The sequence below is a fragment of the Indicator indicator genome, chromosome 1, assembly GCF_027791375.1.
Source record: "Indicator indicator isolate 239-I01 chromosome 1, UM_Iind_1.1, whole genome shotgun sequence".
Classification (NCBI taxonomy): domain Eukaryota; kingdom Metazoa; phylum Chordata; class Aves; order Piciformes; family Indicatoridae; genus Indicator; species Indicator indicator.
In genome coordinates, this window is record NC_072010.1 from 45,650,888 (window position 1) to 45,939,245 (window position 288,358).

The 288,358-nt window shown below is 39.9% G+C and overlaps 3 protein-coding genes across 4 annotated transcripts; 1 reads left to right on the forward strand and 2 right to left on the reverse strand.

The window, feature by feature from the left end:
• Window positions 1-75,627: 75,627 nt before the first annotated feature.
• TBC1D4 (TBC1 domain family member 4) lies at window positions 75,628-181,120 on the reverse strand. The gene is made up of 21 exons (XM_054400202.1): window positions 180,635-181,120; window positions 120,077-120,679; window positions 118,624-118,713; window positions 113,681-113,785; window positions 111,016-111,148; window positions 108,544-108,635; window positions 107,637-107,747; window positions 106,869-106,988; window positions 103,194-103,268; window positions 101,963-102,189; window positions 100,115-100,261; window positions 92,809-92,969; window positions 91,700-91,909; window positions 91,481-91,483; window positions 87,941-88,099; window positions 86,972-87,130; window positions 86,270-86,514; window positions 82,137-82,296; window positions 80,031-80,200; window positions 77,388-77,564; window positions 75,628-75,945 (listed from the first exon to the last, which is right to left on the reverse strand). Exons 1-21 carry the CDS (start codon window positions 181,118-181,120, stop codon window positions 75,718-75,720), a joined length of 3,861 nt encoding a protein of 1,286 aa, XP_054256177.1. The 3' UTR covers window positions 75,628-75,717.
• An 11,528-nt stretch (window positions 181,121-192,648) lies between these two features.
• Window positions 192,649-198,015, reverse strand: COMMD6 (COMM domain containing 6). 2 transcript variants are annotated; one of them, XM_054385288.1, is made up of 7 exons: window positions 197,967-198,015; window positions 197,291-197,349; window positions 196,702-196,767; window positions 196,446-196,522; window positions 195,028-195,196; window positions 193,792-193,944; window positions 192,649-192,837 (listed from the first exon to the last, which is right to left on the reverse strand). In XM_054385288.1, exons 1-7 carry the CDS (start codon window positions 198,013-198,015, stop codon window positions 192,787-192,789), a joined length of 624 nt encoding a protein of 207 aa, XP_054241263.1. In that variant the 3' UTR covers window positions 192,649-192,786. The 2 variants fall into 2 exon arrangements, with proteins under 2 accessions (XP_054241263.1, XP_054241256.1); XM_054385281.1 differs by lacking the exon at window positions 197,967-198,015 and having other exon boundaries at window positions 197,291-197,446.
• Window positions 198,016-201,340: 3,325 nt separating this feature from the next.
• Window positions 201,341-240,362, forward strand: UCHL3 (ubiquitin C-terminal hydrolase L3). The gene is made up of 9 exons (XM_054386174.1): window positions 201,341-201,382; window positions 201,608-201,619; window positions 209,897-210,025; window positions 212,764-212,920; window positions 213,281-213,366; window positions 214,450-214,497; window positions 236,558-236,633; window positions 238,980-239,038; window positions 240,279-240,362. Exons 1-9 carry the CDS (start codon window positions 201,341-201,343, stop codon window positions 240,360-240,362), a joined length of 693 nt encoding a protein of 230 aa, XP_054242149.1.
• The last annotated feature ends 47,996 nt before the right edge of the window (window positions 240,363-288,358 follow it).

Here is a 288,358-nt window from a genome sequence, read left to right on the forward strand (position 1 = left end):
TTCTCTGTTCATTAGGAGATAATTACCTTCACCACCAAACAGACTACAAATGCACTGTTTGCACCAACAGCAGAAGATTTTACAGTTACATTTTTATAAAAAATATTATTGATATTGAGGTAATCTTATTGCATGACATTCCAATAGTAGATATGCAAGCATATCTGTGTACATTTCATAATGGCTCAAAATTGTTTTATTCCTAATGGACAAATTGAACAAGGATGGTTTTACTGATTAGCTTTTTCATTCCAAACTATTACTATAAACAACACACTGAAATTAATGCCGGCAAGATCTCCCTTACTTCACTCTCCTCAGCCTCTCCCACTTTTTCGATACGAGCAGCTTCTGAGTGATGGATCTTGTTTCCCATACAAGATTAAGAAGTGACACTACAGCAACACAACACTAAGCTATCTTGCAACTGTGGAGTACATACACTTATTAAACTTCTCACCACCTATCAAGGTAAGCAGTTAATTACCATTGTCTGTATTTCAATACATGAAAAAAAATACGAAACACGGGAAAATGTGAGCATGCAACAAGAGAAAGCTCAAGATCTCCTCTTGCTTGTCTCAGTCAGTTTTGGCTATGCATCACAGTTGTCAGCTGCAATGTATCTAAAGACACTCTGCACAGCTGCATGGAAAAACTCTACTGGGCTCACAGAATTACAGAACATTAGGGGTTGGAAGGGACCTCAAAAGATCATTTAGGCCAACCTCCCCACCAGAGCAGATCACACAGGAACATGTGCAGGCAGGCTTTGAATATCTCCAAAGGAGACCCCTCGACCTCTCTGGGCAGCCCATTCCAGTGTTTTGTCACCCTCACGGAGAAAAAGGTTTTCCTTATGTTCACATGGAATCTCCTATGCTCCAGCTTGTACCTTTTGCCCTTTGTCCTATCATTGAACATCACTGAGAAGAGCCTGGCCCTGTCCTTCCAAATTTCAACCTTCATGTATTTATAAAGACTAATGAGGTCACCTTTCAGTATCCTCCAAGCTAAAGAGACCCAGTTCCCTCAGCCTTTCCTCATAAGGGAGATGGCTACTCATGGCTCTGTGCTGGACTCTTTCAAGCAGTTCCCTGTCCTTCTTGAACTGAGTGGCTCAGAACTGGACACAATATTTTGATGTAGCCTCACCAGGGCAGAGTAGAGGGGGAGGAAAACCTCTCTCAACCTACTAATCATACGTCTTCTAATACACCCCAGGATACCATTGGCCTTCTTGCCCACAAGGGTACCTTGCTGGCTCATAGTCATCCTTCTATCCACCAGGACCCCCAAGTCCCTCTCCTCTGAGCTGATCTCCAAAGGGTCAGCCCGCAACCTATACTGGTGTACATGGAGTTGTTCTTTCCCAGGTGCAAGACTCTACACTTTTCCTTGTTGTATTTCATTGAATTTCTCCCTACCCAACTTTCCAGGCTGTACAGGTCTTGCTGAATGGCAGCATAGCTTTGAGATTTATCAGCCACCCTGGCCAGTTTGGTGTCATCAGCAAACTTGTTGACAGTGCACTCTGTTCCCTCATCCAGGTTGTTGATGAATATATTGAATAATACTGGTCCCAGTACCGACCTCTGAGGGACCACACTAGATACAGGCTTCCAACTAGACTCTGTCCCACTGACCACAACACTCTGACTTCTTCCCTTCAACCTGTTCACAACCCACATCATTACCTGATCATTCAGACCATGCAGTTTAGCTGCGAGGATGTTGTAGGAGACAGTGTCAAATGCTTTACTGAAATCAAGATAAACCACATCCACTGCTCTACCATCATCTATCCACCTGGTTATGCCCTCTTAAAAGGCTATCAGGTTGGTCAGACATGACTTCCCCCTGGTAAAATCACGGTGATTGTTTCTAATGACCCTCTTATCCTTGGTATGCCTTGAGATGGCACCAAGGATAAGTTGTTCCATCACCTTACCAGGGATGGATGTGAGGCTGACAGGTCTATAGTTACCTAGGCCTTCCTTCTTGGCCTTTTTGAAGACTGGACTGACATTTGCTTTCCTCCAGTCCTCAGGCACCTCTCCTGTTCCTCGTGGCTTACCAAAGATGATGGAAAGTGGCCTAGCAATGACTTCCACCAGCTCACTCAGCCCTCAGCACCCACAGGTGCCATGGATGTTCCTGCATCTTAGTTCACTGGTGAGAACCACCATAGCAATAAGACCCCAGATGAGCAGTAGGGCGTGCATAGCCTTCTTCACTGGAGGTGTTCTCCCCATCAAGCATGTAGATAACAGATAATAGGCAATGCAGTCTACACTTCGTCAACTAAGTGCCTGAGCTACTCTTTTCCCTCCTTTGAAAGTCAAAGAGTTTTGTGCATCCAGAAGGTTTGATATGCCTGAGATCTGAGTTGCCACATGTTAACAAAAAAAATTCTATGCTCCTGCAAATAACCTGGCTCCTAGTTAAACAATTTACTGACCCTAATTTTTCCTCTCTATTGTATCTTTCCTATTACTTGCTGAATTTCACACTGGCTTCTGAATTTGCAGATAGTAATAGTCACTAAGTGATAGTTATGTGTAATAATCCCTTTACGATAGACTTTCTAAATCCTTCATTCCCACAAGTTCATGGAAGGCCAATGTTATAAAGTTAAGAGATGTTTCTTACTTGGAAGGATAAAAGGATTTGAAATATTAAAAAGTTACGCACAGCATACTGTGCAAAACAGCCTAGAAATGACTGCAAAAATATTTTACTCTCTGTCTTGTACAACAAAGCATGACAGAAAGAAAGAAAAGTTCCCAGAGTAGTGGAATAGTGAGAGAGTAATAAAATCTGTGGGATTTCTGCCTTTCATGAGTTATTTTTAATGGCCAGACCATGAGGTCATTATTTCTGATGCAGTGTTATGAAACAAGGACCTAAATAAAAGAAAGTTTCAGTCACTCACTCCTTTGGAGAGGGAAAAAAATATATATCTATATATCTATATCTATATCTATATATCTCCTTTATAGATTTCCACTTGATTGGAAGCCCCATAAGAAGCTGAGTATGTGCCACAAGAATGATTTATTTGATTTGGCATACAAACTGAAAAGTGAAGGAAGCAAAATGAAAGGGAAAATAAAAAGAATTCACAAATGAAACAGCGTTTAGATAAAGCACACACAAAAAGAGAAAAAAACAGTTCACTTGGAAATGATTGGTTTAATTCACAGATATTTCAGCATTAAAAAAGAAAAAAAAAAAAGAGGGGGGGGAAAGGGAAAATATATTGTGCACAGAAAGCCAGTCTGTGAAGACATAAGGGGTGAAAAAAAGAGAGCAATAAAGAGGATGTGGCATCATTTGTGGGCCCTTTCACCTGAGTAAACTGATTAAAGCTCTTGTCTGGGCCCAACTCTCCCTTGTCACACAACATGGAAAAATGAGTTCAGCTCAGTTGCATCCCAGTCTATGAATTCTGTCTCTCCTTCCCAGGGAATAAGTTTTCAGTACAATTTGATTTCAGAGTGGGACATGTCCGACAGAGAGAAAGAATAATTAAAGATGCAATACTTGATTATTCAGTGAGAAAAGTCTCATTAGAAGAACAAAGTAGATACCCAAACCCTTCCAGAATCACACAGGGATGGGCTTTGGGATCTTCAGCATGTTGGGCTAGTGCCCCAGTCACCAGGATTATGAGAGCTAGAATTTCTTCTGCAGATGTTCTTTTTGAATCCAGCTCAAAAAAAAAAAAATTTAAATGTTCTCTTTGGAGAATGCTGAAATGAACTTTTTTGACATTGCCAACACTTTTTTTTTTTCTTAAATTTTTACTTTCTTTTCTTGCTTTTCTTAAGTCAGAGCTGTTCTTTCAAAGTGACCTAAAATTGCCACTGGTTTCAAGTTGAATTTTGAGGGTTTTCAAGTCATAACTCATTTGCTAGAAACAGAACATGGCTAGCTGCAGTTGTCACTGGTCTCAGAGTACTGCTGCCTCTCAGCCTCTTCTCTGTTACCTTCCTCTCCATACCAACCTTTTATTCCACCACAGATCTATGCCAGCTTTCAGTGGCTGCCACTATCAGAAACTTGATTTTATCTCACAGCAGGAGGTTAAGGAAAATTAATCTAGGCTAAAGCTGCTAACCTTTTGGGAATTTTCCCACGATGTTCTGTAAAAGTTTGCACACATTCTTGAGCCCCTTGTGTATAAAATTCTTTAACTCTCAACCTGAAGCCATGTAGTGAAGTGAGCAAAGGTTGCTTTGCTGCCACAGCCCTGTAGGCTCTGTAATAACAGAAGAAAGCTCCATGAGGCTGACACAATATTCAGTGCTTTAGAAAAAGGGGGAGCACTATGTCCAGCCCATCAGAGAGGTCCTGTAGGAAAGATCCAATCTCTCGAACATAGCAAGAGTGATTTCTGCCCAAGTCCTTCTGGTACTTCTTGGGGTTTTTTTTCAGTGTGGCCTTCCCTGTGTGCTTCCTCGTTTATTCCTGTTTTTTGACACATGATGTGAATATCTATATGCATTAAGGTGTGAACATGGAAATGGCCTCCCTTGCAGTGTTTACAGCTGATGGCAGGGTTGTATTTGCGCTAGCGGTTAACAGACTTACCAGTTCTGTGACACTATCTAGGCAAAATATTTAACCACCTGTAACAGTTTAATGCACTCTTCAAAGGCTTTGACTTCGTGTGGCTTCCTGTGGTTCTGATACAGCTCAACTCTAACAAAGGAATAACAACATATGAATTCTAGCAAGGAATTTATTTATTGCTGTGGGTAGGGCTGGACCTTCTGGAAACTGCTGGGTGTAACAACCACCTTTCAATGGGGATAACTGAAGAAACTGTTATGGTATTTTATGAAACTCAGACACCAGTGACCTCCTCCCAAACACTCTGATCATTTGTTCAGATATTTGTCCAGGGAATGAAATTTAGACACGTTTTAGTGGAAGTATCTGTGTTTGAGAGAGAAAAAGGCATCATTTACATGAAGACGTTTACCCACAAATGAGAGCATGAGCATGATAACAAACCAGAAAAAGAGAGTGCTGAAGATCAGGTTGGCTTAATTGGAGATTAAATAGGCAGAAAGGAGGCAAGGTGACAACAATTGTGACAGAAACTAGCCCTGGGTAAAGCAATGAGAGATGATTGAGCTATCTGAGATACAGAAACCGCAGAAGAATATTAACTGAAATGTAGACTATTCAGCATCAAGACACAAGACAGGAAAATGTACAGGCAGAGAGGAAGTGAAAGGACAATACAGGCATATTGGTAACAGAATAAAAGGAGCCTGAACAGTGTGATAGGCACTTGCTAAGAAGTTACATCAGGTTTGTCATCTGGAGGACATAGGGCTGTGCAGCCCGCCGAGAGGACAGGTACACAACGTGGGCCTCAAACAAGAAAGGACCAGGGAAGGAACCACAAGATCTACTGGAACAAGAAATACTGGCAAAATGAAAAGCAAATAAAATTGTTGCTATAACCCAATCCCCAAAACAGAGAAGCATGCTGCAGGAATGAGGAGGTACAGAGCCTGGCTGCATTTAAGAAAGGATCTGAAGACGTGTTTTTTGTCATTACTGCTTGTGATGCAGTAGCAGATTCAGTGGTGCCAGCAGTCACTACTTCCAGATTCACAGAGATGATGTTGTGAAGGTAGGAGTAACACTGGTGACCCTGTGGTCTTTAAAAAGCAATAGCAATGATTTTTCAAGTAGAGCACACTGCATTAGACATTTGTCTTTGCTGTGGACATGCAAATATCCTCTTAGACTTAACCATGATCTCTCAGTAGTCCATAAGGAAAAGATGTACCTACCAAAAAAATATTTATCTGCTTTATGTGCCCATTTTAGCATGGAATGAACTGCCTTTTCAGAGGCACTTCTCTATCAGCTATAATGAATCATAGAACAATAGAAGTTGGAAGAGTCCTGAGGGGATCATCTAGCCCAAATCCTGCGCTACCACAGGTACATCTAGATGAGGTTGCACAGGAATACATCCAGGCAAGTTTTGAAACTCTCCAGAGAAGGAGACTCCACAACCTCTTTGGGCAGCCTGTTCCAGTGCTCCATCAACCTCAAAGTAAAGAAGCTTTTCCTTATGTTTAGGTGGAAATTCTTATGTTCCTGTTGCCCCTTGTCCTATCACTGGCCCCCAAAAAGGGCACCAAATGGTTTAGATTTAGTCAAGAAATGGCTAACCAAAACCGGCATGGATCCCACACAGAATGTTATCTTTCAGTAAAACCACTTTCAAGTGGTGACAGGAGAATAACTTAAAAAAAAAAAAAAAGTTAATTTCCAGCATATGTGAGAGCTTATAGTTACAAAAATATTAATTTTTTTTCTATTTGAGATTTTGAATGTGCCAAAGAAGCCGCTTTCTAATAATAGACTTCATAGTCCTAGAAGAAAGCTTCATCATCTATATGCAGTGTGACTTGGCCTGTATAGAGGTTACACAAATATTTTTGTTTTCAATTATTAAATTTGGAGGGGAAAGTGGAAAAAAAAAATACACCAACAACTTTGAAATGTTAGAAGCAAATGTTTCTATTGTACAAAATCTTATCTTTCAAATGCTAAAAATGTGACATTTGGGGATACTTCTACTACAAATAATACATTTATGTGTCACATTTCAAGCTCTCAAAGAACATTACAAGGACTGTTAAGTATTGCCACTATTTTCAGGTGTATTCCTGAAAGAAAGACAATTTTGGTTGGATTCATCTTGCTGTAATTCAGATGCCTACCATTTGGGTGTTTTCATTCAATGCACTTACACTATGTTCACTTTATGACTGTTAATAGATCCCATTTTCCAAAAGCAATTCATTTTATGCTAAGACCAACATTTATAATAGGTCAGAAAGATGACTTTCCACCTATTTTCTTCCATTTAGTATCAGTCAAGCCTAAAGTAATTGTCTCAGACTTTGGTGCATAACTTTTCAATATCCAAAATTAAGGAAGACAATCCTGTAAATACTACAGACTCAGCTCTCCCTGCTACCTACTCCTACGCTCCTCTTAAACATAAAAGATTCTTTCTGTCATTTTTTTGTCCGAGGGATGTCCCACTCAACACAAGAAAGGGAGGTTGGACCAGAGCTGCAAACCAAATCCAGCACAACATTTACTGCACTGTACTGCCTCCTGTTCCCATGCCTCTGTTTACAATGAAAAGCAAGATCAAGTCCAATTTATGTAGCTGTTTGTATGCAAATTAGGTGATATTTTCAGATGCATTCAGTTTCATGTAGGAGGCAGGCAGCATTTTAAAATGTGTTGTTTCCCAGGATAATGGTGAGGGTTTCAGTTTCTATTTTGTTCATCCTGCGTTTGTTGGCAGACTTGCTCCTGACACTAACTTAGAAATATTTTAAAGCCTGCTGTGTCACACGTTATTTCATCCCAGCAACTGTCTAAGCTTCCTCCCGTTCTTCCCTCCAGTAAAGCCTACCTGCTGCCTTCCCCTTTTGCTATTTCAGAGCACTCTCTTGCACCTTCTGCAGTGGCAGATGATTCACCTTCCTCTCCCCCGCATCTCAGCCAGCTCATTCATATGGCAGAGCTTCCATCAATGCATCAATGCTCCCTTATCTTCACCCGGAGGCTTTTTCTCTTAGTCTTTTCTCCCACATCAAGGTCTCCTTCCCTGTCCTTTGTGCTTCTTCAAGGACTTCAACTTTTCCAGTCCCTCACCTAAGCCCCTCATATAAGCCTCTCCATTGTCCTTGTTGATGGATCCAGATTTCTTCTGATTCCCCATACCCAAGCCTTGAGTGCCTACTTCAAACTGGGCACACATTTCGTTCCTTCACTTCAGCTTCTCTCTACCACTACCTTACAGGCTTGACAGCTCTCCTATCTGCCATCTGCAATAACATCTATTCTGTCTTGATTTTGGCTTTATTTCTGCTCAAACTTGACTCTTTCCATATGTGATTCTACACCCAGTATCACTATGTCCTGTTCTGTGCATTTCTGCTCTCTTCTGTCTCCACACACCTCCCTCAAGATACTTATTGTCCTGCTGCTTCTGATGTTTTCTCTCTCATTGTGGTGGCTTTACACCACAGAAAATATTGAATTTACCCTGAATTGAGTAAATAACCACTCTTATTCCGAATTTGGAAATTAAACGAAAAATAATATTTACAAAAGTAAAATAAATATAAAAGGTAATACATATATACATACACACACACACACGTATAACCAACAATAATCCAGACTTCCCCAGGACACAATAGCCCAGAGGGATGTTGCTAGCTAACAAGTTATCTCCCTCGCTGCCCCTAATGTGTTCTTATGATAACCTAAACAAGAATGAGCAGGACAAGCAAGAGCAAGGTCAGAAGTATAGACAGGTGGAAAGGAGCAAGAAGAAGAAAAGCAAAGCAAGCTGTGCTTTCAGATTATATAGAAAATTTTCAGGCCAATGAAATGGGATAAACATATCTCTTATATTCTGTTCAGCCCTTCAGAGAGTCCATCCCCTGGACTCTCTTGAATTCTCTGGAAAAACATATTTACAGTTAAGATATCAGTAACACTCATCTTTTTCTTTGTTGATTTGTATATCACTACTAAAAATCTTTCTCTGAAACAAGCCAATTTTTGCTGATGTCCACGTTAAGGATCATTTCCCTGTGTAAGGATAGTTCATCATTTAACCAGCATATTAGAAAGCTGGACTTTACTCATTTAATATATTTTAGACGACTGACTTATAATCAAGATTAAGTGGGCAGATTTCTTCCAAAACTATGAGAAAATTTTTTATCTTGATCACACTTGGATGAATCTAGAGCAACCTCACTAAAGTCAGTGGATCCACACTAGTGTGAAATGAAAATATTCTGTTAGTTGTACAGATTGCAGGTGACTTGCCTCAGCCCTCCAAAGTTTGTGTCAGGAAATGTTTCAGGGCAATAGAATTCAATCATTTTCCAGTACTGTTGGAGCAGACCCTGGCATGGTTTCAATGCAAAATACAACTCTCCCAAAATAGTTCTCTCCCGAGCACAAATTATGGACCATGCTCAGTTTGAGTGCTGACAGCTGGTTTGGAAGCAAAAAAGTTTAATGGTCAAAGTCCAGCTGGCCTCTGTATTGGAAAACTGTCACAAACTTATTTGATTCCCTTGCATATGTTCTTAAAGATGCATCCCTACTGTCAAGACTCATTAAGGCCCTAACTCTATTGCACTTACATTAGTTCACTAAAACTCCACTCTGGATCAAATAAATAGTTGTCATGGTAAGCAACGCAGCATAAGCCACCCTGAGGTATAGGTCCAGTCCTGAGTGGGGGCTATCCCACACTTCTTCAGACTTTAATGTCAGTGACAAATACTGGATGGGTACAAGTGAAGGAATGTTCTCGAGCTGAAGTAAGAAAGATTGGAGGGAGTGGTGTTGCGGTTGAGGGGAGGCTTATTTATTAATTACCCTCACAACAATAATTAATAAAATGATATGACAAATGGGTATTAATAAAAATAGCAACCCTTTATTAATGAAATATGCCAAAACTCATTAAAAGGATCGTTTGTGCTGTCGGAAGATGTATTTACAGAGGGAATTATGCAGTCTCAGGGCAAATACAAACTATCTATGCAAATTAGGAGGCAGCAACTTGGAAAGAGAAGGTCCCCGAGAGCAGTTAGCGCTCAGTTAACTAGAGGAGGTGTGCTGGTTTGGAGCCAGACAGATCCTCTCTTGCCCCGAAAGGGACAAAAGAATGAGACTCACACAAACAGATTGGAGAGTGATGGAAAGTTTAAATGGAAAAGCAATTGGTGAAGCTACAGAAAACTACAAACTAAACAGCATAGTGGCAGAGAACATCCCAAAGCATACAGAGCCCGTTACATAATTCCCAAAGCTTCCCAATCCTTCCCTTCTTCCCACCTGAGGGTAAACCCAAACCCCCCAGGGCTCTTTCTTCCCCCTCCTGCTGCTGGGCAAGGCTCAGGCTGGCCAGGTCTGAGACTGCCCCCCCCCCCCCCATTCTCCTCCTGGCATTAGGCCTGGACAGGCCTAAGAGGCCTTGAGGATACTCCCCCGGCATTACCCGATAAGAGAGGACATCTCCCAGGGGAGCAGAGAGGGAAGAAAGAGGAAGAGAATGACTCTGCAGATGGCTTTATAGGGCGCAGGACTTATGGGTAGAAATACGCCGTTTCCTGTGTCCACCCCTATTGGGCAGGCACCTGGGACACCAGAGGTGTATCTCATGCAGCAGTGGCAGGGGGCACCCAGCCTAAACTGCCACAGGAGGAGACTTGATAAGAACCGTTAAACCCAAAGGGCAGTGAACGCATTACTCACAGCTATTTTCACCCATATAAGGGATGCTGCTGCTGCATTGGCTTTGGGGCACTCTCCTAGCCGCAGCACAGCAGATTGCCAGCAAGAAAAGTTTACCGCGCGGTCCCAGGCTGGTCTGGCTTCAGTGGACGGCAGGCAGTTAACGACGCTCTTGGCGACAGGTGCTTGCCTGGTTCCTGGGTAAACTGAGGCATGGCACGATTCTGGTGGCAAGGGGAAGCAGGCCAGGCGACTCAGACTCTTAACTTCTCTGGCTTGCACGGGTATGGCTCATGGCTTTATCCCAGGCTCTGGACCAGACACTCGAGGCAGGGCAGGGCAGGGCAACTCAAGGCAACAAGGCTTGAAGCAAGGCTTGGAGCAAGGCTTCAGCAGATTTGAGCAAGGCAAGGCTAGGCTACCTATCCACTTGTATATATACAAAATGCCAATTGGTCCAATGGGGCACTGAAGCTAACGTGTAGCTGCCCAATGTAAAGCGTTCTGCTAGGCTATGACTATAAAAGGCAGAAGCAAGGACCTTGTATCTGGGGGAGCAGTGGTCAGTTAAGTGCTCTGACCCCAGATAAGCATCTTGTTTACCAGACAGGCAGGAGTTCTGTCCCCTTTGTTCCTTTTCCTGCGTTGCCCTGTTTTCCTACAGGAAGGAGGAGAGAGAAAGGGATCCTGTCTAGACATTTTGAGGCCTGTCTGGATTTGTACTGGGCTGTGTGATGGCCCTACCACAAGTGGTTCCTTCTGACTTTCCAGAAGAAAGTTAGGGACTCCACGACAGTAGCTACTGGGTCTCAGAGTCCTGTGCTCTGCTGCCACAATCATACTATCTCCCTTTACAAAGCTTTCAAGTTATTCTCACTCTTGAAGTGAAGTGCTCACCCTTTACCCTGCTGCAACATCTCTCGGGCAATACAGTCATAGAGTCATAGAATCACTAAGGCTGGAAAATACATTTAACAGCATCGAGTCCAACCATAACCCAGCCACCATGACCACTAAACCGTGGCCTGAAGAGCCACATCTACACACCTCTTGAACACCTCCAGGGATGGTGACTCCACCATCTCCCTGGGCAGCCTTTCCCAATGCCTCACTACTCTCTCAAAAAAGTTTTTTCCTAATGTCCAATCTAAACCTCCCCTGGGACAACTTAAGCCCATTTCTTCTCATCCTATCACTAGTTACTTGGGAGAAGAGACCAGCCTCACTATGATCTCCTTTCAGGTAATTATAGAGAGCAATAAGATTTCCCCTTAGCCTTCTCTTCTCCAGACTAAACAGCCTCAGTTCCCTCAGCCACTCCTTGTACTACATGCCCTCCAAACCCCTCACCAGCCTTGTTGCCCTCTCTGGACATTCTCTAGGACCTCAGCATCTTTCCTATATTGTGGTGCCCAGAACCGAACTCAACACTCAAGCTGCAGCCTCACCAGGGCCCAGTACAGGGGTGCAATCACTGCCCCACTCCTGCTGGACACATTTGTTTAATACAGGCCAGGATGCCATTAGCCTTCTTGGCCACCTGGGCACACTGCTGGCTCACGTTTAGCCAACCTTCCACCAGCACCCACTGATCCTTTTCCACTGGACTGCTTTCCAGCCACTCTTTCCCTAGATTGTAGTGCTGCTTGGGGTTGTGGTCAGAAGGAGTGCCATGACAGGTCTTCCTTAGCCAAAGGAATTGTCTGCCAGGATTTTACCAGTCATGCTAGCTTACTACCTGATGCAGGTAAGTGAAAATAATTCAGCTCCCAAAGGCCAGAATTTTTAACATGTTTCTATAACCTATTACTTACTCTTCATATTTACTTCACACATTTTCACATTGTCTTTGATACCATAATGACTGAAAAATGACCAAATTATATGCATTTTTCTTTTTGCACTACAGATTTACTGTTCTGGTAGACTGAAATACTGATCTTACACCTGTCAGTAACTTACAGACTATTATTTGAGCATTTCCCCCAAGAAACACTTCATTATTGTACTTAACAAGCACTCAGTAAATAGCCCTAAGATGAAACTAAAGACAAGTTAATGGTGTAATAAATCAGTCATTACATAAAATGATCGGTTTCCACTATACAGTATTACTGCTTTATTGACCCCTACTTAAAGATGCATCACAGTGGTATTTTATTGTGGCTATAGCACAAATGGTTGTAATCCAACAGGATGCGGTTTAGTTTATGCCTCTACTTTTTTTTCCATTTCATTTAGTGCTTACTGTGGACAGAGAGCTGAAAATTTTGAAAGTGCCACAGATGAAGCTGGAGAAGCCTTTAGGGTTCTTTTACACTTTTGCAGAACCTGCAGAGGTATATGAGCCCACAAACAGTGTGACAGCAAAAGCTTGCGCCCTCCAAAGGTGGTCCCTGCTACCATAGGGACACTCAGTGTCATCCATCAGCTCACGGATCTGCAGAAGTGCAGAGCAAGGCTGAGGCAAGTTGGCCATCACACTTTATGTGGGGATTCCAGAATTTACCGAGTTGAGCTAAGCAAACCCATCCAAGGGATCTGTCTTTCAGAGCTGTTAGCAATTTGGCAGGCAGGTCCTTGACATCCATTCGCTTTACACAGTTCTACTGCAGCTGCCTCTGGTCAATTTTAGATGTTATCACCTGAGAAGCTCCTCTGAGAAGAGAAGGTAAAATGAGCTAGCTTGGATAAGAGCAGAACTGGTTCAAGTTGATCATGGCTTCACCTGTCTAACAATGCTATTGAATGAAAAGCTTGCCAGGCTCTTCACAATGAAAGAGAAAACCATCCTGGGAAGAGGGAAGTGATGGGGAGCCATGGAGGAAGAAAAGAAGGTTGGAAAGAGACCTCATAGGAGTGGACAACTAAGGAAATCCAAGCAGACAAGAACAACAAGGAGCCCAGGTGTGTGGCACACTCTTCAGTCCTTCAGAGCCTATAATGGTGTTCTGAGTATAAGTGATATTTCTGAGGTGCCCTTGGGAGATGTATGTCAGGAGACACATAACTCTCCATCCTTGACAGTTTCCATTTGGTACTCGTTAGTGGATGTAGCAGGATGTTGCAGCAGGACCCCAGGGAGGTGCTGATCTCTTCTCCCTAGTATCCAGTCCCAGGATGTGTGGGAATGGTTCAGCGCTGCATAGGGGACATTCAGACCAGATATTAGGAAGCATTTCTTTTCTGAGAGGGAGCTCAAACACTGCAACAGGCTTCACAGAGAGATGGCCATTATTTTGGCTTGATATGTCTGTTTCAGAAAGTGTAACATAAAAAATGAAGTGAAGCACACTTAGAAATACCCAGAAGGAGCTGTAGATCCATTCTGAATGATGATAAATGGAGATTTGGGTCCTTCTTCTCATTCTGTCCTGGCTACCATTTATCTTAATGGGAGCAAGGTTGGCTTGGCAGAGGAAGTCCTTCCCTAGGAGCCCAAAGCTAGCAGTTTGGCCTTTGTTAGAGCACTCTTGCACTCCCTCTGCCTCTCTGTAGCTGCCATTGAAGAATAAAGAAGGATTCTGAATGCAGAAAAAATTTTGTGGCCAATTTTTGGTGCTGGAATGTCTGTTGACATTATGGGGATATTTGGCATCTTATCGAAACTCCATTTTCAGTAAGAAATTGTTTCCGTGACTGGAACAGACTTGTTGATTTCTATTGCTGTTCTTTCCTTTGCTTTTACTCTTGTTCAGTTTTACCTTCCATTCTTACTGCCCCTAGATCCAGGCCTGGATATAGATTTGTACAACAGTTGAGTCAAAAGCCTCTGCGAATCAAAAACCTCCCTAAACAGGTAGTCTGACTATGTCAACCCCTAATCCCTGGCTAGAAGGAATTCTGTAGAGTAGCACTGGGACTGGGTACCAGATTTCATATTGAAGAATAAGTTGCTTGTCCTCCCCTCAGCCTTGTCCCTAATTCCTGTTGAGTTTTGATCCCCATCTTTCTCAAGGCAGTTTGAAGAGATTCCTGGGAAAATGTCTCCTATTGGAGTGGATTTCTGTATAACTTCATAGCTTATCAGACTATTCTGAGGACAAAAACATTCAGTCTAGTTAAAAGCAACCAGTTATTTTAATTTATAGTTGCTGTAGTTATAATTACAGTAAGTTAAAATTATAGTTGTTAGAGTTATTGTTAGAGTTATCCTACTTTTTCTTAATGTTAGAGTTGTTAGAATTGGTTTTATAGTTATGGTTGTAATAGAATCATAAAATGGTTTGAGTTGCAAAGACCTTAAAGACCCCCATGCCTTGGCAGGGAAGCCTCCCACTAAACCAGGTTGCTCAAAGCCTCATCCAGCCTGGTCTTAAACACTTTCAGGGATGAGGTGTTCCCATCTTCTCTTGGAAACCTGTTCCAGGATCTCACCATCCTCATAATAAAGAATGTCTTCCTAATGTCCAACCTGAACCTACCCTGCTACAGTTTAAAACCATTGCCCTTTGTCCTGTCACCACATCACCTTACAAATAGTCCCTCTCCAGCTCTCCAGCTTTCCTGCAGACCACCTTCAGGTACTGCAAGGCTGCTGTAAGATCTTCTCCAGGCTGAATAGACCCAACTCTCTCAGCCTGTCCTTTTAGAAGAGTTGCTCCAGCCCTCTGATCATCTTTGTGGCCCTCCTCTGGACCCTCTCGACAGATCCATGTCCTTCTTGTTTTGGGGACTCCAGAGACATAGTACTCCAGGTGGGGTACTGCCCACAAGACCAGTGTATAGGGCAGAATCAGCTCTCTTGACCTGCTAAGCCATGCACCTTTTGATGCAGCCCAGGATATGGCTGGCTTTTTGGGCTGCCACTGCACATCGTTGGTTCATGTCAAGCGCCTCATCAACCAACACCTCCAGATTCTTCCTGGCAGGGCTCCTTTCAATCCACTCATCACTCAGCCCGTACTTGTGCTCGGGATTGCTCTGACCCAGGCGACGGACCTTGCATTTTGCCCCATTAAATTTCATGAGGCACACCTCTCCAGTCATTAATCACAACTCTTTGAGAGTGACAATCTAGACAATGTCTTATCCACCAAGTGGTCTTTCCAATTAAGAGACCAGGACGTTGTGTAGGACAGTTGAATGCACCAAATATGTTAAGCAGGGTTTGCCCTTGGTGAAGCCATGCTAGTTGCCACCAGCCACCTCCTTGTTTTACATGTGCCTCAGCAGAGTCTTCAGGAGGATCTGCTCCATTATCTTGCTGGGCACGGAGGTGAGACTAACTGGCCTGTAGTGGCATCAGTGGGGCTTTGGAGGAGCAACATCCTTGAATTGACTTTTATCTGTTCTGTGGTGTGACAGGATTGCTGTAGTGTTTTCTTCCAAAGGTTTTCAGAATTTTTATCATCTGAGGTATTTTGATTGTAGCAGCTGGCTGTTGTGCTGTCAGGTAGAGGGTGAACAGAAGTTGCAACCTGGAGAATCAAGGTGTTTCACTATTCTTTTGACGTGCTACCTAAATGCAGTCTGTAGGAAGCTGAGATGATTTCCCTAAAAAGCTTAGTATCAATTCAATGTGAAAAAGTTACTGTTCTGACAAGTGTTGGTAGCAATGACCTAAGAGCTCTTATGTACATCCTTCTAAAAGCAGTCACTACAATTTCTGGCTCTCTCTGAATGCTTCTTTCTCATTTAGAGCCACATATCACTTTTGAGCTGCTTACCAAGTGGCCTGTGATCAAGCAAGTGGGCAGAAGCAGTGCTGCTGTACTCAGGCTCACCATCGCTGGCAAGAGCTATGCCAACTGCGTCAGGTGGCACTCTGCAAACACACCTTGCATTCCATTGGCAGTTTTGGTGTATGAATCTTCATGTACTGCAGAGAGACCTGCTTTGTTACAGAATGGGATGTAACTTAATTGGCTTCTTAAATGGCACCTGGGAACTTATGCAAGTCCTTTCAAGGTCTTGGTGTGTTCAGAAGGGAAGATGACAATAACCTTGCACACAGATTGTTATGGAACAGACATCTTGCATGGGGCCCCAGTCACACTCTGATTTGGTCTACTGCCCCATTGACCTTATGCTCAGTTGGAGAGTGAAAAGAAGGTCCAGATTTGTGCCTGGGTCCACACTGTAGTGTTGCCTTTCTCTTGTGGAATAAAGTGGTGATACTTTGCACTGAAGCACAATACATGACAACTGTCTACATTTAGCCTTTATCTTTGGATACACTATAGTAGTTACTCTATCATTAACTATTTCCATTAAGTTGATGCCATGTTCCAAAAGAATTACTCTGTCAGTTCTTCTGAAGGCAAATTGGCTTGTTTTTGACAAAGGTAGAAAAAGGTCACATCTACCTGCACTGGAAAACATTAGGCAGACTATAGACTAAATGAAGGACAGCAAAGAAGAGAATAAGGCTGTAAAACTAGCCTCTGTGGGAATTGAGCTTTTCCCACGTCACCTGCAGAAGAAGAGAAATTCTTTTAGTATATGTTGTGGGATAGCAAGGACCTAAGGTGTGTGGTGTTGGGAGGAGATCCCATGCCATTTGGGAAGAAAAAGGAAAGGATGGGAAAGAGAAAAAAGTCAGAATGGAGAGAAAATCTACAGAATTGATTTGTTCTTAGTGAGGCATGTGAGACAGATTTAGCATGTGTCACACTCACTTGGCTGGTTCATCAAGAACTAAGTCTAGATCAGCCATAGCTACAGCATACCACCAAGAACTCACTGTTCTATGCTTTGCATATGAGTGAGACACACAAACCCTTCTTTTTCATGGCCCTAGCAACAAGCTTGGAAACACTAAAAGCCTTTCTGCACTCAAACCAGGACTCATCGAAGTTAGTATTTTCTTGCCACTTTACAACTAATGAGTTTTTGAGAGGACAGTTGATAAAAGTGACTCAACTTAGATGTGTCTGTAGTGAATGAAACATCTCCAGGCAGTATTGTATGTGGCATATGAGGAGAAACTACAAGATATGGGACTTTTTCCATCAAGGAAAGAGGTTATTGCTATCTGCAGCTACCTCATGGAGGAGCACAGAGATCTTTGAAACTGGTCTTTGAATGTGTCCATGCTTTCAGTAGAATGCTGAAGTAGAGGCAGATGTCCCTTTCAAAATGAGCTATTCTTTTTTTCTGTAAATCTGCTATACAAAGCCAAAGACAGAGGGAGAACTCACGTGAGTAGAGCTATCCCTTCCTACATGGGAGAAGGAGAAGCAGTCTTCACCTCAGCTCATTCTCTCTCCTTTAAAATGCTGGACCTGTGGGCAAGAAAGAGATTTGATAAACTCAAATTGATAAGCACAAGTTCTGACAAGAGCATTAAGCAGGCAGCAAAATGGAAGTTTCCCCTTCATTTTCCTGCAAAGATAATCTAGAAAAGGAAGGAGGCAGTCCTGAAACAGCCAACTCCATTTGAATCACTGTAAACAGCAAAAGAAGTATAGCCTCAAAGCTTTAAAAATGCACAAGCTTGCCTGGATTCTCAGTAAGCATTTTTGGTTAAATATCATTCTGGAGAAAAGGAAAGGAGAAAAGAAAAAAAGAGGAGGAACAAAATCATAGAATCATAGAATTGTTAGGGCTGGAAGGGGCCTCAAGGATCATCTAGTTCCAACCCCCCTGCCATGGGCAGGGACACCTCACACTAGAGCAGGTTGCTCAGAGCCACATCCAGCTTGGCCTTAAACACCTCCAAGGATGGGGCCTCAACCACCTCCCTGGGCAACCTGTTCCAGTGTCTCACCACCCTCATGGTGAAAATCTTCTTCCTAACATCCAGTCTGAATCCGTCCATTTCTATTTTTATCCCATTCCCCCTAGTCCTATCACTACCTGATATCCTAAAAAGTCCCTTCCCAGCTTTCTTGTAGGCCCCCTTCAGATACTGGAAGGCCACAAGAAGGTTTCCTTGGGGTCTTCTCTTCTCCAGACCAAACAGCCCCAACTCCTTCAGTCTCTCTTCACAGGAGAGGTGCTCCAGCTATCTGATCATCCTTGTGGCCCTTCTCTGGACATGTTCCAGCACATCCATGTCTTTCTTGTAATGAGGGCTCCAGAACTGGATGCAGTACTCCAGGTGGGGTCTCACCAGAGCTGAGTAGAGGGGGAGAATCACCTCCCTTGACCTGATAGCCACACTTCTGTTGATGCAGCCCAGGATGTGTTTGGGTTTTTGGGCTGCAAGTGCACACTGGTGGTTCATGCTGAACTTCTCATCCACCAGCACCTCCTAGTCCTCTTCTTCAGGGCTGCTCTCAAGTCAGTCACTGCCCAGCCTATATCGGTGCTTGGAATTGCCCTGACCGAAATGCAGGACCTTGTACTTGGTCTTGTTGAACCTCATGAGGTTGGCTTGTGCCCACCTCTCCAGCCTGTCAAGGTCCCTCTGGATGCCATCCCTTCCCTCCAGCATGTCTGCTGCACCACACAGCTTGGTGTCATCAGCAAACTTGCTGAGGGTGCACTCAATGCCACTGTCCATGTCACCAACAAAGATGTTGAACAAGACTGGTCCCAGGACTGATCCCTGAGGGGATCACTGGCCTCCACTGGGACATGGACCCATTCACAGCCACCCTTTGGGTACAGCCATCAAGCCACTATTTTCCAGCTGGTAAAATTGTGTGGGACAGATTTGTCAAGACAGCTCACTCAGCTCCTTCATGTGTATTTTGCTACACTCATTAAAACAAAGTTTTTTCCGAGGTCAGTTGAAAAAGACCATTTAGAAAAAGATAGCAACCTGGGGCACCCTATGCAGCCACACATCCAAAGGGCTGGCATCTAGTTCTAATATGCTGTACACAAAAGTAAATTATGAGCAACTTCTCTAAGTAGCATAAAGGAATGAAGAATCAGATCTTTAACGTACTACTAGGAGACAGGCAGTAGAAATTATATTCAACATAGTAATATAGCATTTCTGTAAGAGGATATGTAAAGACAGCTTTTCCATTTACAGAGCTGGTAAGGATCTAAGGTGCTAGTCAAGATCCATATTTGCAGTGCTCAAAGCCATAGCTGAGACACATACAGACTTGCTCAACCTTGTTTTAAACTACCTGTCTGATAGCAAAATCCACCCAACAACTGGAACTTTCAAGTTGTTCAGCCAGTGCTAAATCCTAAGCGTTTTCTGCTTTGCTAGTAGTCCTACCTAAATCAAATATTTAAAGTTAGCTCGAGGTATCCACATGATCAGCAATCACAGTAAGAGATGCAGTGAAATATAGCTCCACTCATCTCCATGAAGATGACATTGGTTGCAAAGAGATGTTATCTCCACATGCACTCCACCTCTGGATGTTTCTAATCTAAAGAGTTCAGAGCTTCAGATCACAGCCAGGAACAAAATATAGAGAGATTTCAAATCAAGTTAGCACAGCAAGGCTTTTGGCATTATTAGCATTTCTTGGCATCAAGAAAAGAGATTTTGATACTGTTTAAGTCCAGAAAATGGAAAGACAAACCCCATTTTCTCACTTCATCAGTACTCAGTCCTCTAGTGGTGTCTTTACAACTTTTATCTGGCATATTTGAGTCCTGGCTAAAGGGAGGAGAAAAGAAGAGAAACAAAGTGGCCAAAATGTTAGGATATGCTACGCAAAACATTGAAGTCTTTCAAAGACCAATGGTGCATTGAGTGATGAGCTCTACAGCAACACTGCCGCAGAAATTGCAATGATCTATATCTTCAAACAAGGTGAACAGAAATATCCCCAGGAATGTAAAATAAATATAAGCTGCAGAATTTTCTATCAATCCCTGTGTTAGAACAGCCGAAATTGACAAAGAATTGCTACCCATGGAACCATAGTGATCTACCCTGTAATTCCTCAGATTTCTTATCAGAATGTGATGTGTATGACTGGACTAAAAAGCCAGGCTGCCTTCACCTGGGGGCCTGGCTCATTGTTTGGCACATATTGCTCCTAGCTAACCTGTTTTATGATTCCTATTGCTAAGAATTAAATTATTTAAGTTAGCCACAAATCTGGGATGTGCTCACATCTCTGAGCCTGAACAACATAATTAGCAGTATATCACCACTGTATAAATCACACTTCATAGTCTTATGCACAGTATTATAATCACCAATGAAGTTTCCCTATATTCAGTTTGCAGTCAACCAGCTTCAGGATGTGTAGTAGTAGGGATGACTATATGACAGGAGCACGACTAAATCATTTAATGATTTTTCCTGTCCCCCAGAAACCCATCTCCCTTATGGGTTTTCAGATCTATGAATTTGAAGACAGAACCTATCTTTTCATAGATGCTCTCTCACCATTTTGCCTGTCTTTCATCTTTCATCCATCTGATTCTGGTTTTATAATGGAACAGGAAAGCTCTAGATTTGGGCCACTTTTATAGCAAAGATTTTTATATTAGGTCTTCTCACAGCAGCAGGTATATTTTTGCACTCTTTATAAAACCTCATCTACTGCAAGAGGAAAGTTCACTTAGCATCAAACAAAATAGTCCTGATACAAAGAAGCAACAGAGAATAGGCAGAGTGTTCTCAAAGAGCTCACCAGTGCCATTGAAATGCATGTAATAGTGTTGGTCAGGAAACTGGACTGTCTGATGGATTGTGTTTATTTTTACTTGAAAAACTTTTTAAAAATACCTCTCTCTTCCCCAGAACCTTCAGGAATTCCATGTGCAGGGAGGTCTTTAAAACAAAATATCAGTGTTCCACAAGAGGTATACATTTTTCATTGAAGTTTTACCCAGTAACTATTGCCTGCAGAAAGTGTCTCTAATTTTCACAGAAAACAAAACAAACAACCAAAACAACAAACAAGCAAAACACCCTGCAAGTGGACTTGTTTTACTTGCTGTTGCTCTGCATTCAATTTTCAAATCCCATATATTTTTTAAGTGTCTAGGTTGGGGACTGGTGTCTTATCCCTGGGTTCCAAAAGTACACACCCCATGGACACACCTCGTGCCTATTTACTCTTTCCAAGCAGCATGACCCCACAATCCAGCCACTCCAAGCAGCTCAATTACATACAGTCTGCAAGACATCATTCCTGGGACCAGTGCAATGTATCCCTTCAGTCCTTGGTTGCACGGAAAAGGAAAGAAAAAAATATATTTTGTGAATGTGATCTTTGTCAGTGTGCAGACACACACCTTATTATTTATAAGCACAAAGATTATAGATCCATGACTTATGGTCCACATGCCAGCCCACAGGCAGCAATGCTCTGTGATGTTGCTCCTGGCAACAAACAGTTTAAAAGTAAAACATTGATCTGCTGTGCTACTGCCAAGACCAACAGGTAGAGCAAGCTATAATGTCACCAGCACGGTGGTTAGTTGCTCAGCATTGCTGCCCATGGGCCCAGCCAGGGTCAATGGCCACTATGGTAATGTTTTGCATATTTGTTATAAATATTACAATATAAATTGCCCATGACACTTGGAGGTGTGCTGTGATAGAAAGATGTGCTCAGCTGGACAAAACATATGACATTAATTCCACCTATAAAACAGAGTTACAAAAAGTGAAAAAAAAAAAAAAAAAAAGAGGTCTGGAAACTATACCCTGTATGCATAGTTTTATATGGACTATGTAACTGCCCATGTGAGAAACCACAGAGTCTTGTAACAAATGCAATTTGTTATTCACATGTGAATGCTTTTCTTCAATTCTGGTCACTAATCCATCTTCCCTGGGATTACTTCTTAATGTTTCCAACTCTACCCACCTTTCAACAAATGGTTTAAGAACAAATTTTCTAGCTCCCCCAACAAATGTGGGCTTTTTTCCATATAATTACATTTTCCTGAGGTCTGGGATGAGTAATATTTAGTTCTGGAACAGCTACAGGTATACAATCCAACAGAGTACATCTCATTCGGTCTGCAAATGCTAAGTCTATCCCTCCAGAAAACCAAGAATTACAATCAGAAAGAATGAAAAAGTCTAAACTTCTTTTTTTTCTTCTTCTCTTCCTTTCCCAGAGCTATATTTTAGCTATAAGCTAAAACATATGAGGTTCTGTTCTGTATGGAAAAGTTAGCATCATTTTTATAGTTACTGGAAAGCTAAAGTCACTGAAACCTCTTTGGCTGAATACTTGGTACTCAGCAAGTGCAATCACACTTACACTGCTCTTGTCAACCCATTTCCAGACCAGCCTAACAGAACTATGAAAGGTAAAAACAAAATCAGTAGGAATCATCAGAAGGATGAAATAGCTTCCATATTAGGAGTCATCTCCATAGACTATGACTCTTTATCCTAGAGAGAAGCATAACCACGAGGATATCACAGAAAGATCTGCAAATTCTACATCAAATGAGGTCATGATATATATTATTTCTCATATTATATGAAGAGTTCCCAGTGATTGTTTTTTTTCCAGAGCAATTTTATAAGAAAACAGAAGGAAGTCCTTTTGATATGGCATAGAGTAGTATCACAGTAATCACTGACAGCTTGTGGTGAAAGTCACCCACAGGAAAAAGCATTTAGAAAGTGATTGACTGAGTGAACATCAGATAGGTGGCACCTCTGTGTGATCATCTGCATGCAGCTCTCATCTTCAAAACCTCAAAGCAGATGATTTCTGTGAGCTGAGGTGTAGAGCAAATTTAAGTTCCCTCTGTTGGCAACCTTTTCCTGTCACCCTTTTCCTCAGCATCCTCCACAGGTCAAGATTAAAGACAGCAGGAGAGATCTCTGGACTGACCGAAACAGCAGCATTTTAAGACTCAGAGTGTACATTCTCTTGAACACTGGTAACATTTTGTTGTAAAGTGACTGAACGTGGAGGGGAGAATAACCCAGCAACCATTCTGGAGGGCAGAGGCCTCTTTTAAGCTCTTGGTCCTTTCTGCCAACTCCTAGAGAGACAGCTTTGCCGTATAAGGCATTTAAGAGGGGCACCAGAGGCTTATATTTGTGCACCTGGATCACTCTCAGAAAATATGGCATACATATGCATCACTCCTTTGGGACTGACTCGGCCAGCCTAAAAAAGATTGTCATATATTTTATCTCACCATCCTACAGAAACATAGAAAGCAGGGCAAGTGCAGGAGAGGAGAGGAGAGGAGAGAGAGGAAGGGACTGTGTTTCATTCCCAATTAATAATGCAGACAGCCACCTTTGTGAGAACACTGTAGCAACAGTACTGCACAACAGCTTGCCAGAAAACACAGAGAGCTGCAATTTGGGAATGGCTCATTTTGCTAGCTGGGTTCCCACCCCCTCTGCTCAGAGGACAAAGTTGTTCCACACTTTGCCCTGCTCCTCCCTCCTGGACTAATTTCACAGGGCCCATGTGTGCAGTAAAGTTGATAAAGCAGGTGGGCTGGCAAGGTCAGATAACCAGACAGAGGTATACAGAAACAGAACTGGTTGATGGCTCCTGTTGCTCCTCATCTTTCCAGAAGTCAGTGGAGGCCAGTTAAAATAAAGCTGACATGATGGTGAAATAGTGATTACCCTGTCTTCTGCCAGCATTCCTGGAAACGCAGCTCATAAAACACACTGAATCATATAAAAGTGTTCAAGGATTCAGCAAGGGACAGGAAAATTAATCTTTTCTTCCCTGTCATCTATTTTTGCAGTAATGATGAAACCATACTCCTTCATGTCTTCTGAAAGTTAAAGACATCTATTCAAAGAGGACCTGACTCTGCAATCCAGTCATGTTGAGTAACATTTCAAGGGAATCTCACCACAACAATTTGCACAAAAATATATTGTTTCCTATGAATTAGGCCAGTAGAACAGGTCTGTCAGCTTTTGTCACTGCTGTTGTAATATTCAAGCTGGCAATCAGGAGCAATATGAAGTGCCAAGTAAAATATTTTGTATCCCTCTTCAACAGTATTCTGGAAAGTACATGCTATGCCAGCTTAGGGGACCTGTTTCTTAGAGTAAGAAAAGGCTAACAATAATACACCTTATTCCACTAAAAAACAAACCCAAATGTAGGGCACTCCACTGTTAGACTGTTGTGGAATCAGAAAGCTGAGAGGCTGCACAGCACAATTCTGCCAAAATTATTCTTTTCAAAATTGGTATTCAACTACTACCACCTCAACACTTCTGCCCCTCCAACTTCCAGGGAAAAAACAGGTGTAATTCACTCCTCTTTTTAGGACAAGCCTGATATTTGCTGATAGGTCGAAAGATGCATGGCCAGTAGGTTGAGGAGGTGATTTTGTCCCTCTGCTTTCACTGGTAAGACCTCTCCAGCTGTACTCTGTCTAGCTCTGGAGTCCTCAGCACAAGGACATGAACCTGTTGGAGTGGGTCCAGAGAAGGGTCACATATTATCAGAGCCATAGAACACCTCTCCTCTGAAGAAAGGCTGAGAATTGGAGTTGTTCAGCCTGGAGAAGAGAAGGCTGTGGGGAGATCTCATACCAGCCTCCCAGTGCTTAAGGACAGCCTGTAAGAAATATGGGGATAGCCCTTTGAGCAAGGCCTGTTCTTACAGGACAAGGGGTAGTGTTTTTAAACTACAGGAGTGGAGATTTAGGCTAGATAGAAGGAATATGTTTATTTACAATGAGGGTAGTAAAACACTATAACAGGTTGCCCAGAGAGATGATAGATGTCCCATCCCTTCAAGGTATGGTTGGAAGGGATTCTGAATTACTCGGTTTCACAAAGGATCACAGGATGTTAGGGGTTGGAAGGGACCTCCAGAGGTCATCGAGTCCAACCCCCTTGCCAGGACAGAACCATAGAATCTAGCACAGGTCACACAGGAATGATTAGGTTAAAGGTGTCTCTGCTCACTGCAGGGGAGTTGGACTGGATGCCTTTTAAAGGTTCTTTCCAACCCAAACCATTCTATGATTCTATTATTCTATAGTCTGTTCAAGAAACGTCATTGTAAGTAAAAAAACTTTTTCCCTAGCTCCTTTTAAAGACTAAATAACATTACACCCTGCAAATGGTAACCAGCTTTACACTATATTCTGAATGTGTTTTCTTTCTTCTTAAAGCATTCCACAAACAACACCACCTTTTACTGAGTGTTCCACAGAGGTATCTCAGGGGCCACCTCTTGCAGAAGGGGGTTGGAAAGATTTTTATTGTTTTTAACAAGGGCAGTGACAGCAGCCATAGGGGCACCACGTTTGAGTTGCAAGTGGACAGATTGCAGGGTTCAGAGATAGAAAACATCATGACTGTGCTGAAGGTGTAAGTGCTGCTACTTTGTTTGGCTCTCCTGAGAAGCCAAAATTATGTTTACTCACCTCAGCCCCACAGGGGGGAAATAAAAAGTTCAAAGCACAGCTGAGCAATAAGAGCATTTTTTCAGACAGCACTATTTCCTTACACGTTCTGCGGCATCTAACTCTGTCTTCTTTAATGTCATTGGTGTTTGTGGCTATAAAATTCCTCATCCCTGAGCCTTTTAATGCAAGATAGACTTTTCTACAAAATCAGTAATAGTCACTGTTCACCTCATAAATACACGAAACAACTGATATTTTATGGTGCTACCCATGCCTCATCAAGCATTAATGTATTCCTTGTAAACACATAATCTTTATTTGGTTAGGACAATAACAGTGCCACGTGCCAGACTTACCATTAAATCCCAGTTCTCCTATTTGTAATGGGCTGTAACAGATGTTTTATTCTCAAAAAAATATTCTTCATTCCATTTTCTGTGCTAAACACCCCAAAAATCCTACATTATTGATCTGTACCAGTTTTCCCTCATTGCCTTTCAAATTACCACACAGAAAGCACTTTGCTGCAGACACATGAATAGCTGTTGGGAGGTGAGTGATTTATATGCTGGCACCAGAATGACTGAGAATCACATCAATGATTTAAAATGTAGCCAGTGGGGAATAAAAAAAAAAAAATTAAAAAAAGAAGAAAAGGAAAAAATACTTTATAAATTACAAACATATCATCATAAAGCTCCCCCAGACTATAAACATCTTGCACTTTAGCAGCCTGCACCAGGACCATTTTAAGAGCTGGATGTGCCACATCTGTTCATGGCAGCCACTACATTGGCAGAGCCCCATACACTTAATGCCAAGGCTGGGCTGTTTCCAAGGCTAGGCTCGAAGAAATACAGGTTCAAGGATGGTTTTACTGGCCACACTGGTTCTCCATGTAAATGCCACCTAAGCCATGGGTGTGCTTCATTAAGGTTTCAGAGGGGCTTCAGGAAACACTTTCCATTCATCAGTCGCATTTGAATGCTTGACTGGTTACCAGAGTTGAGGATGAGTCATGAACTCTCTACAACTACCTCTTCTTTCTCACCTTGTTTTCACATGTTATAAAATAAGACTAGAAGAAACCAAATTAACTGCAGCTACTTTCATTTTATTCAATTCTTTCAAAAGTAACCACATCATATCTTCCAGAAACTACTGTGGTTAGCTCACCAGGAGTCCAATAAACATATGTTCCCTTCTAATAGCCTACTAACAAGATGGATAAATCAGCTAGCAACTTTAGCCCTGGCACAAGCTCCTAAACTCTTCTCATGAAACCTAGTTGGGTAACTTGGCTTAAAGCACAGTTTGCTCCCAATCTGCTTTCTAGACGGGTGGTTAGAAATTGAAAGCACAAGATTATTAAACCTTTTCTCTAATACACATAAGCCACTAAATAAACCAACATACACCACTCTGTCTGTACATACGTGTGCAGAGCATCACCATGTGTGTGAGACAAAGCTTCAACATGCTGTCAGGAAGGGAAGAGGTCTCTTTCTGTGCTTTTATTAGATTTCATTGAATAAAGCAATTGAGAAGCAAAGCTGGAACTCAACTAAAAATGACTACTATCACAAATCAAGCAAATAGATGTTTCCTCTAATGCTAATAGCGAGATTCAGCTCAGCAGAATAAGCCTGCAATAAATATAATCAAGATACACAGAGAACGCCTGTTGATAAACCGCACTGTAATTTTATTTGATGTTTTCTTACAAAATTGTGGGTTTCTACCTGCTGCAGTTTGATTAAGGGGTATGTGTATTTACTAACACTGACATTACTTTACTAGACAGCTTTTTGGCCATCAAGTGGGGCATTTCCTTTTTGCATGTTTTTACAATTCATAAAAAAAAAAAAATCTGTGTTTGCTCTGTCAGTACATTCAGTCAAGATGCTAAGTGATTTTCAGCAGTGACTCAGTTCATTTTCTCATCCCTTCTTTGACTATATGGACCAAAACAACAATATTTGTTCTACGCTGGGTGATGTACAGATAAAAATTTTAATATTGTAGGTTAGGGATTAACTGTCCTACAATAGAGATAAAGTCTTCCAGAAGACTAGACAGTCCAGGTGAAGGCACGGGATATTGTAATCGCACAGGATATTGTAATCTATTATTCTATTCCCTTGTCCTGTATCTCCCTATATAAGGAGCAGACCTCCCAGTCATTGCTTGCTCTGTTCCTCTCACCTCTCTGCTCCAGGAGTGTGACTGCTGTTATTGCTTTTTGGCTGTGTGGGAGTGAGGCCTTAGAATCATAGAATCAGTCAGGGTGGGAAGGGACCACAAGGATCATCTAGTTCCAACCCCCCTGCCATGGGCAGGGACACCTCACACTACAGCAGGCTGGCCAGAGCCTCATCCAGCCTGGCCTTAAACACCTCCAGGGATGGGGCCCCAACCACCTCCCTGGACAACCCATTCCAGGCTCTCACCACTTGCATGGGGAAGAACTTCTTCCTCACGTCCAGCCTGAATCTCCCCACTTCCAGCTTCATTCCATTCCCCCTAGTCCTATCACTACCTGATATCCTGAAAAGTCCCTCCCCAGCTTTCTTGTAGGCCCCCTTCAGATACTGGAAGGCCACAAGAAGGTCACCTCGGAGCCTTCTCTTCTCCAGACTGAACAGCCTTTCAGTCTGTCCTCATAGGAGAGGTGCTCCAGCCCTCTGATCATCTTCCTGGCCCTCCTCTGGACATGTTCCAGCATGTCCATATCCCTCTTGTAATAGGGGCTCCAGAACTGGATGCAGTACTCCAGGTGGGGTATCACCAGAGCTGAGTAGAGGGGGAGAATCACCTCCCTTGACCTGCTGGCCACACTTCTCTTGATGCAGCCCAGGATCTGGTTGGCTTTCTGGGCTGCAAGTGCACATTGACAGCTCATGTTGAGCTTCTCATCCACCAGCACCCCCAAGTCCCTCTCCTCAGGGCTGCTTTCCAGCCACTCACTGCCCAGCCTGTATTTGTGCTTGGGATTGCCTCGACCCAGATGCAGGACCTTGTACTTGGTCTTGTTGAACCTCATGAGGTTGGCTTGTGCCCACCTCTCCAGCCTGTCCAGGCTGGTTCCTGGAAAGCTCTTTCTTGCTGTGCAGCTGAGGCCTGCTCTGGGCCTACCTTGGGTGGGCAGCAATGCCGGGTGTGAGGGGCTTGGCTGGCTTGGGGGGGATATTTTTGATGCATCATTGAGGCCTAGCAGAGGCCTGACATAGGCTTAGCGGAGGCCTAGTGTGGGGCTTAGATGGAGGGGGGCTAAGCCAGGGCTGATTCTGAGTATGCATATATATCCTTCTGCCATGGTACCTTTTGTATTTTGTTGACTTTTGTAAATAGTGTTTCTATTTAACCTCCAATTCTGTGCAAGTGTGTTTATTTACTCCTTTGGGGTAAATTCATTCTGTCCTCAGTCTGGAGCTGCTTCAGCTCAAACCTCTGAGTATAAGTCATGCTGATTTTACTGCTGATTTACATTAGATGAGTTTACATTCCACAGAGAAACTATAGGCTTTTAACCATGTTCTCTTAATACTTAGATGAATTTACACTACACAGGATAACTGCATCCTACATAATATTCAGTATTACATATAGATGAGGGGCAAGAAACTGATTTACCTAGACCCGAGCAAAGCCTTTGACACTGTCCCACACCACATCCTGGTCTCCAAATCAGTGACACATGGGTTTGATGGGTGGATCATGAGATAGATAAAGAACTGGCTTGATGGCCACACCCAAAGAGTGGCTGTCAATGGCTCCATGTCCCAGTGGAGGCCAGTGACAAGCAGAGTCCCTCAGGGATCAGTCCTGGGACCAGTCTTGTTCAACATCTTTGTTGGTGACATGGACAGTGGCATTGAGTGCACCCTCAGCAAGTTTGCTGATGACACCAAGCTGTGTGGTGCAGCAGACATGCTGGAGGGAAGGGATGGCATCCAGAGGGACCTTGACAGGCTGGAGAGGTGGGCACAAGCCAACCTTATGAGGTTCAACAAGACCAAGTACAAGGTCCTGCATTTCGGTCAGGGCAATTCCAAGCACCGATATAGGCTGGGCAGTGACTGACTTGAGAGCAGCCCTGAAGAAGAGGACTAGGAGGTGCTGGTGGATGAGAAGCTCAACATGAGCTGTCAATGTGCACTTGCAGCCTAGAAAGCCAACCAGATCCTGGGCTGCATCAAGAGAAGTGTGGCCAGCAGGTCAAGGGAGGTGATTCTCCCCCTCTACTCAGCTCTGGTGATACCCCACCTGGAGTACTGCATCCAGTTCTGGAGCCCCTATTACAAGAGGGATATGGACATGCTGGAACATGTCCAGAGGAGGGCCAGGAAGATGATCAGAGGGCTGGAGCACCTCTCCTATGAGGACAGACTGAAAGGCTGTTCAGTCTGGAGAAGAGAAGGCTCCGAGGTGACCTTCTTGTGGCCTTCCAGTATCTGAAGGGGGCCTACAAGAAAGCTGGGGAGGGACTTTTCAGGATATCAGGTAGTGATAGGACTAGGGGGAATGGAATGAAGCTGGAAGTGGGGAGATTCAGGCTGGACGTGAGGAAGAAGTTCTTCCCCATGCAAGTGGTGAGAGCCTGGAATGGGTTGTCCAGGGAGGTGGTTGGGGCCCCATCCCTGGAGGTGTTTAAGGCCAGGCTGGATGAGGCTCTGGCCAGCCTGATGTAGTGTGAGGTGTCCCTGCCCATGGCAGGGGGGTTGGAACTAGATGATCCTTGTGGTCCCTTCCAACCCTGACTGATTCTATGATTCTATGATTACATATTGCAATATGTAATCACATGTTGTGATATGCAGTTGTGCAACAATGTGTTAAACACATCCCATTGTGAGACTGCTAAGAAAGCCAGTGTCATTGGCTAAAGCGTTCTTAGTTCTTGGGTAAAGGGTATGGTCTGGAGGAGTCACAGCTATAATTTGGAAATCCATCTAGGTGAACTTCGTTCTATTCACCTAGTACATGCTTCTGACACTGCTCTCAGGCCACCTCTGCCTCATGATGCTTGTCTCCCTGTGCCATTCTTCCTACTCACTACATGCAGAACAGTTCCATCTATTCTAAAGAAGTCTTACTTTTCTCCATCTTCCCTCTAACCATAAATCACCTTCCTGTCTTCACACAAACAAGGGCCACCTGATACTGAGCTTGTCATGATTCAATTCCAGTTCATGTTCAATAAAACTTCCAAATAAAGGCTGAGGTTCAAGTCCCACTTTTGGGAAGTGGGATATGGGGTTTTTTACAATTGTGAAATTTCAGCTGCTAATGTGTCAAAAATCCTATGGGACATTAGTACTGGTGATTTTGTGCTATTGTGAGTTTAGACAGATTATTATCCACAGATTACATTGAGTTGTAAGGGACCCTCAAAGGTTGTCTTGTCCAAACCCCCTGCATTGATCAGGGACACCTCCAACTAGATCAGGCTGCCCAGAGCTACTTCAAGTCTATACTTGAATGTCTCCAGGGACAGAACCTCGACCACATCCCTGGGCAAACTCTTCCAGCATTTCACCACTCTCATTTAAAGAACTTCCTCCTTATGTCCAACTTAAATCTACCCTGTTCCATTTTAAAACAATAGCTCCTTGAACTACCACTACAAGCTCTTGTCTATACAGTCCTTCACTGTAGGTCTCCTTCAGATATTGAAATGTAACTATAAGGTCTCTCCAGAGCCTTCTCTTCTCCAGGCTTAACAACCCCAATTCTTTCATCCCGTCTTCATAAGAGCCTTCTTTGTGGCTCTCCTCTGGACCCACTCCATCAGGTCTGTGTCCCTCTTGTGTTGGGGGCCCCATAAGTGGACCCAGTACTCCAACTGAGGTCTCACCAGAGCAGGGTGGAGTGGCAGGATCACCTCTCTCAACCTGGTGGCCATGCCTCTTTTGATGCAGCCCAAAATGCAAGTGGCCTTCTGGGCTGCAAGGGCACATTGTTGGCTCATGTCCAGCTTCTCATACACTAATACCCCCACTCCTTTTCTGCAGGACTGCTCTCAATTTCATCATCCCCCAGCCTGTATTGATACTGAGGATTACCCCAACCAAGGTACAGGACCTTGCACTTATGAAATTCTCTTCATGAGGCCCACATCCCCAGCCTGTCCAGGTCCCTCTGGATGGCATTCTGCCCTTATCAACCACACCACATAGCTTGGTGTTATCTGCATACTTGCTGTGTGCACACTCAAACCCACTCTCTATATCATTGATGAAGATATTGAACAGCACCAGTCCTAACAGATCCTTGAGGGATCCTTATGCACTGAGCAGTCTACACATCAAATCTATACCTTTCCAGTTTAGAAAAAAAGATATTGTGGGGTACTGTGTCAAAAATTTTACAAAAGTCCAGATAGATGACATCCATTGTCCTTCCCCTGTCCACTGATGTAGTTATGCCATCACAGAAAGCTGTGACTGGTCAGGCAGGACTTGCCTTTGGTGAACCCATGCTGGCTGTTTCTAATCACCTCCCTGTCCCCCAAGTGCTTTAGTATAGTTTCTGGGAGGATCCATTCCATGATCTTCCCAGGCACAGAAGTGAGGCTGACAGGTCGGTAATTTCCAGGATCCTCTTTTTTACCCTTTTTATAGATGGCTGCAATGTTTCTTTTCTTCCAGTCTCCAGGGACTTCACCTGACTGCCAGGACTTCTCAAATATTACGGTGAGTGGCTTTGCAACCACATCAGCCAATTCCTTCAGAACTCTGAGGTGCATCTCATCAGGCCTCATAGATTCATGTGTGTTCAGGTTCTTCAGGAGGTCCTGAACTTGATCTTTCCTTACAGTGGGAGGGACTTTACCCTGCTGGTCCACACCTAGTGGTCCATTGCCAGTGAAGGCTGAGGGAGGAAAGCTATTGAGTACCTCAGCTCCTCATCTGTGGACACCAGCTCAGAGGGAGAATGCTTTCTTCAACATTTCTGTGCTGTGATGTAGCTGTAGAAGCCTTTCTTGTTATTCTTTACATCCATTGCCAGGTCCAGCTCTAGCCATCCCTTGGTATTCCTGACTTCATCCCTACACAATTGGGTGGTGCCTCTATACTCCTCCCAGGTTACCTGTCCCTGCTTCCACTGTCTATGCAGTTCCTTCTTGCTCTTTATTTTGACCAGCAGGTCTCTATTCAGCCATACTGGTCTCTTCACTTCCTTGCCTGATTTCTTACACATGGAAATCCTTTACTCAGGCAAACCCTTAAATTAGTTTGTTAAAGTACAACAATGAAGTTTGTTTTTACAGAGGAAAGAAAAGAGAGAAGTCACTGCAGGTACTTTCTGAACAAACAGCATTCAGAAACCCTTAGAATAAACCATATACTTAGTGATCATAATTCAGGAAATCAGTTGTACCAAAGGCTGCTTTATGGTGTTAGGCTCTGAAATTATGGCCCTATTAAGGTCAATGATTGTTTTGCCATTAACTTCAAGTGTGCTGGGATTTTATCTCCTTGGTCTTCCTTCCAGAGACAGAGGCTTGCTGGAGGAATAAGGACAGAGAAATGCCACCACAAAACCAATACAGGCAAGGAACTATCTGTAAGAAGAGCTGCATCAGGTGATAACTCAGGTAGATGGTCTGTATAGGTTCAGCAGCCAACAAACACACCAATGGCAGGGAAAATAACAGCACAGTTTTGCTCAGAATATTTTGTTACATCTCAATAGCACCTCAGTACTAAAACCAAATAGTAATGATTTCTTAATACAGGATCAGAGCCTCACACTTTCTGCTAAAGTAGCAGAGAATGAGAAGTTCCAATTTTTTGCCCTACTGAGACATACAGGAAAGATTGTATTTTCCAATGTGGACCAGCTGTTAGAGCAAAAACATTTGTGTACATGTGGCACTGGGTCACTTTTACCAACATAGCCAAAAGGCATTTAGTATTTCTACATTTTTAAATGATCTGAGAACTAGTCCAAAAAATGACCTGTTTACCTTTCTCTTATACCCATCTGAGTGCTGCAAGGTATTACCAACATTAGCATGGATTATAAAATTTAGCAAGTCCTGGTGGGGCAAAATATGCTTAGAAATCATCATAGGCAGAGATGGAGAAAGCTTAGGAACTCATACTTCCAGTTTAGTACTCAATTCTCATACCAAATCTCCACTAATAAAAACAAATGGTCTCTGAGTATTGGTGTTTACAGCTTAGATTTGTTCAGATTCTTTGCAAATCTGAAAAAGAAAATAACTGCGGTAGAAAGTTCAATATGCATGTTTTGCTTCAAGGAAGCATTTGTCATTTACACATTTTTTCCAGTTTCAAGACAAAAAAGAAAAAAAGAAAAAAAAAAAAAGGAGAGGAAAAGGCATTATAAACTGGGAATTAAAATGAGAGGGCAATATGCAGGGCAAACCACCTGTGTCTGAGAGAGGAAAGCTCAGGACCAAAGGAAGAACCAACCTTGCAGGAGTGATGTCTCAGAGAAGTTGTGTTGGGGCAAGTGGGAGAGCAAAGCTCAGGCTAGAAAAGAATCTCTGAAGAGCTCAGTGTAGTAACAAAAATAAACACTTTTGCTGTATAAAAAATGTCTGGTATGAGATCATCTCCACTGTCTGTCTAAAGAGCACAGAACATGAAAAAAATAAGAACAAAAAAAGAGTGCTGTTGTGTTAGGTGTAGTTTTCCTTTAATTGTGAATGCATCTCAAAACCAGCATTTCTCACAGTTGCTTCTTAGCACTGCATGCCAGGAATGCAAATGAGCAGCTGCCCTTCCCAGCCCCTATTTTGAATTTTACATAGTTGAGAGAATCTTTAGACCTTAGAGCATATTTATTCTTAGATTTCTTTTGCTAAAACAGTCTGCAGCCTGGGTAAACACTGAAGAGGGCATTGAGCCAAGTGGTTTGTCTACATAGGCAGCTTTGTATTTCTCCAGCCTTCATTCAGATTTACAGCTGAGCAGTTACTAGCAGTGGATGCACCCTGGAGAAACACTTTCAACTCATGCAAACAAAGCTGAAATATGTGATGTTTCTTTCTCGCATCCAGATTCAGCCAGTTCAATTGTCTGCATATATCTCAGAGATATTGAATAGTCTGTCAAAAGGACTTCCTACCATCCCAATCCTACAAGGTCCAGGTCTGATCTCAGACCAGTTTATGCTAAGATAGGTTTTCTTCACACTAGCAAAGATTCTTCCAATTTATATCAATAAATAACAAATTGAATCAGAACGACCTACGACCAAGATGTTAGTACTCGGTCAAAGGTTCATATGCCACTCCCATATGGTTTAAAAGACTTTCACCAAGCACAGAAGTACTTAAAATTTGCCTTTATGTTAAGTACATTGGTATTTCTATTTGTAGGACCAATGAAATATGGACTAGTAGTTAATCTAATGGCTAATCTAGTCCTGTGAGTGAGACTGATGAATTGCTGGTTCAGGGACCATCTCAGGTAAATAATTTATTATACCATGTCTCACCTGTCATATTGGGTTGAGCTCACATAGAACCCCAAATCATACTCATACTGTTTGTTTGACAGTGCTCTGCCCCCAAGCCTGCAGTGAGCTGAGAGAACCTGTAAGTAGTGTATACCTAAATAGGTAACCCATGTTGTATGAAAAGCCTGTACTTGTTCTGCAGGTGACTTCATAACTGAGAGTAATCAAATATAAACAAGATAATTGGCATTTTCTGATTTCAGGTTCTTGATTTTAGTAATTAATTTTAGTGAAATTTTACTGTTTGTATTTATGTGCAATAGTTCTATATTCATAGAGCTTTCTTTTATGCAACACTTCCTCAGCCCTCTGAAGTCTGCAGGAGGGCTAAGTAATTACCATCTCCAGTGGGATAAAGCTCTTAATTCAGATTTATTGAGATTGCAAATAGAAATCAAGTGCTGATCAAGAGCTGAATTTTTACCAGTCTGCACCCTGAGCCAATATATGTCTATATTTAGATTTTGGTTTTAGTTGTAATGAGAGATTACAGTCTGAAGCTACTTAGAAGGTTAGAGGAAGAGCCAGTGGTGAGGAGTTCATGGATGGTGTATAGCTGAGACTACTAAACGTGTAAGGATCTTCCTCCTCTACTTGAATGACACGTAGCACTAGTTAGTCTATAAATACTGAAGACTGTATTGACACCATCTAAAGTGAGGAGAAGCAGAGAAGAGGAGCACAATATAGATATCTTTAGGTTCTCAAGTTGTATAGTAAGTATGTGTTCCTAAACACATACCTCTTGTTTCAATTTTGGGAGAGTAGGCTTAATCTTATTACACAACAGTTTGCAGAGAACAGAGAATACAGAGAAGAAGTGAATCTACATCTCGTTTAATAAATTCATATATATCATAGCTATATGCACTTTACATAAGTAAAAATACAGTCTTACAACTTCTTTTGACCCAAACTCTCTTAAAATAATGAAGAAGTCTGCATTTTAAACATTTTGTAGAGAAAACTTTGTTTCACATGATTCTATTGGTTCTCTCCATGTGGGAATGCCTGGTTATCTTTTTATCTTACATGGTACAGTTGATAAAGTTTTGAGGATGATGCAATAAGATAACTGAAGAACTAAGTCTGAAAAAACTGTAGAAGTGGAGTAGGGAAAGAAGGCCAATTTAATTTAACTCAAATAATATTTGTATAATGGCTTTTCAGCTAAAGTAAACTCATCCTTAGTGTCAGCATTATAATGACTCTACTTTCCTAAAGCTTTGTTTCCTGGAGTCTCAAAACAAAAGACTAGAGTGTAATTTTTTTCCTCCTGCTGCCTTGAGTAATGTGAAAGACACAAACAGTCTATCTCAAGAGCCTATAGAGTGAAATGATTGTGGCAAATATGTCAAACCTGGAATATGTCTCGATGAGGCATATACCAGAGGGATAGTACTCCCTCATGTCTGGTTTAAGCTCCAATACATATTAAAGCAGAGAAGTACATTTTTTCATTCGTCAACTTCTTCCTAGTAGGTTATGCCTTTTGATAGAGAAATAATCTCATTTTATCCCCTTCTACAATACAACTGATGGGCAAATAAGGAGATATCCAAAACTTAGCATAGTCTATGAATTTGCACTCTATAGCACAACTTTCTAGTAACTATTTTTGCCAATTTGCCAATGTGCCCTTGTGTCCAAGAGGGCCAGTGGGGTGCATTAAGAAAAGTGTGGCCAGCAGGTCAAGGGAAGTTATCCTACACCTCTGCAGTGTCCTAGTGAGACCACATCTGGAGTATTGTGTCCACTTCTGGGTTGCCCTGTTAAAGAGGGACAGGAATATACTAACGAGAGTCCAATGGGGGACTAGGAGAATGATTAAGGGACTGGAACATCTGTCTTATGATGAAAAGCTGAGAGACCCAGGGCCGTTTAGCCTGGAGAAAACTAAGAGGGGATGTGATAGATGTTTACAAATATCTGAAGGGTGGGTGTCAAGAAGTCTGTTTTCAGTGGTGCCCTGTGATAGGACAAAGGGCAATGGACACAAACTAGAACACATGAAGTTTCACCTCAACATGAGGAAAAACTTCTTTACTGTGAGGGAGACTGAGCACTGGAAGAGGATGCCCAAAGAGGTTGTGGAATATCCTTCGCTAGATAGTTTCAAGCCTCATCTGGATGCATCGCTCTGTGCCCTGCCCTAAGTAATCCTGCTTTGGCAGGAGGGTTGGACTTGATGATCTCTGGAGGTCCCTTCCAATCTCTACCGTTCTATGATTTTTCTCTGGGAAGTTGCGTTTTGGTAACAGTTACTGAGTCTTTCTGCCTCGCTAGGTAACTGTAGACTATTTAAAGCAAAGGTCCAAGACTACAGTCAGGTTCAGACTTCCCTTAAAATCCTGTGCTCACATAAGAAAGCTCAAATTTGGTCTAGACCTTTGCACTAGCTGAAACACAGAGCTGCTTGCACTAGCTAAAATACAGAGCTGCTTGCACTATCAGCAAGCTGAGCACAGCATCTCTCATCAGACAGCCACATGCAGAGCAATAAGATCACATCCTTCCAGAAGGGTACCTGTGTTGCCTGACACAGACATACCAAGAGCTGGTGAGTGACAGCACATGGGAGTGCAAGAGTCATGGAATATGCCATGCTTTAGCTCAGTATCTGGCCCTGGTTTTTTGAGAAGCAGCATAGTTACAGCCATCTCAGTATCTCCTTTGCCCCACTGCACTAATAAATTTGATAGTATAGCTGTACTATAGCTGTGTTGGAATGCAGCATCAACATATAGAAAGTACTGGCTGCAATCCTGAAGCACTACAGATGGCTTAGGACTGCATATGGGAGCATACCACTTAGTGTTTTTCATGGTGGGACATACAGCTCCTGGACTCAACCTGGGGCTGTGCTTCAGTTTGGACAGAACGAGCTGGTATCTGTCTGCTGTGGTCCATACAGACATAACCCAAGACTACTATTTTGTCTCTCTTCAGTGGGGCTGCAGGAAGCAGCTGCTTCCTCTCAGCCACTGATGGGGAAGCAGAGAAGCCTTTGGAATGATGAGTAGTTAGTGTCAGAACTGCTAACAACAGCTATTAAAATTTTTGTCAAAGATGGGTTTTTTTATGCTTGGGGATGCACATTTAACAGAAGGCAGGGGAACATAGAGGACACCAAAAAAAATGAAAGAAGATGGGTAATTTTTTCCTTCCAAGAAACAGTGAAAGTGATTATTTCTCAGGGTATTCTACAGTTCAGGATTGTGTTACTTAAACTAAACTGTTTCTAAATCAATATAAACTAGGGTCAGCTCTTACATGAACACTAGCAAGAGCTGCTAAATGCATCTTCTGGTCTTTTTTTTTTTTAATTTCATTTTTGCCTTGATGAAGTTTGGCTCCATCTTGCAAAGGTGTCAAAGCAAAGAAGGCACAATATTAGTAAATCTGTTGACTTCTTAGAAACAGCTTTTATTTTCCTTCTGGTGATAAAGGCTTTTTTTCCCCTTCTGTAGTGAATCTAGTAGAAGGGAAAAGAGCCCAAATTGATCAGTTTTGGATATTAAAAAAAAATATCATTTTCTTAAAAAACCCAAACATTTGGTAAAATTGTCCATTTGAATCAGTACAAAGATAGGGCACAAGAGACACTTCTACTCATACACAGTGTGTCTGTGAAACAAGTCATATCATCTCTTCATTCCTTAGTTTCCCCAGTACCCTAATTTGTAAAGTGTTTGAAAATGCATCGATGAAATACCTTATTTTTTGCCTTTACTGTGAGAATCCACTGAAGACAACAAGGCTGGGCAAATGTCACTGGTACAAAAATTTGCCTGTCAAACAAACAAACAAAAAATTATTTGTTGATACTCGAATACTCTGTGTTTCAAACCTCTGGCTGAGATTGTGAATTTGGCAGCTAGGAAACCCCCCAAAACCCCACATTTGCCTTGAAAATTAATGAGACGAAATCACAAAAGTGCTATTCATACTCCTGCTTCTCACAGTAAAAACACACCTTGGGCCATAGGACATGATGAATGACACCTACTTCATGTTATGGCCATAGGACATGACAAATGACACCTTAATTCATGTTATGATAGGTAGAAAAGACAACTCACCCCCCTGCCCTGCCAAATATTGTATGAAAACACAAAGTGATACAAGATGCAATTACTGATCTTATTTCAGGAAGATACAAAAGTACTGTTGCTCTCTACTGTGTCCTTTGTTTACCTGTATATAGAATCAGCTCTGGTTTCTCACTTCTATGAAGGTCTGTGAAAACACATTTCTATCTGGACCTTAGGCAATGAATATTTTAAGAAAACTTCTGCATTTTCATCCTACAGACTCCATCTAGCTGACACAGGTGCTCAACTTCAGAATGCTCCTTCCTCTCCATCCTCTCACAAACAACCCTTCAAAGGCCTGTTCCTGACTCTTTGTGGAGCATTTAAGGTGCAAACTTGCAATTGGCAAGGGCAGAGCCAATGGGTCATAGGATCATAGGATCACAGGATGTTAGGGGTTGGAAGGGGCCTTCAAAGATCAAGTCCAACCCACCTGCCAGAGCAGGACCATAGAATCTAGCACAGGGCGCACAGGAACACATCCAGATGGGTCTGGAAAGTCTCCAGAGAAGGAGACTCCACAAACTCCCTGGGCAGCCTGTTCCAGTGCTCCGTGACCCTCACAGTGAAGAAGTTCCTCCTCATGTTGAGGTGGAACCTCCTGTGCTGTAGTTTATATCCATTACCCCTTATCCTATCACAGGGTGCAACTGAGCAGAGCCTGACCCTTCCTTCTTGACCCTCAGCCCTCAGACATTTATCAACATTTATTAAATCTCCTCTCAGTCTTCTCTTCTCCAGACTAAACAGCCCCAGGGCTTTCAGCCTCTCCTCATAGGGCACATGTTCCAGTCCCTTAATCATCCTGGTAGCTCTCTCTTGGACTCTCTCCAGCAGATCTCTGACCCTCTTGAACTGGGGAGCCCAAAACTGGATGCAGTATTCCAGGTGAGGTCTCACTAGGGCAGAGTAGGGGGGCAGGAGAACCTCCCTCGATCTGCTGGACACACTCCTCTGAATGCACCCCAGGATCCCACTGGCCTTCTCGGCCACAAGGGCACATTGCTGACCCACGGATAACTTGTTCTCCACCAGGACTCCCAGGTCAGTGCTGATGTAGGCCCAGGGCCCAGCCTCCTCACATAGTCAGAGTGGGCTTCTGATGGAGGGTGCAGGTCTCCCAGAAGGGATGCACACTCCATTGCCTGGGCACCACACCAACATCACTGAAGACCTCACCCTGTCCCTGTCCCTTTCCATGCTCTTCTCCATGTCCCAAGTCTCTAATTCCCACAGCCATGCTGGCTCCTCTGAGCCCAGCACAAATATCTCTGTGGTCAAACAACGAATCCCATGGGGGAATTGATCCAGATCAAACTCAAAGTGTGATTTTGTGATGCAGCTGACCTGACCTACCTGGCTGCTGTATGGCTAAGCCTGACACTTCCTGTCCAAGCCCTCGTCCACTGGCTGACATGTCTCTAGGCAAAGGGACCTAAACTAGCAGGGAAATATTCCTCTTGTTATTTTACGGTTTATTTTGCTGACAGATGAGTCACTGAACTGGCAAGCCACAAGATCAGCAAAGCTTTCTGTCCTGGTGCAAGGGAGCAGTGGGATGAGAAGCTGGGGAAAAGCAAGATCTATATGTGCAGCAGCACCAGTAATTACTTGTGTTCAGCCACCAAACATGCTCCTTAACCTTGCTTTGGAGCATCCCCTTCCTCATCTGCACTACACAGCCCCAGCAGAAAGGGCAGGTGCAGAGCAAGAGTGAGCAGTTGGAGATGGAAGAGAGATTGCTTCTCCAGGGGCTCTCTAAGTTCCACCAGCAGACATAACATGAAGTGGGGCCACAAGGATGATCAGAGGGCTGGAGCACCTCTCCTATGAGGACAGACTGAAAGAGTTGGGGCTGTTCAGTCTGGAGAACAGAATGCTCTGAGGTGACCTTCTTGTGGCCTTCCAGCATCTGAAGGGGACCTACAAGAAAGCTGGGGAGGGACTTTTAGGATATCAGGTAGTGATAGGACTAGGGGGAATGGAATAAAGCTGGAAGTGGAGAGATTCAGACTGAACATGAGGAAGAAGTTCTTCCTCACGAGAGTGGTGAGAGCCTGGAATGGGTTGTCCAGGGAGGTGGTTGAGGCCCCATCCCTGGAGGTGTTTAAGGCCAGGCTGGATGAGGCTCTGGCCAGCCTGCTGTAGTGTGAGGTGTCCCTGCCCATGGCAGGGGGTTGGAACTAGATGATCCTTGTGGTCCCTTCCCACCCTGACTGATTCTATGATTCTATGAGTTGTGAAATTATGGGCTCCAAAATCTCTGTAAAACACTACTATTTCTAATTAGTAATTTTTCTCTGATTTTTTTTCCTCTGAAGTGTTAGATTGTTGAGTACTGAACTGTTCTCCGTGATTTGAAATGATGGGGTTTTAACTATTAAAATGTGCCAGTTTTCACTTGTGTTTTATAGGAGATATAGCTGGATTCTAGAGATCAAAATAACTGTTCTTTAAAGTAGTTCCTTTACAGTAACAAAACCTACAAATCTGAAACAAAGATTTCCAAATGGCCCGGTCCAGTCTTTTGTTTGCTTTGGTTTGTTTTATGTTTTGGGTTGGGTTGGTTGGTTTGTTTCAGGTTGATCTCTCTCCCTATCTGGTTCTTATCTTTTCATCTTGATGAAGACTAGGAAAAACCTCAGAGATTCTCTTTAAGACACAAAAATAATTTCCTACACATTTCTGGTTCTGAAACATCATTAGCAATAGCTAGTCTCCTTGTACTGTCCCCCCACTATGTGAGGGTGGTCTACACTGGAAGTATCCTCCAGTGAAGGCAGCAGAAAGAGCATGAGCTACAGTTTGGATGCACCAGAACCCCTGCAATGCTGCCTACAACCTTCACCACATCTCAAAAAATATAAATATTCTGTGACCTGAATCCACAAGACAATTTTTTCAGCAGGAACCACCACCCACTGGGGGAATTATGAAAAGGAAAATCCATACGAGAGAACCTAAAGAAATGAATTTATCCCTTGTTTAAAAGAGATGAAGTGCTTCAGGGAAGGGTTGGTCTCTAGTGGGCACTTCCTAGCTGTGGCAAGTCTTCTTTGTAGTTAGGTGGTTCACAATAGATCAACTACTGCTGTAATAACGTGACTCTGAAGTACAATCCCTGACGCTGGCTTGAAGTTCATAAAAGAAAATCCTTTCTCAGTTATTATTGCACTGTCTTAAGCACAGCTGAGAACTACCTTGGAAGGTGTGGGTTTCCTGGCATGACAGCGATATTTGGTATTCCTTGCACTCCTGACGATGATGAGGCCATTTATTTAAAGGCTGATAACCATCAAAACTGGGTAGAGAATTATTTTGTTGGGGCTAGTTTGAGAAATCAGAGGGATATTTTAAATCATATTTGAAGTTCCTACTGCTTAAAATTAGACTGGAAAATAATTGAAAAAATACTTAGCTAATGACAGACCAGATGAGATAAGAGACATTTATTATCTCTAACATAAATTATTTTGCAATTCCTTACACAGCCATCCCCTTCAAGGTGATGGAATTAAGGAAAGTGTTCTTCTTTGTAGCAGCTGAAGACTGGGGAATTGAGGCAAATCAAAGATTTGCCCACATGCCTGTCAGAAGAACAGATACACACAATGGAAGACATCTTAATGTGCTGTTACATAAAGGAGCAAAAGGCTATAAATACTGGATAATCAGGTTTTTCACTTTTATGGCTCTACACATCTATCTATCCCTTGGACACAGGACTGAATTATTTAAAGACAAGCGCTGGACAAAATCATAAAGCTCCAAGTGCTTCTCAATTGCCTCACACTCCCTGACTGATATTAAAACCAAAACAAAACCAAACCCGAAAGAGTGACAGGAAAAAAAGCTTGCTAAACATAAAAATGTTGATGCTAATCCCAGGAGGATGTTTGTTAACATCTTCCTTGCAAACTAAAGCATACCTTGGCTTGCCTCTTCCCCCAAACTTATCTATAAGCAAAAATAAGGATTTGAGAGCGAATAAAATTTCCTCATTTTGTTCATTTCTGTACCTTAACACTGTCAGTCACAAACAAGAAGTGCAGTAGTTGGAAAACCCGAACAAAACAGTATTTTGAACTCAGTAAAATTAATTTATTTCATTGTTCTTAGAAATGCAAAGTGTTGAAAAGGATGGTGGAGCAGCAAGCCTTGCAAGGCACAAGATAAAAATTCACTATGCAACAGAAAGAAAAATTCTTTAAATAAGAAGTCATACACCTTTCTTCATCCACTCCGCTACCTCCTGGTGCTTTAGCTCTTCATGATCTGGACCTTCTCACTCATTTCACTGCTGAGTGTAACAAGTTAGTGAAAGAAAATCTCTCCCCTTTGATTGTAGCTGGATCCTTGGATCCTGTGTCCTTACCAAGCTGCCATTGTCCTCTTTTCCTTCTCCCACTGCCTGTGGTGCAAGCAGTGCATGAAACATCCACAGCCAAATGTCCACTAAAATCTCTTCACTTAGGATAACCTGTCAACTGCTTAAAAGTGGGACATACAGATGGCAGCGGCTGCAAGACTCACAACCATAGAAAATCAGGTCATAAGCATTCAGGATAGAATTCATTGGCCATCTCACTTTGCCCAGGTTCCATAAGGTCATTTCATAGATAGCAGAGATCAAAGGCATTACATAGCTGAACTATCTAGATAGCTGCATTGGAGTGAGATGAATCATTCTCTGAGGATTTCTACTCCTTTTTGCTAAAGAAACTTGAGGGCACTAGCTTAAGATTTTTCTTTTTTTGCCCAGCTTTGGGCAGATGAATCTTTAGAGTTCATAGAAAGTCTTCTCCAAGTTCCTCCTCAGATCACAGAATATCTTTAATTTCTGAAGCCAGTCTTAAGTCTACAAGAAAAGATTGAATAAAACCTATAATGAGCTATGGACAAAAGTGGGAGAGCTCAAGATCAGAAATGGTCTAGATCCCTACAAAAAAATGGCATGTGTTCACAAGAAAACTCACAGAAGTTCTTAAAATGTTGTCTAAGCTCCCGTGCTCTGGCCAGTCTCACCTGAAGGAAAACTCTTTGAGTGTCCACACGAAGAACAGCTTCACCTGTTGTAAGACTGCAGGCATTCATCAGGCAATAATCTGAAATCCTTGAGTATCATCACACATGGCCTGATGTAGATCCTCTCAGTCTGAAGAGTCTGGACTGGCTTATGGCCAATCCTCTAGCTCCAACAAGGGAAATGAGTAAAGTCAAAGTGGAGAAGCTGACCAGATGAGAATGGCTACAAGAACTTTGTGATCTTGGCTCTACTCTGCCAGATTCCTGGAAACACGAAAGATACTTCACGTTTCAATGTCTTTCAACAAGTCATACGGTCTTCCCATTTACATTTTATAACATTTAAACATATTTTGCTCTGATTTAGGAGGAAACATTGTACAATCCACCAGCAAGAGCCATATAGAAATCTAAGAGTAAACAGTATTCAACAAGGTGACTTTGGCCTTACTTCAAGCAATTGAAATAAGGACATACTGGCCATTCTCTGCACCAATCCTTCCTTTGCTGATTTTTTTTTTTCTGGGGAAAGGACTGGGATGTGCAAGACAGAACATCACATGCACTCTGCTCACTTTCCTAAGACCCTGCCTTCTCCAACAGGCTCATTCATCCTGTGTAGCTGCACTTCGCAGCATATGCCTGCCTGCCATGAGGATTAAACCTACATACAAGAGGAGTATAGATTCCCTGTCTCAGTAATGTTCCCTCAATTCTGTGAACTGCTGTTATAAAGAAGCACTCTCTGTCTTTCTGAAAAGACGTTGTTTGGCCTTTGAAATGCACCATCTGTGCCTCTATGCACACAAGACATTTCCCAACTTACTTCCTGTAGCTTTTAATCCTTCATGTTTCAGGAGATGCGGGAGTCCAACCTACTGGCATGTCTTTCTCTCTCTGTCTCTGTCTTTTCTGCCATTTCAATGCCACTGGGATATACTCCCCATGCACTTAGCATGTAATTCTTCACCAGTTTAAAGTCTGTCATGGGCCATTCTTACTATGGGCCAGCTATTGAACAGTAGTGATTGTTAAGTCCTAAAAAGCTACCCCATAATGAATTGGAAATTCATTGGCAAGTAGAGCGCTGTTTTATTGCTTAAGACAAAGGATTCCCTAAAGCTGGATATAGAGTAGGTTCCCAGTTCCTTTTTTTGCTTAAATTTCTTAGACAGTCTGTGTAGCTTGTGGTATTAAAGTAGTTATGATGGAAGGAAAGATTTTTGGTCTGTTTTGTTTTAATGAGGAATATCATTAAAACAAATATCAGCCAATGTGGCTTTTGAAAATGTACTGCCCCAGCAAGGCACTTGGATGTACAGGGATTTCTCCCTTTCCTTCTCTCCCATCCACTTTCTTATTGTTTGTAATTTCTCTGGCAGAAGAGCTGAAAATCAAAATCTTACTGCTGGAGGGAATATACTGTACATCTGTTTCCAAGTTCAGAAATTATTAAGATCATTTTGTTTGCAGATCTACAAAGACATTCCCTTGTTCTAACAAAGACTAATGCCAGTTCTGCCTCGTTCCTGCTGTACACAGTTATACCATCGCTGTCTATATTTCCTCTTATTACTTTTGAAAATTATTGCACTTCATCTCGATTGTCAAATTGGTAGGACACACAACACCATGTAGCTGCTTAATTATGCATGTGAGTGTTCCATTGATCAAAAATATACCTTTCATGTCCAAGTCTCTAGTAAGGCAATCACTCCCATGTAGCTGTCTTGTAAGACACATCCCTGCACGACTTTGCAGCTACATGCACCATAGTGTCACAGCATTCACATCATGGCATGCAACAGCATGCTATTATGACTTGCAATGAGAAAACAGGAAAACAGTGCTATAATGTTGTGCTGATAATGTACTACTGCAAAACTGGTAGCAGCCACATTTCTCCAACAAAGAGCTGGACTTATCCTCTCAAACCCAGCCTCATTGTGAAGATCAGCACCGAGGAAAAAATCCTTCGGTGCAATTTCAACTGTTACACATCTACTTTTGTTTGTCTGCAGTTTTATTGCCTTCAGTGTCACACCTATGCAATAGTGCTGGGATAGACAGGGAAAACCTTCCTCTTCACCAGGCTCTAGAGGAATAAACTCTCCAAGGCAGTGACCCAGCAATCTGAGTACAGACACAAAGGGACTGGCCTCCATATCAAAAATCACCCCAGATTACACTCATAGTGGTTTCAGCACACAGCTAAGGATTGAATACCCTCTTTGTTCCAAAAGTTGGTTTTATGAGTATGGCAAGACAGTGCATAGAGCTAACACCGACAGTCTGTTCTGTAGGTACTGTGAGTCATTCTATCCAATTGCTCTCCACATATTTCAGCGTTATCTGGTCGAAATACAAAGGAACGCCTACGTGATTTCAGTGTTTTGATTGTCTACTACTTGTCAGCTAGCACTGTCTCCTGTGATTTCTGTTTAAGTCTGTTCTCTTGGACAAATATGTTATGCTTCTTAAACTATGCTTCTGCAAAGAAGACCTGAATGATCTGCTGCTTTGGCTCATTAGCTTGTCCTTGCTGTTGAGAAAGGACGTTACTGCTTATGTCTCAAATGTCCACTTCAGCTGATGAAGAATGCCAAAGAGATTAGCATGGCTTCACCTCCATTTTGTCCGCACTTCATATTAAATATCCTTGCAGATTAAGAATTATATAAAATGCTTAAATCACTGCAGACCTCTTTTGTATGCACTGGTTTGTGGGTAGTAAGGTATAATACTGCAAATGGCAGATGGGCAGAACAAAGAGTTAGAATGTGGCAAAGATAGGCAGGGTAACGACGTAGTGATGAGCTAAGCAGATGGACAAGAGGCTGTGGACAGGTTTCGGAAGTAGGTTACAGTAAGGTAAAAAGTCGTGATGAATATGTCATTGTCCTACAGACAAATATCTAAGGATCAGATTAAGGAAAACTCCCAAAACACTAATAAGGTTATTTTAGTGAATTATGGTGTAAAACAGTAATTCTTCCTGTAATTGTCCCTTACTTTTCCATGTGCAAGAGCAGCTAGCACATTAACACATGAAACTCCACATATGAGGTGAGCTCCAATGTTCAGCAGATCCTATCTGTGATCTCCCCTTCTCAAAGCCAGGTCCCTTCCCATCCTGACAAGTTATATTTGGGAGGTGCCTGCCAAAGACTCACATGTTACCTTTAAAACTCTTTAGTTTTTTATGATACCCAGAATTTCTTGCCTTCTAATAGCTGTAACATTTCTTTTTTTTAAAGTAATTAGACTAGCTGTGTATTCATTCCCCTTTTGACAAAATTCTCTTTTCAGTACAGACGTTATATTTAATAACTTAAATCCTGTTCAGTCATGTAAACACAAACACATCATTCTTCCAAAATACATAGTTTCCCTTCCTTAACATTCAGTGGAATCTGCATTTACTTCTGAGTTTGAATTGTTTCAATGGCAGCTTTGGTGTCCTCAGTTTTAGGAAACCAGTTTATTAGGTAGATTGTCTCCATTTTGCTTGACCTTTGTATAGCATCCTTTCCTATTAAATATAGAAAATCAGGATTCAGTACTAACGTTGTTACTGCGACCATGAAACCAGATTGGAAACATGACTGCTGCTTCCTTTTATTCCCATAAACAAGAAAACCTGTCCAATTGCTAGAATAGTGATTCATAATGGACTAATTATTCACACAACCCTACCAATTAACAATATTATGCCAGAGATTAATCTGTCTTGTGACATTTAGGACACATGCTGTGCTTACCAAGGGTGCATGTGAGTAACTATTAATGGGAGCTGATGATTAGATCTGGGATCAGCTCAAAATCTTTCACTGAAAATCCACCAGTACTCATAATCATAATTATATTAAAAAAAATATACTCTGGGTGGTTGCTGTCTTCAATATTTTACAGATTATCTGCATTAGTATTTTATATAATAAAATATCCTTCGGCATAAAATATTGCTGTTTACAAATACTTCATCAAAGCAGAATGCACTGAGCATTTCTGTAAGACTGCACCCTTTAAAGGCCTGCTCCTGCAAATGCTTGACTTTGATGACACTTGAATGTAGCTATAACTCATGTTTCTAAGGTTAAGTATATTCATGTCCACTGGATCACTCCTTAGCTGCTAAGCATCTTGAAGCAGGGACATTGCCTAGAGATGAGCATACCTCTGGGAATAAATTTTCATTGATGTGCTTCCATGCATAGTGTATAAAAAATCAATGATGTATGCATTTCTTTTCTTTTAATGAAAATAAATCCATCCTGTGTCCTCAGTGAGACTAGTTTATCACCAGTACATCACAGCTAAATGAGTCACAAGTCAGCTAAGGCCAGTCCTGCCTCCTCAGACTTCACCTCCATGTCCATGCTGGTTTCTCCCCACAGAAAATACAGCCTTTAACAGCTCCTCGTCAGAACTTACTTAGTGGAGGACATGATTACAAGTTTAAATGCACATTACATATATTATTTTATACATATTATTTATACATATATTATTTTTATACATATATTTTAGGTAAATTCTGTTCTATTTTACAGGGTCACACTGAGTTGGATCTCAGAGAGATTTGAATTAAACTGCTGGAGCAGCAGATACACTAACAGTACAGGACTGGAAAGGATCGAGGCTGTAAAAAACATTAGTCACATGCTATTATTAAATATCATTGCAGAATAGCATACATAGAGTGCATTCCTGCTAATTCAGCAAAACAGAAGAATAATTGCATTTACCATTTCTGAGCAACGGTTAACCAGGAGAGGTTTGGGACTGCAGTACGTGAGCAGCAGGGCAAGAAATACACAGGTTTTCACTTGTAAAAGAAATACTTATACCTATCCAAATACACTGCTGAAATTAGCAGACGGGCTCTCAAAAACAAAGTTGTAGAACCAGGTTCTTTATTTAAGAGAGAAAAAAGCCAACAACAGCAACCACCACACACCCCCTATAACCACCAGCATGGCACTGGACACACACACATGCAGACACACACTCCTGCAATGTCAATTTTATTGCTAGTGCTAGCTCTGAATCTGCCTCACAGCTAGAGAGTAAAACCAGAGGCTTCAAAGAACAACACAGTCAAATTTTGTGTGTACACACGCAGGGAAAAATGTCAAAGGTACAGCTCAGAAACAAGCCTCTAAGCTCTTGGAGCACAGCCAATTCGTTCCAAGGCTTGGTGCCATGGGAATCACCCTGTCAGTGCCACTGAGGAAGGGATGCCCCACTCTCAGGAAGGCTTCATCCAGCGCCCAAAACCCTTTAGGCTGCTCTGCTGCTGGAAACATCCCTGCTGCTGCCCACCCCACCCACAGGCATCCTCCTCTTCATCCTTCACACCAGACAGTCCCTCCCCCGGCCCCTGCACTGCCAATGCCCTCCCATCAGCAAATATCCATGGCAACCAGTCTTCAGCCCCAGGAGGAGGCAGCGGAGCAGGATTGAAACTCTCCCTTCTGCTCCTGCCTCCATCAAGACCAGCAAATGGGCAGGCGAGTGGTTTCCCTGGTTCCCTCGGATTAGGATGTGCATTTCTGCCTCTCTTTGTTCCCTTCTTTTAAGCCGTCCTTGGCTTGCTTGCCACAGACATCCTTGCACTTCTAAGGTTGCTCACTTAACAAAGATACTGTCTGCTGGCAGTCCTCTAACACCCTCCTGAAATTAGCACTTGGTAGGCAAGCCTCACAAATTACTGACAAGCACAGAGGCTCTGGCCACGCCAAGGCTTTTGTTGTGCAGCCTTCAGAAACCAGAGAGCCACATAACAAATAGATTCTTGTAACACAATTAAATTGGGGGATCAAATAAGTCTAATCATTATAAAGTGGTTGTTGTTGATGGCAAGGATATTTAGACACGATAACAGATTGCACATTGCTGCTTCTCTCCTTGCCAGCAGAGACCCCGTAGCTGATTTGCCCACCGTGGCCCCATAGCATGGTAGCTGAGCCCTTAGAGGATTTGCAGCAAACTGGTCAGCTGTGGATGGCTTGGTCCACAGAGGGCAAGCACATGCAGATACAAGCCCCTGCACCAGTTTCTGTTAGCTTGCAGTATCAGCAGCCCTGAACCAAGCCGCACTGCCAAAGAATTTTGAACTCTGTTCGGGGAGCGTTTCCAGCCTCATTTGTGAGCTAATACTTTTGGACATGCAGCTAAATCTGAGTTGTGGTTTGGCATTGTGTTCCTTGAATGAAACACTTTTTCTTTCACTGGCATTCCCAGACAGATCTTTGGAAGGAAGGCAGAGGAGTTTGACGGGAGCATAGCACTAGGACATAGCTGGGCCTCCCTGGGGCTGCAGCAGTTCAAAGCCTGATGCTAAACCTCTGTGCCACAAGCAGACTGCCTCTAACTGCTGTACTACCATACAGTAAGGCTGAGAGACAGGTGTCTTAGCTTATTTTTTGCTTAGAGATTCTAGTGTCACACGCCTCTGGATCTACATTTCTAGTGACTGCCTTTCCTTTGGGTGGTCCAAACAAAACCCTGTACAGCTCTGCCATCTTACAGAGGTCTTTCAGGACAGGACACTGAATACATAGACCATTAAAATGCCTTAGAATACACCTATGAAACCACCATGGTAAATTTAGATTTTAAGAGAAAAACTTAATTCATAACTATTTTAAATACTAAAGGTATTTTTTTCCCCCTCAAATTACGCAGAAAATTAAGAACATTTACAATCTGAAGAACCTCTGTACACTCCCTTTTTAAAATCTGGATTCTGGTGAATGTAGCAGGTGAGTTCCTGTTAGTTGGGATGGCTGAATGGTATGGGTCACAGATGTACTTCAGGTGACTGATTGACATAACTGGCTAAGGTGGTACCAACAGCTTCTTCAGCTGCCCCATGAAAATAATGACCTATAGCAACATCAGAAACCTGTTTTCCCCAGACAGATGCAGTGGATGGGCCACATATGTAGCCTATTAATACGAAGGGAAATATATACAGGCTTTCTGCCTCATTCTTCTAAAAAGGTTATTAACTGTCTTACTTACATCTAAAGGGAGAGATTGGCCAGAGCTGTCATATGTTCCTGTCAGATTTTTCATGCTAGCGCTGCAAATTAGGGCTTTGGGGAGTTAGCAAAAAATAAAGATTGGTGGTACAGAGCCAGGAGGAGGGAAATGTTGAACACTGTATTTGCATAGGGTTTAACAAAAACAGGATCAGGGTGAAATTTATCCCTGTTGCGGAGGGCTAGCTTGAGTCCCATGAAACACCCCATTAAATCCCAATGGTTCCAAGGTTGAGGAGAAAAAAATACCTCCATTAAAAAAGAGCAGTCTGGCTTGAATATCCACAGATTTCCAATTCCAAAAATGCATCAGCATACACTAACACCATCCTCAAGTACATAAGGCATGGCTATCTCTAGAACCTGGAAGGGGAGATAGAACTATCATAGTAATTTTCTCCTACACAAGAACAGCTGTTATTGGCCTGGAATACGTGGGCTACAGGACTGTAGAAGTCCAGTTACAAGAATCCTCTGCTTTCAAGTGATTTGTTCACTTCATGTTCATATGTTCACAAAACCAGCACTATTTGGCCTCGTTCTTTCCTGTTGGTTATGTCTTTACGACATTGCAGGTGGCACACCTTGTCACAAGCCTGGGCATCTCAGAGGCTGACCCAGTATATAACTCCTGCATGAAAACAGAGAGGGAAAAAGATCTTTGCCAGTCTCCAACCACATCTGCTTCAGGCTGTTCCTGCACTAGAATTAGGCATGTGGTGCTCCAGTCAACAGAAAGTTTCTACTGAACAGAAATGCTTTACAGTATTTCAGCACTGCACCACCACCCCCTCCCCTGCTTCAGCCCTCTCCCCATTGAGCTGGTGCCTTCTATTCAGCTGTTTTGGCTTCCCACTGCCTGCACTGTTTTACTGCTCACTCCCACCTGTCCTTGTGGTCCTAGCTCCAGTGCTCTGGAGTACCAGGCTCAACCCATCTGAGTGCACCCAGTTACCCTGATGAAGCTATAACATGTGCTTATAGATGACTTCCCAAAAGATGAAATGCAGAAAATACGAAATAATTAGTTCTGGTAAGAGTAGGAGTCACATCATAAGCTGCCTGAAATTTGACAAGCCTTGAGAAAGAGCACAGGTGCTTTGAGGAAAAACTTGGGTTTGTGGCTAAAAAACAAGAGCAAATAGTGAAAGTCATTAACTGACCACATTTAGAAGTTCAAAGTACAAAACTACCACAGGAAAGTTTATTTCCATCCTAATCCAAGCTTCAATTTCTCCTTTGTTTAGATGGTTCAGGGCAGCTGGAGGAAAAGACTTATACTTTTATTCATTTGTAAAGTACCATGTACACCTCTTGCCCCCTATATACAGTAGAATACTAATAGTTACAATAGCAGAAACAGAAACCTCTTGTGAAAGTTTGATTGTTGGAGACTTAAAGATCAATCCCTACCCTGTTAGGAAAAAAAAATTAGTCCAATTAGAGTAAACTACAAATAAGCACTAAAAGTGTTTCTGGGATTTCAATATTTTTCAAAGCTTTACTGTGAATCAAGGTAAAGTTTTACTCACCAGGAGAAAGATAATAGTTTGTTTATGTAACTAGAAATTTGACTTTAACAATTTTCTTCCTATTGTTTTTGAAGATATTAATGTTTTGTTAAAAAAAGAGCTTGCCCTACCCAGAACCTAGTTGCTTTTACTTGGAGTCATCATAATCCTGTTTTATTATGCCACAGTTGGTTGCCATAAAAATAATTCCCATGTCATACATTCAGCATTAGAACTTTACTGTGAGACAAAAAAAACAGAAAACAGGTGGTAGGGTTAAAAATTGCTGGTGAAGCAAACAAATGCCTTTGAAAGTAGCCACAGAGAATTGAGGGGGGAAAAAAGAATCTCAGTCACCTGAAAGGTAAACAGATGTAAGCGGTGAACACAAGTCAAAAGTTGCCCCCAATGTGAAAACTCTCCTACATGAGACAAATCAGAGCATTTAGGTCACAGAACAGCCATGCCTGCATGAAGGGTGGAACATATGGAATTTTTTGCTGTTAATTAGGGTGTGCCTATGGCAAGGCCACCACAGTTGGATTAGTCTCAATTCAGAAATGCTCAGCTCAGCATAACGGTTTGGTTGGAATTCAGAAAAAACACTCAAGTGTTTTGGGATTTTTTTTCTTTGTTTTTGGTGAGGGTTTTGGGTTTCTTTGTATTTTTTTTCCTGATGTTTGCTTGCTTTTCAGAAATGGCAGAACAGACTATGTAGAGATCAGGAAGAATAACAGTATGAGGAACAGAAAAGTGCCTAGAGAGTCCGAGCTGGGGTGGTGATGCCCCAGGTTAGAGATCTAGGTTTGGGATGTCATCTAGGACATAGGTCCCATGCCTTTCCATTTTGCTTAGGATCAATTTTTGCCCTTCACATAATGAGGACAGCAATGTTTAATGGCCTATGTAAAGTTCACTGGGTTTGGATGAAGGGGATCTGGACTCTGTTCTTGTCACTTCCATCACTGGCTGTGTGATGTTATACCCCAGTTTCTTCAGCTTAAACAGCGCTAACAATACTGACCTCCCCTATGAACAGTTTCCCAGCCCATAAAAGTCTGGATGTTATTATAATGATTAGCAATCACATCATGAGGGTGGGATTAATTTGTTCAAATTCAGATGTTTAAAATACTTTTAACTCTTTCATACCAACCTTAAGATCATTCTTCTAGCCAGTTTAGAAGTTAGTGTTCTCTTTTGTGTTTGTGTACAATATTTACAGGGTTCAGTTCAATCAAGGAACTGTTGAATGCTCAGGAATTGAAGCCTTAACCTATGAGGTGAAATGCTCTGGTCTCTCAGAGTAATACATAATGGAGTCAGCTTGTCCAGGTTTGTTTTCTGTAGGCCAATGACATACTGATAAATAGAAGTGTTACTTGTGATTCCTAAACAAAGTCAAGTCATCCATATTGCTGTTCAGGTGATGCTTGTTTCTCCAGCAAAGTCACTTTCTCTTCTCCTCCCATTCAAATTTCAGCAAAAATGCCACTTCAAGATTAATGAACACAGAGTTCTGTGAACTTTGCATAAGCTGAACTACAGAGTCATGTCCAGACTGGGCCTTATACAAGTAGGAACATGTTTCAGACAATTGTCCATGTCACAGCAGGCAGGATGTATCTTACCAACATGGCAGGATGGGACAATATGAAGTCTGGGGGGAAAACCTTAAGTTTAATGAAGTCCCTCAATGGCCATAATGAATTGAGGAGCTGAAAGACACTTTTAAAAAGCATTTTAAATTGCACTCTCTCACCTGAGCATGAATGGATCCAAATTAACATTCTGAACAAGATCATTTGCTCTAGGTCCAAGTAGATAATGAATCACACTTCATCTAGGTCTTTCCAGGGGAAGAGAAGGTGAATGAAAATGCAGCATTGAAAAGAATAGAGACACATACACCAGCCAAACTGCCTGTCAGTTACAAAATAAAGAGAAGGCTTTAGAGAGTTTCCACTTCAAGGAGATGACCCTTTTCTGAGTAAGCTTTATTTAAAAAAAAAAAAAAAAAAAAAAAAAAAAGCAGCTTACCACTTTCATTTTTGCAGTAAAACCTGAGAAATGGACCAAGCAAGACTAGCCAGCTATGTTCAAGGCACCATTCTTATGGTCTGGTTCCCTTTGACATTTGCTGTTACACATTTTTTGTTACAACAGCACATACTTGCTTGTTGGTTTGACAGCTTGTGCTGCCCTATCCATAGACCTGCTTATTATATCAGGTTCACAGAGGTTCAAGAGCAACTCAAATGTGAAAGACAGTCCTTGTTTAGCTTCACACCAGTGTTGCAAATGCTGCACAAAGGTACCTGCAATTTCCTGAAGGACACATTGACCCACAGACCACTGTGGGACACCATTATTTTTCATCAGTGCTTCAGAGATTAAGAACCTGAAAGGTTTTTGATAGTTTTCATTGCGTTTTTTTCTTTTTCCCTTTTTTTTTCTGCAATGATTTAACAATGGAAATTTACATCACATGAGATCTTCCAAATATAGCCTATGCTGATGAGAAGAGATATATTTATCTCCCTTTGTACTTCTCTAAGACCACCAAAGATACAAAGAGTAGAGGTTATTAAAAGTGATGTCCCAGCTGTATTAGTCTTTCCATACTGCAGCTGAATACATGGAGTTGAATTTATTGACTAGAGTTGAATTTATTGACTAGATTTACATACTGAACACAGGAACCCAGAAAAAGATTCCTTCACTGAACCTGGGAAAGAGATTGAATTAAGGCAAAATATATTTGGGCTTTTATTTAATTAAGAACTTGACAAAAGAATCTTTTAACACATAAAGCAGCAACAAGAAGTTTTCTGCTGTGTATGTCTTTGCAGTCGAATGTATTAGGAGCTTGGGAAATTATTCATGGTCTTTTCCTCTGAAATAAGTCAGTGGAGAAATGGAATATCTCAACTACCTTCTCCTAGGCTTGAGATAGCCTCTGATATTGACTGGCTTACTCACGTGGCTAGAAAAATCAAATATTATCAAAGAAGAGAAGACAAAAATTGGATGCTTCATTCAGATAGTAATTTATATTTTTTTCTGACTTATTTGAAACACATAGGATAATATCTGAAAAATTCCTGAAATATACACAAACCCTGAATAATTTCAAAACTCCTTCCTGTTGTCATGTAGGGGGTAGACTCAGTAAAGTAAGACATCTTTATTCCTTATTTATACTCAGTGCTACTGTTACAGAATAGTTGTGTTTTTTTTTCTCAAGAGGAATGTAATGAAGGTAAATTAACAAAGGCAAATTCATCCTTGACTGTTCTCACCTCTGTTTTACCACAGCGTAGGTGAAGAACAGCAGTCTCTCCAGAAGCAGTAGTTAGGATTCTATTTCACTGATAGCCATGTCCAAGCAATGAAAAGAACAGGGCTGATTTGCAAACAATGCCTTTACTCAGTCAGTTAAGGAGTCCACAACTCTGTGTTCATAGATTCAGCTGAGCTGCACATTGCTTAGGTGTAAAATCTTTGTCTTTCAGTGTGGCTAATACTTTTCATTGGCCAAATTCTGGAGGGATTTCATTACAAGTCTATACAAGACCACTTAATTGACTTATGTCAGAAGGAAGATGATTTAATAAATAAGACATTATTAGATTTAATCATGTTTCAGAACTGACTTCTCCATTGATGATGTAAAAAATACAGGAGGCAATGTAAACACTCACACTCTGAGGCGAATGGGAGCAGTAGCTCTGCTACTGCTTAAATTCTGTTTCTTGATCAGTTTGCAAAAGTAGCAAAAAACTAGGTAGAAAAACTACAGTGGTCTTTTACTTTGAGGCTTAAAACCAGTCCTGGAGGTTGGTTGTCAAGAATCTCCAACTCAAGTCAGTTCAGCAGATAGGTGAAGAAATATAGTTATCTGAAAATGCAGAAGTGGTCCCTATCTATTGCTGTCACTATCTGCAGTTAATGTGAGTGAGAGATTTCACAAAAAGTGCCAATACATTACTCAAACAGTACATTCTACTCAGAAGTAGGCAGCTATGGACAGACACTTACCGTTGGATGAGATTGAAATCCAAAGGTCCTCCCACAGCCCCACAGGCATCCTTCTACAGAAGGATATACTGCAGCTGAAAACAGAGGCCCTAGGTAGTAGGTGTGATCCACAAGTAACAGCTTTGATTGTGCCTTTTCCTTTCCCACATCAGACTGAAGAAACATTTGGAGACAGCCTTGCAGAAAGCCATGGCAGACTTCTCTATCTCACCTTGCCATGTGGAGCACATTTCCATCCTCTATCCACAGGCTGCCCACAAGTCTGGTCTCTGTCCCAGGCCCCCAGATATATCACCCTGGGCTGCAACAGCAGCTGCAAATTGCTTGGATATACAGAGCAAGTGGCAAATCCCCAGTCTGTGTTAGGGCTGAGAGGATTTTATTGCTAAGGTGTTTTAAACCTTACCTGCATTCATCCTGCAGAGACAGAAGTGGCTACACAACTTACAGGCCTTAATCAGACTTGCTGTGCTGAATTCAGGCAAGTAAAACTCATACTTGGAGCCATGGCAGAGATCTCAATATAGACACCAGAACAGGAAAGTGTGAAAGTGTGTCTCTGGTGGAGGATGAAAATCGGTGCAGGCAGCTGCCCATCACATAGCACAGGATTGTGCAGTGTATTGGTCAATGCTCCCCAAGGTACAGGAAGTTGCTTTGTCCTTCCTCTGTCTTCTAGACAGTCCAAGCCAGGTGGCTACTTCTCAGGTACAAGTTCTCCCCACTACAACGGGAAGAGCCAATATTAATGTCTTAGCATATAAAGTAAAACGTACTTTTCTGGAAAAAAATCTCATTAAAGACATCATTCCCATAACAAATAACAGCAACATTAAAAATGTCACGCAGGCACCCAGGTATCACAGTATCACAGTATATCAGAGGTTGGAAGGGACTTCAAGAGATCATCAGGTCCAACCCCCATGCCAGAGCAGGATCACTTAGGGTAGTCCACAGAGGAATGCATCCAGGTGGGTTTTGAAAGTCTCTAGAGGAGACTCCACAACACCCCTGGGGAGCCTGTTCCAGGGCTCTGTCACCCTCACTGTAAAGAAGTTTTTCCTCATGCTGAGGTGAAATCTTCTATGTTCAAGTTTGAACCCATTGTTCCTTGTCCTATCACTGTGAACCACCGAAAGGAGCCTGGCCCCCTCCTTCTGACACCCACCCCTCAGATATTTATACACATTGATCAGATCCCCTCTCAGTCTTCTCTTCTCAAGACTAAACAGCCCCAGGGATCTCAGTCTCTCTTCATAGGGGAGATGCTCAAGTCCCCTAATCATCCTTGTGGCTCTCTGTTGGATTCCCTCCAGCAGAAGAGGTACAGGTACAGAGTGTATATATGAAAGGCAGACTTGAGAAGCTCCGCCAGGTTCCCTTGCCCACAGCAAAAAAGGTCACCCCAAAGCAGGTGTCAGCGCTGGTAATCTCCAACGCGATGGGTCAAAACAGAGAGACATGCTTGCACACTGGCTGGGTTGGCTTTGCCAGTGCAATTTATGTTATTCAGCTAATTCCTGAGCAACAACACTATTCACTGCTTACTGAAAGAATAACTCTATTAGGGTAGTAATTTTCCCCATGAAATACTCAAGTAATTGAAGGAGCAGAGAACTTTGCAAACAGACAGGAGTAGTTTGGTTTCATATATACATACATTCTAACTTTGCTATCATGATGGAGCTTCAAGGGGGATTGAAAATGTCAGGTGTGATTCAGTTTATACATCCATGTGTGCTGAAGATCCAGTGTAATACCTGTTTAAAATTAGCTGTTTTCTGCCACGAAAGACTGTGCTACCAGTGCGAGGGGATGGAGTCAGTATTGTACTCACCTCTCTTTCCCCTTCCACTTCTATCAGCTTGTATCTTCTAAGCATACACAAGCACATTGTCTTCTTAGACAGCAGGCCTCAAAAGCAAGGGGGAAAGATGTGTTTTCCTGGGTCTGGATGGCTCAAAGGATTATGCAGCTACAAAAACCTACCCACAAGGGGATTGACATGAGAAGACAAACAGATTAGGATGTGGGAAATAAATGATAATAATAATAATAAAATAGATATTTTTTTTTTAAATTGAGGCAGCTCACAAGACTAAGAAAAAAGGTGTTAAAAGATGTAAAAAACTTTAAACCTGATGCTTTCAGGATCCTAACCAGTAACTGCTGAAGCTGTGAGAAGACAAAGATCATTGAGCTGGAATATTGGTAGTAGTTCTTCCACAAGGGAATAAAAAGGTCACAATGACGTCTTCCCTCCAAGATGTAGTTTCCTAATTTTCTCCCCTGCACTGGGAATGAATTCACTGAGAAAGCTGTGCCCTTGTGGAAGGCGTGAAATCTTCTGCTTAATATTTACATCTTTACCGAGAAGTAATATGGAAAACAGGTTTGGGGAATATAGAAGCAGGCAGCTTGGGGAGCAGGCTGAGCCTCTGCAGAGGAAGACAGCCACCTACTGCCAAAAACGTGAAATAGGAACCAGGCAGACGGGTTTCCTGAGAGCTGCATTACAGAAAACCATGCCTCACACGAAACAGCTTTGCTTGACACACCAGGCAATCCATACTAGCCAGTATCAGGACTAACCTGTCTCAGGAAGCATAATATTTTTTTCTCCCACTGACACGTTCATGCTGCATCTAGGGGGGGAAAAAATCAGAAGCAGATGATGGAGGGGAAGCCTTTTCTATATAGATACACTGCAGGTTTTCAGTTTCCATTTGTGGAAAATCCCTTCTCCCCTCTTCCTCCACCCCACTCTAACACACGCAGTTGAATTCACAATGAATCCCCACAGACTGAAACGCTGTGGGCTCCAACAATGAAGGGCGGTGAAAGGAGGCCAGCAGTGCAAATTGGAGCAGTGGGAGCACACTGCAGGTAGCAGAGTATCAAGATTATCCAGGCACCACAGCCAACAGCTTCCACCTGGAAGGAAGAGAAACAAAAGCCTTCCTTTGTGTCCCAGGTTTTAGTAGGAATTAAGCACAGCTCCCCTTTGTGGCAGGCCTAGACTCTCACTGGGATCAGGGGGCAGCCAGTAAATTCCCCAGGCTGTCCTCAGAAAATGGCCTATTTTAAGCCTGCTTGCAAACATCTCCCTGCGTATGTGCTGTATTTTCACGGAAGAATAATTTAATCTTCATTGCCATCATTAATTTTTGACAGAGAGCACCATACGACATCCTGTTTACAGCCTACTAAATCTCCATTATGAAGCCATGCTTACAGAAAGAAGAACAATCTGAAGAGCTGTGTTAACTTTTATGATAACATTCCAGCCCTGAAAGACAGAAAGATGATTAAAGTTACAAGGAAAAAAAAAAAAAGGCAACCAAAAAACCCCAGCAAAACACCACCACCACATTAACATTTTGCTATGCTGTTTTCATGCTCCAGAGCAAGAAAATCTTGTTTAAATAATCCATACTAATACAGCAGACACCTTTAAAAATGCATGTGTAAGATATTGGCATTCATCCTTATTGCAATATTTACACTGCTGCCTCCAGCGGCACTGAGCAGCACAGGTAAGTGCTGCTATTTAGAGCCAACAGATACTCTGTGACAGAAGCAGAGATTTAACTCTAGCGAGTGGGATTTTTCTCACAACTCATATCTTTTCATTTAGAAATCTCAGGAGAATTTTTGCAAGCAGTGTTAATTTTCCCTGGGGTAAACCCACCCAGAACCAAACCCCACCATCAGCAAGGTAAACTGAGAAGAACCAAGAGCTCAAGAAGCTTTTCAACACAGAGGCATCATGCACAGCCAAGGTTGTGAGTGAGACATAAAACTGTCACCAAATTTGCCCAAATGATATTCATAGGTACACAAAAGATGAACACTGCTGAGCAGTTACAGTAGATCAGTTCTCTGTTGCCATCAGCTGCTGATGACAAGAGCATGTAGGCATCTTGTCACCATTTCCAAGTACAGTCATATTACCAGAGTCAGTCCTGGCTGGGGCTGGACCTTCATGTCTGCAGTAGCACTACACACCCAAACAACCTGAAGTGCTAGTGCAGGGCTTGCTACAACCTGGTCCAACACATCTGTCCCTTTTAGTGATAGAGTCCTGAATACTGAAGCTCCTCCATGTGCAGGATCTCCTCTGAAGAGCAGAAGATCTCAGGCCTATCACCTCTGTCTCATGCTTGTGCTCTGCTAGTAAGTCCAAGTAAGGTGAGTTGCAGGTAGACATTTTATCCTTTTGGGTACTATGTGACAGGAGAGGTGTTCACCAGCCGTGACGTAACGACAGCACCGTTTCAACAAAAACTTAATCCCATGGTTCATGCCTAGGTTTACCCAACTATGTTAGGCACATCCAATTAATGTAACACTTCCTCAAAAGTCAGTGAAACAAGAGAGGTCCCTCCAGAGAGTAATTCCAGTCATTGACTAAATTACTTGAAAGTTAGCATAACGTCTGGATTATCCTCTGGAGGTGTCCCACTTCTCCCCTCCTGCAAAGAGTGCATAGAAACACTCAGATATATGCTGCATGGGGCTGGGTAAATCACAGAATCAACCGGGTTGGAAAAGACCTCAGAAATTATCAAGTCCAACCTATTACCTAATACCTAACACCTCATGATAACTAAACTACGTCTCCAAAGTGCCACATCCAATCTTTTTTTGAACACCTCCACCACCTCCCTGGGTAGCCCATTCCAATGGCCAATTACTCTTTCTGTGAAGAACTTTCTCCTCACCTCGAGCCTAAACTTCCCCCTATACAGCTTGAGACTGTGTCCTCTTGTTCTGCCACTGGTTGACTGGGAAAAGAGACCAACCCTCACCTGTCTACAACCTCCTTTCAGGTAGTTGTAAAGAGCAATAAGGATTCCCCTGAGCCTCTTCTGTTCCAGGCTAAATCTGGATAACTCTCCTCTAACTGATCACCATTCCTCATCTTCAGGATGAGACTTTATCTTTTGCAATGGTTTGAAGGATATCCAAGACAAAGCCAAGATTTCTAGCCCTACCTAACTATTCCAGGTAGGACTACTGAGTATTTTTGAAGTGTTTAGGTAGGTATTTAATAAAGTACTTCCCCTTCAATCCTGCTTCAAGCAGCAAACATTCCCCACATACACCCCATTTCCTTTGGAATTAAGAAAGCTGGGTCATGGCTCAGCACTGTAAAATAACCCAAATAACCCTCATCAACATTAGCTCCTCGATCATCAATTTCTAGGGAATGACCTCAGTGGTACTATTGAGGTGGCAGCTCATGACTCTGCAGGGTAAATCCAAGTTTGTGTGGCCATCTCCGTTCAATGGGAGTCTCTGGAAAGAATTCGTCTGGAAAGAATTTGTCTGGAAATCAAGATGGTGACAATGAGACACTACAGCAAACATCACAAAAAGTCCTACAAAAGTTTCTCATTTTGTGTATTTTTGCAAATTCACACAAAGCCTGAGTTTCAGATTTATTAGCCTTTTCAGTCCCCCAAAACCTAGCACCAGGCACCCGTAATTATCTTTATTAGAGGAATGAATAAAATTCTGCAGATTTAGTTTTGTTAATGCTATTTTCCTAGCATGTGATAGGGTGATAATGTGACCTAGGGTGACAGGAACAAAACAGAGACTAACAGTTTTGACTGCTTTTTTTACCAAGTACCCTCAGAGTCAAGCTTTTTGCAAAAAGAGCAGGAGACATTTTAATCACCACTTTTAAGTACTCCTATTCATAGTGTAATACTACTGGTGGTTATCAGATATGAACAGCTTTTTTAAAAAAAAAAAAAATTAATTTTTGTTAGTAGTACAGCCTGCTGAACCTCACGCTCCAGCCAGGGCATAGCACAGCCTTCACCTGGGGAACATTCATGCCCTGTTTGATGCCTCCTCTTCAAGCCACATGTACACTTCCCCAATTCTATTTTTTGCCTCCTCCAGCCATTTTCTTAATGAAAAGCCGTTCTCCTTTCTCACAGCTTAATGTCCACAACTGCTTCCTTCCTGTTTTCCACACTGATAACAAATACCCTCCCCAGGTCTTCTCCTAACTCAGCCCTCATAGTCCCTTTATGCTCCTTTTGCTTAGTGGCACTTGCTCCTGCTTCCCAGTCCTATCTCACCTTCACTAGGGAAGTGCTAAGAGGCTGGTAAAAAAGCAGAGGAAAGTTGGGAACCACTCCTCAGCCCCTAAAGAGTCCATCTCACCTTACCTTTGCTGTCCACACTCCTCTGCAGATCCTTCTGTGCTGCTGCACCACCACAACCTGCATATGCCCCTTCCCTTTAGGTTTCTGGGATGAAGTGTAAGGAGCAGGGGTAGGAGGTACCCAAGGGAGGGCACGTTGAGATGGTCTTGTTGTTTCTGAAGCTTACATCACCTCTGAATTGCCCAGGTCATCTCTATCTCAGCCTGGCACCCTTCTGCTCTAACTCTCCCTGCCACATCTGCTGTGACCCTTGCCCTGTGTGAACCACTGTGCTTGGTCTCTCCTTTCCCTCCAGCATGCAGAGCAAATAACAAAGCTTTTAGGGCAGGCTGTGGTCAGAAAGGAACTGAGTGCAACAGTTACTTTTACTGACATTTCTTTGTTTCCATGGCTATTACGGACAAAATTGAATAAGGAGGTAGAATCAGCAACCACATCAACCCTTCACTGTGGTTAAAGGGCTGCAAAGCCTGCTGAGAAACTGGTGATCATCTTTGTGCTTTCTTTTTCCTTCTGTCTACATTTAATGCATGTCTATTTAATAGCTCTGGCAACATTTGCCAAGTGGAGATCAGATGCAGGATTTGGAAGAGAGAGTAAGTGTTAACAGCTGAATGTAACAATTAGATTATGCAAATGAGAACAGCACTTAAATACTAGGTAGCAGACTTCACAGAAAGCCCACACCCCAAACCTTTGCAAGTTCAGTACTGTACTTTAAATTAATCCTACATGGTTATAATAGCCATGACTGTGTGTGGCTTTTCATGTGAAGGGAAATAAAGTACTAAAGCTTCTATACAAGGATGTCCAAAGGGAGCCACTCTCGGAAGACAAGATTTATTTGCCCTGCAAAATCAAAGAAATGTGCTGCACACCCTTTGTCCCTCTGTATTGAAACTTAATTTATCATTTATATGCATGAAGCAACATACATTTAAATATTTTTAAAAAATAAAAAAAAAAGGCAGCAAACAGCCCAGATGGATGCTGTTGCGTTTGGAGGGTTACAAAAGCTAACCCCAGTGAGGTCATGTGCTCTAGCTGCCTGGCGTGGTATTTGGATTTTTCTGAAAACAAGAGCTCCTCTTCACTGGCTGTTCAGAGGCCAGGCTCAGGAGATGCAGGGAATTTGTGCACTGGATCTTCATTCAAAAGCTCACCTCTTCCTTTCCTGGATTTTGGAAGTTTAAATGGTGCTGAACTTGCTCTCTGGGAAGGGGGAAAAGTTTTAATCCCTTCAAAGTGACTGCTAAAGTCCCTTTGGTTTTGTGATAACATCTAGCACAAGGCTTGTTTCATGTGACAAAAACAGAACCCTGTTTGTGGGGAGCAGTGATCGTGGGGGACATCAGGGTGTTGGGGAGGCTACCCAGGATTTGGTGGTGGGTACTTTCCCCTTCCTACTTTGTCAGAGTGAAAGGGAGGTAACCATTGCATCTTGCAATGTTTACAGCTTAGAGAGGGCTCCTGGCAGAGCCCAGGAGAGATCACCAACGTGATTTGTGACTCTGGACCTCAGGATGACAGTCACCTTCAGCATGCAAAGAAAAGCGGCACAGACTTCTCCTCATATGGCCAATGCAGCCTTGGTCCATGTTGCCTCCTACAATACATATTCCTCCTTCTCTTTTGCTTCTCCTTTTCTTTTCATACTTTTGGGCCATTAGACTTTTAGCTGTATCTGGAGTGGTTTGCTGCTGTGCACACACAACAGATAGTGGTAGAGCACATATTTATTTTATGATATTGAACTAGGCCCTAAACTCTCCAACACACTCAGTCTACTTAAGGCATCTGCAGCAGAAAATTCTTCTCTATTTTCCCTGCAGCTTCAAGCAAAGTGCCTTTGCTATCCATTTTCATATTGCACACAGGATGGACTACTGTTTATTTCTGTATTCAGAGGTTTACAGTGAGACTCTTTTCAGACTCTAACTCCCCTGTGAGGAGTGGAAAGAAAAGGAAGGAAAAGAAAAAAAAATCCAAGACAAACTACTAGTTTGGATCACACCACAGTTTGAGAACAGCAGTGCCTCAGGTGTTAGCATGTGTGGAGGGACAGTGAGAGCATTGCACTCCCCTTTTCTCCTTTTCTTGCCCTCCCTGACATGGTGGCTAGAGACCCTGACTCTGAGGTCCAGGATCAAGGAAGAGTCAGGGAGAGACTTACGTGCACTCCAAGGAGGAGAGGATCTGCCATAGCACAGATAGCCTGAGGGTTCATGTTTTGTTTAATAGCTTGTTCATTATAATTTCCCTCAAAGCATGCCATAAATGAGAGAGTCAGTAACTGAGATCCTTTGAGGGTTTAATCCTGCTCATTATTTGAATCTCTAAATATAAGAATAAATAAACAGGCTGGGGGGGCTATGTTACATATTTTCACTTGCTCTCTTTTCCAGCCAGAAATCAGGCTTCTTACTGTTGTAACAATTGTGCTAGCCATTAGGCGATTACATAGAGGGAAAGAAAAGAGAAACCACACCCCTTCTCCTCTTGCTGATATTTGGGAAGGGGGAGGAGAAAAGAAACGAATGGACAAACGTTTAGGACCCACCACAGCCAGAGAAAGGTGGTTACCAAAACTGGATGGATGAGATTTACTCTTTGGAAACGTCTCTATAAAGTCAGTGCTGAGCCAGAAAAATGGATGATGACTAAGTCAAGCCTTCCCACTTCTAAAAACAGGCATCTACAATACAGTTTTACATCTGCCTAAACTGCTCATAATTGTCCTGGGCCCACACTGCTCATCTTTCTAACTCACATCCTTTTTCCCACTTCTCCGATTTAATGGCAAATTTCTTGGGACACTGTGCATCTTCTGCTGTCTTACCAGATTCATATTTTTGCATCTCTTTAGATCCCATTATATAACAAATAAATACCAATTCCAAAACGCAGTTTTTAGCAACTTTGCATCAGTTTAGTGCTTTGATCTGTGGGATGCTATGATAATTTCAGGTTGTGCTAGGAAAAAATACATATTTTTTGTAAGGTGTAAGGAGGACAAGTGTCAAGAAGCCAGAAATCCTAAAAATATTGGCATCTTGTCATCTGCTTTGGTATAAACAAGCTGCTATAAGAGCAGAAGCCTTTATGACATCTATTTTATGATTTCCTGCTATAATTCCATTTCTTCCTGCCCTCTTACATGCAGCCACCATATACATGACCAGAACCCTCAACCAAAGCAAATCAAACTAAAGTTTATTCCAGGGCTATTTAACTGCATCAGGCTTGCTTCCACTGAGAAGCAGTTATAAAAGCCCCAACACGTTCATGTGCTAGGAGTATTAGTCATTCAAATCCCAGGCCTTTAGCAAGGAGCTGGGCGTGCCTAGCACATGAAGCATCCTCTTGCATTGCTTGTGCGTAGCCTCTGCAGGAGCATGTGAACTAATTTAGAGGAACTGCCAGACAAGGCTCTCTGCCTTTTCACAAGAGATGGGCAGCAATGCAACTGCCCACAGGGCTGATGGAAGTGAATTTCTTACAACAACACAGAGCTTTGCTGTATTTTTACATTTCCCTCCATCCGTTGACACAATCCTATCAGCCAACCCTTTCCTACAAAGGAGCTCACTGTAGCACTACATCAAGTTTATTCTTACAGAGAAAAGAGAAACCAAAAGTTTTGTGTAGAACTTCACCAGTCTGCGTTAGAAAACTGTTAGAAGTTACCCTTCAACTGACATATTACAGTCCTGCACAAGCACATGTTACTAAAAGCAGTTATGCCACTGTTCTGCATACTTCACTTCCCTTCACTAGTCCATTTGGAGGAGGACCACATAGCTTTTAGTTGTGTTAGCCAGAAAGTGGTAATGTTCTTCCAAAAAAGAGCTGCTAGCTTTGCTCCTTCCACAACACACAATGGTGTAAGTCTGCAAAAATTACCCATTTCAGCACATCAAATCCCTCTGAAGTTTTCAGGACTACCACAGGAGCAGAGGACACAAGCATCACAAATTTTGGTTGGGATGATGGCTTGCATCCAGCCTCCACAGCTGTGATTGCTGAGCAAACACAGGACAGCAGGGGATCACTTCTCCTGGGGCTCTGCAATCCTACCAGGATCATAGGCTATGCAGGATGCAGATGTATTTGGTCACCAAATTTTTAAGATCCTTTCTCCCTCTCCAAATCCTCAAGTACTGCGGAAGTTAATGTTTTGGGGTTTTTTCTAATTGTTTCTTAAATAAACATGTGACATCAAAAAATTACTCTGTAGATTACCCCTCATCTATATTTACCCAGGCATAATACCAGCTGCCTACACATTTTTTCTCTTACTAATGCATAGCAATAATCATAGATCCACCCACAGCCCATCTATTTCGGTAGAGTGCAGAAATAGACATTAAACCTATAAATGTCAGAGTATGCCTTCATTTTAGATGTTAGTATTATTTAAATTAGCACTTGAATGACGTTTCCCCAGCGTGATAGCTTTTCAAATTATGGTATATCACACATGAAGTGCGCTGGCCCTGCTTTAAGCACCTTCAACCCATTAGGCCCATCTATAATTTCACGCTTTTATAAAGGCAAACACGTTGTAGAAGAGATGTGGTCTCTTTGTTTATGCCCAGGACGCCCCAGGGAAATGCTGATGCCATAATTACCTGAGTATGGCTTGAATATTAGGCTTTGGTGGGGAGGTAAACACGCCTTGTGCTTGTTGTTCAGATGTATTTGAGACCAGCTGCGTCTTGGTGGCTGGAACAGTGTGTGGTCTTGAATGTGCCCTCAGCATTTCAGAGCAGGCAGGACATCTGAAAGCAACAGTGCTGTTGGAGGGAAAACATGTTAACTGGAAAACAGAAGTAGCAAGTCATCTTTACACTCTAGCTCCGGGAAAAATAGGAGTAATATTGTTCTGATCACTGGACACCCAGTAAGATTGTGGTGCTTGGGGATATGGTTTAGGGGGTGAAACTCTGTAGGATTATCGGTTGGATTTGGTGATCCTGAGGGTCTTTTCCAACCTGAATGTTTCTGTGATTCTGTGATCAATTAAAAGAAAACCTAGGAAGGAGGACTGGTTCTTTGAGACTTAATGGGCATGGGGAAACTTACTGAAACAAAGCTTGCTTTTTAAAAAATAAAAACAACTAAGTGCAGAACCAGGCTGCAGTTAGACCAGGTCGGCTCAAAGCTGGTTTCAAGAAACACAGAAAGAAAACCTGCTGAACCAGAACAGTACAACAGGGGACACCCAGGATCAGATTGCTGGGCATAATGTGCCTGTTGTAGGGTGTCAAAGCGCTTCCACAGCTCTCTCATTCAAGAGCAGAGGCTAAACACTGCAACTGAGGCATCTGTTTCTGAGAAAGACGTATCTGTCTTTTAGCAAGTCCTCTCATTAGAGTAAGCTCTTTGACCACAAACATCATGTTTTATTACAATGTGCAAACAGAGCATCACGCTTTGTCAGGCAGGAGAATAAGTTAATTCTTGTCTCTGAAACAAGAGCCAGAGTGTGCTGCTCATCCACTGCACAGCACAGAAGCTGTGCAGCCATCACACACACACAACCCACGTGTGCAAAAGCAACAGCGACACCTTGTGGGCACTATTCAGGTTCAAATTTAATAACCATGATTCCTTCTGAAGCATCAACTTGAGCAGAGTCATCACTGAAAAATGAAGGCACATGTTTTCTGTAACACTGGGGAAAAAAGCCCCACCCTTCACCAAGAGCCAGACAGGATAGTGCAGACAGTCCAGCAGCTTTGTACAAAGCTAGATTGTATCCTGGAGAAGGACTGATGGGATGCTGACTGGCACTGGGGGCCTACAGTAGGGGTTTAGTTAGAATCAGACCTTGAAGGAAATGTCCCACTCATCCCTACTTACTCCAGTTTGATTGGCATCATAGCACTGTGTATGAAACTAAACTGAATGACATCTTTCAGGGGAACAAACTGCATGGAACAAACAGGCACCGACCACAGGACCAAAGCTGACCTCATCTGAAGCCCTGAGGTGCAGCATGGAGGTTAGCTCTCCTAGCCCTCCCAGAGCCATGCAAGACTGCATTCTGGGACGTTTAATAAGCCAGGCTTTGCATGGTGTTATTGTGGCTGCCTCCAGGCTCTGGCTAGTCTGAATATGCTCTATGTCCCCAAGTATCTCTATTCCCCAGACTGCTAACTGTAATAAACAAGGCGGAGCTATGGAGTACCTCAAGGGTTGAGAGGCCATACAGAGAGATCACCAACTATATGAAATTTAATACAAGCAATTGCAGGATTCTTCACCAGGAATGGGAGAACCCTGGGTATATATACAAATTGGGGGACGAGAGGCTAGAGGGCAGCCCTGCAGAAAGAGATCTGCAGGACTGGACTGATAGCAAATTGAACTGTCAACAGTGTGCCCTGGCAGCAGAAAAGGAAAACTGTGCCTTGGGGTGCACCAAGCACAGCACATCTGGCTTGGTCAAGGGAGGCAACTGTCCCACTCTACACTGCACTAGTGCAGCCTCAGCTGCAGTACTGCATGCACTTTGGGTGCCTCAATGTAAGAAGGACATCAAACCAATAGTGTGATCAAAAGAGCGTGGCCCAGATGACAAAAGACCTCAAGGGCAAGACTTACAGAGGAGTTGTTGAGGTCACTTGATGTGCTCAGGTTGGAAAAGGGAAGGCTGAGAGGTGACCTCATAGACATCTACAGCTTCCTCAAGAGAGGCAGCAAAGTTGGAGGTGCTCATCCTCTCTCTCTGGTGACCAGAGATAAGACATGGGGAAATGGAACAAAGCCATGTCAGGAAAAGTTCAGACTGAACATTAGGAAAACATTCTTCTCTGAGAGGGTGGTTGATCACTAGAACAAGCTCCACAGGGTAGTCACTGCACCAAATCTGGCAGGGTTCAAGGAGTGTCTTGGATGACACTCTAAATGCTAGGTAGTCCTGTGAGGAGCAAGGAGCTGGCCAGGCTGATCTTTACTGGTCCCTTCCAACTTGAGACCATCTGTTTTGGGTAGCTCACTTGCATAACCAAGTCAAAAGAAATACAGGCTCAAACCAGGTCTCTCTTCATTATGTCTCTTCTGTTCTAAAACAAGGTTCTCCTGGATTGCTACTCTGAATGTGAAGAGAATGCTTATATTATACAGAATGCTTCATTCACACTCAAAGTTGATTGCTAGAGCAGTTTAAATGTTTCAGACAAAAATGGCCATAGTACTAGTATACATAGTATAGTATACATATAGTACTAGTATACATACATAGTCCAAGTACTAAACATGTGCAAGGTGATTGAAGTAATCCTTTGGAAAGATAACAGCATAGCGTACACATGGCCAGCACACCTAGGGTCTGTATTCACAGTAAGAAGCAACATCTCTTAGATTTTACAAGCACAAGCTCCCTCAGTACTTCTCCCCATGTATGCTCTGGCAGGATGTGATGTATGATATTTATGCCATCGCATAAATATCATAAATAAATAAATACCAATATATTAAAACCTTCTAACTTTCTTTTTCATAGTGAAGACTTGAACAAGTTGTAATCTCAGTACAAGGACAGTTTGGATAAGCTCCAAGAGAAGCTTTTCTAATGGGTAAGACTATCAACAATTCCCAAACCCCTTGTTAAAAAAAAGCAAGAGTTCTGAAGAGAATAGTGAAGGAGTAGAAAACTTTCACAAATCAAATGAAACTGCATTTTTGTAATGGAGCACCACCATCTCCTTCATTTGGTCTGGAACTAAGATTAGCATTAAAATAAAACCAAACAACACACCAGGTACCAATCTGTCCAGATTCTACTTCATTGCAAGCCAGTCACAACACAACCCATTGGCTGCTCAAGACACAGTAATCTCTGCCTTACTCCCCAGCTTTTTACTGTCACTGCTGAGTTTAATAGACTTTCAGACACAGTGAGGTAGGAGATTTAAGCATATAAACTCTATACCTTGCACACCAGACATCTGGAGGATGGAGTTAAGTATTCCAAACACCTTCTTGGTAAAGAAAGTTAAATTTCATTCTTTTTGGTTGCTTAGAAAGACTGAGGAAGACAAAGCATACATTAAATATATTCAATAGCTAACATTGATGGTAAAAGCTAAACTACAGAAATGCAGAATCAGCTGCAATTCTTTGAATGGATGGCATAGTCTGGTATCAAAATGGACATGTTACAGCCTGCACATGCCTATCAACACCCATTTATGACTACAAATGGATAATGGATAATCACTATTAACAGTGCCTGGTGTTACTCACCTGGACACACAAGGCTATTCACTCTAATACCTATGTGGCTTTAGGCTTAGGTAAAGTGTCCAAATGTAGACTCTCTAGCAATAACGAATTCTTGGACCAAACCACTGAAATTCTTTCCTGTGTTACAAATTGTTTGGCTTTTTTCTAGTGATATTAAGCAAAGCAGTGTCATGTTCAGGAGGGTGTAATTTAACTACTTACAATCAGCTAGATTTGTGATTTCAAGCCAGGTCTTCAACTGGAACATGCCATCTACCTTTTTTTTTTTTTTTTTTTTTGAGAAAAGTGAACTAAATGCAACTACAGATTTATTTTAAATGAATATTTCTCTTTTAAGAGAAAAATAAATAATTTCCTTTTTAGGAAAGAGAAACAACCCAAACTTTCTGGCCAAGTTTTCTATCCATAAAAGATATTAGCTCTCTTATCAGAGCAACCTGTTTCTATTGTATTTGTATCAAGTAGTAATCCTAATTTACAGGCTAGTTCACTAGCTAAAAAGATGGATGTCTTCCCAGACTTCTAAGAAAGCCCTCCACCAGCAAAAACCAGTCTAAATTAGCTCTTCTTGAAAACAGTAGACACTTTGTCTTTTCAAGTTCTCTCTGCAAGTTGACTGCAAAAACTGAAAGCTCTCTTGTGTTTACCTCAGATTCTGAAAACTTTTTTTTCCCGAACAGATAAACAAGATATAGGAAAAAAGAGCAATTTATCCAAACGCAGGAGACATTTCTGCCCCCATGCAAATATACTTGCACCTGTGTCTCCAGCTCACTTTGACTTCCCTCTTTACAGCTGCACAACAGCAACTGGCACAGAACAGCTCTAAAGCTATTTTGACAGAGAGACAAACAGATGGACACAAACATGAATGCCATTCACAGTCTTCTAGATAATCTTGCTGGTTTTTCATGTGAAGAGAGTCTGAAGGATACCTTCCTGAGGGCAGACACCATAGGGACACCCAGTTACAAGGTGTCCTGGTTTGAGGCCAGACAGATCCTCTGTTGCCCCGAGAGGGACAAAAGAATGACACTCACACAAATGGATTGAGGAATGATGGAAAGTTTAAATGGAAAAGCCATTGGTGAAACTACAGAAACTACAAGCATAGTACAAAGATATCCCAAGCATACAGAGTCCCTTCTACAACACTCAAAGGCCCCCAACATTTCCCTTCTCTCCACCTGAGGGTCTACACAAAGACCCCCAGGGCTCTTTCTTCCCCCCCCACTGCTAGGCAAGTCTCAGGCTGGCCAGGTCTGAGACTGCCCCTCCCTTCCCCTCCTGGCATTAGGCCTAGACAGGCCTAAGAGGCCTTGAGATACTCCCCCACATTTACCCAATGGGGAGCATCTCTGACAGGAGCAGAGAGGGAAGAAAGAGGCAGAAAACGACTTTGCAGATGGATTTATAGGGTGCAGAATTTATGGGTAGAAATATACCATCTCCTGTGTCCAGCTTACTGGGTTGGACACTCGGGACACCGGAGGTGTGACTTACGTGGCAGTAACAGGAGGCACCCAGCCTGAACTGCCACAGAAGGCATGCTTGTGTTCAGAATACAAATGCTGGCACAAATATCCCAACGTCATGAGTCACTCACCTCACCGTGGTTTTACTTCTGAGGTTTTTTTCTACTCGTTGATGTGGTGTCGTCCTCACCAGCTAGACACACAGTGTAGAGTTCATCAAATTACTATTCTCAACACGCATGCTGCTACAGTTTGAAGGGGGAACTTCAGCCTAGTCCCTGACTGCAAAGACTGAAAGTAAAATAAATTACCATTGGATGCAAAAGAAAAAAAATTTATAAGGTCTATATAATTCATTGGATTGCTAATGGGGATATAGAGAAGAGGCATAAACAGTTCTCTCTCTTCTTCTTCTGTCGCTTCTGCTTGCAATCTTTCTCCCCCTCTCTCTCTCTTCTCATGGCCTTGCCAGGGGTATCTCTGACTATTGTGTGAGATAATGGGAAGGAGGGAGGGAGTGGGGAACGAGGTGAATGGGTCCCCTGGATCCATCCAGGGCAGGTCTGAGGAGTTTCTGTGTTGTTTATAAATTGCAAATATATACATATTGTACATATATTTTGTATTTTGTACGTATTCATTGCATTTCATATTTATAGATTGCAGTTTGCTTGTAAATATAGCTTCACTTGCTTCCAAAACCTTCTCAGCTAGTCTGGCAATTTTTATTTTTGGGGGTAATTCTCTCAAATTAGTTGGGGGTAATTTCAACCCACTACACATATGTACTAAATGAACTGCTACAGAAGAAAAATACCTTTTAGTCATTTAATCTTAAAACCAATGCAAGACTGCTTTCCTTTGTAAGAATTTCTGTCCTCCCTGTGTCCTTCTACAATCCTGTATTTTTTTTCCCACAGTTAGAAACCAAGATCAGATCCCTTTCATCTTTCATGTAAACCGTACTACTGAGGATGAAATTGGCACCTAAGTATAGAAAATAAAATTAGCCAGAGGCCATGGGAAACGCAGCAATGACATTTATTGGAATTTCTCCAGGCACTACATGAAAAATTTTTAAAGTGAAACTAAGGATAAAGCACATTCAGTGCATAAAAAAAAAAAGGGAGAAAAAAAGAAAAATATGTATCTGAATAACCTTAATTCTTTGTAATACATGCTACTGCAGTTCCTGGGATTGGCTTTGTATGTATACATCAGCTAAAATGTACTCTGAACAAAACTGCAAAGAACTGCCTTTTCAGTTGGAATTTTCCCACCTAGTACAACACAATAATCTTGAAACATCTAGACAGATTCCACATAATTTTATACACAGTGTCAAGATCTTTCACCCCAACTGTAAAAAAGAAAGATTGTTAAGTAAATCAATATCTTTAATCAAATAAAACATCATGGAATTAAAAAAAAAAACAATCCAAACAATCCAGGAGACTCTAAGCCCCTAAATTCCACAGCAGCGTGCAGCAAATCAGCTTTGTTGTTCCTCGCTTCTATGTTAACATCAAGATTAATACTTAGAAAGCAGCGATACTCGGTGTCCTTGCTTTCTAAACTGGACAATCTTATGCATAAAGACACTGCTGGATTTGGCACTTTGCTTAATTGTTTTTCTCACTAAAAAGATGATTCCTGAAACACAGTATAAATGGTAAGAGATAACATGAGCCACTGTAGCACTCAACGGTTCAGACATGCACTCCAAAATATGTGTCTATGACACATCTTGTCTAATCTTTCTCAAAAACTCCACTCAAAAACATTTTAAAATCTATATGCATCTTTTTATACCTTTAGAAACAAATACTCTTCCTTGAAACGATCAGAGCTTACCTCACCTTCTACCCAGAACACTTAAATCCACGACTTGTTTTAAAAAGAACACTACAAAGCAGTATTAAAACAGGAACAACCTGGAAAGCCTTATTAAAACCACACCTCTATTTCAGAATCCCCTTTGAAATGTACACCCACTGTGTATGTGAAAACTGGAAGGTACAGAATACCTGAAACTTGCTTGGTCCTCTCTCATGCACTTATGCTCAACTTCCTGCAACCTGCCCCAATTTTCCCTTCAAATAAGATTTAAGAACACCATTCTGACTCCCACTATGATAAGACAAGGCTTCTTGTAGTATTTCTTTGGTTAAATAAGAATTCCTTACAAACCTAACTCTTACACAGTGTTCTGTGGAAAATGAACATCAGAATGCATGCCATCCCACAGCCTTGCTTCTTTCCTCCTGTCATCACAATCAAGCCAAGGAGAGGTGGAAGCAAACAGGCCAGGAAGGGAATTAGCAGTCACTATTAGCTCTTGCCTTTACAAGTTCTGCAAGTGTGTATTGATACCTACTTCTTAGCTCTGAGTTACAGAGGTGGAGCTATGATGCTTTTCGTTTCCAGTTCCAACATGCATGTGGAATTACGTTGCTGACTGGTACTGCCCAGGCAGCGGATGGCACTAGAGCTCTTTCTATAAGAGAACCAAGTCATGATACTTATTCTGCTTATTGGTCTGTGCACACAATGTCAGCAGAATTAAAAGAGAGGCACGCATGAAATTACACAGATTTTCTGCAGAAGATGTGTAACATGCTGCTCTTTGGAGGGAGGAAAATTACATTCTTCTTTTTTTTTTTTTCTTCAAGTATTATTCAACATACATACATATAAAGACACACTATCCTCCTTTCACTACAAGACAAGCACATCCAGAGTGAATTTGTAAATCACCAGTATCTTGGTTCTGACTAATGAAATTTCTCTTTTCCTTTAGGTCAACTCTAAATATACATCTACTCATCATAATTACATGTGAGAATTCTTTATTTCCCCCTTGTGATTTATTTACATAATCATAAAAAAAAATAATAGCTTGAATTTGCATACTGACATTTGAAGGCCCATCTGTAGCTATGAGTGTCCCAGCACTAGTTTTGGATAATACTATTGCTAAGTCCTTTGAAAAGCAGCATAATCATTTTATTTCCTTGCCCCCCCTTTTTGTTTGTTTTGTTTTGTTTGTTTCGAAGAAATGCTGCCTAGAATACCCTGGTTTATGGCTTACTCCTTATTTTATTATTTGGATTGTAGTTGACTTCCTTCAGGAGTAGTTCACAGTCAGACCATGCTTCTTCTGGCAAGTACTTTATTATCTGCTCAAGTGTCTTTTGATATGTTATCTTCTCCTGTTCCAGGGACTGAATTGTAGTCTTCATTTTGTTCTCTCTAGTCAAAAGAGTCTCCAGGTTGGATTCCAGACTCTGAATTTTAGCATGAGCAACCTGTAAACAATAACATTATCTTTATAATAAAATTGAAACATTCTGAATAACCTTTTTATATTAGGATATGCTATATGTTAAGGAAAGAACTTAATTATATAGATGTTTATAAAAGGCATCTATGTAGGCAAATGATACAAGGAATGCCTACTGTGTTATCATGTACAGAATCTCCAATACACAGATCTCCAGATCAATCTGAAGGATTTCTAAAAGCTTTACAGCTGATTTGAGACATGCAAGTTGTAGCAACCAAGCAAGTTAACAGTAACAAGGAACTGAAATTGCACAGAGAAAAAGGACATCATCAGCTAGGGTAGTACTAGAAGAAACACCTTGTCTGACAGTGATGGAGCAATGGGAATCCTATGTAGTAAGAGAAATTAGCAGAATGGATATGATAGAGGGAGAAAAACCCTCATGTTCCCTATTCTCCAGTAGAAGACCTGCAGCTTTCTCTGGGAAAAATAAAAACAAAACAACAAAGCAACAACGAAATACTGACTAGTAGGGAGAAACTCCGGATCTAAGCAGTAGCAAATGTCTCTCTGTGGGAGGTGGGGGAATTCTGAATGGTCTTAGGAGAGGGCCCAAGCAGAGAAATGAAGCTATATAAAAAGATGAAGAGGTTAAGGAATGAGTAAGATGCCTTACACTACAGTAAAGACCCAGGTATGAGTAGCAAACTAACTAAAAATAGTAAAGAAAAAATATTAATAGTAAAAAAAGTAATATCAAAAGAACACAGCACCCTTAGCCCATAAACACAAAAATAACCACAATTTAATCTTTCCTTTTTTCCCTCTGCTTCAGTTTTCAGAAGCTGAAGGTGCTCTGAGCACTTTCCAGTATGTGTTCAGATTAACAAATATAAAAAGAAATGGCCTAATGATGGAAAAAGAAGAGCTTGTCTTTTAGGAAAGTGCAAGACAACACATACTGAAACCTGAAAAAAGTCTTGGCCAACCTATCTGAGAAAGGGTGAACAGTGAAAGAGGAAGAGAAGACTTTTGTAAAGCAAAGTCCAGTGGGCACTCAGCTATGTTCAAGTTTGCTAGGAGAGACCACCTTTCAAAAGTAGGACTACAAGTTTCACCAGAAGGAAACAGAATACTGCCTAGAGTTTCTGCAGAAAGCAAGCCTATTGCACTGTGTATTATTTCTTAAAACTTTCCAATAGAGAAGCAGAGAGATGAATAGACAGAGAAATTATTTTTCAGCAAACTACACTTATCTGGCCAACAGATTTTATGGGAGGTAAAGGTCGAGATATTTGTAGAAAAAGAAATCTAAATCAAGAAGGAAAAGACCAAGAAATGACAAAGGAGTGGAAAAAAAAACATCTCCTGGAAGTAAATCACTGCAATTAGGAGAACTGCTCAACTGCATAGGACCTAGCAGTTAGGTGACTTCTCATTGAAAAAAGACAGGCAGTCATTTACCTGCAGCTTCTCCAACAAATCCATATTTTGTCTCTTCAGATGACTGTTTGCCCTCTCCAGCTTCTCCAGGGGTTCACCTTCATCACAGGGATTCACATTTTCCTGCAGTTCATCCTGAAGAACGTGATATTCAACTTCATAGGCATGGAGTTGTTTTGAAATATCCATCTCAAACACCTGCCATAAGAAGAAAAACGATTTTTTAACTACAACAGAAAGCACTTATTTGACATGAATGTTTGGCTAAAACACAACTTTGCTTGATTAACTTAATGCTTTTTCCTGTTCCTCTCAAAAAAGTATTTTAAGGGGAAGTCTACAATAAGAACATCTTAGCATCTAGAGTTTTTATTGAAGCCATAATAAATCATTGACTTTAGAACAGACGGCATCATCACTTTTACCATTACCAAATCATCTCTCACTATGAAATGTATCAGCAGAAAAATCTTAATTTTTCCAAGAATTTTATAAAATGACCAAGTTTTGTAATTTCTTTTGTTAAGGAATATTAAGAAGTTCAAGAAAAATTTCTAAAATTCAAGATTCACCAGCTCATGATAGGAACAGGACCACACAATAAAGAATAATCATCCAGAAGTCATTGGATCTCCACCTTCAAAACTATATCTCTTGACTCCAAGTGCCCATTTATAGACATTTATAACAACAGTCTTCACGGTTACAGTTTTCCTGTGCTCTGTCTCTGCATGAACTGCTTTCTTATTGGGATGCTGTGGTGACAAAGAATTGCGAAGACTATGGACCTGAATATCTATCAGGGATAATGACACTTATCTGTTTCCATATTTAGTCACATAGCCTCTCAGCTTCTGAAAGTTAACAAAATATTAGGACTAGGGAGGGGAGGATATCTGCACGAGCTTTAATTCTGTTCCTTGTTATAGAGATTACAAACACTATATCAACAGAAGACTCACAGAGATCATCAAACCAAACAAGCTCTGCATTACATTCACTGCTCTTCAAGTAATTCAAATGAGGTAAAACTTTAAATTATATATAGTGCTTATGCATGAAGCTTGGCAAGAGCTCTTTTTCTTCTGTGTAGCTACTTGGTCACTTCTTCATTTCACTTCACTTACAGTCACTTCACGTACAGTCCTGCATAATGCCTACTTTTTTGTTTATCTCAGGACTGTAGAGGACAGTCCTGAGAATTACAGCACAGAAAACAGCCAAATGACTCCCCCTGCAGCCAGCCCAGGCAGAAACAATATGATATAGGCAGTCTACACGAGTGCAGATCCAGAAGACTCAGCATGAAATCACAGGACAGGCAAGCAGGCAACCTTCCTCTTGGTGAGGAGCCACATCCTCCTCCACTCAAGCAATGTAACCCATTCTTTACTCAATGAGACCTAGCTTTGCACAAAGCCACTTCTACCATGCTCACTGCAACATGACTGCTCTGCATCTCACAGGACAGAGGTTTGATTTCTAATAGTATCAAAAATATTCAACTACCATCACTCCCAGAATCAGACACTAAAGTGCCTGACAGGTTTAGCATGGCAGTCACAACCAGTGGAATGAGGAAATGAAGACTTATGTGCCATCTAAAAATGAATTTTTAACTGACAGCACTTGAACCATTCAAATGTTAGCCAAGCCATAAGAATGAATCACTGTTAACTGCACTCCTGCATAAGGAGATGGCTTTCTAGAGCTACAGTGCTGTCTCTCAACTGCCACCTAAAGGGGGAAAACTGCTCACAGGTTCACAGTTAAGGTAGTAAACTGAGGTTTATTTTCAATTTGTATATTCTATTCAGAGGAAGACAACGTAGACAGATGAAGATCTCCACCACTGACACTATTCCACAAGAAGCCTTTCCTCTGTCAGCATCAGTAATTTGTTGTTTCTCTTCCATTCTCATCCTTTGCCACGAAGTTGCAATGACACTGATGAACTAACAGTACTCCTCCCTCCCTTTCCCTTACCCAAGAAAGGCAGGGATCAGTCCTGAAGAGCTTTTACCTCCAGCACCAAGCACCTGCCAAGTATGATCCATAATCCTCACGCAGACAGAAGTCACTCCCGCAACAGAACTGCAAGGAGTTCTCTTGACCTTGATTTTAATTACAGATCATGAAAACAGGGCCTTGCCAACTTCCTAACTTGCAGGATTTTGAATTGGAGGTCTCAGAAAAGTTCCTACAGGGGTACCTGGCCCTGTGCAGCTAGAATTTCAACGGATCAGGAGGAAAAGTTGCTGTGACGCTGCCTCTTCCCATCACAGCAAGTGATTCCTGTCAACAAACTGTTGGGACTGCTCACCCACCAGCAGGGAGCAACTCCTGGGTTTTGGTTTGGAAAGCAGGCTACTTTTACCCTTCTGATGGTGATACGAAATTTATAAGCAGTCATGTTTTTCCAACAGCAGGGGCACAAAAGAACCTTTGTACTAAACCTTGAGGTAGCAACTAAAACTGCAGTTCAAACCCCACTGAAATTAGCTCATATCCTATTTCTAAGCAGGTTACTAGGATGATGACTCCTTAGCATTTCAAATCAAAAGGAGCATAGTGAGAAGGCTTTTACATATAGCTTAACACATGACTCATTTAAAGTCAACTAAATGGGGGAAGGAAAAAAATTAAAGATAAAAACAACCTTACCTGAGTAATAATTTTTTCCATTTGAGGCTGAGTCATATCTGGAATAGTGGTTTTAAGAAAATCAACAATGTTTTCAAAACTTTCACATCCCTTTATAGAAGCTTCTTGACTGCTAAGCAGGCTCAGTGCTACTTTAAATATGACTTCTGTTCCTTGAAGAAAAATAATATCTAAAAAAGAAAATCATGAGAGTATCTTGAAAAGGAGAGCTGAAGTCATTGGACATATATATATTTTATAAAAATATATATGTATTTGATGGGATGTTTTTCTTTTTAATCAGTTGTACTGCAGATGTATTTAGAATGCAATCTTTCTTGTTTCAACATGAGATTACAGCATATAAAAGCATTTTCTGTAACCTTGCAGACGTGAGAGATCATTAAAGAAAATACTGCATGCTCATTAAGCCTGTAACTGTTACCTGCAATAAACATGTAATGGAATCATTACTGCCTGCTGCAGATTACAGATTGCTAACAAACTTCTAACTTTTCAAGTGTCTCAGCCACTGAAAAGCAATTGTGAAGCAGATGACGACACACTGATGTTTTACTGCTTGCTACGGGCAGAAATTAGTCCTTAAAAAATGATCACGTGGATTCCATAACCAATCACATTAGTTTCAAAATCCATAGTATTGCTCACATTGGCTATAATTTAAGACCTAACCCCCTACTTTCAGGTATAATTACATGGATGTGAGGAGAAAGTACAGGCTGTGCATCAGAGAGGAGACACTGCACAGAAACTGTAAACTTGATCACAGTAACTAGAAACTTGGTAGCAGTGGTGGACTTGTAGTTACCGAGATGAACACAGCACACAAGCAGTTCAAATAAGCCTCCTGGGCTGTTCACTCTGTGACACCAAGAGCAGGGCTACACAACTGAACAAGATCAACTCTGATGGTGATACTGAGAGGTCACCCCTAGCCCTAATCCAGTATCACAGAGTAGTACGTGGACACTGGTGAGGCAGCCACCTCACTCATACACAGCTCCTGAAAGTCTCCCTCCTCAAGTGAGAATGTACATTCAAGCAGCATAAATGTAGGAATGTGTGTATTTGTGATGGGCAGACATTGACCATCTGTTTCTGGTATGTGACAATGGCCCACAAGATGCTGATGATGCACGAATCCAAAGCATTAGGAAGAAAAGCAACATAGTGACTTTTCAGTTTTAAAATGGGAACGTGACTTGTGCAGCTCATTTACAGAGAGATGACCCTTCCTACCCTTAAAAAAAATGTTTTCCAAATTCAAAGTCTACTGAAGAAAGAAAGAAAAAAAAATAACACTTTAGCCTTGAAAAACAGAAAGAAAAAAAAATAAGTCCTTGAGTATCTCAGAATTCAGTAATCCCACTGGGAAAGAGATGTACCAATCACACAAATACCACTGAAAAACATATACAACAAACATTTGTTCACGCAAAGAGCAGTCAGAAGAAGTTTGTTGTAAAAGGAAAGAAACTCTACAATGAAGAAATCACTAGGTGAAAATACTGTAAATGCAACAAGGCACAATCAGTTCTGTATGAGGTATTATCTACAGAGAAGCATACCATGAAAAACCTATCTAAATGAAGTAAGAGGCATACTAAGACTAGGAAATTGTTCAACATATATATGTTCAACATATATATGAATATCTGAAACAGCCTTTAAGTTCAAGCTTACTTGAATTTTTATTAGAAAGCACTTTAGAATCAATTATTCAGAAACACTTTCTTGAAAACCAATGCATTCTCTTTTTTTCTATTTGCAAATTAAACAACAAGAACTTTTCTATAGACATAAACTAACTGCTTCATGCATAAAACACATTTGCAACAATAAACATCCTGTTGTTTGCACTTCACAACTTTCTTGGCTAATAACAGCAGACATACTCAATTGCTCAAGTCTGATGTTTCCAAGAGTACATTTCGATTTTCCCCTTTGAAAAGGAGCTGACATCTCTCCATGAAGAGCATCGCTACTTGCCACCCACAATAGTCACAGCAAATGTCCTTAGTCTGCAGAACACTATTCCCAGAGAGCTTCAAAACACAATGGACAACTTTGTTCTGTTTATTATTGCAATAGAATAAACTTTCTTACCAAATACTCTGGCTACAAATCCTAACGGAAACTGAGAAGCGAACAGTGTAAGAAACCATGGTGCAGCATAAAGGCTGGGACTGATCTCATTTTCTTCAAGATGATTATACAGGTCTCTGTGATAATCATGAAGAAGCCTTGAAAGCTGATACATCTGAATCTAAAGTGCATGAGGGGGTTGGGAGGAAAGAAAGCAGAGAAAGACAAGTTCAGCTTTACTTAGTTTTCCAAATCATTCTAATTTCACTTGAGAAAAGTTAACTCTGATACAGATGGCACCGTAAAATGAAGCTTAATTGTTACCTAGGGCCTCCAGTGCCTACACACACATAAACAACCCACCCCTAATAAATTAAAACCAACACAGTTGTCAATAACAAGGAACAGTTTGAACGCAATTATGAATGAAGAATCATGTCAAGATTCACAGGCTTAAGTTAAGAATATTCAACTTTATCAACAAAACAGAACTTTTGGTCTTACAGAAGTACCTCTTTTAAGTTGCCAAAACTCTCCAGCACAGAGCTGAACTGTTTCAGGCTTCATTTACACGTTTCAGCTTTCATCTTTTGAACCTTGGCCATATTTTTGCTGCATTTAAAATTCCTATGTTACAACTGACACTTTAGACAGCCTCTGTATGCACAGAGTACCTTAGGTATGGTGGGTCACTAGAGGTGTACCACATCCGTATTTCCAAGCACACCACCCATATGCCAGTGGTCCAGAGAAATTTAAGATACCGATGCAAAAAATGACATTATACATCCTGTAAAAGCTTGCAAAACAAAGTGGATACAAGTTGATATTTGTTGCCAAAAATATCACTCTTTGGCAAATTAAAATCCTTGCAATTTTGGTAGTTTATATTCTACACTAAGTCGCTTACAACTCAGAGCCATGCTTCTCTCAGAAGGCAGAAGATGACCATATGTATCTATATATAGATATATAGATAGACACACACACACATATATGTAGACATATATACATAGAAATATGTAGACATATATTGATTAGCTGTCAGGTCCAATTCTGCTATCAACAGTTCCTTATGTTTAAGGTGTATCCATTCCTCCTTAAATAAGAAAAAGACTTACTGGATTTAACTACATTCCTACTTCTAGTGGTCAAGATTCTTCCCTACCAAAAATTGACTGCACTTGAAACTATTTGTCAGTCAGCGGAGACCACAAGCAGACAGATGACTTCTCATTCAGGCAAATTAGTTAAACTTGTGTATGTGTTTGAGTCCTTGCTTTAATTGTTACAGATACGGCACACTTTGGGCAGTGTCAATACAAAACACATTTACACATGAAATTTTAATAGTACTACAGAGGTAATAATCCAGTTGGATGAGTTCATGATGAGCTAAGCATCTAGATTACTACTTTTTTTCTGGACGATGATTAAAGTATAAATCCAGTAAGTTTTCATTATCCTAAAGTAACCTTCAACATTTTTCTTCTACAGGGCAGAAGCTAATACTGCTTATAAGCTTACTTGTGTTTCAGTACTGCAAATGCAAAAGAATTTACAAGTGTTCTACTCCTGTCAGAAAACAAAACAATGGTCTAGGCTATAATGAGACTCTCTAAGTCCTCTTCAGTAATTTAGCGTGTCTTGAGCAGACAAAACTTGTACTTTTGTCTAGAATGGGAAAACCGCCTAGGAGAAAACTGTGAAGAAAGAGAGGTCATTTCATTTAAAGGGAAAAGAGTAGTACAAGTGGTAAACCTTCTCCAACTTAAAAAGTGTTACTCTTAAAAGTTTCTGACAATGAAAGTTTAAGAATAATTTAAATCGAAAAGTGAAATCCTGGATTTAGGAATGGTCTTAAACCACCACATTATCAGAAGTCTACAATTGCAGTGTAACATGCAAACACAAAGCATTTTTGAGGAAAAAAATGATACATTTACCATATTTTGACATCCACTGGTTCAAAACATATATGAGAGGGGGGTGGGGAATGGAGCACGGAAGAGGTAGAATGTTGCTCTTTGTGGATATTCACCCTTAGGTCATTACAAGAAACTTGTTATAGGATACTTAGAATCATAGAATGGTATGGGCCAGAAGGGACCTCCAAAGGTCATCTGGTCTGACCTCCCCACAGTCATCAGGGACATCCCCAACTAGATCAGGCTGCCCAGGGCCTTGTTGAGCCTCACCTTGAATATCTCCAGGGAAGGGGCCTCAGCTACCTCCCTGGGCAACCTGTTCCAGTGTTGCACTACCCTCATAGTAAAGAACTTGTTCCTAACATCCAGTCTCAATCTGCTCTTCTTCAGTTTAAAGCCCCTCGTCCTGTCACTGCAGACCTTTGTAAACAGACTCTTCCCATCCTTCCTGTAGGCCCCCTTCAGGTACTGGAAGGCTGCTAGCAGGTCTCCCCAGAGCCTTTTCTCCAGGCTGAACACAACCCCAGCTCCCTCAGCCTGTCCTTGTTAGCAAAGGTGTTCCAACCCCTTGATCGTTCCTGTGGCCCTCCTCTGGACCCGTCCATCAGGTCCACATCCTTCCTATATTGAGGGCTCCAGACCTGGACACAGTACTCCAGGTGAGGTCTCACCAGAGCAGACAAAATGGCAGAATCACCTCTCTGGATCTGCTGGCAATGCTTCTTTTGATGCAGCTCAGGATGTGATTTGTCTTCTGGGCTGCAAGTGCACACTGCCTGCTCATGTCCAGTTTCTCATCCATCATCACCCCCAAATCCTTTTCCTCAGGGCTGCTTTCTAACACCTCATTCACCCCATCTATATCAATAGTGAGGATTGTTCTGGCCCAGGTGCAGAACCTTGCACTTGTTCTTGTTGAACCTTATCTGTTCCTCTGGGCCCACTTCTCCAGCCTGTCCAGGTCCCTCTGGATGACATCCTGTCCCTCTGGGGTATTGACAGCACCACACAGCTTTCTGTCATCTGCAAACTTGCTGATGGGGCATTCAATCCCACTATGTCAATGATAAAAACATTAAACAGCACAGGCCCCAGTGTCCCTGAGGGACACCATTTGTCACCGTTCTCCATCTGGACTTCAAGCCATTAAGCACCATCCTCTGGGTGTGACCATCCAGCCAATTCCTTATCCACTGAACAGTACACCCAGCAAATCCATATCTCTCCAACTTGGTGAGCAGGATGTTGTGGGGGATCAACTTACACCCACAGTAAACCACTCCTCTTTATAATTTTTAGAATAAGCACATACAATTTCTTTAATTACAATCTACTCTGTTCTGAACATTTGACAAATAAGCATCTAAAGCAACTGGTCATGAAAAGCAGACTGAAATTCCCTCTTAAGTTTATACTTATCAATGTCTACTATGCAGGGAGCAAAAAAAATAAAAGACTTTTTTATCTGCCTCTTTTTTTCTCTTCCCCCATTATGGATGAGAAGTGTTAACTCAGCAGTGGGATAGCATATAGTTATTTAAATCAGTGGACAGTTGCATCTCAAGGTGAAAGATTTCTCAAACATTAAACCCTGCAGTTGATACAGACCTAAAACGTGTGTCTCCTTCCTAAGCAGCCTTAATCCTTAGCTGTTAAAAGACTAATATTGGAGAGCATGTATCGTTTCATAGGCAAACTGAATGATTTGAAATTCATCTCTTTCCTTTTTGTGTTGAGGGTGGTGTGGGACAGGGCAATGAGAATAGAGGTGCAAATGATGATGGAAGAGAGCAGCACCATGTACAAATGCCTGTGGAGTACCTCGACTGGCCACTGGGCGACACTAGTGATCTACCTTGGCAATCACAAGAGGAAAATCTACATCCAAGAGCGAGTTTATGGACTGAAGAAAACGTCTAATTTATTTTTAAACGTCATGTATACAGAAGCAAGCACATCGCAGAGAGAGAAATTAGGGAAGGAGCAGGAAGAGAAAAACAGCAAAGAAAGCAGAGCTTCTAAACAAAAGATGATAGAATGTGTTTGGACGTTGTGAACTTTTGTTTGCAAACTGAGAGGCGGAGAGGCGTTCAACAGTAACATTTACATGCACAACTTCCAAAAGAGCATTAGAAGCTTCCTAAGGCCCTGGAGAATACAAGCAACCTCTGAGAGCTCAAAACTCATTTAAAACCCTGGTTTGCTTTAGGAAAAGGACCGACTTACCTGTAGTGACATCATATCTGGCCTGTACTGTTTCCGGAAGCCAAGGTCATACATGAGGAATTTCAGCATTTCAAAGGCCTGTTCTTCACTCATATGTAGAAGCAGCACTCCAGCTACAAAGCTTATACCTTGACAATAACCCACTTCTTTGTCCAGCAAAGAATATGCTTTCAGGAGATTAAAGAGTGATAGCTGTCCTGCTCCAAGGTGAGCAGAAAAGTAAGGATGTGTAGGGAATGTCCGTCCTGATGCAAAGAAAGAAGAGTAGTTCATATTCAGGTCTTCTCCAAAAAACCCCAGATCCATCTGTCAATCAGCACTTCTCTCTTCCCATACACCATTTCTCCTTGCTTCCATACACAGGTCGACTTTTGTTAAATGAATCTGTATTTATCTTATCACTGATTTTGGACTGTATCCACTGAGCTTATTCAATATTCTTGTCTGCATAGAACCTACAGAAGCAACTGCTTGATTTCTCTTTTCAGACTGATGTAGAAAAGCATAAATACAAACAGCATAACCTAAAAAATAATCTGCTTAGTAGACACTGAGTGGCATATACACACTATGTCATGATGACACAGAAAAGTTCTGTTGATACAGCATCTCCAGCAACAGCTTCCATTAAGACTAGTGCATTTCCACTCAAAGACCCATCAAGCAAAACAGAAAAAAACTGCCAACTACAAACAGACATACCTAGATCTACAAGGATGGCATGCTGTTGAGCTGTCAGTTGTTTCAGAAGTTCTTTGTAAGAGATGTCAGGAGGCTGTTGCTTGTTTGGCAGTCTGTGTCTGACTCGGTGTTGCACAGCCAAAAACTGCCAAATTTCTCCCCGACGACTCTTTGGTACACCTGCATGTCAGTGGAAAACAAACAAACAAACAAAAACACAGACAAGGGGCATATTTTTAGTCCTATAACACAAGAATTTGCTTTATCATAATCTTCCCCTGTCATAATCTTTGAGCCACTCGGCAGGATCCCTTACAAACAGTCAGCTTCGTAATTTGGCCACTCTGTAGAGTATTCATCAAGCAGCTGCTCCTCAGTCCCACTAAGTAAACATTATCTACAAGCTTAAGGTGATTCCACTGAGCAGTACATTGGGCAGGTGAGGTACAGACATCACTTGTTTTGCCACTTCTGAGCTGTTAGCCCTCAGCAGCAAAATATGCACAACTACACAAAGAATACATTCCATTCCAGCCTATTTATAAAGGTTGAACTTCATTCACGGGTGTAAAAGAGTGGGAAGTCCACCTCTTTCTATCCTTCTGAAAGGGCTGCTCATGTCCACAGGCTTGAAACTTACAAGTCAGTTGGATAAGAACTACAGACCAAAAACCAGAAGGTCACAGTGTTAGCTTCAGAAGCTCTAACATCAATCTTTGGTATTATAATACATGAACACAAGGCACTACTTTCATGAGTATGACTATACATAGTTCTGCATTGCTGACACTCAAAGCTGCAGACACAGCAGAACCTATTTTCTACTTGGCAGCAGGAGGAAGGTGCATTTACAAAAAGAAGGCAATTATTTTGTGATTTTGCACTGCTGGAAAAAGTGTACTGCTGGCAGGTTTTCTTTGGTATCAAAAGGGAATAAATAAAAAAAAATAAACTCAGGTTTTTATACTTCATAGTTAAAAGCCATCCTACCTTCTTTCAAAGTGGAGTGAATATCTTCCATGTCACATCGGATTTTGGCTCTGCAGTTTATTAACTTCTTTTCCCAAACATTTATGACATCTTTCTGACATGTACCAACTTCATCATAGTCCAGTTTCACTTTTCTTGACTGGAGTTCATCTCTGCTTGCTAGAGCACAGAATGCAAAGGAAGAGCACACAGAAAAACAGAAAAAATATTAGAAAATCACATGAGACCTCAAACATGCAAAACCCATCCAAGTTAGATATATCTACCTGATAATCTGACAAGGGATAAATACACCTTCCACAATGTATCAGTTAAGAGCTGAGATGGGGCCAGTCTTTTGTCATAAAATGCTGCAGGTAACAATTTAACTTCTGTAACTAGGCCATGAACATTACTAATTCATGAAGTACATGGAAGTATTTCTTGAAGCTTGGGGCAAGAAGAAAAACCCACTTAACACAATCAACTTCACCACATCTGCTTTTTTTTCCAACTGCAGAAACACCTTTGATGATTTTTCCTCTTGTTTATATTGCACATTACAATTGTTTTAGCATGGAAAGTCCCGACCATGCATGTTTAGATTAGAGATTTAGACAAGCAAGCTAGGCAAGTCTTCTGAACTGAAGTTGGTCACACTGGTTCCAGTTTTTACATATCCCCTAAGAGAGTGATAGGAGCTCTTGGCACTGCTGCCTGGCATCATCATGCCGACTAGCAGTAAACAGAATGACTCGACATGAACCACATCCAGAAAGGCACATCTCTGCTCAACCAAAGAACTCATGTTGCTGTAAACTTGAAAGGTTTGCTGCACAGGACTACAGAGCACAAAGTATTTATTCCAGGGGAGTCACTGTTTCTGAAATAAAACTATTGTTATTCTGGAATTTCATGAAAGAGCAGCTTTCATTTCCATTACTGAGAAACTGTGGTTATTTTATGATACATAATATGCATGCAGAGAAATACTCCAATTCCTCATATACCTCATGTGAAAAAATGAAATCAAAACCTGAATGTGTCTTAATTTAAAGAGATAGGTTTAATTATAATTGGACTGAAGTGTACATTTCACAACATTACCTCTAAAACTGCAATGGAATTTATCTCAAATTTGTCTCGATCTGCATACATTACTTGCTCCTTGCAGAAGCCTCCTTCCTCTTACAGATGTAACCCCTGCCCCACCACCATCTCTATGTGAAAGTAAGCTCTCACTCATGTTTTTACATAACCTGCAAGAAAAGATAATCTCTTCCTTCACCTAATCATCTCACTTTGGATACAGCCAGTAAATGGATGAATCCACTGCCTAGCCCAATCCAAAAATGCAAGTGACAAATCATTTCCAAAGCTGTATGTTACACCTCTGAGGCTGTATCTGTTCCAGACTACAAGGTGTTCTGTAGAAACAACTGTTCTGCAAGCTGCAGTACACTTCCATAAAAATGGAAATGTGATCTCACCATAAGAATCTGCAGTCCAACCAGGGTAATCTTAAATTCTACCCAATTGCTGTTTGATTTCAGCTGAGGATGCTCACTCTCATAAGCAGTATGCCACAGATTCAAGACAATGATAAAATATGTCAGTGTGACAACAAACTCCAGGATTAAATGCAGAGGTTATCATTCACTAATGGTACTTTGGCTCTGCAGTTAGCTCTTGTGAAAGTCAACAAGCTTTCCTGTTGATCGTACTTGCCCTACCTTCTGTCACCCTTGTAACTATCCTTGTTAACATTTTTCCTAATCATTGCTAGACGGCCTGCAGCTTTTTGTAGTTCTTGTATTTCTAGGTCATCTGCTGGAAAAAAAAGTAGCATGTAGCTTCTCAGGAAAAAAAAAAACAGATTTGTGCAATTCACAGAACTTACCTTCTGTAAAACAAAGAATTAACAGAATTCAAGTCTCCTCGACAGCAAAAGGAATAGGAAAAGAGCTTCTATTAATACTTTGTGCATAAAAATCAACAAAACATTAACAGAAACACCACTAAAAACAACTGACAGAATCACAAAATGGTAGGGGTTGGAAGGGACCTCTAGAGTCCACAGCAATTCAAGTCTTAAACCAATCACACACAGATGAATAAATTCACAGCTAAGAACCTGTCTTCAGGTGGAAAAACGGCTGCATTTCTGTTACCACATTTCACATTTAATTCTAGGCTAGGATGTCAGTCACTGACGGAATCAGCACTTGTTTGGAATCTACCAGTTCTTCTTATGTCCTGTCCATAAAATGGCCTATGCTACAGTAGCCCACCACTAAGAAAGTTTACTTTTCACCTTTTGAAATCAAGATGATGACTTTTACCTATCCAGAGCAAGAGTTTCACTAGCAGTACTTATGAATCTGCATAGAAGAATGGAGATGTGCTTCTTGACACAAAACCCAAGACATGGGTTGGCAGATAAGTGCCAGTTTGGAGTCTCCACTGCTGACATTCCTGTTTTCACTATAAATGATTCTGCAGGCAGAACTTACTTTCTACATATCCATTACAGAATGGAAATAACTTATAACTGAGTCTTAATGACCTGAACTAACTTAACAGTTTTCAGTATCTCCAGCCACAAAGGGCAGGTAGAGGAAAAAGGTTGTCTCTCAGCAGCTCATACTGCCAGAGAGAGTAACATGAAATTAGTCACTACAGTAGATGTCCAGCTTCCCCACCCCACATCAGTAGACTGTTTGCTAAAACAATAAATTAAGATTTTGGCTGAAGTTAAAACAGTCTTTGTAGATGTTCCCTATTAATCTAGGAGTTTCCTTAGAAGTGTGTGTCAACAGAGAGAATACACAGAGAAACATGCTACATGCTTAGGAAATACATTCAAGGATGTATGCTTCTAGGTACATGGAGAGATTTTTGTCCTGCTGTTTTTCTATCCTCTGCCTTCTCAATAAGCACCACTAAAGAAGGAAAAAAAGATAACTGACCTTAACAAGATCATTATGTTTTAAGACTCAGACTACCACATAATGAGGTTATACATCATACAGTAGAAGATGAAGGCAGTAATTGCAGAGGACATTTAAGATTTTTAACTTGCACTATTTTAATGAAGAACTTCTATATGCTTAGGATAGACACTGCACCCTATCTTTTATTTGTCTGAGTCCTGACTAGTCATAATAAAATATCCTAGCCAGAAACTCAGGCAGCTAACAACTCAGATGGGTCAACTTCAGATCCCCCAGCAACAGCACAGAATTCTCAGTGTACAGTGCTCATCTTCTGATAAAAGAACTTTCTGACATACCTCAAAGAGCCAGTTGCTCAAAAATCACATTTGGATTCAAATATTTATAAATGACCACTGTGATGTGGTTAATGAAGAACAGAAAGACTGGACAGAAATGTCATGTGCTGCAACTGAAACGAGATATAAAGGGTAAGATTTATCATACCTAAGTGTTCACACAGCATTTGTTCTCCTCTCTCTATATTAGAATTCTTAGACTTAGTCAGCTGGAACATAGACTGCAGCAACCTTTGCTTAACATCCTCTAAAAAACGAAAAGTTACCACCTTCTTCTTTAACTAAGGTGATGCATTAAAAGCTGGCAAGTAGACAGAGAATCTGGTAGATTGTGAGATGGGACTGGGCAAATTCATTCTTTTCAAGCACTGTTAACAAAATTTTAGAGAACAATATGCCTTGTTGAGGTGCCCAACGCCAGTTGAGTTTTCAGCTTCAGGCAGCAAAATTTGTAACAAGTTTTTAAGGGTATTTGCTACATAGCTAACCTTCCAGCTTCTGGTTTTCTTTCTCCATTCGAAGCAAAAGAATTTGTTGATGGATGGCTTTTCTCCACAGACTTTGTAGTTCTTCTGAGTTTTTCCTCTCTCCAGTTTTATCTGGACCATCTTCATTTTGCAGTACTAGAGCAAGAGGGTCCTCCTCCAGGGGTGGAGCAAGAGGGGATAATGGTAATAATTCACTTCCATCATGATCATCTGCAAAGAATCAGAAAGCTATTACAGGAAACTTAAATTGTTTGATGCATCACAAAATTTAAGTCATAGCAAAACCAAAAATGTCTTCCACATTCAGCAGTGAGGTGCTGACTCCAAACACACAGAAAATGCAGTTCAACAGTAGAGAATTGTTTTCATTTAAATGAAATCAAGTCATATTTAAATGAAACAAAGCTAAATAAAGGGTTACCCAGTATTTCAACCCTTTCCCCTGCTATCTTCTAATATAGTTACAAAGAGGAATGTATGCATAAGGTCTCCTTTACAGCTGAACTTATTCACTGCTGTGATTTACCAAAGGCTCTGTACTAAAAGCAACTTTTCCCATCTGCTAAGCTGCATTACAGACAGTGATACAGCATTTTATGGAAACTAAATGCAGAGTTTGTAATTTACCTACACTTGTGAATTCTGCCCACAGGATTTTATCAACATATCAGGATTTCAGCTATTTCAGAGGTTTCTACCTTAAATGACCTAAAACTATAAGAAATATTGACACATACAACCAGGTGCTATGCGCAGTACCATTTTCTGCAAACACTGCTATTATGGAAACAGGCTAGGGTAAAAATTTGCTAACCATTAAAGAGGTTATCTTTGTCAGCAAAAGGCACTTCTTCATCTCCTTGCTACCAGTGCAGCCATGGCAGATTGCAGTTCATTTGATTTTGATGACAGAATCCTCTGTTCAAAGCAAAGACCTAAAGCCATCTAAGCACAACTCTTTCTAGTGAGGTTCTAGCAAGAATATTGTGTCCAGCTGATGATCCCCTTCTCCCTTTCGCATTTTCACATATTGCATATTTGTAGTTCACTATAGCAATAACTCTTCAGTAAAATCTGCTTGTTTATTTTCTTTAGAAGCACAGACAGACCTGGATGCTGCATCTTGGCAGGAGATTTATTCATAGGTGAAGCTACCTGCAGGAATATTCTCCGCCGCCAGGATATGCGGCGAGGTGTGAGCGTGGCCCCCACAGCATTTAGAGATTCACTGCTGCAGATGGTTGATGTTCTTTTCTTTCCCTCCCCATCACTGAAGGAAAGAAAAAGCACATGGAGTGATCAAAGTTAGTTATCTTTGGAGGGGAAATAAAATAATAAAAAAAAATCTTTATTAAATCTGTCTAACATACGACCAAACCTGCAGGAGCATTTGCTGGGAAGTTTCAGAAGGCAAAGCATGCTGTGTGAGCTTCTCCTTGAATACAGAGGTGCCCAATTGTTTCCTTGTACCAAAGCACTGTGAAGTCTGCACCATATGCCACCAGGAAGAATTCACAGCATTCACACAGTGCTCAGATGGAAGCTCAGAATAAAAGCTAAACTCTCTTGAGGAGCTAAAAGAAAAATATAGTAACATTTCACCTCTAAACCAGAGAGTCATAGATTTTGGGTTGCCATACATTAGTCTTAAAGGGCTGATAATGATGCAATACCCTTAAAAGCACAGATGTTGCTTTAGCAGAGCATAATGCTCCACTTAGTGCCATCTTAAATGGAACAGTGAGCTCACAGGTGAATGTTGGAGGCAACATTCTGGCCTTCTCATGCAGCCTCTTTCCTGTGCTTCAGCAAGTGGATACTTCACTTGCACAAATGGGGACAAATGTTCTCATGTTTCATTGGCATCTTCAGCTGAGCCTTCGCAAACTCCTACCACAAAGACTGGAAAGGAGCTTACCTCCTCCCTCAGTTGCCAAGTACAAATACATTTACACAGTAATTTTAACAGTACCTTATGTTGCTAGAAGAGGCAAGGAGAAGATAGAGGGAAGCTTTACTGGGAGGTCATTTTAAGAGGACACTGAACTTACCTCCCTACTGACCACTGCCAGAGGAAAGTACATTTATAAGTACTTGAGTGAAATATTTCTGCACTTCGCACTCATGGTAGTAACATAGGTGCAATAGTAATGGGTACATTGATTGGCTGCCACAAACCCTTCCACCATGCCATGTCAAGAGTGTGACACACAACTACAGGCTTCTTGGGAAGACAGCATCAAACACAAAGAGCTGCATCTACAGCTTCATCACATGGAAAAATGTTATATCAGCACAGCATCCTGTGAGTAATTTCCATGCTTCAGCCCAAGTCCTCAAAAAGAGTGAGATGAAAGGCAAGCCCAGCATGTTAAGTGTTCACAATGTTTTCTGGGGTTAAGTCAGTTGCAGATGATAACATTTTGCCAGCTGCAGGCCATCTCCCCACATTTGGCTTGCATAAAAGGAGAGATCTGCAAGAGAGATCTTCATGGAGGCTACATGTTTTAGCTACACCAATCTATCAGCTACACCATCTCAATCAGCATTTTTCCTATCAAATGATTTGTGCTGAACGATAACCCACCAAGCTAGAACCGGCCTTTTTGGTGACCAAAACTGTCCCTAAGCTAATGATCTTCAACAACTCTGTGGCATCTGTAAGCCACAGTGAGTACAATTTGATTCACTACCATACACAGACATCAGCCCCTACTACCATATCCTGACAGAGAAAGAATCACGTCTTCAAGTTCACTTACCCAGTATTAGGCACTACCCCACTCTCATCTAAGAATAGTGCCATAGGTTGGGAGCCCTGAGTGTTACCAGTCTAAATTATTCTCTACTCCTAATTTAACCTCTAGAGTGCCTCAGTTCCCTATGCATCATACTATCAGGAGGTGGTCTCAGGATACCCACACCTGGCACTGTCTGAAACACCAACAGAAAACTCTGTGACAATCTTTTTGGGCTATCTGTCCCAGGTCTTTGGTGATGGGGATCACTGCTTGTGCTACCTAAATATGGACTACAAAACTAATCTGAAATTTAGAGGTGCTCTTTTCCAAAGGTATTTAAATTCAACAACTCTTCAAAAAAAAGATATTGAGTTTGAATATATTAATCATTATATAACCTGTGTTCCTATAAAAAACTGAAACGAAACTACTTCTCACTATTTCAGGTCTTACATACCACATGGCAGAACATGTAAAAAGGATTAATTCCAGGGCTTACTAAACAGAAGCTACATAACAAGGGAATGAAAACTTCCTTTCTACTGGAATGTGTAAACACCTATATTTAGCTAGCCAAACATGCAGACAGTCCTAGGAATAATGTTCAACTTACAGTAGGGTATGAAACAAGGCTGCTTATGTATTTGAGTCACAGAGTTTACAGTGGAACAGATTAGATTTGCAGAGGATGGATGAAGGTGCACACCTTGCCATATTCAATGAAAGGTAAGGGCACTTGTGAAAACATTAAGATCTAGGAAAGAAAGAAAAGAAAATTTCCTCATGTCAAGACAGACAGCCAAAACCTAGCTTAACACCAGAACTGAAGGTGTGAAACAATACCCTAATAGAGTGAAAAAAGCAGGAAGCAGTCAGAGTAAAATGGTAGTGTCTCCTGTCCTGTGATGAAATGATTCAGAAAGTTGGTGCAAAAAACAGATGAGTTAACTGTTACACATTCCCCACCTTCGAACAGGAGTTGTGCAATACTTAGCCCACAGACTTTATCATCTCTTGTACCTAAATTTAACTGCCATGCTTTACTCTTGGCCATATTTGAAAGATTCCTTCAGGTTTTAAGGTAGCTATGGATTTTAACACCCAGGCAGTTAGGTGCTTTGCTCAGACAGGTTACCAACACCTCATAAAGTTCCTCCAAACAGGGTGGGGCTACAGAAAAAAAGTGTATTGATCATTAGTTATCAACTCCCTGCAAAATTAAGAGGTTTATTAACGTGAGCAGAGAGACCATGAGAAAATGCAACTCCAAACAACAACAGTAACTTAAATGGAGTTTACTACTTGAAAGCACAGCAGAGTTTTCAAAACCTCCCAACCTTGGGAAATAAGAGACTTTCATGACTTTCCTGTCAGGGCACTGATAATGAACCTAAAATACTCATGAGAAAAACTCTTAAGAATTCTTAAGAAAAGACTCTGTTCTGACAACACACACGCTTACACATCTACATGGGAAACAAGCTGCCAAGTCAACTACCAGAAATAGTCCAATTATTAATTTCAATTTTTAACTATGTTTTCCACTTTAAGAAAAATTTGCTACCTCAAACTCATGAAATCTGGAACTAAACTATGGATTGTAGAACCTAGACACTGGGGCAAAGCAGAAGATGAATATTTCTTTGGTTATACAATGACATAGCCATCAAGAAGAAAAAAACGCAACTGCTTTCTACAAGTTCCTGTCCTGCTGCAACCTACTAACAACTGAGCAAAAAAATTAAATGCATCATTACACTGAAAATTAAGAGATGGCCATATATAAAATCATAACAAACTACACATTTAAGATTTGCAAAGCAGGACATGACTGCAAGAATGGATTACTTTTTTTTCCTTTGCTTTATTTCAGAAAATAACGACTAGATTATGGTACAGCTTCCACATCAGAATATTTCAACTTGGTAAAACAGACATATGAAAGGGCAAAGCCAAATAATCCAATAGAGGAATTCCACGAATTAAAGTTTTTTCGTTTGTTTTACTTCCTGTTTTCAGAACTTAATTTACCTGCCACACAGCTTGGAAAATTATAACAGCGTAATATTTAAGCCTCACAGCTCAGTTTGAAGAATAATGGCTACTCAGCCTATGGTCCTTTCCCAACACAGAAACCAGAAGGCATTCATCAGCTTGTATGCATTAAAAAGTGAAAACCTATTAAATTCAATATAATGCTTCAAATATTTCAGCCTGTACTTTCATCCTTAATCCTTTAGAAGCAATAATCCAAGTACTCAAGAGTACAGAATATTGTTCATTGAAACTTTGTATCTCAGATAACTCACCAAAACATCATCCCATTCACTATTCTGTTCACAAACAGTGAACTGTTTCTGTTCACACTATTCACAAACACTATAGTGTATAGTATGAAGACAAAGCAGCTAGCTTTGGAGAAAAAAATAAACAAAGAAAAAAGGAAAGAAAGTGAATAAAAAGATTATTACTTGGTTTCAATTACTTAAATCCTTGCCAAACTGTTCTTGAAAATGTTTCCAAAGACTGATATTCAAATCCCCAAAGCCACCCCCCATTTCTTGTGAACTCTTTACACAACATTTACCTGAATTATTTCGCTCGAGTCCATGCAAGCCAACTGACCTGAGAATAAATACTCTTGCTGCTCATGCCAAGGTTTGAATTTTTCCACAGTTCACTTTGATTTCAATTTCTTCTCTTGATTGCTCTAAGTAGCAATTGAATCAACTTGACCTCTTTGCAATTTGGAGGCTGAGATGGTACAAAATCCCCCAGATCAAGTACAGAAAGTCAGCTAATATTTCGACTCCCAGGACATAAACTGGCAGAAGTGTATATGTAATCCTAATACATGAAGTATTCTTCTCCTCTGGGAGGAAGAAAAACTATTTCTGATCAGTTTACACCTTTCTATTGGCTTTCACTCATGTCTCATATTTTTATGCTGAATAATTACTTTCTGCTATTTCCTTTAAGGAACAATCACAAGTATTTTACTTTCTTCATAAAAATTTAAGCTCTTTTTAAAAAGCAATCTGTTCAAATTCAAGTGGCAACAAATCAGCTTAAATTATATTTGTGTAGCAATGCAATTAACAGAGATGTTGTGAGCTAGTCAAACCTATGTTGAAGGTTGCCCCATTGTTAAAAGTGCTGCTTTTATTTTTCTATTAAAAACTCAGATTCTCCAATAGCCTAGCTTTAAGGAGTAGCTGTTGAATAAAAGCCAGACATTACAGAAATTAGAGAAATGAAAGTTTAGAAACAGATCATGCTCTCAAATTCCTCTGTGTTGGAAGGACTTTTTATTTGGTTTTATTTGTGTTTTTTTGTTTTGTTTTTAATTCTTTTATGTGCTTTGCTTCAATATTAAGTGCTGCACAACACTCTTGTGAAAAGTCAAGATTATGCAGACCAATTCCAGCCTAACCTACACTCACATGAGAGTGCTAAATAAACCTGACATTGAGCCTACTGGGATAGAAGATGGTTCTCTTTGTGAAAAATAGTCAAAGGAAAACAAACAAGCCAAACAAACAATAAACCAACCCACAAGAAAAAGTACACCATAAAAATTTTGAACTTCCTCTCATTCCCAAACCTGACAGCACAAGACACATTTACAAGTTAAATCAGGGAAAGTTTAAAAAGATAGAGCCACCATCAGTCACTCAATATTTTTCATTCACCATTAGCCAGTTCAAGCGACAGTTGGATGACCCCAATCACTCTTACCACATCAGTATTATTCATTCATTACTTCTTTCTGACTGTATTTGTTGTATTAATTTCATGAACCCAACTACACGTCAACATTTCACCCTTGCTACTGCAATTTCATTACTGTGACGGTTCAGGCTCAGTTGCTCCCAGCAAGATCTATACCTAATAAGACCCCAATTTCACAAGAGTTTTCACACCAATTCAAGTTGAAACAGTAACAGAAACCTGTATTAGAAATAGGACAGGCTTTTTGGAATTATTCCTCGTTTTAAGATTTCCACATCTTACAGTTTAAACTCTGTTATAATGAAACATAGTATCTTCACTAGCACACATAATCAACTCCAGAACCAGTAATATCTCAAGAACTTCATCTTGGAATTAGCTGATATTGAAGTACAGTTGTAATGACACTCAATAACTGGATTGCCCAGATCCAGAAAGTTAGGTTTAATGAAATCCAGATGCCTATACGAACTGACCTGGGCATTTATTCAGTTTGGAGCAAGTCTGCTAACCAAAGTCAACACAGAAACAGAACCCAAATAAGAGGTAGTCTTTAAGAGACAGGTTTGGTTGGTTGGTTGGGTTTTTTTGACAGTTCTGGTATGCACTTAGCAGTTTCTTTAATTTCAACTTTAATAATTCACCTGCTACTTAGCCTAATATTCCTTCAGCGTAGTAGGGAACAGAATATCTAGACATTACTTACATAGTAACTTTTATTGGACATAAAGTTTAGAACAAGCAGTATCAAAAGCCTGCTTGTATGCTGAACACCATGTCAATCCCCTCTCTCAAATTTCAAAAACATGAAAACATACACTGCTTATTCCTCTTTCATTTGTGCTTGAATAAAAAGGTGGTGGCACCTTAAAGTGAATTCCTCTTCAATCTGCTTTTGAATGGAGATGAAAATGAATCCTTGTGTAATGAAACTGCACTCCACAAGATGAAAATATTTCTCTAATCACCCTAAAAACTTCCACACCTATCTTATACAACTGAAATCCCCATGTATTAAGAGTCCTAACACATCCCGAATGCACATCTCATCAACACTTGATTTTGGTAAAAATGTAATCTATTATTATTTTTACAGTGCACAACTGTCACAAAAGCACCTTCTACAACTCCCCCGTTGTCAGTTAGGGGAGGGCCACACTCAGAGATGAAGAGTACCAGAAACATAAGTAAGGTTCACTGAACAAGGACAGGCTGATGAAGGAAAAAGCTGTCACTGACAGAAGAAACTGGTGAAAAAAAAAGCCAGCATCATGGAGTTCAAAACTATAGCTCCACTTTATTCACTACAGGTCTACTTCAGAAAAATTACTCACACACAGCTTCCTCAAGCACCTTTCTGAAGGAGAGTCTATGCTGGAAGAGAAGTGTGACTTCCAGTTCAATATTCAGTCTTTCATACTGATGGCAGAAAGCCCTTCTCCACTCCAATTGGAAGTTATGTCCTGATTCTCTTTAAGCATCTCACAGCTACCATCATCCAGCTAACTTGGCATTTGCCCTTCCTCATGCACAAGCATCCCATATTAGTACTGCACACTCTTCACTTTGTTGTTATTTTCACATGCAATGACCACAGCAACACATGCTGGTTTGCATTCAGCACAGAAAGCATTAAATTGGTGTGATGCTCCCACAAACAATTGCATTTGAAGTGATAAACCAATGCAGCAGATTTGCAACACTGCAATAGAAATAGCTCATAGCTACTAGATGCCAGCAGACAAGGCTCTAATTTTAACAGGCTTTTTTTTTTTTTCTGCCAAAAACCCTGTTCACCCATTTGCATCAAGGACTTAGGAATCCTGTTAGAAATGCAGGAGCTCACGGCAGCATGGAAGAGATCCCATATGCTGCATTGCATTGGGAATCCTGTTGTTAAGCTGGTGGCAGTGAAGAACTAGGCAGGAGACAATGCTCTCACCTTTTTGAAAGGTCACTTTCTGAGTGCTGGAGCAACTTTCCTGAGCCCTGGTAAAAGCTTTTCAGGAAAGAAGGGGCAGAGACAGAGGAGGGGAGACCAGATGATGCAGATTGACTCTCATTGAGAGCGCGCCGAACCGCAATAGGACTGTGCAGGCAACAAGAGAACATAGCAGATGGGTCAGCATGGATTTGGTTACAACAAAACATCCAAGTGTTTCATCTTGTCTTATAGTTACTTTGTTTCCCAGAAGACAAAATGTACCACGCACACTAGTGGGCAGTTTCCCTAATGACAGTGACTTTGCTGTTATAGTTGATTTCTTTTAAAATACATTTCAGTAAAATTGCAGAAAATTGCAGACCACCTTATTTATTTAGCCTTACTTATTCTAAAAGCAAATTTATGAAAAGAATCTCTGAAACACTGAGAAAATATTCTTAGAAAGCTGCTTCAAATGAACCACCTTGTTTCTCCCATTCAATATTCTCTTGCTTTTGCAAATAACATGTGCTGCTATAATACATTAGAAAGCAGAGTATTTATATCTTGGCTAAATTCTTGTGAAGTGTTTAAATCAGGAAAGGTAGTCCTACTACACAGCTAAAACACAGGTAATAGTAACAAGCATTAAGGACATAAAAATTAATTCAGTTTCTTTTACTTTGTATTTTTTATTAATCCTCAATAGAAAAGGACAAAAGGAAAAATCCGAGCCTAACACCAAGTTGTTACAAAGTGTTTTGACTGAAAATCTGCTGATGAAGCCACTTAATCAGCAATTTCTTAATAGTTATTACAAAGAAGTGAAGTCAGCAAGTGCTTCGGTTCAAACTGTCAGGGTTTCCTGTCTACATACAGCATGGTCAGTGGAAAAAAAACAAATCAAAACAAAACAAAACTAAAGTTTATCTTAGTAAAACCCACATTGTTTATCTCTTCAGAAACATGTAACTGAGGTAGTCCAAGGCTAGTTTCTTGCCCTTCACTCCCTTTTAATCTCTTGAACAGAATAATTCACACTGATATTTTAATCTAGGCATCAAACAGGTGAGAAATTATTATTTAAAGCCATTTTTAGGAGTCCACAAAAAGAATAATTGCAGCCCAGCACTGAAAGAGATGAGTAGTTTGGAGAAAGTGCTCCCCCAATAGAAAAAATTCTGCTTGTGTGGGGTGGATTCTTGTAAATGTTTTGGAGCTTACTTGGTCATGGACTTCAGGTAGTGAGGATGGAGGCAGAGAAAGTACGACCAGAGGCCCACAATGAATAGTGAGGACCTCTTCTGACTGAGTGAAGGAACTCCTGAAGGATCAGTGTTCCACTTCTTAATAGCTGGAGAGTCTCCAAAGAGGAAGGGGAAAGACACTACAGAGAAAGGGAAATCGTATGCCTCATAGTTCAGTTTTAATTATGGACATGTTCTCCAGGAGCTTTAGCGAACACAGTGACAGATACTTGAAGCTGTCAGTGCCTTTTTCATCCTGGCATAAAATCATCAGGTTACCTATCTGCACTGAAGAGTGGTGAAGACCTCCAAAGTGCCTAACTATCACCACTGCTAAAAAGTCTCAGCTCAGAGCTGACAAATAACAGATTGATGCCAGTATCCAACCTGATGATCAATTTGCTGGACTGATGTTTCCTCTGAATGACTAATTCAGGGATTAGTAGAGTTTCAGCAAAGCACCAAACAATTCAGAGGCAGAGAAGACAGGCTGAAAATAACTAACTAAATAAATAAATTCTGGAGCAGTGCAGAGACAGCTTCCATAAGAAAGAACATGGGTGAGGCTCGTGTACTGAAACTGCAGGGTACAGCAGGCATGGGGCACAGCATGACTCACCTTGTCGCCTCAACGGAGTTCTGCCGCAGCAGCGGGGACCGGACACTCTGGGACCTCCCGTTCTGGAAGGTTATCCTCCGCCTGGCGCTGGAGGGGGGGTGGCTGAAGGTGTGCGCACGCCTCCTGAACTGGGGGGAGTCTGAGTCTTCCTCGGGAAACGGCTGCCAGGCTGAGGACACAGGGGATGCCGGAGGAGTAGCTGGTGGGGAATCACCTGGCGAAGCGTCCTGAAAGGAAGTGCTGGTGGAGTGAGGCCTGCTGCTCTGCGCCCCGCAGGAGCTCTCATCTAACCCTATCGGCCATGCGCCACATCGGGGCACCGCAGCCTCTCCCGCTTCTTGGTCATGGCCTATTGTATGCTAATTATCACCAAACCCAGACATCCTTTGATAACTTAATCCAAACTAGCAAGCATCCTTCTTAAAAAAAAAAGAGGAGAGAGGAATAAAAATACACATACACGACACAAACAACATACTAATTACTCTAGGCATCCTCTCACAGGGATCGGCATTCCAGCTACCGGACTTCTGGCTCTTTCAGGAAAACATAGGAATTGAAAAGACTAGGGAAACTGCTGTTAGCCAGTTTCCTCGACATATCACGAGCATACTTCCTGTACCGTCACAGTGATATCCTGGAAGAGAGACTGTTATTCCACAGCCAGTTTACGAGTAACTGTAGCAGGAAAACCCTAACAGAATCTTCACCTCCTGGGAAAACCAGCAACTAATCGTCACAAGAGGTAAAACATTAAAAACAGGAAATAAAAAGAAAGTGAACAGAGTTCCGCCCACTCACCCCCATACAGCATCCCCAACAGCAGGTTTCGGGTTAAAAAAAAAAATAATCTTACTTCCCTAAAGCAACTATTACTTACAGAAAGGAATCTTCACCTTCAGAGCATTTCCTTTTGCTGAGATATGACCTTTTAAAATTGCTTCGGTGAAACAAGGCAGAAGCCGCCCAGAAATTCCCTGCTTTAGTAAAAGCAAGGGAAGTGTAGAAAAAAAGAACTGGCAATCAAACAACAGATAAAAGCTGAAGCTTCAAGTCAGCATATATGTCAGCTTTCTTACATACTCTGCCTCCCAGTGGAAACTCTTACTTAAGTTTTGCAAATTGACGTGCTTTCTGCTACTTCCTTCAAATCAAAGCAGTGTGCCACATATACGCTTCATTAACATCCGTGCATGAAAATGTGCCAGTTCTAACTAAGCTCCTTACATACTTTGTCAAAAGCAAGGTTGTTGCAGCGCTCAAAGCTGTCCATGCTTCCCAGGCGCCCTCGCATTCTGTTGGCTCCCTGCAAGAAAAAAAAGGCAAGCAATCTGTTTTTTTTCCTCTTTTTTCTGAAGGTTAAGCAAATATGGCAACAGCTGTGCAGGTGCACATAGGACAGTTCAGGCACGTGACATGTTTGACATAGACCACAGATCATGGGAGCAAGCAGCGGAATTTACAAGCAGTGGCACCTTTAGCTGGCAAATCTGTACCTTTTACCTCCTTGCTCCCAGGAGTTTTAAACCTGCCACTCCGTTGTCTGAAGCAACTGAGTATTTCGTGATCTATTTGAGGCAAACCAGCTGAGCTGGCTTAAACTGCTACGTTCAAAAAGCTCCAGACTTAAGTACTGTGGATGCATTGCAGCTAATGCATGAACCTGACAAACTACAATCTCAGAGAGTCTATTCCATATCTAGACATTTCATAAAAATTAAGTCTACCTGGGCAAAAATAGTGGAACTGCTAAAACTGGGAAAAAACGTTCTCCAGCTGCAACAGCCAAAAAGCACCAAATACAAACAAGACTTTTCAATTATAATGCAGACAACCCTGAAGTAAATTTGCATTATCAGATCTTTGCAAAACTTGTTAACAATTGTTGATCTTTTTAATAGTCATCTGGTTTCATAGGAAAAGGCAATGCAGCCACAACACTGTTGCTTCCCCTCCATTTCTAACTTTCAACTCCCATGAAACATTGGTGATGCATGCTGTTGGACATTTCCCATGGCTGAAACTGCTTTCAGTACCTAGAGGCAAGGTCTAGGTTTTAGGAAAACTATAGATAGAGATCCTCTTGGTACGCTTGCAACTCCAAGGGAAGTTTTGTCAACATCAGCAATACTTATTTAGCCTACTTTTTTCCTAGTAAGGTTTATTTTCAAAACTGAAAGTGTCCTTTAAGTACTTTATTCCACTTATGCTCATTACCAATGAATATTCTGCCTGAAACATCTCTTCACTAACCCTCACAATAAAATGAGAACAAAGGATAACTTGGCAGTTTACTTTTGGCACTGTAAGAAGGGATTTTTGGTTCAGAAAATAAAAAACAAATAAACAACAAACAAGCAACAACAACAGAAGAGATTATTGCAGTATGGGCTGAAAAAAATCTGTTCATGAGGTCAAGCACAGGTTATATTTATTTTTCTGAGGTACCTCATTAGGAAGCCACAGCCTGTTCTGACAAAAATAAGATCAGTCCAGAAAAACAAACAAGTGAAAGAGTGGCATTCCTCTGGGACCACATGAAGCCAGAGCACAGAACCCAGCACGTTTTCCTACAGTGAGCAGCAAGTAACTACTCCTTCAAGTAGCTAAAAGTATCACTTGATGCTATTTATCTAGTTAAGAAGCCATCCACTTACAGTGTTCCTAGATATCTAATTACTACATATTTATTCCTAATTTTGCTCAGATTGAGGCTGCATAAGTCGCTCCCCCATACACACTGACAGTTTTATTTAAATCTTTGTATTTACAGAAAAAAATAAATAAATGCTGAATGACAACTTAAAAACCCCCACAAACATGAAGTTCTTTCCTGGTCTCTTTATTTCTAAATGTACTTTAGAAGAAAGATGACAAGTTGTGCATAATTGATATCCCATTACATCAATACCATGTGATTCACAGCTGACTTAAGGAGGGAAAAACCCACTACCACAATAGGTATTTGGTGCCTAAACACCTTTAGGACTTAGCCATGATGCATTAGGCTTGTTGTAATAGACCAGTGAAGAATAAGACCTATTGAAACATTCACTGTGTAACACATGTAAGCATGTAACAAATGCATAGAGATACTTGTCATATACAATAATTAGTGGTTGAGCAAGTGGTTGTAAATTATTTTTGTCAGCCTTTCATTGTGTAACCTTTAAATGGTCTACAAGGACCAAACCTGTTTGTACCATGGTTCACTGCAACATACTGCTGTTCCTGACCTACTGCAGCTTCAAGTTAAAGATGAGACATCCTTTCTAATAGCAGCAAATCTGCTTCATAAATAGCAAACTTAAAATGGCTCTAATCCAGACTCGGTTGCACACATCTCTTGAGCTCAATCATAGATTGTGTAGATCCTTGTACTGTAACAGGCAGCACGTCACAGCAGCTCTGGTAAGAAGGAACACACTACATATGTACATGCAGACATATATACACGCACACACACATATATATAAACCAACAATACATAAGCAATGTCCCTATTTCCCTTCAGAGATTCAACTTAAGCAGTGCCTTTCTTCTAAGTGATTTTTCCTTAACATGATCAGAGTGCTAGTGTCCATATATGGTAAAGCTGCTTTACTGGATTATTCCCGGTGATGTATGCCTGTTCCACAACCACTGCAGGGTTAGTGACCCACAGTCAGAGCTAGATCACGTTCCGGTCACATGTCCTTTAGATGTGGAAAAGAAATCAGACTCAGCACAAGCATGACTGTAGCTGTCACCATTTGATGATATTCCAGACTGCTGAAACTATCCAGATCTGTCATCACTCTGTTTTGCTCTCTCTTTCTTCCCCTCCCCCCATCCCCTGCCCCAGACCAAGTCTCTAGTGTTTAAAACAGCACAGGCCAGATCTGACAGGAGAGTGTTAATGCTAGCTTCAGTCCTCGATCAGATTCACACCTAACCTTAAGTCCAAGGATTCTCCCTGGCAAATAAAACTTTGCCTTCTTTATAGGGAACATCTGTGTCATCCTACATTTATAGGTTAATTTATGACATGTCCACATAAGCTGTGGGACAAGTGCAGCTTTGGCTTTGATTTAGCATGGTATTTTTTAAAATTACTAGCAGAAGGAACTTAATTTCATTGCTCCAAATTATATTCAGATCTTGATATCCAGCATTCACAGCTCATCATACTTTCTCCATAACATACTGGATCCCAGGCCTTCTTCAGATACTCATCTATATGCCTCTTCACTGCTTTCAGGACTCTCCCTACTGAGCAAGGGGCGCTAAACAAAACTTGCAATTCAGATTTCTTCTTTAAAAGGCTCTTTAAATATAAGAGGTGCCCACTAATTATCTGCAATTCCACAGCATATCTGGCTAGCAACACTGAAGTGAAGAACAACTCACTTTCTAAATCAATTGCTTTTTTTCCCCTGCAAAATGACAACTTCATTACTGCTTTCTGAAGATTCTTAGCAACCACCGTGTGCAACTTTAGCTGTAAGAGCTAAGGCATTACTTTTTGGAGCATAAAGACTTCCAGTTTATGCAGGCACACATTTTTACACTTTTGAGAAAAGACAACATGTCTCTTTATGGGGTCTTGCAACGTATCAATTAAAGATACCTTTTATTCTGAAGCAACACATCTGATAATGGTCAGCTAGCTCACTTGCCATCTAAAATGAATGCTCATTATGCAGAAAGTTGTCTTTTTTGTCCCCTCTGTATGTGTGGCCTTATCACAAAGTTTCTAGCACAGTTAAGTCACAATCAACCCAGCTGTAACCCACAGATTTCACAACAGGAATATCACTCCATTAAGTATTTATCAGACTGAGGCCAAAAACAAACAAAAAATCTGATAGGTCTTTACTGTCAAGGATATTTGAGAGAGTTGCTGACAATCAGTTGTTAATCTTACCCTTGAGAAGATATTTTCCAGAGAGCTAGTCAAGGATTTCTTGGCCTTGTTCTTCAGAATGTCAAGTTTAAACCTGCCACCACTTGTGGTACTTTCTGGAATCGCACTGTTAGAAACGGTCTGTTGAAATGAGCAAGGACACAATTCAACTTTGGCAATTCTTTTTCAAATTGCTGACATCCTAAGACTAGAGACAATCCAAGTTACATAATAAACAACATACCTTTGGCCTTTGTTATAAAAACACAACAAATAATAAAAAAAAAAAAAAAAACACAAAAAAATCTTCCCAAAATAATTAAAAAAAAAAAAAAACAACAAACCAAAATCAGAAAAAAACCCACTGTTAAAGGCATATTCCATCTCTAAAGACTATACTGTAAAATTGTATCAATTTAACAATACTGTTACCTATTTTCTTTTTTAAATTCATAGTTTAAACCAAAATCAGTGCCCTCTTAATCCCTATACCCCCTAGAAAGAACAGCCTGGGCATGAGGATCAGGAGGGAAGGAAAAGGATAGATGTAGTATTCTTAGACTGTAAGGAAATATAGACCTAAAAGTATTTGGTTGTCTTTTTACCTCTCCCTTTCTGCTTAAACTTAAAAAACCCTAAGCATGCCACTTCTTTTTCACAGTCCTCTCTTAATTACAGTACCTAGCTTCAACTATCCCTGGTAAAACCTCTCAGCAGTCCTGCTGATATTCAAGGCTGCATTTTAAGAGGGTGAGAGGAAGGAGATGAATATTGAAAAACAAAGTTTACCGATGGTGTTTCCCCAATGTGAATGTGTGTTTTCTGCTTAGTTTCACAGAGCTGGCGTAGATGTAAGATCACAAGTTCATTTTCTTCCTGGTCACTGTCAGGCTTCATTTTCTGTTAGTAATAGAAAAGAAAGTTGTCTTCTAAATCACAATTTGTTTATTTTTCCTTCCACATGTATGCATTCTTTGAAGTTAATATACTGATATGCCAGAGTGTACTACTGGTATGTCAAATTGCACTACTGCTTGTGTGTGCCTTCATATTCCTAAGTGAAGCAGACCAAAAGTTCCCGTATGCAAAATGTTACAGGCTGAGGAAATGAGGCAGCCTTACACCCACACACTTTGTTTTCTAAGGTTGTCTGCCACTGTATAACCTTACACACGGAATAAGTAACATGGAAGAGGGAACATGGAATAAGGAACCCAGGAAAACCAAACCTCCATTCCTTTCTTCAGGCAGCTTGAGAGAAGTGTGGCCTTTGGAAGCCTAAATTATTGTATGCTTCATCCATATGAATACACCTTCTACCAGAAACTTGCTTCAGAACAAGTCAAAAAGGACAACTTCGGAAAATGCAAGACACATTACTGATATCTGCATGTCTCACCTGCTGTCACCTCCCTTCCACATGGTTTTCAAGTAGGGAAATGTGTTTAGCGATTAAAGACTAAGCTCAGACAAAAAAGACCTCTGAGTACGAACACAAAGCATCTCAGCTGACTTGAGAAACATCCCTTTCTGACAGCTGCGTGTTGCACGTAAGGTTAGGATGGATGATGTTTGGTGGAAAACTAGTAAAGTCTAGATCAACTACATAAGAAAAGAAATAATCAATAGCAAAAATGCCTGGCCCAATTTATCAAGATCTTTTTCAAATTTGAAAGAAGAGCTTCTAACATATTACCTGAACACGTTCAAAAATGTCTGCTTGCTCATTATCAGTTAGTGACGACAGATGTCTCTGAATTACAAGTTTGGCTCTTGGTGGATAGAGTCCTGAGAAAAAAATAAGGAACATTTAAAGCTTTTAGATTCTCAAATGATCACTCAAAACATTTTTGGAAAAAAAAGTTAGAAGATATAAGCCTGCATTTGAGTTTATACAAATTTAAAGCAAGGCAGTTGTGTATCTGCAGTATATATGATAAAAGATACTTCAGGGTTTCCTAAATCCCACAGTTTTGCCTCCTTTCTTTAGCAGTAAAAACAAAACTAGCTGCAGCTAAGTGGATGGCTCCTTTAAAAAATGTTGTGCACCCTACCCCACTGATGCTTTCTGGCCTAGTGCCAAAAGATTACTGACAGCTGGAAGCCTGACAACTGTATGGGAAAGAAGGAAGAGGAACAGATCAGTGATACACCTGGAGAGGTACTCAATGTACAATATGCTCAGAAGTTTTCACATGGTTTTAATTGAAAAATTTGGATCCAATTCTACACAGTGAAATGGTATGGTACAGGTCATATCAGAGAACTGAAGACATTTTTGAAATCAAGAAGAGCAGAAAAGCTGTAACAATAAAGGAAAGAATTTTTAATGTTCGATAAATCACACATTTGCTCACAGAACTTGTTCCAGCAAGCTACAAAAACGTGGGGGAAAACAAAATCCCAAATCAGATGAAGATACATGATTTTTCCATCCAAGGTAGGTATCATTTACAGAAAATTCAATGAAAACAGATAAAGATTATTCCAAAGTCACAAAGCTCTTTTTTTTATGATAACTTCTAGACTCAGAAAAACCAGATAGATGGAAACTAGACAGAAAATAAAGAGACATTAAGTCTTTCAGTCACTCTGTACAAGGTTTATGAAACCCCTATTATGGTATTCAAGCTGCTTCCCTAGAAGACATTTTGATACTGGATACTTATCCCAGGCTTTGAAAATATCTGTGTTCAAGATACTTATACTGCCTTATACAGCAGCTTCTGTAACTTTCATTTGCAGAAGACTTTCCCAATTAAGCTTTTTCACTTACAAACATCTGTTTTTAAGCCCAGAAAATGATAATCACAACCTAACAGAATCTCACACCCCTAAGATTTTACACTTTGGTTTTCATCCACCAGAGGGAGATTAGTGACTTTGAATGAATGGGAGAGAACTGGTAATTACCAGCACCATCATTGCCAGACCAGAAGATGCAAAACTACTACTGCAACATGCTTGCTTTTTCTGCATACCACACTTTGCATGGAAACATGGCAGAATGACTATAAAAACAGGATCCTGATAATAGTGTTTAAATTCTGTCTTATGAGATATTCTGCATGGGATCCAGCATACCTCACTTCCAGAGAAACTACAAAGCTTCATCTATTCCTATGTGAAGCCAGGTAGTTGTCTTAACTTTCTTTATCAGATGATAATCTCCTAACTTAATCATTTATTTCCCCATAATAGAACTAGGTTTTGAAGTGTGTGAGAGAATAAACACAAAGAATCATAAAAATCATAGAATAGTCACCGAGACTAACCCCCCTGCCAAAGCAGGATCGCCTAGGGTAGGTAACACAGAAATGCATCCAGATGGGTCTTGAAAGTCTGTAGAGGAGACAATTCCACAACCTCTCTGGGCAGCTGGCTCCAGTGCTCTGTCATCCTTACAGTAAAGAAGCTTTTCCTCACGTTGAAATGGAACTTTCTGTGTTCTACTTTGTATCCATTGTCCCTTGTTCTATCACAGGACACCACTGAAAAGAGACTAGTACCTTCTTCTTGACACCCACCCTTCAGATACTTATAAACAGTAGTATGTTCCCCTCTCAGTTTTCTCTTATCTAGAATAAACAGCCCCAGGTCTCTCAGCCTTTCCTTTTAAGACAAGTGTTTCAGTCCCTTAATCATCTTCGTAGCCCTCAGTTGGATACTCTAGTATATCCCTGTCCCTCTTGAACTGGGGATCCCAGAACTGGACACAACACCCCAGATGTGGTCTCACCAGGGCAGAGCAGAGCGGGAGAAGAACCTCCTTTGACCCACAAAGAAGGGAAAAATAACCCCACACATAAAAGAATGAAGAACAAAGACAGACCCTTTTTGAGCGTGACTGTCTTTTTAGGACCCATTTTGAAGGCATGCATGAAACAACAACTGGAAGAGGAACTGGTAGGGTTTTATGCTCTGCTTAAGAAAGGTATGACAATGGAAGATTATGTATTTATAACTGCAGCTATACTATATTCAGTGACAATATCGTTACTGCTATCACCTCCACTTGATTAGAGTGCAAAGTGATGGTATGAACTGTGTACTGGGATACTTTCTCCTCAGTTCTTGCGTTGTTTCAGTTGCAAGTGCATGGCTAACACACATAAAATTCTTCTAGAATAATCAGAAAATGCAAAGAGAAAATAAACTCAGGTGCTACCTTCAATTCTTTCACAAAGTTTGTGCAATGAATGCATTGGGCAGGCCTCACACAGTTTAATCTGCGTCTTGGCATTTTGCAGAGCTGCAGCAGTGCTAAAGGCTTGTTTTAGGGTGAGCATTACCTCATCAACCTATAGGGGAAAGACGAAAAAACAGTATATAAACAAAAATGCATGCCACATACACCAAATTATACTCATAAATCACATCATAGACTGGTGCTTTATAATCAAACCCCCACTGTTTGCTATCTTCTAAATAGATCAAGGTTGTATTCCCAGCTTTCTGCCCTTTGTGTGCATCATCTTCAAGTTCAGCCAGACAGCATAATTTTGAGTATCTAACTGCAGCTACTTAAGCTTACTGGGCAGGCTGCCACTGTTTTAAGCAGCAGCAAGGGGGAATTGTTGGCTTGAATATATGCTGGCTAAATAAAAAGCATTATTTTCTTATTCTTTAGCTTCAAGTTTCTCCTGCAAACTACACATGCTCTCTCTCAACAATTTTCCTCCCACCACTGTATTATATTGACACAAAACCCCACAGAACCATCCTGCTGTCAGACAGGAACTTCCCACAGCAGTTCACTTTTCTCCAGGCTTCTAGATTCTCTACCAGCTTCATTATAATCACCAACTTATCTTTAAGTACCACCCTGCCTTGCACTGCGCTCTGACCTTTCCTCTGTTCACTGCCATAAATACACGAGTGTTACGTTCCCACACACCAGCAATGGAAAGGCTCAGCTTCTCTGCAAGAAAGGTCAAGGTGACAGCATTGCTCCAAACATTCAAATATGCTCCCAGACCTTAGATACAAAGCACTTTGAGTTCCCCTTTCTGCATTATAGGGTAATACAATGCTTATTAAGGGCTGTTTACTTGAGTAGTTCCATTAACATGGAAAGGAGACAATGGCTTAATAACAATCTTAGGAAAGAAACCAGTATTCTGCTTCAAAATCAGGTCCCTGCTCTTACCTCTTGCTTTTTATATAATCAGAAGGAAGAAAGCAGATATATTTGAGATAAAAATCATGCAGTCTAACACTGACTTTTTTGTGGGTCTGTAAACTGTGGGGGGAGGGGAACGGAAAGCACCTGAATGTGGAAATTTGAATTAGTTTGTGTCCCAATATATTTAGGTGTTTGGTGTTTTAAGGTTTGTGGCATTTTTTGTTTGGTTGGTTTTGGGTGAGGTTTTTCTTTTTGTTGTTTCTCTTTGTTTGGGAGGGTTGTTTTGTTTTTGAAACCCACAGTTTTAAGCACTACCAGTAATTTCTGTGTGCTTTCTCTTCTTAGCAATAAAGCAAGGCATTGAACAGCAATTGTCATGCAGTACAGAGTGATAATTTTTTTAAGTTGGCAACAATGCCGCTAAATGGAAGATCCACAGAAGGGTGCTAAGCATATGGATTATGACTACAGTAAAAACATGAGAACTGTAGTACAGACTGCAGCTAGGTTTAGAGCAAATAAACATAAGCCTACTAACATTGCCTGCCTGGCAGCACAGAATTCAGGAAGCATTAGGTTTTACAGCTCTGCCCTGCCAAGTGAATGCATCTCTAAGTAGCACGTTCATATCCTACTGCAATGTGGGCAGACCCACACATCTCAGTACAAAAATACGCAGAGGTTCGTAAGTATGTGGTTTCTTTCTATAAGACATTTTAAGTCTCTGAGCTATGCATGGTCTGATTCATCAATAGGTCAGATGTAACATTTTCTGTTAATATAGATTTGATCTCATAACAAAGTTCCATTTTGATAAAAAGTGCAGCCTCAGCTACCACGGCACATCTAGGGCTGTTTGAAGTTCTATCGCCCTGAATCTATTCACTCTCAAGCTAGTCAATAGATTAACAAATAGCATTTTCAGCTGGCTAAAAGTGTGATTTTAACTTTAACTGAAAAGACTTAGCAGCTGTCAGCAGAGTCATCGGGAAGAAACGCATTTTAGAACAGACACCAGAGCTTTAAAATAAAAAATGTAGTAGCCAAAATTATTCCCTATATGTGTCTCATGGTATTAAGCTACCTCTACCAGTAAAATTACTGGCACATGAAACTACTATTGATCGATACATACTTTAGCAAATGCCCACTGGGGTTTTTTATAGTGACACATATCTACGTGTTACCATTTTTTTCTTCTGTGATCAGATGTTGCTATTCTCTTCAAGAACAACAGACTACAACAAACGCTAAAGCCACATGCAGGATCATCTAGTAGTTTATCTACATCATCAGATGGTAGTTTAAATCCTACTTTGAAAAGTGTGTTTGGGTTTTATCATCATTATAAATGCCTCATCATCAGCTTAGCTTTGTTACTGATTCAATGCATTTTAATTACATGTTCAAGGGGGAACCAAGTGCCTCAACATTTAGAAATGCAAAAGTTCCAAGCAAATACAGAGCCCAAATATGCTCACAGTCTGCATACTGATATATGCACCAGCAGAGTAGCAGGATATGGCTATATATGAACAGAATGTATGCATTCCTTATTGCATGTTTTCATATTCACAGCTAAGGTCTCATACCAGAGAAGATGTGACCACTGAGACTCAGCTAACACAGCAGAGTAACAAAGATTCCAATGGTTTAGGAAGTGCCATAGACATCTTCCTATGGCAAGATTAGGATCACCAATACTCACCAGAGACTCACTTGCACACTGGAACACATAGCAAACATACTGGCTTAATCCAGGTTCAACAGATTCCCGGCAAATGAAACCGAAGTGATCAACATGTTTGATACCCTAAGAGAGTTTAAAACCAGCATTAGTGGACTATTTTATAAACAGGTTTTGCTTCCACAGTGATCCTAAAAATAGTTACCTGGCTCCAATATGTGGTAATATCAAGGTTTGAGAAACTATAAATGCATACCCTTAATGATGTATTTTATAACTACGGAAGTTATAATTTAAACTGATTTATGCATTTAAGAGTTACATAAAGACTCTTTACACAATCAAAACAAAATTTATACATTGATAGACCTGGATCTGAATTTCTTCCATTAGGAAAAATGGATTTTCAGGGAAGTGAACTGAAGAGTCCTATATTGTATTCGGTATTGCCTCTGCAGTGAAAACTTGACAATAATTAGCCCATACTTAAACATAGGACTGGAGTAGCAAAGTAGCAACAGATCTACGCTTTTCTGTAATACAAGATGAGACTACACCAAAAAGAGCAGGGAATAAGTGGTGACATGCAAAATTCCAACCAAATTTGTAAGTAAATTCTTTGAAACTGAGTTACATACCAGAAATTTCAAGACTTACAACATGTTACTAATGATGTTTTCTTTCAAGATCCTAGTCTAACTGCTTGACAGGGAACATTGCCTTGCTAAACACAGAGCTGAGAAGATCAAAGAGAGCTGCTTCCTAAGAAGCACTACATTCCCAGTCTCAATTCATGGAACATGACTCACTATTGTTAAAGCTTTTGCCAATGTTTTTATCATCTGAGTATGATAATAGTAGTTTTTCTCCAAATGAAAGCCTAATCCTTCAAGTTCAAACAGAAAAGAAAGCAGAACTTGGTTGCTTGGATCCATCTCCAAAGAAAACATCTATATCGTAGAAGAGAGGAGGCAGCAAAACAACTTGTTTGTCCCTACAGAAAACACTCCAGACAAAATTGGTAACGCAGTACGTGACAGACAGAACATATTGTCACTAAATGCTGTAGTTTTTAGAAACAGAATTCCAGAAGTTACATTTATGCTACTTAAATAAATCATAAGAAATGCGTAGAGGGCATGTAAGATGGTACAAATGGCACTAGTTTATCATAATTCACAGTAATCCTTACTTAACTGAACTCATTTTCCTGTGGCATGATGTCTTCAAACCCATATAAAGAACAGATGTATACACATATGCTGATCTATATAACAGTGAAGCATTATCCTCCCTTTTGTGAGGAAACCATATTTACTTCTCACTGCTGATGGTGCCTGAACAAGTCTACTGCTGTTTGATTTCTCAGTCTCTACAAGAGAACACTTGTGGGGGAGATAGACATCTTAGAATCAAAGAATCATTTTGGTTGGAAAAGACCTCTAAGATCATCAAATCCAACCATCGACCTAACAACACCATGGCCATTAAACTGTGTCCTGAAGTGCCATGTCTACATGTCTTTTGAGCACCTCCAGGGACAGTGCCTCCACCACCTCCCTGGGCAGCTTATTCCAATGCCTGACCACTCTTTCAGGAAAGAAATTTTTTCTAATATCCAATCTGAACCTCCCCTGGTGCAACTTGAGGGGAAGTCCTATCACCTGATACTAAGGAGAAGAGACCAACACCCACCTCACTAAAACCTCCTTTCAGGTACCTGTAGAAAGCAGTAAGGTCTCCCCTCAGCCTCCTCTTCTCTAGATTAAACAATCCCAGTTCCCTCAGCTGTTTCTCATAGGACTTGCTCTCCACACCCTTCACCAGCTTTGTTGACTTTCTCTGGGCATGCTTCAGCAACAAAATATTCTTTTTGTAGTGAGGAGTCCAAAACTGAACACAATACTCGAAGTGCAGCCTCACCAGTGCTGAGTACAAGAGGCACAATCACTTCCATGACCCTGCTGGCCACACTATTGCTGATACAGTCAAGGATGCTGTTGGCCTTCTTGGCCACCTGAGCACACTGCTGGCTCACGTTCAGATGGCTGTCAACCAGCACGTCCAGGTCCTTTTCTGCTGGGCATTTTTCCAGCCACTCTGCCCCAAGCCTGTAGCATTGCATGGGGCTGTTGTGACCCAAGTGCAGGACCCAGCACTTGGCTTTGTTAAATCTCATATGCATGACCTCAGCCTATCAATCCAGCCTGTCCAGATCCTTTTGCAGAGCCTTCCTACTTTCAAGCAGATCAACACCCTCACCCCATTTGGTGTCATCTGCAAACTTACTGAGAGAGCACTCAGTTCCCTTATCCAGGTATCTTTATCCATTGATAAAAATATTAAGCAAGACTGGAGCCAAAACTGAGCCCTGGGGGACAGTGCTTGTGACCAGCCACCAATGGGATTTAACTCCATTCACCACCACTCTTTGGGCCTGGCCATCTAGGCATTTTTTTACCTAGTTAAGCATCTACCCATCCAAGCCAAAAGCAGCCATTCTCTCCAGGAGGGAGATAGTGATAAGTACTTTACTAAAGTCCAGATAAACAGAATCCACGTCCTTTCCCTCATCCACTAAGTGGGTCACTTTGTCATAGGGAAGGAGATCAGGCCTGTCCAGCAGGACCTGCCTTTCATGAGCCCATGCTGACTGTGCCTCGTCACCTGGTTGCCCTGCATATGCTGCATCACGGCACTCAAGATGACTTGCTCCATGACCTTCCCTGGCACCAAGGACAGATTGACAGGTCTGTAGTTTCCCCGGGTCCTCCTTCCAGCCATTCTCATAGATGGAAATTACGTTTGCCAGTTTCTAGTCAGCTGGGACCTCCCTGGTTAGCCAGGGCTGCTAATATATGATGGAAAGCAGCTTGGTGAGCACTTCTGCCAGCTCTCTCAGTACTTTCAGGTGTATGCCATCTGGCCCCATAGACTTGTGAATGCACCAATGAAGTGTAAATAGCACATTGTGTTCCTCAACTGCCAGTACCTCCATCACAGTTTTTTAAGAGTGACTGGACATGAAAGTTTTTTGTTGTTCTGGGTTCTAATCTGCACACACAGGTGTTGATCATCGATTGTATTTGCTGCTTTGACAATTATATGGAGCATGGATAATAAATTGAAAGCAGCAGATCAGTGGTACTTAACCTACAGAATAAAAAGTTTTATTAGACCAGGCTAAAAGAATCCAGAAGGTAAGCTGAAGAGAACGCCTCCCTTTCATTGTTTGTAAAGCTCAGAAGAACAAACGTTTCTAAGCTGCAGTCTCACAATATGCAGTAAATTGCCACCCTATAAATCCATAACAGAGAAAGCCCTCTGGCTAGCACTGAGCTCTTGAAAGAAGTACTGATGAGGTTTATGCAACCAAATCCTTAGTCTTGAACAAATTAATGTTTCATTTCTATTGAATATATAACCCCCCAACTTCTCTAAAGTAGATGTTTTGCATTAAAAAATACACAAAACAAAATCAAAACTCCTACAGTATTGCTAGTGCCTGTCTGAATTATTCAAGCATGCAAAATAACAAAAGTTTTGCTCTAAATGAAGGTGAAGAGGTGAAGTGAAAAACTTGACCTCACTTTTATTTAGCTCAGTACACCCAAAAAGCAGAAGACTCCAGAACCATTGCTTTAAGACTTTCTTTGATCTATATTTATTATAAAGCTATTAATGCATCATTGTTTGATATTACTGTTCTACTCTATATTTGCACTTGCTTTTTTTCTCTACCAAGAGCAATAAAAATAGTAGTTAAAAAGCAGAGTCTATTTAAGCATCTGAACCTTTGGTTGGTAGCTCAAGTCTCCACTTGTGTTACAAGTAATGACCACTTCTTAATTTATATTAACATTGGTAGCACAGTCATGCAAGCACAGATTTGTTATTAGCATTAAAATGAAAGTCCTTATGGGTGAAATACAGGTTTAGAGCATGTCAGGAATTGTACTTTAAATTAGAATAGCATTGTCCAAGGAGTTCCAAAGTGATGCATATCCATGACATTTGAGAGAAGGTAATTAAATAAACCTCAAAACAAAAAGTGCCAGAAACAAGGGGGTGCTGCACAACAGCAAGATAGAAAGGTGAATCCCTCAGCCCTGGTATCTAACTTTGTTAAGTTAAATAAATAAATGTATTTATTTATTAATGGACATAGCTAAGTTTGCCTATTGCCACATTCTTCAGAAGAAATAACACAGAAAGAAATCCCTGCTGCTTTTCTGGAGGGCTGACTTGATGCTCTCCTCCTTTCATTCCAGATGCTTTCAGGAGCTTAGCTGCTCAGAAACAGCACACTCAGAGCACTGTAAACGGAGATTGAGCTACTTCCAAAATTATATCCAACGCTCTCCAAAAGCAGAAGAGTTTATACTTTGTTTTCTGACCAGTGATTGAAGTTGCCACCTCCACAGCTTAGACTGATGATTTTGAGCTCATCTTTTCTGTACTTAAGCTCTTCGAGAATCACATTGCGTTACTTTTCTGCAGCATCTACTTGAAACTGCTATCAGGTGAACGAGTCAAAATCTGAGTAACAGCTCTCACTCCTGTAAGGACAAATCAGTACTTCAAGCCTGCTGCAAGCACTCATGAAACAATAGCCCTTTACTACCCAATTTATTTAGCTGTACTCCCCAAAGAAGCTGATGCATCAAACTTCATACGGGGTCTATATATTCATTAGCCACAATCACTCAAAATTCCTCCTCTCCTCTTTTAAATTAAGAAGTCAGTGAGGTAAATCAGCAATTTACTTTCATTCAGGGTTAATTTCAATAGGATAAACCATTTATAAATGGCCTTTGAGACTGAATAAAGGAAAACTGCACAGGGAGTTGAAGAAGAATAATTTTTTTTTCTGCTGTCTGTAGACCAGCAGGACAATCCAGCTGAAGAACAAATAAATTCTTTTTTTCCTGATGACCTACATGGTGCTTCTTATTAATACTTACCTGAGAACATGAGGAGATATCTTTAAAATTCTTTTCAAGCACAACAGATTTGGTGTCCGGACTGATAAGGTTAACTTCAAACCTTCCAACCTAGGAGGGCATGGGGTGATGGGAGGAGAAGAAAATTAAGTCTAGTTTAAGAGTGTCTTGGAGGCACAATATTAGCAGCAACAAAAAATGTCACAATCTAATTTTGTCTTGTTCAAACAGATTACCTTCAGTACAACAGCTTACTCATCAGGAACAACAATGCCATAATTCAGCCTATGTTGAGTAAGAGTATTTCACCAAGAACAATATGCTCAGCTGAATAGGAGAAATACTTGGGAAAAAAGACAGCTTCTATTTTTTCCCCTCTCCCTTTTTGTTTTGAGTTACTTTGGTCCAAAGATCACATATTTGACAGGCAATACCAAAACCTTCAGTAAACAATGTGACTAAAGTGAAAGGTGAAATAAAAAACAGAATTTGAAAATTTCTGTTTTATTTCAACTATACCATAGATCATCAGAAAAACGATGTTGATCATAAGGTGATACTTTTTGTTTCTGTAGTAATTCCAGATGAGAAAGAACAGGTTCTGTAGCAAGCTTCTGCAAATTATTTCTCAAGTATATGGAACTTATTCCATAGACCTCAGGGAGTTTGTCAGCTAAATACTTTTCATTTTTAGTGATAGCTGTGGCTTTCTAAAGGGCACTGCATTTTCACTTCAGTTAGCATTTCTCCAAAAGAATACAAGGCAAGAATGATCTTTAAAGCAAATGGAAAGACAAAACCCAAGCATTTAGCCCCCTGCGATTTTAAGGTCCAAAGATCTTTTCTTTTACGGGTCACTTCCTTTAAGTGCCCTCTTCTTTTCTCAATACAAGCTCCAAAGATGTCAAATGCACTTCAGGCAGGAGAAGAAATAACCTTGAGGTCTGAAGGAAGAAGCCTTCAGTGCAGAGACATTTGAGTACTCATTTGGGAAAGCCAAGCTGAACAGTAATAAAAATTATCATAAAGGGGCTGTCACAAATGTAAGGCTGTGAAAGCCTTATGTGAAGTTGTGAGCTTCTTTTTAATTGCACATAAAAGGTTTGTTCACATGGAAGTCTTGATTCTTTTTATGAAGGAATACTCACATTTTTCAGCTAGGTCCTAGATCTCACCAGAAATGCATAGAAAATAATTATTTACCTAGAAACTCTGCTCCCATAAGTAATTACTTCTCTAAGTAATTCCTTTCTCTTAACATTAACTCCATGAGTTGAGATTCCTTCCTTAAGAAGGTTCAGCTACTTCAGCTGCTTGTTTCCTATCATTTCTGAACAGATAAATAATTACCACTAGCCCACAAAACCATATTCCACCCATTTTACTAATTTTGCAAACTTTGTCTCAGCTTCAAACTGCAGAGGGGGAAGATACAGTGCAAAACCAACATGAAATTGCTTATCCTATCACACACCTGGAACAACATTGTCCTATTCTTCTCAGAATCAGAAGGTTGAACATGACTGGGTGCACTTGCATGTCTTCTACGTGACTGTATTTTCATGTTGCTGTCATGAACTCTTCTTTGCATAACTGCAGTGACACTGCTGCACCGGGACCGAAACTCTTGTTGCTCATCAAAGCCAGAGTCCTCTAAAATTCGCTCTGGAAAGGAGCCACGCGTGCTGGCCAGGTTGGTCAAGTTGGTCTGGCTGCCAATTGTAAACATTGCGGCATGCCCTGTAGTGTTATTTGGGCTCTCCAGCTCTTCAAACGGGCTATCCAGCGGAGAAGTTGGTGTATTTCCTTCACACAAGGGTAAATCCAAACTTGACTCATTATTCCGCTGCTCATTTAAGAGTTTCAGACGCTGGCGCTCATGAAGGCTGAATTTCTCAATGCAGTCATCTATTAGTGTGGAGGGAGCTTTCTTGTGAGCCACTGTTACCTTTCCACAGTACAAGACCTCAAATTTTTGGGAGTCATAGAAGGCATCTTCACCATCCTTACTTGGCTTGGCATCTTCTTTCAGTGCTGCCTTGGAGATTTGTCTTATGCTGCTGATGACATCAGGAACCTAAAGGACGGTGTGAAAGGTTTGTTTAGTATCCATAAATGAGATAGTACTATGATACATAAAACATTTGCTAATCTAAGTATTTATACAAGCTGCTTCTTGAGTGGCTGACTTTGCTTGTCACTTTGCTTCTCGGCTGAAAACATAAAATTCAAATTCTGTAAAGATAACTTACACAGTGGAAGCACAGCAAATAATTTCAATTTTTTTCACTGGATCCTGTTTCAGAACATAAAGTTCTAAATTACCAGAAAGTCTAGTGACAGATTTTTGCGTTCTCCTTTCAGTAGTCCTCTTCCCATATCAGCATTTCTTGCTGATGTATTTTACATAGGGCCATCACTGTTGCTCTGATTTTGTCTGGTTTTGTCTTGCAGAGCCAGATAATTCCATTCTTAGGACCGCTGTATAAAAGTTTCTTTGACAAAGAGATAAGCAATCCTATCAGTTTCAACTGATAGTTTTGGAACACAGGCAGCAAGCACATGGAAACTTTACCTAAGTATCATATACAATCACATTAGCTTCTGTTTATTACCTACCTCACTCCATCCACCCTATGGCATAGGTTACTTTATGTTTCCCTGCTGTCTCAGTCATCACACAGTTAAAAAGCAGACCCAAATCTCTCTTCCCCTCCATAATTCTTACTTACAGATTCCTATTATATCCTGTAAGGCCAAACTGCACATCTCCATTACACTCTCAATTTCAGCCCTGTATCACTCCATTTTTTAAAGAAAGGTTCTTCCTGATTTTATCTCAGTCACCTTGGGAGGGTGTCTGCCTTCAGCTTCAACACATTGAATATGCAAGCTGCTTTTTCATTTTGCCTTCAGTAAAGAAAACAAGGACTTGCTCAGTTCTGCAGCCTGCAGATCACAGTCATTCCAGTTGCTCTTTTAACATTACCTACCCTCTGCTTAACCAGGTCTCATCACCCCCAGAAGGATAACTAATGACACTACTAATGAAAATGGAATCAAGACAGAATATCTGTCTGGTGTCCTTCCCAAAATAAATCTGTTCTCAATGCAATCAATCAACAGATTCTGTACTGCTAACAGCTTTTTGCCATATTAATAATATTTAATAATTTGTTTCAAAGTATTCCCAAAAGGATAACTTTTAAGTCACACTATAGTAAATAATCCATGCTCCTTTCAGTATCACTTTCTTTCAGTCACACAAAACCAGTTGAAACTTGCTAATGAGGTAGTAATCTCCTATGCCAATACTTTTGCAAGTCACAGTGGAAAATTACCTCCTCTTAATCCCATTACACACTCCTCATCCACTGGGCATTCAACTCAAATATGTTTCCAGTTCATTTATTGCAAAACGAAGTTCAGTTACCCTGAGACCTAATGGCCATTTGGCTTTCATCCCTATAGATGTCATCATCATCTCAGTTTTCAGTGAGGCTAAAAGTTAGTCTTGATATGACAGAGATACTACAGTGTATTTAATCTTCGCTCCTCATTGCTACTAGGCTGCTTTACCATTGTCCAAGGTGAGCTTCCTCCCAGTGAGGCCAGCTCAGATGGTCATAAACAATTCTCTCTTTATACAGGCTGGTTCATATTCCAAGATGCAGCTATTTTCCCACTGCTCAGTGCTCTTATTCTTTCTGATCTGTGCTTAAAGAAGCTGTATAGTTTAAACCCCTTACTTCTCTATTTTATTGAAATTCGAAAGATGGCTATGCTTTAATTAACATTTCCCTTTTTAGAATCCAGAACCTGTTACAGGCCAATTCACATATATTACTCTTCAAAGGACAGTGGTAAACAATAACTCTGTTCAAAATGCATGAATTCTACACACAATCAAATGTTTAATCAGCAATTTGGATTTTCCAAAAAGTGCACCATCACTTCCACATCACTAGCTGGGTTCTGCCCCTTGCTCATCACTTCTAAAACAAAGACTGGAGAAGAAGTTCTTGAATCTTTGTAGTAATACCCATTAGCTTCCTAAAACATCCTATCCTCCTCTTCCTCTGCCAGCAAATGTCCACATATGATGGGGATAAGAAACTGACATCTCTACAACAATAGGATTCCCTATCCATCCCCTCCTCTCTGAGAAATCTCCACAAACAGAGTTTTAAGTAATTACAATTCTATCCAAACAAAACCCACCCTACTGTCCTGCCATTTATCAGTTTTCTATGTCCATCTTTTCCAGATCATGCATACTCTTCAGACACTAGTATCTGTGTCATAACTACTGTTTCACAAGCCCTGCTCTCTGTAGAGCCTTTGCTTATGCCTACCACAGAAATTGCCAAAGTATTTTCACTTCACTATGGAGGGATCCTAGCATTAGTGCAAAGGTTTCATCTAACACAGCCCAACTAATCCTTATTCCATGTTTTGTTTAGAAAACCTTTTTTACAGGCTATGTTATCTTTCAGTCTACACTCTCATCAGTATTCACTTTTCCCCCTTTCTACTTATCCACAAAACAAAAGTGATATTATTTAATTTATTTAATCTCCATAGTCATGAATGCTTTCCTTATAAACAGATGAAGAGGAAGGCAACATAATACAGAGAATCACAATGGATATCAAGTATCTGTCAGACAGTCCAGAACCAGTTCCTGGTGCTTGTTGGCTGCTTCAGGAATTCCCTAGATAGCATGGTGTGAAAAACAGCTCCATGTCTAAAACACAAGACAGATGCTAAAACTGCTCGGTGGTTAGCCATATACATGGACTTTATTGGTCTTTAGCGTACAGGAATAAGTGCACGGTGATGACAATGTATCCAATGGTTGACAATGTGCCAGCTTATACTGTTAGACCTGACCTGCTTCACTTCCAGAGTGATAGCACCTTATCAAGAACCAAGAGCCACTACCATCTGAGACATACTTGATCAGATTATGGTATTTTCATTTAACGTTCTTACTTCAAGCAAAAATCGTAACTGGAATCAAGTGGATAAACAAGAGTTTGCATCTGTATTTTTCCAAAATGCAAGATACAGGAAAAGTTACAAAATTATCAAGCATGTGACTTTTTATGCCTTTCTTTGTCATATATCATTGGGATTTGACATTTTGCTCCTCTGTATATCAACAAGCCCCAGTCACAAAAGTTTTGCCACCAAAATTGTGTAACATATCTGGATTTGGATATTATCTTATTACATGTCAATGCTGAAATTGCCAGGCAAGGTTAGACAAAATTGTAAGCACAGTAGAGATTTTAAAATACTGAATTAACAGGATGAAAACTGCTTAACTACTTTTAATAATATTAAGAAGACAGACTCCAGAAACATTCAAAAGTTAATTATGTTTCCAAGTTCTACTATTTCCCTGCAGCAGGCTCATGAAATTAAGCAGCCAAAGAAGAGAAATGAAATTCCTGTTCCTGAAATCCATAGGGCCACAGTAGATCTTCCTGGACAGATATTACAATAGCTGTTACAATAGAGCCAAATTAAAAGGTTAAACAAGTTATGACATGACCTGCATATAAGGAACACGGATCCCCAAAATATTTAAGCACTTAATCTATTTAACATACTTGGATTTTTTTTTGTCAAGCCCTGAAGATAGTTAACTCAAAGGAGACTGAGGTAGAGGGGGATAGGTAGTACATTAGCAGGGTGAGAGAGCCACAGTTACAGCCTGAACGAACCCAGTGGTGCTAATACTGGGACAACTGAAGAAGTCTTAATTCTCTCATGCTTTGCCTCTCCCAAGTCCCATGGACCAGGGGTCTATCACCTTTTTCCAAATATTGGTGGTCAGAGGAGAATATGACTATGTCCCAAAAGGAATTGCAAAGTACATTGATAGGGCAATACAAGCTTGTATTATTTTAAGCATCTTAAACTCACATCTTAAACATGATGATCATCTTAAACTGACATTCTAAATGTTGTCTGATATATTGTATTTTTTTGACCACAAAATCTAAAAAGTCTACTAACTTCTCACTTCTAATGCTTGAGAGAAAAGGATAAGCTCCCAAACCAGAAGCTACAAGGTCCTGAAGAGCTAAAACCCAGGAGCATACACATCACCAGGCAAATAACTGAAAAGCTGTCAGAAAACCAAAAATCCTGACCAGCTTTATAAAGAAGTAGATATTGTATATTATGTAGATGAAGGGACTAAACATACATTGGAACAGCACACAAAGCTTTCTCTAACTGAACACTGACTGCATGCTTCAATAGTCACAGGCACACTGAACTCTGTCAAGTATTAATAAATTGATACCAAACAAAACAGACAAAAGAATGCCAGATGAGCTTTCTTCTCCTTCAGAATGTCAAGAGCTGTACATGGCATCTGGGGGAAACAGTGGCATGTGAGCTTTACCACCCTTGAAAGAGTGCTCATACTAGCTCTTAAATTTCTGAATATAGCAAGAGAACTCAGAGGAGCAGAGATTGTTCTTGAGAGCCTGTACTAATTCTCTGCCCCCAAAAATGTAAGGAGCCAAAAATATAAGGATGGACTGTGGGTACCATAAGTACAAGACTAGACCTGTGATACTATTTGGCTCCTCAGTGTAAAGAACACTCCAAAATTTGGTTGAGGAGAAAGAAACCCAAACAAATACCAAAACCAACCAAACAAGACTGTGAGTTAAGAGGTAAGTATGAAGAGTTCCACAATGACATTTAAGAGGCAATATTTCACTTCAGGGAAACATAGAACCTAATAAGACTCACTAACCAGGGGAAAAAAAAAACACTTGGGAATCCAAATTAAGTCTGTTATTATTCATATTTGTTAGCCTAAGACTGTATGAATCACTCCTCATGCAATTAGATCTGGTTACGTGTGTGACGATTCAGTAACGTTAGCTGTACTCAGAAGAGATGGCACTGGTCAAGTTCTGTATGGCTGTCAGTAAGACTCAGCTTTGAATATACAAAGTAAGAAGTTACACTGTCATAAGCTCCTACTTTACTATGGATAGTAAAGTTTTGTAAAGCTGAAATGAAAGACAGCACCAATTTCAGTCAAATCATCTCCAAATCCATTCCATCTCTCCCCCAAGAGCAGTACAACACTGTTCAAAGCACATGTGAATAGTACTGCCAAAAATTGTTCCACTATATATCTACTATACATCAAGAAATTTAACTGTGCTCAACAACAGAAATGTATTTTCATGTTGGAATCATCAATTTAACCAATGTAACTAATTTAAACTCTTTCATCTGACTTGATTAAAACCAAGGAGAGAATTAAAAATGAAGTGATAACTACAGGAAAATTACTAACACCAAATTAAAAACTTTCTTTGCAAATTTTCTCATGTGACAGAACTCGGTAGGATTTGGTTACAATTAATTCCAACTTTATGAACCCTACACTAAAACCCACAAAAAGAACTTCAGTTAGGAGGTGTTACCAGACATGTCTTTAAGTTTCAAAACAGAGAAGCTACTAAAGACTACTACTAGAAGACTACTAAACCATGCACACTGCAGCCTAACACTAGAACAGTTTGTTACAACTCTGGAATAGGCAGAGTATCTCCATGGTGATACTGAACGCTTTCTTTAAAGCAGTGACAGAAGCTGGAGCACTAAAAACTATATATATTTCCTTTGAATTTATAACAGCCTCCAGTGAACAAAGGTGGAACTCCCTTTCTGCTGGAGAGGTAACATTCCAATGCATCCCACAGTAATTACTGTGTAGTACTTTCAGTTATAAGCCGAACCTAGGACACTACGGATACTGCAAAGAACTAAACTCACTTCTCTGTATCTTTATTTCCACTGCTGGACAGAACTTCACCGTGCAGAGAAGCTGCAGCTTTGTTAGTTTGTTTCTAGCTTCCGCATGGAAAATGTCACTCTGGGATTTATTAACAAAGCACATCCCCTCTTCATACCATAAGGCATATAAACATTAGCATGACTGTGAAGTACCAATCTAAGAAATGTTTAACCAATCTGGCTACTTGATGATAGTAGTTTTAGTAAGGCAGTTCTTTTCAAAGCAAGGAAGAAGCTGAGCCCCTCTTACTCCATCCCCACATGAGGTGCAGTGTCATATCCCTTCCACAACACAAAGAGATGCAAGATGAATCACACACAAACATTAGGAACAGTCAGTACCTTCTGGTGTGGGCTCCAGTTCAGAAGCACAGGCATGTCTAATCAAAACTGTCACCAAACCTTTGTGTCACAAACACAAGGGCTCAGAAGCAGATTCTGGGGATGAGTGGATGCAGAAAAATCTCCCCCTCAGAAAGGACCAGCAGTGCAGTCACAGTATTTCCACAGCAGAGCCAGAGCTCCATATACCAACTGTTATACTTCAAAAGCCAAGCGTTTTCTGACTTCGGGCTGGAAGAACCCACGCTGCCTCAGATTTGAATAACAACATCTAACTACATATACTTAAAAACAAACAAAAGAGAAACAGGATACCATCCAGAAATTAACAGCCATGCTTTGCTAATTATTGAAAGAGTCCAACATCTAGCAAACAGAAACCAGGACGATTTGAGGAAAAAAAATAGGAGCAATCAGACATGACTCTCCTTTCAGTTAGTGTTAAACGGAATATCCACAAGTAGGAGAACACAGCCACAGCAGTGAAACATGAAGGGAGACAAAATAAGCCACATAGCACATCTTGCTATGTATCAGGCATTTGGCACTGAGACGAACTTCTTATCTTACACAAAAACACGTTCATATGCCAGCCAAAGTGCAGATATCAATAGCTATTCTCAACCAGAAAGAAGAGTGGGAGAGGGGAAAAAGTTGTTTTTTTTTAACTGCCATCCAGTTAGCACAGAACTGATCATCTAGACCTTTTATATTTCTGCATATATAGCAGACTGCTGATCCACTTAATTTTCACCATTAAAAATGCATCTTTCCAATAAAGGCCATCTCAGAGTAATTCAATTTAGGCAGTCACACAAGCAATTTGTTGATTTTGTTTGTGTCACAGATGTTTAGAAATCAGAAGAATTGGTCCCCATCAGCTGACTTAATGGTGAACAAATAATGACCATCTTCAGTTTTACAGAAATGAGGAGGATTTGTAGCCAAAAGAAATGCTATAACGAAGGGAAAAGAATAACAGCCAAATTGTCAAGCATTTATATAACCCACCTGTACTTAGTATACTTCTAAAAATACAGTTTAGAAAACACAAAGTCAGGTTCTTAGCAGGCAGTAAAAAGCATTTGCCATCAACTCCGATTCATTCTACTGCAACTCTGGGCTAACACAACACAAGCCCAGCAGCAGGAACGCTGGAACATAGGGGCTGGCAAAGAATGACCCAGTGAAAGTAGTTTTTTGAGCATTAAGCTGACCCTGGCAGACAGTGCTTTCATGTTTCTGATATTTTCTCCAGGTTCACAAGGGTAGCCAAAGCTTACAGCAACAGAAAACACGAGGAACAAGGCAAAAACCCATTAAAAATAGCATGCAGTAAAGCTTTGTTTTCAGGAACCAGAATCTTTGTCCTATTTGCCCGGCCTGTATATTTTTTTCCATCTGACTAGTCAGAAGCCAGTTAGGTTTGTTTCATAAAATCTACTACAGAGTAATGCACGTTTTTACACCAACATTGAGCCTCATACTGGGGAGATTACATACTCCTGCTGAAAGCAAAGCTGAAAACTACCACTAAAACAGCCTAAAGAGAGAGAGAGAATTTTAAACAGGCAAGCTTAAGCAAAATAAAATTCAGCTCTCAAAACAATTCTTACTTGAGATCAACCCAAAAACTTGTGCTGTTTAGTTCTGATGCAGTCAGCAAGCAGAAAAGTGTCTACCACAGTTGCACAGTTTACACTTAGAGAACCTACCACATCACCTAATTTACTACTGGAAACCTAACATGTTTGTGCTACACATGCACACAATGTGTTGCTTTGCCAAGTATCCAAATTTAAATAAGGAGGATTGAATCTGAAATATTTAGCCATTCAACTGTGTCTGTGTGGATTTACTTTTGAACTCCCTGTTTAATTCTTTCATACCCAACATAAGCAGCTGATGAAATCTTAATATTTTTAGCAGTTAGTGATTGACAAGATTAGATTCTTGTGATTCCCATTGTAAGTAGGACTCACTGTTTTGTGGTGTGCTAGCTCTGCCTCCAGGCACAGTATTCATTATTCCTCTGTCTCCATCAGGCGAAATGGTGATTCAAGACTTTGGTCCTAGTGGAAGTTCCTTGCACCTTTTTTTGAAGCTGCTGGGAATTTAGCTGTTGGATCAATACAGCTTTGAAATCCTCTTTCGTTGTGTTTATGCTAGGGTTGTTTGCTGGTTGTTATCTGGGAAAGTTAATTGTACTACTGGTTGCTTTGGCATTTGATGCTATCACAAGGTAATACAGTTTCTCTTGTGAACTGTGAGATTTCTGGACAAGCCAGAACTTGTACAGTTGTGTATTTCCAAAGTTCTAGAAAGCTACTGAACAGTATTTGGCAGGGCAGACAAGTTGCTGAAAGGCTATTACGTTGCAGTCCACTTTTTTCCTGCTCTGCACACACTGTCTGATAAATGGTATGCATTTGTCTTTCACAATGTAATTTTGAATGTCATTTGAGAAAATGAAGTTGTTTTGTGAAAAGGAATTTTGAACCCAGAGGTGACTGGCTGTTTTTTTGTGTTCTTGCTGCAGCATCACCTGCTGTGACACTGGTTTTGGTCTCTACTTTTCTATAAGCAGAGCCTTTTTTAAGGTAAGTTTGTAGTTTGAATTTTCTCAATATTGCAGTTAAGAGATTCTAGGAAAACACCAAATAGACCAAGAGACCTAACTCCTTGGTTTCGTGTCATTGCGAATCTCCTAGACTTACTGAAATTCCTACAGTGCCTGACTTTTTTCTGGACTTTTTATATGGACACCTGGTAGGAGTCTAATTTTTCCCATTTCCCAGAGTGAGTGCTGAATTACTAACCACCTACCATCTTCTCATTCAGTTACAGAAGAAGCTGGTGGTTATTTTAGGAAGTTATAAAGGTAATGACATCTATGGAAATCCGACACAGGCGATCTTCAACCAAATTTGGGCTGATACTTTAGGAGTCATAATGGTCTGCTGTGCAGTAGTCCTGAAACCTTTATCTCTTGACTACAGAAAAACAGACTTTCAAAGGTGTGTTCATTTCATAGTGAATGGGTGTGATCATTCATCTTTTTAAACTAAATTGAGAGCTTCTATCTAAAATCACTTATGTTAAAAGCTCTGCTGCTTTCTTAAATGTGGTGCATGGAGTATTTGTTTCAGTCTTAGCACTTGCACTTGAAATATGCTAAAATGGATCTCGCTGTTTTGTGATTTGTATTTAAGAAGTGGACCGTGACCATAAATGGGCAAAATACTTCAATACTTCAACTGTAGCTGGCCTTGGTTGTTTTTTTTTTTCCCCAAAAGGAAATGAATGCGGAGAATGTATTAATTGTTTGGGACTGTTCACGTGACAGCCTTATCATCTCAGGCAAGCCCTTTTAAAAATAGGGTATGTGGTAAATATGATGGAGTTCTTAAAAACAACATCTTTATTAATACACATATTAGAAAATGAAGTGACAAATTCAGTTAAAAATGCAGTTTTCAGGAGAAAATTCCAAGTTAATATCTGAATTCATACTTTTATGAATCAGAAAAAAAACTTGGATTAAACACCTGGAAAATTAAGGATGAACAGATGTGACAAGAAGTCCCTATTTTACTAAATCTTTCACTAGGAACTATGTCCTGAACTTGGAAACAAAATTGAGAGTCCTGAAGAAGCTCAAAGTATGTAGCTGGTAGATGAATTGAGACTTGCTATTTTATGAATTCAAAGAATATAAGGATTGTCCTGAGAGCCCTGTACTGACACTTCTGTGAGTTGCAGAGGATTCAAGCAGAGTCAGTCTGAGCTGTATCTGAAAGGTGGAAAAGTGTCAGTCTGACTGGTCTAAACGTAGGAGTGAAATACTGGATGCAAGAACCTTCCAAACCTAAAGCAATGTTCCTCTCGGACTATGCTGTCACTGCCATCATTGAAGTTCTTTGACGTTCTGCTGAGGAGCTCTTGCATGCAAGCATAAAAAAAGGCATTTGTTATCTGCTCAGGCATCCAAACAATCTTGTAACTCTGACATATGCCTTCCTGTTAGGTAGTGTGATGCACCTTCTCTAATTTTAGAAAAGCAAACTTCCAGCTTTTCAAAGAGTTAGTAAATAGGAACCCATGAGAAATGGCCCTCAGGGACAAGGGAGCAGAAGAGAACTGGCAGGCCTTTAAGGATGCTCTCTATAGAGCACATGTAAGAAACTGGGCAAGGAGGGCAAAAGACCACCATGGTTGAGCCATGACATGCTGGTCAAACCAAAGGGCAAGTTTGGGCTACCCAGGAAATGGAAGGAGGGGCAAGCATCCTGGGAAGAGTATAGGGACATTGCCTGGCTGTGTAGGGATGACATCAGGAAGGCCGAGGCACAGCTGGAACAGAACTTGGCAAGGGATGTAAAGAAAACCCAGAAAGGCTTCTACAGGTATGTAAACCAGAAAAGGAAAGTTAAAGAAAGTGTCCTCCCGTGATGAGCAACAGAGAGGAACTTCTATCAACGGATGAGGAGAAGGCTAAGATTCTCAACAACTTTTTTGTCTCAGATTTCACTGGCAACCCCTCTCCTCATTGCTCTCGTGTTGATGGAATATGAGTTGGAGACCAGGGTGACGTGGTTTCCCCCACTGTAAATGAAGACAAGGTGCATGATCATCTGAGGAACCTGAAGATATACAAGTCCATGGGGCCTGATGAAATGCATCCCAGAGTCCTGAGGGAATTGGCTGATGTGGTTGCCAGGCCACTCTCCATGATACTTGAGATGTTCTGGCAGTCAGGTGACGTCCCTGGGGATTGGAAGAAAAGAAACATCACACCCATTTTTAAAATGAGTAGAAAGGAGGACCCTGGGAACTACCGACCTGTCAGTCTCACCTCTGTACATGGGAAGATCATGGAACAGATCCTCCTGGATGCCATGCTGAGGCACATGGGGGACAGGGAAGTGATTCAAGACCCAGCATGGCTTTACTGGGGCAGGTCTTGCCTGACTAACCTTGTGGCTTTCCATGACAAAGTGTGACCATGTCAGTAGATAAAGAAAAACCTATGGATGTGATCTATCTGGACTTCTGCAAGGCCTTTGACCTGGTCCCCCACAACACAGAATCACAGAATCAGTCAGGGTGGGAAGGGACCACAAGGATCATCTAGTTCCAACCTCTCTGCCATGGGATGAGTAGGGACACCTCACACTAGAGCAGGCTGGCCAGAGCCTCATCCAGCCTGGCCTTAAACACCTCCAGGGATGGGGCCTCAACCACCTCCCTGGACAACCCATTCCAGGCTCTCACCACTCTCATGGGGAAGAACTTCTTCCTCACGTCCAGCCTGAATCTCCCCACTTCCAGCTTTGTTCCATTCCCCTTAGTCCTATCACTACCTTATATCCTAAAAAGTCCCTCCCCAGCTTTCTTGTAGGCCCCCTTCAGATACTGGAAGGCCACAAGAAGGTCACCTTGGAGCCTTCTCTTCTCCAGACTGAACAGCCTCAACTCTTTCAGTCTGTCCTCATAGGAGAGGTGCTCCAGCCCTCTGATCATCCTCCTGGCCCTCCTCTGGACATGTTCCAGCATGTCCATATCCCTCTTGCAATAGGGGCTCCAGAACTGGATGCAGTACTCCAGGTGGGGTCTCACCAGAGTGCAGTAGAGGGGGAGAATCACCTCCCCTGACCTGCTGGCCACACTTCTCTTGATGCAGCCCAGGATCTGGTTGGCTTTCTGGGCTGCAAGTGCACATTAACAGCTCATGTTGAGCTTCTCATCCACCAGCACCCCCAAGTCCCTCTCCTCAGGGCTGCTTTCCAGCCAGTCACTGCCCAGCCTGTATTTGTGCTTGGGATTGCCTCGACCCAGATGCAGGACCTTGCACTTGGTCTTGTTGAACCTTATGAGGTTGGCTTGTGCCCACCTCTCCAGCCTGTCAAGATCCCTCTGGATGCCATCCCTTCCCTCCAGCATGTCTGCTGCACCACACAGCTTGGTGTCATCAGCAAACTTGCTGAGGATGCACTGAATGCCACTGTCCATGTCACCAACAAAGATGTTGAACAAGACTGGTCCCAGGACTAAGCCCTGAGGGACTCCACTTGTCACTGGCCTCCACCTGGACATGGAGCCATTGACAGCCACTCTTTGGGTGCGGCCAGTTCTTTATCCATCTTGTGGTCCACCCATCAAACCCATGTGTCACCAGTTTGGAGACTAGGATGTGGTGCAGGACAGTGTCGAAGGCTTTGCTCAGGTCCAGGTAAATGACATCAGTTGCTCACCCCTCATCCTGCTCTCCAAGTTGGAGAGATATGGATTTGATGGCTGGACAGTTTGCTGGATAAGGAATTGGCTGGATGGTCACATGAGGAGGATGGTACTTAATGGCTTTAAGTCCAGATGGAGAGCAGTGACAAGTGGTGTCCCTCAGGGGTCTGTACTGGGACCTGTGCTGTTTAATATTTTTATCAATGACACAGACAGATTGAATGCACCATCAGCAAGTTTGCAGATGACTCCAAACTGTGTGGTGTTGTTGATACACCAGAGAGAGGGGATGTCATCCAGAGGGACCTGGACAAGATGGAGAGGTGGGGCCAGGTGAACCTCATGAAATTCAACAAGAGCAAGTGCAAGGTTCTGCACCTCGGCCGAAACAATCCTCACTATCAACACAGACTGGGGGAGGAGGTGATAGAAAGCAGCCCTGTGAAAAGGCCTTGGGGGTGTGGATGGACAAGAAGCTGGACATGGGCAGGCAGTGTGCACTTGCAGCCCAGAAGACAAATCACATCCTGAGCTGCATCAAAAGAAGTGTGGCCAGCAGATCCAGGGAGGTGATTCTGACACTTTGCTCTGGTGAGACCTCACCTGCAGTACTGTGTCCAGGTCTGGAGCCCTCAGTATACGAAGGACGTGGACCTGATGGAGGGGGTCCAGAGGAGGGCCATGAAAATGATCAAGGGGTTGGGGCACCTCTGCTATGAGGACAGGCTGAGGGAGCTGGGGTTGTTCAGCTTGGAGAAGAGAAGGCTCCGGGCAGACCTAATAACAGCCTTCCAGTACCTTGAAAACGGCCTACAGAAAGGGTCAATGGCTTCAAACTAGAGAAGGACAGCTTTAGATTGGATATCAGGAAGAAGTTCTTCACTGTGAGGGTAGTGCAACACTGGAACAGGTTGCCCAGGGAGGTGGCTGAGGCCCCTTCCCTGGAGATATTCAAGGTGAGGATCAACAAGGCCCTGGGCAGCCTGATCTAGTTGGGGATGTCCCTGATGACTGCAGGGAGGTCAGACTAGGTGACCTTTGAAAAGGGTCATTTGAAAGTAATTAAGTACATGGTTGTTTTGCTTTTTCACAGAGAGGAATTCCAAAAGAGCTACAGTTACTATCAATAATTATTAAAAACCAAACCAAACCAAAAAATACACACCACAAGACCCAGGGGCAACAGAACAGGAAGTGATTGCTGAGAAAGCTTTGAGATAGAGTCAATGAAGCATAGCAACAGTAAAGTCCTTTCAGAGGAACAGCTTCACAAGGCAAGAGTCTTGCACCAAGAGTGATATACATGATGAACAACCAAAGGGTTTGATAAAGGCCTATAAGACCATTTGCATACATTAACAAAACTCTAGAAGAGTGTGTTTTGTTTTGGTTATGAATCTGGGTTATTTAAAATTGCAGGGGGGAAAAAAAGCATAAAAGCATTTAGTTACTATGTAAGGACTACATAAAAAAGGTAAAATAGGTTGACCGGGAAGAAGTTGTTTCTGAGGGTACTTTGTGGGGGAGATTCTCTTTGGTTCATAGGCAACATACTTATATACCTCAGGTAAAGTAACTTCTGCAGTGCTTCACTAATTGCTACTGGCAGATACTATTTGTTTCAGTACTGCTAACTGTTATTTTCTCAATTTTGTACGCCTGGAATGTGAACAGTATTTCCGAGCCAGCAGTTGCACAGCATTGCCTGATAGCATAAACAACAAGACTTAAGGAACTAGCTTTTGGAATTGTTGTCTTAAATCTACTCATGTAAGTAGAATAGGTAGGCTACAGCACCTCACTAGAGCTAATGTTGCTAACAACATTCATAGAAAGAATGGCATAGGCTTTATCATGTCCTAGTAGTACAATCACAAACATATCCAGGATTTCTGGAATTTAAGTTTGTTATTAAAACATGTCAAAGCCTACACTTTTTCGCCTTCTGCGGCAGCATCTTCATCATACTACTGTTCACTTAGGTAGCTACAGATCGAGGTATGTTCCCTGCACGTAGAAGAGCAGTACAGCCCCAATGCCTATGGCTTGGTGAAAGTATGCTTAGCTATTACATGACAATCCCTGTTACATGGCTCCTGCCTGGCCTGGAAACTGAACTTCCATTTCTGGGTTGATGAAGGGAAGGATGAAAAAGGAAGAGAAGTTTTGCCACTGACACACCACCATTCTTCTGATGCTGAACTAAGTTATTCTGAATAAATCCCATTCACTTCAGATTAGCACAGGAGTTTCTTAAATCATTCCAGCTAAGGTACTGCTTATCATACCCAGCTGCAATCAAAGCAAGATATGGCTTCAAGCTGAAGTTTCAGAAATAAGTATGCAAGTTATTCTTTCATAAAAGATGACAGTTTTCTCTGGAACTTAAAAGTTTGTTTATCCATAATTTCTACACCTGAAGCTATTTTTCACTTAGAATGGCCCAGATTATCAAATATTTCTTTTTGCAACTGAAAGTCAGTTCACTGGTGAGAGTTAGCAGTGAACACGTAACTATTAACGAAAATCAGAAAATATACTCCTCTGAGGAGTTAATTTCATTCCTCTTGTCCATAAACTCCCCCTCCCCTGGGAAACCTTAGCCTATCTGGGAATTATACGCATTAGGAATTCTTGGGTCATGTCTGGATGTTTTGTTCTCACTGAAGTCAAGGCTGAAACTTGTTTTGCAAAGCCCAAGAGGAAACATGTCAGTTACATCGCTAAGAGCGAGCACATTTCATAATAAATCTGTTCTGTGTTTGCCAGCATCATATCTAGGAAGGCAAGGTCAGTTTTGCTCACCAAGCCTCAGTCTTCTGTGTGATGAGATTCACAAGTATGCCTTCCAGTTTCAGCTGTGACACCCACAAGGACTTCCAAAACAATTCCATTTATTTCTATATGGTAGATGGCAGTACACTTCAGGGAAGAACAACAGAAATCTCACCTTAAAGGGTTATCCCAGACATATACAACACTAATTAGATTTATTATTCTCCAGGGAGTTTTAAAATCATCTGGCATAGTCCCAGGTGCGGTTGTTTATTTGTTCATGAGCTCCCAGAGAACTGAAGCTAGCATAGGATACAAGTTGGTTCCTTTCTGTGGTTCTGCTCTCAGGCAAACTTAACAGCTTGTATAATTAGGTAGCTTCAAATCAAGGTTATGGTACAGCAAAGCACATGTAAGTAGATTCATAGTTTACAAAGAGACAGTTACCAGAATTATAGAAATTCAGAAATTAACATAGACAGCTAGAAGCAAAATCTGAAAAACACACTTAAATTAATTGACTGAGATGGGAGTTTAGTTCACAGGGATCCACATGAACAGAAAGTAGTGAAATTGAACATATTAAGACCTCCATATCTTTAGATGAACAGAAGTGGATTTTTTTTTTGGGGGGGGGGTTTGTTTGTTTGTTCTTAAGTTGGGGGGGACCACTACGAGAAGGTTACGATGCAAAGGAGCAAACAATGACAAAATTCTAAGTGACAGTAGTAGAAAAACCCAAGAACAGACATTTGCTCTCAAATTAAGTACTTGGCATGTAAACAATTTCAAAGTGGCATATGAAAGCAGCCTTCCACCATACTGCAACCTGCTTAGCTGAGGTTGCTCTTGACTTACACTTGAAATCTACATCACATCAAAATATTTTTGCATCCTATTTCACTCCATGGGAACACTGAGAATGACTAGCACTGATTTGCATGTTCAACTTAGTGTCATACTAAAAGTACTGAATTTCTGAAGAGTCTATGAGCTGATGTAAAAGAAGCTTCCCCTAACTCTACTGCATAAGATAGCTAAACTGTATTTCACACTGTACAGAGCAGCGATTTCCACCTCTCTGGATTTGATCTGTGATCTTACTTTTTCAACATGTTTCCTTTTCCCAAGCAGCAAGGAAGTCTGAAAGGACCCATTTTATGCCCAGGTCCTCACTCTATTGCAATCCTTGTTCAGACTGTGTGACCACTTCAAAGATGCACTGCATATAAACATCATTCTTGGAACTGAACAGTTTTGAATTGGGGTCCAGGAGACTAAACTGATGGTCCTTAGCAGGGTTCCTATATGCAGCCAGCAAGGACAAGATGCATCTGGAAGCTGAGATGCTGAAGATCTTCCTGTTCATTATTTTCTCAAGATATCAAACAAAAAATGTTTACTCCTAACTATTTATTGTTAGAACTGCCTATAAATATGACTGCAGACAAAGCCACATTTCTATAAAGCTTGGTTGCATGCTCACAAACATAGAAGGTAAGAATGTACTTCCAAACGCTCTTTTACAAAAATCATCAAGTTTTGTCACCCCAGCTTTGCCCAGTGCAGGCTTTCCCCAAATATAAACTAAAAACTGCAGCTATGAGACGCTACCCATCAGCTGCTGATAAAAACTAGCTAAAAGGGAGTTTCAGAGCTCTTAATTCCCTAGATAGTTAAAAAATATCTAAAAGACTGAATAGGGGAAGGAGCCGCCCTTTATAATACAACAGGTCCCTTCATCACGTTAAGAGCAAAGCTGCATTTGTATCATTTCAGCACCTATCTGAACACCACCCTGTGGTACCTAGCAAAACACACGCTGTGCTTTCACAATAAGACACCCCCTGCTCAGGCAGCCTTACCTTTCACCAGGATGTGAACATATGCCCTAAGTCCCATTAAAGCACCAGAGAAAGAGCTAGCTTCAGGTTTATGTACTCAGCTTGGATTCAATCAGCAGCTATTCAATAAAGCCTCCACACACCCACAAGTCTGAAAGAGTGCTAGCTGAGGAGCCAAATGTTTTCAGACAGTTGCTGTTTGCATAGTATATTAACACAAAATTAATCAAATTATGTACTCTTTTTAAATCCTGGTTTTTTTTTTTTTCCCATCAGGGGCTTGGAACACCTCTGCTATGAAGATAGGCTGATGGAGCTGGGGTTGTTCAGCATGGAGAAGAGAAGGCTCCAGGGAGACCTAGTAACGACCTTCCAGTACTTGAAGGGCACCTACAGGAAGGATGGAGAGAGACTGTTTACAAAGGCCCACAGTGGTAGAACAAGGTCCAAAGGTTTCAAACTAGAGAAGGGTAGATTTAGATTGGATGTTAGGAACAAGTTCTTTTACCATGAGGGTAGTGTAGCACTGGAACAGGTTGCCCAGGGAGGTAGTTGAGGCCCTATTCTTGGAGATACTCACCGTGAGGCTCAATATGGCTCTCCACAACCTGATTTAGTTGAGGATGCCCCTGCTTACTGAAGGGGGCTTGGACTAGATGACCATTGGAGGTCCCTTCCAACCCAGACCATTCCATGACTCTATGATTTTGATAGCCTAAGATGACAAGGGAGGACAAAACAGACATGATAGTGGCAGACACAGCCCAAGAAGAAATGAGGGATTCAATGGCTTGGCTGAGGTTGGTTTGTTGTTATTTTTTTTTTCCCTTTTCTGAATTGCACAATGAGTACAAGGTCTTCATGTTTTCCACTGTTGCAAACAAGGGACACAAGAAATAGTTAAGACCTCAAGTTCACTTTTCAAAGTATATACTTCTAACTATTCATCCCTCTCCAAAAAGCCACACTGAGGCTTAGGAGCCTCAGCCCACAAGCTTCTCCATCCTGTTTTTGTCTTGATCCAGTTGGGTTGGGGGTCTCTGGCTGCTGTCCACAGTTAACTTAGCACAAACAGTTAAAAAAGAGATCTATGCTTTCATTACTATCTACATGCTGCTAAATAAACTTTTTCTCCTCTTCAAACACAGCCTTGTTTCGCACCTGGATTATTTCAGACTGTTATACAGCACAGTATGGACAACCAATGCAGTAACTGCCACTGAACTGAAAAGCCAATAGAGGCCCTACTGTACACCTTAAATACTGACAGAGACACTGAGGGTACAGACTTCATTAAGGCAGAAAATTAACACTTCACAACCACTAATGCCACTTCCACACCTGCTGCTTAGAGCAGCATCTCAGTTCCAGGTCTCAATGTACATAGCACTGCTTTATATTTATTCTGACATGAGATTTCTGCATCTTAACTTTTATATTTATACACTGAGTGCCACATTCAGCTGAGCATCCCATTTAAAGATCCAGAAACAGAGTGAGACTTCTCTTTTTTTTTTTTTTTTTTAACAAGGTCTTGAAGTCATCAAGGAAGGGGCCAAGAGACACTCACCTGCAAAGGGGGAGTAAATAAGCCTTGCAACATGCACAGTGGCCTTTAGAATGCTTGGTGAAGGAACAGGTGTGGCCAAGAGGCTACAATGCCCATCCTCATTCCTATTGTTTTGCTATTCTCAAATTTCAGTTAAGATACTTTCCAAGGGCTTATAATTTTAAAAGCAGAAATCTACTCAGTATTCCTCATTTTATCCTAAACGGGAAAAAAAAAGAAATAAAAAAGGAAAAAAAAAAGAATTTGTTTTCTTGCAGTGTTCATTATATTTACAACTGAAATTTAATTTCTTTGGTAGGTCTCTCAAGTAAGTTTATTGAATTTGTTAAAGCCTAACTGCTTAGGAGTGAAAGAAGAACTTGGTTTTTTGATATACACAAGAATGAGATGAAAAATTGAGACCTATGGTCTTCCTGGCAGTAACCTCTCCCCTGGCCCAGCACTATTTTTCTATTATTGTAAAGATGTAGGCTTTAATTTCTCTCCTTTCAAGGTCATGTCCAGAAGAGTCCAGATCGATTGATCAACAATTTCCAGTCTTCTCTATGAAAGGACAGAGGGACTTCCACTCAAGTCCACCTGCACAACAAGAGTTTCAAATAACTACACAGCTTCATTGGATCTGATGTATGTGCTAAGATTTCTATAAAGTAATCACAAAGGCTATGCAGTAGAAAAAAATGATGGGAAAAAAAGTTTGCACAGTAAGGAGTATTATTTGTTGGGGTTTTTTTTCTGTATCCGAACTTTTAAACCACAGCAGCTTAGCTACAAGGTCAAAAGGGTTGGGTATTTTTGGGGGAAATGGGTGGGTTGGTTTTCTGCCTTTGAATCAGTCACATTTTCATACTTCAGCCCTGACAAATGAGCTGAAGTAGCTCCCTTGTTCCTCAAATCATAGAATGCTTTGGGTTGAAAGGACCTTTAAATGTCATCTAGTCCAACCCCCCCCCAAAGTGAGATCATGAAAAGATTACTTTTTTTTTTTTGGTCCTTCCTCCTACATGTTTGACTAGGAAGCTAGAGAGGAAATGTTCTACATTTTATTTGCTAGCAGTGAAGGGGAGGAGTAAACAGAAACCAGTTTGCTCAAATGTTGGACACTACTTTATCATTTAAACAAACAAAAAAAATCTTTGTTATAATGTGATAGAAAAACAGAGTGCAAGTATTCTGTAGTTTGTTGTAGTTTATTTAAGTTTACATGCTTCTCTACTTCCACCTGACAATTTTTATTAAAAAAAAAAAAACAGCCATAAAACACAAAACAAAAGCCAAGTCTTTTATTAGATCTTTTTTATGTCTTGTAGCCTATAACAAATAAGCTAAATGCTCACATTTTTCCCTTCTCCTCCTCCAGAGAGGAGGAGGGGAAACCTCCCAGGAGGAAGCTAGAGAGGAAATGCTCTACATTCATACATTCAACTGCATATTGATGTTTCCTAAGGCAGAATTTTGGGAAGCTATCTTCCACAAATGAGAGAAGAACATCCATTTGACTTTAGTGGAGAAAAATAATGTACTCTGAGATGTACTTCTTGGGTGATCTCTGAGTGTTCACAGCAATTCACACCAGGTGAACCCACAACATCTGTCTAGTATCTCTTTTACTCTTTCTGAAGTTGCCCACACCAGCACCATCTTCCTATGCATTCAAGGAATCCAATACAGTTTGGAAGATACCATCCTCTCAAATTTGAGCAAGAGGAAAAAGTCATAATCCTTTTTTTTTTTTTTTAAATACAGTACCAAGCCTTTATGCACCAAGCAACTGAAGACATTACCATCATGTAACTTCAAGGTGAAGTTGGGGAGTTATGATACGCAGGCGCTTTACAGTGAATTCTGCCTGGAAACACTTAAAACCAGTAGTCAGCAGTATCAAGGATTTGATGAGACCTGCCAAAAAAATTAAAAGCTCCAATTTTCTGCAGTCAGACTCAGTTTATATACAAGTCCATTTCTAGGCATCCAGTTCTGTTTCTTCATACTTCAAAAATATGACATTTCAGATACTTCATTCCCTAGTAAAGTCAATTGATACTGCGTAGCACGTAAGTGAACAAGCATAAGGAGCACAATCTGACCTGCTGACAAACAGAGAGGACATCAGCCCATTTACATATGCTGACACTTAATGGAAGCACTTCATAAATACAGAGAAGAATGCCAAAAAAGCCTGCTCATCTCATCCTGCAAAAAGCCAGAACAGAGCCTTTTTCCAATGCTTCTGCAAAGCCAAAATAAATTCTCCACAGCTCCTGTTTAGTAATAGGCTCTCAAGGAACTTACAAAAAGCTCCATCTGTGAGGAAGGATGTTGTTTGCCTAGCTATGGTTCTACAGTCCAACTCAATAGGGCTGGGAAGAGATTCAGTCATTCTCAATAGCCTGTTTTGAGGATTTGGAAACCAGGCAGCACAGTAGACTACATCTGTGTATCTTAACTTTTGCTGAAAGCTAACTTATCCATGCCCAGCAGTGCTCCTACTGCTTACACTCTGGTAAACAAGTGCTTGTAGCAACAACTAGGACTCAATACATTTATTTTTCATACATCCTTATGTTCCTGTCAAATTCCAGGGCAGGAAGCAGAGCTGACTTCCATTTACAAAGCATTATCATCTATAATTTCTCAGAATGAAACTGTTAAAAGTAAACATGCGGTGTTACAGAACAACAATTCTCATTTTTCCCCTTTTTGCACAAAACTAGCATTTGGAAGCAAAACTTTGACTGGAATTCCACGCTACCTGACTTAGTTCTGGTCTTAGACAAGCCCTGCCACTCTTAGAGAAGTGTGTCTCAGCTACTGCTAACAGGTAGAATCTGAATTCATCATCTGGGAGATGGACAGGAATACACACAATGTTGCTCACACACAAGCAGTTGTGTCCCATCCCTTGTCACAAGGAATGGAAAGATAATACTGAGAAATGACATCCTCAAGCACAGAGAGAAAACATATATGTTCAGGTGCTTCTTTTGCTAGAAGCTACCCAATGTGCAGTACCTTAAACTTCATTCCTTGCTTCAGATATTTGACCCTCCCAGTGAAAAACAGAGCTCCCACTTCCTAGACAGTAAGAGGAGAGAATATTTGGAAGAAAACACCTGCTTATTTAGAAATTAGAATGAAAGGCCTTATGGGAATTCTCCACTGCTGATTTGATGGTGCCCAGTCTGCCTTTTTAAGGGATCATAGTGTGCTGGCAGGCTTCTCACAATGGAAGAGTTCTCTACACAGGCCATAGGACTAGAAGGAATACTCACAGGTTATTTGTGTGTTTTCCCTTCTCTCTTATTTCTGCTTCTTCTCACCTGACAGTTTCACGTTAATTTTCCAGGAAATGCTGAAGGCCTAAGAGAGTCTTCTAAGCTACCCAGCAGGTTACAACACAAAGTTCTTCTCTTTTAAACAGAAAGAAGTGGATCAAAATGAGAAAGTCTGTAACTCTTGAAATGGCCAGGTACATTTGTTCTGCACCAATCTGGACTTTTTCAGTTACTGATTGAGAACCTGTATTCAGTTTTACACGAACACTAACACAGTTTTAGTTAATTCAGGCACAGTGAAGAACACTTCACAAGCTGAATGCCTCCTTCCCATTCTCTCTTACCCACACATACATTGCAGTATTTCACTGGTTACAGTCAGAGCTCTCCAGAGCATTAAGCTGAACAATTCAAACAGCTGATATCACACAAAGACTATATTGTTCATTATCACCAATGCTACATCAGTTTAGTGTGTTTAAGCTTGACCTGTTTATATTTACATTTTGTGGGGTGTCACTCAACACCATCTGCTATTTAACAATACTGAAATCATTGGACACTTCCCTAGCTTAGAAGCCAATTTCCTTTGCTTCTGAAGCCAAACGAGAGACTTAACAGCTTGGCTCTGCAAAAGCAACAAGATGGAGCTGTGTCCCCAGAAAGACAGCAGTGAGCCCAACACATCTGTTACTTTGTCTCACAGGGCACATCCACAGCCTCTAAACATAAAGACTTCACATTTTCCAAATATCTAAGAGCTATCCCTCATCTCCTTCCACAGAGTATTTTCAAGGCTATTATACTACCAAACTGTTGTTGTGTGTCTTCACAAGGACTTGTTGGTACTGGTGTCTGAGAAACTGGACATGAGCCAGCAATGCACACTTGCAGCCCAGAAGGCCAATTGCATCAAAAGATGCATGGCCAGCACATCAAGAGCTGATTCTGCCACTTTGCTCTGGTGACACCTCACCTGGAGTACCGTGTCCAACTCTGGAGTCCTCAACACAGGAAGGACATGGACCTGCTGGAGCAGGTCCAGAGGAGGGCCATGAAGATGATTAGAGGGCTGGAGCAGCTCTCCTATGAAGACAGGCTGAGAGTTGAGATTGCTCAGCCTGGAAAAGAGAAGGCTCTGAGGAGACCTTATCGCAGCATTTCAGTATCTGAAGAGGACCTGCAAGAAAGCTGGGGAGGGTCTGTTTACAAGGGCATGTAACAATAGGACGTGAGGCAATGATTTTATATTGGAGCTGGGTAGATCTTGGTTAGACATTAGGAGGTACTACTTTACAATGAGGGTAGTGAAACACTGGAACTGGTTTCCCAGACAGGTGGTGGAAGCCCCATCCCTGAAGACATTCAAGGTCGGGCTTAATAGGATCCTGAGCAACCCGATCTAGCTAAAGATGTCCCTGCTCTCTGCAGGGGGGTTGGACATGATGACTTTTGAGGGTCCCTTCCAATCATGCATTCTGTGATTCTATGATACACCAACCTGAAGGTTATTACCTAAATATCTCAAACTAGGCAAGACTCCCTTTGAAGACAAGTAAAAACAGTTTATCTTCTTTTTCTACTAACTTCCATGTTCCCATTTATTGAAGTATCCAACAATAAGAAAAAAAAATCCAGTCTGAATTCCACTGAAGTCATTGGAAAGACTAATTTTTAATGAGCGCTACATCAGAACCAAGTTTACTGAACCCAGCCTGTTATTTCAGATTATACAGAACAGATTAAAGCTTTTTTTGTCTTCATCTTGGTTATTTACTTACCATTCACAAGCCAATTCAAGAACGATATTGAGTTGCTCGAATGTGTCCAGAGAAGGGCAAAAAAGCTGGTGAGGGGTCTGGAGCACAAGCCCTATGAGGAGCAGCTGAGGGAGCTGGGGTTGTTTAGCCTGGAGAAGAGGAGGCTCAGGGGAGACCTCATTGCTGCCTACAACTGCCTGAAGGGTGGCATTAGCCAGGTGGGCAACCAGAAACAGAACAAGAGGACACAGTCTCAAGCTATGCAAGGGGAAGTTTAGGCTTGATCTTAGAAGTTCTTCACAGAAAGAGTGATTGTCCATTGGAATGGTCTGCCAAGGGAAGTGGTGGGGTCAACATCCCTAGAGGTGTTTAAGAAGAGACTGGATGAGGCACTTGGTCTAGTTGATTAGTTAGGGTTGGGTGACCAGTTGGACTTGATGATCTTGGAGATCTTTTTCAACCTGGCTGATTCTGTGATTCTCTTCCTATTTATTAGCGATTACTTTTCTCTCAGTACCTTGTGTAAGTAAAAAATTAATTCCTACTGGAAAGAAACTTATTCCTCCCTAAAGCAAATCTTTCATAAACTGCCCAGTTACACCATTTTAAAAGACAGATTAAGACAACAGGATCATTTCCTAATATCCAAAAGAAAAAAGAAAAGCCTTCACATCTTCCCTTTATATTAGACTATTATCCAAAAAGTTCTTTAACCTTCTCTAGCATGACTAAAGAGCAACAGTCATGTGAGCTGCTTATTGACCACCAGCAGTACCTGTTATCATCCAAAGCATAAATATACAGGAAGACAGGACACAGAATCATAAAATCATTGAATGTTCTGGGTTAGAAGGGACCTCCAAAGATCATCTAGTCCAACCCTCTCTACAGTAAGCAGGGATCATCCTAAATTAGATCAGGCTGCCCAGAGCCCTGCAAGCCTCATCCTGAATATCTCCAAGGATGGAGCCTCAACTACCTGCCTGGGCAACCTGTTCCAGTGTTCCACCATCCTCACAATAAAGAACTTGTTCCTAACATCCAATCTAAATCTACTCTTCCCTAGCCTGACTGCCCCTCATCCTATCACTACAGGCCTTTGTAAACAGACATCTCCTATGACATTCAGCATTACCTGACAAACATGTTGCAAAGGCTTCCACTTCAGCTCTGGTAATATGTTCATGCTAACAGAAAGAAGGTCACACCTCTATACCACAGTAAGCATAGCAACTTTCTGCCCTAGCACCTCCACACGCCATCATGTGGCCATTAAGAGCTATCTTCCTTCTTGCACTGATTTCACAGGGAGCAAGAGGGATCCCTGCTACTAACTCTGGACTCTTTTCCATCCCAGTTTATGGTTAACAGGAGAAATCCTAAAGGAGGCTTAGGCTGAACTGTATCTAGTAAGCCTGGGATCCTCAGTGAGCCCTACAACAAAGCTCTAACAAGCCACTGTAGGATCAGCTTATGTGCATCTACTGAACAATTTCTCATACTTTGACAGCTCTGGGAGCTGCAGGAAACCCTTCCAGCCCTTCCTTGAGAGAGGGAGTCTCTAGTTTCCAAAAACTCCTTGCTCAACTTTTAGACATTAATCAATGTTTTCCTGATGACCCTTGTTCACAGCAAGCAGCTAAACATACTTGAAGATAGTTTGAGACAGACTCCTTTTTTGTACAGAAGGTGGACCTGCTATGTCCAAATGGTTACTTTTGGGCAGCAATACTAAATAAGAAAAGAAGAAATTTAAGGAGCCTGCCAAAGGTTCTGTATGACAGATCCTAATTAGCAGGCCAGCTTCACCAAAACTGTACCTTGCACTGACAGTTTTCTACAAAAGAACATGAACTTTCAGAAAACAACAGTACAGTTTCATATACAAGCAAATAGCTTACAAGTTGGACAGGGAATTTAAATTTTTAAAAAATCTGTCTGCAAAGTTGTCCGTTGTACAAGCAAATCCCCCTTTATCCTTCCACCATTCTACAACTGTCTAAAAAGATAGTAATTTTTTCTATTCAATTAACAGTGATGATGAAGTTATGCTTAGAAAAATGCCAGTTTTGCACTCCAAAGTCAGTTTCTCAAATTTAGTTCCCTTGCTTGAGACAGACACACAAAGAATCTTAACTCTATTATTTCAGTCCTCTGGGCTGTTGGTTTGTTGGGTTTTGGTTTGGGGTTTTTGTTGGTTTTTGGTTGTTTGGTTGGTTGGTGTTGGGTTTGGTTTGGTTTTGGTTAGTTGGTTGGTTTGCCTTTTTTTTTTTTTGGTTGGTTGGGTGGGGTTTTTTTAATATATATTTTAGACAAAAGGCACCACATCTGAAGAGAGAAACCCAAATACTGAGACTCCAGATTCCTGCTAAAGAAAATCCTAGCCAATTGCATGTAAACTCTCTTCTAACTGATTCTGTCTAAACTACTAAAGAAACTTGGGCTTTTTGCCTAAACTTAAAGGAGAAAACAGGAAAAGTAAAAATAAATGTTAAGAAATCTGTATCTAGGTTCAAACCACACAACTTAGTTTTAGTTAGCTCGTAGCAGAGACCACCTTTGTTAATCTGACTTCTGACAATACAAAAATTATGGGTCTGTGGGAGAAATTATGTAAATGAGGTCAGAGAAGACCATATGACAATGAGGTTACCTGTAGGAAAGAACTTGTTGCTTAGAGCTGCACAGTATTGTGAAGACAAACTGAACACCTTATAATGCCACCATCTGGAAAACAAGGTATTGCTCAGGTCCCATGAAACCAAGCTATGCTATATCAGTTGATTCTTTGCTCGTAAGTGCTATTATCAAAGTATTTTATCAAGTGTAACAATACCTGGACTAACTTCAACTGCTCCCCCCACACTTTCTTTTCTCTTGCTCCCCACCTATAAGTTAAAAGATATTACCCAAGAAATCGCTATAGCTATGTAGACAGCTCTGTCACAATTAAGAAACAGTTGGGTAACTGGATGAAGAACTAACCTTAGCTTTACACAAGAATGCTTTTGGAGTTAAATTTTGTCACAGTCTTAGACCTTTCACATAACAACCTTTCATTAAATACTATGGCAGAAGTCAAAAGACACTTTTAGGAAGCCTACAAAAAACTAGCAAGAGATTTTGTTCTGAGCAATGAAAAGAAGAAAAGTGGCAGGTAGCATTTTCCCACTTCTTTGGGGAAAGATGTACAAGCAGTAGTAAGATCTGTTCTTAACTGAAAGCCCAATTTAATGCTTAATGTGGATAGAAGTTGCTCTTTACAACTCCTACACAAAAGGACAAATGAAACAGACCAAGAATATACTTTGTCTGCCATACCTTGTACAACACAACCCCCCCTTTATTTTACTCACAGGTGAGAACTGTCATGTTATTAACTATCCCAAAAGATGTCATGATTTTTTTCAAAAAAAGCGTTGCTTTGTTCTCAGAAATGGTAATGAGTCAAGGAAACAACTGTCTTTTAGGATTATAAAACACTATTGCTATATCAGTAATTCAGTCTGGCAATGTCTCCAAACCCATCAACATAAACAGAAGAGGTCTTCTGCACCAGGTAAACATGCTGATAAAGGTATTTAACACAGCTGCTTCTATTACAAAATGCAAACTAGCTGAATGCACCCAAAACCAAAAGTGTTTTCAGATGGACTGAGACAAGGCAAGTTTAGTCTTGTGGCTGGAGCATTTATTCCCAGGCCAACAACTTACCCAAATCCTAGTATTTGGGACCATAAAGTCAGAGCAATATGTAATCATCCAGTGGAAGTCCTTTGAAAATCCTTTAAAATTACCCCACTGCCTGAAAGCAAGCTTGCAATCACTCTAGGAAATGGACATAACTTCTGGATTAAATTACAAACTTGAAATAACTCAAGAGATCATATTAGAAAGCTTATGTACATAGTGGGTGAGAAGTTTTATTATGGATTAATTCCTAATAAAAAAAAAAATCCCTCTCTAACAACAACTCAAACTGTACTACCAAAGAGATTCAAAATCTTAATGGAAGTGGGACCTTAAATTTTTTAAGTGTCTCAGTGAGTCAGAACTCAGAACATAGATCTTCATTGCACGGTTATCAGGTAACTGCCACATTTGCAGCTGATCAACAGCTACAGCAATCTGCCAACGCGAAGTCCCATAATCCTCTTACTATTTCTGTATGGCATCTCCCCTGGCTGGTTGTGCTCACATGCTCTACTCTAGCTCAGTGGTAGAAGGGGATCCTGCATTACTACTCTGAGTAAAGCACAGCTATGGCAAAGTTACTGCAGAGCTGCCAGCACTTGAGCACTTTTCCCTCGCTGCAAAGCAGACAGGTCTGTACAAGAGCTAGAATGTGTCTCCTGCTTTGACCTGCACTCTAAGTCTCAAGACTGGTTTGAAGGCTTTCCATACCAGTGCTGTAGTCTAATGGATAAGATGTTGAATTTTGCAGAGATGTACTCAAAGGCATTATTGAACTAATTCACTAGGTCTGATGATCCCAGGCACCCACCTATGCACAGCCAACAACAGGACTGCTGCCACTTGGAAAGCCTCAATGGAAGACCAGGATGACAGAATACACACTGAGGGAAAAATAACAGAGGTGCACTTTCCTATCTTCCCAGAGATACAAAAATCTCATCATCTTTCATACAGTGTCAGAACACCAACTTACCTAAGCCTAAAAAGCTTCAATTTGCCTTCCCCCATGTAAAGAACTGGGTTGCTCTAACTGAGAGCAGGAGTGACCTCATTCTGTGTTTTCCTCAGAAATATACAAATTACCGTCTTTGTCCTTGAAGTTAGAAGGATTTTCACCTGAAGTTTAATTAAAACTATTTGTCTTAGGAAGCGATGGTGCTGTTTCTAATAATGGTTTGTGGCCAAAACAACAGGGAGAGGAGTAGAAGAGGGAAGAAAATACTCTCTACTTAATCACTCTTACTAGGAAGGAACTTAAGGGAAGTATCTGGTATATTCCTTTCCCTTACAACGTACATGCTCTCCAAAGCAGAGACTAGTACCACGAAATGGTAGAAAAGCCTGGTCTGATTATAGAATCACGCAGGTTTATGCTGCCATTCAAATTCATACCATCACCATTTACCAGTCATGTTTCCTACATATGTTCCCCACCCTTTGGGGAAGGGCAGAGAGAAAACCCACATCCTTTAAGGATTACATTTTGCATGTGCAGTGTAACTCAGTAACACACCATCACTAGCAACAATCACCCACAAAAATCCCCTTCCAGGTCCAGAGCCTTGCCAACATTTTAGGGGTTTGTTACACAACTGCAAGAACTGTTTCAGCTCCCACTGTGCACAGATTTTCTCTGCTAGTAATTGTTAGAAACTGTTTTTCCCACTGTGTTATGAAACAATGGGAATGATAAATGTACCCAAGGGCAATATTTGAAATTATTGATATCAAGCGCTGGTGTTTGGCATGGGATGAACTAAGTTCTGCTACCTTATAGACAGATCCCCCCTGCCAAAACCCTAACCTCACTTTTCCAGAGGAAAAACACAACAAAAACATTTTTAGGAAGGTTATCCACTTACAAAGATACAGCTAGTCTACGATTTGTTAGACATTGGCAGCAGCACACATAAAACAACCCAGATATGTTTGTTCTGATGTTTAGAAAAATTCAGTAGTGTGAGGATCTTTGCTTTACCTACAACTCATCCCCTCTGATACAGGGCAGTAAACACCACTACCATGCTTGAGTCCACTTTCTTTTTAATCAAGGTTGTTTGTTTATTCAGCTATTATGAACTGGGTGAAAGTATGGTTTTGCTTAGGTACACTTTGGTCACCACCAGCTTTCCCTTAGGAATCATTGTTCAGGACCACAAAATTTGCTTATCTTAATATTTCAGTATATTCTGATATTTGTACTAAACATCCTTTTTATCAAAAGGTACACATACCACTGGGTTCTTTGAAGCACTTCAAAGCTTCCCTTTTTGAAAGCAGTTACACAAGCACATACTCAGCCACAGCTCACCCCTGTGAGCAGCAGCTTCAGCCACCTTTTTCACAGAACATGGGAAGCGCCTTGTGAGCCTGAGCCTTGCACATCTAGCTCCAGATACGTATGGATAGGGTAGGCAAAAGACACCTGATGGAGTGGTGGCACAAGGATGCTGCAGCAGGACAGGATACAGGATCAGAGCTCTGCTTTAGAAAGATACTAAGGGGCAAGGTGGGAGCTATATATTACTGATAAATGCAAGCACTTGGGTAGTGAAATACGAAGCACATGGTCACAGAGTGTGAGGTGCACAAGCACAGAATCTGCTTCACCACAGCTGAGGTACTCAGTGACTCAGACTTCTTTGCCTCAGTCCTTAGGAGCAAGAACCACTGTTCTCTGGATAACCAGACCCCTGAGCTGGAAGACAGGAAAGGGGACTGGAATATGGCCCCCATGCTCCAAGGAGAAATGGTTAGTGACCTGCTACACCATTTAGACACACACAAGTCTATGGGACTGGATGGGATCTACCCAAGGGTGTAAAGGAGCTCGTGGGAGTGCTCACCAAGCCACTCGTCATCATTTTTCAGCAGTCCTGGCTAACCAGTGAGGTCCCAGAGGACTTGAGGCTAGCGAATCTAATACACATCTACAAGAAGGGTGGAAGGAGGATCCAGGAAAATATGTTCAGCCTGACCATAGTGCCAGGGAAAGCCACAGAACAGATCATGCATGGAAAGACATGACTGGGCCCAGTCGACATGAGGTTATAAAGACCTGCCTGACTTTCTTAGCCAATCTGATCACATTCTATGACAAGGTGACCCAGCTGGTAGATGAGGGAAAGGCTGTAGATGTTATCTAGTGGGACTTTAGTAAGCCCTTCAACACTTTCCCACAGCATCCTCTTGCTGTCTGCTGATTATTTGGATGGGCGCATACTTTTTTGGGTGAAAAACTGGCTGAATGGTCAGACCCAAAGTTGTAGTGAATGGAGTTAAATCCAGCCAGTGGCCAGTTACAACTGGTGTTCCCCAGGGCTCAGTACTGGGGCCAGTTCTGTTTAACATCTTTATTAGTTATTTGGATGAGAGGATCAAGTACACCCTCAGTAGGTTTGCAGATGACATCAAGTGGAGTGGGTGTGTTGATCTGCTGGAGGCCAGAGAGGGTCTGTAGAGAGATACAGACAGGATAGATAGATAGATGGGTTGAGGCCAGGGGTATGAGATTCAACAAGTTGAACTGCCAAATGTTGCATACAGGCCCCAAGTGTGGCCAGAAGGTCTATGAGTATGACTGTCTCCTTGTACCCAGCATTGGTGAAGCCACACCTCAAGTTCTGTGTTCAGTTTTAGGCACATTGAGGTGCTGGAGGTTGTCCAAAGAACAGCTACTAAGCTGGTGAAGAGCCTTGAATACAATGGTGGAGTCACCATCCCTTCAGGCATTTAAAAGGCATGTGGATGTGGTGCTTAGGGACATGGTTTAGTGGTAGAGACTTAGCAGTAATGATGGGATTACAAGCTCTAGACAAGCCATCAGACTTGATGATCACACAGGTCTCTTTCAACCTTAACAGTTCTATGATTCTAACTAAGGTTTTACTTTCCATAAATGAAACAGCTTAGTTGAGGGTTGAAACCTGTCCGTTTTTAACATTCTGTAAACTGTGTTAGAGTAGCCAAGTTAGAGCTGAAGCATTTATTTGTACATGACTACACAAGTTTTCAGTGCTTCTTAGTACTGAAGTTCAAAAAAGAGAAGCATAGAAGTTCAGAACCCATTTCACATGCACATTGCCCAAAGCACTGAACATTACAAAGGAACAGAAATATAATTTTTCTAAAAAAAAAAAAAAAAAAAAAAAATCAAACCAACAAAACATCTCCTACCTTATTGGAGATAGAATCCTCACAAGTCACTTTAAAAACACAATGAGATGATACAGGATAAGGACAGAATAAGACTTGCTTTTTTGGTAAAGTTTAATATCATAGCCTCAAGACTGTAGAAATTGCATAGGAGAATACAAAGATCATTCTTTAAACACACTGACACAGATCTGTATTTTTTTCCCCCATACTACATCAACTCTTTCTACAATAACAATCCCTCTGTACCCCTTATCTTCTCTAGCATTGTTCTAACACATGTAGCGCAAGCACCTTATCATTAGTTTTGCTGTTGGACCTCTTAAGCCCTAAGCTTGTGAATCAAATACTTCTATTTGCATTTAAAATGCAAACTGCTGGAAGAGTGAAAGGAGTTTGTCTCTTAGGACAGTGAAACAGTACAGCTGAGGTTAAAATGCACACTCCTTAGGAAGCTGGCAGCTGTAATTGTGGTGTACCAGATGATGGAGTGCAGAAGCAAATGTCCAGGAAGCCTGTGTTTGTGCAAACATTATGCACAATCTTAACCCCTCAAGTGGCATGAACCACCTTTGCTGTTCAATACAGTTAAGTGGAAGAATAGCATCAGGGTAAGACATGTAATTTATAACTGTAACAAAGCACAGAAGACAAAGATAAATGCTGCAAGAAATAGCATGTTTTATCTGATTCCACGCCCCCCCTTCCCACTACTACCCTGTTTTCTTAATCCATGCCTGTAGCTCATAACCAAGCACAGTTTACATCAGCATTTGCATAACACATTTGCAAGCCACAGCTTGATTTCAATACTTGATCTTGTTACTGGTGTAGTACATTGAGCCTCACTTACCCACACACTCTGACTTCTGGCTTATCAAAGCATCAAGACAACACAGCAGAAAATCCCTCAAAAACATGGTAAGTACCAATTAAGTTCTACAGTTACTAGAGAATAATTTCATTCTAAAGATCTGAAATCAGTATTTTGCATTTGCCTTAATTTCATGATCACTGAGGCATGGGATTCCTTCTTGCAGAAGCCATGAGAAGCATGAATCAGAGAACCCAGGAGACAAGTCCCTTGCAGAACCAAAGCACATACCTGTGTTTGCTGCTGCTGGACAATGACCACCTTTTCAAGTCTGATAATAATATTTAAAAAAAAGGCCCAGCAGCTTTGTTACACACTCAGCTCAGCAACCATATAAAACAGGAGAACATCAGCACTGTCAGTGACCAAATCCCATAATTGTACCCAAGCATAGGTTGTGAGTGTAGTTTAAGACTTCTTTTTAGTCTGGCACAGAAGTGATTTCATGAGCAGTATTAAAATATCATGAAATTTCACAGACCCTTGCAGAATAGAGCACCATGGGGTTTTTTCATCATGATGCCTTTAATCAGCAATTTGACAACCGTATTGTAGAAACATTTCCTGATGCTATTAGGGAAATACTTCTGGCTCTGAAATTCAGAGCCTAGGTTTTTCTCATTAACTAAATACAAAGGCAGTGAAATCCAAGTGTCATAAAAACGTTCAGTCATCAGTTAAGAGAAGCACTGGCAAACTCCTTATTTGACACAAAGAATAATCCAAGTAATTTCCAGCACATAATTTTTGTCACACTTTTGCACAATACTGGACATACTTTACAAATGGATACATAAATTTTCTTTAGAAACAGCAAATCAATTTTATTTAAAGATGCATTCTACTAAAGATCAACAACAATTTACAAATGTTCTATTCTACATCAATTGAAAGAACAATTTTTTAACAGCCTACTTCGTGCGTAAACAGAAAGGAAATGAGCCATAAAAATGGATGCTGAAACTTTCACATTCATCACACAGAGGAAGACGGTCCAGCATCACCAATTTGCTCTCTGCAGGAGCTCCTTCTTCCTCAGGAAACTGCCTCTTCACCAGTTAAGACTATTTCATTTACATAGGTAAGTAGACAGTTGTTCTTAGACAATCAGCTTCCCAACAACTACATTCAGCTGAAGCTCTCCACACACTCCCTGAAACTTCTGTGATTAATTCAATGATTTACTTCTCATACCATCAGCCTGAATGGCTACAACTGCTTTTAAGTTCCACTAGAAATGCAGCAATCAAAAAGGTCTCCTCATACCTACCTTCCTTTAAAGAAAAAAAAAAATGTCCTCAGCAGCTTACTTCTTCATCCCAAGTCATTTAGTAGCTTTCTCATGTTCACTGTGGGTAAGAAGCTAAACCAAGTATTTTCACTGGTGCTCTTAAGGCCATCAAAATAAAATCCCTTCAAAATGTTGCCTTTCAGCTTCCCACTTGCTTCCAACTTCAGCCCAAGGCCTCATCCCAGCTCAACTACACTGTGCACACAAACTCATTTCCAAGCACCCTGTTGGATTTCATCACCTTACCTATATTTTTCCACCCTTAATCACCCCTTATTCTCCTCTCTTCAGCCAACTCCCAGGACATGATACAGCCACTTCGACACCACATCATCATTTCACTTCTGCGGCTACCACCTCCAACCTCATGTCTGAATCACTCTGAATGATGCAAAGTGCCTAACTATCCCCAGAGGCTCTGTGACTGCTCCACAAGAGGCCTGGATAAAATCCCAAGTGGATGCCAGACAGCGTAGACACATGCGGTACCCTCTAGAGGGAGTTAGCTGGGCAAGCTCAAATACAAGACTGCTATCCGGTCAGTGCTGGAGTCAAAACCTATTTCCCAGAGCAGAAGGCTTTACCCGGCTGTATGTCAATCCAAACAGAAAGATAATCAAGGCTGAGATTGTGTCTTTCCTTATGCTTGCACAGCTCCCACTGCAATGCAGCACTGAACCTCGATGTTCAGCTGTGCAAGAGACCACAACTGTTAATGCCGTCAGCGTCACAGCAACTAAGATCAAATTTATCACTCAAAACTGTACTTCACACAAAACACTACAACATCCAGCAAGGAACATGATGCTTGCAAATTCATTATCCTTCAAGAATGGTACAACTAGTGACCTCTTCATATGTATCAATATGTTTAGCACTTTGTGTTTTGTCAGGCTTACTCTCCAAGAATGAAAGGGTTTCCCTGTAAACACACCAAGTTTATAATGGAACAGGTTCATAACAGATCAAAGCCCTGCAACATATTGTTTTGGTGAACAGATGCACCTCATAACACTGATGGAGTGTCATTTCAGAAAAGGTGGTGGAATTTTCACTGTTATCTCCCACATACACCTCAATTTAAAATCTCACCTATGACGAGTGAGGGTACTAGGTAGCCAGTCTTTGAATACAAGAAGATAACAGCCAAAATGCATAACCAGTGCACTAAAGCATATGGCTCTATAGTACAGTGGATATTTTTTTCCTAGCTTCAGCTTTTATATTCTCCCATGAAGATGAAAATTAGACCCCACCTTAGCACAAAGTATTCTGGGAATAGGCCACAATGCTCAAAAAAAGTCCTCCTTTCCTTTGTCTCCCCCATCTTTATTGACCATTGAAGCACTAGTTCCACTGACATCTCAGCTCTGCCAGATACAGAAACACTATACTCTGCACAAGCATTTAGTGACTTCTGTAGTTAAGCAACTTCTACATCTATAGATACATAAGACATGATTTAGGCAGTCCTACTTTTCCTTTTCCCCATCTCCACCCAAGCTTTCATCTAGTACAAACCCCATCCAGATAAAATAGATGTCCCAACAATGTAGCTAGAGTAGCTGGAGTTTCCTATTGAAGGATGTTTGTTAATTTAACTCCAAAGGGACAATTCCAGAACATGTTTTAAGTACAACTTCAGTAGCAAGCTGTTCTGAAGAGCCTATCTTCCATCACTATCCTAAACAGTTTTACTATCAATGCAATATCACAGAAGTTTCCTAGCAGCATAGGTAATAAAACAAAGGGACACAGAGAAAAAGAAGGAATAATGAACCTATGACTAGAGTTTTCTAATTAAGTTCTCAATGCAAAGCAGGTAGACTGTGGACCTGTTTTGCCTCCCAGCTCAAGCAAGGTTAGCTGCATTCAACCTGCAGGCCTTGTCCTCCATTACCCTAGTGAACACAGTGCAAATGAAGGAAGAAGTTTATTAGATTCTATTTATTTGTCAGCAAAAAAATACACAGTTACAGGCACAGAAGGTGGAGATGCTTTCAAGTAGTCTTAATTTGCAATTCGTAACACATACAAGAATCTGCAAATCCGGATTCTTCAGCAAATACACACATCTGCTATTTTTTTCCCCAACCAGACTGCTTTAAAGCTTACTATCAAAACTAATCCTGTCAACTATGGCAGAATTTATCCAATACTCTGATTTTTCCAGGAAAGAACAGCACAACGTTATTGCTTAAAAGCATCATATGTCATCTTGTAGTTGTACTCCAACTGGAATTTAAATTGCAACATAATTAAATATAGGAGCAGATGAAGCATAAATAGCTTCAACTAAACGAATATAGCAAAAACATCATCTCCATTTTTCTCCATTTCACAGAATTTAATTTTAAACATGGCAAGGCATCTTCCAATGTATCTAGCTGATGTCATATCTTCAGTCAGTTTGGGAACTTTTCTGACAGCCCTTGAACAAGTAAAATGAAAGGCAACTACTAGAAACAGTTCAAAAATATATCCAAAAAAGGCTTTCGCTGAGACATACATGTTTTATTGGTGCAATTAACACCACTGCTAAAGTAGGCTTAATTTCTGAAAACCTTTGGAAGAAGCCTTAAATAACTGACATCCTGCCCCTTCAATTAAATACAACAGCTTAAACTATACACAAACTGAAATACCCTGGCTGACAGCCTGCTGAACACTAGAAAAATTGTGAATTTCAAAACAGGACAGCCTCACAGACTGCCTTTGCACTGGAGAAGTGGCTAAAGGGAGGCAAGTCCCATGATGATACATTTGACCCTTTTCTTCCCCTTCCCCATGTGAAGCCAGGGCATTTGCCAAAGGAATTTTCCAAATAAAATCCTTATCCCTGCCTCAAACTTCTCCAAAGAAGCAGCAGCATATGGCTTGTGAAGGGAAAGATTTAAATATAGGTAGTGGTAGTAAACAATGTAATACATACTTGCTGTGGTTTTCTTTTCTCCTGCTAGTACAGGACAGGTAAAATGACCCCAGGGCCAAGGAACATTCCCCCACCCACACCCCCACCCCACCCCCTTCCAAGTACCTACAGCTCCCACTGGCTTCTGTAAATTTTTGTTTGGCTATTCTTGTACATCTAAATTGTGAGGTAAAAGGATGCCCTGGAAGTGCTCATATTGTCTGTCCAGGAGAATGGGGGAGGGGAGGGGGGGAAGGAGGGGGGGAGGAGGAGAGGCAGAAATCACAAAAGTAATCAAAATTTTCTGACTTTAAGGGAGGCTGCACATGACATAAAGCAAGCCCTACCACTCTGGGCAAATGCCAAAGCCTGTCTAATGTGTGCTACGGGGCAGGGTTTTATTTCAGCTCTTCTAAGAAGCCTTGGGTACAAACGACAATCTCCTATTCCACTTCTAAGAGTTAGAAGCTTATTTTGACTGAGAGAATTTGTAATGCTAATCATAAAGCAAAGATTCCAAGAGCTTGACCAAACTCTAGAAATTAGTATACCAATGACTTCTACACTGTTAGATTCTAGATGCAGCCAAAGAAAGGTTCAACAGATTCAAGCCACCTTGCACCACAATTTTCCTGTCTGATTTTTTTATTTTTTAGATCGAGAAGGCAAATTCACAAGAACCACAAAATGCAAATTAATATCCCAAAATTAGTAATGACTGTTTCTCATCCTACGCATATTCTAAAGATGTCAAAGAATGTCCGTTACAGTTGGTGCTTCCTTAGATTTGGCATTTTTTCTAATATTTGTGCATATCAATTCACCCTTAGGAATATACTTTTTTTTTTTCCCCTGCTTAGTTCCAACTTTTCTCCATTTAATCTTTTCTAATTTTTTGGGGGGGAGGGGGAAGAAAGAAAGGAAAAAAAAAGTTCTTGGCATTTTCAACATCCAAGCAGCAATGCCATTTTTTGATATGTTACTTGTAGAACTACTCTGTATATGTAATTTTATGTTGGTTTTTTCTTCGTTATAGATTTTTTAGTACTATATTTATTATTATAGTAACCTGTGACTCACTGAAACTTACTACCTAAACCTAAGCTTTAACTTAGAATAAGCATCTAACCTAAAATATCCCAATGTAATTTACGAACTCTTAAAAATAGGAGTGATGACTAAAAGGAGAGTGATTTTTACTTCATCAGCACAGGATGTTTATTCCTGATTAACATTATACATAGATATTAATGTTTAATACATTAGAAGTAGCTCTTGCATCAACACAGTACTTGTCCACAGTGCCTGGAGGTTATGTTCCACAAAAGTAGTTTGCTGTTTCCAATACAGGCTATTCCAATTAGGAACCCTAAAATTGAAGGTGTTACATAGCTGACCTCACACTGTTACATTGAGCCACTGTAAAGTGAGAATATATGTAACTATAAATAAAAAAAGTATCAATTTTAACACTGGTCTATGGAAACATGTGCCAGGAATTCTCACGTTCTCATTGCTCAAGAGGACAGAGCCAGTGCTTGGGGGAACAGAATCAGCTCCCTCTAACCCACAGATCAGGGATATAACTTCAATCTTTCCATGTGAGCAGTTGCTTGCCATACATCTGCTCTCAAAACCAGGCAGAAGGGGGGCAAAAAATCCTCTTGATAAGAAAGTAATAGCAATTTTTAAGGAAAAGAGATTTAATTTGGTATACCTGTTTCCAAAGACAGATTCTAACCCTCTTCTGTAACACATGTGAAACACCTCTGATCATGGAGTTAACACTGCACTAAGTGGATTCCTTCCACGGCACCCTTTGAACAATAGGATAGGCTTGTTCTTCAGACTGAGGTGTTTTCTGGAGTGCATCATAGCTCTCTTCCTGCTCTAGGGGGTCTACGTCTAATGGATAAAAAAAATTATGCATGAAGTGGTATGAAACAGGACAGAGTAAGACAGACTTACAAGCTGAAAAACTCTCCAGGTCTCTCCTCTGTTACAGGTATGGACTGAATACCTAGCTTATTTTCTGACATTAAGAAACAATCCCTACAGATTTCTCCTCATAAAGACGAATCTGTCATCCAACATTCATGTGAAAAACAGAATAGTGTAATTTGTACCTTATACATGCAGTACAGAGCAGTTTTATTCAACTTACATTAAAGTTGTGTAGAGCAACTAAAATAGACTGGTGTTCTTCTGGAAACATGAAACAATCCCCCATGGAAACTTCTTTCCTGGGGCTAACTTAATTCAAATGATATGCTGGTAAATAACTGTTGAACACTCCACTGCTCCCACTACAAAGTCTGTTCCAAAGGTTTTTACACCTCATTGGCTCATCAGCAATCTTAAATAAAATAAAAATAACACCAACACCCCAAAAGAAACAAATAATGAAAGCAAACAAAACCCCACCAACCAACCAAAAAACCACCATTAAAAAACCAAAACCCAACCAAAAACAATGAAGAAAAAATTAAAATCAACAAACAAATGAAACCCTCAAACAAACAAAAAAAAACCCTAATGAATGAAATGTCCTCTCTCTTTTTATTGTTGAGTCATAGTTCAGTCATGTATGTATATATATATATATAAAAAAGCTAGAAATTAGACTCATGACAATTTTTGTTCCCAGTCAATGGCAAGATTGTCTGAAAAAGTGAGGATATGGTGCTTTGGATGCTGGCTGGATGCAGCACTGAATCTGCCATGCCATCCTGATATAAAGGGATATACTCTGCAGCACAATTCCAACCTTCCTCAAAAGTTAAAAAGATTGAAGGATCACCCTCCACCAAATTTGTATTTTATTGTGGATTTTTTTTTATAGAGTGCCCAATCTTTGCAGTATTATGTTAAAAAGGAATCAGACTCCATGATGACTTCTTTGTGAGAGAGTTAATTTTCAGCTTACTTCTGAATTTTTCATGTTTGTATCCAGTTCGGATATATTTAAATTATTTTCAGGTGCAATTCAGCTGACCTGTATAGGCACATGATAAACCCCACTTGATAGAAAGGATGTATTAAACACAGACATCAAGTAAAAGAATCTGTTTCTGTATAGCCTAATTCTAAAATAAAATATATGGTCCACAATATTATACATTTAAAGTGTTATGTATTTTAACAGACTCCTGTCCATGTTAGGCCTGTTTGCCTCAACCCACAACAGGTAAAGAATTTTGATCTTTACATCTTAGCTCACACTTTAAAAATACCTGTTTATTTTAAACCTGTTAAACATGTCTGTAATACTAAATAGCTATGTATGGGTCATCAAATTTGCTTCTGCCTCAGATTTGTTTTCTCCAAACTGATTGTTACAAATTCAAAAATACCTGATAGCAATTACAAAACATTAGTTTGTCTACTCTATAGTAAGAATGAAAAGAGACCAAGAAGCCATTAGCAATAAATACTTCTGGACACTTCAAAGAAACTGAAGTATGTGCTGACTGCCCCTCTCTCTATAGGTAATCTAGGTGTTAAATAACTGAAAACCTGAGGAAATCTGAAGAAATTATACAAAATTATTTGAAACTAATTCGGTATCTGTCTCAAAGGGATATCACAGAATTTTACACTTATGTTTCAACAAATGGAAATCTTTTAAGAACTGACACACCTTTCCTTTCAAAGATAGTAGTATCTGCCTTTAATGTATGTTAACACAACCTAAATGTAGTTGCTGTATATTTAGAGCAATTACTAAAAGTTAGGCTACAAATAGATGCCCTTTATGTTCACTGTGAGTAATCATTCCCCTTCTGAAACTCTATTTGACAAACATATATTTATGAGGAAATACCTTCTCAAAAATTAGTTCAGTTGCTTTCAACTATGCACAGTCCAACTATCATGTCTTCAATTCAAATGCAGCTAAGAGCTGTATCTTCATGTATGGTAATAAAAAGGGTAATGTATTCTTTACTACAGAGGCATGACTGAATCCATTTAAGCTGTGAAATTACTTTTAATGCTATTGGAAGGCCTTTCCTCTTTAAAATGAAATTATTTTTGCTGAACTGCATAGTATTTCCTAGCATTTACCAGTTTTGCTATTTTGAAATATTATGGGAATAGACTGGATTTTCATATACCTTCTCCATAACATCAGGCAAACTTAAATCATGTTCCTGGCTCAAGATGTTTATCTAAGCCATGCAATTACCTCCTAGGTTTACTCTGACCTGAAAAGCATCTCTTTAGGGCTCTTGTTTCGGAAGCAGGCTCAACACTGAACCTCACATATAGGTTTCATCAGCTCTCCGGATTGCAAAACATTATACAGTTCAAGTATTCTGACTTTACTGCCTGCTCTTAAGGCACAAGGGATTATCAAGAGGTTTGTTGAAAATTACTGCTTCATAACTCTAATACTGCTGTGCTCTCTCCCCTGGCATTTGGTTCAGAAATAAGAATAGGAGGCAGTGGGCAAAAGGTCAGTTCCTCTTCTTGTTCTCTCAGTCCATCTGTAGGGAAATTACAGTTCTCAGGTGATGAAAATACATTAAAAATCACAACATTCTTGTGGAAAACATGAGTGGAAGCATTTCTGAACAGGTCAATTTTATCAGCAGCAAAACTATGCTGCTCACTGAAAACTGAATGTTTGAGAAGGTAAGCATTAACATTCCTGTAGCAAAACCCACTGCCCAACAAATCTGTGGTTGTCAGGTCACAAAGGTCCAATGTCTTCTGAGTTCAAAGGAAAACACCCTCTCTCCACTGCATTTAAGAATAATGTGTATGCTCTGCATTTTCAAAATATAAAAAGTATCTGTAGATTTCAGTATTTTTAAATTGTCTTTTCAGTGAAGAAAGAAAAAGCAGGGAGAAGAATTTCCTACCTTTCTTTCCACATCCAGGGAGTAATCATGCCCTATCTAGCAACAGCTGATCGGGTGTAAGCACATGCCTCCTGCCTCTATCTGAGAAAATACATCTCATCTTGGCTCGGATTAGGGCGAACTGCCTTAGTGCTTCTCTCAAGGAAGCAGCATCAGAAGCCTGGGCTCTGACGAAATGCCAAAAAAGGCAACTTACCCACCTTCAACTCCCTCTACAGATCCACCTCTCATTTAGCATTTATATTTTAGAATGAGCTGCAATTCTGACCCTGCTTAATCTACATCTGTGGGACGGACATTATTCTGTGAAGAAATCAAGCTTTCTGTTGATTTTACTGATCAGCTAAATTTCAGATATTGATTTATCACTCTATAATACAGACTGGTAAGCAGCAGACAGGGAAAGCTAGGTCCCTTAACTAATGAGTATTAGTTTACTGTTTGAAATAGAATATTTCTCTAAGGTTCAAAGCAATAACATAACTAGTAAGGCTTTAATTTCATCTAATCCCTTTCAAAATGTTCTCTTCTATTATAACCTCAAGCACAAAATGGAAACATTCACTATGTTAAGCCTGAATGTGTTTTTAAGCACACATAATTGCTCATTTGCACATACCCATAACTGAGACTAAATAAATTTATAATACATCGTTTCATTTTCCTCCCCCCTCCATTATACATTAAGTCTCATCACTTCTGAAATGAAAACGTCTTACATAAGGAGACACCTCTCCATATCCCTAGCCCAGAAAATCTGTACCAAAAACATCAATGACACATTGAAGAACTTAAAATAATGTCTATATCTCCAAGGAAGAGCATCACCTTGGACTGTTTTTCCTCAGCCAGCAATTTTTAAATAAAATTACATGTGTCTCCTGGAACAAAAGGCAGCTCAGGTGAACCAACAGATGATATTACAAGACTTCAGTTTTAGATTACAAGTTTGCCAAGCTTTCTGGATCAGCATCTTAAAAATAGTTCAGTCACAGCTAAGAAAGAAATATACTTTTCCTTTGGTTTTGGCTCTTGTTAAAAAAAGAATAAAATTAAAACTAAAAATTACCACAAGAAAGTTGTCCATGGCATTTAGACATGCGAACTCTTCCATTTGATCTTTGTGTATAATTTGCAATTTTTAGCTCCACCAAAATCTATCCAAATTATAAATCTCTGTAAAATGTTATCTAACAGGTGTTTAGTAATAAAAACACATAAATGGACAAATTCCCTGGATGTTAACCAGATCCTGAAAGTACTTTCATTGAACCTTCAGCAATTTCTGCCCAAAAATACAGCTCACAGTGAATTTACAATATGCTTGAGTAATCCACAAATTCAGGAGTGAGCAGGAAAGAATTTGGTTAACAAGCTAGGGAGGTGAAACGAAGGGAAGAAGGGGACAAGAGAGGACTGAAAAAAGAAATAGCTGCAGAGGGAGCTGAAAGAGTAACAGGGACTGCAGTCAAACACATGACAGAAGGAAGAGGTAAAAACAAGTAGGAGAGATCGATGACCAGTGACTGCCAACAACAAAAAGTCTGACCAAAAAAAAGAGAGATCAGGACAAGTGCAAAGTTAGTCACACTGAGTGCAAATGAGCACAGCAGCAGCCACCTGCAAACTGGAAAGGAGTTGTGAATCAAGACATAACTGCAGCACTCCTCAGATTTACTTTTCTAGTCAAATTTTGGGCTTACAGACAATTTTTGGAAAACTCACAGGTGTGCCAACTTCCTAAAGTCAGGTTGACTTGTCTAGGAACACTTCAACGGCCTACATCTTTAGAAATAAGATTGGAAAGAATCGTCACTTCTAAGCATTTAAGCATATGGGTGTCAGCAGAATAACATAGTTCAGTCCAGCAACTGACATTTTTGTGCCAGGCAAGCTGTAACACTAGGCAGTCATGTCCTGAACTGAACCAGGAACTGCAGCTCAGAAGGCAGCACACCTGCAAGGTCATGCAGGAAGGTGGTTTGCAAGCTAGGAAATAACCTGAAGTAAAAGTACTTTATTAGGAATTATATACAAGATTCCTGCTGCATGTTCTTAGTAATGAATCTAGAAGGAAAGGCTTACAGAAAAGAAACTTATTTACTTAATATATAGAGGGCTGGACATTTTAAGAGGATCAGCCCCACAAACAGGAGATCAGCGTTTGTTGCACCAGCACTCAACTCATTGTTCAAAGCAGCCATCAGTGCCATATTAGCAGATTCCTTTATGTCAAACTGCAGAACCAGCTAGAAAAATTCAGTTATGCTTGGTCACATCAAATTACTTTACAAGGTCTAGAGGTCCCCATATATAGCTTTTCGCAAAGCATGGATGCTTCTGCTTTATATTTTTGATGTGCACAGCAAAGAATGCAATTTTTTAATATAAACACTTTAGATATTGCAAATCTGAAACAGCAAAGTGAATGTCACTTATGCTTGAGAGAATATAATAATGGTAAAAACTGCCAGGAAATTTTACTGAGGAAAATCATCCTTCACAGAAAAGCTAAGGAAATACACAAGCTTTAGAACTCTCCAAAGACTCAAAAGAGGTATCTTTGTTAATCTAACCTAACCTATTAAACCTTATTAAAGTCCAGTGACTCAATCTATTCCTGAAAATATCTGATCTTTTTGTAGCCCTAACAAGCCACATAAAGTCAACCCCCACCTCCCATCAGTACATTTACTCATCTCTAGAAGACTGCATCTAGTCTAATTGATTTACAACCTACCAAAAAAACCCAAAACAAACTCCCCAAAAAAACCCCACCACACACACACAGATTGGCACAGAGAAAGAATGGAAGAACACTTTTATGAATGGAATTTCCATGATTGAATTATTCAAATATTTTTATGTATCAGCACCCTTCAAAATATGTAATCTTTGGATATACCTTCTCTTTTGTTAGACAATGCCACCTGTTAGTTTATGTTTCTTGGGCTGGAGCAAGAGGTATGCACTGCTCTATGCTGTTATATATGGTATTTCTACAGACTGAGACTGTTCAAGTTGACAGAAAGAAGCAACTGGATGAAATGGGCGATGAAGAGCTATGATAGTATGCTGAGCTCCCAGGTCAAAAGCAAAAGGTTCTAACTCTATTATACTTGATTTTGTGAGGCCCTAGTAATAATTTACTTTAATAAATTACTACTGTGGTTTGATTACTTTTTTTCTTCATTTTACTATATTCAAAATACACAGATTTCCATAAAGCAGATAAACAAATGAATAACCATGACATTAAACCCTTCCAATCAACTGTCACCCACAATTAATGAAAAAAAGTGGGGTGGGGAGGGAAGAGAGAGAGCCAAAAGGGAAAATAACACCAAAAAGAAAGAAGATAAGCAGTTATATGGCTAATGGGAGGTAAAATGCCCAAGAAGGTATTTAGGTAAGTTACTTACGCTGTAAAGTTGCAGTGTTACATCTGTACACTAATTGCGATTGGTGTTAGAAATAACGTGATTCAAGAAGCGGGAGGAATATATTTGTCAGAGTCACTGGTTAGTTCCTCAGGGGCTCGATTATCACACAAGACACTAGAAGCTTCCCTTCCCTCCAAGTGGCTTACTGATCATTCCTCCAGTGGGCTGCAAGCACTCCCATGAAGCAGAACAGTTTCTCAGGGAGCATGGGGAACTGCTCCCTCAATTCCCTATAGCTTTAACCTACGCTGCCATATTGTCTCAGAAACAGCACTCTGAAATTTTGTAATATATGGTTTCAAGTCTCATGAATTTGCCAGCTTCTAAGACCAGTGAAAGAATCAAAGGCTTAAGGGAAAAGGAACCCCAAAACCTATCTGCTCACTGCCACAGGGCACTGGGGCAGGGGAGCTGGGATGCAAAGACATTATTAAGGAGATTAGAACCCTTCTGTGCCTTAAAATCAGATATCAAACTGTATCTTATATATGAGAATATTTGATTGATAGTTACCAGAATGCCTATCATAAAGGAGATAAACATGCTTGAAATTAAAAAAAAAAAAAAAGTAAAAATAGAACTAATCTGTCAAAACAATCTTACCGTAAATTATGCTCAATGACCACAAAGTGAATAGAATTGTGTGGAAAGCATACTCTGAGGCTTATATTAAAACACCTTCAAAGCTCATTGGATAGATAGAAGATCAGTACAGTGACCTACAATAGCAGCCCTGTACTACATTAGTATTCAGAGAAGTAATGGCCAGGACATTTTCAAGGGCAGGTGCTAAAACTTCATAATTTGATATATGAGCCGTAACTATTAACAGTAGAGTGTCCTCATTACTAGTGGATTCATAGAGAAGAATAAACCAGAAATTGGTAATTATGTCAGTATCATAAATATGTTTGCATATTTGAAAACTTCATGTGCTAGAAAACGCTGCTGAACCAATTAAGTGTTCCAGAAATTAAAGTAGGCTTATCTGGAGTGTACGTTTTCACAGTAGTCCTAACCAGGCTCAGGTTTACTTTGCTCTTAAGCAGGCAATCTACCAGCTGTAGGAGCAGCCATGCAGTAACAAGCATCCTTCAGGAGCAATTTGTCTCAGTACCAGCTATAAATGACTCAGCTGTTCACATCATGCTCCAAGGGTTGCTTTGCTAATATTACAGCCTTTTAACATACAGCACAGAATTCTTTCCCTTGACAGTAGAGATTGGGGGGGTTTGTTTGGTTTGGGTTTGGTTGGGTTTTTTTCTTGTTGTGGGTTTTGTTTGGTGGGGCTTTTTTATTTCAAAAAGAAGATAAAATTAACATGACATGACTGCCTTGATCACCAAGGAAGCTTTCACTTCTCAGTGGCCATAGGCAGTCCTGACTTGAAAATAAAAATGTGTCAGTATGATTTTGAAAAGGGCGTGAAACTGAAAATAAACTTTAAATGCAAGGGAACTTTGCGCAACTTAAAACATTAGGGCAGTTCTACTAAAATGAAAATTATCATCATGCATGACTATTCTTATCTAAAATTTTCTGTTCAAGTTTTTAATTCAATAAACACCTTTTACCAGAAAACATGTTATTAAAAAAACAAACAAAAACAAAACACCAATGAGAGAGAGAAAGGAACTACCCTTGGTGATCTCTAAAATGCAATACTTGAAACTAGCAATATGAACAGGAATAAAGTCAAAATTTTTATAAATTTAACTGCATCTGAAAAGCTTAGCTCCTCCCAACATGCAATCAAAAATTAATAGCTTTTTCATTTTTTTCCAAGTTTTAATTTGGGGCCAGTGGGCTTGTGGGAACAGTGAAGGTAAAAGAAGAGGACTTACTAGCTCTTTTTTTCGCTATGGTCAGAATCATGACTTTTCACAGTTAACTGTACAGTATGCAGTATAGACAACTCCTGGGGAAAAAAAAATATTATAATCCTGGACTGGGACAATTCCAAGGAGATAAGAAAAATAGAAAAGCAAGAGACGCACCTTTGTATACACATATGGTAAAGAGATGGGAAAAGCCTACAAATTTGAAAACTAATGCATCTGTTGACAGTAAGGGATCTTACAGTGATCTGGATTCTTTACAGCTCTGTGGGCAGCTCTGATTTCTGTACCAGACACCTCACTATCTTCATGTCACTACTCCTAACTATGATTTCCTTGTGGTCATTCACAGGTACCAAGCAGAGAAGTTACCCCTTTAAGAAATCTGCTCCCCCAGATGAATGCTCCCAGTGCACATACAGCAAGCCATCAAATCTACGTGCCAATAAAATTATGTTATGTTTTCTTAGGTCTCTACAGGGCTCCAAATGACAGTGGCACACTGTACCAAATCTGAATTAGAAACCTGTCACATCCTTATCCACCTGCTTATTCAATTGAGCCGAAAGATATTTTGACATTTTAATATGAACAGTACTAGCAGAAACAAGAAACTTCAAGACTATTATTGTTATGACATAATAATAGCAAGAGACTGCTATAGTTGAATGACACTTAAAGCAATACAAAAATCAAGATGTGCTACAGACCACTAAAACAGTATGACCATCTTTCAGTCTATGAGGACAGACTGAAAGAGTTGGGGCTGTTCAGTCTGGAGAAGAGAAGGCTCCGAGGTGACCTTCTTGTGGCCTTCCAGTATCTGAAGGGGGCCTACAAGAAAGCTGGGGAGGGACTTTTTAGGATATCAGGTAACGACAGGGCTAGGGGGAATGGAATAAAGCTGGAAGTGGGGAGATTCAGGCTGGATGTGAGGAAAAAGTTCTTCCCCATGAGAGTGGTGAGAGCCTGGAATGGGTTGTCCAGGGAGGTGGTTGAGGCCCCATCCCTGGAGGTGTTCAAGGCCAGGCTGGATGAGGCTCTGGCCAGCCTGATGTAGTGTGAGGTGTCCCTGCCCATGGCAGGGGGGTTGGAACTAGATGATCCTTGTGGTCCCTTGCAACCCTGGCTGATTCTATGATCTAGCAGCTGGTGATCCTACAGGAAAACACTGTGCGATTTGAGAGAATGGCTTGTGTGACTTGGCTCCTATTTAAGAGCAGGGCATCCTGGACAGAGTCTTAAACTGTTGACTGAACAGTTTCCTGAAACTGACCGAAAGCAATTAAACCTAGAATGAAAGTATGAACCAGACCATGCATAGGGCTCTGGTGGGTATGTAAACAGGGCCCTTCCAGAAACAGTGATCCATTACGACTTATGGACGCTGCTCCCTGCAACATGACTGGGAAGCCCACGTGGCAGCAGTATGCTCAAATGAATTAATTGACCTCTGCAACAGGGAGCCTACTCTTCATTCCCAACAAACTGATGCAGTAAGTGGATGAAAGAAAATGTTTTCTTTGTTACAGAAGTAACAGACAAATAGTTCATGTGACAGAAATAAAAATATGATGAAAAAATAAAGCTTGAATTTTCTATAAACAAACTCAAATGATCCTAAACTTAAACCTTACACCCTACCTGTTATTACTTGAAATCAGTAATCCCATGCTTCGAAGAACTATGCAAAAGGCTAAAATATATAGCAGAGTCAAGGATAAAAAGGTCTCCATATTTTTAATCTTATTAAGTATCAACTATTATCTACATGGCTGTCTAGGCACACATGAGCTGGGTGCTGCCTTTCTACAAGGATGGCAACAATCCATGGGACTCTGCAGGGCATTCTGAGCTTCCCACACAGCTACAGCAAGAATTTCAAAATCAGCAAAATTAGCATCAAAGCCAGCAGAACTCCACAGAATTTCTTCAGGTGGCTTACTACGTGCATAAAATCTAACACTACAATTGCAAAGAATAACAGCAAGACTAAGCAGCTAAAAAACTCCAATGTCATTGGCTGGGTCAGCAAACCATGAACTAGCACCATTGTATTTAATTCTGATACTTTTCAACTTCAAGCTTAGCGTAACAGGAAAGCTTATGATGATATTCTAGTTTAATAAGGTGATTCTTGAAGATTTATTACTTGATAGGTAATAACCAGCAGCATCTACACTTATATTCCTGGCTTAGCTGAGACTCACATTTCCAGAAAGAATAGAATTCAGCTGAAATATCCACCCTGCTGTGCTGCGGAAATCCAGGTATTAATATTGTCTTCTCAAAATCTTACCTTTTTATGGTGGTCATGTGAGAACTCAGAGCAGAAGCATATCAAATAGGTTGTCGAGACTGAAAAATTTAGGCTTGGATAATAAGTCAAATGGCACTATGGTTAAGCTTCTGTTCATCTTGCTGTTGATTGTATTGTTAAAAAGGACAGCTGAATTTTAACCTGTATTTTTCACTGAACATAGAAAGTTCCCTTTCAAATCCCCATACCACAGCAACTAGCAAGTAAAACAGATGAGTGCAGAACAGTGGGTGAACATACAGAAACTAAATACTTGGTTATCTGAACGCCAAGCCTGTTAATCTAGTAGTCTTGGCTGCTCTCCACATTTCTCATTCCCAAGTGTGATACTGTGTATTTTAAGAAAAATCTGCACAGTGAACAAAGAAAAAACAAAAACAAACCAAACCAACCAACCAAACCACCCCAAAACAATAACAACCACCGCCAAACCAGCACTCATACTGGTTGACTGCTATGTTCTGGGATCATTTTCTTAAATTGCTGTCTTCTGTGGTCATTTTGCAGACAGAAGGTCACTATGAAGGAAACACATTCACTTTGTAAACTTCATGCCACCCCACTGAACTGCAGATATTATTTTTAGTTCTCCCGAGTACTAAGCATACAGGGAATCCAAGGCAAAGTGCCAAGATGTATACCCACTCCTTCTGAGCTGGCTTTAGTTATGCTGCTTCACTCCCACTCTGCTCTCATGTTTAGGTCAGCAAATTTCCTCAAGGCTAAATCTGAATACATGCACACATATGCCATGGATAATCTCTGTGTGCTTGTTCATGAATAATTCAGATAGAAGTATGATGTGCTGCTGCTACTGAAAGGCTCACTTGATTTTCTCTTCTGGCAGTGTCTGGCTAAAAAAAGTGCTGTTGAAGAGTAGCCAGCATTTTGCCTCTATTTATAATATAGTTGCTTAAAAAAAAAAAAAAAAAAAAAAATCCTTTTTACAAACTGTTTCCTACTGCTCAAGTTTGCAGTCCTGCTGCACAGAACACTAAGGGACTCTCCTCGAGTATGACCACAAAGTCAGGCCTCAAGTATTTTCTGCAAAAGGGATAATTGTTTAAAATCCTTCTCCATACAAAACAAAGTCTCGTACACAGGCCTAAACCAAATGTTACAGGAAGAGCAGTTACTTTCCACAGAAAGCTCTCCTGTCGGATGCTATGGATTTTGCACATCAGAACATTTCAACAGCCTAAATTATGGGGGATTTTGTTTGTTGGGGTGTGGTGGGTTTTTTTTGTTTGTTTGGGGTGGTGGTGGTTGGTTGATTAGAAGTACAGTTCCCACAGCTTATTTAGCAATTTGTATCCTAAACTACTTAGATTGCCACAAAAACACCATGACAGCGAGAGCAGTTTGGTATTTATTTCCATTGCCAAGCAAGGGAGCAGGTCATACACAGAGTCCCTTCTCTTTCTAACCAGCACCCTACCAGGAATTTTTCACCTTACACTACCAAAACCATAATTTTGCACACTATTGACAGAGCTGGGGCAGGCAGGAGGCACAGAGTTTTGCATGTGTAATTGCAGTATGCTGTGGACATCAACCTCAATGTTTATATACCAGCTTTCAGCACAGGATTTAGCCAGAGTTTATGTGCTGTTTTTTTTCTGCCCTTCTAGCCAAGAGGTCCCAGAGAAAGCAACAGGTTCCTCCCTGGCAAATGTGTCTCTGCTAAATATGTGCTACCCTACTTCTGTTTTTATTTAGAAACCCTCCTGTAACTTGATACCAAGTTGTTAGGAATAATCAAGCCAAAGCATGAAACAAACTGCGAGAAGGCAAATAAAAATACATTTTGACAAGTTTGCTTTGTTATGTCCTCTGTTTTCATGGCTCTATTACTGAATATTTACTCTAGTTGAGAAATATTCAAGAACCCACAGATCACTGACTATTCCCAAAGCTCCTGGGACATTGCTTTTTTTTTTTTTTCCCATTGAGCATAACAGGAAACCCATAGCAGTGTCACAGAGTACATGATATATATTTAACAGCAGCATCTTTAAAAATAAATATTTATTAATCTTGCTAGGAAAAAAAAAAATCTGAGCAGTCTGGAAAGCAGTCACTGTTGTGCCCCAGAGGGTAAGGATCTCTAAACAGTACAGTGCAGATCTAGATGTTCTTGCCAAGAAAAATAGTGAAATAAAACATAACCCCAGTCATTTTAGCGGAACAAGCTGCTTGTTAAGATTTATCAATGTGAAAAAATTAACTTCCCAACTGAAATATATTTTAAAGTCAGCTGTAATGGGAACAGGAAAACAAGAGACAGAGATGGTAGAGTTGGGGAAAAGCCACACTTCTTTCATATTTGGTTTTATCTTATCTAATAGTTTCTACAAGTCTTTCACACAGGCTTTGAAGAAGGACCTTTCTCTTGCTTGCATTTTATATTAATGTAATCCTTCAGAAAAGTGTCATGGGTCCAATACTGCAGAATCCTACTCTGCAGAAGGATTCTGCTCTTGAGCAGTTCCAGAGATACTGAACAAGAAGGAAAAAAACAAACAAACAACAAAAAACCACCACAAAACCCAAACAACACGTTACCATATTGCCCTTCCAAATTTTCAGAAAAGCTCATTTGTATAATCCTATCTAAATATGAAGAGATAAAATGGTACATATGAAGAGGGAAAAAAACGGATTTCATGTGAAAGCAACCAGATTTGGGGGGGAGCTAAAGACAACTATTACAAGTAACATAAAGTCAGGAAATGTGGTTTAGTAGCTACAATTCCTCCAAAGCACTAAGCACAATTTTTAAATAGCATTTGGAGTCCATTACAAAAAAAAAGTTCATTTTTTTTTTTTTTGCAGTGGTTCAACTGAGGTATTTTGCATTGCTTAGAAATTATCTGAACTGTAGGGAACTGTAATCATAGAATTGTTAGGGTTGGAAGGAACCCCAAGGTCCATCTAGTTCCAATCCCCCTGCCATGGGCAGGGACACCTCACACTAGATCAGGCTGCTTATCTAGGTAGCTGCTTATTAGCTTGTGACATCTTTCAGAGGCTCTGAACAATAAAAAATAAAATTTATGACATCTCATACATGTGCATAGCATCAACCATCTACCTTGCCCGAACAGCCTCCATGGCATGACAGCCTTTGAAGTACATATGGCAGGTTTTTTTTAAGCAAGTGAAACATGTAAAAGGACAGTAAAGCCATGTTAAAGCACTGCAGCTATAGGCCTCGCACAAAATCATACATTGAGAAAGTGAAATGATACCTAGAGGCTACACTGCTGACATGGCTTTCCTTTTTTGCCCAGAGAGAGTTTGCTCAGGGAGCAGTGGAAATTCCAGCAGCACCACCCCTCCAGAAGAGGATTGAGCAATTAACTTCTCATTGGAACACCTAATTCCTTTCAGCAGGGAAGGGTGAGGACTGAGTAGCTGATTTCACTTAATAGACGGATGGCTTTAAGCAGGGTTCACTTCAAACAGCAGGACACCATGTTGTTCATTTCAAGCAGTATGGCTGCTGCATAGAGGCAGAGGCATGGGAATGCAACTGCAGACAATGGTTGATTTTTCTGCTGGTAAAGCATTAACTGTGTTCAGAACAAAGGCTAACTGGGTTTTTCAAGATATATAGTTAACTTTTTTAGAAATATAGAAGTTAAAGCTATACTATGGGCTACAATGAGCTTCTTGAGGCACCTGCATATGGTTTTGTTTGCTTGTTTGCTTTTTTAAGACCATTACCTTACAGTCCCATACTATTAGAACTAATCCCTCACAGCATAAACAGGCTAACCTCTGACCAGTGCCAAGGGGAAGATTGAATTATCAGAGTACTCTCAGATCTAAAGGACTGCCAAGAACATTTATTTTACCCACCTCACTTGATCTATTACTTGTACTTATTTAATACACCTGGGGGGGAGGGGAGAAATTTTCAAAATCTGTGTTCATGGATGAAAACACATACCCCAAAATAGATCTCAAAATGGGAGGTCACATAGTTTATGCATCCCCAGGGTAACTGCTTCCACACTTCATGCTTCTGCCCCACCCTCTGTCATTCAATATTGTCTTTTCACACTTTGAAGACCTCTTCAGGGCAGATACAGTTGCTTATGACATGTCATACACATATATCCTGCATCAGTAATGCTCCGCTTTATTTTGGAACCCATGTTACTGCATATGGTCCTGATGTACCTATTTGTGTCAGAACATAAGGTCATAGATATTACATTACAGACTATACTGAACAGAAAAGCACAGATCCTATTTATGAATTAGGTCACTTCACTTTGTGCCTTAAGCATGCTCTCAAGCTTCCCTCAACCACCACATTTAATAACCTACACAAGACTTTTACTAAGTCTTGCGTTAAGGTGCCTCATAACTGCAGAATGTAAAGGTAGATGATGCCACGGTTCTCACACTAGCCACACAGAAATAAACTTTTTTTTCTTCTCTGTGAAGCTGAAGTACTATCTGAAACCACAAAGGAAACAAAACCAGGTGGCAGAGGACAGCTGGTGACATGAGGAGGGCCATGACAATGCTGTCGAAAACTCTGCATGACCTACAGCCTATGCACACAAGCTAGCCAAACCTTTTGGAAATCGGTTTTCTATGTAACTATTTTTAGAAGGACTGCTTCTGCATTTGAAAAACAGGCCAAAAAAAAAAACCCCAATAGGTAATCAGAACAGGAACTTTAATTTGGTGTTATCAGATGCATACAAGGTCCTTTCTTTAAATAAAACAGCCAGCCTTCTTATCTGGCTACTGTATTATCTACAGCCACTCTCAGTGAGCTTGTAAAATTTCATACATAATTCTAAATTTCATTTTGCATTTCTGAAAATACAATCCTCTATAATGCCACTTCTACTCCCCAAATAATGGGGTGGTTTTCAGAACTGCAGAAGGAAAAATTAATTAATTCTTTCTACAAATACAGAAGATATGGAATGTTTAAAAATACTCTTTTCTCTCCTAAACATTAATCAAGGATTAAAAGGCTACATACCACCATTTACAAACAGCAAGTTTACTGGTTTTATTACTTCTTCTGGTTGGGACATGGGGGAATATTATGAATAAGTACAAACTGAGCAGTATTTTCATTTTCAGACAAAAAAATAAAAAAGGAAGAAAAAAGTGCCATCTATCATTATGGAAAACAAAAATGAAACCTTAGGCTTTCAACTTTCTGTTCCATTTCCCAAATCTTAACTCAGATACTGTTTAAACAAAAAACCAAAAAAACCACACAAAAACCACACACGCATACAAAACAAAAAACTCAAACATAAAAAAGGGACAGCAAGACTTTTCATCTAAGGCTACACAGCCCATGTAGGTGGAGTTAACGAGGCTGCTCAACAAGCAACTCTGCATTCATTCAAAGTCTTTAGAATCCATGCTTTGTTTTGAGTCATGACTCTTCAGTTTCCTGCTCCTTGAATGAAATTCTGACCCACACAAACTTAAGAAAAAATTGTATTCTGGTCTCTCCAAAAGTTGCTTTCTTGTTAAAATTGGGATAACTTATCTTTCTAATGGAAAACAACACTACTTCTTTGCAAGTGCACTCAAGTCTAGCTAGCAACCAAATCAAGCATCTCTCCTATTTCCTGTAAAATCCTCCAAAACCCAGAGCCCGTATTTTTTTTTAATCATGCCTGTTATTCCTGTTCAAAACACAGCTGATCAGATGACCCAACCTGTGCAATATTTTTAATGTGAAATGCAGCAATACAGCACATACATACTAATGTGCCAAGACTTTGCCAACATTCAACTCATGCTCCTATCTTGCATAAAAATCAAAGCACAGAAAAAATACAAATGTAAAGGTTATGAACTTTCTTTTTTCATATGTTTCTAACTTACTGTTCTAGTTTAGAGCAGGACAGATGGTCTATTGCCCCAAGAGGGGCAAAAGAATGACACTCACACAAATGGATTGGGGAGTGATGGAAAGTTCAAATGGAAAAGCAATTGGTGATCTACAAAACTACAGAGCATAGTGATAAAGGTATCCCAAAGAATACAGAGTCCCTTGCACCACACTCAGAAGTCCCAGGCTTTCCTTCTCCCCCGCAAGGGTGCACCCAAAACCCCCAGGACTCTTTCTTCCCCCCCCTGCTCCCTGCTAGGCTAGCCCCAGGCTGGCCAGGCCTGAGACTGTCCACCAGCTTCTCCTCCTGGCCTTAGGCCTAGACAGGCCTAAGAGGCCTAAGATACTCCCCCACCATTACCCGATAGGGAGCATCTCCCACAGGAGCAGAGAGGGAAGAAAGAGAGCAACTTTGCAGATGGATTGATAGGGTGCAGGATTTACGGGTAGAAATATGCTCCTTCCTGTGTCCACCTCCTGGGTGGACACTCTGCACATTGAAGGTGTAACTTAAGGGGCAGCCCAGGAAGCACCCAGCCTAAACTGCCACACTTACATTCTTCAATAAGGAGCCTTACAGAACACCACATTGTTGTGGCATGAAAGTCTCCTTTGAACAGCCACAATTAAAGCTTTCATGCTGATACCTTGTTTCTCAGAATAAGCCATTTCACAGTTTTGCTCTACTGAAATACATTATCTGATAGAAAACTAATACACTCTTGAAATAGACAAATATTTTTGACTTCTAGCCCTTGAAGGGATGACAAAGCAGATCATCTAGGGATCCATGTCACAAGCAGGTTGCTTCCAGCTCTTGTCTCTGGCCCCTCTACCTTTCGAGGTCTTATCACAGCTTAATTTTGTCAGCAAAATACTCTGTTATTTCTGGTTTGCCCTAACACATGGTTGCAGCAGAACACCCAAGCTACAAATCACACACAAAGAGCTAAACTCCACTGAGGTCTGCACACCAGACCATTTTTCTTTCTCAATCTGCTCAGATTAGTTTTGAAAGCTTGGAACAATACATTTGGATCACGGCTTGTAAGGTTTCTAAATGAAATACAAAACACATGAAGTAAGTGCTTGCTTAACTGGACAAGACAAATATCTTCACTAACAAGAATAAATTATAGTATAATTAGGTGTAGAATTCCAATTCAGGTAAAAAAAAAAAATCCCCCAAATTGGGCTTATTCATGTTTTAAGGAGAAAATGTGCAACTTAGATGAACATACCTTTTTTAAAAATCAATAAAGTGATCAACCATCAGCCTTTCTCCCCAAGGGCAGGGTACTCAAGCACTGATTCATTTCACAGAATTAAAATCTGGTTTATAGAATAAAACTAGAGATTCATGGTAAAAAATGTGAAGATGAGCTTGAAAACATTCATCAAAAGAGCTTTTCTTGGCATCTGGGAGAAGGGTATGCCTGCTGTACTTACAAACTCTAACTTTTGGATATAAAATAAATAAATGTGTTCCTGGGATTGTGAAAAAAATCTGTCAAACATAACAAGACAAAGCTGTCATCTGTTTTCTACAGACAGACTTTGCATCCTAGATAATTCTTAAATGATAGGAATACAAAGCTAACAAATCTCTGGCTGTGATTCAGAAGCTACTAGCCAGCACTAAACTACCCTCACCCACTTCAGCTGGCTTCGACTTTGAAAATTTATGAGTGACAAACACTGTAGTAACTTTGAAGAGAGGAAAAAAACCAGTCAAAAACTTCTGTTCCCAGCCTCACCAGATGGCTTCAGAAGTTCTCTTTCCCCCTGCAATCAAAGGGCAAAAGAAAGAGAGCCCCCTAATAAAAGCACCTTCATATCCAACTGCATTCTGACAGCTTGCCAAAACGCTACTCAAGGACGACAGTCGACCCACCGATTCCTACTTTCAGCTCTGCCTACAATTTGCAGGCTTTCAAACAAAACATGGAAGTGTTTTGTAGTGCCTCACTCATTTTTATTCAGTCATGGCACATAACATTAAGAGATCTTATCTTCCCACCTGATGTTATCAGAGCACATATTGGGTTTCTGCTACAGAAATCTGCAAATTCTGTGAATAACAGCCCCTTCCATGGTCATAGTGAATACACATGCTTCCTAGGCACTGTGCAGTACCACTGGTGGACAAAACAATGGGCTCAAAGCCAAAATTTTCATTCTCACCTGCATTATTCTTTGAATTACCACACTAGTGCTAATGTCTTGGAGTCAATCATTATCCTCCAGGTTTCATAATTTACATCCACCATTACAAATTATGGCTAGTTGTCTTCTAAATGAAAGACCGCTCAACATCTCTTGCACCCTTTCTTCTTCCCAGAGTTGCTGAGCACGCTGATGAATTTAACACTGCCAAGATGGGTAACGCCATGGCTTTGCAGGCATCTTCAGTTAGCCTGAAGTCAGTATGACCTTTGGAAAGGCTATCTGACCCTTACACTTCTCTGCCACTCGTTGCTACCTCGTGCCTCCAATCTGCCTGTCTTGGTGTAAACAGTACTAGGGTGGCATAGTAAAGCAAACATGGGAAGAGGTTTGGAACTTATCCAAAGGCTGGGGAAAACCAAGTTTAACACCAGTCAACTCCCTGATCTTGCTCACTAAGCGGCTGCACAAACACTGCCATGAGGACAAAGCTGAGAGGAAGGAACGAAAGCTCAAAGCTTGAAGAAGACAGGATCACTTCTTCTAGTAGTGATGCCAACTTACACTTGTCTGGAAGTGCCAATGGCCTAAGTGGAAAACGAGGTCATCTTAAAATAACAGCTGTGAAAATACTTTCTAAGGTAATAAACACCACAAAGATCACACAACCAATATGAAACAGAAGCATGTACTTAAAGATCTTGAAAGTATGCAAGAACAACATTAATTTTATGACAATTAAGAACATTAAAGGAAGGTTTTCAGAGCTAGCAACTGGCAACCTCTTTCATCTGCTCAGGACTAGGCTTATGCACAGATCAACAGCTAGAAACTTGCACAGGCTTAGGCAACCAAGCCTCCATGACTGGTAACAAAACCCAGGATGGGGGAGAGAGGGGGAGGTGAGAAAATCCACCTTCTTTTCCTTTTGGTATTTAAAAAAAAAAAACCTGCCTGTTAGTCAGATACTTGTGAATCACACCACTGGTTTTTCATCTACTACCCTTAATGTAGCTCTTTGTCTGGAAATCACATGCTGAGTAACCCTCACGCAAGAGACTTATTCTTTATTAACGATAACAAGGTCAAAAAAATCTTGACAGATAAAATTTAAACTGCATTGTCAGTACAAGATAAGAGTTTATAAAAGGGAACTTGTTCACACTAATAACTTACTTCAGTATGAAGTTGTTACTTGAAGCATCGATTTAATTTTATGCACATATTTTCCTTCACAAACAAAGAAGAGAAGACACACAGATAAAAAGTTTAGTCAGAAACAGCCTCCCAAACATAAGCGTATGTAGTGCTTGTTCACAGGAGCAACAGGGGGATCCACTGTCTTACAGAAGGAAGCTGTCCTACAATCTCACGGTACCAAAGCAAACCTACCATGGAAATAAATTTGAAGCAACATCTTCTACCAACAGTAGGAATTTCGATCCTTTCAATTTGTATGGTCTGACTCCTAAAAGCACATTGTCTGCTCCCTTGCCAGGCACTATCCCCTCCATTTCACACTCTTTCTGCATGTTCTGGTCTGCACAAAGCACAATGGTGGCAGCAGTCACCAACAAGTTGAGCATAGTTACCTCCGCTTGGGATACTGCCTGTCCTATCTTTGATGATGGATCAAGACACAGCTATGCATGCCATCTAGATCCCTCCCATGTTATAACCTCTGGCAGTATGTTAGACAAAAATTAATATACTCAGAACTTTTCAGTCATTTTCTTAATACCTCCTACCCTCTTCACTTAAACACACAAAAAAAACCCAAAACCAAAACAAAAAACAAAAAAAAAAAAAAAAAAAAAACAAACAAACAAACAAAAAAACCACCCACAAACCAAAACCAGCAAACACTGAAACCCATCAACTTCAGTAAATCTAGTAAGTCGGCTAAGCGGTTTTGGTAAGATCCAGCGTTTCTAATTGCATACATTTTTCTTCCATACACATCAGGGAAAACTGAAAGGAATGTTTTAACTTACTCAATGAAAAGATTATTACTGAAAGGCCTTTTTGTGCTGTCACCATGCTAAATCAACGATCAAACCTACTCGTCTAACTGCTATCGCTCACATGCTCTAAACGAGGAGGAGAAAGGAGTCTGCTGCGCATTCAACACATGAGCCAATGTTAGAGTCAGGAAAATAGAGTCTTACAGTTAGGTCTTTTTTTCCAGTTGGCACTTGATCAACAATGTCTCCACCCAAACCTAGGGCTGTTTGTAGCACTACTGAGTGTGCCTGAGCAGGGCCAGGTGTCCTTAGCATGACCCGTGAGCAAAATTGGGCGCACCGGTTTTGAAGGATAGTTTCTGTACCACTGGGGGGTCTGCGTGAAAGCACAATCCTCAATACTGTTTCTTCCCACCACTTAGTCTGCCACAAAAGCAACCTAAGACAAATTCCACACTTTGCTCACGGATCAAATTGTATACTTGCCATGGAGCTGTTGCGGGATGAAAAGGCCTCCCCACGGACGGAAGGGGGACAGGAAGAAAGAGTCGCCATCTCCCAGCACACCTGCGCTTCCCAGAGGTTGGTACCCCCACACCTGGCAGGTAGGTGCACCGTACACTAGGGACAGGGGATGGCACTGCAGCCCGTGGCCACCCAGGATTGTGCGCTCCCTCCATCTTTCTGCAGACTCCCAGTAGTGCAGTGCCAATGCCGCTCCCCACCCCGGGACGGCTGCCCCAGACATAGCGAAGCGGGCACGGCTGGCTCCAGTCAGACTCCCCCCTCGACTCTGCGAGTGGGTGTGTGGGAAATGACGGTCTTGCAGTTCCCCGCAAGTGCTGCCGTGCCCCGTTCGAGCAGGCCGACCCCCTCTGAGGCTGCGGAGGGCAGCGCCTGGGGTCCCATAACGCGCGAGAGTGGGAAGAGAAGGGGATCCCGGACAGTTCCCCCATCCCTCTGCCCCCGCCGCCACTCGCCTGATTGGGGTCGGTGGCCCGAAAGACGTGACAAGCCATGGGGGAGTCGGGGTTGTCGGGCTGCGCCTTGACCAGGTAGGCGAAATAGGTGAGGTCGTGGCTGTTGTGGATGAAGCGGGAGATGTGCTGTGGCTTGTGCTCGAAGATGAAGACGGCGGGCGCGGGACTGCCGGGGCGGCTGGGGCTGCCGGGTCCAGCGGGCACGCAGCGCAGGGTAGGCGAATCCAGCAGCAGCAGCACCTCTCGGGCCGGCACCCCGCTGCCCAGAGCGCCGCCAGCCTCTTGCCGCTGCCCGCGGCGGCGGATCTCGGCCATCAGCCAGGGCAGCATGGGCAGCGTGGTCCGCCGGTCCAAGCATGACGAGCCCACGTACCACAGCCTGAAGCGCTTCTCCCCAGGCGGCGGCGCCGGCACCGGCTGCAGTTCGGGCTCGGGCTCCGGCTCTAGGGGGTGGGAGAATGGCTCGCTCTCCCCTCGCTTCTCCATGGCAGGTCCCCAGTCGGAGGGCGCGGCTCTCCGCGGCCGCTTCTCCCCCGGCGCCAGGTGCAGCTGACGGGGCCTGCGCTCGGCCGGGGCGCCGCTAACCGTGCATCCTGCCGAGGACGTCCCCGGAGCCGCACCGCCTACTCTCCTGCCCGTACAGGGTCAGCTCGTGGGGAGAAGGACGGCCGAGTCACGCTTCTTCTCCTCCTTCTCCTCCTCCTCAACGCCCCTGGGAGGAGCGGATAGGTTACGCCCCAAGCGGGCTCGGCAACCGGCCACCTCAAGGCGAGGAGCGGGACGGCACCTCGCCGGGCTCCAAACAAATACACAACGTGGCCTCAGCTCTGTGGTCCGCTTTGCGAGGTACCGCCAGTCCCGCTGTTACCGGAGGAGTGCTGGTCTGCCCTTGCGGCTCCGCAACGTGACCGGCGCTTGGGGGGAGGAGGAGGGAAGTCGGTCCGCAAGGAGAGGAAGGTCGCCGAATGGTGGAGGGAAGAAGGTGGGGAGGCCGCCTCTGGTCCCGTTTGCAGACAAGCTTTTCCCAAGTTGGTTTTGATTTTGACAAGCCGGAGGGGCGCTGGGGAAAAGCCTCTCCGGCGTCAGCGGGTCCCGGGGCACCCCGCGGTGAGGTCTCCGCAGCGATTTTGCGCTCCCGCTGCCACCCCTCCGGCTTCTCCTTCGCGCAGAGGAAAACAGTCTTGTCTCCAGCGGGCGGAGGTACTTTCCTGGCTATATTGCGGTAGCGCCTCGCTACCGAGTCACTGTCAAGTCAGAGTTTAATTAAAACTGATCTTTTTTCCTCCTCCTTAGGCTTCTCTTTCCTGTTGGAGGTTCTAGTTGTCTGTCTTCCATCCCCAACACCACCACCCCCCCTTGTTATCGCGATAACATCCCTTTTGTGAACGAACAACCCGCCACCTACTGTAAATGTTAGTAACTAGTCTCCTATACCTGCGAAAGTAGCTGGGCAACGCTTTTCCAATCATACAGCATCCGTATCCATTTTGTCATTGCCATTGTTTAGTGACTGTCCCTGCGTTTACATCTGTGGCAACAGCGGCGGTAGTACCCGGTAACGTGCTATTACGGCAGCTAATATAACCGTCCATGCAAGACAGAAATCTAGCTTGAGCTAAAGAGCTACTCTGAAATTTGTGGCTTCGTGATAGGTTATTTGGGCAGAGAAGGGGGCACATAGCACAGCAAGTCACAACCCACAACAGCCTTGAATTGACACAAAAAATACCTCATAAGCAGTATTTCAATAGCATTACAAGCAACAACACCCACTTCATGAGCAAAGTATTTTGCTCTTCTTTTTCCCAGGTTAATAATCCATATTACATGTTTTGGCTTATCTATAAACTGTAATTTTCAGTTTAAATGCCCTGACTTGGAAAGACCTCAAATACACCTCCTCCTGCAGCTTCCCAAAATGAGCTATTCTTGGAACAGGGCAGGTAGTGCAAAAAGACTTATGTAGGTAGGACACCAGCTTTAATATTTGCTGCAGTGATTCAAATTAAAGACAGAATGGAACTGCTTTCCCAAACCATTTTCACACACTTGAAGATCTGATTTCTACAGTAGATTTACAACTGGGAGATCTGAATCAAGTTGTGCAGTAGATTTACAGCTGGGTCAGATAGAATAATGGCCATGTTCTTTGGATTAATAACCTAAAAAATGTCTTGTCCCTCTGTATAGTTAGAATTAACCCTTTAGCTGAGAATGTACACGGAGATTTTATGCTCTGGCACTGCAGGATGACACTGGGAGCCACCAGAAGACCCATTTGCTCCATGGCAGCAGCACTGGTGCTGGTTTAATGCTGCAGTCACCTGCTCATTTTCTGCCAGTTCAGTTCTGTCAGCTGCCTCTAATTTAAGTGACAGCACTTGCACAGCCACTGCTGTCAGCACGAATGATGCAGGAATAGCTTGCTCAGGGGTGAAGAGAGCAGGAAGACTACTCTCTCCTTTGGGGAATGGTTGGTTAGATGATTCCTCCAGAGCATGAAGCTTCAATTCAGTCACTTGAGCATAAAGACCAATTTAAACTACCAGGGAAGTGAACTGAATACTGGGCTTGTGCTAAACCAGCAGCTAAACCCTCTCACACATTCTCTGGTAATGATTTTAGACAGTATAATCATGAAATGGCTCTAACAAAGCATCTTAAATGGGAAGCCACGAAATACTGAATTGCTACAGACGCTTGTAAACACCGTACGCATCATCTTTATATACAAAACCGGGTTGCAGACAACCACCTAGGGTTTTAGGTGCAGTGGTGACACAAAAAAAAAAAAAAAAGAGATATGTAAATTCTTTTAAGCAACCAGAAATCCATTGATATTATCACACTGTTCAAACAGAACAAGTCTTCACTTGAAGACATTACAGAGCTGGGCTTTCAGGTGCTAAGGATGCGCTTCAATTTTTCCAGATTATTTTATCAGGTAGAACAAAATGTGGAAAATTATTCAAAATTCTTCAATTGTGTCAGTTATGTAAAGCTGTTCAGATTCTCCTTCAACTGGGTGATTCGCTTAATGTGTTATTTTGACCCAATTTATTATTACTGAATTCTTTACACAAATCCCTTTCACAATGAAATTAATCTATATAAAGGCTACCACTAATATTTTAACTACCTTCAAAATCAAATTCTCAGATGTTAATCCAAATATTTCATGCTTTCTTCTCGCTTCAGCTTATGTAAGTTCTTCATAGTAATCCCTCTTAGCTGTCCATTACCTTTATCCATTTATTTCATCATTTATTTTTCATCCTTTAATCTGCCTACCACTTTTTTATCCCATCTCATTAATTGTGTTTCATTAGAAACTGAGTCCTTTAGTTACATAACTTTTCTTCTTGAAGTTGGTTCCCTTTTCTCATTCAGTTGTAAGATTTTGTGCACATTTAAGTTAAAAATTCCTAATTTTTCTTAATTTGAGCATAGTATCATTTTGGCCATGACCTGGACATGATCCCCTTGTAATCTCTCCCCTGGTGTTCAAAATTATAATGGTAACAAAAATCATCATACTCTAATTCTTTCCACAGTATAGTTACAAATTAACTTAAATTCTGTAATTCTTATATCTCAGTTAATAGGAATCAGAAACATGAGCATAGAGAAGAAAGTAACTTTCCATAGCTCTTATCCACAGAGCTTTGAAAATATGTGTCTATTTATGATTAAAGAGCAGTTTCTCTCCAGGTCATCCCAAATGCAAAGATGTGTAAATGCAGCACCCCTGCAGGGAGACATGACAGACAAAGCCTCTGACAAGATGCCACCATTATTTATTTTTTTCCAGTTCCTTTTTAAATTATTTGCCAAGCTTCTTGAAGAAAACTGTGTTAGTGACAGCTATATTGGAAGATCTAAAATGCATAAACTACTATGCTCAATAACTGCTACAGCATGTGCTGCAAATACACACTCAGATGGTGAAATAAAACCAACCACATACCAAGAGTTGGACAATTTTGAATTGTTGATAACCTGCCATTGATTTCTACTGACTAAATAGACATCAGATGCAAAATCTCTTAAAATATTATTGAAGTAACCAAGCATGGAAACAGCTAACAAAATGCAAGCTAACACCTCTGAACATTTTAGATTTGATACGCTTGTTAATAACAAAGTATTTTTTTCCAAATAAAATACATATGTATATTTTCCTTGCTTGTTAAAGGAAGAATGCCTTTGGGTTTGCTTTTTTTAAAATAATACTTTGATATAATATATACTGTTTCTGCACATAGCATCACAGCAGCCACTTCAGATATATCTGGATCATCAGTTCATATTCAGTGTGAAAGGATGTAAACCTGCAAAATGGTAAGCAACTGCAGTTCTCAGTAATTTCTTAAGGAGTGGAGAGACCTCAGCATCTCACACGATCAGGCTGTTAATTGCTAGCAATTATCCATCCCTTTAAGCTGTCTAGCCACAATTTTAATTGCAGAGAAAATATTATTAGGAGTGCTGTAGACTTTACAATTCCACAATTTATGCATACCTTAAATCATCTTGGATGACAGTACTTTAATTCAGTAGTATGCTCTGTAGCTGGAATTGCTTCTCACCCTATTGCTTTTCTAAGAATGCTGATACTTAATTCTCCGGGATTTCAAGGTCCGCTACCATATTTGTATTTGTTTTAACTAGTCAAATTTTATTCTCAGATCATCTTTGGCTAAAATCTGAGACACAGACAATTGTATTTTTGAAAACATTTTATTAATTTAAGCTTCCCAGTGATATTTGATGACTAACAAACGAACTTTAGAAATGGAATTGAAGTACTGGCAAGTAGGTCTCTAAATTGGGCATATTACCAAGGCTTTAAAATTTAGCTGCTAGAGAAACTCATTGGTATGTGTCAAAACACTAGAAATACGGAAAATTTTATGTTTTGCAGGATGTACAGAGGTTATTGTAGTTTAAAATGTAATGCCAGAGTTCTGAGTAAGACTTCACAGCCACATAGAGACATGTCAACAGGAGACACTGCAATTTGTACACAATAAAAATGACGAAAAAATAATCTGATGGGGGTTGGGTGGTTTGGTTTTTTTTCTCTTCTCTAATGGCACTAATCTTTTTTGATCATAATGGCAGACTATTTGTTCTGCCAATAAGAACCACTCCAAAACAGATTTATTGAAACTGGGATAAGTGAAGTTCATAAGAAAATAATCCCTAGCTAGAAATTTCATAAACATCTCTAGAACTTAAGGCGACCCACCACATCTTATGTCTGTGTTAAGTATGTAATTTATTCAATTTAATGTAGCACTGATTAAGAGAGACAATGCATTGAATGATTGTATTTCTCTACAACAAAGAATTTGATTGTGTAGGGATTCTTATTTTTGTCACTTTTATCATTTAACAGTGATCCCAGGCAACTTTATGGCATGGGAGACTTCAAATCCAGTAAAAAACAACAATTATTTTTGTTTAAAAATATGTTTTAATCTAGAGTCCTTATGTGTGGTCACAGCCTATTTCCAGGTGGGAACATTTGGAATTTATCGGGGTTTTTTAGTTGTTTTGGTTTTGTTCAAGGTTTCTCTCCCCCAAAAAGGATACCAGATAAGCTTTCTAGAATCCCTGTTGTTGAAGTAACTCAGAGATTGGTGGCTGTTAGCAGTTCAGACAAAAGCTACTTGTTGCAGAAAATAGAGCAACTTCTGCAAAAAGAAATTCCACATTCCCAATTATTTCTGCTTTTATATAAAGGAGATACTTACTTCCCTGCTATTTCCTGATGACACTGCAGTTATTATTACTGTAGTAACATACAAAGAAGAGAAAAAAAATGAGGAAGAAGAGAGCACTGTAGCTACTGGAGTCTATTTGTCTCCCTGCAATGCCCACTATCTCTATCTCATTTTGTGATCTTTGTCCCCTCTAACTTTCTAGCAACGGAAACTAGGATAGAATTTCTTGTCATTGCCAAAACTAAAAGGAAAATCTTGATGTTATTAAAAAAATTACATTATTACAAATGATGAACCACAGGTTAGAAAGATTAGCAGATCTGTAGTAGAATGGTAAAATAACATGGGAGAGATGCTTTGGAAGGCAAGAGTACTTCACATTCAATGGTCACAAATTGTATATGTTCAAGAGAAAAAAGCAAATACCAGTAAGAATTCAACTGTGTACTGCTAATAAAATTTTATTGCAAATTCACAACTCAGTATTGTATGTCTGGAAAGAGAAGGTACAGATTACTATGAACAACAGGGTACTTGTGGTCTCAACAAAATACCAAGAATGGTGCCAGCATAGCTGCCAAGAAACCCCAAACAAACAAACAAAAAAACAAACCCTGAACAGATGGGACTTCATTAATCCTGTTTCTCATCGTCCTTGACTCTCTCCTAGGTAAACTAACATCTGTTGTCTTGATTCTGTCAACTGCTGAGCATCTCTCATCTTCTTACATTCCCAACTGCGAGAAGCAGCATGGTGCACCACACCCGTAATTCATGCAAGACACACACTTACATTCCTTCTACTCTTTTTGAATATAAATGCTGATGTCCTTCTTGAGTTTCATGCATGGTTGCAGCATCTAGTACTTGCCAGTTCAGAAGCATTTCTGGGAAGGAAGTCTGTCTTGCTTTAATTTGGCCAAGCTCTCAGATAAACACCTTTCTTAGAAACACCTGTAAATGGCCTGTGACCCAGCAGTGATGGCATTCATGGGGAACAGGAAAATTCTTTGCAGCTTTAATAGCACCAAGAACACACAGAATATTATTTTTCAGATTCAGTGTAATTCACAGGGGAGTTAAGTAACAGAGCAGCTTTCAGTGGCAGAGAAGCATGTTCCCCTGTGTGGCATAAAGATACTGTAAAATAGGCTTCATAACAAACTGGAAGAAGGACTTCAGAGTGGTTAAACTGCACGAAAACCTTGGATTGAGAAATGCAAATGCTTATACCATGAACAAGATACAGATCTAGAAACATCTCTCTGGGAGATGTCTGAACAGGGGAAAAAACCATCAAACAAGAATAGGCTACCGCAAATACAGTATGTATGGTATATATTCTGTTATCATTACAATGCTGAGTGTTATGTCACTGGAAATCTTTACACTTTAATTATTAATAATTAACACAGAAGTTATTTCCCTACAATGAACAAACTAGGATGGAAGTTATGGTGATAGGAATACGTGCAGTTCCAGAAAGAGGCCACACAGGGAAGAACAGAAGTCCTCACCTCATTGTCAGAATGGGATTACTATGTACCAGTTCTATATGTAACAGTGCCACCTGGTGACTGATGCTATGACAATTTTCTCTTGATATACTATGTAACACAGAAATTTATTCTATTGAGTTACAGAATTTTCTTTCTTTCTTAGTACTCATATAAAAGCCTACTGCTCCAAATCCCAGTATGTTAAGGTACAAAACTGACACTGCAATTTCTAATTTATAAATGTAACAATATTTTTAATGTATACTCTAATAATAGAGTATTTGGAAACTAATGGCACCTATATATATTGAGCAGAAACAGTTCCCAAGTTAAGGCAGCTACACCATAATTAGACATAGGAGGAAAACGCAGGGAAGAGGAAACACAGAAAGGCTAAAATTAGCCTGCAGAGATCAGCAATCTCAGCTTCCTTACTCTCTCCATGGCACAAAGTCATAAATAATTTACAGACATACTCCAGTAACTCAGTTCAAGTATCATTTCTCTACTTTCCACCAAAAAAGCCTCAGAAACAAGACTCAGGAAGTCTTTCAAAGCATCCAGGAGTGGGTATGAGGAGTGCTGAGCATCATCCCTATAACACATATGCTTCCTGATGCTCTCAAAGTCCTCAAGCAGCAAGAGTGGAACTCAATGAATATGTATGGACAGCACTGCACAGTAGAAGCAGAAGTAAACATTTGGTCAGAAGTGCAAAGTGACATGCAAATCCAGTTTATGAGGTGATTGAGGCATCAGGAAGGGAGGACTGTACCAGCATACCATGTAAGCTCAAGGTCAAGATAATCATGTCATGTATTGATCTGCCAGATTCAACTTCCTAATAAAGTGAATGCCCAGTAAGCTAGCAGCCCAACCAAATCATGTAACATTTAACAAAAGCTATCTGTCTGGAAAATCAGCACTACCCTGATCAACAACAGAGTACTGGATAGGACAGACGATGCTGAATTTTAAGTCCTCCCTTTTGCAAAGGTTGTTCAGAGATGGGGCACTTTGTGCTGCAGGGAGATCAAATGACTCAGCCAGTTTTGTGTGTTGTTCTAGTACACGTAAAGACTAAAGGACTAATGAGAAAAACCCCACATGCCTCTGAAAAGGAGTGGAAATTATACCCACATACTCCTGGAAAGGAGTTCTCATTATACCCACAGTTAAGAGGGTACTAAATAGATTCAACTATGATAGGGAACAGAAGAAGAAACAGCATTCTTTCTCTCCCACAATTTATCATCTTTCTAAGCCTTGTTTGTAACTGGTCCAGATTAACATATCTTTAGGTTTTTGAGTACAACATCTTGAAAACAGAAAGGTAAAAAATAAAGGGGGATATGCTCACAGTGAACAGCAAGGTTAGATACCTTTAAAATGTGGTTAAAGAAAGGCAAGTACAGTTTTGTGGAACAGAGATACGCTTTTACTTTGTCCATGACAAGGCCAAAGCGTGCAGAAGCTAAATATACACATCAGTAGTGAATAATCATGACTACAGCCATTTGTGCACTTTTCCTATGAGCCTTTTTCCACTTTTGCTACAAAATAACTTTCAGCTAGTGGGCTTGTATTTGAAATAAAGGTGCGAAAGAAAAAAAAGTCGTGATGAAAATGACAATCATTGCCAGAAGATTCCTTCATTATTCCTTTCCTTGAGTTTGTTTGCTGTATAACACACACTCACCCTCACTTCCTTCCTCTTGCTCTGTTACAAATGTTGAAGACAGAAAAAACTGTTTTATCTCCTAAATACAGTTAAGGAAATAAAAACATTTCCTGCAAAATTTCATTAACCTCCTCTGTCCCCTGTCTTCCCCTGGTTTAATGCAGAATTTCATGTAGCTGTAAGTAATTGATACAAGTATTTCTTGCTGACCCATCCCAGAGACAAGCCCTAGGAGCAGCTGGGGGAGCTGGGGTTGTTTAGCCTGTAGAAGAGGAGGCTCAGGGGAGACCTTATTGCCATCTACAACTGCCTGAAGGGAGGTTGTAGCCAGGTGGAGGTTGGTCTGTTCTCCCAGGCAACCAGTGACAGAACAAGAGGACACAGTCTCAAGCTGTGCCAGGGAAGGTTGAGGCTGCATCTTACGAAGAAATTTTTCTCAGAAAGAGTAATTTGCTTTTGGAATGGGCTGCCCAGGGAGGTGGTAGAGTCACCATCCACTGGAATTGTTTAAAATAATACTGGACGAGGCACTTGGTGCCATGGTTTAGTTGATTAGATGGTGTTGGGTGATTAGTTGGACTTGATGCATCATCTTGAAGGTCTTTTCCAACCTGGTTAATTCTGTGATGTTTGAACTTCATCCTAATTTAATAAGGAATTAAGTTTAGTAATAGTCCAGTCCTGAACTTTACCCATTGTAATATTTATGAAACAAGACTTTCATGCAGTAGACTTAAAACAAAATACAGACCATCTTTATCTTTGTTACCTATAGGTTTAATGACCGTGGACTTATAAAAATAGCCCATGTTATACAATTTTGTATCAATTAACAAGCAGAATTAGGAACACACAAGGACTCTTGATTTTCTTTGAAAAGATGCAGTTTCTGCACATACAAACAATTCAGCAGCTTGTTTGAACATGTTAATATCGCTGTCCTGACAAATGTTAGTTGTTTTTTTGTTTGGTTGGGATTTTTTTGTGGCTGTCTTTGTTTCAGTTTGGGGTTTTTTTGGTTGGGTGGTTTGTTTTTGTGGCTTCTTTTTTCTTTAGTAAAGTACTTAATTTTACCATTACTCAGTACAGAATTTGCAAGTGATAGTGATCAGGATGAAATCTCAGAAGTTTGAGTACATACACATTTCATCACCTCTCCTAGATGTCCATAAATCTCTGGAAATTCTCAGGACAGTAAACTACTATATCACACATGTCCACACAACTTCCAGCCAGAGTTACAACACTAGAGTCCAGGGACATTTTGAAAACATTCCTTAGCATTTCTACAATATTTGACTTGACAAAAGGCAAGTTAGACTTTTCAAAGGGGACCAGCTTTCTCCTCTTGGTAATGAATCAAACAAAAATGGTAACTGAAAGTTTCCTCATTACCTTCCAGTGTCTTCTAAATTGTTGTTTCTACAAGTCAAGACATGATTAATTCAATTTTCTTTTTCATCCATTTTCAATGAAGGCACAAATACTTCCAGCTGTATGAAGAACTTAAGCACATTAAAGCAAAAGGGGATAATTTGTAAGGCTCTGGGTTTATTAAAAGAGTATTCTTTTTCTGGAATTCTTTTACTGATGTAAACTGATTAATTCACTAGGCCAAAACGACAATGTTTTTCAGTTAAGCAGCCTGAAGCTTCTACGTACCAGGTAAGAGCAGTCCACTCTCCCCAGCCACAAAAGCAAACATCTCAGACTTCAGCAGCACAAAAGCAGTATCATCCAGATCAACAGCCACAGCCCATAATTTTTATTATCTTTTGTTAAAGCCAATACTGTTGCACTTACTTAGTACTTGGAAGTTGCTGAGAAGCCTATTTTCATGCACCATGCCCAGAGTGAGAGTGTATCTCTCTTTGCTGAAAGGACTGCAGTATGAAACAATGTGCTGAACATTTTCATGACACAAAGGCAGGCATAACCTGCATGACTTTCAAACAGCTTCTAAAAACGTTAATTAAAAAACGAGAGTTAGAAAAGTAGATACTCTCAAGGGGGTCGAAATCACTTGAAGATCTGTCTCAGCAAAACTGGTTGTCTCCATCATTCTGAAGCTGCAGCATAAACTTCAGTCTGCTTATTAGTGTGAATTGTCTCTTTTCACATTTACTTGCTCTGCTACACCAGCAGCACATCTTGAAATGCAACAGTATTGTTTATTTGGCATCCCACTGTATTTACAGTTTGTTTTGTTTATGGAAAACTCAGGAAAAACACAGACCATGCAAGCACGCTTCCCCATTCTTCAGAATCCAAGGTGGTATTTTGCTGGTTAGAGCATTCTCTGAGAGCAAGCACATGCAACGCAGTCCAGTGGACTCCTGCCATAAAATAAAATTGAAGAAATCTTCCCAGCTTTTAATGTAGTACTTTCTGTAATGTGCCAACCTGAATTTTCAAGATTTCTTGTGATTTTTCTAGATCATAGCTTAGAGTGAGGTAACTACATCAATATTCTAATTTAATTAGATAACAGACTGCTGATCAAAACATCAGAGCACAGCAGATTAGAGTTGAATTAAGTGCAAAGGCAAATATTGATTAAACTCATCTTTTTATTTCTATTTAAAATTAGACTCTGGCCTTCATTTCAGAGAATAAATTTCAGGGCTCCAGAAGAGTTTAATGCATTATCTCAGTTTTTATAATCCTAAGTGGTGGGAAATTTAGGGCAAGTTTCCAGTTATTAAAAGAAGACTGGAAGCCAGGTCTGCAGATACCTGCAACTAACTACTTGACATTGCTACGCTTTAAGAACACTGTATACTTGTTATGTGTAATTTCATATACTCCTTATAATTAATATTATTGTCGAGTCTACGTGCATATCAATTTTTTAGACAAATGTGTCAACACAGAATTTATACTTCTCTCAGTATGTTGCCAGCCAACATTTTCAGGTATCTTTCCACACTCCAGTTAAACGTGCAGTTTCTTACTCTTGGATATTAGAAAGTCTACAGCGCTGCTTCTTCATACACATCCTGATCTTCTGTCTACCAGGATGAAAACATGCTGAACATGTTTTCATAAACACTGCAGAGTTGGCTTCAAGTATTCAAAAGCAAAGAGATCTTCACAGCAGTGCAGGGATGATGCTGACAAACACCCACCGAAAAGACCAAGGATACATACCTTGCTGGACAATGGTACTTCATTCCCTATGCAGAACAACAAATTTACTTCATCTAAGTCTGTCCTATATTTCAGTGTAAATAAAAGTTCTTTTCACACTGTTTCAAGAACGGCTGCCATTTCCTTGAACTGTCTGAAGAGGTTCTAAAAAGCAAGAATTGAGATAAAATTTCAGTTGCCTGAGAAAAGCTTGAACTGTATTTCAAACTAACATGTTCAACAAAAATTACAATCCACATTTCTCACATTACTTCTTTCCTCCAGTTACAATTTGCAGCTCGAACTGGAAGTTTCTGCTTTTCTTTTTTCTTTCTTCTGTGGTCTGTTTGGCATTTGGGCATATTCACTACTAAAGTTGCAGAGGTGATGCCTTATTTGCATGTGTTTGCCCATTGATAGAAGACTCACCACACAAATGTTTCCATTCCCAGCTTCTCAAGTATAGGATTAATTTCTTACAGTAATTGAAATGTAAATTATTAAACAGGTTTCAATGAGAATAAATACAAAATTTCACAACACCTAAGTATTAAGAATAATCTCAAATTCCATCCAGTCCAACTCCAAGGATTTATTTATAAGCTTGTATGATATTCTAAATGACAGATTTCCCTTTAGACTGGAATGGCAACAAAACTGACACATCTGTGAAGATTTAAACAAAGCTACATAGGTTAACAGATAAAAGCATAGCAGTTCAGAGATGGTGGTGACAAAGCACATTGACCTCCATTCCTAACCATTACCAAATGTTAGGCTTAACTCAAGTTTTAGAATTTGAGGCTGAGGAACATTTCCATAGGTCTAGAATATTCCATCTGTTTTCAATAAGGCAGAGAGACAGGTGACAAGAAATATCCAAAAGTCCTTATGTGTTCAGTTATTAGCTTATTTTGTAGGACAGCAGACCAATTACTTCTAAAGAAACAATTTCAGATGAGTGACATAAAACTAAATATTATGAAATAATTAATGCTTAATCTTTGACTAACTGAATTACTAAATAAGCACTGCAAAGGTATGCATCAGGTCATATGGTTGCTCCTTCACAACGTCATTATTTTTAAGACACTGAATCAAGTACCACTGACTACTGACCTTGAACTGTGGGATGGTCATCTCAAAAGATTTCTCTGTTATTTGTCCTGAAGGATCCGCCACTGTTAGTGCCACCATAACGTAAGGATACTTCAGAGACCTACAGGCGTCAGAGCTCATCGCAACTCCCAGCTTCCATTTAAGATCTACAAACTACAAAGAAGAAAATAATTGGAAACTGTGTTAAAAGAAACATCCAGCCTAGTATCACCATTCTGTTGGTGTTTTGAAGACAATATAGGACATCCAGAGGTCACAGCCAAATGGGAAACCAACATACAGATTCAGATATTACTGTGAATCCAATGCCTTTCCTTTTAATGGTGAAAAAATAATAAGCTATTTAGTAAGTTATTTCACTCTGTGAGATGTTTTATTTAAGTACTGTCAATAGTCAAGTACAGTCTATTTAACGCTCTAGTAAGAGGAGGTAGAGCCACAAAGTTCAACTGGCTTGTGCATTATTTGTGCTTTTGTCTTTTTTTTGTTGTGGTTGTTTTTGTGTTTTCCCCCAGAAGCTTCTAAAACAAGTGGAAACATAAAACACACATTCAGTGTGCAGAAGTTATAGTATCAATAATAGAAAAAAATTAAGGCATTTCCTAACTGTATTTTAGATAAATCAGAGTACATCACAAATACATTTCAGAAGCGTAAGTTACCATTTTCAGCTTTTTATGAGGCAGAACTGCTGAATAAAAAAGAAAGCCTTTAGAATTAATATCAAGCCTCTGACAAAGGTTTTTTCCATAGTTCCATAGTCTTCTAAACCGCTGTTAGGGAAAAAAAAAAAAAAAAAAAAAAGCTTAAAATGTAGGGGGTTTCTCTTTGAAAAAATAAGAGAGGATGCCAAAAACTGACAGAAAGCACCTTTAAAAAGTTGAAGCTTAATGGAGACAATAAATCAAGTGCTGTTGTTATAAACTCTGAAGAACAATTCAAATTACATGTAAGACAGGTTTACATAAAGAGCTAATACAGCTGTCTGCCACAATGACTGCCACTCTACCTAATAGTACTACGAAGCACTAATTTTTGAAAAGGTATGAAATGTGACTTCACCACCCAAACAATAATACTAGGAAACTGTTGAGCATTTAAACATCCTTTGTTGTACATGCTCCTTTACCTGGCTAGATATTTGCCAATATATGTAATATTAAAGCTTTCAGCAGTCAAGAAGCACTGACATTTCTGAAAAGTTAATAACTGAGTTGCACTTCATCGTTTAGTTACCTGCCCCACCGTGGCTGTGTTTCTTGCATCTTCTGATTCACTAATGGATTTGCCCTGCTCATTCCATACATGACGGATAACTTGAACTGCATGTTTTGGCAGTGTGCTGACTGCATTGCTCAAGGTGGTGATGAGTTCTTCTGTAGAGAGATGGTGTCTGGCTGCCGTGCTATAGGTATATCCAAAGAACTTAACATTAACTTCACGCTCTATGAATTTAATAAAATTTCTCACTTCACCCCAAATGGGGTATTTTTCATGTCTGCTTTATGTATCTATGCACTTTGCAATAATTAGGAAGCTTGTGGTTTTGGTTTATTTTTTTCAGAGTATTTTACTCCTCTTTTGTATCTACATGCAAAAAACAACATGACTTGTCTTTTAATGTGTCATAAGACACAGAGACCAAGCTTTGCTGGCCTTGCACAACATAAAACATTAAAACAAAAGTAATCACAGCCTCCGAGTGCTTTTGCAATAGAAAGAAGGCATAATTCAATGAAAGATGTGTGCAGAGAGCAGTTAGAAATACTATTACTTCAGAAACTAGGCAGATTAATTAAAGGTTTAGGAGAGGTAATTTAAATATCACTAAAAGGCATGTAAGGACCTCTAGGTAATGATATAATTGGTTAAATGATGCAATAAACCCTTAAGTGAAAAGGCAGCAAGTCTAGAAGAAAACAGTCACTAAATTTCTTCTACAGAAACAACTGAAAAACTAATTCCCACCCTAGGTTTGTTTATACAGACCTCATCTTCTTAAAGATGAGATGCTAATAAAAAAAGAGTTGGTCCTCCAAGGCTTTGCATTTTAGAAGTAGAAATACGTTAAATTTATAGTGGTGTATTACCCTCAGTCATACTAATGTTAACATTAACAAAATGTTTAGAAGCTAGGTATTAAAAGAGCAAGCAAGATCCTTCTTTCCAAAAATACAAAAACTTATGGCAGAACAACAGCTAAAAATACTATACCTTCAACATAGTACTTCAGTATTATAAAACTCTGTGCTCTTCAAACAGGCACAAATGCTGGTTTCCAATCTCTACAAAGCAAGTTTCTAGAACATGCTTCTTCCAGGCAAAGGCCTAACTGTTTTAGTTTTGTAACTCAGCCTAACTTCCTCTTTTACTTTGCCAGCAGTTCTAAAGCTTACATAGGATCTCAGAAATTTTTCTTTTCTTTTTTTTTTAATTACAAAAGGTGAGACCATGTAACAGATAACTAAACATTTTTAAAGAAAATAAACTAAGCCAAGAAGTTCTTCTTTCTGTAAAAAAAGTTACAAACTTCTGCCATTTTCCCAAATCAGTTCATTTTATAACTCACATTTGAAGTCACTTTATAAAACCACTGTTAAGCTGGGATAGAGAGAAAGACAGACATGAGGCAAAGTAAAGGATTTTGTGCTTACCTAAATAGAAAGGAAACAATGTTAGCTATTTTTGACAGGTCACCAACATTAAGCTCAATCCCAGATGTTTGAATTCTCTAGAAACAACGTTTAAACAATTACAAATAATATTAAATTATGCATTAGTAAAAACCTTTTTGTGTATACACACAAACACACACATACATACACACCAAAACCACCAAACTTGAGATTTTATCCTTTACAGCATATATAGTTAATACACTTGCTTGTACCTGCTAGTATCCAAATTTACCTGACACAGCTCTGCTGTATTTACACCTGGAATCTTATGGTTCAGATGTTGAATTATTTGTTCACACTGTAAAGAAATTAAGGTTGAAAACATCCTTAGTGAACATTTAATATAAGAGACAAAGTTAATTTGTATACTTGGACACTACAAAACAACAATAAAAGGTTGCAAAAATGGACAACAGAAAAGTGCTTTCAATGCAAAGTGAGGAACAAAATAATTGAAACGATAAAATTATATCAAACCCAAAAAGAGCAAATAAATGTAATTGTGACCTCACTAGCTAATACACCATTTTCATCCTATCTGTAGAGCCATCCTGTTCGAGTGCACACTATAGCAAGCAAACTATTTTTCAGAAAAAGTAGCTTGAAGGGCAGAAATACAATTTTGTAACCAAAACAAAATTAAACTAAGCCCATTACTCTTAGCAGAACTAGTCTATTTTATGAGTCATGTAAATCCAAGCTACTACATATCTAAGTTTCCCTTTGCAACATAAAAAAAAACCAGAAAAGCTTAAACACAAAGGTTTCCTAAAATCAAAGTGCCAGCAGCCCTTCCACGTTCCCTTTATTATTCTGCTTACCAGTTCTGCAAAGAAGTCTTGAGGTATTAAATTAATCTTATCTGCTGCACCACCAACATCTGAAAAACACAAGCAGTAGTGATCAGAAGCAAATCGTTGAAGTATTACAGTGATCCATCTCATTTCGTTCTGAAGAATTCCCAGGTCTTCATGCATACATTTACTTTAAAAGCAAAGCTGTCTTATAAGGGAGTCTCTCCTCTGTTAGTATGCACTAATATACCCTGATCACCGTTCCAAACCTAATAAAAGCGACTCCATAGGCCTCAGAGCTCCAGGCTGAGTCTATACCATTGCGGTTTCACGGCCCCAATTTCCCCAGCCCGCACCAAGTCCCGGGGCTAACCAGGAAGCCAAGCATGCCTAAGGCTGCCCTCTGGCACCAGGACCACAAAACTGCTGCTTCCCCTAAAGCTTTGCTGCTATATATATCCAGGCGGACAGCCCAAGAAGGCCCCCGTCGGCTCATCACAAGCTTTCGCCAGGCCCGCGGTGCAGCAAGGCGGCACCCGCCCTCCCAAGCAAAGCCTTCAAGGAGCGAGGACCGCCCACAACTTCGGCCGGCCGCGTTTCCCTACAAAACCCATCCCGCAGGCCCGGGTAGGCTCAGCTCCGGCCCAGATTTCCCAGAGATCCCCTCCATCCCTACACCAGGATGCCTTCCCTGCCCTCTCACCCAGCGCCTCAAGCGCCCGCGCCAGTACCACCACAGAACGTGCAGCCATAGCACCGCGCACCACCTAGACCCAACTTCCGCCACGCAACGCTCGCCTCCCTGATTGGCTCCGAGGAACAGCAGAGCGAGGCGGGGCCAGCGACCTTGCCTTTATTAGCTTCCGCAGAAGGAGCATGCGCTTTTCTCTCATGCGACAGGAGAGATGTTCCCGCGCCTTGGGGTCACGCGTCCTGCCTTGGCACCGGGTGGGATCCGTGCTGGGTGTGGGTGGAGGTATAGTTTTTTTACTTCTCGAGGCAAATCACGTCTTAAATAGGCACGAGAAAAGGCAGGACTCTGTTTTAAGAGACTGTTGGGTCAGCAATCGTCGGGCAGAAAAGGTCACCTGCGGACGGTGGCTGAGAGCCTTGCGGGGCTCGTGTACCCGTGCTTTGCCTCAGGCCTGTGCTGCTGCAGGCGAACATCCCCGCTTGGGGAGATGTCTGGAGAGGCGTTTCTACGTGCCAGTACAAGTCACGTCTGGTTTGCACAAGAAGTTGTTCATAGACCTGGGTTGATTAACTGGCGTCAGGGTTTTCTTAGCGTGCATTGTTAGTCTCAGGTACATAAATTATGCAGTGTCCTGTGTGTATGCAGCACATACGATATATTGAACTTAATACAGATACTTCAGTACTTTCTACAGGTGGATCGTGGAATCAGCCTGTACACGGGCAAACTGCACAGTTCATGGGTGATCTGTGTGGAAAAATTATCTTCAGAATTACCTTAGAATGCCAGTTTTTGGTGAAAGTACAGCTAGAACCATGTTCAATAAGTGTATACTGATACAAAATTTGGGTTATGGATGAAGCCCTAAAACCACTGATTTTCAGCAGTTTCATCTTTTAAAAACAGTAAATATTCTTATTTTTTTAGTAATTAGTTTTACACTTTTAGCCTTCTGGGTTTTTTGGTTGGGGTTTTTTTGTTTGTTGGTGTGGGGTTGTTTGTTTGGGGGGTTTTGTTGAATTGTAATTTGAGACTGACAGTAGTAAAAGGTCGTGCAATACTTTTTGGCTAGTTCAAAATACATTTTTAATTGTTAATGGAAGGATTTAGAATGTATTTCAGAAAAAGGTAATTATTCTGCAACATGGTGTGTGCTTATGAGCTTTCTACATTTATGGCCTGTCTGATCTCAGTCTCTCCTGTTTTTGCAGTATCTAATAAAAATGTCCAAATATTTTTAAGTACTATGTGTTTTTATGACCTCATGATTATCAAAACACGAGCAAACTGGTAAGATCGGTCTCTTGACAATCTCTTTGTTCTTAACTTAGGTAACTCTATTGCATACTTTGTTACCCAGAGAACTTCAGGTATTATTTTCAAGTCTCTTAGTGTTTTTAGCAATATGAGTAATACTCATTATGTTACTTTTCATTTTCTTCAAGATGTGTAGATGTGAAGTGGAATATTTTGATTGGTTGTAATTGCAGAATCATTTAGTGAAATTTGGAGTTATTTTGAGGTTTTCATCAACGTTTAAACGTGCATTTAGTTCTTTGAATTTGGAACAGAAGGTGGGGAAGTATGTAATGATCTTGGCTTCTGTGCCCATCCCCAGAAATAAACTGTATGTCTTTAAAAAATATTGCCATCCTCCATGAAGGTTTTAGTGGCAGAGGAAGGTTGGTGCAAACTGTGCTGGTGATCTGACAGTACAGGCCCATCTTTTGGCTGTATATGGGTTTGGAACTTAATACAATGAGACACTTGGTGTAGAACCTAGGTGACAAATCTCATGAGCTACAAGTCGACTGAATGGCTTGGGAAGAGACATACCACAGTATTGCTGATAGGCCAGTCACAAGCTTCAGGCACAGGCATATAGCTAAGTGATTACAGAAGGCAAAATAAAAACATCATTAGGTAGTTTACCCCATTTCATAACCTTGACATTTCTAGAAAGAGGGGTGATTTGCAATTACAGTCTCTAAAGAACTACATCAAATTCTTCCAAAAGCTCTTCAGGCTGACAGGATAAAGTCTGTCTTTTAACTGGATTTCTCTCAAACCTGGCTCCCCAGCACCCTACCTACCTGGTAGCAGTTCAGTGCTCCCACCTCTGCAGTACCCAGAAACACCATCAGCTCATATGCTACTTCCTTCTCTCATGGAAGTCTGGTTTGTCTGTAAACTGGCTCTGTTTTTTTCTTCCCTGCACCCTTTCTGCTCCCCCTAGATGTGCCTGCATGCTCAGCCACTTGCAGGCCCAGATCTTTCTGGTTATGTGCTCGGCCTGGAGGTTTAGCTCACGGGCTTTTACAAAATACTCGTCCAAGTGCCCACTTCTGAGGCACATGCAAGTGCTGCAAGGGGCTGCATAGGTCAGCTGCTGTCTGGCAAGAGTGATGAGTAGAAGTAGTTGGGGAAGGCTGGGGCCAAAAACTGATGCATTCCCTTATTTTTACCTTATGAATTAACATGAAGGCATAACACTAAATCTGATACATAAGAAGTATATTAGACTGTATATGAGATGTATGTATTACACTGTGCTTCATCTTAGCCAAAGGGACAAGAAATTGAATGTTTATGCTCCTGAGATGGGAAAGAATGAGGGAATTCACCACGCTAGAAAGTCAGTAATATTTTAAACTGGTTTTAGTGCATCTTAATGGTCATTTTCGGCGTCATCTGGAGAGCTCACCACCTGTGAGCTCTACACGCACTGGTCTTCTCGAGTGATGTAGTGGTAGCTCCCTGCCACTGCTCTACCTCCCGTTTAACCCCTTTGTCCCGTCTCGCTCCCTGGCCTGCCCCCTTCTCAAGGGTGTATTTTCCTGAGTGCTATACCTCAACCATCGATTTAGCCGCTGGTAGCCGTGTCGGAGTGGACCGGCCGTCCCCAGTACGCCCACCCCGGCCTCGGGCCCGGGCTCAGCTGCTCTGCATAAAGAAGTGCCCAGGGGCTGGTAGGGCGCCTCCCGGCGGCTCCTGCGCAGCACGCATGCTCCGACACTTTAGACTAGGCACGGGGAGAGGCGGCCGAGGCACCACCCCTTGCCCCGCTGGGAGAGTCCATTGCCGGGGGGAGCTAAGGTGGTGGGAAGGGGAAATCTTCCGGTGGTGTTTGTTCGGGAGCACCTAGGGGGAAGGCGTTCATCCCTGTCTAGGTAGCTTCGACCTGCAGCTCAGGAGAGGAGGAGAGGTGTGCCTGGAGGCGCGGGAGGGTTGGTTTTTTTCACTCCCGCCCACCCCACATTCCCGGGGTGCTCGGTGGTACGGCCCCGGGTCAGGTCTGAGGCGAGACGGCGTGAGGCGCTGTCAGAGCCGTGTGCGAGGTTCAGCTTAGTGCCGGTACCGGGAGCCGCCCCGCCGCCCCCGTCATGGAACCCCACCGCTGGCTGCCCCTCGAGGCCAATCCCGATGTGAGTGCTCGGCTTGGAGGGTGGTGCGGGAACTGCCGCTTGCGCGGGAGCGCTACGGGCTTGCGTGCCTGGCTGCTGAAGGGATGCAGGAAGGACCGGGAATGGTGGAGGGAAGAGGGCTGAGGGCCGCTCCGGGTGTAGCATCGCGGGCTGAGGGATGGCTGATGGGGACGTGGAATGGATCTAATTGGGGTCTTAACTCTTTGTTTTATGCTTTCTTTTCAGGTCACGAATCAGGTAAGGAGCTTTTATTTCACGTAACCTTTAGTCTTTCTGCAGCTTTATGGCCCATCTCCTTTCGTTTTCCTGTAGTAAAGCCTTCTGCTTCTCCAGCGAGAATAACCTCTTTTTCCCCTACGGGTGTCTACCATCAGCCTTCTGCGCTACATAGTTAGTGTCATGCAAAGGTACTACATGAAAGAAAAAATGCTAAAGGAAAAGATAATAGGTGTGATCTGGCTGTTAATGTAACATGATGATGTGTTTCGAGGTGGATTTTAGTTCATTATGAAAATACTATATTTTTATATATAGTGCGTACTAGTTCTGGACCTGTATGTAATGGCTTTATGCATTTGTATGAGTCTGTTTACATCATTGTGCCTCAGTCTCTTTCTTCTTTGGCTGACCATGAGAAATAATGTCACTTTACCATATTTTCACTTTATTGCTTATTCATGACAATATCTGCATGATTTGTTATTGTTGTTTCTGTTAGCATAGTAGAATGCACACTAGAGAAAGGAAGCTTGTTCTAGTCCACAAAATAATGTAAGCATTAGATGAATTTCAGCTGAAAGGAAATCACAAATACTCCAATGCTGCATCATGTTCTCAGTGATAATTTTGAGTATCTTTAATAAGTATGAGAAGTCAGATGTAGATCCCAACAGGCCTGTTGATAAGGATGCAGTTTAAGCCAAAATGCTCTGAAGCTTCCAGCATTATATTCTTAAAACTATATTGTTGAAATATTTGGGGAATTAAGAATTTCTCTGTGTGAAGAATGTTGTTGTTGTTGCTGTAAAATACTAATTGAGTCTGCAAGATAGTAAAGGGTTGTTTGATGCTGGGTTATTTTGTACTTAGTTTTATAGTTTCTTAAGGCAAATAATTTGACAGTTCTTGCAGCATTGATACTGTGCAGCAAGTTTTTAATTCCAGTTTTGAGTTAAAATTAATCTTTCTTGGGAGCTTTTCTTGAATGTGTGCTACAATTCTCCTTTTTAAACTGGAAGAAGATAAGTGTGATTAAATCACTAGTAAAGTTTCAAATTCTCGAACTTCTCACTTTTTAGAGCTTGAGATGAGCTCATCATAGTACAAATAAAATTCTGTCATTGTAATGTAGAAATTTAGGAGGAAAAAGTAGTGACTTTTTAAAATCTGAATTATCTTGTATCACTACATGTTTGATACATGGAGAAAATCCTAGAAGAACATTAAATGAACAATTCAAAGTTATTCAAAATCTGTCTCTCTTGCCCACTGACTTTGCATTGATGATGGATGACCCCAATTTTGGGTAATCGTGGATTAAAGGAACTTCTACTACATAAGGGTTTTCTTCACAGGAGAGGCCATTTTAGAATGGTTTAGATTTACTCCTTCGCTGCATTTTTCCAGTCTTAATTGAGCAGTGGTTGTTGTTACTATCTAGACTGAGAGAGGTATCTTTTTAAAAAAGGAAAAAAAAAATTCAGTGTTGAATACACCTTACATTTTAGTCATTGTTCTTTTAATCACATCAGTACAATGGCAAACTGCATAACAACAGGGCTGTTACAAGTTATTTATAACCTGCTTGTGTTTAAAACAATGATAATAGTAATTTGAGATTCAAATGAAATTGCGAATGTTTTTAAAAAATTTACTGCATTAATTGCAAGGACAGACTTTCTTATAGTACTCTGTGCTGTGCTCTGTAAAAAATTCTAGAATTTGTCAGGACTGAAAAAAACAAACCAACAAGGATGTGCCCCTAATAGCTATAATATAGGTGTCTAGTAGTAATTTAATACATGTATCTCTTTATACAGACATCTAGCTATGTGTTTTTTGGTGTTTGGTTGTTACCGTTTTTTACTTGTTTGTTTGGGGTTTTTTCTCCCTATTTGTTAGGGGGGTTTAATTGTATTTTATTTATTTCACTTGAATATCACTCTATTCTTGGAACATACTACTTGTGTTAGTGTTGATGTTATTGCCTGGTGTGGTAGTGAGCTCTTCAAAAATCCCCAATATTCCAGTCACCTCTAAGATGTGTCGATTCTTAAGACTGTAGTCAGAGTTGTAATTATAGTTTAACAAATGCTTAACCTGTTTTGGTTATTGTACCAATCATTCCCTTTTTTTAATAGTAACTAGAAAAGCAAATAAACCTGCATTTAGTACATTTCTTTTAATGTGTTCTAACCATACTGTGTGCTCTCTAATTTTGAAGTGTAAGTACTGAATTTGAGACTCTTTCACTCTTTGTGGTAGAAATTCAGGTGATAGTGGAGAAGAACTGGCATTTCTCAGTTACAGGGTATGTGAAGTCTTTCCAAAATATCTTGCAAGTTTTTCTCTATTTGAAAGCATTTATGTTATAATACAAGTCTAGGAATTTCTGAATCCTTAGTGTGTATATAGGACCTCTCTTATGTGCATGTGTGTTTAGAGTTATTTAAAGGTTCAGAAATTGGCTGGTGAGAATAAACGGGTATATTTCTTTTCTTTAAAGATTTTCAGTTGCACTCTGTCAATTAAAATACCACAGCCATATATCTGTAATGATGTTTTATAAGAGACACTGTAGTTAAATACAAGTTAACATTGTAGGTAAGTGTACTATACGGTGCTAACTTAACAGGCACAACACTTTTTTTTACCCCTTCACTTTTACAGTCTTATAGAATGAATTGTTAGTCTATCTCTGATATAGAAGAGTTGATGATTCAGCATTTGCAAAGCTCCTCTTTGTGTACACTGATGATAGGGAATGGTTTCTTCTCTTTGGCCTTTAGCTGCTGGGCCTGATGTGACCAGTGCTACCCTTCTTTCTGAATCTCTTAAAAGACTTTCCCTGCTAATGGGAGAAAAAGCAAGAAAATCTACCCCCTCTTTACTGGGTGGTGGTGGGCTGTCTTTGCTCAGTTTCTTCTGCCACCAAATATAAAAAGAGGTCAGGATACAAATATTTGGAATGAAAAGATCAAACACAAGCTGATTGTTCTTCATCATAATGTCATATCAGTCTGGCTTGCAACCCATGATTGATTCCCTAGCAAGCGGAAAAACAAAAAAGTGTTGTTGGATGTCTGTCTTGATCACCCACCTTTCTTTGTTTTCTCTTACCTTTCTTCATCTTTCACATTCTAAGCAATATCCTTACTTCCTAGATAAGGAAGCCTGTCAACTCGTGCCTTTGTTATATACAGATAAGGATAGAGTAGTTGAGTATCTAATTATGAAGCTCAAGCAATGGCTTCTGGTAGTTTAGAGTTAAGCTACTTCTGAGAGTTGTTGGTGGCTTGGGTTTCTCTTGGCACATAGGACTTAGTTGCTGGTCCTGTCACCTCCCAGCATTATTTGCAGACTTTTGATCCTACCTTTTTTCTTCTTTTTTTTTTTCTTCCCCAGAGCCACTAAGGTACTGAGAGTCAGCTACATAAAGAAAGTAATTTTAGTTCATGGACACGTTTGACATCTGTGACTGTAAAGTCACAAGAGGCAATAAAAATCTTTAAACACAGAACAAATGGCAGAAACTGGATACAGCCAGTCTTCACCTAATTACAGCAGACGTTTCTTAAGGGGGTTGGGCAAATAGAGCAATTAATTAAGTATATTAAGGAAACAAAGTTTACTCTTACTAAAAGGTCTTTCTGCTTTATCAACTCTGCAACACTATCTCTTCCCAAAAATAAAGAAACCCTGCTGATCAAACTAATTGAAAAGGCACAGTTTCTGAAGTGTGTTGAATGGTAATGCTTGTAGATGAGCTACTATGTTGAGTGAAAGAATATCAGAATGTGAAGAAACAGAGATGTCCTTCTGAAAATGCTTACCTAAACTTAAATCTTGTTATTTTTTTTAGTTGGGGGGCTGGGAAATGGTACTGAACTATTGTAAGCAGAGTGGAAAAAACAGAGGTAATGTGCATGCTCAGAAAGCAGTCTGTTATTATGAATGTAGTCTCAGAAAGTGAAAGACTAGGACTGAGCTTGTGTCTTTCTGTAAAGAGCATACCCCAGAAAACCTTCCAAAGAGCCAACAAAGGGGAAGTGTTGGGGCTGTGGCACAGCATAGCAAAGAGTAGTCACAAGGACAAATAGCATGATGGAATTGTAGATGTCCACTGTGAGATCAGTTGTTGGATGGCTTCTTCTAGTTGAAAATATTTCAAGCTATATAGAACTTTTACTGAGTTTAGGTAGATATGTTGCAAAGGGAAAATTATAACTTGTTTGGGTGTTTAGAGCATTATGTATATAAGTAGTTGAAAGGTTGACTTAGATCTTTGTAAATTCCTTAGTAATGGAAAGCTGAGAAAACAATGTATTTGTACTTGCTACATATGGCCTTTTTTTTTTTTTTTTTGCTCAGTTTCTTATTTCTGTTTGAATGACATGGTTCATAAGATACATTATCTTGTTGCACTGAAGATGCAATTCTATGCTTCCATGTTTTCCTTGGCTTAAAGGACCAGTAGAATCAGTAGAATCCAATTATGGTTTAGTACACTGTAAAAATAATAAATAAACCCACTTATTTGGAAGAATGGATTGATCCAGCTCCTACCCATTATGAACAATGGTCAAGATACAGAAGCAGGTTTCCAGGTGTTTGTCACAGCATAATATGGTGTCCTGTTTTGAACCAGTGGCTCAATAACTGCACCTCATGACTGCTAGGAGCATTCTAAAGCTCTTGCTTGCTGGGGTAGTTTTGGAGGAAGACAGGGACAGTTGGTTAGCCTGGCTTTCTGTGTGCTTTGTGTTGCTGCCTGTGTGGTGTCATTCTGATTAATGGTGTAAAAGATGCTTTCTCTAAAGAGTGTTGAAAAACAATCCTTTCAATTCCGTAAATGTCATAATAAAAGAGGGAAGAAGTGTATCTGTATCATTCCACAAAATAAAATATTGTTTGAGTGGCTTTCTTATTTCTGTAAAGGAATTTTTTTTGGTAATAGGCTTCTAGAAATCATGTATAAAGAATTGGAAGCAAAATACTGTGTGTTTGTATCTGTGATACAGATTAATAAGAATTGGATATGTAAAGGGCTGAATGCCACCATCTATTTGTGTAGTATGTGTTTCTAGCATGTTTTATGCAGTCTTACTCCTTCTGTAAACACTGAATCGTTGGAATGCAAAGCAGCAGAGGTCTCTCCCTGTGTGTCTGTCTAAAAATCCTACAGAACTGCCTGCTGTTCTGAAATAGGGATGCTTTTGTCAGTGCATGAGGGGTTGCTTCACCTCCTGATCCATAACTAATACGTTTTTGTATGAGTATCTTTGTCTGGCCTAGAAAAGAACTAGAAAGACTGAGGGAGAAAATAAAAATAAAAACCAGGCTTAATTTGGTTAAGGTATTCAGGTAACTTGCCAAAATCGAAGCTGTTGCTGGAGACATCTCTTTTCTGACCTTCCTGTGTCACGTCTAATACGGACTTTTTTCCCTCTAAGGAACTTTCCCTGGTTTCTAAAAACTTGGTTTTATTCCTACAAAATTTCTTCTGCCAGACCTTGCTAAATACAGCCTTGCCTTGCTTTTATCCGTTCAGAGCATAGTTGCAAGAAGATTACTTATTTTGCTGTGTTGTTAATTGATTTCCTTTTTTTTCTTTGCACATTTCCACACTAAAAATAAGCTCCATATATTTGTTTAAACGGTGCTTTCCATCCTGCTGTCTGTTCACCTGTTGCCCATCTGTCAGTCTTTCATACACAGGGGCTTATGCTGCCAGTTATTAATCATCTACTTACTAAATTTTCAGAAGGATAGCTGTCTTTTTTCCACAGGCCTGAATGGGGAAAATGTCATGATACACAGAGATACCTCCTTTGCCCGTTTTGGGTCTCTCTTTAATTATTTTCCTAAATACATATAAATAAATATTTTTAATGATTCCACAATAAAGTTTTCAGGCTGCCTGTGTGTTAAGACCACTGTCTGTCATACAAAACCTATGCTCTTGCTGATCTTTGTAGTGCTGGCCATCACTTCTAGTTATCACTCTTTACGGTACACCGAAAAATAAATTTTTTTAGATTGTGAAGTATGAGTAAGGAAAGTCACCCTGAACTGGCGTAGTTTTAGTTATGTTAAATATTTAATTCAGAACTTTGTGTAGCTGTTCTTGAGTTTAGGGAACATACTGCTTATTTGAGATTTGTGGGGTTGTTTTTTGTATGTGTTGGCTGTGGTTTTTTTTCCTAGTGGTGTAGAACAGGATGGGCGAACACAAATCACTTATTTGCATGTTGTGATTCTTCTTTCATTGTTGCTTCTCATTTGTTTTCTTTTTTCTATTTTTTTTCAGTTGCATTACTTTTCCCGTAGTTCAGAGTAATAGAAGTAAAATGATGGAAAAAATTGTTACTGACTCACAGGAAAAGTACAAGAAGTACAAATATTTTAATGCACCCCTTCTCCTTTAGTTTTTTTGGTTGGTTGGTTTGGTTTTGTGATGTGGGGATTTTTTTGTTTGCTTGTTTGGGGGGAGTTGTGTTTTGGTTTTTTGTAGGGGTTTTTTGTTTGTTTTGGTTTGGTTTTTTTTCATGAAGTGGTAATTATCTTCACATCCTAGAGTGTTAGGAGCTCAAAGTATACTGTCTTCTGTTTCACCAGCTAGTAAATGCTTCACACTTTCCCTTTTCCCCATTTTCATTAGAAGATAATACTTTGAACTTCTTCTCAATCTTGGCAAATCTTAAAGATGGTACAGAACCAAAAGAATTTGACATGTGACATGAGCAATCTTCTGAGTGAATTTTCTTGCTCTACTTCAAAACTACCTTGCTTTTTAAACTAGTGAAAAAGGTTAGGTTCTTCAAAGCCTTGTTTATAACTCATGCCCAGTCCCACAAACCTCTACGTAAGGGAATAAAATTTCATAGAATCATTTCCTGAAGAGTTTGCTAAAGACACCGTTTTCCCCATAATTCCTGTTTTCCTCTTTTCCAATTCATGTTTCCTGTAAGTAGGTAGGCAGTGTAAGAAAAAGAATACAAAAGTGTTTACATGGTGTTATGAAAACAAAAACTCTGTATTTTGCAGTGCATTTGGAATCAAATCCTGGGCTAGCTCTGTGAACTGTATGGGTTGTTAGGCTACTTGCACCAAAAGCCATACTATTTTTACCAAGATAGTCCTTAAACTTTTTATAAAATTTAAGTCTCCTTTGCTTGCCCTTGGTTTTGATGTCATATCTTGCAGTGTAAAATGGAAAGAGAATAATATATTTTAAACAGTAAAATGTGGGGTTAGGGGTGTTTTTTTTTGTTTTTATTGTTTCCCTCCTAAAAAATCTGGCTGCAAACTGCAGTTTCATTCCCTTTAACTTAAGGGTATGCATGTGTTCTGTTGTTTTGCCCCCTTGTAGTTTGTTACTGATAAAAATTTTCCTTAATTTTTATAAATATTTGTCCATACATTCAGCCTTTGAGGAAACTGTCTCCTTTGTATCCCAAAGTACTGGGAGTCAGCCCCTTGGCTGTATCCCCTGAAAGACAGTGACTTTGCCTCTTGTCTAATTCAAGTTGAAACTAGCGTTTGAAGGCATCTTGTGTTAGACAAAGATGCTTGTGTTTTGTTGTATGTTCTTGTGTTTTGTTTCATTAAAATACTAATTTTTGATATTTCTTACAGTTATATCTCGGTAGGTATAAATCTGCTCAATCATGGCATAACTGCTACTCAGTTCTGTGGATGTATAAAGTTGTTCACTAAGTGAATTATGGAAAGAAGAAAGTAATCTATGCCTTTCATTTTTGCTTAAATATCTTTACTGCAAATGTATCAGTAAATAGATTTGCTCAAGTAACATTTGGCAGAAAGTATGATGAAGCTCTTAAAGTAAACTTTACCTTCACAAAAAGATAATGAGCAAATTGCTTTGGTCTTCTGCAGTATCACTGTTACGAACTGCAGAGTTGAGTTTTGTTGAGAGCTGGCTGAGGAAATTCTTCAGGACTTCATTGTTTTTCCATCAGAGAGGGTAAAGCAGTATTACTGCATGTTTTTTCAGACATTTAAATTTGCAGCTGTATATGAGTAGACTTTAAGTTATTTGCACTCATGAAGTCAAATAATATTGTAAGTTTATTTTTATATGTTAGCACTATGATATATTCAGCCTTATTTTTAAAACATGAATCCCTTTTTTTCTTTATTTTCTTTAAATTTTGGAAAGTATGGGTTCTTGCAATGTATGTCATATTCTATATGTGTTGTTATACTTCTGAAAAGATGCATATACATATGAGTCTACTTATTTAATATTGTTCTATTCTTTTTCTTCTCCAGTTTCTTAAACAGTTAGGTATACACCCTGACTGGCAATTTGTAGATGTTTATGGCATGGAACCAGAACTGCTTAGCATGGTGCCAAGACCTGTCTGTGCAGTGCTACTTCTCTTTCCAATAACAGAAAAGGTAAATGTTTACTTAATAACCAGCTAATCACTTTTGTTATAAATGAAATGAGAATGGATAGTTTGAATCTTGTACTTTGGTCTCATAGTAGAATTAAGATGAAATTCTAACCTTATTCAAGAGACTTCTTAATTAAAAGCACTAACAAAATGCTTCCTTCTTTTGATAACCTTGCGTATATATTTCCAATTTATTTTGAAGCTGGAAATGGCTAAGCTCTGCTACTTACAGCAAAAATCTACAGTAGCATAAGCAATATAATAGGTAGGGTGTAGTACTCAATCAAATGCAGCTACTTTGGAGTTTTTGTACTGTTGCTCTGATCAACCTACTTTTAGTTCAGTCATCGGTAACAATGTGGCTTTCAATTCTTGGACAGATTCTGAGATCCTTTGTGTCTTAGAATAGGTTGAAATATATGATTCATACTGATTTTTTACAATTTACAGTAGTCTTACATGATTGTGATAAGGTCAGCCACAAAGTTTGGGGTGAATCTGACTAAACTTCCCTTTGATGTGTCTCTCAAAAAGAGCATGCTTTTAAGAACAACACATTTACTTATTAAATCTTGACTTCTATGGTAAAACCTATTTAAATAGAGAGAAGAATGACTAGTTCAGTCCTCATACTAATTTAGTCCTGTAAACCTTTGCATCCTCAGATTCTGCAAAACAGCTGTGCAGGCAACCTTTTTCAGACTTGATTTCAGCCATCTTAATAGTTTTGAGTTTAGGCAAACTCTTGTCACCTGTCTTCAGGAAATTTCGTTTCTGTCACCTTTGAAGTGCTGTTTTCTCTATGCTCTGGTTTCTGTCTGGCTGCTTGAGCTACAAGTCTGAGCTCCTTTCTGTCACTTTTCTTTTGCCTCCCTGCCTGTGAAGGGTCATGCTCTGGGAGCATGTGAAAGAACTTTCCTCTTTTTCCAGAAGCTGTATGTGATTTTATCCTAAGAACCATATGACAAAGAGAACCAGAGAAACAACATATGCTCTTAAATTGATCAAGCAAATTTGACTACCAGCCAAATACCTGAGGTTTTCTCCAGCATGTGAATCCTTTAGAAACAGAAGGGAAACAAGTGTTTCTATCAACTATTTATCCTGACTGTGTAAAGCCTCAATCTTTCTCATGATGTTCCAATGTTTGGAAGCTTTTGCTACTCAGTGTGAGCTCCACAAGACTCTTGACCATTAAACTCTATATTAGAAAGCCCTTTTTTCAAGGGTTATCAAACACTGTAATAGGCTTCCCAGGGAGGTGGCTGAATCACCATCCCTGGTGGTGTTAAGATGCATAGATGTGGTGTTACAGAACATGATTTAGCACCAGACTTGGTAGAGTTAGATAATTGTTGATCTTGATGGTCTTAAAGGTCTTTTCCAAACAAAACAAGTGTATGGTTCTATGATTCTGTTCATTTATTTGTGTTTCTTGGCTGTTTCTAGAAAAGTGCCTCCTAATTTTGCTGCCTTTGTAGAATACTTTTCTACTGTATCTTTGTTCTTCTGTATAGACATCCATTTCTCTCATGCTTGCTGTATATCGATTTGCTTGAACTTGCTTTTTGGGCAAGATACTCTTCTTAGTATACAGATTATCTCAGGGCTATTGTCCAGTTCAAAGGTCAAGGACCTCCCTAGTCTGCAGTCTTGTTCTAGACAGCAAATACTGTGAGCACTGGGCATTTTAGTCATGGTCCAATAAATACATCTCAAGCAGTAGCTCTGTTTAGGAGGGAACTCTTAAGGTGGCCAAGTCTCACCCTTGCTCAAAATTGTGGTTTTAGTATACTCAACATTTACATATTTTGCCATAGAGTTTACTTTGGTTAATGTGGAGTGAATGGCAGCTATGTTGTTTACCTTCTCTAATCTCAGCCTTTGATTGTGCTCTTTGATGTTTTGGGTTTTTTTTTTGGTTTGGTTTGTCTTGTTCTTTGTATTCTCAGTTAAGGCTATTTTTGTTAACTTGTAGATAAGTGATACAAAATCTAAATGCTTTGTAAATGCTTGTGCTATTAATTGGGTTGTTCAGAACATTCAGACGGGCTGCAAGTGGAGAATCATGATGCTGGTGGAGAATCATGATGCTGGAAAAATTTCTTGTTTCTGTTTGTCCCTGATGGTACATAGGGTTTGAAAGAAATTTCTTATGGTTTTTCAGGAAGAGTTTTCTGACAATATTCTGCGTTCAAATTTGGTCGTACTTGCAATAAAAAAAAACCTCCTTCAATGATATTTGTTTTTTGGCTGCAAAAGTACCTAGTAAAAGAGGCCAAGGAGGAAGAAAAAACAGCTTTGTGTAGAACATTTGCATGTTTCTGCTTGAGGTGAAAATATTTAAAAACAACAAACACCTCCTCCCCCCCCAGCAAAAAAAAAAAAAAGATAAAGAACAACAAATTCCAGTCAAAGAAGAAAATCCAAAAAATTAAATAAAAAAACGGCAGTGGTAAGACTGCTTTATCCTAATTAAATGCCTGAAGTAATAGGGTTTGCTTATCAATGCTTTTAGACCTGTGTCCTTAATGTTTCTGTTGTATTGAGGAGAGATGGTGACAGGTGCTCAGATTAAGGAAATACTTTGAACACTTTGGAAATTTAGATAAGTCACATTTCAGAACTATGTTTCAAGTGTGACTGGGTTTGGCTAAAAAGTCATTAATTTATGAAACAATATAGAGCTCATAATTTGAGTAAGTACTATGTGTGAAATGTCTCTAATATACCTTCTAGTATGAGACCTTCAGAACAGAAGAGGAAGAAAGAATAAAAGCTAAGGGTCAAGATGTCAAATCATCAGTGTACTTCATGAAGCAGACCATTAACAATGCTTGTGGAACAATTGGATTAATTCATGCTATTGCAAACAACAGAGATAAAATGAATTTTGGTAAGTTTATTTTTTGGTTTGGTTGTGTGGTTGGTGGTTTGTGGTTTTTTTTTTTTTTTGTTAACTTTAACCCTTTATTTCTCAACTGTGGGGAGGCATTCAGGAAAGGGTACATTTTGTTCTATTTTCTCTGAACCATGCAGATAGCACTATGTCTATTCAAAGAGCGTATCTTACATATAATTATGAAAGCAGTATTTCATACTGAAAACACTGCATGTAGCAACTTCTTTTGTAGTCAGTCTTCAGTATTTTGAAACATATTTCTAAATCTTGGTTGCATATAAGCATTCTGTAAACTTTGAATGAAATTGAGGTGAAAGCATGACTCTAATTATATCTTTTTTTTTATTTTTAAAGAAACTAATTCTTCACTGAAAAAGTTCCTAGAAGATTCATTATCTATGACTCCTGAAGAGAGGGCCAAATATCTAGAAACATATGAAGTTAGTATCATGGGGTTTGTTTTGGTTTTTATTTGAAATGGTGTAAGAATTACTTGCATGAGCAGGTACTGTCCTTAGGATTCACTTAGGATAAGTGAAGAACTTAAATAATTTTATTTTACATGTTAGCTTGTAATCAAACAGTTGCTACAAAGAAAACTCTGCTTTGGTAGTTTAAATTATTCCTGCCTGTCTACAGCTCAGTAGCAGAATGGATTTTGTAATGTTTCACATTCATATTAATCCATTTGCTTAGTTTAAAATTACTTTGAAATGGATGAGAAATGTGTGCATAATATTTTTGTTGGGTTCAGGATGCACTTTAATAGCCCATTTAAACTGATCTGGGGCTATTGCTGAAAGATGGTCCTTCTGCTGCCTCCTTTAATTGATGTTTTCTAGTCATCTCTCCTTGTGTTTATCAGCTGAAGGCATGGAGAGAGCTGATCTGGCTGAAATATAATCATTCCCTCACTGTCCCAAACAGATGAGCTAGATGACAGAGGGGTTAGCCAGATCATTAGTGATGTTTGAAAGAATGCAACAGAAACATCTGGCCAGTGGTGGAAGAGGAAAGTGGTGCTGTTGCTCCTGATGGTAATGATGATCCTCTCTAAAAATTAAAATCTTGAATGTTTTCCAAATCTGAGTTCAATCTAAACTTACTGTGAAGCCCTCAGGAATAAGGGTGTTACATGTGGCTGAAGGAAGTAGTAGCAAAGAGAGGTTTGACAACGTTTTCTGTAGAAATGTTAGACACAAGATGTCTCATCAGAACTTACAAAGTATTTAGTCTACTCCAGAAAGGATACATTACAAAAACACTTTCCCATAAGTGTTTTCTGCATGTAAAAGTGTCATTACAAACTGTTAGGTATTTGATTTGAATTGATTGTGATGAAACTAACTTCATTGTTCTTCTGAGATCCTTGAAATTGTTTATTAAATCTATTTGTTTATTAAATCTATTTGTTAGAAACATTGAACAAAAATAGTTACATCTATGGCATTTGATAAACTGAAGAATATATACTAATTAGTAAAAAACTGAAAGTCTGATGGAAGTATTTTTTTTAATTTTAGGCTATTCGTGTCACTCATGAATCCAGTGCCCATGAAGGTCAGACTGAGGTATTAATTTTTTAAAAAAAACTTTCAGTTCAATATCATTGAAATGAAGACAATCATTTTTTTGAGGGTTACAGTGAAATGGAAATGATTGCTTGGTTTGCAGTATTGGGTGCAAAAAACAGGGCACAAAATCAAGTGGCATTGTTGGGAGAGAACCAAACTTGAAGCTCATTTTGGATTTTTTGTTTATTTGTTTGTTTTATTATTTGTTTTATTTGTTTGCTTTTAAAGTTTTAAGTAATGTGGACTATCTTTTCAAGCTCCATTTCATTGGACAGACTGAAAGAGTTGTGGCTGCTCAGTCTGGAGAAGAGAAGGCTCTGAGGAGACCTTATTGTGTCCTTCCAGTATCTGAAGGGGGCCTACAAGAAAGCTGGGGAGGGACTTCTTAGGATGTCAGGTAGCGACAGGACTAGGGGAAATGGGGCAAAACTAAAAGTGGGTAGATTCAGATTGGGTGTTAGGAAGTACTTTGATACCATGAGGTTAGTGAGACACTGGAACGAGTTGCCCAGGAAGGTTGTGGAAGACCCATCCCTGGAGGTTTTTAAGACCAGGCTGGATGTGGCTCTGAGTGACCCAATCTAGTGTGAGGTGTCCCTGCCCATGGCAGGGGGGTTGAAACTAGATGATCCTTCAGGTCCCTTCCAACCCTAACAATTCTAGGATTCTATGATTGAGAGTAAAGAGACAATAATCGTACTTTTAGGGAAAGTTGAGATTTTGATATTACAATTTTTTTATGAGACTGTAAAATCTGCAGGAATCACATAAGCGGGATAAACATTTTATGAGCATCTGAAAAGTTTTACTTCAGGAATAGAAATGTTACTGTATTTTGTTTGTCATTGTGTGTGTGCTTTTTGGGTACAAAGACTAATTCAGATAAACTTTTATCCTCCAACAGATTGAGTGATTAGAAACAAAACAGAAATCCTACAACAAACAACACCCTCCCCCCCCAAAACCTCCACAAAACCAAACAACCATAGTGTAACCACCAAAGCAACAGAGCGTATTCAACTAAACATAAATTTAACAATCAACATCTTTCTGCTTCAGTTATAGTAAGGCAGTTTTCCATCTCCCCTGTTCAGATTTCCGTATCTGTTCCACAGAAAGAAAATTGATTAGATTGTTTCTAGCATTGCTTTGACAAAGGGAGAAACTGTCCTTTGCTTGGGCTGTGACTCCAGTGGTTCATCCACTTTCTGGTGGTTTGTGTTTTTTTTTTTTTTGTGTGTGTTTTTTTTTGTTTTGTTTTGTTTTGATTTTGGTTTTTTTAGTGGTTTTTTGGTGGTTTTTTTTGTTTTTTTTTAAGTACAGTAGGTGAGGTTTCCTTTCTTCTTAGGGCTTACACAGTGTCTTTTAAAAAATGCAGGAGAACACAAAGCAGTCCTTTCTGCTCCCCTTGCCCTGCCATCTGGCAGTGCAAATTAAGATCATTGTTTAAACTATTTTTATGTAGGTACTTCTTTGTGATGTTGTCTGGAAAAAAAACAAACAAAACCAAAAACCTCCACACCACTCTTTCTTATTAATCTAAGTTGAATATTTAAAGAAGAAACATCAGAACAAATTAATGTTTTACTTCCTTTACATTACTTCCTAAGTAAAGGACTCTCAAAATTCTGATCTTTTTTCATTACAAATGGCTCCTTTTCTAGATATTCTTGGCAAGCCCAGTAAGAGAAAGGTTATAGAGATTATTCCCACAAGTTGGTGAAGACTGGATCTTTTCCTAACATTCTTATGAAAGAAAAAAAAGTCTTCAGTTGTTTTGATGTACTGAGACATGCATCTAGAGAATAGTTTGTGTATGCATATTTCTGGCAGAAATTATGGAATGATTGGGAAAGAAAATGCCAGGACTCTGTAGGTCCTGAGAGTCTTTGTAAAGATTCAGGAAGTATCTAAGTGATGATGGAATCTCCTAATAAGGGACAGTTAAGTTCTTAAACTTCCACAGATTGATTTATTTCCTGATCAAGGAAACCGCAATGCAACAGATTAAAAATTGTGTGGAAAGATGAAGACTTAATAATAAAAAATTACATGATTGTCTTAGCAACCAAACTAAACATAAATACTGAGTAGGTACTTTCCTTGCCAAAGATTTAATTATTCCATTCTGCGTAAGTGAATCTGGAAGTAATGCTACATGAATATTCTTTATACTAGTAAAATAACTTTTTCCTGTCCTTCTGTTTCCAAAGTTGAAATAATATAATCACTGAATACATCTTCTAGGGATCATTTTTCAGAGTAGTTCTGGTACATCAACCAAAAAGGGAAGAAATAAACAGGGTATCTTACTGGAACATCTAATTGCCTGAAGATCCTGTCCTACTGTAGTGTAGTTAAATTGGCAGCAAGGCCTTCCCTTTCATCAGTACAGGAGGAATTGCCTTAAAGCACATTTCTTTTTAAGCAAAACAAAATCTGAAATGTGAATATGCTGAGAAGTATAACTGAGGGTTGGAGTGAGTTAATCTCGTAGTCTTTTTCCTTCCGATGGTACATTTGAAACGTTGTGTACCACTTTGTATAGTGGTGAAGGGACTGATAAACAGCATGGCCTTGAAGATGCTGAAGTTAGTATGTACAGGTCATACAAGGATGTTGACTTGCCCTGCATGGTAAGTTGATAATGTGTAGAACCTGTGAGCAAGTGAGAAGAGAATCCCATTCTTCCTGCATATCCATAATTCCAACAACTGGAGCACTGGAAAGGAACATGTTTGTCTTCCTGTGACTCTGTTGGGTTTTTGTTTCCTTCCCCAGGCTCTAACAACAAGGGCATTTGGCAAAGAAGTCATTCCTTTGAAGAAAGCCGGTTATAGAGTTGCTTAATGATAGTGAAGTGTTTTATCTTTACAAGAAAAAAGTCTTTTCCAGGTATCCTACAGAATTAAGAATTAAGAAAAATGTGCAGGCTTGCTCTTTTAGGATGATTAACTTGGCTTGCGTGCTTCCGAAGAGTAGCCTGCTCTGTGGGTAGTTTTGTCCTTTTGGTTGGTATTGCATACAGCTATCTACTCAAATTCTGAAAATGTTGCTTAAGATCAAGGGTGTTAAGCAGAGAAACTTAAAAAGTGGGAGGTATGGCAGTTGGCCTTGTTGATTTGGTTAACAAACTATGTAACTGTACTCAAGATACTATTCTTTCCCTCCCCCGTGCAAAAACACACCACCACACCATAGATAAGTATTTTGAGATAACAGTAACATTTTCTGGAATCTTGAGACGTGGAAGGTTTAAAAATAGCAAAGAATGCAGACAGATTCTCTTCTGATTTTTTTCCCTGGAACTCTAATTTCTCAGGTGTTTGGGGATTTAGCCTTCAATGCTTCTAAGTAAAGCCTGTACTTGATTGCTTCTTGACAGTCTTTCTAAGCCATCTCAGTGGCTGGTTGGGTGGTTTTTTTTGCTTTTGTTTCAGCTGTGTATGCAGATATTTCAAACCTTGATATAAATCAAGTCTATCTAGAAATAAAAGGCTATGAGTAACACAGTAAAGCAGTGCTGTCTTTCTAGTACCTATGTATTTAATCTGTTCATCTTGTCCAGTGGCTAGGATTTGTTTCTGGTTTAGAATAATCTGTAATAAGATTATTTTCATTTCTTATGCTTCTAAGAAGGGTTGTGTTTGGAAAAGAAAAAATTTATCTGACAAGATATTACTTGTATAAGTTTAATACTAGTAGACTGCTAGATTGTGCTTTCCAGTTAGTGATTGCTGGAAGAGAAGAATTATGGTGGTCATTTTGCTCCTGGGATTTATCATTAATGTGTGGTCTCTTTAGATGAAGCATTAAGATGAATTGCTAAGAAAGTAAATTGAGGCCAAGAGCTATGGAGTATTGTGCCTAGATGGGTTCTTTAACAGACTTCTTAAGTTTGATAGCTGTGATTTATCTGCCTAGTTTCAAAAGAAAAAGACTGTGTTCCTAGCTATTTTATATAACTTTTGCTATTGCATTTAAAACCTTTACAGGCTATCTATAGACTGGATTAGAACTGTGTTGTATAAAAATGTACAAGTTTTTTTAGTGCATTTTTATTAAATCTAGAAAAGCTTTTTGTTCTTTCAAAAAGACTAAATTTTAAGAAGATAAGCAGTTTTCATTTTGCTAATTCATTTCAGGTTTGCAAATTAATGGGATTGTGAATTTGAGCATAACCTTCAGGACAGGTATTACAGCAAGTTCGATTCAAGTTCTTCATTAAGACTACCAGATTCTGTGGCTCTGTGGCTCACTTTTTTGCTACAATAAAACAAATACAGATAAAAGATGGGTACTTCTATGGGTAAAAAATGTAGGTCTGTGTAAAATTACTTTAATAGAAAGCAGTAACATCTGGGAATAACTCCACAAGAGAAGCATGGTGTTGGTTTCAGAGCTTTCAAGGGTAGTTTGATTCCGGTCCCATGTTCCAGTACCATAACGAGGACAATTAATGTAAGACTCTTATAACAGTCTTTCCATTAAACTTTATGGTGCTGAAGCTTACGCTTTCTCAAGTCACAGGTATTTCATATCCAAAGTTGCCAAGAAAAGGATCTAGGGTCTTTACAGCCAAGTTTCATGGATCCAGCTCACTCCCCTTTCTATGTGGTAGTTCCTGAAAGGCAGCTATTGTTGAGACTAGAGTAGTTAATGGCTACTCAGGATCCTCTGTATTCTTTCATGAGTTTTCTACTGAGCATATACTTTTGATTATGCTATCTAAGATGTCTGAAGATGTGGAAAATATAACCTGCTTGTTTCAGAACTGCACACACATTTAAGCTGGTCCTTCTATTGTTTGAGTTTTCACATTCATTTTCTCTGTATGTGTTGGGTTTTAGGTTTTTGGGGTTGTTCGGGTTTTTTGGGTTTGGTTTGGTTGGTTGGTTTTAGCTTGGGATTGTTGTTAAGTTTTTTTTTTTTTCCCCCTTTTAATTTTTTTTTTCTTCCTGTGCCTCCTTTTGCAGTTTCTGAACTGCTGAAACTCTGTACTACCACATATCTTAACATTTCTGATACTCTCCTAACAACAGCACCAAAAAAACCCCAACAAACCAAACTAAAAAACACAGAGAAAACAAAAACCTCCCCACTTCCCCCCTCAGCCCCTCAACTCCACTACAAAAACATTATTTCAGACATTACAAACTACTTCAAAAATATTAAAAAGAAAATACAGGTTTTGGATGCTAGTGTATCCTCATTACCTGTCTATTCTACAGTGATCATTAACAAAGAAGTTATGGCAAAATCTGATGGAGGAAAAATAGCAATTAATAGCACTGATTAAGCTTATGTTCATGTCTAGCTTTTTCTGGTATTACTATCTTGGGTTGCTTTCTTTCAAAGCAATCATATTAATCAGACAACCTGAGAGGAATTTGTTTTCAAAACAGGAAAACATTTCAATACTTGAGACTTCCAGGTTGAGAGGCTTTTGCAAACTAAATAGCCATTTTGAATTTGGAACTGGGGAAGAAACTTATTTTGTATCCTGCCTACCCATTTTCATTAATATTGAGAGGTTTCCATATAGTCTTCTGAGAGAGCAGGAAAGGAGGAGAATGTGAGGGCATACTTGCTATAGAAAAAAAGCAGTAGAAATGGTTTAACTCAACAATGATACCCTATTGTAGCTTGGTGGAGTCTGTATTGACCTTTTTAAGATGTGAATATAATAATGTGAATGGCAAGGTATTTTTGTTCTTATCTAATTACTGACATCCATATCCACTGCTTTGCAACTATGCTTCACTATAGCTCAATTCTATAGTAAGGAAAACGGCGACGTCTTACCACATAAAGTACTTTTAAAAAGATTAATTGGCCTTTAGTAAAGAAATTATATCTAGAAGATGATCTGTATTAAATTTCTGCATTTCTAAAGTCTTTGACATGCTTAATTCTTGGCTGAGTATTTTCTTCTGGTGATAGTATCTGCAATTTTGGCCAGCCGTGTGTGTGGCTGGAAAAATAACTTTGGATTGTCAGATGACCTACAATATCTTCAGCCTCCCATTAGGTTTCCAAACAGCTTTTTGAAACTGCTTATCCTATAGCCTTGTAGGAACTAATGCTGACACAGAGGTGTTAGAAGCACACTCCTGGGAAGAGAGGAGAAGGCTTAACAAAGTAGACTTAGATCAGCTTTTGCTGCTGTGAACAGCAAATACTCAAATATTTGTGGTGTTAAGTAATTGGCAGTCTGTTTGTGCAACACCAAGGAATGGCTAACTGCTGACACATGGCTTTCCATATCACTTTTTGTTATAAAGTTAAAATGATAGAGTAAATTTTTTATGTCTTGTGGTATTTGCAGCATATGGAACCACTTTTAGTTTTGAGGGTGATTTTTTTTTTTTTTTATACAGGATAATTTTAGCATGGTTTATGCGTTACAGTTAGCAGAACGTGATTTGTGGGTTTTGAGAAGTTTGCTTCTTTAAATGTTACTATGGCATAGCTCAAATTAATGTTTCATTCAAGCAAGTAAATACAAGTGAAATGGCCCCTTGAAATACCTGTGTTAGATATTGGTTGGAGAATAATGAGAGCTTTTTATTTTGTTCATAGCCTAAATTCTTAGGAGAAAATTAGGACCTCTCAGATTCCTGGCTTTTCTTTCCTCTTTCTTAGAAGCTATTGAGAATGTCCAGCTAAATGAAGCTTAACCTACAGTGTCTCAGTATCTAGTTATTCTGTAAGAGAGACTAAAACAGAACTGGAATATAAAATATATCAACTATTTCAGGGAGCACAGATAATACTGATTTTGGTTCTGTGATTCTTCCTCCTCAATTTTTTTAGCACACTTCATACATCTATATACCAACTGACAGCTCAGGCTACTAGAACTACATGTTGGGCTAAGTGAGGCTTGGAACTGAGCAGATTGAAGTGCTGCATCTGAGCTGCCATTTCAAATGAAAGAAACATTCTTGCACCTCATTAATCTTTCTAAAACATATTCATAGTGGAAAAAATAGTGTTTGAAAATCAAAACTGATGTTTGACTCTTGTCAGTATAAAAGTCACAAGAACGAGTTACAGATGTTCATTAAAAAAATTAAATACATCACTGTGTTTACTTAGGTATACTTTTTGTTCTTAAGTATGATCAGGAATATTTTTAACATGAATTGAAGTTGGCAGCCACTAAAAAAGCTACCACAGCTTGACTTCTTCCTTAACTCAAACCATAACTGCAAACTGTAGTCTGTAAACTGTAGTGTGCTTTGAGAATTATAATCTTGCGTGGAATGCGCTAAGTTAGACTTTGATCACAGTAACAGTCGTTAACATTGGCAAGAACTAAGGAGAGTCAGTGTGCTCTGTTCTCAACTGCTATAAAACTTGAACTTTCAAAGATCTCTGATTCCCTGGGGCATTACAATTTATTGTTAGAGAAAAAACATTAAGGACCTTCCTTTTCACTTCTGCCAAGAACGTATGGTTGGATTTTTTTCTAAACAGTGCGTATTCCTCAGTGTTTCTTCTGAATAATCCATAGTCTTGTAAAGAAACATTTGCATCTTGGGAGAATATAAAATCAATCACATAACTGTTTCTAAGATTATTTTGTGTTTAGCTTAGTATTACAGAACAGGCATGTAACCTCTTCTATAAAGACAATGAAGTTGCCTAAAAATGTTAGTGATAGCTTTGTATCTTTTACAGCTTATGCAGTAGAAATGTGAAAATGAGCTTACCAGAGTCATGTGAATTATTCTGAAATTATACTTGGTTAGTCCTTGACTCATTGCATTGCCCTGTTATTTAACATGTTGGTGTCTCAGACACATTCATCCATCTGATTTCTATGCTGAGAAAATAACTAATAAGGTATTAATACAGTATTGCTCTGTATTGTTATTCTGGGTCACAAGCTTCACTGTAAAAATCTGTATGGAGGAACTCTGATTCCCAGAATGAAACAGAACTATAGAGGCTATTCGCACCCATAAAGCAGCCCATGAATTTAAATAATGAGATATGTAACAAGTCAAAATAACAAAATGTTTCTACAGTTTTGCATCCAACATCTCTACCAACAACTGCCATAAGTTTGTCTTGTTCTGGTTATGTTGGCTTTTGTTTTTTTCATCAATCCATAACACTTCCAGTGCTACTCTTGCACTAACTGTGTAAGAGACAGTAAGCAGCAGGCTCTAGTCATGTGTTTGCATTTTAGCAGGCTGATTGTGTCAAGTGATGGCTGAGCATGCACTCAACCTCTGCCTCAGGCAGAAGAGAAAGTGATTTGGTTCTCTTTTATTTTGGTTGTGTGGGGTGGGGTTGGTTTTTGTTGGGGTTTTTTGTTTGTTTGTTGGTTGGTTTTGTTTTTTTTTTCATCCAACCACTTAATTTTTTGGGAAGAAAGGATTGTAAGAATTTACAATCCTTAAGACTGCCAACATTTTATCAGTACAGCTGAACCTAGACAGTGCACTAAAACTGCTCAGAGAATTATGTTGCATCAACCAACTTCGCTCAAGGAAGCACTCTAAAAATGTGGTAATTGAGTGTGCAACAATGTTGTTCAACTTATTTAAGAAAAAAAAATCTTGCAGAAAGAAAAACTATTTGAAAAAATCAAGTTCATTTAGGTCTTGCAGAGCTCCCTAATCTTTGGAATTTTCTTTTCTTTGTTTTGTTTGTTTGACTTTTTATAATTCCACTAATTTTTGATCACAGAAGTCACCATTGTGATAATCTAGCTTGATTTGTGCCTAACAGAGACCATAGAACTTAAATTTATGTCTTCAGAGAAAGATAAATTATCACTAATTTCAGAATTTTTTTTCTGGGTGCTCTGATCTCACCATTTTTCTTGCCTTCAAGCTTTGTCTTTATCCATATGTCTAGTAAAGTAATACTCTCAAGGTACCAACACTCTTCATCATGGATTAAACTGCCATGGAGAACATTGGAAAGATTTTCTTTCTACCAGCTACAGAAACACTAATTAAACTTGCTAGTGCAGAAGTTGATCAACTAGCAGATGTAGCCCAATTCAGTTAAAGTACTGTGATTTTGGTTTTAATACATATTAATGCTGATATTTGTAATGTTGACAAAACAAGTATATCTGTGAGGAGTGGAGTTCATGAACATAACTTCCTAAGAATGTTGTGCAGGCTTTTGTTGCATGTAAGGAAGTTCTAGTTAGGAATAAGGTTGTTCTTGCAGTTGAACTATTGATGTCAGTCATTTGTGTGAATTCTGTGGGGTACTGTTGGAGATGAGCTCGTGAGGAGTTACTGCATTCTCATGAACAACTCAACTGAGTATATGTGGCAGGACCTTTGATCCCACTGTTGTACATAAGAAACACAGACCAGGCCTTCAAGAATTATATCTCCTTCTGTTTCCCAGATTTCCAATGATGTTGGTATGCAGTTAAAGTTCTTCTGTGTCCTAGGGCAACTGGCATTTCTTTCTACACAGTGACACAACCTCAAAATGGAGGAAAGAAAGCCCCAGTCCCAGCATGGTTTGCCAGCTGCTAGACAGGGAAACTTCCTTGAAGGTGGCATGGAATTGAACTTTTCAGTAAGAGGATGCCCTGAAGTTGAAATTCTAGAGAGATTAATTTTTGTAACCACTACAAAGTTAATCAGTAATAAATACTTCTTAGAAAGAAATGGTCATGCAATACCAGATGCTGCTGTCCTGTCAGGCCTTCCATGCATTAGATGCAGACTCTCCACTTGCTGAATCAGGGTCCCCTAAGCAAGATGAACAGACAGATCCCTGTCAGGTTTTTGACATGAGTCAAACCATGAGCTACTCAGCACTATCAAACTTCTGCACTTCTAGGTATGTGCAAAAGCAGAGCTCCCTTGGTGCTAAACATTTCCTTTAGCTCTCAGATTTAATGTCTCTAGACTTTAATAACAGTTACATATAGAAATTAATTTTGGATTGAGGCAGATGATAACTGCCTGAACGTTATTGTTATTTTTTTAACCTCTTCCATGAAGCTTTTAACTTGTTAATGATTAATTTAATTTATTATTTTTTTTCTCATCACAAACCATAAACAACGTGCTTACTGGTTTATATGGAAATAACAATAAATTCCAGTTCAGAAGTTTTGTTTTACCACTTCAGATATTTGACCTACAACTTTCAGCACAGAAATACTCCTGTGATCTTTCAATCTTGTGAAGTTAGTCTAATTCTCTCTTCTTCAGTTCCTAGCTGTGTGTCTTGTTTGAATAGTGTCTCAAGCTATGATTTGTCTCCCACATTTTAAATTAAAAGTGAAACTTGTGACTTAATATCCTTTATTTGCAGATGTTTATTTAACATTAGTTTCATATTAATAGACATGTAATTCTATTTCGATTTGTTTAATATTCAGTTGAAAACAACTTCACTTGAACCATCTTAATTTGTTCTTATTAAAGCAATGCATGGAATTTTTTAGCAATTACAACTTTGTTAATTAGATATAATCCAGTATTAACTCTGTTTTTTCAGAATCCCTATATACTGTCTGTTGAAATTTCAGTCTTACAAATGAAAAAGTATATTTTCAGTGGGGAGGAAGTTTATCTTTTTCTTGGTTAATCTCCCTAGGGGACCTACTAGTACAGGAAATAAAGAATTAAAAGATTCAATTAATGCAATTTTAAATGAGGACAATAACGGCCTAGAAATATAAAAATATTAGTTGCCTTGAATTTCATTCTAGGTTGTAGATTCAATTTTGAGAACTTAAAAAGTCTTTTCTGGTCTCATAACATTCAAGCAAGGGGTATTTTTAATATATTCTCATTGTTTTAACAATGTGTTAGCCAGGGGAAAAAAAGAAAAATGCAATCATAAGAATGGTAAAAATGAAGAACCGTGGCAAAAATGGTAAATTTAAAAAAAAAAAAAAGCTTTATAAAAGCAAATTTTCGTTATTCTGGTGATCGCTGTACTGTTACATGCATATTAAATTTGGTGTTCTAAGTCTTATTAATGACTTCATAGTAATTATACTGGGAGTCCTAAAAGACAGTTGTTTTTTTTTTTAAGAGCAGAAGTTTAACTACTTCCAGTCAAAGCCATAGCAAATTCCTACTTTCAACAAGTTTTTCAGTTTCTCTTTTTTAAACTATTTTGAAATAAACAGTTACTGTATTGCAGACTCTAGGAAGACTAACAGTCTTGTCTGGTTTGATAGCAGCAGCTTATAAAATCATAAAACACAATATAGTGTGTCTTGCGTTTTGTTGTGAACTGTCTAATCAGCAAAGCTCTTAAATTTCTGCCTCACAGCAGGTTCTAATCTTACAGGTTGCTCCTTCCATAGAGAGGTTTGAGGGCTGTGAGGACTTCCAGGAGTAGTGCCTTATCAGTCAAATTTTGGAATTTTCTTAGGCAAGCTGAGAATAAATAGTTTTTAAAGTCAGCTGATGTGTTATCTAAATGTAAAATGTCTCATTCGAAATCAATTCAAGTGAAGAATTTGAAAAAACCCCAATAGTTCAGATAAACTGTAATAGCCATTAAAGTCTCGTAAGCTTCTCTGACTCACTGATTTTGTCACTGCTAAATTCCTCTTTCTTCATATAGCTACATTTTTGGGATGGAGGTTTTCAGGGTTTTGCCCTCTTTTATGTAGAGCTGTTCAGATTTAGGAGTGGATCAGAACACTTGAAAATCAGAAGTTAATTGAAAAAAACAAAACAAACAAAAAACCCCAGCAACAGGGGTGAAAAAAGAGAGAAGAAACAAACAAACAACAACAAAATAAAGAAACCCACAAAACAAACAAAAACAAACCCAACAAAAAATCCTGTGGAAAACTTGATTCTCTTGGACAGATTGAGTCTTGATAACACTCCATGCTTATCTGAGCTCTACAGTTTCTACTGTTCTGGATGCTTGTTCTTCATTAAAAATTCCTATTCCTGTCTTTGTTCTTTAAGGTCAGCAGTATGGGAGCAGAAAGAAGCAATTCATTGTCCCACTGTTGATAGGAAAAAGAAAAGAAAGTAAAATTGAGTGGGAAAGAAGACGAATTTCTTCAAAACCAATACAAAGAAAGTAAATGTTTTTTCCTGGCACTTGCACATTGATTAAAAAGCATGAAAATTATTTTTTTGAGAGAAGTTATTCTAATGCTCAGCGTTTGAAGTCTACTAGAATCATTCCACTAAATGCATAATGTGTAAAGTACCTTAAGGAACTTCTGCTTGCTTATACTAGTGGATTCACAAGTAGTTGGCAGGTCTCCATGCAGATAAGTGGGGTATTCTTAATGACTATGTTTGCTAGTGAGGTTCTGCCAGGGTTGGTTCTAAGACTTGTACTGTTAAGCAACTTCTGTCAGTGACATGGAAGATCACAAAAAAATACACCGCCAAACCTACAAGCAGTGTAAAAAGATCAAGAGGTAGTAAAGCACAAGACAACACAGGACAATCTGGATTGCCCTTTAGATTAGCTTCAAAAAAGGAGTATTTTTCTGAGGCTGAATAAATGCTGTGTAATTAGCACAAAAGGTAAAGTTTATTTCCTGATAGAAGGTGAGGGGTGCTCTGAAAGAGAAGATGACATTAGGGATTCTTGTATGTGCTGAAAGGAGAAAGTAATGGTGAATGGCAAGCTGAAGGTGAGCCCCTGGTTTGCCATCATGGCCAGATGAACTAACAAAATCCTTTATTCTATGTCCATATCATCCATTAAGCAGGGCTACAAGGGTTGCCTGTTCATTTAGCACTCCTATATTTGGTAAACTATATGAATATATTACTTGCTGTCTCTCTAGCTATAGACAGAATGGATTGAAATTTTGCTTTGTACTGATTTATTTCAGTAGTTAAAAAAAAATTAAGATTGAATGTTTGTTTGTATTTCATGAGTATGTTCTGATCCAAACAAAACTGGTCCTGTGGCCTGTGTGGGACAGAAGATCAAAACTAAATCATCACAATGGTCCTTTCTGATCTTAATATATTTACTGTAACTTTGTCAGTTGCAGCTGAGAGTCATTTTTAATACTTCTGTGGTCTTTCTTCTAATAGTAACAATTTGAATGGTTTAACATAGTCCTACTGCTTCCACGGATACTAAAGGGACCCTGAGTGTAAATGGCAATACTGCCACTGGCCTGCTATTTTAGAAGAATAGGTGAAAAACTTAGGAAGTTGCATACCTCACCACGGTAAGCTTCCCTTTTCCTTTGCTTTCCTTTTATGTTAGACATGGAACAGTAAAAAAAACCTCTTGAGTTCTATTACAGTGCTTACTTGATCCATTTAAAATCCCAAAGTAGCACAACCTCCATTTCCCAAATTATCAGAGAACTGTTGCTTACAGTTTTTGTAGTTGTGGACAAAACTGATCATTCTGTGTTCTTAATTATTCCTTCATGAGATGATACTTAAATATCCTTCCTCCTCACTTTGGAACACTCTATCTCTTGTATGAGCCAATTAACTTCTGTTCATGTTATGAGGTTCACTGGGTGTGAATAACCTCTAGCTTATCTGGTCATAAACTTCAAATTTGGACCATGTCTTTGCTTGCTTTCATTGTTCTTTTTGTCTTCTCATTCAAACTCAATACATCCTTGGTTATCTGATTTGATCAATTAAAGGACACTGTAATAAGTAGCAGACATCTTTGCAGTTGCCTTTTAGGTGTGTTACTTCAAGTTTAAGTGGGCTAAGTATGTTCTTTTTTAATGTTTATGTAGTCGTCATCGTCTTCGCTGTCTTCACCACCATCCTCATCGCAGCTTCAGGTTAGCCACAGCAGAACGAAGGCTTCACCATTGTGTCACTCTGCATCCCTCTCCTGGGCCAAACGTAATCATGTAGGTCCTGCAAAGACTACCAGTCCGTCAATCCGTCTTCGTCGTTGGCGGCCCTTGATACGCTTTCCATCTGTTGGGCTTCATTCTGTTGTAAGTGTAGTCCATCTTCAGTCTTTTCTTATCTGGCATTACTGGCCTTCTGCCATGTAACTTTGGTCTTTCAAGCATCATTTTTTGTTGGTGGCTTTTCTCAACCATTCTTAGGATTTCTTTCTTCCTTTTAATTTTTTTTTTTCTTTCCCCCATATCGGACAGCAAAAGTCATCAGTCCATGTTGCACTGTCCCAGCTATTTTTGATTCAGTACACATGCCAAATCATTTTCAAAGCATAGATGAAGTTTGCCCTTCATGAAGTGGCCTTTTTTTTTTTTCTTTTCTTTTCCCCCTTAAGCTCCACATCCAGCCTCGTCTTTTCACCTCATCTTCATGATCTTTCTTTTGGATGTGATAAACCAAGGGGCTTCTAATTCTTTGTCACATTATATTATTTCTTCTGCTTGAGACCTGGTTTATGTTCTCATATCCTAAACCTAGTCTCCTTTTCTTTCATTCTTGCTTACTGGTCCCTCAGTATTTCAGTAATGATGAAAATGTTCCTGTTATCCCAAGGGGCTAGCTTACTTTCTAACTTGACATCTGTTTCTTTGTCCAGTTCTTAGACATACATTCTAGTTGAAGGTGAAGACATTATAATACGAAAAGCCTGTCATCAAATACCATACTTTGCACTTTTTTCTTTCTTCACTCACAGGGAACCAAATATATCTTGAAAATACAGAAAATAAAATACTTGCACAGAATAGCCAGTATTTCTAAACTTTCCTGCGATCACTATTAGAAACACTAAACTGAAAAAGTAGTTCAGTGGTATTTCATCCACCTTTTAAGTAGTGCTTGCACTTACAGTACACACACAAAAAATTAAAATCTGGATATGTAGAGGTGGATGGTCTTTAAATATAAAACTAGGGCAATTACTTTGTTTTTATTATTGTTTGGTAATGACCACATTTCCCCTGTGTTACAGGAAATTCTTATTTGAGCTACCTGGGTATTTTACTGAGGTGAAATAACTGTTCTGACCATGGTGGAAATAAATTCCTCCTTCATACAGATCTGTCTTTCCAGGTGTGGAAAGCCTTCTTAATGTTTTATTGTTATTAAAAATTAGTGTCCAAATGCTTCCATTTCTTTATAGCTTTTATATTTTTATCCTGATAAATATCTGAAGATGAGATCTTTTTCCAGATTTCTCTCTGTGTGAATAGTAATTGCTATTACGAAGTTTCCAACTCTGTTGTAATGTTCAGAGCTATGGAACATTCTTGATGTTATCACTTGGAGCTAGTTAAATGCCTTGGGATTTGAGGAGGCATAGAGTTAAGTTCTCCTCAAATAATGCTTCTTCCACCCAATTTAATAGTTATGCAATTAACACTGGCAAGCCTCTGACATTTTACCTGGGGACTCTTTTGTTTGTTTAGCAACACTTGAAAAATTGTATGTCATACTTCTGTAATTTGAAGCTAAAATCTTCTGTGAATTTGACCTATATAAGCTGCTTATTAAGAAAAGACTTACTGAGGAAGACTTGAACTTGAATGTGCATACCTAGAATAAAAACATTAAGAGACCATGAGCTTACTTCACTAAATAAAACATGGCTTACCTAAGAATGGACATTATAGCATAATCTATTGTGCATATACTGGAAAACCCCACTGGTAAGTTGAGAGGTCTATGTGCTTCAGAAAGTTTCTAAAAATAATTCCTCATCCATTAGCAAAGAGCATTTGCTTTGAAAATGTTTTAAAAATAATTAAAAATAAGTGACCTTCAGTAGAACTGAGGCTGACAAAACAGAAACTTGGCACTAAAAGTAGTTTTAAAATACTGGTTGTTAACTCCCTTAAAATCCTGACTGGCTCTGACTGATTAAAGTCATAACTCACCTATGCAAAGATTTATCACTGAATACAATACAGGCTGGTATTTATTGGTAACTATAATGTTGTTCTTGTTTTTTCACTTTTGTGAACAAACAAGTGCAAGAACACACCAACTACATGTAAATTAGTTTAATATGCAAAAACAAAAAGACAGCAATTTAGGCATTAAAGCTGTGTCTCTTGACTTGGTAATAAATACTACCTTGTCCTTCAAGTTTTGTCTTGTCATTTCCTGTTAACAGGTGTTATTAGTATAGCTCTGATCATTCTGTTGGATGTACACAGAGGCAGTTTTATATTAAAATGTTCTAGTAAGAAATCTATGCACTTAAATTTAAGGAAGGGAGGAAACCATCTGTATATTGTGTTTAAAATACTGTTGAACTTTTTTGTAGTTCTGAGTACGTTTCCACTACTTAAACATTGAAAGACAGAAAACAGTCTCAAAATTTGAGAGAAAGTCTTAATGATGAATATTTATGCTCCTTAAATATAACCACTTTTCTTATGTGAAAACTTTTCTTAACTTTTGTGGTGGATTGACTTCAGCTGGAGACAAGCCACAATGATCTATCATTGCCCTCCTCAGCAAGAGGAAGGTGGAGAAAATAAGATTGGAAAAAAACTCTCGTCAAAAAATTCTCGTCAGTTAAAATAAAGACAACTTAATAAAGCAAAAGCCATGTGCAGAAGCAAAGGAAAACAAAACATTTATTATCTACTTCCCATCAGCAGGTGATGTCCAGCCTCTTCCTGGGAAGTAGGGCTTCAGTACATGTAGCAGTTGCTCCAGAAGACAAGCATCATAATAACAAATGCCCCTTACACCCACTCCATTCTCTTAGCTTTTATTGTGAAGCAGATGTGATATGGTATATGCTCAGTTTGGTTTAGCTGTGCTGGCTTTGGTTCCCTTCCAAGATCTTGCTCACCCAAAGCCTACTGGTGAGGGAGAGATGTTGGAAAGCCAGCCTTGATGCTCTGCCAGCACTGCTCAGCAGTAACCAAAACACTGGTAATGTTACCAACGGTGCTCTAACTACCGATACAAAGCACAGCACTGTGAGGCCTGCTGTGGAGAAAATAACTCCGTTTCAGACAGATCCAATACAGTAGGTCTCCAGATGAGTTAGGAACGTATAATAGCAAAAAAAGAAAATTTCGAAATACTGTTCTATGAAAACCACTGAAATTGCAAAGAATTAAGCTATAAGTAACAACATGCTTCATTAGCAATGTTAACTTTTCCTCAATCTTGGTAATCATCATGTAGGCTTCCAGCTCATCTGTTGTTTTAGTGTTTCTGCTTGCATTAGGATCATTATTCTGTCTTTTATAAGTCAAGCTAATCTCTTAATTCCTTTTTCTTTCCTACACTTCTCAAGTTGGAAAACATGGTTTCGATTTTCTCCCCTTTACTTTGTGTCAGACTAAACTTCATGTTCTTTTAAAAGAAACACCTATTTAAAGCATCATACTGATGAATAGCCCCTTTTGCTTATGTTGGGATCTAAAGGGAGGAAAGATACGTGTTTGTACAAACATTCTGTATCCAGATACTCTGATCATTGATCTCAGAATTTCATCTACTTGCTTGACATCCTCCCATTCACAACTGGGTGCTTCTGAGCTGCAGCTTGGAATCACACCTCACCTGACACTTCCATATCCTACCTATAGCTGGGAAGGTAGACTTAATAAGCTTGAGACAGCTTGTCTACTATAATAGCATGGCAGAAAAATGCGTAAGCCTTAGCAGAGGAACTTCTTGTCTGTTCTTGTGTCAGCATTCAAGACAGTCCTTCAGCATTTTTCGTACAGAAATTATTTTTCAGTATTCTGGACAAGGGATACCATTAAAGCATGTATATCCCACTGTGAAACTCAGCGTTTGAAATACTGTAAACTTGCTGCAGTATATTGAACGTGAGATGTCACAATTCTGTGAGAATGAGCCAGAAATAACCTTGCTGAAACTTGTGATCATCATTCCAGTGGTCTTTGTTTTAATTGCAGTATTTTAACCAGGATTCAAATGCCTTTTACAGGCCTACGCAATACATCTGCCCAAGCACGTTTCATGCTTCAAAATGTAAATCACAGATGCCTGATCTACCTAATAGAAATTGCATCACTTCTTCCCCTTAAATTGTTTTTTAATCCAAACCATACCTAATGTTCTGTTGTGTAAACTTCTTTTTTTTTTATAATATTTTTTCTTTGGCTTCTTGTAACTCCTTGTAAATGAAATTGTAGTTAAACCGCTCTCTTAGACTTCAGTTGCTTCTGTCGTGATCTTTCAATTGGATGCATCTGAAACTTCTTATTCTTCAAGGTTCTACAAAATTGTCTCTCCGTTATCAGTTTTTACCAGTCTTCTTCCAGAACATGACAGACTCTTGATGCTAGTTTCTTGACTTATCACGTGGTGTTTTTAACTTTGCCAGTCATTACTTATAATGACTGTAGTATTCTACTCAACTGGTCTGTGACACTTGTTGCTTCACTCCTTTCTCTCAAGAGCTAATGTAAGGAAATAATAAAAGATTCAGTTGGAAATACTTAAGATTTATTATGTAACATTGTAAGAGCAAGACAGTGTGGGGGTTTTTTCTCAGTTGTGTGTTTGTCCCAGAAATGCAGTTTTGGGGAAAAGAAACCAGTTGCACATGAAATTTGATGAAGAGATTTGTTCTAAGTTATTAACATTTAAAGAAAGACTTCAGATGCATGGAAATTGAATACTGACCTATGAATTGGGATAATGGTCTAGGTGCATTAGCAAGATAAACTGTAGGTGATGAAGACATACTTTATTAGACTAGCTGATATGACTGGACAAACATTGATGTAGGGGTGTACCACTGAATATCTGAAGGTTAGTGCAACAGCAAGAAGGGAGACTGTTGTAGTTCATGAGGTGAGGGCACTCGGCAGTGGTGAAAGGTAAATCAAGGGATTTGTCAGTACAACATGAGGGAGTATGAAGAGTTATCTTTTGTATAGTAAAACCTGTGGGAAGTTCCATTTTAAAATTACTTACTAGAAGTCTGCTGTTACAGAACAGAGGAAGAAATGTACAGGTGCTGTTTTGCTAAGATGGACTAATGGTATTGACCTGGGACAAGTCAATTTAAAATTGACTTCTCACAGCAGTCAGCAATTGTGTATTATTTAATTTGAATGCCCAGGTTAGCAGAGAAGGCAGTCAAATCCTCTGAAAATTTGAGACTTGGTCATTCAGGTGCTTTTAATGTGGTATCCAAAATTAGAGGGCATGACAATCTTCGCTGTTACTTTTGTGTATGAGGCTGGTAATTTATGAAGATACACTGTATTTTTGTCAGTGAGTGTTACCTAAATACCTTGAGATGTTCTCAGAACCACCACTTTTAGAACTAAACTTTTTGCAGTTTCAAATCAATTTCAAGTCTACTGAAAATATATTTTTCAGATGTTTTTTTCTTTTGAAGAGATAAATTGAAAAAGTTATGTGTGCTAACCCATACTACCAAAACATTTCTTATACTAATGTTGAAATCATAACATAACCTTGTGTAAGCTACCCAAGATGCTGTCATTTGTTCTGTCTGTTGTGTATGGGAAAGAAATGTGTATTTTCTTCACTTTATGCTACAGCTCTTGCAAAGACTTGTAAGTGTCTTAATTCCCATAGGTTAGTTACAGATCCTGATTAGACAGCCATCTTATTTGGACTCCCATGTTTTTGTTCTTCCTTGTCGTTCATACATGCAGTCATTCAAATCTGCTGTCTCCTTTTGCACACTGAAGGGTTGTGAAACAAATCTAAGTGAAACAAATCTAAAGGAACAAGTCATCTCAGCACTTCACTGGCATTCAGGTTTCTTGTCAAAGACCATAGCAGAGAAGAGAAATTCCTCTGTAATTGTACTGAAAATTCTACCTAGTAATGAACATACTTTTTAAAGCTATGCTGTCTCGTAAGTGTTCACACAGACTATTAGAAGCTGAAAATTTGGCCGAAGGTAGAGCTTTTCAAGGAGACCACAAAAGACCTCTCCCAGAAGCTGACATTCCTTCTTCTTTCCATTCCTTTGAAATTGAAAAGCTTCTGGTTCAAGCATTAAAATTTCTAGAGCTTCCCAGTGAAGCAGAAATTGGCCTGACTAGGCTTCTTTTCATGTGTGCATGTGTGTGTGCGTGCACAGGCAATGGATGTTTTTTTTTCTTTCCCTAAGGAGGGGTGGGGAGATTTGAATCAGATTCATCACATTGGGAAAGTTTTCAGTCCAGTTATTTGCCTAAGTCATAAACAACAGATTCTTACAATACAAAATAATTGTCTGTCAAAAATAATTGAAATCCTAATTTTTCAAGACAGGTAATAGGTCTACTTCGTAGTAAATTTACTATCATCTGCATTAGATGAAAAGAAGTTGTAAAGGAAGGTAATTGCCCATGTTAGAACATGTGGTAGAAACTTTACGAATGGCATGGCACTTTTTTTCTGAGGTTGAGGAATTTTAAAATGTGAAAAACAGTATTTCTCATGGGTGGTGGCAATAGTACAATGAAAGCATGTTATTTAGATTAGGCATGTACAAAAACTCAGCAGGATTCTATAGGAATCTGTCTCCAAGTAAACTCTACGAAAAGTTAATCATACTTTTTTATGGCTTCCCTATCTGTCTTCTAGCTGTATATAGGCTCAGCATTCCAAGCATGCCAAGTGTGTCTCTCTATACGAAAAGGCATTTGTTAGAGGAAGCTGGGAAAGAACACAACCTTCAACATGTCAAAGGGGCAACTATATTTTGTTCTAAATGTGAATAAAACCAACTCCTTGAACATCTATAAATTCTCTGAAGCAGTGATACTTTGAGCTTTTCTAGTTAATGGCAATTTGAGCTCAGGTAGCATATGTTCAGAAGCAAGCTTTTAGATGCTGAGCCATTTCCTTCCTAAAGTGAGACTAACTGGCAGTGGTCTTTCCCCTTACCCTGAAACTCCTGAAGTCCAGATTTGATAGTTGCTAGGTTTAACTGATAAGCAAATATCCATAAAATGCCTTCAAAGAGAATTAAATTGCAATGAGTATTATGGCAAGAACTCTCAGGTTTGCTTGCCTGCATGCCTGCAGCCCAACAGTTTAGATACCTGTGGAAAAAAATAGTTAGTCAGTAAGAATAACAATAAGGTGCCATTGGTTGTCAGCTACTGTCTTGTCTGGTTTTCAGGAAGCTCCAGAAACCTGTGGTCCTTGTAAGTTTACAACTGGGGTGGCCCAACTCTTGTGGCTGCTTCTTTTCCTAAGCCTTGGCTCTATTTGGTCTTCTTTAAAACAACTTTTTCAACTCCTTGAAGTTCTGGTGAAATACATTTTCACAGAAGTCAGATTCTTGGTAACTTAAGGAAAATTAGGTGCTTTTTGCCATTCCCTCAAACAGTATCTTCTTGAATTGTGTATTGAGGCTCAGACTCAGATTGGAAAGACTGATGAGGAAGTAAGATTTATCAATTGCTACTGAATAAACAGTGGTGATGCATCTTTTGATTTGGAAGTTCAAGCAGAGTGCTGTGCTGTGCATGCCCTATTTTCTTCAGAAAAAACCTTCTCCTTGCTGTAGTTGGCAACACTATACTAGGCTAGATAGATCTTTACAGCTCAAACCATTTTTTGTCATGTCCCTTGAAGCTGTCACTGCACTTCAGTCCTTTATTGGTGTAATGCCTCTGATGCCACATGGAAATTTCAGTCTAGGCACCTCTAGTTATTTTCCTTCCTCACCACCTCAGACGTGCAAACAGTATTTCAGCTGCTCATGAGGAGGGTACAGGTTAACTGTACTATATATGGCTTATGAAAGGAAAAAATATTTTGACCAGGTAAATATTTTTCGTTTTAAAATACTGCAGGTTGAGAGTTCAGCTCTGTTTGGTATGGGAGATGGTTTTAGTGAAGGAGTTGCTATTTAATATCTATTTTTAATATTACTGCATTTGAGCTTCTTCTAACTCAATAATGAAAAATAAAGCTTTTATGTAGATCTATAATTGGAAATACTTCCAGATACTTCACTGAAAGGATTCTTACTGATCTGTGCATTGCAGAAGGCTTCTTTATATTCCAAAATGTTCTGCAGTCTGACTTCTACCTTTCTGTATGGATCCAAATGTGCTTCTCAGTTGAGATTTCTCTTGGCTCGGTATTTTGCATATTATGATGATATGTTCTCATTAATCATACTGTGTGAAAAGTGTTTTATGAACACAATTTCTTTGTTTCATTTTGTCTTGCAGGCACCAAGTATAGATGAAAAAGTAGATCTTCACTTTATTGCATTAGTTAATGTAGGTGGTCATCTCTATGAATTGGGTAAGAACACTTTTTATCTGTTTGAAACAAATGCAAGTAAGTAATGTTGTTAACTATCAAAGTTTGAGAGACATTACTTGATGTAATGTAGGGCTTAGGTTCTTTTTGAACTGCATCATAGGCCATGTGGGGTTCTGTTAAACATTATCACAGCAGCCTGCTCAGTTTTTTGGATTCTTCTTCTCTCAACTGCCTTCTATTAAGATAAAATGCTACAGAATACTGGACTGCCTCTAAACTTCATGAGTTACAAAGAACTGATGAACACTCCAACTTTCAGAGAGGAAAGTACTGTTATGTCCCTGACTTGCTTGTGGAATTAATAAATTAACTGTATGCCATGTTAGAAGTGTTAGCTATATTATTAAATAACAGGATACAGTTTAAACTGAAGTTATGAAGTCAGGATATTAGCAGATACTAATACTCTGCAACTCATTTGTTACATGTGGGTTATTTTTTCTCCTACTTTTTAGCGATCACTAGACAGCTAACTGTAAAACAGTAGTCTCTGTTCTCTGAATTACAGCTGGTTTTTTCCTTCTTCAGATTGTGCAGCAACAAGTTCTGCTCAGATAGTCTCCAATGACTCCACTCTTAAACATGTTGCCGGGCAACTAGGTTTTGCCGCAGGCACTTCAGAAAACTAGCAAGTAGATCAGGATTTAAAAACTGCAAGTCACTGGTCCTTCCTAACGTAATGTTTGCAGTATTTTATGGCAAGACCATTTTAATCTTTTGAAAATCAGTATGCAATTAAACAGTGCCCTGAACAGGTGACAACTAATCATAACCTGGGCACAAGTGGTGTATATAAGAAGTGCTTATATTAATGTTAAGGTGATCTAAGGGCTATTACCAGTGCCAAGTTATGAACAATAGGAACACATTTATCTGTTTTTATGATGCTGTATGTCTTGAGTGAAACAGATCAAATAGGGAGGTAGCTACTTTGGGATGCAATATAAATACTTTACAACTCTAAATTTCAGTGTGTGATGGATGGATCGCACTTGTTTTAGTTATGTGCTACTATTCTCATGTAACCTTTTCATTGTGCATTAATTTGCTGTGCTTAAAAAGCACACTGGAGACTACAATGAGCATGTTTAGCTGTTTTCTGTAAGTTTGAAGCAAGATAAAACATACTTGAATTTTTTGATTAAATTAAATAAATAAGAGGAAGAAAAAAGAAGCATTCAGCTCCACTGTATAATGGAAAGCCAATACTACAGTTTCCTTTGTTCTTAAAATAACTTCTCTCTGTACAAACAGGAGAAAGCAAAAAAAAATACTTAAAAAGTAGGAAAACGAGAGAAAGTTCTTCAGTTGATTTACTGGCTTCAGTGACTATGGCCAGCCTGTGCGCTTTGGCAGACAGAAAATGCTAAGGAAGCACATGTATGTTAAATGCTTATGATGTTTTTGCCATAGAAAGCATGTTATTTATAGGCACATGAAATTAAAATGCTGTTCTGCCAAGACGTATTAAAAAAAAAATCAAGCATAGCCTGCAACAGTGCAGGGCATTCAATTCTGTTTCCCTGGCACGTTCTAGAGGGTTTTGCATTGCGTTTCAGTCATGGTTGTTACAATAGTGAACAACCTCTTGTTCATGAAAATCCAAATGTTTCGTAAAATCGAGTCTACTTTTAGTTATTGAAGATGTAGTTTGGAAGTATTGTCAACTTATCTTTGGAAAGTCTTTTAAAGGGAATTTGTTCTGACAAATACTTGGGATATCGTGACATACATTCTCATTCCACTAGCTCTTCCTGAAACATATTTATATGAATGAAATGACTTTTAAAATGCTGAGAAACAGCATTATGGTATTGCAAATGGGAGTAAAAAAAAAAAAATCTGTAGAAACCATTTTAAGTCCTTTGAAAGTACTTAATGCTTGAAGTTATTGGGTTTGTTTTCTCATTTATTGAGGAAATGAGAGGAACATTTCAGTTATGCCAGACTCTTCAAACTGGGTGGTTTGGTATTCTGTTCTGTCGTGGAGTCCGTGATCACAGCTGTCAAAGACCACAGATGTACAGCTGTCTCTCTGTGTCAACCCATGAAGTGTAGTTGAAATTATTCTTCTGTGCTTGAAAAAGCAAAGTACTATATCAACACTGAAACAGTCACAACTCACAGCCTTAAAGTTTTCAAATAAAATGTTAAAAAGTATCTCTTTTTAATGTAACAGACAAGGGAATAGCTAGCTACATGTGTCAATCTTTCATGAAAAATGAGGTGGCATTTCTTTTAAGTGTTCAAGTAGTTTTAACTGGAAAAATGAAGCTTTTCTAATTTTATGAATGTGTTGTTCAACCCTGCTTTGTGTTTTAACAGATGGGCGCAAGCCATTTCCAATCAACCATGGGGAAACTAGTGATGATTCTTTTTTAGAGGTAAGAATAGACAACCTTCTGAAATGGTGTTACACAAAATTCTTGCTGTATTTCCACAGAATTTATTAAACAGAACTATAAAAATATTTATACATAAGTCTTGCTGTATTTATGGTTGCATGAAGAATAGAGTGGGTGGGATGGTGAGGCAAAATTAGGTTTACTTAGATTTAAACCTGATACTTCAGAATGCTCATGTTGTGACTATGGAGGACCAAGTATGATAACATAGTAGGAGGTCAGAAATGCTGACTACTATGACAGATCAGACTGACTTCTGTGCTGTGATTTTTGTGTACCCCTGCTCCTTTCAAATTGTACATGAGATGAGGTTGTCAGGTTGAAAATGTTCTCTTTACTTTCATGTGATAGGTGCCATGCTTAGATGGAAGTTGATTTCCTTGCTAATGCTTCCTAATAATCATTCTTCTCCAGTTTTGTGGCTGCTTCTGTGTGCTTTTTTGTGTCAGGACCTATTTAGTAGAGAAATTAATTGGAAAGAAATACACTGAATTGGGATCACAATTGTCATCCCTAAAGAATGCTGTAAAGCTGAAGCTGAAAGAAGGCAATGTAGAGATCTGACTTTTATGGTCTTCAAACTGGATTGGCTTTACAAAAGGAAGAAACCAGAAAAGCTGAAAAAGAAACAAAACTTTTTACAGTTTAGTAGCATAGACTAATGTCTGTAAAGTTTGTGTACAATTTGTGCTTGTTTGGGCAGGAGGAGAAGTTGGATAAAGCTTTCCATTTCTCATATGTGGCTTTTTTCTGTTTTACTGATAACATGTGTTTTCCAGATTGCACCCTAAAGCTAGATGAAGGAATTACTTAAAATCTTTCACTTACCCCACACAGTGTAGACTCATCTTGAGACAAAGGAAAAATTTCTGAATACAGCAGTACTAGTAAAGGCAGCTTCAGAGATGCATTTAGAAATTCAGACAAGCAACACATCTGTTGCACAAAGTAATAGTCACAAAAATCAGTGTTGCTAAGGTTGTGCTCTCTTACACTGCCCTGTAAATAATCAGAATAGTGGTAACTCAGATCAAAAATCCAGTTTATGTAGTTTCGTCACATTTATTTAGCAATCCTTTGTGGAAAAATCCCATTTTGAGCATAGTTTGTATAAGGCATCTCTTCATATTTCAATATTGGCTTTTCTTTTTTTTTTTTTGTTTGATTTATAGTGAATTTTAATTTGCTTTTGTTGTTGTTTGTTTGTTTGTTTCCCTAGGATGCAATAGAAGTTTGTAAGAAATTCATGGAACGTGACCCAGAAGAGTTAAGATTTAATGCAATTGCACTGTCTGCAGCTTAAAAGACTTTTCCAGTGGGGTTAATCTATTGAAATGTATTGTAACAATAAAACTGTTGCCATATGTTAATAATACAAATTTTGATACTTCTCTAACATGTTGATTAATTGTAGCATACGTGGAATAAACTTTGCATTTGTCCTTGTTATATCTTACTACTTGTTCCTAATGCAACTTTGGGTATTTATATACATGCATGAATTTTGTGCAAGACTTTTATGTGGTGGGTTTTTCTCCTTCCACACACCCTCCCTCCCACACTCTCCCTTAAAAGTTTTGGGAATTACTGTCTGTGATATTTCATCATAATAATGATGAGCTACTTCAGAGCAGGATTATCATTTGTATCATTCATGAATAATATTTTGAGTGGAGTATGTGGTAAGTTAATGGGTAAAAGCTTGAAAGATAGAGATAGCCTCTAATTTCAGTTATGATACAAGCATATTATAAAAACTTTTGCAGGTGAATCAAAAGACAAAGGCATTTTTTTCAGTGCATTATTTATAAATAAATATATGGAAGAAAAAAGCCAGAAAAAAGACTGTTTCTTCTTACTCTTGGTGAGCATTAAGATTTTAAAATTATCTTCTCATTTTGAATAAAGCTTAATTTTGTTTCTCAAGCCTAATGATGTTAATAAATTGTCAACAAGCTTTAGATGAACCAGTGTTTGCTGTTTGTAGATGTGGAAAAACAACACTGTTTTTTACCCCAGAAAAGTCATACTAGTTCAAATGCTAGGACTGTGGAGAGCACGCTGAAATGAATACAGCAATGTGAAGTATCTCTCCAAACTGAAATAAGTAATAGTGAAGTAATGATTGCTGCAATTAAATTTTGTGTAGCATGAATAGAAACAGACTACAGATTTTAAGAGATCTGCGATGGTCGTGTACTTTTTTTTTTAACCTCTTTAGGGATATCTATTGTAACTTGGTCAGGTGGCATGACTGAATGCTATGTGATACCCTTCCTCTGTGCCATCCCTCCCACCCACTGGATCTTAAGGTACTGTTGACCAATTTCTACACTTGAATTAGTAGCAGCTTGGTTGTTGTGGGGTTGTGTTTTGGCTTTTTTTTTTTGTGGTGGTGGTGGTGTGGGGTTTTTTTGTCGTTTTTGTTGGTTTTGTGTGGTGGGTTGGGCTTTTTTTGGCAAAGCAGTCTTATGCTTTAGGATTCTTGTGAAGGTTTGTTTTGGTTAATTGTGCATGTGTTTAACATACCATAAAATATTCCTTATTTGTTGCTTTGAAGTGAAATAAATAATTCAGGTTTTCTTCCGATCAGGACCACTGCCAAAGGAAACTGAACTCGTGGTGTCCCAGAGAATGCTTCCATTCTTCATCAATTGTCATTGCAGGAAAGACGAATGGGGTTATGCCAGAAGCAGTCTGGCAGAGTTTTCCTTCTTTAAAGAAAAAAAAAAAAAGAGACCTGGGAGTGTTGTCTCATAAGAACATCTTTTGTACTATAAAGAAAAAGTTGGAGCATCTCTTTAAAACATGTTACCTGGAGAGTCCACTAACAACAAGGCTCTGTTTTCTACAATTCAGTTGGTAGGAGAAGTGAGGGGCAAGAACCACACTAAAGAGCTTCCATTTTTGAGCACTTTTTCATTCCAATAAAATGCAGTATCTTTAAGACCTGCTTTATGTTGCCATGCTCGTTAGTAAAGCCCTGAAATCTGTTTTAAATAAAGATCAAAGGCTTTAGTAACCAAAGCAGCTGCATTGTCTTCCTGCTCGCATCAGAAAAGTGAAGTAAAAGTTGTCAAAATCTCATTGAGGTATTGCATACTTTATACTAAAGGTGACTTGACTTAAATTTTAAGTAAGCAATAGTTAATATAGGTAAGGGACTTTGAGGGTAAGGAGAGTGAGTAAAGAGAAAGTTCAGTTCAAAGCTGTTAAACCAGTTGACTGCTTTAGGGAAATAATCCCACCATATATGCTTTTCAATATTCAGAAGAGTTTGGTCATTTTGGGTAATTAATGGAGGGGCTCTGTTGTGCAATTATTTTTTTGGAAAATCACTTCAGAACTGGAGCTTTAACTGAGTATGTGTGGCAGTTGAGGCTGGGTGCCCCCTGCCACTGCTACATGAGATACACCTCTGGTGTCCTGGGTGCCCACCCAATACGGGTGGACACAGGAAACGACGTATTTCTACCCATAAATCCTGCGTCCTATAAAGCCATCTGCAGAGTCATATTCTTTCTCTTTCTTCCCTCTCTGCTCCCATGGGAGATGTCCTCTCTTATCGGGTAATGCCGGGGGAGTATCCTCAAGGCCTCTTAGGCCTGGCTAGGCCTAATGCCAGGAGGAGAATGGAGGGGGGGCAGTCTCAGACCTGGCCAGCCTGAGACTTGCCTAGCAGTGAAAGGGGGAAGAAAGAGCCCTGGAGGTTTGGGTAGACCCTCAGGTGGGAGGAAGGGAGGATTGGGAAGCTTTTGGGAATTCTGTGAGGGGTTCTGTATGCTTTAGGATGTTCTTTTCCACTATGCTTTGTAGTTCTCTATAGCTTCACCAATTGCTTTTCCATTTAGACTTTCCATCACTCTCCAATCCGTTTGTGTGAGTCTCATTCTTTTGTCCCTTTCGGGGCAAGAGAGGATCTGTCTGGCCTCAAACCAGCACAGTATGAGAACTGATTAAGTGAATTAATGACAAAATCAAGGATAGACAGTAAACGGGGTGGGATTTTTTCATGGTTACACTGGAAACATACATTTCGAATCTTAAGTAAAGACTTACAAATAAAAATTTGTAGTATTTCAGCAATACTTATTCTCTCAGCATTCTTCAAGCCTCTTGTCCTGCAAGGTAAGATTTCTTTCTATTTTGTTTTACTTTTAGTATCAATTTACAGTTTATTAATATCTAAGAGGGTACTTTTTAATGAACATTGCTGTTGCAAAAATTATTAAAAAGTTGAAGTGACAAAGAGCAGCGATGCAGTGAGTTTTATGCTGGACTGCTCACTGCTGTATCTGCTCACTGCACAAGTGAAATTTTGAAATCTTGCCTAACATGCATGGTGTAACAGCTTTGGTGCAGGCATTGGTTACCATCTTGAGGAGTACAGGAATTAAAGCAATCTGCAACGTGTTGGAATACCTTTGGCATTGACAGAACCTGTGTAATTTGGATACAAGGAGCGAGGTAACAAACACTTGGCTGACTTGTACAGTCCCACAAGGTCTTGATCAGAGGCTGACAAGCCTTTCAGACCACATGATGCATCTGGCTCTGCGATTCCCATGCAGATATTGCCATATCTGTACAATGTTTGCTTATTCAATCAAGCTCTGTGTGAAAATAATGCTGTATTTCCGAATTTGTGCAGTCCTGTCAGAGTCTCACCACCTTTGTGAGGAGCATGGTTTGGCCACAGGCAGGCAGTACTAGCAATTGCCAGAAAATTCCTCCAGTTCCTGCATTCTGTACCAGCTATACACATCATCTTATGGAAATGGTGCAAGTAGGAGTGGAGAGATGATGCACGCTAAAGGTTTATATTAATTTTAGCTGAGTGGAGCTGATGTGCCATTAAGCACTCAAGATTGTTTAAGCTCTTTTAAGTATATTGGTGTAAGTTTGCTCATGTTATTACAAGCACTTAGATGAGAAACTATGAATTTAATAACTAGTACAATGCCTCTTCAATAATGGTTGCATGATTCAGTTAAGGAAAGAAGGAGAAAGAAGTTTTTCTGGCATTGAAATGTAAGTTTTAGAAAACAAACACTTAACAGCCCCCATTTAGAAAATAAACATGGTCTTTCCTTTAAAGGAAGACTTCTGCTTTGGTAGAAAATATTATTGTATCAAATATTTGTAGAACTCTCTGTAAAAAGAATATGATGTAAACTGTTGCTTTCCTTACCTCTAGGAGCACACATTTTGAAAGGGTTTGTTTTTTGCCAAGATCAGTATTGTGTTTGCTACTTCTGACGCCAACAATTGGCAGTCATATTCTGATCTAAGAGTCTAGTGACATACCTTGTTGGCACTAAGCAATATTAAGCTATTTTGATTGTTCAGGTTTACATGGATAAATTATCTGTGAAAGCTGATTTAAAATTCACTTAGAGGAAGACATTTGCATGTTGGAACTTTGTTTTTACTTGGTGAATAAATTTGACTTGACAGCTGCTGTGACCCATACAGCATACTAAAATGAGGACTTAATCAAATTACTTGATAACTCAAATTACTGAATTACTCAAATTATTTGATCTAAAACATTAAACGTTTGATTTGTAAGAAAAGTTATTTTGTCATTAAGTGCAATGGAACTACCAGGAATAATTGACAACTTGGAAACTTTTTTATCAAACCTGTTTGATAGAATTTTACTCTCAAATAAATTTAATTTTATAGTATTTGTGTGTACTTTTTCCTATTTAGGGACAAGCATCATATTTTTATATGAAGTGAAAAGGCAGACCTTAAAAATCTGAGAAAGGCTGCAATAGTTCTCCAGAAAAGTTTTTAGGAATGACAGCTAACACAAGCCAATGTCAGCCAGCAGCAGTACATATGTGCTTTTTTTAGACTTGTTTTAGCCTCTGTAGTCCTGAATGTTAAATAAATGAGCGGTGTATTTTCTGATGCTTAAGCTTCCCACTCAAGAAAAATTAAGATCCTTCATTTGTATTTGGTCTTGTTGGCAGATCTGGCTTGGAGCAGGGAAAAGTAGTAGGGAAATTTTTCAAAATTAGAGTGTTGATTATTTTTTCATTCATCAGTGGCTCTGTAGCATAAATGTCTGAAGCCACACCACTGTAAGGACCTAACTGCATCACTTCTATACCTATTTAACTTAATGTCAAAAATCTGTTGTGGAGCTTATTTCATCCATGTTGTCCCTAATAAGGGTTCTTCATCTCATATGCAAAAAGTTGAGATATCTGTCTTTATTTTTCTTCTGCAGAATAGGGTGCCAGGCATCTACCAACAGCCACCCCCTTCCTCCCTCATCATTTCAAGGTATAGACTGTTTATAGTGGCACTGGACCCATGATTGGTTAGTTGTATTTCCCTGTCCATCCCAAAACATGCAGATGTATGCTATCAGATGAAAACATTTTGGGAGAGGTTCCCTGCTTAGCATGCTCAGTTCTACCCTAGGGATGGGTATTTTAGCATAACTACCCAGGGTTACTTTGGGATGCACTTCTTGGCTTTTCTTTGGTCCAGAAATGCTGTATTTTGTGCCTAAGCTGTCAACACAAAACAACCACATCAGACATTATTTTGTTCCACATCATATTCAAGGTAAGATACTTTACATGATGCCTCAATCCCATTTCTGATATCCCATTTAACTGATAAACTTGGAACGTTATCTTTCCTTCATCTATCACCAGTAACACTAATTTCCACCTACTGCAGGAATTGATGGGTAATAGCTTTGTGGTATGTTGAAAGGACTTCCTAAAAATCTTCTCTCCCATTCTAAGAAGATTGTGTACAGAACAGAGATAAGATGTGCTCCTAACTAAGCACCTTGTGAGAAGCTAATTTGCGTGCAGTACAAATTTTAAGTTACCTGTCCTGCGTTTGTCCTTCAAAAAAAATCACTTCTGTTCTGTCATGGACTATATAAGCAGAAGACTTGTGCAAGCACAAATACAAAAAGATTCTCTTAAATACCATGTTAAATAATTTTTTCATTATTAAAAAATAAAAACCCACCAACAAAAAAAAAGGGCAAACAAAACCCCTAATGCAATTCACAAGTAGTCCAGAAAATCGCTCTTTTTTTCCCCCTGGTATTTCATTAACTTCCATTCTGTTTAAATGCGTGACCATTCCTCCATTGTCAGGAATGGGTTGGCTGTGTTTGGGCAGCACACAAGCAGTAGCCCAAGTCCCTAGGTCAGAGTGGAAGAACCTTGGCTGCGGGCGGCATGATCCCAGCTCGCCCAGTGCGTGTGGTTACCGGTGGTGTCGGAGCCCTGCATGGTGACCACGCGAGCTCAGGAGCAGCCCGAGCCGAAAATGGCCTTAGTGAAACCAGGGTTGGCGTTGAGAAGTGGCGAAGTCACAAAGGATCCGTTGCGGTGTATCGTGGGCAAAACCACAAGTGAAACAGGGCAATGGGTAGGAATAGGGGTAGAGCGTGAGGAAAACCAGACTCGAGGCAAACGGTGCCGAGGGCCGGAGGGAAGGACGGAGGCTACTGAGCTGTGCGGTTCCAGTTCTGCCCCAGGCATCTCTACGTCGATCATTTTGTGTGAGAAGAGTTCGAAACTGTGTGGATCTCCTATGGCTTCCAAAGCAGTGGAAAAGGCTCCTACCTAGGTCCCCTAAACGGGACAATGCTGCAGAAAAGCGTGGAGACGTTTCCTTCACCGCAGATCATGTCGCTGTCGATGGCTGCTGGCAGACCTGCGACGAGGGAGTCGGCACGGAGCCACGGCTGCCGCTGCCCTCTTGGAGGGAGGGAGGTGGCGGCGGCAGCCGGGTAGTCCCGGCGGGGCGGGTGAGGAGGGTGCGCGGAGCGGCAGGTGGCGGGGACCGGGGCGGAGGTGGCCGGCCCTGAAAGGTGCGATTGTCCCCAGCTATGCCTGGTATGTGCCGGAGAGGGAGCCGCCGGGGGCGGCCCCCACCGGCCGGGAGGGCAAGGGGCGACGCGGCCCGGCGGGACTTAGCCGCCGCCGCCGCCGCCGCCGCAGCGGCGGGGGGTGCGGCCCCTCCCGGGCGTCTGGCTGCCCCCTCCCCGCGGGGGCCGGCAGCGCTGCTTTGCAACTACCGACTCCTTCAAATTCTTGCGGTCGCCGAGCGCCGGCGAGCTGCCGGGAGGGGGAGCTCCGCGGGTAGGCGGTGGAGGGGGAGGAGACGGCGCGGGGAGCGTTAAAAGGCGGCAGCTGAATGACAGCGGCTGCTCCTCGTACCCCCACCCCGCCGAGGACCGGCCGTTCGCCGACGACCCCCCCTTCGTTTGCTTACAGCCAGCCATGGAGGGGAGAGAGGACGCGGAGTGCGACTGCCAGGCAGCGTTCGCCGAAGCGCAGCGATGGGTAGAGGTGAGGTGTCTCTCGGTCGTTTTGTGTATCGTTCTCTTGTTACCTTTGGTCCCTTCTCTGTGGGGGGAGGTGGGCTGTCCGTCTCCCCGGGATCCCTGCGCCTCTCTGGGGTTTCGCTGCAGTCCCCGCACGGTTGAGGCGGGAGGACGCTGCTGTAGGTTTGTCCCTGACGTAGGGCAGGAGCTCCAGGGTCGCGGCTTCCAAACTTTGTTTCGTTGTCGACAGCTGTGGGTTGCTATTTTTAGAAAGTACCATGAAAGCTCGTCGAGATCTATCTGTGCAGTATCTCCTACGCCCCCCTCCCCAAAATCCAAATTAAAGGCTGGAGTGGCTGCTATCCTCCTGTCATTAAGGCTTACAACTTCTTGTCGTCTTTTAAATTACTTCTTTAGCTCTTGCTCTGAGACAGTCTGAATTAAAGGCAATCTTCTCCTTCCTGTCTCAAAAGGGTTCAGGATGGAGAGTAACCTGAAATTAGAGTAATTTTCTTCTCTCCTATTTTTAAACATGAGTGTCTGCACATAACGCTTGACGTCAATATCTGTGTTTCTGTGTTGTTGCACAAAGTCGCGCTTGTGCTGTATGTGATAATAATGAATGGGGAAAGGAGGCAGCACGTAGGCGTACCTGAGCCTAAGCACGGCCAGGCTAGCTTGGGGCTGGATGCACCAGGCTGCTGGTGTGGAAAGTGTTTCACGAAGTGTTGGGGATGCTGAACAGCCTCACTTAGAGTCACTGTGTGCTTTTAAATAAGTGCTTTTGTGTGGTTGTTTATATGTAATTTAAAGTATTAAGTTTATTTCTCTGCATCATGAGATGAAACTTCTGTTGTTAGAAATGCTGTCCCAGTAACTTTCAAATTAGTCAATATTTAAAGAAGGGTATCTGTTACTTTTTAATCCCCATTTTTGTAAGCTTGTCAAGACTCTAGTTCAGGCTTCTTTGTTTCCTCTGCAAAACAATGACATCTAGTGCTTAAAATCTACTGAGAACGTAGAACCGAGAGCACCGTGGGCAAGGGTATTGCCAATGACTTCCGCAAGTGTCAGTTTTGTAAGTGCTCTTAGTCAATATAGGTAATTAAAGCAGTCCTGGCTTTCCCAAGTGTCAGTTCTGTAAGAGCTAGTTGTGAATTTAAGTAATTAAAGCATTACATTTCTTGCATTGCTTCTTTTACATTGGAAAAACTTATTTTATTTTAAGGTGATAAAATGTCATCTTTCAAAAATTGTACTGTAAGAGTTTGGGGATTTGTTTCAGTTATTACTTTTTTTTTCATTTGCTTGTGGCTGGATGTACCATTCCTGCTCATGGTTCCCATTTTGCCTTTCAGTAGCACATGGGAGCACTAGCCAAGTGATGTGACTGTAAAGCACACACTGTTTGTGTAGTGGAAAAAACATATGTTCAGCTTCCTCCCTCTTCCATCTCATTTGTGTGGCTATACATTGTTTCTGATAATGTGAACGCTGTTCTCATTCTAAAGTAACTTTTAAATTAAGAGATGTTGTACTGTAAATCAAATAACTTAAAAACCTGAAGGTATTGATAAACAGGATGCTAAGGATTCCATAATGTTGAAGGAGAATGTAAACATTTATTTCCATATTGAAAGAGGTTTGTGTTTCAGAGAGTCCATTGTGTTTTTCTGCTCTTTCAATCCAGATGGATTAAAAAGCTGAGACAACCATTTCCGTTCTTGTATGAGAAAATAAAGATATTTTTAGAGGAATGAGACATGTCCCAAGGTTTTTTGAGTCTTGGTGAAATGTAGTGTTGTATACATGATTGAATCTTGGTGAGTCCTAATGATTAAGCAATTAGTTTTGAAGATGAGGCAGATTTCCAAATATTTATGGATTTGAAGTTCTTATGTTTTGGTAATGTTTTGTGTGCCAGATTCCCCCTAACAGTAGAGGAAGATGAAAGCATACAAACACTAGTTACTATATATTTAAAAGAACAAGCAAAGGCTCTTTGTAAACTGTATCTATTACCCTTCACTAATGAGATCTATGTTAACACATTTGTGTATTTCAATACAGAGTTTTGGAGACTAGGGTTTTAAGAAAGCTTGGAAGACCTGAGCTCAAGCTTTGAAGCTGAAGGCTGTTTCTAACTGAAAGGAGCAGCTGTATTTGTCAGATCCTGGGCGGGTAGGGTAAAAATCACCCCAAAAATAATAATAAAAAAATCACTTTATCTGTTCTTTAAGCTTTTGGTGAGAGAAAATTGCATCTTGGTCAGGTCCTTTGTTTTCCCAGGTGGAAACTTCACGTTGAATGGTAGCCACTGGCTGGTGGGACCTGAAACATTGGATCCTAGTTTTTCTATTCAAAAAACCCTGAGACAACCCCCCAACTACTTCATTAACAGTAATAACAACAAAAAACACATCTGATATCTGGTGCTAGTTAATGAAGACTTTGTTCTTTAATTCAGCTTCGTGTTGAGACGTAGTTTATGATAATGCAGACAAGGCAGATCTGTAGTCTTTACAGTGCAAAGATCTCTTGAAGTGTGAGTCTTCAACCTCTTGTGTTTTGAGTGCTGTGATGAACTGGGAGGAAAGATAATGTTGTTTGTCTTGATATTGGTTACTCTAGCTGGAGATGGTTAGTCGCTATGAGAGAGCTGGCTGTCCAGGACATCTACTTCTTTTAGGTAGAGAGTAGTCATCTTCCATACTTGAGCTCTTCTAAGGTGCCCCTTATTCAGAACCCAGCACTTGTTAGTGGTGTTGGGTTCTTGCATATTGGACTTTTGGACCTTTCTGAACTCTCTCTGTAACAACTGGAGCTGATCAAACTCATGTGCAGCTCAGCCTTTATGTAGCACCTCAGCTGGGCAAATGGTGTGTGCTGAGACCAGAATTAAACACTGAAACACCACAACGTGGAAATAGTTTCTCTAAGGTAGAGCTGTGTTTGCCAAAGCTAGAAATAGCTGGGTTAAAAATTGCTTTACTGTGTTCTGTTCCATATTATAACTTCAGCAAGCCAAAAGCTGTTCCTCCAAACCAAAGCATTCTTCCCCTAGCTATTAAATATCCCAGACTGCAGAGTCTATTTTCCTGCCTCAAGATGTGGGAGGGCAGTCTGTCTGCCTCTTCCTCTTTACAGTCCACAGGGAAGTTCATCCATGTGAAAGAAGGGGAGACATTGTCTCTCTCCCCCAAAACACCCTTCACCATTTTAGGTGTCATGCCCCTCTAAGAGTTCAAGGGGGAGGAAGAGTCTGAGCTGTTTTCTTGTACAATGCCTCAGCTTTTGGTTTCTGTTCTGTGTCTTAAATTAAATATAATCTTCAGATAAATGTCTATGGTTTGAAATTGTTTGGTAAAACAACTTGAAACCTGATCCATGAAGTCTGTAAATCTTTAGTTAGAGTGCCCAGAGGCAAAGAAAAAAAGCCTGGATTTCCACCCCCGCCCCATTCACCTGAAGTAGTCAAATGTACAGATCCTGTATGAGGGAGGGTGGGCAGTGAGCGTGTGCCTGAATGAATTGTTGGAGTGAAACAGCAGAACTGTAGGAAAGCACATGGAGCAACCTTGGCAAATCCACTGAAGTGAAAAATCAGTGTTAGGCCAAGTAACTCTTAATATCACAAGCTGTTACAGGGCCTCTTGGGAACTGAATTTCTTCCCCTAATAACTGATCTAGAGTTGTTAAAAGTCAAATGTTCTGAAAGCTACTAGTTTCATCTGATGCTGCTGTCAAAGTCACAAGCAGAATGCTGTAGTCCAGGGACTATTTTTCGTGAGGGGATGCTGCACTGAAACAGAAGTACTAACACTCTCCAATGTTGATTGAGAGGTGTTTCACCATTATGATTTCTGTAACAAGATAAAGAATTTTAATCATTTTTGATAGGGAGCTTTAGAGAAAGAGAGCCCAACATGTCTGGATGGCGTCTACAGAATCATAAAATCATAAATTGTTTCAGTTGGAAAAGACCTCTAAGGTTGAGTCCAGCCATCAACCTAACACCACCATGGCCATTAAACCGTGCCATATCCACATGTTTTTGGAACACCTGCAGGGATGGTGACTTCATCGCCTCCCTGGGTAACCTATTCCTTTGCCTGACCACTCTTTCAGTAAATAATTTTTTCCTAACATCCAAGCTAAACCTCCCCTGGCATCGTTTAAGTCTATTTGCTGTTGTTCTGTCACCTGTTATCTGTCATGGCCATTAACTAGGTAGTGGAATAACCTAATTTATCTGAATGCTGCTGTTTGTGATAATACCTTCATTTATCCTTGTGTTAACCATGTGCTTTTCAGAGTCGAGAACTATTTTCCTTTGTGATTTAAAAGTATCTGTTACATTTTGGATGTTGGAAAATTATTTAGGGGCTTTTAGTTTTCAGATGTGTGTATAGACATGCACCCCTGCCTGCTCAGATTTAAAATGCAGATTTGTAGAGTAGCTTGGTTGAAATAGTCTTACTTAAGGATAAAACTGGAGAGCCAGGACCAACAGTACAGCAATCAATCCAGTGAATGGTCTCTGACATGTGGTCGCCAAATGTTTCTATTTGTTGAAACTGTTCAAAGTCTGAATTTCTACTGTATATTTTATGACTTCTGCGAATGCAGCAAGAGGTCTAGCAGCGATGTTTTCCCCTGTATTTGCATAGAGATCTTACCTCAGTGATTATTTTGTTTTGTTTCTCCCCCAAGCATGAATCTAATGCATACAGTCTGGTATAGCATATGGGAGGAATAACTGTAGAGACAGAAGACTCATCTTACCATTCAAAGCCTCTTCTTGTAGGTGCCTTTATTCTGGCTGAATTAATCATTATGAAAAGATTTTTCTCAGTTCTGGGTAAGTTATTTTTGGATACTGTGTGTAGAGCCAGTCAATGTCCTATGTGGTGTCAGAATGAAAAATGTGTGAATGAAAAGGCAAAATCTATATATTGTGTGGCTTAAACCATGTCTAATACTGAGTAATTCTGTCAAGTCATAAAACCTGGGTGGGCTGATTTCTGCAGAACTTCTTACAACACGGCTGCCAAGGTCCTGGCTCGTGTCTGCATAAGGGATGTATTTAACCCTCTTTTAGGTGGATGCATCAATATTTCATTATTATGTGTAGACTCTTGGCAGTGAGCCATTGCATAGAGTAAACCTAAATGTATCCAATTAATATATAAATATGAATTGATACATAAATATACATGCTGTCAAGTAAATGCTGTGGGAATGTAAATCCTAGAAATAATGTTCTCTGCTGGCTGCAAACTATGAAAGTGCTGTGGCATAATGTCATGTAACTGGGCTATCAATAATGGTTTGGAGGGAGAGGTTTTTTTTTTTAATCTGGCTGAGCTTTTTTCTCTCATCTTGTCCCCTTCGTTCTGGACTTTAGCAAAGGTATCGGTGGTGTGTTTGAGAGAAATTTTTGCTTGAGAGTAAAATCTGTTTCCTGGTTTTTGCAGGGTGGGTTTATGTATTTTTAAGTTAAGTCTGTATTTGAATTTCTCAGAGATGCTTGAATTCTGTCTTCATGAAGTCCTGTGTGATGGGCATGCATAGCTTTGAGTTGAGTTCACAGTGTAGTTCCCTTTGTGAACAGTTTCTCTTTGTAGTTTTGAGTTTTGTTTTAAAATGTCACATAAAAGCATCTGCAGGATTTTAGGAGGACAAATTAACTTGACTATAGAAATGGGTATGTCTTCTATACTGGGGAAACACGTTGCAGATTAAAGGGATCTACAGACAATTCTGACCAGACTGTTGTATTCTCCTGTATTTTGTGGTTTCTAAATATAATTAGTCATGGTGTTACTTTTGTTCTTTTTGTTTGGTTGGTTTTTGACCTGTGTTCTGATCCTTCTTCAATTTGGTGAAGTCATACACTTTTTTCTGCCCATAGTTTGGGGAAGGGCAGAAAAATTCTGATTTCTGTGTTTATTTCCCATCCCCTCATCACTGTGGACTCCTTTTTAGCACCTTTTCTTTGTCACTTTTTTTTTTGGTCCAAATTTTTGTTTTTAATGAGTACTTGGGTGTGTTACATTAGACAGTGACCTTGCTGAGCTTTGGAAAACACTTGGGTTTTACTGTGTTGTGAGAGCCAGCTACATTCCAGCTGTTTTTTGTACCTAGCACTCCTCCTCTTTAAAGTTCCTTTATCCTCTCCTGGAGGAGGTGGGGGGTTTTAGATTTTTTTTTTTTTTTTTGGGGGGGGGGGGAGGGGGTTGTATTTTTTAAAAACAAAACAAAAAATCCTCAGCTTTTTATGCTCAACAAGACTGACATGGCTCTTGACTACCATTTCTTAAATGGGTTTTCCAGCTTCAGAAATTCCATGAAAAACAGCACATGGTCTCAGAGCCAGCGTACTAGAAATGCTTCTGGTCTGAGGGGTGCTTGACTCGCAACTCATTATCCAAGTTACCTTTGGAGGAGTGTTTTTGTTTTGCTGTTCTGGGTTTTTGTTTTGTTTTTTTTTTTTTTCCACATGTGAATACTGTCAGTCCAAGTGAAAATCTGAATTTCAAGGTCTGTAGTGAATAAGCTACTTCAAAATACATTCTTTGGTTCCTCCCGCAGTGAGCTTCTGCAAGCAGTTTTAAATTTAGCGTTTATGAATAGCGCTAATTTTTTTTTAATTTTCCAGCGAAAAGAAAGATGTATGGATCTGACTCACAGCATGCTAGCTTCCAGTTGGATGTTTAGCTGTAAAACTTTCATTTGTGTTGCAGTGAATAGAGGAACTGAATTTCAACAGTGTTCTGCATTTGTGATACAAAACATCTGGGATTGTTTTAGAAGGGATTATGAGACTTGCTTTTTGGGTGTGTTGGCACTTTCTTTTTTGCACCAGCTTTTGTGAAAGTCCTAACTTGTTTCTGGATGTGATTCAGCTTTCAGCTATTACAGTTAGAAAAGAAACTTCATATACTAACTTTGGGAAATAGTACTTGGCCAAAAAAAGTCAAAATCATTGCCATGTAGCATAGCTTTGAATGAATATCTAAATTGGAATCAATTCAGCTAGCACAGACAGTAAGGTTGGACCAAGCTGTCCTCCTAGGGTAGGTCTCACAATGATGTGGTTTTGTTTTAGTGCTGGGATGTTATCATTGAAACTCCTGTGCTTGGCTTGTGCTTCTATCTCTTTTTGTGGTGGCAGAGGCTTGTCTGACCCATTGTTGATTTGGCTTGGAGTTCATCTGATGATGGAAATTTGGCCAGATTTGTGGTATTTGGTATTCATTTGACTCCTGGGAGGTGAGATGAGCACCAGTGCTCAAGCCCAGGAAGAGGTGGTGTTGGTGTACTAGGCCTTTTGGTGGCAGCTCGCTCTTGGGTTGCAGCTGAGCTAGTGGGATGGAGAGGCAGACACCCAAATTTAAACAAGCCATCTTTCCCTGGAGGCTTCTTAAGTCATCTGTTTCTGCTCATTGCCTGATTCTCTCTCATGTATGACTTGGGAACCATTTGCTAGGTGCCTGGAGTCAAGGTATAAGCTAGACACCTGAATTAGTGAGGCTGGCTTCTAGCCGTAAATTAATTCTTCAGGATAAATTTCATAAGGCTTAAAAATACAATTGGAGCTGTTTTAACTAGAGATTTTTCCAAGAGATTCTGGGCCAGAGTGTTTGAAAGTATTTGGTACACTTATACGCTGACTTCTTCCACGGCAGAAGTAGCCCTTGTGTCTTGCTGCAGTTTCATTGTTTGGGAGATGGTCCTGCAGAGGTATTGGGCCATCCAGCCCAGCAATTCTGCAAAGATCATCACCTGCTCTTCATGGGGGCAAACTAATCCCAGATCTGATTTCCAGTGTTATTTGCAAATTCTTTCCTGGATGTACTTTATTGGTACAGATATTTATTATTTGTTTGTTATTTTTTACTTCAGGAAGGAATTTGACAAATCTAGCTTGTGGAGTTTGATCTGAGACTTTCCAACCATGTCAGCTGGTAAATCACAGTGTGATAAAGAACGGAAGCAAATGAAGCCAAATGTCAAAGTGGCTGTGCAGAAGAGGAATTAAAATGAGTATCCAGGTTTGACACTACAGGGGTGGGAGGGTTTTATAGGAACAGCTGCTGCACTGCTTGGAGGTACTTCTTCCTTTCAGGTTAGGTGAAGTGTATGCCAAACCATTACTGCCTTTCCAGCTGAGGAAAAACCTGTTTTCTTCCTTGTGGCATCATGCTCCATTTGTCTAAACAGTGCCAATGATAAAATGTACCTTTTCAGTAACACCTAGGAAATGTAATCCTGAGGAAAAAAAAATGGGCCAGAGTTTTGATTGCAGATTCTTTTGCAAGTAGAAGGGATTGAAGCAATGCAACATGTGATTGCACTTGCAGCCCAAAAAGCTAATCACATCCTGGGCTGCATCAAGAGAAGCAGAGCCAGCAGATTGAAAGAGGTGATTCTTCCCCTCTACTCTGCTCTGGTGAGACCCCACCTGGAGTACTGCATCCAGTTCTGGAGCCCCTATTACAAGAAGAATATGGATGTGCTGGAACGTGTCCTGAGAAGGCCTGTGAGGATGATCAGAGGGCTGGAGCACCTCTCCTATGAGGAGAGACTGAAAGAGTTGGGGCTGTTCAGTCCGGAGAAGAGAAGCCTCCAAGGTGACCTTATTGTGGCCTTCCAGTATCTGAAGGGGGTCTACAAGAAAGCTGGGGAGGGACATTTTAGGGTGTCAGGTAATGATAGGACTAGGGGGAATGGAGCAAAACTAGAAGAGGGATGTTAGGAAGAAGTTTTACACCATGAGAGTGCTGAGACACTGGAACAGGTTGCCCAGGGAGGTGGTTGAGGCCCCATCCCTGGATGTTTTTAAGGCCAGGCTGGATGTGGCTCTGGGCAGCCTGATCTATTGTGAGGTGTCCCTGCCCATGGCAGGGGGGTTGGAACTAGATGATCCTTGAGGTCCCTTCCAACCCTAATAATTCTATCTTTCTATGACATCTGCTATCGTAACTAACTGCAAAGGTCTCATCTGTGTGTGCACGTGTTTTTCTTCTAAATATCAGGTGGGCATCCTCGTTGCTAGTTCTTGGCATTCAATAAGAAGGCTGTGTGGAGTTGCTCTTTCTTGGACTGAATGAAAATGGGATGAGGATGAAGGCTTGAGCTCCAAGGACAGATGGATATCTCTTTCACAGATATTTGCCTGATGCTGTGGCGGGGAAAAAAAACCCTGATGTAATAAACATAGACTCGATGACTATTCAGGAGGTATTGCCTCACAGCTACAAGTCTTGCGTGTTGACGAATTTATTTTTTTTCAAAGACAAATTCCCATTAAGATGCACAGACTGGGTTGCTCACTAATGACCTAGCTTTCATGCATCTGATAATCCAGAAGTCCTCTGTGACGTTGGGGTAGTTCTTTCAGACATGGGCTGTAATCTCATTTGAGAGCATTGTTAACGACTCCAGCAAGTTCTGCGTGTTAGGTGTCAGTGGATGGGGTTGGGAGCTGTGAGCTGTGGAGAAATGACAGAGGAGAGAAACTTGGACAAGGAAGAGAAGTGTGCACCTGAGGTTATTTGTTAAATAACTTTTCTCTTCTTACTGGAGTGGATTTCTTACCTTGTAAGTATTTAAATTATGAAGTTTTGTAGAATGTGCTAGCTTATTAAATCTGTGGGGGTTTGCATTTGTTTTGCATTTCAGTCATTTGAAAGATTGGAGGAATACAGTCTCAAATGGTTCTAAATTTCTGAATGCCTTATTACACGTATTTTAATTTTTTTCTCTTTCATATTTGTAAAAATCAGTACCTCATCAGTTTTACCTACCATGTGACATGGAAGCCTGCTGTCAGACCTTGCTGAATAATGCCTGTATTTGTCTATCTGTGGCTCATTTTTTTCCCTTCCTCCTAGCCACATGATTTTAGTGCCACATTAAAAATACTGTGACATTCCAATTTCCAAGTGAACACTGCCTTCCCTTGAAAATTACAGTCAAAAGGTGAATGCTCTTTTCCTAAACTTACTTGGATATACCACGGTTAAGAAGAAGAATGCTAATTAAGTCATTTTTGGTTCTCGATATAATGATTAATTTGGTGAGAATACAGAATACTTAACATGTACATTTCAGCAGCAAGATTTGGTCTTTGCTTATGGCTAAGTGTCTTGAAAGAACCGTGTCTACTGGTCAGGGTTATAAAGTGTAAGTTTAGAGCAGCATATTCCAGCATCTGAACAGATGTGGTTGGGAGGCTGGCAGTAATTTGGTTTCCTGTGTCTGGTGTGTTAGATGGGCTAGATGCAATCCAGCCCTGCAGATTTCCAGTGGTGACTCATCTGATTGTTTTCTTTCCCCTGTGATCAGCCAAGGAGGTGGAATAGAGGAGAGTATCTCTCAGGCAGTGGAAGACATCTCTAATGTCACACTACCTTTCAGATACTGGGGAAGGAAATACGGAAAGGGTATTGGGGTGTCTCAGCTGTTTTTAAAGGTATGCCAGTCTTCCACACTTGGTTCATTTTTGGTTGTGTTTCGGTGGGGTTTTTTGTTGTTGTTTTGGGGGATGGGGTGGTTGATGTGTGTGTTTTTTGTTGTTAATTTTTTTGTTGGGTTTTTTGTTGTTGCTATGTGGTGGTGGTTTTGATTGGGCTTTTGTTGTTTTGTCTCTTTTTATATTATTATTTCCTCAGTGTTAAGACAGCTGTGCTGTGGCTGTAGCTTTGCTACATCTTACGTTTAGTCTTGTACTATTGCATAGTCTGGGAACAGATGAACCTATTGCAGGCTCTGTTTAACAGACGTTGCTCTGGGGAGGGGAGGAAATGCAGAAGAGATCTGGATTTCTGGATCCTTCTCATCCCGACCTCAGCACATGCTTCTCCACTCAAAGAAGCATGTGCCTTTGTTTCTTCTTGAGGTAGGGGACATATATTTGTTTCCCTTTGGGAAGGAACACTCTTCTGCAGACTGCTAGTGGAGGTAGATGTGACATGCACCAAGTTTTTCATCTACCAAGGCATATAATGTAGCTTAAATTGCACATAGTGGTTTTTGGGTTTGGCATCGATGCAGATTAGGACCTGTAAGTGCTTTGATTGTGTCTACCTACCTGATGTAGGCTGAGAACCAGAAGCAGTGTGGCTGCTGTCACACAGAAATCTGTATGAGCCATTTTAAGTCTGGCAGGAATACCCATGTATTCTACTGTGTTATGCAGCATAAACTTCCTTTGAGATTAGACTGCTAGGAGTTAATTGCAGGCAGACACAGCTCATCGCTCTCTTCATCTAAAGGGCCTGGATATTACTCACCTTTTTGTATGGAACTTGCTTCTATGTAACTACTTTTGTCTGTCAGGAAGACTGTTTCTGGAGTCCTAATACTATATAGGTTCCTCAACTGTTGTAAAACATGATGACTGTTTGTCCTTTTAGATGAGCTTCATAGTTATAGAATGTAACATCCTCACCATGGGAAGTATCTGTTGGAGAAGCTTCTCTTGAGAAAGCTACTTTAAATCCTTTCCTGTTTACAGGTTGCTATTTGGATTTCATATGCCCTGTTCTTTCTTTATTAGATGTCTAATACAGTGATACAAGATTTAAAATCACTGTGTAAAAATTAGCATTATATATCCCTTCCTGTCTGCCTTTTAAAAATAGTTCTAAGCCTGTAATTTGGAAGGGAAATAAATAACATAAAGAAGATGCAGATAAAAATCAATCCTGTGTTTGGGACTAGTCTGATGGGCCACATGCTGTATTGAGTATCTTAGCATACAATAAGTAAGACTCTGGGGACTGAATGTTTTTGCAACACTGGCTGTTGGGTACTGAATCTCATTGTGCATTGAACGTGTAGCGTTGTAACGTTCCCCAACTGCGTAAGAGAAGTTTTGGCTGCCATCTCAGCTTCCATGAGCTCCTGTTTACTGGGGTTTTTAGCACAGGTTTTATGGCTGTGATAGTCCCTGGTTTTGTGCCAAGGAAAATCTGTTTTTAATCTTGAATCCTGAGCTGTGTTTTTTGAGAGGTTCTCAGAAATAGTCTTCGGTATGAACTAAAATTTTGATTGTTTCCTGGATATAAGTGCCAGGACACTTTCTACTTTACACTAAATTTGACCAGGGTCTGTTGCAGCAATTCCCAGTGGTCATTAAAATATCATTTCTACTGCTGATATTTCCTTTCTATCTAGAATTAAGCTGACATGTTTTGGAATATTTACTTAGTGCACTTCTCACTATTTAACTTTTTGGCGTAATGAGGCTGCAGCACTGTCATGAAAACACAATTTTATTTAAACACTGCAATGAAGTGGAATCTTTAATGACCTCTGGAATATGGTATAAGCCCTGTTAAATCATAGCTGTCAGGCTGGAGTTGTGAAAAAAACATCTTTGAAGCACTGGTGAGTTTCAGGGAGAGAATGCTGTAGCAATAAGAAAACTGATACAATGCTATTTTATACCTTGAAACCCCTTGCTTCTACTTACATAGTGTGTCAATGGGTGCTTGATGATGCTTGTTGCAGATACCATTTGTTAGTCTTAGATGATAGGGAAACTGCTGTGTGGAGCAAATGAGCAGCTCATATTCTCCCTCTGCATAGATTCATTACTCTAACCAAGTTACTCACATATATGCAGTCTGGAAATGCTAGAGGTCTTTGATCTTTAAAACTTAATGTTTGAGAATGTAAATGATGCACTTCTTTGATCTGCTTCTTAAATTAAATGGTAATTGTGAAAATGACATTAGGCAGCTTTCCACTTAAAGATTTGTACTTTTAATTTCACACTCTGTTAATTTTAAGCTGTGTGTCCTTGTTGGGTTTTCATCAGTGAGTTCTGGTAAGGGGGAGATCCTTGTGTTTCTACATGGCCTAATTATCAGCAGTGTGTGTATTTAGTGATTAGACCTTAAAGTGCAGTTCCTCTAACAGTTGGGATTGATAGTTTTGCTTGTCTGTCTGTATACCCTGGACTAATAAGAACTGTTAAGGCTGAGCAGTTGAAAATGAATCGAGCTTGAGCTCTATATGGCCAGGGTGGGAGGCTCTGAATTGTTCCCTTAAGGTGTCAGGAAACACTTTGGCATGTGTTGTGTTGCAATCTGGTGATGTGTTCTCCCAAGCATCTGCTGATAGCAAAGTAGCAGAAACTTTTTGGCTCTGGCCAGCTTAATCTAGTGTGAGGTGTCCCTGCCCATGGCAGGGGGGTTGGAACTAGATGATCCTTGGTGGTCCCTTCCAACCCTGACTGATTCTATGATTCTTTATCTGAGTCCTTCTGGTTTACTGGACCATTTGCTGTTGTATTTTCAAATTGCTGTCATCTTCTAATGGGGGAAAAAAAAAATACTGGGTAATTTAGGGCTCTTAAAACACTGAAGTTCATGCAAAGCTCAGTCTTTTCCTTACATCAGCTTTCTAGTAAGTAGTGAATTTGTCTGTCTTATTTACCATAAAAGATGATAAAGACCTCTCTGCCTTTGTCCTGCTTTCTTATGAAAGAGGCCTTTGAAGTCTAAGGGGCACATCAAACTGCCAGCTAGTAACTCACAAGGTTAATCAGAATCCTACCTGTATGTAATAGGCTCTTTTAAGCTCCTGTTGGTTTAATGCCAACTAAAAATCAGCTGCTAAACTGAAATGAAGTTGTTAATTACCCCCTTAGTGAAATCACTTTGTGTACTTTTCAATTATTAATATTTGTTTAACTACACAGAGATGAAATTTGTGGGGGAGAAGGTTCAAGGTATTGAGTATTGAATGTCTACAACAACAACAACTTTAGGATTTATTCATGGCTGGAGGAGGTTTTATGTGGACTTTTTTGTTTTGGTTTGTTGGGATTTTTTTTTTTTTTTAGGAGCAGGTAGAGTCTTTGTTCCAGATCAAACCACAGTCTATGGAGTGGGATTTTCTGTTTTGAATATGGTAATAAGGACCTTCTGCTGCAACTCATGCTACAGTCCCAGAATTTGTCTTGCTTCCTATCTCCTGCTGACTTCCTTTACTGATGTTTGTACTAAGTTCAGCATCATGCTGAATTAACATATTGCTGTTTTTTGCTAATTTCCATTTGTATGTGTGCTGGTGGATTTGAGCATTCATTTCCAGAAATTTGCATCAGATGCTAAAGAATCTGATTGCTTTAGTGGCACCCATTGGAGTTAGGAAATTGCCCAGCTGAGGTGAGCAGGAACATCTCAATTCAAAGTTGCTGCAGTAGCCTGCCTGTGTAGTTGAACTTTTTGTTTAAGCACAAAACTGAAAGAAGATGTTTCCAGCCAGAGATTAAAACAGTTTTCAGGGAAAAGAAACTTGAAATATCTTTTCTGAGGTGATGGAACTGACTTAGGTTGTATTTCAATGCTTCAGTCTGATGCCTCCCTCATTGCTGTTTCTTTTAGGTGGATAAAAACTTACAAAACTTTTGGATAACTGCTCAGAATGAAAATTAACTCTTAGATTTTTTTTTTTTTAATTAAGAATTGGATGTTTAAATTTTACTTTTCTGTGTCTAAGTGTGGGGGAGGAGCCTAGATCATCCTTTCCTCAAAATTTCTCTTCCTCAATACGTTCCTTGGGCTTCTGTGCCCTTTTGAACAAGGAAGAATTGTAGAATTATCACATAAATAATTCTCATATATATGTGAATTTAAATTACCTGATTAAAATGTTTTGGTTGGGGGCAGAGGGGGCCAGAGGCACCCTTTTGTCTCCTCTGTTGTGAGGACAGAGACCCCCATCAGAGAGGAACTGTCCAGAAGTGGGACCATGTAGCAGGACCATTTGCCACCATTTGAGACTTGGGTAATGAGAGACTGAAGATTCACAGTTATGTCAATGTGGTCACTGCTTATTTTACTCCCCTCTTCTTGAAGCCTAGTATGAAGGGCCTGTGGCTTCAGGTGGGGGATTGTTTAAACAGTGAAGTTACCATTTTTAAAGCTGCTACTTTAAAATACCAGGTGATGCTGAAATATTTCTTTTAATTATTGTTTCTTCATAGTGATTCATTTAAAGTCAAGCTAGAGCAAGTAATTAATTAAGGAATTTTTGAAGTCCATATTTTTTTTTCCTCAAACTTGAAGAACTTGAAACAAGTGTACTCCATAGGGTGCCTAAGAGCAGATAACTTATAGTTCCTGGTGAATGATGTTACCAGTTTTAAACTTCTTTCACTTCTCCCTCAAGGCTAGCCCAGCACAAAATAAAAGACCTTAAACTTCAGACCAAAGCTTTGAATTTGAATGAATTGCTCAGGATGAAAAGAGAAGTCTTATAGGTGTGTTCTGTTTAATGGGTTTAAAAAAAAAAATCACAAAGTGATGTCTGCTGCCCCATTCAGAGTGGTTTACTGTTGTGAGAGCTTCTCTCCTAGAGCCAAACTTCCATAAACTTCGTGGAGCCTCCCACTTTCCTGGTATGATTTAATTTCTAGCCTTGTTTGGGAAGTCTTGTGACCTCTTGAGAGTTTGAGGCTTTTCCAGAGACAAGAGCTACAGAAGTGCCACAGCCCTCTAACACTTTGTGCAGCCCCCTGCTGTGGAACACAATAGCCAAGGACTTACGTTCCATAAAAACAGGAACAAGAACCTGATAGTGCAAGTCTCTTCTCCCTCTAAGGTGCGAAACTGCTGCTAAATGCAGGAATTTATTGCAACCAGAAAAAAATAATTAAAAAGCATTATGCTTAATCATATTCTTCTTTCCCTCCCCTCCTATTGACCCTATAGGAAAAAGTGTTGACAGTGACATCTCAGGCTAGACTTGCTCCCCAGGGGCTTCATTATCAGCACAAGTATAGGTACTTGTTTGAAATCTTGGGAAATTGAAAGGGTCAAGCTGTAGGCTTAAAAAAAAAAAAAGTTCTTGTTTTCCTGTAGGTATATCATGCACCAGGCTTCCTTTTCAGTTTTACAATAAATAGTATATCCTGAGGTTTGGAATTAAATCTTGAAATTGTGTTAAAATTAAATGCTAGTAGTTGGATGAAATGGGCTTAGAGAGGCTTTACTTTGTTTTGGTGCTCTAGAGCTAATCATTTACAAATTGCTGAGCTAAGGGGCACAAATTAATGGCATTCCAGCCTCTTAAAATAGCCTCACTATGTCATACTGAAAAAATGTGTATTCAGCCTTCAGATGCTATGAATTTCACAAATGTTTCGTTTATGTGAATAGACAAGATGAAGACCCAGGAGTCAATGCTTTATGTTGGTTATTTTCTGCTTATCTGAGCGCTAGTGTTCATTTTTGCACAGCACATCTTCGTGATGTTTGCAAAATTGCTATAAAGAGCTACAAAGAATTTTCTGCCGTAGTATTTTTCACATATAGTTTTAATTGTTCTGTTTTGTTACTTGTTTGGGATTTTTGTTTTTTTTACCAGAAATGTTGGTATCGGAATTTCTCACAAACACTTTAGCCAGCAAATTTTACTGCTTAATTCAGTTTCACTTAATACAGAATTTTCAGGTATGATTAAAATAGCAGTGCCTTCCATTGCAGTATATTGTGACTTCCTAAGGATTCAAAAGATTATTTTTCAGGGATTTTCAGTTTACCATTACAATGTTTATAAGGGAAATCTTTCATTCCAGAATAAGCTGTTTTCAAATAATGTGGAATATATTTTTCCAAAGGGGGGATGGAATAAGCAGCAGTGGAACTGGAATTAGTCAGATTTGCACCTTCTCCAGCACTGGATATAGGCAAAGACAGGGAGACTAAGCTGCAGCTAAAGTCACATCCCCACTGCCAACCTGAGGCAAGATTATGTGAGGGCTATGCTGGATACTGCCAGTGCATGCTAGAGGGGATTGGGCAGGAAGGAAAAGCTCATCTTCCAGGGTTCTCCATTTTTGTCTTGTTTCTTCTGTCTCTTCCTCTGGCAGAAAGCTGTGTGGGCATTTGCATCTTCTTTCCCAAGGTGGCAAAAACTAAGGTTTTGGCTGTAGGTGGATTTTTGTTTAGTGTTGTGTTGGTTGGTTGTTTTCTAGTATGTGCTTTTTGGTTTTGTTTGTTTGTGCTTTGTTTGGTTGTTTCTTTGTTTGGGTTTTGGGGTTTTTTTAACGTGTATGTCTAAAATGATGCCTTGAGCAGGTGTGTTCAGGTATCACCTGTGACCAAAAAGCTATGTAATGAAGTCCAGACCTGCTTTTACTTTGAATGTTCCCTTAAAAAAAGTTTCTGTTATTTTTCTTATGTGGTTTTTGGAAGTTCTTCAAAGAAAATATTGCAGTAGCTGTGGCTATTCTCTCCGCTGGTACTCATTCCATTCCCATGTAGTTGTGTCATTGGAAGTGCCCTGAAGGAGCCTTTTGTCCTTCAGAGCTTGTAGGTCATTCATTTTTGTTAGAGCAAGACAATTTTCCATCAAGGAAAGGGAAGACAGAATTTTTTTTTTTCAGTCTGACACCACCACCTAATTAGCGTAGAAATGTCGAAAGTGCTGACAGTACAGGCATCCTCAGCACCACTGTGTTGCACTCTCTCATCTCTCTACAGGCACCTCCAGTGGTTCCAGGGCACCAGGCCACTAGAGGAGCACAGCTGGACCAGCAAGAGTTTCTCAAAGCAATGCAACACTAATAACCTTGCACATGAAGACTGGTCAGTCCCTTCTTCCTCATCCTCAGCAAGAGATAAGAGTTAACAGGCCATATGGAGGAATTTATTTTGAGAACAGAATTCAGTGGCATAAATTGGATGCAACCAGTACCTTTAGCCTTTAAATTCTAATGCAACTTTCACCTTAATATTACAGTTATGGAGCCTGGTATTTCAGTTTTTCAGTTTTGTTGTTCTACAATGTCAGCTCATAGTAGGCATTATAGATCTGAATTTCTGACTTGACACTTAGAGCCTGCAGCGTAAAATAAACCGATTTATGTGTAGATGTATTTTGTGTCTAGGTTATCATGCGCTTTGAGCAGTTGCTGTGAAGTACCTTATTTCCAAAACAATACCAGAAGTCCCCACAAAACTCACTTTGTTCTTTTTATGCCCTAAATCCTGCAGATGCATGCATGCTTAACCAAGAATTTTCTCTTGGTTTGGTATTCAGATGATGAGACTGAATGAGTAATAACCTCTTTCATGTGGAAATTGCATATATGGCTGGAAGGAGCTCAGAGGTCATGTAGTTCGTGACTACTTTCTTGTAGGACTGGATATTCTTATACCTAGACCATTCCTAGCATACATTCTTTTTAACCTCTTGAGAACTGTCAAACTGGTCTATGGTACATAACTTTTACAGCCAATTTTTCTTTCCCGATATGTGGCAATCTTTGCTGCATGTAGTTAGTACAACTTTAATGAATTCATAAATTAAATGTTCCCTTGCAGTCTCATCTCTTCTGTATAAAAACTGGACGTCCTAATCTTAATCCTCTTTTCTGTCGTGGCCTGAAGTGCAAAGTGCAGCACATACCAAACTAAGAGTAGGACAACTACTGCACCAATACCGGCTGGTAGATGACAGCTTAAGGCAATTCCACTTAAAGAGTGTGGGGGTGACTGACTACAAAATAAGGGTCAAGTCTGGGTTGTTTTTTTGGGGTTTGGTTTTGTTTGTTTCTGGGGGTTTGGTGTTGGTTTTTTTTTTTTTTTTTTTTTTGGTGGTAGTGGTGGTGGGGTGTTTTCATTTTTGGAGTGGTTTGGGGATTTTTTGGTTTGGGGTTTTTTGTGTGTGTGGCTTTTTTATTATTATTTTGAGAGATACAGCAATATCCTATCTTAATGTTTGGTTGCCTTGTTTTTAAGAAAAAGATTTGTAACTAAGCTGTGCATGATTTTTCTCTTACTGGACTTCAGAGAAAATACTCCCAATTTTGGACTACAACAGTGAATTCTCATGTCCCCCCAGAATAATTATGCAATGCCACAGCTTGGATTTCTAAATAACAGAGTTGTGGTCCATCACCTAATTCTGTAAAGAACACACTAGAGAGTCCTGGAACTGGAAATACTTTCTCTTGTGTCCATTTTAGTACCTTATTCCAGTCGGATTATTAGTCCTTAGAAACCTGCTCTTTACACATGTGATGATCTTCCCACCATCACATAATGAATTTTTAATCTCCTTACCTGGACTATATTTCCACAATCTGCCTGTGTTTATTTAAAGTATAAAGGCTTTTTGCTAATTGCATCATTTAAGTCCATCTATATCCCACTTACTGTGTTTCTTACTGTGCATCAGACCAGATAATTTATCAAAGCAGGAAAACCTAAATCCTTATATGTGACTTTTCAAACAAAAGTATTATCTCCCTTCTAAACAGCTGTGGCTTGATGGTGATGAATTGGCAATATGCAATATTCTTCTAGACACTAAAGTTGTGGAGAATAGTCTGAATGTTTTTCTAACTCTTATTCCAGTTTCTACTTGTGTTGTCATACCTCTGAAAGGGTTCTTTATTTTTAATTTCTCAGTCAATAAGACTTTTCCAAGCCTTTGAGTTGAAGATAATTGCTGATGGCTTAGAGCATGCTCTGGAACACAGAAAAACTTTAATTAAGCAAATTCTTCCAGGCTTTGCCATCTTCAACACTCTTCATGGTTGTTTTCACGGTCCCAGGCTTCTCTGAAGAACCTGACAACTCTTTAGCTGAACACCATAACCATCTTGTCACTATTTATTCTCTCTCTTTTTTGTTTTTCCTTCTCCTCTCATGGCCATAGAATTCCTTCTGCATCCTGTCTTGAGTTACTCTTTCCCTTTAACTTGCCTGATGCTTTTTATTATGGTAGTTATGTGAATTTTGTTCATTTCTGTCTTTACTAATTGGCTCTTTGAAGAGTTCTTGTTTAATAATATTACTGTTTGGTTTTGGCTCTTCAGTTTCTCATCACATTAAAGAATACAAAATTGAACTAACTAGAGTACTTCGCTGATTTGATTCAACACCTAGAGGATTCTGTAGTGGCCTTTAAAACAAAGTTTTGAGGCCATTAGCAAAGCACTGCAGGGTCTCTATATACTGCAGGGTCTCTATATACTGGTGGCAGAACTGTCTCCCTGTCTTGTGCAGAACTGTTGTCTTCGTTAATGAAATATTTGAATGGGAAAGCTGAGCTATCTTGATATGCCTTATTTAAAGCAGTTCCATATTTTAAAGTATCAGTGCTAACGTTAAAAACTAAGTGGCATTTGCAGTCTGTAAAACCCATTGCTTTGTATCCTTGCTGACAGTCTAGATATTGGAGTTACTAAATCTGATGTTACTGGTCTTGCAGTAACATTTGGCGGGGGGGTGTCCTTCTAGTTTCTAGTAGGTGGTGGTTGCTATTGAAGGCAAAAGAAAACATGAGGGATAGTTCTTGGAACAAAGTGTGTGTGTAAGCTAATAGGTAGCCCACTGGACGTGTGTGATGGAATAAGGTTCTCTGCTGAGTTTTAATGACTGTGGTTATCATTGTGGCTCCTTTAAAATTCAGCGGTTTATTTATATTAGGTGGTTGCATTTCCTGTTTTCAACTCCAACAGAGGTGTTATGGCAAATTTCCATCTGTTTGTTCCAGCAGAGGCAAAATCTTCATTGTCTGGGGAAAAAAAAAAAAATCAGTCACTTAACTAAATGTGTGATGGTGAAAATAAAACAGGTAAAGAAAATTAGTTTTAGTGAAAATATTTTAGTTTTTGTTTTCCCTTTATTTTTTTATAGAAGGTGAAAATGTTGCCAATGAACTGAAAGAGACTCTTTCCTACTTCTAGCTCTGGAAAAGGTTTGCTCTTGGCATCAGGGTGAACTTGCTGATATGAGTTCAGGGTCTTTTTTTCTAGTTAAACATGAGAATAAAAGAGCATTTGGTGCTGAAACATTCATTGGGCACTGCTGTCTTCCTGTTCCTTAGTCAGAAGTGTTGTCTGGAAATACAGTCTTGAATTCATACTGTTTATAAATACTTGATCAAATGCTTCATCATCTCCCAAGCCATGGGAATTCAGTAAGTCTGTCGGAAATAGCACAAGCTGTAAAATGCAGCCTTATTTTGAAGTTTGTCAGGTGTTATGATGGGAAAGGAAGAGCAAATGTTCTTTGAGCATTTGCGATAAGTTCAGTAAAGGTCCATGCCTTCATCTTCAAGATCAAGGTCTGAGAGGAGACTTCTTATCCAGGAAGGAGAGAGAGAGAGAGGCTTAGAAGTATAGCATTTTAATGGACACTTCACTTGTTCCCCCTCTGAGTATACCCTTCATGTAAAAAGTGATGCTTTGCTGCCTTCAAACCAATATAGTCATAATTACTTGGATTTACAGTTTCACTGGTGTTAATGTACAGGACATTTGGAATATGATTTCTTTACTAACCAGTACTGTCAAAACCAGTATAGAGTCCTAGACTTGTACAACATTAAGAGAGCTTACTAGTCTACCGTAGAATATTTTAGTAGTGAAAATGCAATTTAAACTGGGGGGTGGGGAAACGGGGTAGAAAAAAAGACTGCCACCTTAAACTAGTTGTTTGAATAGTTTCAGATTAGTGCTAGCCTAATCTGAAGCCTGGTTTTGCTTGGTGGTTTTGCTGGTGTCTGTCATTAAAAGGCTAAAACAAAGCGTTCTCAAAGGAAGGTGAGACTCAGACAGTTCGGTGTCACATGTAGAGTTCAGATATCAAAAGAACAGAGTAAATGTTTTTGGGTTTTTTACATAATAATCAAACATGCAACTTACAATAAATGACAAGATGATGGGAACATGAGTGGGGAAGAAATGTTTGGGTACTCTAGTTTTGTGCTCCAGAATTTTCCCAGCATTTCTTTGCTCAGGATACCTGCAGATACTGTACAGTTTGATTCAGCTGAAGACAGTGTTTTGAAGGGGAAAAAAAAATCGACAAAGCCACAATGAATTCCACTTTACAACAGCAGAGGTCAGAATATGTCAGCAGATATGTGAGATTGATTTTTGTAGTGACACTGGGATTCAGTGTGAATTCACACCTGATATGAGGCTCTCAAACTGGGGCACCAGTCTTGGGAGAACTTTGGCTGGTATAAGATAGGACTTATTAATGGCATTTTCATGGTTACATGGCTTAATTAAAAAGATATTGCTTAGATTTAACACGTTAGACTTGCGTCCAGCTATTTGCGGATGCACAATTCCCTATCTTACTGCATATTACAAGGAAATCTTTGAGCAAACAAACTCTTAAGAGTTGCTATACAGGGGCAGGAGGAAATGGTGGGTGATATTTTTCCTCTGTGTAATGGTTTCTGATGCAAGAGAACTGCTTATGAAAAGATGCGTTGCTCTGTGTTTTTTACCATTTAATTATAGAGATCTGCTCCCCTACTCTGAACGTAAAAGTATTGGTCTCCTCCCTCCCCATCCTGCAAACATGCTGCCATACCCTGTTACAGGTCACTGTTGAGACCAAGGGTGCTGGCCAAGATGGGCAACTAGTTTCACTTGATGGGATAATTCCTTTGTTAGTTTGTAAATGTTATGCAAGTGATGTTTGAGTGCTTCAGGATGAAGTTTCATCCAGATTTTTGTTCTAGCAAACTATTTAAGAGAACATATGTCCAATAAAAGGCATAATTTTGTCATGGCCCTGGAAAAAAAAAAAATCAAATATTGCATGGGAGAAAACATCAATGATACAATTACATTCCTTTCTTTCTGGAATTTCAACTTGAAAACCCCCCAAGGATATCATTCTGCTTTGATTGATTGAAGCAGTAATCTAATTTTAAGAACACTTCCCAGTTTTGTTTTTTTGTTATGGCAGGAAAAGTTTCTTCAACTGCTCTACTGAGCTGTAAACAAAATGGTAAACATTTTTGTGTAGAAATGGTAATCATATGCCAATTTCTGGTGCTTGATCTGCTACAACTTCATGCAATATGTATAGAGCAAAATGTTTAAATTGGGGGAAGTCTGTGCTTTGTCTCAGTTGCTAGGCAAAACTTCAGACATCCTTGAAGTCTGCATGCCCTGGAAGGCAGCTAGTCAGAGAAACCATTGTGGTTCAAACCTGAAATGCTTGAGGCATCTTGCCTAAGGTAGAAGAAAATCTCATTCTTACAACTTGGAAATTCTCATTGTATGAACAGTTCTATGGGTTAATTATAATATTTCTCCATTTAATGCATTGTATTTTTAAAGACAAAACAAAGTTAAGCTAGAGACAACAAAATGTCCAAAGTATGTGAATCTGTCTTACAATCCAAAAACTGCATCTTTTCTGTGGTTACAAGGTATAGGCATAATAATGCTAAATTAATGGATCAGAGTAGACTTCTAAGACCTCTTTTATAGCTCTGGCTGGAACATTTTTTAGTACAATTTTTGCTTGCATCTCAGTACTTTTTCTTGTGTGCATTTTTGATGTGTTGCTGTTCGTTTGGCAGGGTTTTTTAATGCAAAGCAGCCTGTTACAGGTTGGATCCCCTTTGGGTTTTTTCTACACAGGACTTGTCAGTGTCTCTCTTTGAGAGGGGATGTATGAGCCGTTGGCAGATAAATTATTCGTTATACCATTGGTGTTTGTTTGGTGGTGGTTTTGGGGTTTTTTTTTTGGGGGTGGGTTTTTGTTTGGTTGGTTTTGGGTTTGTGATTTTTTTTTTTTTTTTTCCCCCAGAGGAAAACATTTTCTTTTTCCACAACATGGAATTTTCTAATGATATTTTTTTTTATTTTGGAGGATTTGCATTTTTAATGCTTAAAGGATTGAATATGGACACTGTGGGCTGACTTTCTGCCTCTCCCTTGCAGGTTATGGAATTGTTTGCAAGGAATCATGAACATTTCTGCAAGGATGTCATAATAAATACAAGCACATTATAATTGTCTGCTGTAATAAAGGAGACATTGGCTGCTTTTGGCTAGTAATTAAATCCTACCTCTGGGCAGTGTACGTAGCAACCCTGTGTAGCTGCTATGACAGTCAGTCTTATCTTGGGTTCCTCTGAACACACCCAGATGAGGAGGCAAGTGCTCTGTCAAACCAGTTTGGCCTTTTACATAATTAAATAAAGCTGCATTTGCAGAGGAGCAGTAAAATGGTATAAGGAAGTGTCACAGTGGAGGTGGTTGTGTAATGCATTGGGCTCAGCCTACATCAGAAGTGAAGTGGCAAGTGATGATGTCAAAGAGAAAAGATAGGAAAAGGGAAGCCTTGGATTTGGGAGAGCAGCAGTTGCCCCTTGTGGCTTCACTTCTGGACCACAATCCCTCTTCTGTGCACCTCACTTGAATTCTTTAACTGAAGTGCAGCAGTTATCCCTGTGTGGACCCACCTGTGACATTGATAGCTTCTACCATGCAGAAGAGTTCCATGAAGAGTAAGAGTTTAGTAGCAGTGTATTTGACTTAGGAAATAACTCAAATGACTAGGCCGAGATGTTCAGATAGGAAAAACAGATTACAGGACAGTGTGGCACATAAAGAAGGGCCTTTTCATGTGTTCTTCAGTCCTTAAGTAGGATTAAGACCTGATTTTGGTAGCCTGATCCCTGATTTCTGTTAGTAATGACATTTTCTTTTTGTAAAGGCAAACACATCTCAAGCGGTAAAGAACTTAGTCAAGATGGGGTGGGGGGTAATGTATATAATTAGGAATAAGAGGTGAGCAGCAGGTCACTGTTCAGAGTAGTACCACACTGTGGTGCTGTGTGAGCTGACAGAAGTGTCTTGAAGAAGGTGTAACTGGAAGAAGATCCCCTCTAAAGCTGAAAGCTCTGTCATCAGACACAAAACCGTGCTCATGTCATGGTTCTCAAAGTATCATAAAGACACTTCTGTAACTTGCAATATTGATCAAATATTCCTTTATATTTAAATCCTTTTTGTTTAAATCCTTTCTATTTGAAAGGGCACAGGGTACATAATTTAGAAATCCTCACAAACCTAATCAAGCAAGAGCTGGTCAGCAATACTTACTAAACTTAACCTTCCTTACTCCTTTGCGCAGGCTGATACTCTGCTTCCTGTAGTGCTTGTCGTATTTTCAGATCCTTTCGCTCCTCCCTTGGACTTCAATTTTCTTCACAGCCATCCTTCCTCCTCTGACTGCAATTATTTAATATCTTTGCCAGAGGCAATTTCTTTCATCATCTGCCAAAGAGGGGGACTATATATAAGCACAGAGCCTCTGGTCATATGTCGTACCTGGCGTCTGTCATTAGATGGTGCTGCAAAGCAGTGTCAGTGTCCTCTGCTATCCGACGCTGTAATACAGGAGCTCGTTACTTGTAATGCAGTATATCCCTACAAGCATTGGGAAATGGAGCTTTCGAGAGCCTCTCTCCCGGGTTAGTAACATGGTGCACGTACAGTATATTTCAAATACTCCAATATAATTATTTGTATGTTTTGTATTCCTTTAAACTTTAGATTAAAAAAGGGCAAAACCACACACACAATCAGTCCAACCCCCAACATACCATTTCCTTTTGTTGATGTTGCAGTTCCATATAGCTTCTCCTACTCCTTAACCTCTCTCCTATCTCAAAAATAGAATGTTTAAAACAAATAAAAAAAAAAACACCAAAATACTAAACACAACAGCATTTAAGAGCTTTACAGTCTTGCTTTTATTTTTAACAGATGATACCAATGGAGTTCTTGAAAGCTAATCTTTGCCTCCTGAATTATTCCAGCTCCAGAGAAAAGCATGGTATTCTGTGGTTGAATTCAGCATTAATTCCAGTGACTTCCACGTGCTAGTTTATTTCTACTTAACTGCTGCTGTCATTTCAGTGCTGCAGCCAATGCCAAGTGCTGTAGTTTACTGGGAAGTGATGGCATAACTTTTTTTTTTTTTTTTTGGTGTCTCTATGTAACACTAATTGCATTTGTGGTGCCTTTTGACTTTGTTAAATGTTAATTTCTGTACAGTTTCTTTGTTTGCTGTCCATCTTTTGCCTAGTTAATGAGCTAAATAAACCTGATGAAGAGGGTTGGCAACCCTGTGGGTGTAGGAGATAATAATGTCAGGGGATATGGGGATAGAACAGAAGCCGTAGTGAGAAGGCTGTAGATTTCTCAGACCCTCTGTGTGTCCATGTATATGTGTGTGTCACAGAGAAAGGTGGGGTGTTCATGAATGTTTTTTACTGGAACTGACTCAAAGCATGCCTCAATATGTCTGCTGCTCCAAGTACTGCTTCCAGTGAAAGTTGGAAAATTAGTAAAGACTAACAAATCACCAATAAAAACAAGAAATTATTTCCTTGCATAAATAGCTTTGCTAGGCAGGCAAAAACAACTGTATCTAAAGCCTTCCCCCTTGTGTGCATATTCTTTTATCTGATGCCTTTTTTCTTATCTATTGAATGCAGCTTCAAGACCTTGCATTTAGTTCCCTGGTTCACTTATGACACTGGTGCTGCTCTCCAGAGAACCTTGCATATGTAAAGGATATGAAAAATCAAAGTATTAAATTAAATACAACCAAGATCAAGGCAGTTGATTTGTAAGAGATGATTGTAATCCAGAGCAGAAGTGTGCTCTGGGTTCAGCCACTTTATTTGTCTCTGTAGCTCTCTGTCCCATACATACATAAATAATCCCAGCAGAGACCTACTTGCAAATAATAGCAGAGTTTTAGCATATTTTGCTTAATCAGTGTAAGCAAAGATAGTGTTTTCTTCAAGGTCTTTCCTATAAGAATAAATGCTAAGGAACTGGAAGTCACTGTTGAAACTTGCAGTATGTACTCTGTGACCTGAAATTAGAGTAGTGGTAAAACTGAGCTATAAACTTAAGAAATACAAACATGAGAAAGCTTTTTATAGCTTGCAGCCCAGAAAGCCAACCATACACTGGGCTGCATCCAGAAACATGTGGCCAGAAGGTCGAGAGACGTGATTCTTCCCCCCTGCACTGCTCTCATGAGACCCCACCTGGAGTACTGTGTCCAGTTCTGGAGCCTCCATTACAAGAACGATATGGACATGCTGGAACGTGTCCAGAGAAGGGCCTTGAGGACAATCAGAGGGCTGGAGCTCCTCTGCTATGAGGACAGGCGGAGAGAGTTGGGATTGTTCTGTCTGGAGAAGAGAAGGCTCTGAGGAGACCTTATTGTGGCCTTTCAGTATCTGAAGGGGGACTACAAGAAAGCTGGGGAGGGACTTTTTAGTGATAGGATTAGGGGGAATGGATCCAAGCTAGAGGAGGGGAGATTTAGTTTAGACATTAGGAAGAAGTTCTTCACTGTAAGGGTGGTGAGGCCCTGGAACAGGTTGCGCAAAGAAGTGGTGGAAGCCCCATCCCTGGATGTATTTAAGGCCACGCTGGTCATGGCTCTGGGCAACCTGATCTAGTGGAAAGTGTCCCTACCCCTTGAAGTACCTTCCAACCCTGACAATTTTGTTTCTGTGATTTATCTTCTGTTCTGAATGAAAAAGAACAAAATATTTGGAGATTCAATTACAGTGAAATGGATACAATGCATAATAAATATAAAACAATAGATTAAAATACTAGACAAATGTTATTTTAGTGCCTGTACAACAAACATGTCTAAGTTTGTTTTGATTTAATCCTTTCTTTTACAATTGCCCTAAACAAATGTGATTTTAGTAGCACTAATATTTTATCTATCAGTATTTCAAGTAATACCTCTGTTTTCATTTAAGGTTGTAGAAAAACCTTTTTGTTCTTGTTCACCTGAAACTGAAGTGCCACAGGTGCCATAAACTTTGTTTTTCTCCTTCAGCAAAAGCAATGGTATGGACAGATTTCACAAAGTGCCTTTCACTGTTGGGGTTTATGATTGTTATATTGTCTGAACTTGAAGTTCTTTGAGGGTGCGTGGCCAACCCTCTCATTAATCAGGTACTGCCTGGCTGTCAGGGTGCTGAATCACTGAATCTTTGGGTATGTTAAGCCTCTCAAGAATTTGCACAAAGGCCAAACATAAGGCCTCTCATCTCCAGTGTGCTATGGCCCTAGCCTTGTAGTGCCCTTCCTCAGTGCTTGGAATGCCTGACTCAATTGCCATGGTTGCTTTGCAGCTTGGAAGAGGCAGTGGGATGTGCTGAAGGAGTTACATGGGGATGGTGGTGGTTGTTTTGTGTGGTGCATTTTGGGTTTGTTTTGTGTTGGCTGGAGTTTTTTGTTTGTTTGGGGGTTTTTGTTTGGTTTTTTTTTTAGTGCTGTATTGAAGCACAAAGTTATCTGGGTGATTGCAGTACACTTTTAAATGCAAACCCTTCACATGGGCAGGAGGAGGACAGTGGGAAAGGAGGCTCTGTGCCATTTCAGGACAGCAAGAAGATCGTGGTTTTCTTCTGTGATTGTGCTGCTCAGCCAGTCCTACAAAATCTTGCTGTTTTGTGGGATGATTGTGTTTGTGGGGAGAAGCAGCTCAACTGAACTGACCCCAAATGTTTATGCTTGCTCATTCTGCAGTATTGTTCCTCTGATTCAAGGATTCCTTAAAATATTGGAAGAAAAACTTGACTTCCAGCCTTCAAATTTTGTTTTGATAGACCATTTGACTGAAGAGCTGAAAAAAAGATGATGAGCAGAGATCTATGCTTCCTACACCTACCACACCAATGATCATGTCCCCTCTTGCTTGCCCTTTATTCATTGTTTTTCTTCATCTTTGTAAAAATGTGGTTGAATGTTATTTCAGGAGTCTTGGCATGTCAGTCCAGAAGGCATACCACAATAAGACCCCATCATTATGTTGATGATAGAAAATAACAGTAAGACTTTTTTCAATAATCAGCCATTTCCTTTCATAAATGTCTATTCTTGTTTGTTATCAAAGGCAGTTTTGGCCAAAAACTGAAAAAATTTCCACATCCTCTGAAATGAAATAATACCCAGGGATTTGGGATATGGGGTTAAACAGCAGAGTACAGCTTTGCATTGAGCAGTAGAGTGGGAATTATTCCAACTGAAAACCAAAGCGTTATGGATATAAAGGGGAACATTCACGTGATCATAAGTGATCAATGGCAAAAATATTCACCTCTTTCAGCCTTCTTAGTTTTGCTGTGTAATTGGATTTATACGGCTTCTTAAAGCCACTTCAATTCTTTTCTTTCATGGAGTTGTGCCTGTCATGGATTTTTAGCTATGAGATGTGTGAATTTGAAACAAGGAGTTTCTTTCTGTAGAAATCCAGGCCTGGCTCTTGACTCCTGTGAAGTTCTGCCACTGAGCAATATTGTAAGTTCATTGCCAGACAACTGGGAAAGCCTCTGTGGGTGCCAGCTTCTTGAGCGCTTGTTGACCTTTCAGGAGATCATTGGACCATGAATGAAATTGTGATTGGAAGGGAAGATAGCAGTGCAATTCCCTCTATGACCCTGGCTGCTTTGTACCTGGTGTCCCTCTTGCTATCAGAGGTGAAATGCCAGCAGTGTTCTCCTGTGGGTGGAAGATAGGAATTCCTACTCTTTCTATACATAAAATGACATCTTAATGGGGCCCAAAATTCAGGGAGACAGGTACTGCTTGCCTCCAAAATGAGCTGCTCTTTTTCTACCACTTGACCTTCAGAAATCTAGTACTGGCTGTGGCTTGGGTGTTTGCTGCAACACCAAAGCTTTTTACCCAAACAACTGGTTTTGCCACTTGTGTGTTGAAGATTGTGTGCAGCAACTCTCTGAACGTGCTTCCTACCATCTGTACTTCAGGAAGGATTTTGATAAATCAATTGGCTACTGAAGGAAATTTGTTTTGTTTTTAAAAGAAATAAAAAAACAGAGGGAAGAACTAGTGGGGAGGAGAAAATTTGGTGGAAAGTCTTCAAAGACCAGACACCACAAGCTCCTTAGAGCATAATGGCAACATTTTTGACAGCTACCGTGTATGCCATTCGTTGACAATCTCGTATCTTGCATGGCATTTAATAGGATGACAAATAGCCATAAAAGGGAGAGGCAGGACTTTGGGTATTGCATCTCAAGTGTCCTACAAAGCAGCTTCTTACTGTCACAGTCCAGAAGAACCACCAGTTATTACAGAAACACAGGAGAGGAGAAAAATCCCTCCTTTTTTTTTTTTTTAAGGTCTATCACAAAGAGTAACATTAAAAGGTAAAATCCATCAATCTGAGGTAGAGCATGTTATGACTGTATGCAAAATGCAGTGGACTCAAAATACCATATAAAAGAGTGTCATAGGATCATAGATGTTAGGGGTTGGAAAGGACCTTTGAAGATCATCAAGTCTAACCCCCCTGCCACGGCAGAACCATAGAATCTAGCACAAGTTGCACGGGAACACATCCAGACAGGTCTTGAAAGTCTCCAGAGAAGGTGACTCCACAACTTCTTTGGGCAGCCTGTTCCAGTGCGTTGTGACCCTCACAGTGAAGAAGTTCCTCCTCATGTTGAGGTGGAACCTCCTGTGCTGTAGTCATGAATCTGCTTCCAGGCCCTGCCAAACCATACAGATGCCAGAGCATTGGGAGATGCTTGGACACTTACTTTTTGGTGGTGTGTGTAGCCTGTGTAACTCCTTGTGCAGATTGCACTGATGGTACCATTCTGAAGTTATGTATTGGGAGAGGGCAGTGAGAGCCTAACGAGTGCTGTAAATGGGAATATGAAACATTGGGATTATGTCAGGGTGGAGCCATTTGCCATATAGTCTGGTCCAGTGTTTTGGTAATAAGGAGGGAGAAGGAAAGCCATTAGCCCGATAGTAATTCAGATGTGATGCATGTGAAGTGATTTGCCAAGGCAAGGCACTGTGACACAAACTGGCAAGCATAGCCAAAATTCTGTAGTGAGGATGGTACAGCAGCAACAGATTTGTCCCAGTTCCCTACAACACCTGAAGTTCATAAATCAGTGTAGTGTTCTTACCTCTAGTGTAGAGGTTGCCATTTGATAAACTGCTTGCCCTGTGAGATCGTTGCATAAGTGTTATCTTAGGTGTGAACCTTGTAGAGTGGCGTTATTGGTTGGATTTGGTGATCCTGAGGGTCTCTTCCACCCTGAATGTTTCTGTGATCATTAAGGCTGTTACTATCATGTATGGTTTAGTTTTTTGAATCTTTCATGCCTAACCTACACCCCTGCATCAGGGAGCTGTGTTCTTCATGAGACTGCAGTTGGTATTTCTCTCATATTGGTCTGTGGGGTTTTTGCCTGGTTTGAGGTGGTGTAGTCTACATGGGATGGTGGCAGAGGAGCTCTGAAAGAGATGGAGAGAGCAGGACTGGCCTGCATGAACTGTAGAGCTGGCTGAATGGTATCTGTCTCCTCCGCAGCAAGGCATCATTCAGGTTACAGGCTGGGCGTGATGCTGTGTTGTCTCTGTGTTTCTGAGGAGCTGATGCTTTTGAATTGAGAATCTGTTAACCAGTGTATGTGGTGTGAGTGTTGCATTGGATGGGAAGAGCCAGGCTTTAGTGTTTTCACCACAGCAAAGTTAAACTGAGAAACCTGCCTGTCCTTTGCACTTTGAGTTGCAAAGTTGCACTTTGTTGTCGACATGGACAATGGCATTGAGTGCACGCTCAGCAAGTTCTGTGACTCTGCCATGTGCTTTTTCAGTCCAACATGATTTTGATGTCATGCCATCTTCAGTTATATCTTCTTGATTTGCCTCCCTGTACAGAAGTTGTAGCAAACCTGAAATTAAACTAGCACTCTGGAAGCACTTTTCAAATATCTAAATTTAGGTAAAGACTTGATTTGCATACTGTTTGAAGTAAATTGCTTGGACCTGACAACTGCAAGTTATCAAAGCATGCTGTCTTGCAAAAATCAAACCTTTTTATAGCAGCAATTAAATGTGATTTTGAGATATAGAATTTAATTATGCCATTGCTCTCTTTCTGTCAAAAAAAAAAGCAGAGAAAACAGCAGAATACCTTCAGCTGAATGACAGTGAGAAGAGAGACCTAATTTGAAAAGAGATATGGTTCAAGCATAGATAAAAATCATATTTTCAAGATATTCCCTTTATTGTTTGGTGTCTTCCATGGCCTAAGTGGTTGAAAAATAGTCCAAAATCAATTATGCTTATTACATAAGAGTACCACACCCAGTGTAACCAGTTTTAATGAATGAACAGTGACTCACAAATTTTAGACATTGTTTGAAGGTGTAATATCTCAGGGTGGGATTTGCTTTGTCTTGTTCAGGTTCTTAAAAGTCAAGAAATTCTGAGGCAGTCCATGGCTTTTTAATGATACATTGCTACTCTGTAGGCTGTAATAGCTGAGCTCGATGCCTTGTAGTGGGTATAAGCCTGACGAAAGTCCATGCTGAGAGCAGTCCTCCATCTCTGGAGAGTTTAAGATGAAATAGTTATTTTTGTGGCATCAACAGACTCAAGGTGTTGTGCAACTTTGAAAACATTTTGGTTTCAGTCCACCAGTGTTAAATTGTTCCCAGAGAATATGTCTTAATTACTTAATTATTAGTTATCCTTTAAAAGTCAATATTAATGAAGCCTAACTTGGCAACACTGATGTTTTTATTTTAATGTCAGCAAACCACATAGTCATCAAAATCTGTGGGTTACAAGATTGGTCTAACAGCTCCATCCTGTATCGCAGATCAGTGTTGATTGCCACAGAGAGTGGCTGCACAAATAACACAATCAAAATGCTCCCAATGTAATAGCCTCTAACTTAATTTTAGGAGGTCTGCAAGATTAATAGTAAGATTTGCAACCATGTATAGAAGTTGAACTCTTGTTCAAGGATGTCTTCTAGTTGCTGAAGACTTTGTGGTAGTCAGAAATCTTCCACACACCGTTTTGGAGACTGAGGTGTGGGGTTTTTCTTGTGGAAAAGACCACAAGATGCACCATGAAAACTGAATTTTGCACTGCCTTGTGACACTTTTGTGTTCTGGAGGGGTTATGCTGAAGTTTAATGTGTCTTCATTGGCACACCTGCCTTAACTTCTGAAGAATAACTTTTGAGGAGTGACACTGCAGGTTTGGGATGGGCCCGACTCTAAACAAAGCAGACAAGTTATGCATGCAATAGATGGTGAGATATTAGTAAACCATCTACATAAAAACAAACATTTAGGTGCTAAGTGATTCTGTGACTGTTTAGTTCTGTAGATGTTATCAGCAACTCCAGAATAACTTTTGGACTCCTAAGAATCAAATGGAGTTTGAAACATAACAATAAAGCTAAACCCTCATCTATGTTTTAGAGTACAATTCTGCTGCATGACTTGCAGACTTCAAGATTTTAGCTTGCAGAATGAAGGCCTTAATTTATAAACCATATTCCCTATTACCTAGGGAACACAAATATTTATATTTAAACTTCCAGTGCTGTTTCATTACATTGTTTGGTTTCTTCAAAGTTATTACTGCTGAATATACAGGTTTGGAAACAAAAAGCTGTATTTTATTTGAGATAAGGATAATTTTCAGATGCTGTGTTTTTGTGATTCTTGAAAATTATATTGCTGAGGTGCAACATCTACTCTCCTGTGAGAATAAATTTTTATAGAAATACTGTATAAAATGCAGATCTGCCCAGGGAATGAGTGTCATCCTTTGTTATTGTTAAAAGTGGGGAGTTTTTTTTCCTTTCCCAGAATTCTGAATTTTTTCTTAACCTGGAAATGATGTGCCATCATTTTTCTCTTACTATTTGTTAAATCCTAGGGGGGAAAAAAGGTAAACCCAGAGCAAATTTCTTTGTGTGTGTGATTTTACCATCTAATTTTGTTCTCAAATGGATTGAAGTTATAGCTTTTTAATTAAAAGATTACTTGTATTAAAACTAAGTACTTAAGTTTTAAGATTTCTGGTGTTAGTATATGTTCCTTTTTCAATTTAGAAAAAATAATAGAGTGATAATGCAACAGATCCTTAGAGCTATGTCCTCACCTTTACTCTTTTGCCAAGTACAGCTCATTTGTTTCGCTACTAATTTCCTTAATTACTGTGGTAATCAGTAGCTTTGGTCTGGATGCAGGCAGATTCCACAGCACATTTAGCTGTTCCTCTTAGAGTCCTGTGCACTATTGGGGATGGTCAGAATCTCCAAAGGGACGCTCATAATTAGGAGGTGACTGAACCTAGTGACCTCTAAACTCAAACAAATAGCCTTCCCAGTTTTGGAAGTCCATACCCAAGTGGGTTAAAAGCCTCTTTTGAACTGTTTCAGGAGTTTTGGCTCCTTTTCTGATTTGTGTGTGGGTGTTTAGAAGAAATCTGCCAAATTTGGTCCCTTCAAGAGACATGGACAAGATCTAGCAGGAAGACTTCAGATAAGTTTAGACTTTAAGGTGCTGCTTTAGTCTGGTTTGAAAGGGAGCAAGTTAATGCCAGAAGAATTGTAGAAAACAACTTTGCTGAAAACCTGTAGGCAATGCTTTTGGCATTTACTATCTTAAGTTGTTTATTAAGACAATGTTCTTGTTCATGTCTTTTCATTCTAAAAATGAAAAGTAGTTCCATTAGTATAGTCCTGTCACTTGCCAAGGAGTAAGAGTTGATGTGCACGTAGTAATAGAGACTTGCTGGAGTGATTCTTTAGTCAACATGTTTTAGATGGAAGGAGCAGGAAAAAAATGCCCTATTAAAGTGTTTGGTGCCAGATATCATGAGTATACACACTGTAATATGAAGGAGGAGGGGAAAAAACTTTCTCTCTTGCACTATCCCAGAAATGTTCAGGTTGGAAAAGACCCTCAGGATCACCAAGTCCAAGCCAGAACCCTACTCTGCAAGGTTCACCCCTAAACCATATCCCCAAGCATCATATCCAGATGACCTTGAAACACATCCAGGGTTGGTGACTCAACCACCTCCCTGGGCAGCCCATTCCAATGCCTGATCACTCTTCCTGTGAATTTTTTTTTTCCTAATGTCCGGTCTAAACCTATCCATCTGTGTCTTGAGGCCATTCCCTCTTGTTCTAGCACTAATTACATGTGAGAAGAGACCAGGACCAACCTCTCAACAACATCCTTTCGGGTAGTTTCAGACATGCCTTTCATTGTGGCTCATAATTGTTTTAGAAAATAATAAGCGTTCCCACAGAATTTAGCTGAAGATTGATTCTTATGCTAGAAGAAACTTCAAGTAGTCTACTTGAAGATGTTCACTCAGACTTCTTTTGTGACATAAAGAACTGTTTTTTAAATAATTTTTTTCTTTTAAAATTAATATAAGAAAATAATAGTATGAACTAAGTGTTGAAAGAAAGTTTTTCCTGGTTTTTGGTTTTTTTTTTGTTTGTTTGTTTTTTTTTTTTTTTAGTACTTCTTATACTCTTGCTAGTCCTGACACTGCATACATGTTCAATTACCTTTCAATTCTTATTTTTACAGACAGTTACTGGGAAAAGCTTTGGAACCAAAGACTTTCGAGCAGCCCTAGAAAATGGAGTCCTGTTGTGCGAGTGAGTATTGACTTACCTCTACTATTCTGAAGTACTAGAAGCATGTTGTAATAAGTAGTTGTTTTGTTTGGGTTTAGTTTGTTTGGGGGGTGTGTGTGTGTGTTTTGTTTAATACTTCTTATTTATCATGCAAAAGAAGAGCTTTTAGGCATCCTGTTTCTAGATTGACATGTTCTGTGTGTTGTCTCAGACACTTACTGTGTTCCCAAGAGGACTGTGGTGATTCTGTGGCTATTTGGTTGATTTTACTGGTTGTGATGCATATGGTGTCACTGAGCTTTCTCTTCAGTTTGTGCAGTGATGTGGCTATGCCTGGGATCAAAGCACTCAGTTACCCCTGTCCTCTGTGCCCACGCTCTTGTAAGAAATTACTGTAAATTCACAGAATCAGTAAGGATGGAAAAGACCTCTAGGATCATCAAAGTCCAACCTGTCACCCAATGCTAGTTTGTTTTCTGAATCCTGGAAGCTACCTATTGCTACCAGAGAACTCTATGCTCAGAAGATTTTTAAGAGGTACTACATTTCAGAAGTGGGCTTTACAAAGTCATAAATTAATCTTAATAGGCAGGCATTTTGTTTCCAGTGTCTGTTGCTTTACTAGTACTGCTTTCCAGCTATCTCAATAATGTAGAATCTATTGGATGTAATTTGATGGACTTTATAAAAACACACTTTTCTTAAAAGAAAAAAAAAAATCTGTATGTGCACATGCAGTCCAGGTTTCAGTACTTTCTGGACTGAGTTGGTGCTTTCAATAACAATCCCTGACCTCAGCTGTTTTCTCTTTTTATTTTTTTTTTTTAAGTGCTTTCTCTTAAAAGCTTCCTTGTATATTATAGGCTTGGCAATAATGGGACTTGTCTGGTTTCGTTGCTATACTGACTCAGAGGTGTAAAATGTCCACTTGTCAGGTCTCTTCCACATATGTGTAATTGGGTTTGTGCTTACTGAAACAGGTTTCCAGGACTGGAAGCAGTGCTAATGCCTTAGTATGTTAAGCAATGGCAGGTGTAAATGCTATTAGAACATGAGAAATCTTGTTAGTGGACTACCTGGGATGCTTACAAAAAGTAAATACCAAATTTCAGAGCCACTTTTAATTCACTTCAGCCAAGCTAACTTTTAGAAAATATTGGTAAAGATTCAGTTTTCTGATTTCTCTCTTTTTTATTTTTTTTCCTCTGTGTATCAAAAATAACCCAAGTAAATACAAAAAGTCAACATTCCTGCATTTTTCTCTTCTGTGAATATTACTGTTTTTTCTCCTTGTCCTTATTTTTGGGCTCTTTGCCCATAGAGTTTTTTATCTTGCTAGTTGCTTCTGCAGTTATCTCTGGTATGGGGGAGTTGATTAATTTTGACTGATACTGAGATGGACAATGTATTTTTGTTACTCACGTGTTAACTGGACTGACTGTGGTAATAAAAACAGTTTATATTTTTAATAAGAAGGCATTTCTTCAGGTATCTCTTAAGTCTGATGTGTGTATTGTATTTGACTCAGTGTCTTTAAGAATTGGCAGTGTACTGATATATTCTAATCCTCTGATATCTTCACTGTTGATGCTTATTTGGCAAAAGAGTGTAAGTCTCCATCTGCCAAGTGCAAATCAGTTAAATTTATCTGTAATTAGTAGATGTGTGCAAGAAAAACATGCTGTAATTTCTTCAGCTAAGCAGCTTGCCTTAGGAGATACACAGCTTTCTTTAAAAGAAAAGGATGCCTCATGTTGCATGAAATCATATACCTGTCTTCCTCTGTCATAATTTTGAACCTGACATTGTTGAAGTACAGGAGAAGTGACTTCCACAGAGATCTTGTGGAAACAGAAAAGAACAAGAATGGTTTTCAGATGTCCAATTGTCAATGAGTCAATAGAATGCAAGATCTTAAAATAGAGATGAACTAAACATGACGTTGCCCGTTTCCTTGGTTCACCTGTGATATGGCTAGTTGAGCGTTCATGAGTATGTTCTCTCTGGAAAGGGTATGTTTGGCTGTATACCAGATAAGACCTAGACTTGCACCACATCCTCCTATAGCAGTTTTTTTTGGCCCACTTCATGGCCAAGTGCTGGCTAATCAGTACTTGACAAAGCCTTTGATGTTTTACCAGAGCACCTGTGTATATATTAGAGGGAGAAAATTAATAAAGTTTTCCTGATCATAGGCTACTTCATGTTCTTAAGTACCATAAAGCAAATACATTGTATGTTCATGAGATTATTTTTTAAAAAGGGGGAGGGGTGGGAGGGAACTCACCCGAACATTTTTAATTCCACAACAGCAGATCACCTTTTTTTTTTTTTTTTTTTTTTTTTCTTTCCCCAGTGGAAAAGTCACCAAATGTATTTTGTTTGCTAAATAAGTTAATGCAGTGGAAAAATCTGGCAGCCATATTTCTTATTCTTTTGCAGGCACTTAGAAATGTATCTTCCATTCCTTGTGTATAGATAAACTCTGGTCCCTGTGGTTTTATTTTCCAAGCACATCTGCTGCTTGAGCAAAAAATGTTTTTTTCCATACAGACTTTAAACTCAGGGTCATGATTGTGCATTGGCGTGGGTAGATCACAAAATCTTGTTGATGTTTTTTTGGTAAACAGTCTGGCCAGACAAGCAACAACAAGGAGAGGGAGCACGTCCAATATCTTCAAAGGTATATAGGCAGATGAAGTCTGCACGGTGTCCTGAGGTCCACATTCTCCTCTGATTCTTGTGGTCTAGAGTCTAATTTGGTGAACCACAGCATTTCCCTACCTCCTTGACTGAAAACCCAGCCAAAAAGGTATGAGGAATTCCATGCCTCATCCTCACTGTAGGAGAAGGGATGCATTCAACAGTGTGTTCAACAGTGATGGGTCAGCCTGCCCTGTTGTCTCAGTTTGAGTTTTATATAAAGTAAGAAAGATGTGAGGCAAAGTCTCTTCTGGCTGAGACTGAAAATGACTTGCATATGTAAATTATGTGCCAAAAATGACTGCATTATGAAAAATGAGTTGATTTCTTACAGGAATGTTGGTGCTTTCACACTGAATTCTGAAAATTAATATTCTGATATTTTTTTTATGTCATCTGAGTCAGAATTTTAATGTGAAGAAATGCTTTCAATGGGAAATTTGAGTCTGATTAGCATCATCACCCATGTTGTAGAAACACAGATCCATTCCTGCCTATGCCTACCCAAGCATTTTCTTTCTCACTGCCGTTCTCAGAAATGTCTTTTTTTTGGGTGCCTGTGTGACTTGTCCCATTTTTGCATCTGCAGTCTGGTACTTGTCCCTTCTCTTGAGAACTGATTGGGGAAAGAAAAAAAGAAAAAACAAGTTTTAAAAGGAGGTTTTAATTGGTTCACCTTTACTCAGTTCAAGTCATGTAAGTTAGAACTATATGTGAAGTATGTCTTAATAGACATTGATGCTCATGCTTAAATAGTATCAACCAGGTTGGAAGAGACCTCCAAGATCATGCAGTCCAATCTATCACCCAGCCCTATCCAATCAACTAGACCATGGCACTAAGTGCCTCGTCCGGTCTTTAGTCTTTAATAAAGTTGATTATAATAAAGTTTTTAATAAAGTTGATTATGTAACAGAAAGTCATCTGATTCCTTTCTAGTTTGATTAACAAGATCAAACCTGGCATTGTTAAGAAGATCAATCGTCTGTCAACTCCAATAGCTGGCTTGGTAAGTAATGACATCAAATCTAGCATCTACAGTATGATGAGCACTCTCTTGCCTGCTGTTCTTACATGATTTTGCTATGAACACTGACTAAATTTTCAAAATTTTAGCTCCATTTTCATTTACAAGTGTATCACTTATACATTTTTTTAATGCGAAGTTTACATGGTTTTGTGATTTGGATCTGTAACTTTAATTGGCCTGCTACTGCATCATCATCATCCCCAGATGTACCAAGCACTGATGGTTCCTGTGCACAAATCTGTATAGTGTCACTTATCTTTAAATAAAGGACACCATCTTATTTTCACAAGCCAATGCAGATATCCCTTTATTAGTGAATGGGCAGACTAGGAAATGTTCTGTGGAGCTGGAGTATTTTTAGAATCTGCTTCTCTCCACCTACAGCAAAGGATAGGTTCTGTTAAAATAACTCTGATGCAAAGATCTCTCAAGTGAAATGTGAGATCTGACAGGGTTTTTGTTGTAAATCATGTTGTCAGGGAAAAAACGGGGGAGATAATGTGTAATTTTCACAGGAAATTTAAAAAATTTCCTGTATGCTGTCTGGCAAATCCACTGTTCAGAGACTAGGATAAATTTTGTAGCCATTTAGGACAAGAAACCCTTTTGTGGCTAAACAAATTAAAATAATTTTCTTCATAATTTTTTCCTATGAAAGCTTTCCTGGCTTGGTTACATGGTTCCTGTAACATGCTGGACATGCAGTCTCAATATTAGTGAAAGTTACCTAACTTTTTGGTGGGAGTACAATGCAGACTATCTAGAGAGACAAGTATTCATATGTTCTAGTGGGGTGAGCCAACAAAACGTTTCCTTTTGCTGGTTATCATATGATCATAGCATAGAATGGTCTGGGTTGGAAGGTACCTCCAAATGTCATCTAGTCCAACCCCCTCTGCAGTTAGCAGGGGCATCCTCAACTAGACCAGGCTGCCCAGGGCTCTAGTGAGCCTCACTTTGAGTATCTCCAGGAATGAGGCCCTAACCACTTCCCTGGGCAACCTGTTCCAGTGTTACACTACCCTCATAGTCAAGAACCTGTTCCTAACATCCAATCTAAATCTGCTCTTTAGTTTGAAGCCATTGCCCCTCATCCTATCACCACAAGCCTTTGTAAACAGTCTCTCTTCATCCTTCTTGTAGGCCCCCTTCAGGTACAGGAATGCTGCTATTAGATCTCCCTGGATTCTCCTCTTCTCCAGTTATGTATTTTGTTAGAGAAGAAGTGTAGCTAACTTGCCCAGAGGTCATAAGATTGGGTTACCTTGCCATATATTATTGCACAAGCTGAGAACGTGCTTTTCCACATCAAATGAATGTAGAAAGTATTAGTTGCCTTTGTCCCAGAAGAGCTGAGGGTATTAGGCACTGTGAATAATGAGCGCTGCACATTCTTTTCCCATGAGGCATCCAAAAAAGAATTAAAATGAAACCAAAGTCATTCTGGGGAAGACAGCACAGTTATTCTACCAGCAATTTGGTTGCCTACATGGCTTCTGAAGTAGCCGTTTGATCCAAATCAGAAAACCATAGCCTAGATTCCTTTTCTTTTTTTTTTTTTTTTTGTGTGTGTGGTGACTTCAGTGCTGTCTTAAATCCTAACTGTAAGAACTCTCACTTTACATGCTTTGTTTTTTTTTTTTTTTTTTGCTTGTTTCCAGATGCAAAAATTTGGAGTATTCATTAGGTGTGTTTAGTTTATATTTTACTTGTAGTGTATTGCTCCTGCAAGTTGATTCTACTACCTACAAGTCTTCAAAAATAAAGGAATGAGGGCAGAAGATAAATGATTCCTGTAAACCAAGATCATCCAGAAGTATTGCTGTTAAAATACTACTGGAAGATAGTAATTGAGAGAGAGAGAGATGATGTTTTTGTAAACCTGTGGAAAAAGTTTTACATGCATCAATTTCAGAAGGTCATTTTGTCCTTCTACTCTGCTCTGGTGAGACCTCACCTGG

What these genes read in the sequence shown, in the direction of transcription:
- TBC1D4 (XM_054400202.1), bottom strand. Translation starts at nt 181,120, where the DNA reads ATGGAGAAGCGAGGGGAGAGCGAGCCATTCTCCCACCCCCTAGAGCCG. An exon ending in TGGAAAATATCTTCTCAAGG is followed by an intron (nt 103,269 to 106,868) that starts GTAAGATTAACA and finishes TTTTTCTTGCAG; the next exon opens with GGAGCCAACAGAATGCGAGG. An exon ending in ATTTGTTGGAGAAGCTGCAG is followed by an intron (nt 75,946 to 77,387) that starts GTAAATGACTGC and finishes TATTGTTTACAG; the next exon opens with GTTGCTCATGCTAAAATTCA.
- COMMD6 (XM_054385281.1), bottom strand. Translation starts at nt 197,446, where the DNA reads ATGCATGAAGACCTGGGAATTCTTCAGAACGAAATGAGATGGATCACT. An exon ending in ATACAGCAGAGCTGTGTCAG is followed by an intron (nt 196,523 to 196,701) that starts GTAAATTTGGAT and finishes CGTTGTTTCTAG; the next exon opens with AGAATTCAAACATCTGGGAT. An exon ending in ACACAGCCACGGTGGGGCAG is followed by an intron (nt 193,945 to 195,027) that starts GTAACTAAACGA and finishes TCTTCTTTGTAG; the next exon opens with TTTGTAGATCTTAAATGGAA.
- UCHL3 (XM_054386174.1), top strand. Translation starts at nt 201,341, where the DNA reads ATGGAACCCCACCGCTGGCTGCCCCTCGAGGCCAATCCCGAT. An exon ending in CCCATGAAGGTCAGACTGAG is followed by an intron (nt 214,498 to 236,557) that starts GTATTAATTTTT and finishes TTTGTCTTGCAG; the next exon opens with GCACCAAGTATAGATGAAAA. An exon ending in GTGATGATTCTTTTTTAGAG is followed by an intron (nt 239,039 to 240,278) that starts GTAAGAATAGAC and finishes TTGTTTCCCTAG; the next exon opens with GATGCAATAGAAGTTTGTAA.